General features: G+C 37.4%; 2 protein-coding genes across 7 annotated transcripts in view; one reads left to right on the top strand and one right to left on the bottom strand.

Moving 5' to 3' along the window:
- Nucleotides 1-4735, bottom strand: part of LOC131858842 (glucan endo-1,3-beta-glucosidase 3-like) — a 16129-nt gene extending 11394 nt beyond the window's left edge. Inside the window, exon 1 of the mRNA XM_059212301.1 lies at nucleotides 4535-4735. Coding sequence (XP_059068284.1) covers nucleotides 4535-4735 — 201 coding nt within the window. The remainder of the gene's footprint in view (nucleotides 1-4534) is intronic.
- A 118813-nt stretch (nucleotides 4736-123548) lies between these two features.
- On the top strand, nucleotides 123549-232935 carry LOC131079162 (uncharacterized). 6 transcript variants are annotated; one of them, XM_059212136.1, is made up of 5 exons: nucleotides 123549-124083; nucleotides 124123-125989; nucleotides 190595-191031; nucleotides 191480-191689; nucleotides 232454-232935. In XM_059212136.1, the coding sequence occupies exons 1-5, from the start codon at nucleotides 123643-123645 to the stop codon at nucleotides 232685-232687; spliced, it is 3189 nt and encodes a 1062-aa protein (XP_059068119.1). In that variant the 5' UTR covers nucleotides 123549-123642; the 3' UTR covers nucleotides 232688-232935. The 6 variants fall into 6 exon arrangements, with proteins under 6 accessions (XP_059068119.1, XP_057873051.2, XP_059068120.1 ...); XM_058017068.2 differs by having other exon boundaries at nucleotides 123549-125989; XM_059212137.1 differs by lacking the exon at nucleotides 232454-232935 and adding an exon at nucleotides 206795-208227 and having other exon boundaries at nucleotides 123549-125989.
- The last annotated feature ends 55423 nt before the right edge of the window (nucleotides 232936-288358 follow it).

The following is a 288358-nucleotide window of genomic DNA, read 5'->3' as shown; positions in this document are numbered from 1 at the left end:
GGTGAACATTTCTACCATTTGTTTTTGTGGAATTTCACAAGAGCATCTGCTGGCTAGATTTCTCCATCTTTGTAAAAATGATGAAAAAGACTCTCCATCCTTTTGCTTGGTGTTGCACAAAGTAGTGACTGATATGTCTGTCTCTATATTGTAGGAGAAATGTTGAATAAATGCCTCTACTAAGTCACCCCATGACTTAATACCAGGTGGGAGTTGGGAGAACCATTCCATAGCTTGATCACCTAAGCTTTGTGGGAATAATCTCATCAAATATGTCTCTTCTACTGCTACCTCAATGCAAGCTGTGAAAAACTGCCTTATGTGTGCCTTAGGATCCCCTTTTCCTCTATACTTATCAAATTTAGGAGTCACAAAGTGTGTAGGAAATGGAGGCATTGGAATGCTTTTGTCAAATGGATAAGGACATATGTCTCTCATTGTGTATGTTGGCTTCGGTGTATTTATGTCCTTCATTTTCTTTTGTAAGTCCCTAATTTGTTGCTCCAAATTGCTCTTAGGTGGAGATTGACTTCTTGGACCATACCCTATGCTTGAGGCACCAATTGGAGGAGGAGCATGTTGCATATATGGATGATATTGATCATACACATGTTCATATGGAGGAGGTCTATAGTGAAGCTGCATATATGGACCACTTGGTATAGATTCATGTTGAGGAACGCCATATCTATTTTGTCCATGTATACCATACTCCACAGGCATGTCGTGTTCTAATGTGTTACCCCCAAATTTGACACGGGGTTTCCTTGTGTTCAAATTTTGAGCATGCCTTTGAATATCCAATTGCTTTGGTGGTTGATCCTTAGCATTGGTATGTGATTGAGCATATCTTTCTGCATAAGACTTCCATAATGGTCTGCGAAGGTGAGTATCATATGCTTGACCATGTGTATGTGGGACCCCTGGTTTTTGAAACAAAGATGATGGTGATTCAGGTACCATATGTGGTCCTCTATTTCCTCCACTATTAGGCCTCCTTTGATCCATGTTGGAGTGAGTTTGTTGCAAAGGTCTATGTTCCATTATTTGAGACATGTCAAAATCATGAGGTATCTTGGCTCCACTTTGTGCCATCATTTGTAAGAAGTATTGTCTATCCCTCCTCATTATTTCCTCAACCAATCGATTGAAATGGGGATTCATAATGGATTCTTCCACATCTGCTGAATGTATGGAAAAGTTGTCCATATTGTCATTATGTGTAGCATTGTTGTTTATAGTGTCCATGTTCTCAACATTTGGAATGTTTCTATAGGCATCCATGTCAGGTAATGTAGTATGATCGGAATTGAAAAAGATATCATTGTCATACTCATAAGAACTCATGTTTGCGGACTCTTGAGCCTCTTTAGTTTCTCTCCTAGATTTTTGAAGGCAGGTTTCAACCATGAACTAGGTATTGACCAAGATGTGTGAGACTAGATGAAAATGGAAAAAGTACGGAAGACCAAGAGTTGGATGGAATGTAAATGAATCTGAGGTTTACTTGCAATATCCAAAATGTAAGACCAAGTATGTATGTAGTAGAGTAGGTGTGACTTCCAAAGAGAGGATAGTTTCTCTTGATGAGGTAAGTTGACCTTGACTCTAAGTAAGACCAAATGAGACCCAAAGGTAAGAAACCTTGATGAGGGACCACTTAGCAAAGTGTTGTTGTATGTAGTGTGTTGACAAAGTATAGTGAGGATAAGCAAGTGACCTTTTGACTCAAGTTTAGACATTTGTGAATGTAAAGTGAGATGTGAAGCAATGATGGACTTTGTGAGACCCAAAGACAGGTTGAATGCTAAATGAAACCCTGGAGAAATGACCTAGGAAGCTCAAGAATTCTGAAATTGGCTGTGTTTGTTTGCTGGACTGTAACAGTTTTTCAATTCTGAACACAGACGCGCCTGTATACTTCATAGACGCGGTTTCCTAACACAGACGTGGCTCTGTTCAACACAGACGCGCTTCTGAGATTTTTTTTGCAGTGTAATGTTGATTCTGTAAACACAGACGCGTTTCTGCCCTTCACAGACGCGGTTATACAACATAGACGCTATTATGTCCTTCACAGACGCGGTTATACAACATAGACGCTATTATGTCAGACACAGATGCGTTTCTGCAAAATTTGTGCAATATTTTCCAATCTGTGAAGTTGTTTTGTTGTGACCAAATCTGACTGTTTGATTGTTTTTCGTGACAAGAGGACACAGTGTTGATGAAGACCCAATGTTTGCAAGTGTCTAGACTCCAAAATGACTCCAATAAAAAGTGTGTTGTTTGATGTAAAAATGTTTTGCATACACTTGAAGACACAAAAGACACAATGTTTTGTTGTTTGGTCTTGAATGTTTGAATGTTTAAAATAAGTCAAGCACAATTCTTATGGCTAGCCAAGACAATAGTTGTTGATCCCACATGGGGTTTTACCCTCGAGGCTATGCTATTCAGAGCGGATACTTAGATGCTTGACCTCACTGGCTCCACCCTCAGCACTCACTTCTCGGGTCAGCCAAGCATCAGTCCCCATGAAAACTCCCCATGGTGAACTTTGTATCTCTACTAAGAACCGTATGTGTGTGGCCCGCTACCAGAGGTCCGACCTCCTGCCCCAACAACTAGAAGGATTTGGGCTTCTAAAACAAAAAGGTGCTAGTAAGGGCATCCACTCGTGTGGCCATACATGCGGCACTTTCAGCTCTGTAAATACAGAAGGCTCCTAGCCGGTAGGGGTTACGCCCTACAAATGATCAAACGGGTTTATGGGGAGACATAGTGTTGGTATGAACTAATCAGCACACGTTATCCATAGTTTTCACCATGAATACGGTTATTTATAGTGGTTTGGAAGAAGATGGCTTTTCTTTTGCTACCACTTGGGTCGTTCTCTTCTCACTAGTAGTCCTAATGACCACACGAGAAGACAGGCCCTCTAAAGATTAAACAAAAAGAGCTTATTGCTCAAGACACAAAAGACAATGATTCAATTTTAGTGCACCAATTGAAGTGTTTGCTAGTCTATGAAAACAAGGCACACAATAAAATCAAAACCCTTGCCAAGGACCTGCAACAAAGATTTATTGGTAGTTTGGATTGTTTCAAATAATCACCCCTTCCTACAAGCACACAAGTTAGGTAAATTTTAAACCCAAAAGACTTTGTGAAAATAGGGGCCTTCAACCAAACGATTTTGCTTTCAAGACAAGCTGCACCAATTTCGTTAGCTAGATCTGAAAATGTTAGCTCAAAATAAAATAGATCTGAAACATTAAATGCAAAACCCAAAATCGAATCAATAAACCCAAAATTTGAAACTGGTGCACACAGACGCGATTACCCTCAACACAAACGCGGCTTACTGACTCAGACGCGGTTCTGTGTGACGTAGACGCGACTCAAGAACGTATATGCGACTTCTGGACACAGACGCGGCTAAAAACACCGCAGACGCGACTGAGGAACGCAAGCAGACGCGACTGAGGAACGCAAGCGCGACTTCCAGAATCTACAAAAAAAAATAAAAAATATTGCCGATAACATAGATGCGATTCCAGATGTCGCAGACACGATTCAGGAACCCAGACGCGGTAAAAAGCCAAATACACGATCCGAAAGTACGCAGATGCGAAAATATCAAAATGCTGTCGAAAATGTCAGATCTACAACTTCAAAACACAAAATCTGCAACAAGGATGTCAAATGCAAAAAGGGACAAGAGTCCCATCGGGCGTGCCAAAATGTATATGGCGAAAATGGATAACAATAATAACGATATTGAAAAGGCTAAATGAATTCAACCACAAAACCCTAGCCTAACAACAACAAAGATCCACCATAACATATGAAGATTACCTAAGACAATGCAAATCAAATGAAATCACAAAGATTATACCATCACATGTCCAATAGGGTTTGGATCTCCATTCTTCCTATCTCCATTGATCTTGCTTGATATATTTGCTCTCAAATTTTATGTGCACAAGAGCTCAACAAATAACGGAATGTGGTTGCAAGTAGGATCGCATATGCCAAGTAGTCAATTGATCAAGTAGTTAGAATGATTGATTAGGATTTGATAATGAAGGAAGCATCTCCTTATATAGCAGACACTATATGAAATGGAGGGATAAGATTGAGAGGTGTAAAAGGAGGTCGGCTATGATTAGAGGGTAGGTAAAAGAAATAATAAAATAATGAAAGGGGTAGGTAGTGTATGAATTAAGAGATGAATGACATGTGTCATGGGTAGAAAAGGCTAATGAATTAATTAAATAAATAAAGATTTATATAATTAATAGAAGAAGTGGGATCAATTAAATAAATAAGATATTTATTTAATTTAGGAAAAGGATAATTTAAATAAATAAATGTATTTATTTAAATGAGAAATAAGGCTAGAAGAGGATAAATGAATTAATTAAATAAATAAAGATTTATTTAATTAATAGAAGAATTAAGCTTAGATAATTAAATAAATAAAATATTTATTTAATTAGACATGACAATTTTGGGTGTCTACACTCACCACTTGACCTGAAACTTTCTCATACCATTTGAGGACCAATTTGAATTCCTTCGCCTCCTTCTTAGTGCCCTCACCCAACAAAAGAGTGTCATCTGCAAATTGTTGATGTGTGCAAGCCTCCACCCCAGTAGTAATTTGAATGCCATCAATATTGCCTAGTCTCTTTGCCTCGGTAATGCCTCTCACTAGAGCTTTTGCCATGATTATGAACAAGAATGGGGACAATTGATTCTCTTGTCTAAGATCCCTTGAAGTTTTGAAGAAACCATTTGTGGTACCATTTACTAACACTAAGAACTGAGGGGTTGAAATGCAAAAGAAAATCTAGTTGATCCATCTCTTGTTGAATCCAAATGCCTCCAAACATTTGCACAAAAAGCACCAATATACTTTATCATAGGATTTTTTAATGTCTAGTTTGAATGACCTATTGTGGTTTTGAATGGAGTGAATTGCCTCTTGTGCCATAATAATGCTACCCAAGACTGATCTATTTGGAACAAAACCAGTTTGTTCATCCACAATAATGTCAGGCACGATCCTTTTCAATCTATTGGCTACAACTTTGGCCAGTAGTTTGTATAACATATTACAAAGAGATATGGATTTGAAGTCTTCCCATTTTTTTGCATTATTTCTTTTTGGTATTAATGCTAGGAAAGTGTTGTTGATTTCTTTCAAGAATCTCCCAGCATGTTGAGCTGATGTTAAGGCTTCAACCACATCATTGCCTATAATGTCCCAACATTTCAGGAAAAAAACAATTAGCAACCCATCTGGACAAAGTGCCTTATCCATTTGAAATTGAGATAGAGCATTTTCCACTTTTGCTTTTGTTATCTTTGCATTGTTATCTTTGCATTGAGCATTTGATTTTGATCATGAGTTATCAACCTAGGGATATTTTGAAGGAGGTCTCTTTGACTGGCTATATTTGCTCCCTTCCAATTATCAAGGATTTCTTTAAAATAACCAACTACACTTTTTGCAATCAATAAAGGATCCTCCACCATTGACCCATCTCCCCTACAAATTTTAGTGATTTTATTTATTTCTCTTCTTTGCTTGACTAAGTTGTGGAAGAATTTGGAATTTTTATCACCATCATCTAGCCAAGTTTCCCTAGATTTTTGCTTCCAAAATATTTCTTCCTTAGCCAGAATATCTTCATAGTCTTGCAAAAGCTTCTTCTCCAAGATAAAAATCTCTTGATCCATCCCTACTCTAAGAACATTCTCATTCAAGGTTGTCGTGTCATTTTCTATCTGAAGCTTTTATGCATAGATGTCTTTGAAATGCTCCATGTTCCATTTTAGAAGCTTCTTTTTTGTAGCTTTTAGATTGGATACTAGAGAGAAAAGTTTTGATCTTGAAAAATTGTTCTTCCTTCCACCATTGTTGCAACATAGAGAAAAAGTCTTTATGCTTCAACCACATAAATTCAAATTTGAATGGGCAGCTCTAAAGTCTCTTGTTGCCCAATACCTCAAGAAGAATGGGGTAATGATCTTATCCTGACCATGGTTGAACAGAAGCTTTGAGGTCAAATGAGAAGGATGATAGATCTCCTTTTATAAAGAACTTGTCCAAATTTTTAGCAATCTGGCTAAATCCCAATCTTCTATTGTTCCATGTAAATTCTCCTTTTCTAGTTTCAATCTCCATTAAGTTGTTCCTACTTACCCAATTATTGAAAATTGTCTGAGATCACCCCATCAAGAGTGAACCACCCCTTTTCTTAGATGAGTGTAAAATAGCGTTGAAATCACCGCCCAAAATATAATGAGAGTTTGGGAATCTTAACATAAACCCTTGTATTTCTAACCAAACCTCTCTTTTCCTTGTGTTGGGCATAGGGCCATACACATTTATGGGGATAAACTACAAATTACTACTATAAGACTTCACAAACCCTCCTTGCCAATTTCTTTTGCTACCAGAGGTTCAAACTTTAGAGCATTCCTTCTCCAGAGGATGGCTAAACCACCAGAAGCACCTTCAACATTGACAGCTTCCACTTGCCAAAGTCCTAGTTTCTTAGTGCAATTAGAAATTTCTTCTTCAATCAATTTTGTCTCTTGAAGTTGTAGAATATCAGTATGGATTGAGAGACAATTGAGCTTGACCAAGCACTACTTGTTAAGGTCACCCAAGCCCCTAACATTCCTCAATAAGAGCTTCATTGCTCTTGGGGAAGGGATTTTCCCTTCCCCTGTGTTATCAAGGTTGGTATCTTTGTTTGTCCCTCTGCCTTCCCATCTCTTGTCTGTAACTCTAAAAAATAATTCCTTCATCTTCTACTAGGGGTCCCTTTTCCACAATCTGGAGTCTTTGGCATATCCTGATGAATTCCCGTCTGGATCAAATCGGTCTACACCAACATCTGTAGTTTCATTTGGGCTTACATCTTCTAATCCTTCCTCATTTATCTCATCCATCTCTATGATCTTTTTCATCAAATCTCGTCTTTCAAATTCTATATCCTCAACATTCAAGTTCAAATTTTCAAAATCCTCCAAATAAGGCATCTTTGTTTCCAAGTCCCTGTTGTTGATATCATCAAAATCGGTTTGCTCTTCCTCACATAATGAGTTTCTTTCCATAAACATCTTATGGTCATCGACTTGACTGGTTTGAACAAATGTCTTTATATTACCATTGATCTCCTTTTGCAATATATCTACTTCCTTCACCAGTTTTCCTAGACACTCTTTTAATCCCAGTTCGTTTTGCCTAGTGATTGGCTCCTGATTAGGGTTGAGGCTATTAATTTTAGCTAGGGAATTGGAAATTAGGACTTGTTGGCTCTCAACACCCATCTAACTGTTTATCTATGTTATTGTCCTTGAACCTATACCTGCTTCTAATTCATAGTGCATGTTTGTAGCCTCTACCCTAGAGTTGGGGAGAGCATATGTTGGTTGCTTATTCCTTTGCCAATCTGCAGGTGATGGTATCTTGTTTTCCATCCTTTCATTTTCTTGAAAGCATACTCAATTGCTTTGTTTGTACCCTTTGAGCAACTAGCGATGAAACTCTTGCTCAATATACATTTTCTCCTTGAGGTCTCAACAATAATTTTTTGAAACCTTTTCCCACTTTCTATCAAAATATCAAGATTATCTAGATATTTGAAGTTTTGTAAAGACGTAAAGTATTCTAGATCCAAATAAGACATAGTATACTCATAAATCAGATAATAAGTATATTTCATTCTTGCGGTTTAAACCAAGCTTGCTAAATAGAAATAACAATAATAGATTTATTAGAAGATAGGGAAATTTTCATAACAACGAAATGTATAAATATCTCATTACAATATCTTTATACCATGTTTAGGCTTTTTATTGCCATAAGTATAATCAAAACATAAAATGAAAGAGAGAGTGTCCGTTGATCTGCAATCTAAGTCACTTCAAATGAGTCCTTCAAATGAAGACGAGAACAAGATTCAGGCGCTTTTTCCGCCCAACCTTGAAGCTTACGCTTCCCCGTAATTCTTGGTCAATCAAGAATACCCAAGCCTGCACGAATTGCTTAGCAAAAGAATTCAAAAGACAAGATGGAATTTGGTGCGTGCCTAAATGATACATGCATTTTCATTTTTTACAATTCTAATAAGAAACAAGCAAGATCAATCAAGGATATGGTAGAGAGTATAAATAAAAGAACTCCATCTATTTCCATTGTTTATTCAATTGGTTTACTCGGCCGAGTATAATGCCATGCATAGGAAAAATAGATAGTTTGGAAAAGCAAACTATTCTCTCTAAGTTTCCATATTCGACACTCGTCCCGGAAGGTAACTTTCCCCATACACAAGCCTGTCTAGCTTGGTTCACATAAATCAAGAATACAATTTCATAAAGAAAACAATCTTTTGTCTAATAAAACTAACATCTTTCCTAATACTTTAGTTCATTAATAAAGCACTTTTTCATTCACACATATATGAAAACAATCTTTCGTAGAATAACTATTTCGCAATTTTGATAAGCAAACATAATTTCATTTCTAAATAAAAAGATAATTCAACTAAGTTTAAAATAAAGAAGGTGTAGCGCAAGTATGAATCTTTTCATATAAATGAGTTAAATTTGAGTACACATTCTTTAAATGATTATCTATTCTTACCCATTAGCACTAAATACCATTCTTTAACAATATAAATGCATTTCATAGCTATTTCATCCCATGTACCATCTAATGTTTTCACTCTATGACTATTCAAAAGAATAATAAAACAAATTCAATGTAAACATGGAATGTCATAAATCAAATCTCATTCTACTAACCATAGCACCATTTCACTATCATTTCTAAATGTAAAATGACCAAAAATAGATGAAGATCCTACCTCCTTATGCTTCGACACTAGCTTGCGGTGAAGTCTCGCGTTCCTCCTCGATATCGGCCTACTTCTTCCTTGATTGATGGTTCAAAATTCTTTATTGATTCTTCCTCTATTCATATCTCTATTCTAAATTTCTCTCTCTTATCTCTCTTGTCACACTTCTATCTTATTCTCTCCTCTATCTTGCTATTTTTCTCTCTAGCTCCAACTTGCTATCTATCTCTATATATTTTATGTACTCTCTCTATCGAGCCCTTGCCTCTATATATACTATTTTTCTCATACGTAATCTACTATATCTATGGCTTAGTTACTGTTATGAGTTTGTCGTCTTGGCTACATTATAGACAAGTCTATTACTTTACTACTACACGTCTACTCCTTCCCAAGGTATTTCCAGTCTATCTATCTCTCTTATTGACACGTTTTGGAGTGGTGGAATGCCAAGTGATGTTTCTTGAAGTGAGTTGACCTTGGATCGTGGAAGGGTTGGTTGGTTTTCTCCACCATCACCGCAGAGACTGTAGTCTTCCTACTACCACCATGGATCATGGAGAAGTCTGCGGTTTCATTTACCATGGCACTTCGTGCCAAACTGTTTCCTCCTCCAACGTTCGCGATCCATATGCATCGGTCGATCTGCAGTTCGGTTGGAATGATCTGCAGTTCGTGGGAAGTTGACTTGTCGACTTCTACCAGTCGACCCACCAACCGCCACCTTTGTTAACCGTCACCTTTGTTATTATAAGCATAAGCATTGATATATATGCTATTTAAAACCTAAATGATAACATATTTTAAATAATTAGCACTTTGCATTTAATCGTTAAATATTAAATAGAATTAAATTCTAATTTAATCTTTTATGATATTTAATAAATTAATAATATATTACTTAAATCGACAAGACCATTTATTCACTTTGAAACGAAAACAACTTATAAAACAATAATTGAATTTATACATACGAACTCCATACAATTGTAATCACATCAACCATAATTAACATAAAATATTTGCATTTTCCTATGCTAGAACGCTAAATTATCATTAATAAGAACGTTAAGTCGATATGTTCATAACTATAAATATCAATGTAACGACTACTAATTACTTAAATCATTTAATCAAAATAATGCATCGACGAAGTCACAATTGCACAAACACTTTTCTATTGTGGTGTGTGAGATTTCTCTAGTCTACTGAAGTCATAAGCTAAGACAACTCTACCTGAGTCCTGTTCTCGCCTTCATTTTTGTTCACATGTTCCTGCATTACTTGCACTCAATAATTCATCAGTAATGACGATCCCCAATAAAGATAATACTAGCCATCTAATTCCATATTGCATGAGTAAAGTATGTACATCATTTCTTATCATTTGCATACAAACTGCATTATCATCAAAATAAACGTTCATATTCATTTAAGTTTCAATTCATAATTAAAAGCCTACATTATTTTTCCTAATAACGCATTATTAAAAATACAGTTCATAATAAGTTCATATCTAGGTCAACCAAAATATTCACTAACCCTGACATCCCAATAAATAATTCTTCTTCAAATCCAATAACTATTCCTAAGGACTCCCCAATCTTCTCTATTATTTCTTCACTCCAATACTTAGTTGGCAGATCGACTAGGGTGATCCAGTGTAGGAAGCATTTTGGGCAGTGTAGAGCAGGATTGAAGTTTGTCTCCCAATCCAATTTATAAAAATAGAAACCCTCAAAAAACATTGGCTCCCCAAACAAAAACTTCATTTTAAGGTTTTGATATATTGACACTTACTCGACCTTCGAAGGTATCCTTAAACCAATCCCTGATCCTCCGCTTTTGAAGATCTTTTCCCATCCATTTGACAAATAATCCACATTTCCTGAGAAGATCCCACAACGGCTTGAGATAGTTTGATGAGATCGAGACCAACTTGCATCTTCTATCTGGGGGAGTATAGGGTTTGTTATTTTGTACGCTTGTGATGGGGATCTAAGGATTTACTCTTCTTCGGTGCTTTTGGACGAATTGATTTTGAGCCTTGCCATTCCATCCATACGACTAGTTTATATGGGTCTAAGGCCTTGTAGGAATAAAATTATCATTCCACCCATGCCCAAGTTCCAGATTTGGGTTCTTCTGCTCCCATTTCAGTTTTGTATTCCTTTCCTCTGCTTGATCAGCTTTTCCCCTACCGCAAATGTGTTTTGGGGATCTCCTCCAAATTGTGGGATAGATGTGCCTCCATTACTTCCATTCACTGCCTAAATCTCGGACATTGAATTGGCATTCTGATTGTCAAGTGGAAATGCATTTGCCCCCATAAGGATGTCAGCTCTACCATCCCTGCCAGCCCATCCAAACTGTTGACCTGGTCTTCACAGGTTTTGACCTGTGAAAGTTCTCCTCTGCTGCTCCTTTTGCGCCATATGGAAAATCCATAACAAACAATTATTAATCAAATACATTTTTTTCTTAAAACTAATTTCTACTGATAAAATGCCTACATACCTATTGAAAGTGTATCAAACAACAGGAGGGTATTCCTGAAATCACTTTAACAGTGTAGAGCCTAAACAAGTTATGCTTACTTGGAGGATAACTTGTTGATTGAGTTCAAACAACAAATTGGCGAGTCTAACCTCATTCAGAAAGGCTTAAATCAGTAGTAAAAGCTACAAGTTTCATATACTCATATTCATCATTGAACAATAACTTTTATCTTTATGTTCTTATTCCTAGAGCAAAATTGTGATGTATCATAGACATGACCACCACCGACAAATAGTTGATTGGTTTTTCTTTACCATATGCAAATGTCATGCAATAATAACTTATCAACTTGAAATTCAAGAAATTTGTGAAAATGACCCAATTCTTGTTCTACTCAAATTTGAAACACCAGATCATGCATGTTCAGATACTGAGTATTTTTTATCAAAATAGATACTCTCATAGAATAAAGAGGCCCCCAAAAGTGTTTTTTTTTTCCGAAAAAAAATCGCAACATCATATTAAAATATATGAGATTACATCTTGTAGAAGCTGAAAAAGCTTTGGAGGAGAAAAAACTACAAAAGATAGAGAAAGCATCAATACACAGCCACAAAGGGACAACCAAGAAAAAATAAAGCAACCACTACAAACAAGTGGACAACAATTATCAAGAAGGAAAACAAGAACAAAGGCTGAGAAAAAGAAAAACAAAAGAAATGCATCCCACCAAGAAGGGACAAACCCCATCAAGAAAAGAAAGGAAACAAATTAACTAAACACAAAAAGTGTCTTTGTTAACAACTAAGAATCCTCCAAGTGTTTCGTAATATCCCATCTATTAGCAACCAAATTTAAACCTTCCTTTGAAAGGATATCTGCTTCAAAATTTTGTTCTCTATAAACATGAGGCCCCAAAAAGTGTTTACACATTATATGATGGCCTTTCGTACATATGCTTACAAAGCGTTTTTTAAGTTTGAAACTTTTAAATATTCTTGTCAATTGGATGTAAATGAGAATTCACAACAAATGACATGCTAAAAAAGAAGAAGAAATAATTAATAGAATTTAAGGCTTCTCAGGTGAGAAAGACATTTTTCTAGTAATGGGAAGACATTTCATGACATGGTTTTCAAGGAGTGGAAAGATGTTTCAAGCATGAGATGGGTTTTCTTTAAAATGTGGAAAGATAATTCCATAATAAAAGTCTATCGATTAAATATTATTTTTTGGGCTTGGGTAATTCAATATTTTTATTGGAATTATGAATTTTAATGTATTTAATATTAGGAGCACACAATAGTCTATCAGGGATCTTGCACAAATGCAAATCTTGTGAGCACGTTAGTCTAAGAGAGGTTTGAACTTTGATGACCTTACCAATAATGTCATGATTTAATCATCACATTATTGCATGAGTGATGATACAAACACTAATTATTTTAATTCATACTTATGAATTATTTTATTCTAAATAATATTTATTTTTGTTTTTAATTGAATAGTTTTTTTTTTATATAGTTATAAAACAAATAATACAATACACATAAACATTTGTAAAATGATTAGTGATTTCAATGTATTTTGTTTCACTTATCAATTTAGTTTATGCTACTTTTTTACTTTTTGTTATTTTTCAAGGCACCTCTAATATTATTTTTATTATTAAATGATTACTAGCATTATGTATTATTTTTATTATTGAGATCAATTTATGTGGAAAATTGGACAAATCATGCATTTAGATAGTGTATTGTGATCAATTTATGTGGAAAATAGGACAAATCGTGCATTAAAATAGTGTATTGCGATCAATTTATGTGGAAAATAAGACAAATCATGCATTAAGATAGTGTATTAATGACAACGGCAATAATGAGATGGGAAAATGTGAAGTAGCACCTTTATGCTCTACAATTTACACCCACTTTGATAAGCATGTGAGCTAGATGAATTGTGTGCATGCTAAAGTAATTAATAGACTAATCAAAATAAGAAAACATATCAAAAAAAAATTGTTAAAATTCTTCAGATTTTAATGGATCCACATTTCCAAAACCTTCATATACATATCATAATTTTTACCTCCAAAACAATATTAGTAGCATAATATCATAATTATCAATGTTTTCATTTCAATAAGTATGAAATTAGTCAAAGTATAAAAAAGACAAATGGATGTGAGATTTGATTTTATAAATGAAGTAAATAGGGATGTAATTAAATTCATCATTATGAAAACATATAAAATGTTTCAATTTTAAAGATAAGAACATCATGTTATATAGGGTTGTCAAGTAGATGTAAGTGGTCTGACCCCCTTAGTCTAGACAAACATGAGCTAAAGAGAGAGAACATGATGCGTGAGTTCTCAAGGAGTTAAAATTGGTATGATTCCTTAAACCTATACAATTATGAAATGTTCAAATAAATGTATTTTATAAAAGGTGGTGGAGTTGGATTTAATGTGGCCTCCTCAATCTACATAGACATGAAATCATTGAAAAATCTAAGAATTAGAAAATGATGCATGACATTCTTAAGAAGCTGGAACTATTGTGGCAATCTCAGTCTATGCATGTGCATAGTCATACAAAATTTGAGATGGTATAAAGGATGTAATATGCCCCACTCAACTTGAGTGCATACATCATGGTGGAATTGGTTTGAGAGGAGAAAATGTAATGGCAACACACAACAATGTGTTAGCCCTAATGTGAATTAAAATAAGTTTGAAAACCTATGTAACGTGAGACAAAAATATTGTTACCCCAACTTGAGGATACATCTTCATAACATGGAAGGTGGACATGTGGTAGATTTCATTATGTAAGTGTAAATCAAGTCATATAAGATGTATGATATGATAGTGACATTATGATATAATAAATTCCATGTCAAAAGTGACATCAACATGAACAAGTAATGGAGAATTTCATCTCATAATATGTGCTCATTTAAAATATACTAGGTGTCATATAACACATGTAGCAAAATATATGTGTATTCCTCAAAAAGAGTAGGAGAGATAATTGTATTAAATGACAATTTCAACATGTTTATCATATTAAGAATACAAAAAAAGTAAATTTCAGGTTATAGAAAAAGATCAATTTCTAGGCTAGAAAGGTCAATTCCCCAAAAATGATTCTAGGTTATTTAGCATTGATTTTGTCAATACCTATGGTGTAAATCTCTTTGAGCTCTATAATTTTAAAAGGCAAATGTCCTTATTGATCAGTAGTTATGGGCTCCAAAATTTGTTCCCCCACATTGGAAATATATGTATACATGTGAGTTGTAAAAAAGTGTTACACTTGTTGACCAACTTATGTCACATGTTATAACACAACATAAAGAATCTTTGAACAAAGATAGTGGAGCATTAAATTTGGTGGGTGCATTATGATGAACTTATAGTAGGTGGAAGGAATATATTATTTGTAGCATATGGATCCATCTTGAGATTTAGACATTAAATTTTTAACTAGGGACTTGAGTACCACATTTCGGGTGGTTTAAGTTCATAATTTCCTAGTTACCATTTGATGGTTTTATGTATTGATTCTCCTGTTTAGTGGGTGATTGATATGGAGTTTTTATTGTGAGTTTTATAGGTACTATTATGCTACCAAAATTATTCTAGATGTCTTGTTGGTGATATTCTAGTAAATGCTTAAAATTTGAAAGTGCATTTTAAACATCAATTACTAAATAATACATTGAGTTGTTTTGGAGTGTTGAGTGTGGATATTTTCTCCTAAAATAATTTTTCCCATATAAATCATTGTGTCAAGGTATATTTGTTGGCAATTGACACTCATCTGGTGATCTTCGATGCTTGATTTATGGTCTAGGGTTGTCATTGATGGCAACTCTTCTTGGAGACTCGATCTGATGATCATGATTCATCTTATCTAGAAGCTAGAGTTAACTGGTAGGCAATTAGCCGATAAAACAGGGTATCTCGGTGATATTTTGGTCCGGAATAATTTCCAATGATTGTGGTAATTTTGGTGGTTGATTTTGTGTTCTTGATGAATGGGAAGATCCTTAGGAAGCGTGTGAATACACTCTTTTGGTTCATGCTATGTTTTGTTCAAGATTGAAGCCAACTTGGAGCTACACATTACACTTCTTGAAGCCGACTTGAAGGGAATTACTTTTGTGCTAAGACCAGATATATAAGATCTAATTAGCGATTGGTTTTGGTGGTAATACTATTGTGGTGATCCATTTTGGTGCGATTGAGTGCAATTTCACTTGCACACTTTTCTTATAGACAATCTGGTAGCTGACTGAGACAGAAATAAAGTATTCAGCAGAGCCAAGATAGTCAGAGATTCAGTGCTTAATAGAAACTCATTCTTGCATTGTCAGATGCTACTTGAGAGTTCATTTCATTGTATTTCCTCATTGTAATCAAATTGTAAGTCAGTGAGACTTCCCTGAAGGTTGTAGCCTTATGGGCAATTATAATTGAGCAGTGATATCTAGGCAGTGAGCCTAAATGTAAGTGCATTCCCCATCTATTTAATATTTATGTACTCTTGGCCATAGTATATGAATATTGTAGGTTTCAGCCCCACCATGGTTTTTCCCTTTCCGGGTTTCCACGTAAAAATTCTGGTGTTTTGGATTTGTGGATTATTTGTTGCATGTTTATGTTCTTTTTTGTTATGCATTGCTAACCGGTGGATAAAGAATAAGTTTGTGGATTTGACTTCCGGTAGATCACTGATTCACCCCCCCTCCTCCCCCCCTCTCAATGATCCCTGATTCTAACAATATTATTTTTTGTTGTGTTTTTTTTTTGTAATTACAAATGATTAATTTATCTATATATCTCATCTCATAGATTAGTGTAAGAAGAGTATTTTACACTTTTAATTTCTCTTCTTTGGAATCAAAGCCCAAGCACATCATTTTTATATTTGTTAGGGACAAGGTTTTTTCACTAATCTTGTATTCAATGGGAGCTTATGTAGAAGGATATCTTGTTGTATGAAAAAGGGAAAGAATATCAAGGATAGAAACTGAGAAGTTTTAAAGAACAAACTTTCATTTGGAAGCTCAAGATGTAAGATATGCTTGCGGATAGTCATATTTGGGCTATAATTCATGTATCCAAACCTAATTCTATGTCACAAGAATATTGGGGAAAAAATGAAAGAAAAGTGAAGGGTCTCATTAGACTTCATTTAGAAGACTATATTTTATAATATACATAAATAATCTAATGTTGTGGATCTCTAGAAGAAGTTGGGTGAGATTTAAACAACATTGAATATGATGCAAAATAAAAGAGGCAAATATAATAATTCACAATAACACATAAATTTGAAGTGGCTCACTCAATGTGAGCTACATCCACAAAGAAATAGTCGACTAGTTTCTTTTTATTAAATAGTGAAGAGAAACTTACAATCTAATAATTTTTCACATTCCACAACCACTTATTTATCAAGCCTTTTTGGTAGTTGGTAAGGGTTGGTCTACATATCAACATTTAGTAGTTGACTTGTTTATTAAATAATGAGCAATTTTTTCTTTGGGGATGTTTCCCTTGAGACGCCAGCTAGGGGAGTTGCCCCTAGACCCCTATCATGGGCTTCAGCCTCAGGCCCTCGCGAGGGGGATGAACCCCCCAGGCCTTGCAGGAGGGGATCTACCCTTTTGCACTTCCCTATTAATTAATTTGGGGAGAAAATACGATTCACAATGTGACCAAAACTTAAGCCTGACAACAGGATTAGTCACCACATATCAACACTAGGAATCTAATTGCTAAAAAAAATGCATGGTAGATTTCATCCTAATTGGTGGGGAACCTTCATTATTACTTCTTGATTCAGTACAATTCCTTTCGGTTTATCTACTACAAAGAGAAATCTGATGTAAGATGGGTTAATATTATTCATTTTTGTTGCTATTATTATTAATCATATATTTAGTGATATAGGTAGTAGTTACTAAATTTTTTAGACTCTTGACTTATTCTTATCAAACTCATTGTCACACCATTCACCATAGGTGACCTCATTTATTTGGCATATTCCATGTGCCTTAACGCTCATATATTAAATGATTATTTTACATGTTATTAACATTGCTTACATTTTACATGACATGTTGTTAGTATACTTACATGATTCATTTTTTTCACATATATTTGTTACATGCTTATTATACTCTATACAATATTTTTTATTATACTAAAAGGGTTAAAATAGGACTCTAGACTTACAAAAGCGAAGAGGCATAGATAAAATGGGACTATACCAAGGAATCCTGACAAATAACAAGATACACAACATTCAAACAACAAAGAAACAATTAAGTAGAATAAATATAAAGAGGCATTAAATCTTGTCCCACTCCTTATAAATCAAGTGAAGCTTGGCTTCCAAAGAGTCTAAATATTCATTGGTGTTCTCTACCAATGAATTACCTTTCTTGGATTGGCCTTTGTTCCTTTATTTTTGCATAATCTTCATACTAGTAACTATGAATTTAAGGCCAAATTTATTTAATTTTGTCACAATGTTGATAGACTTCTCCAAGTAGTGTTATTTCCATAGAGAGAAACATGGCTTGTAAACCATTCATTTTCTTCTCAATAATGTAGAAAATGGTGCAAGGGACACCATACTAACTATTCACCACTATCACCTTTGCTTTATTTTCAACCTAAGGAGGTTATTTACACATTGCTATCTTTTTTCCCCTTACCTCTTATTCTTTGTATCCTTTGTATGAAACTAATTAAAGGGGGCGTTCAGTAGCATTGCCATTGCTAATGATTTTGATTGCAATAATATATTTATGATATTATGCTTATTTTTTGGTATCATAAAATGTTTTATTACAGTTTTTAAAAAGTACATTTCTAGATAATTGAAATCCTTATCATATTAAATCCTGACAAATAACAAGATATACAACATTCAAACAACAAAGGAACAATTAAGTATAATAAAGATAAAAAGGCATTGAATCATGTCTCACTCATTATAAATCAAGTGAAGCTTGGCTTCCAAAGAGTCTAAATATTCATTGGCGTTCTCTACCAATGACTTACCTTTCTTGGATTGGCGTTTCTTTCTTTCTTTTTACCTAATCTTCATGTTGGAATCACCACTGTCGTTACGCCAAAAGCTTGAGCTATCAACGAAGTACACAATGACAAGAGACAAGGATCCACGGGAGGTGGTTAAGCACATGTAGACTAGAGGGTAGTCCTCCTACAATCCCCCCCTCAGTGCGCCCCGTGGGATTTGAACTTGTAACCCAGCACTCTGATACCACTTGTTGGAATCACCATTGCCATTACACCAAAATCTTGAGCTATCAATGAATGCCACAGCAGCCAGAGACAAGGATCCATGGGATGTGGTTAAGCACATGTCCTGAATCCTGAGGTTAGCATTAAATGTCTTTTACAGGCTAGGGGGTAGTCCTCCAACACTTCATACTAGTAACTATGCATTTAAGGCTAGATTTGTTTAGTTTTATCACAATATTGATAGACTTCTCAAAGTAGTTTTATTTTCATAGAGAGAATCATGGCTTGTAAGCCATTCATTTTCTTCTGAATAATGTAGAAAATGACGCAAGGGACACCATACTAACTAGTCAGGTCACTTTCACCTTTGCTCTCTTTTCAACCTAAGGAGGTGATTTACACAATGCTATATTTTTTCGCCTTACCTTTTATTCTTTGCATCCTTTGTATGCAACTAATTAGAGAGGGTGTTTAGTAGCATTGTCATTGTTAATGATTTTGATTGTAATGATATATTTTTGATATTATGCCTATTTTTTGGTATCATATAATATTTTATTACCATTTTAAAAAGTATGTTTCTACATAATTGAAACCCTTATCATATTATATATGGTCAAATTATTCTCTACGTGGTCAAATTCCTTTGGCACCTTATCTATTTGGTTGGATTTCTTTTACATTTGTTGTCTTAGATCAAGCCTTGCCACTTTCTATATTAGGCAAAATCTCTTACCCTTCTTTTTTATTTCTATTTTTTTTAGCATAGTATTTTGTTAGCGAATTGTAGTTAATACATATTTAAATATGTAATAAATGTTACTCATTGTGTGCCCTTTTCTAATTTGTAGTCTTTAAATGAAGAACATATTTTAAGGAGAATTCAAGAGTGATATGTTTAATTTGAGTAGATCCTTTTTTTTTTTTTTGTTGTGAAATACTTAATTGATTATTTCATTTTCATGTGTATTTACCTAGTAGCTTTCTTGCACATCAAAGTGAGGGAAAATATAAGAAAAAATTGCAAACCTATTCTATTTTTCCTGTAGCGTCGTAAATTGTACGCACTTGCTAGGGTGGTACAATTTCACACCTAGTTTAGCACCTGCCTTGGCGCATTTTACATTTTGCATTGCATTTCCCCTTTAGCACTTAATTAATTAAATTAATTAGGTCTAAGGTCCTATTTTATCATCTCCTACATCATAAAGTTGGGCCCTTTCATTAAAGTGTGCCCTTTTCATTTTATTCCTCCAATACATCATTTAATCAAAAACCCTAATTAGGTCCTATTTTGAACTTGGGGGCTTGATTTCGGGGGTCAAAACATCTCGAAATCACCTGTAACTTCGGGATTCTCTCTAAAATCATCATATCTGACAGTCCTGAAAATTTGGTGAAAAGTTGTCGGGACCATGGCACCCGGAGTGCAACATGGTCCCGGACATTTTTCCCAAAATTTTAGGAGCGCAATCCAATCATAAAATAAAGCTTAACCCCAAGAAATTGGCGGGATATTCAATCTCTAGGTCGGCCAAAAATCGAAATTACGACCTAGGGTTTCATATATAAGAGCTCTCTTTCTTCATTAGAAAGGATCGGATTTTTTGGCTTTAAGGGACCTTCTATGCAGCAAAAGAGCAGATCTTTGAAGACTTCAACAACATTCAACATCCTTCTATCAAGCATTCATCAATTTCATTCATTTAGGGCTTGGAAGAAATTGAAGAACAATAGGAGATTACCGACTGAAGATTGGCTTGTACCTCTCCCTTGGGGGTTGGGTATGATTTCATGTTGTTTTCATGTCTTTGCATAAGCTTCAATACATCCTTTATTCATGCTTTAGATCACTTTGCATCTTGATTTAGAGCATTTACATTATCATTTACAAGCAATTAGGGTTTACTTTCTAGGTTGCTCTAGTTTGCTTTCTTGCATTTAAGGACCTTGCACACACACTAGGTCTGCACACACAATACATTTTATAATACAACTTGGCTATTCGTGGAGGTGGAAATCACCGAAGCGGGGGTTTGACTAAGGCAAAACCCTATATAGCCGCCCAAACACCTTTTCAGATATAAGTGCAGGTTTCGGGACTCGGACGACACCGCAAGTTATAGATCCGGAAGAAGCAGACGGAGACCAAACAACACACCAAATCTCAAAGCAAAAGACCAGGACAGGGGCGTGGGGCGCCCTGGTCCTGCCAGGACAGGGACGCTGGGTGCCCTGGTCCCTGGGACAGGGGCGCTGGGCGCCCTGGTCCTCCTGACAGACAGCATTTTCAGCATTTTGACAGCTTTTCCAGAGTGCAAAATAGCAGTTTCCGGAGCAGTTTTAGGGGCAGAATCGGGACAGTGGCACCTGCGCCCCCATCCCGAACATTTTCAGTCAGATTTTAACTCCGGGTACGCATTTACATTCTTGTCTTGTCCTTGTGTTTACAGCTTTCCATTGTTTAAGTTCAATTCTGCAATCTTGTTATTAGTCCATACTTGCACTTTGGGGTTAGGAATTGAACTTGCATCATTCTATCTATCATTTGCAACAAAGGAATAGAAATCCTAATAGGTATCCCGTGGCTCTCTCTTCCACAAAAAGAAGTAGCCAATTGTGTGATACCTCTAGGCTCTTTCGTATTCCACAAGTGTGTGGTTGAAAGTGAGATTAGGGCATGTTTGCTTAGTGTCACTTTTTCTCCCACACATTTTGGTGAACCCGACGTGAATTCCAATCTTCTCTAATTCTGATTTATGTTTTCAAATTTGAGTGTTTATGCTATTTCAAAATCAAATTTGTATTTACAAGTTTTAATTTCTTGCAAGATTCAAAAAAAAAAATCTAGAGGAAATTTTTGCTAAAACCCTAATTTTTCAATTCAAAGTTGAACTTGTGGATAGCTTAATTGGGATCAATAATTTCAAATCTGATTTAGGAACTCATTTGAATCATAAATTTCATTTTCTAAATCTACATTCTAAGTGCTTGCATTGGTTAAAATTAAACATTTCCTTCTATTTTGCATATGTTATCATTTGAAAGAGGAAAATTGTTGTCATGATGCATTCATTTGATAATGGGTTAGCTTCCCTTGTTTCAATTTTTTCTTCTCCTAAAGAACCTCCCCCCATCTATAACAACATTTTAGTGCCTAAAAGAGTTGCTACCGATCCCTTTGAGACTCTCCCATGCTCTAAGGATGAAGACTTTAAGAGTGATCTTGACAATTCTCCTAAAATGTGCCCTTCCTATTTAGCTATCCTAGAGGAAGAGAATGATATTATAAACACCTTTCTTAATGTTACTTCATCTTCCCTACATGATTCCTCTCTAAGTGAAAAGGTATTGGTGGACATTGACTTATTTTCTCCTGAAGTTGGTCCTTCCAATGGGGGCATGTTAGTGCAACAAGAGGTTATGAACACTTCTTTCAAAGATCTCCTTCCTAAGCATGAATCTTTGGAGAAATATGTTCATGTTCCTCCTAAAAAACACTCCCTTCATGAGGATCCTTTTGTGCAAGAAGATGACATGATCCCTACATTCCCTAGTGATGGCATTTCCTTTTCCAACAAAATTCCCACTAGAGATGATGAATTAATGATAAATGCTTACCCTTCTCCTAAAGTTTGTCTTACCCATAAGCATCCCTTAGAGAAAGAAGATGAAATAATAAGCAATTTCCTTAACTTTCTCTCCCCTAAAGATCATATTGAACTTATTTTGAGGAAAGAGGATGAGTTTAACACATCTATTGATGCTCTCCCTTCTAAGGATGAGGAATTAATAAACAATGTTATCTCCTCTCCTGAAATTGACAATACTTCAAACATTCCTTTCAACAAACTCACTATTTGGGATGAACCATTAGAAGAAGGTATAGATTATTCTCTACCCCTAGCCAAAGGGGATGAAATCAAGATTGAAAACTCCCTTGATAGTTTCTCACCTTCCTTGAATCTCAATTATTCTCCCTTTAAAAATAAAGCATCTCCCTCTCCTCAACTTGGTTCTACTCATAAGGAAACCCTAGTTCAAAGCAAGATGGTTAACATCTCTTTCAAAGATCTCCCTCTCAAAAGTGAGACTTTAGAGAGTAATGTTGATCCTTCTCCTAGAGAGTTTATTTCCCATGTAGATCCTTTGATGATAGAGGATGATATGACCTTTCCTAGTATTACTCTCCCTACTAGAACATCAATGCCTATTCCTTGTCTCTCTCCTAAAGTTGATTTAATCCATGATAAGATTTTAGTGCAAGAGAAGACTATCAATAATTCTTCCAACACTTTTGTTCATTCCTCTAAACCATCCTCAATCAATTTGATACATGTGAATGAAACACCTAACAAACCTCTCTTCACTGTCCAAGGTGCTTGTCCTTCTCAAAATTCTCAACCTTTAAATAAGCCTATCTTAGTGGTTCAAGGTGGTTATGCTAATGATTCTTTTTGCACTCCTAAGAAACCTATTATTACTGTGCAAGGAGGTTATTCCTCTAAGAGCCCTTATGAGTATGCTAAGCAATTGACTAGAGAGAGTTATCATGCGGTTGCCCATACTTATAATACTAGAAACAATACGCAACCTAATCCTCCTCCAGTTATCCCCACTTCGCTTCCTCCTTCCCAACCTATTCTTCCTCAAGCTCCACGACTTTCACAAGTTCTTGGTAAGGAATATGATCTCATAGAACAACTTAAAGCTACCCCTGCTAAGATATCCCTTTGGGATTTGATCCAAACTTCTTCCGCTCATCATGGAATGTTACAAGATGCCTTGAAAGATTTGAATGTTCCTCCACCTAATACATCTAGTAATATAGTGTCTTTAGTTAACTCTGTGATGAATCCTAAAGCTCAAATTGTGTTTACCCAAGATGAGTTACCTACTAGTGAAATTCAACAACAATTTGATCCCTTGATGATTGTGGTTATCATAAATGACACGGCTATAAGACGAACACTGGTAGATAATGGCTCTGGCCTTAATGTGTGTAGCATTAATCTATTGCATAAGATGAATGTGGATACATCCCTTATTGAGCCTAACTCTTGTCCCATTCGAGGCTTTGATAATGTGGCTAAGTCTTCATTAGGTATTATCACCTTACCCATCACAATGGGACCTGTTACTTTGCCCACTCCTATCCATGTTATGTCGGGAAATCTAACATACAACTTGTTATTAGGGAGACCTTGGATTCACAGTATGCAAGCTGTCCCCTCTACATTGCATAGACAAGTTAAATTTATTTATAACAATAAGACATATACCTTGATAGGTGATACTAATCTTCAGGCTTGTTTGCAAACATCTACTTCCAAAGGGAGTTCTTCTAAATCTTCCTCTTCTAATGATGACTCTTTAAACAAGATACCTATGGATGAATCATCATCCTCTGATAATCAAAATTCTTTGGATGAAGATCCTTCTTGACTTGAGTCTACACATGAAAAGGCTTTTGATCCTGAGAAGGTTCTCGCAGAAGATGATTGGGGATCTCTTGATTTTAATCCCACCTTTGTAGGTGAGTATAGGGTTCCTCCTAGAGCGCTTAAAATTAAAGAGAAGGAAGAAACTAGAGATCAATCAGTCTTACTTGAACCTATGAGCAATAATTTTGTGGCCACCTCTCAAACTTCTTCTCCTCACACCTCTAATTATGAAGAGTTTGATTCTTTGTCTTATGAAAAACCACCTCCTCTTTCTGAAATGGCTGATCGTTATGGTCATGGTTTTCGTATTTTTGCTAAGCATGGGTATCATGGAAAAGGTTGTGGTGCTCATGAACAAGGGATAAAAGTTCCTCTAGAGACTAATTTTCACAATTATGCCTTTGGACTCGGCTATAATCCCTGCAAACGTACCAAAGCATCTAAAAGACCATCTCTCAATGTGAATGCTATATTTAGTAGTGATGATGATCTCACTTCAACTAAATCATCTTCTACTTCTATCAACTCTCATTCCCCTCATAAGGAAATCTTGGCAATGAATAAATCTCTTTATGAATCCCCTCAAATTTCTAAATCCACTTATGAATCTTTATCTCCTATTCATCATAAAGTCCTTTCCTCTAGGGATAAGGCTCTAATAAATTACACTCATCCCTCTTCTAAGATTTCATGTGACTTTTCTTCTTCAATCTTTATCATTTTATACATGTTCTTGATCTCACTTATAGTTGAGCATTTAACATGTCATATTCAAATACCTCATTTAGTCTATCATGTCTTTAAATAACATTAATGGCTATTATGTTGCTCATCATTATGTGACATTGGTAGCTCATTTACTGGGGGCTCATTGTCATTCATGATGGTACAATTTCAAGTGCAATCATATTTTTTGAAGCAACATAATAGCCTAATTTTCTTGTTCCTATGGGGACAAGAATGATTTCATACATCTCTTCTTTTGCTTATGTCCAAATCTCTCCCTAGAAGATTGTGTAAGTCCTTCTCATTGTCCTTATCCTTGGGAGGCAATGATCTTTCCTTATTTGTATCTAAGGATCCACTTTTTCCTATTTTGTGGATGGTGTGGACTTTATTACTTGATGTTATGCCTTGTATGCATTTGTTGTTGTTTGTTCAAGGATTCTCTCTCACAAGAGGTGTAAGTCCTTGACTACAACCTCTTTTGCACTTGGTAAAATACATCCATAATGAATTCACTCTCCCAATTGGGTTAAAAAGAGCGTCATCCTTCATTAAGAATCACTTTCACCTTGCAAAAGAAGGAAGTATTGCATTCTTATTCTCTTCTTTGTCTTATTCTAGAAGATGTTATATTTGTCTAAGACAATTCCTCTCGGGGATAGGTGTCTTTTGTACAAAGATCTCTTCTCCTCTAAGGATTTCCTTTACACATACTACAAGATATCCCTTTTCAACTATCTTATCCTTGCTTAAAAGAGTGCAAAACTCTCTTGCCTTGATCTATGACATTGTTGCATTTTGGGGTATCTTCTTTTGTGATGAAGGTAGGTATCCTTGTTCTACTTTACTTATGACATAAACATTACACTTTTTGAGCAATGGGTCATTCTCGAAACCAGAGCACAGACTCTTAGAGCGAGATGTCTCCATTTTTCTTTTATGCAAGATGATTATTCTCGGAACCAGAGCACAGACTCTTAGAGCGAGATGTCACGCTTTTATACTATACATATACAGGTTGTAGCATACTCGGGCATAGACTCCTATGAGGTGCTTCTAACCTCCCTTACACACACATGCACGAGGTTGAGTGGAACTAGTGGCATAAGGCTAGACTTTCTCACTCTCCTCCCTTACATGGATCACCTAGACAGACTCTAGGGGCTAGTTTTCCATGTCCTTTTTCACATGGATCACCTAGACAAGATCTAGGGGCGAGAAGTTCGTGTTTTTCTCTCTCACTATTCTTCTCATGGATCACCAATGTGTGTATTCATGCTTTTTTCTTTTCTTTTCTTCTCTTTGCATTTTGTTTCCATTTACATCCTTCATCTTGTGTTAGAGAACTCTCAAATCCTCACACTCTTTTTTGTGTTGGAATTGAGATTTAGTCCTCTTTCTTACCAAATGATTCTCCATTAGTTTTTGATCTCATATCAAATCTTCTTGTGAGCATTTGTCATCAATATTCTTTAACAATTCGAAGTGGTAAACATGATACCCTGTTTCAACTCACTAAAATTAGCAAGCCGAAACAGGGGGGGGCATATAGCTACCCTCGAATTTTCATCACCTTCCTTAGTAAGCATTAGGTGATTTTGTGATCTAACGTGTGTTTTGTAGGGTGCGGTTCCTAACTATGTACTGCAGATACCGCTGGGGGCTTCGTTCGACAGACTTATGGATATATCCTTTTTCAAATAATGTTTACTTTTCTGTACTTTAGCTTGCATATGCACGTAGTGTTCATATGACCACTAAAGTGGGGGCTAAATGTAGTGTCGTAAATTGTACGCACTTGCTAGGGTGGTACAATTTCACACCTAGTTTAGCACCCGCCTTGGCGCATTTTACATTTTGCATTGCATTTCCCCTTTAGCACTTAATTAATTAAATTAATTAGGTCTAAGGTCCTATTTTATCATCTCCTACATCATAAAGTTGGGCCCTTTCATTAAAGTGTGCCCTTTTCATTTTATTCCTCCAATACATCATTTAATCAAAAACCCTAATTAGGTCCTATTTTGAACTTGGGGGCTTGATTTCGGGGGTCAAAACTTCTCGAAATCACCTGTAACTTCGGGATTCTCTCTAAAATCATCATATCTGACAGTCCTGAAAATTTGGTGAAAAGTTGTCGGGACCATGGCACCCGGAGTGCAACATGGTCCCGGACATTTTTCCCAAAATTTTAGGAGCGCGATCCAATCATAAAATAAAGCTTAACCCCAAGAAATTGGCGGGATATTCAATCTCAAGGTCGGCCAAAAATTGAAATTACGACCTAGGGTTTCATATATAAGAGCTCTCTTTCTTCATTAGAAAGGATCGGATTTTTTGGCTTTAAGGGACCTTCTATGCAGCAAAAGAGCAGATCTTTGAAGACTTCAACAACATTCAATATCCTTCTATCAAGCATTCATCAATTTCATTCATTTAGGGCTTGGAAGACATTGAAGAACAATAGGAGATTACCGACTGAAGATTGGCTTGTACCTCTCCCTTGGGGGTTGGGTATGATTTCATGTTGTTTTCATGTCTTTGCATAAGCTTCAATACATCCTTTATTCATGCTTTAGATCACTTTGCATCTTGATTTAGAGCATTTACATTATCATTTACAAGCAATTAGGGTTTACTTTCTAGGTTGCTCTAGTTTGCTTTCTTGCATTTAAGGACCTTGCACACACACTAGGTCTGCACACACAATACATTTTACAATACAACTTGGCTATTCGTGGAGGTGGAAATCACCGAAGCGGGGGTTTGACTAAGGCAAAACCCTATATAGCCGCCCAAACACCTTTTCAAATATAAGTGCAGGTTTCGGGACTCGGACGACGCCGCAAGTTACAGATCCGGAAGAAGCAGACGGAGACCAAACAACACACCAAATCTCAAAGCAAAAGACCAGGACAGGGGCGTGGGGCGCCCTGGTCCTGCCAGGACAGGGGCGCTGGGCGCCCTGGTCCCTGGGACAAGGGCGTTGGGCGCCTTGGTCCTCCTGACAGACAGCATTTTCAGCATTTTGACAGCTTTTCCAGAGTGCAAAACAGCAGTTTCCGGAGCAGTTTTAGGGGCAGAATCGGGACAGTGGCACCCGCGCCCCCGTCCCGAACATTTTCAGTCAGATTTTAACTCCGAGTACGCATTTACATTCTTGTCTTGTCCTTGTGTTTACAGCTTTCCATTGTTTAAGTTCAATTCTACAATCTTGTTATTAGTCCATACTTGCACTTTGGGGTTAGGAATTGAACTTGCATCATTCTATCTATCATTTGCAACAAAGGAATAGAAATCCTAATAGGTATCCCATGGCTCTCTCTTCCACAAAAAGAAGTAGCCAATTGTGTGATACCTCTAGGCTCTTTCGTATTCCACAAGTGTGTGGTTGAAAGTGAGATTAGGGCATGTTTGCTTAGTGTCACTTTTTCTCCCACACATTTCCTTATATTTTGGGCTTGTCTTGATTAGAGTTCATAAATGTAATATAAACAAAATTGTATTTGAATCCAATTTTCAACAAATGTTTGGTGACATAGCGATGAAATATTGTCGATTTACCAACGAAATCTTGGTTTGAATTTTGTCGCTTGAATTTTGTTGTTGTAACGACATTTTCTTTTCTCGTCGAAACCATGACCAAAAATCATCGGCCAGTGGCAAGGGAAATATTTGCGGTGTTCGTCGCAAGTTTTTTGTCCATCTATCGACGAAAAAAAACCGCAAAACTGATGGTAGGATGAAAGAACAAGGATCCGGTCAACTACTGAGAAGGGGGGGTGAATCAGTAGATAGAAAAATTGATAAACTTTCACCTTTCTCAGAAACAACCACTCAAAGTAAACATAGAACTATCAATGCAGTATCTCTGTCAAGATAAAACAGTCAAGCTAAACCGGTTGACTGTTACAACAAGTAACAGTAAACAACTTGAAAATCACAATCATCCAAATACTTTTACTTGACATAAGTAAAAATTCATTTCAGATTGTTACCGATTAACATAACTTATCAAAGTGAAATAAGTAGTTAAGAAATTCAACCATACAAACATAACCACAAAAACATTCACCACTTGACACAATATTTTGACATGGAAACCCAAATCAGAAAAACCATGGTGAGATGAGACTCACAAGATAGCTATTTGAACTCTTCTGAAGTTCACCCTATTAGGAGCCAAGCCTGTTAAAGCTTTTACAAAAAGTCTTGTTAAGAACATATCCTGTTAGGGACCACCCAATTAAGGGATTGACTATAATGCCTTGTTAGAAGCAATACCCTATGAGGAGTAACCTTTGTAAAGGATTTATAATCCAAGCTAATGGATCACCTTGTTAGAGGATTTGAATAATACCAAGCTTGTTAGAGCTTACCCAGTTAGGGGATTTAACTGTTGTAATTGTCAGAAAACAACAAGAATTTGTTGATCTATTTGAATACCACTTATCTTGCTTGTTCAAATCCTTTTCATGCTCCTATCTGCCTTTACTCAAACTGCAGATACATCATCCGATTTGGCAACCACACACTCAACTAAAACTTTGCCAACACTTAAACTAAACAACTCATCGACCTTATAAACAAATCAACTAGGTCGGTAACACAACAAAAACCTAATTCTCTCATAGAGATTACAAACAAGTCGGTTCAAGTATGACCATTAGATTACATAACAATCTCTACACATCATTCAAGAAATCCTCGACCGCTCCTTGATCACCACTTCATCGAGCTCAGTAACTCATCACGTGCTTTGCATTACATCCAATATACTTGCTCATTCCCAAGACAAAAAACATTAACTCAATGTGCCAAAAACTCTTTGAAACTCTCTTCATACAATTTGCATATGTGTCATAATCATTACTACTCATCATCATATCATAAACCAATATAACCAATTCACCAGACTTAATCGGTTAGGGTTTATCAAAACAATAGGTAGGGTTTACCGGTTCAACTCTCCAATACTTAGCGATATCGATTCACTCCAAAAACTTACCTACCAGTTACAGTTCCTTTCACTTAGCTCTTCCTACCAGTTACAAAACAACATTATCACAATAACATTACCAGTTTAATTGACATCAATGACAACATAACATATCATTAATGCAATCTTCATGCAAATGCCAACAATCTCCCCCTTTGGCATTGATGGCAATACAAATATCAATACCATTGATTGTTGTGATTGTGAATAAGAATCTTGGTTTATATTTTACCATGTACTTTCCTTGTCTTCAGTTTGTCACCGGTTCTTCTCCCCATAATCACATAGTTCTTCTCCCCCTTTGACAATAATGCCAAATTGAAAGTAAAACATGCAATCTAAAACTTCATTGTTAAACATCAACAACCTGCAACTTGATGCTCCCCCTATGGAATAACTCCACTCCTACACCAATCCTGCTATAAAATTCTACAAGTAGCTCTGGGACTGATGTACTCTACATCATGCTCAATTGACCTCATTAAGGGGTAAAACCCCTAGCTGACTTCTAAGATACTCAAAAGTAGTCTTAGGTAGAGGTTTAGTAAATATATCTGCAAGCTTCTCCTTGGTAGAAACATGCTCCAAGATCACATCTTTACTCTGCACTTTTTCCCTCAAGAAATGATACTTCAATTCAATATGCTTAGTTCGTGCGTGCAAGACATGTTTCTTTGAAAGAGTAATGGCACTGGTATTGTCACATAAGATCTTTACAAGTTTAGTAAACTTTATCTTGAAACCTTCCAAAATGTGCCTCATCCAGACACCCTGGGTACAATTCATATAAGCTGCAACATACTCAGCTTCAGCAGTAGACTGTGAAATACAACTTTTCTTCTTGCTACTCCATGAAACAAGTCTTCCTCCAAGAAAGAATGCTCCACCGGTTGTGCTTTTCCTATCATCAACATTGCCTGCCCAGTTTGCATCTGTGTACACCTTCAATTCAAAGATTCCTTCATATGGATACCATAATCCATAGTCAACAGTACCTTTCAAATATCTGAATATCCTCTTGGTTGCTATCAAATGTGTTTCCTTCATATTCTTCTAAAATCTAGAAACTAGACCAACTGCATGAGCTATATCCGGTCTGCTGTGAACAACATAGTGCAATTTTCCAATCATTGACCTGTACTCTTTCTCATCAACAGATGTGGCCTCATCTTTCTTAGACAACTTACAACATGTAACCATTGGTGTTCCAACTGGTTTACAGTCACTCATACCAAATGTTTTTAATACTTCTTTCACATATTTAGACTGTGTAATGAAAATACCACTCTTCATTTGTTGTATTTGCAAACCTATGAAAAAATGTATCTCTCCAACTAGAGACGTTTCAAACTCACTTTTCATTTCATTTGCAAAGTCATTGCTCATGTCATCATTTCCTCCAAATATGATATCATCCACAAATACTTCATTAACCAGTATCTTATCTCCTTCAGATTTGAGATATATGTTACTATTTTCACTAGTTCTCTAAAATCCTATCTTCATCAGGTATGAATGAAGCCTTCCATACCATGCTCTCGGTGCTTGCTTTAATCCATATAGTGCCTTGTGAAACTCACATACCATGTCCTTCCTGTCAGTTAAAGCATAACCATCTGGCTGCTCAATGTATACTTTTTCTTCCAGTATTCCATTCAAAAATGCATATTTCACATCCATCTGACATAATTTGAATCCCTTATGAGTTGCAAAAGCTAGTAAAGTTTTGAGACCTTCCAATCTAGCCACTGGTGCAAAAGTCTCACCATAATCTTCTCCTTCTTCTTGTGCATAACCTTTGCAAACCAATATAGCTTTGTTGCGAACTACAACAACATCCTCATTCAACTTGTTCCTGAAAACTCACTTACTACCTATTACATTTTTATTTACCGGTTGGGGTACTAGAGTCCATGTGTTGTTCTTCTCAATTTGTTCAAGCTCCTCCTCCATAGCTTTAACCCAATGATCATCTCCAAATGCTTCATTAGCAGTTCTAGGCTCAATAGTGGAGATCATGCAATAATTTTCTTTGATTCTTCTTTTGGTTAGCACTCTCGCATCCTTATCTCCAATAATTTGTTCAGGATTGTGATTGAGTCTCACATACCTTGGAATAACATGATCATTATCTTCAGGTTTATTTTATTCATTATCATCATCTTCTTCTGATTCTACATGTTCTGGTTGAACTGGTACATCAGTATTCTCTTTACCGGTTTCAAGTTTCATAGGTTTTGGTTCCAAAAACAAAATGCGAGGATCTTCATCTTTTTTCTCAACTAGTTTCTCCTAAGACTTCAGGATACTCATCCACTCGAACATCAGCACTCTCAATGATTCTTTGTGTTCGGTTGTTGTAGCATTTGTAGGCCTTACTTTTGGTGGAATAACCAAGAAATATACCTTCATCACTTTTAGCCTCAAACTTGTTAATATAGTTACCTCTCTTAATAAAACATTTGCTGCCAAACATCTTGAAATAACCAACATTAGGTGATCTACCATACCATTATTCATAAGGAGTCTTGTCCTTACCTCTTTTTACCAAAATCATGTTCATTGTGTAGACAGTTGTGTTAACAGCTTCTCTCTAGAAAGTTTTCATTACACCTCCTTGTATCAACATCGTCCTAGTAGCTTCAACAACTGATCGCTCTCTGCAATACCATTCTTTTGTGGTGTCCTTGGTACAGAAAGTTGTCATTTGATACCATTTTCTTCACAATATCTAGTGAATTCCTCAAAAGTGAATTCTTCGCCTTGATCTGTCCTCAGACACTTTATCTTTTTTCCACTCTCCTTTTCAACTAAGGCCCTGAATGCCTTGAAATTACCAAATGCCTTTGTTTTATCTTTCAAGAATGTGACCCACATCATCCTTGAGAAATCATCAGTGAAGATCATGAGATATTTGTCACCTTGAATACTTTTAGTCCTTATTGGTCCACATAGGTCTGTATGAACCAAATCTAACAGATGCTCTGCTGAAAAAGACTTGCTCTTGAAAGTTGAGGATACCATCTTTCCCAATTGACGTTCCTTACATAGAGCATTAATTGGTTTGTCCAACTAAGGCAAATGTCTCACTGTCTTTGACTTACTCACTTTAACAATGTTATCAAAATTCAAATGACAAAATATCCTATGCCAAAGCCAACTTTCATCTATTTTAGCAGTTAAATAGTTGCCGACTTCAGGATTCAGGTGAAACAGGTTACCTTTAGTTTGCTTGCCAGTTGCAATCAGTTCACCTTTGCTCCCATAGATTTTGCACAAACCATTCTTAAACCCCAATGGGTATCCTCTGTCATTAAGTTGGGCAACACTCAACAGATTATGCTTTAGACCTTCAACCCAGTAGACATCATCTGCACTGCTCTTCCCATTAAGAGAAATAGTTCCCTTACCTTCAACCATGCAGGGTGAGTCATTACCAAATCTTACAACTCCACCATCAAATTCCTTCAAAGAAATAAATTTGCTCCGGTCACCGATCATGTTATGTGAGCAACCACTATCAATGATCCAATCATCTGAATTATCCATGCCAGAAACTAAAGCTTTCTCATCAGATGTCTCCTCTTTAATGGCTACAAAGACAATGTCTTCATTAGCATCACCATCAGATTCCTCATTAGTGATACCACCATTAACTGCAATAAGACAATCCCTTTTTCCTTTTCCCTTGTACTTCTTGAACTTCTCTCGCTTGTGCTCATTATCACCATTAGGACAGTTAGCAGCTATGTGTCCAATCTTGTTGCATGCAAAACATTTCAAAGATAATTTACCTCTATATTTATCGATACCTCTGGGCAACCTCTTGGCCAACAATGCTTCAAGCTCAACTAAACTGTCTTCATCATCAATTTCTTTGCTGGATCTAGATTCATGACAGTGACTAACATCTCTACTTTTCCTCATAGATGGGTTAGAAACAAAAGCTCTAAATGTTGATTCAAATTTTCGAACACGACCATCATAACCATTCAATTCAAAAGCAGTAATCTTACCAATGATGGAGTCAAGTGTTACCTTGGTTTTGTCAATAGATTTTAGCTCTTGAATGGCTGCAACTCGGATAGCATAGACCAGTAGCAGGGTTCTCAACACCTTACTAACTACTATGGCATCATCCATTTTACCACCAGCACTATTGATCTCACCAACTATCTATTTTATCCTCTAACCATATTGTTGGATATTCTCACCTTCAACCATCTGCATGTCATCAAACTTTCCTCTTAGACTCTCTTCCTTGGCAATATTCACATGTTCATCACCACTATAAATCTCTTCAAGTTTCTTCCATACCTCATATGCAGTCTCCAGACTATGAACATCAACATATTCAGCATTAGACAAAGAACTGATAATAGCCTCCAGTGCTTGATTGTTTCGTGTTGCTCTTTCTTCTGATCATCAGTCATAATCCCACTAGGTGCAACATATTGAGTATTAACATGTTCCCAATATTGATTTCCAAGACTCTTGATATAATTTTCATTATATCACTCCATATCCTATAGTTCTCTCTATTAAACTTCAGACCTTCCTTCTTTATCATGTTCTACAAGATCTTTACCTCAAGTTGTTAGGCTTAGACCTTAGAGGACCTGAGATGAGCTCTGATTCCAATTGATGATATGATGAAAGAACAAGGATCTAATCAACTGCTAAGAGGGGAGGGTGAATCAGTAGATTGAAAAATCGATAAATTTTCACCTTTCTTAGAAACAACCACTCAAAGTAAACATAGAACTATCAATGCAATGTCTCTGTCAAGATAAAATTGTCAAGCTAAACTGGTTGACTGTTACAATAGATAATAGTAAAGAACTTGAAACTCACAATCATCCAAATAATTTTACTTGACATAAGTAAAACTTCATCTCAGATTGTTACCGGTTAACATAACTTATCAAAGTGAAATAAGTAGTTAAGAAATTCAACCATAGAAACATAACCACAAAAAAATTCACCACTTGACACAATATTTTGACGTGGAAACCCAAATGGGAAAAACCACGGTGATATGAGACTCACAAGATAACTATCTGAACTCTTCTGAAGTTCGCCCTGTTAGGAGCCAAGCCTGTTAAAGCTTTTACAAAAAGTCCTATTAAGAATAGATCCTATTAGGGACCACCCGATTAAGGGATTGACTTTAATGCCTTGTTTGAAGCAATACCCTGTGAGGAGTAACCTTTGTAAAGGATTTAGAATCCAAGCTAATGGATCACCTTGTTAGAGGATTTGAATAACACCAAGCTTGTTAGAGCTTACCCGGTTAGGGGATTTAACTGTTGTAATTGTTAGAAAAAAATAGGAGTTTGTTGATCTGTTTTAATAGCACTTCTCTTGCTTGTTCAAATCCTTTTCATGCTCCTATCTTCCTTTACTCAAATTGTAGATATATCATCTAGTTCGGCAACCACACACTCAACTAAAACTTTGCCAACACTTAAACTAAACAACTCATCGACCTTATAAACAAATCAACTAGGTCGGTAACACAACAAAAACCTAATTCTCTCATAGAGATTACAAACAAGTCGGTTCAAGTATGACCGTTGGATTACATAACAATCTCTACACATCATTCAAGAAAGCCTCGAACGCTCCTTGATCGTCGCTTCATCGAGCTCAGTATCTCATCACGCGCTTTGCATTACATGCAATATGCTTTCTCATTCCCAAGATAAAAAACATTAACTCAACATGCCAAAAACTCTTTGAAACTCTCTTCATACAATATGCATACATGTCATAATCATTACCACTCATCATCAGATCATAAACCAATATAACCAATTCACCAGACTTAATCGGTTAGGGTTTATCAAAACAAACCTACCTACCGATTACAGTTCCTTTCACTTAGCTCTTCCTACCGGTTACAAAACAACATTATCACAATAACATTACCAATTTAATTGACATCAATGACAATATAACATATCATTAATACAATCTTCATGCAAATGCCAACAAGAACATTGCAAAACACCAATTTGAAATCGTCAAAAATACACCGAACTAACGTCTATTTTCTGATGAGGTAGAGCAAACTTTCATTCTCATTTCGATGAAATCAACACGCGTATACAACAACCTTATCGGAAATGTTTGTGGTTCGTCGGGTTCTATATGTCGAAGGTTTGACGATAATAAATGATCGGTATAGCTATGTTGAAAAGCTCATCTTTGACGAAGTTTGTTTATCGATTGAAGATATTTCGATATCTATTTTCGTCGAAATTGTGATGAAACACAACAATTTTATTTTTTTAATATTTCGATCAAAAATTATTCTGGACTCAATGGAAACTGATCCCCTGCAAAATGGAACAAGGTTAGTCTATGATCAAAGAACACAAAACTTACAAAACATTAGTGTTAGTCAATCTAAAACTAATCTATGAAGGCATACCAAAAGAGACACTAAAAAGCATGCTAATGTATCTAATGAACAAAACAAAGATCATGAGGCATCTCCAACTGCCTCTTAGCATGGCTTTAGCTTCTTCTCCCTTGTTCCTCTCCTCTCCAAGTTCCAAAATAGTGTAGCTCTCAGCAGCTTTTTGCACTATGGATGCTTATGGAGGATTGAGATTGTAGTATAGCTCTAAATATGAAATAAAAAGCTAATACTAATGCTAAAATGATGTATTTTAACCAAAATGATAAAATGTTAGATTGCTTATGCTAAATGCTCTCTAAAAATGTCTATAGCCTAAATGCATACAAGTTTTCAGGATCTGGATTATGAAGGAATGAGGCTCTATTTATAGGAAAAATGGAGCAATGGATGGCCAGGATTGAAGGGTTTAATCAAGGGTCAAGCTTGAAAGTTGGGGATCCATGTGCACAATTGGCACAAATGAAATGATGACAAATGTCCACATAGGGTTGGGTTGAAAGAAGAGGTTGGAGGGATTAAAGGCCTGAGAAGACCTCATGTTTATCTAAAGGCTAAGGGTCAAGTCTAAATTAAGATTACCCATTGAATTAAGAGTTAATCCAAGAATAAACCTTTGTGCAAATGATTAAGAGATAATCATGGTCAAAGCATTAAAGGTTTGATGAGACCCTTGGGTTGAGTAGAGGTTGAGTCAAAACAAATGTTTTAACCATGTGGGAGGGTTGAATTAACCATTAATGGTTATTGGAGACTTTGGGGATTAAGTGGTTGAAAGTTGGAAGCCTTCAATGGTTATCAAAGACTTTGAGCCATTTAGTGGTTGAAGGTTGAAAGCCTTTAATGGTTATCAAAGACTTTTAGACTTTGAGAAGTGACTCCATTTTGCTTATGAATGTGACAATATTTAGGGGATGGATTAGGCTAATTAGGAAGGGGTTAGAAGAATCTAGAAGGGGATTAGATTTTTGCAAGTGGATTTGGTGGGTGAGGGAAAATAGGATTTTATTTAAAATAAAAATTCATTTATTCCAATAAATGTGTGCAAGTTGCATTTGTAGGAAAATGCAAGTGGGGTGGGGATAATGATTTAAATAAATGTTTTATTTAATTTATTTAAAAGAGGAAAAGGGAATTTTAATTAAATAAATTGATTTTATTTATTTAATTGAATGGAATTTGATTTAATGAATTAATTAAAATAAATTGAATAATTTATTTAATTAATAGAAGAATGTTTGGGGATGAATTAATTAAATATTAATTTAATTAATTGATGGTTAGTGGATTTTTAATCAAATAAATACGAAATATTCATTTAATTAAAATGGACAAATTTATGTGACTACATTTGCCCCTCTTTGAGACGGTGCGGTTTATCGCGTTGTTTCAAAGAAAGAAAAATAGGTGTGAAGAAATGCCCCATAAAATGTAAATTTAATGGGTGGTATGCCCCCTCGAGAGATGGGCCGAAAATTTTTGAAAAATCGGGCGATCTCTCGAAAAAGAATGAAAATTGGCAGGGTGTTAGAAGAGAAGAAGTTAGGTATACTGGTGAAAAATAGAAGAAATCGGGGGAAACATGGAGAAATGGGGGACTCGGGAAGTTCACGGGGACCACGGCGATGAGCGGGGCGAAGTTACGGTGACGGCGGGGGGTATAAATGGGGTGAAAGGGGTGAAAATAGGATCATTTGTGACCGCGACCAGTTGAACACGAGAGCTCTGATAGTGACATTTGGAGGAGCAAGGAGGAGCGACTATGCCGATTCCGATCACCGAGCATAGATTCGAGCGAGTCCGACGGTTCCAGCGGCCAGACGACTACGGACCAGCGGTACACAAATTCGAAAACTTACTTTGCATGCATTTTTGATATGTTTTTAGCTGAGTCCAAGTCAAGTCAGAGCAAGAGCGCTGGAACTCTGGTTTTGACGCTTTTGCTCCATAAACTAGCGCTATTGTGCCGCAATAGCGCTATTGTGCTGTTGTTTGAGCGCTTTTGCAATGCATTAGCGCTATTGTATGAAAGTTTTAGCGCTTTGGTCTAAGTAGCGCTATTGTATGGTTAATTGAGCGCTATTGATGTTAAATAGCGCTATTGTATAGCTGGTTTAACGCTTTTGTTTTTGTAGCGCTTTTGTATAGCTTTTTGAGCACTTTTGCTAGGGTTGTAGCGTTATTGTGGAAAACTAGCGCTTTTGTAGATAAAATAGCGCTTTTGCTTAAGATAAAGAGATGCCCCAGTGTTTGGACAAAACAAATCTCCAGATGCCAATGATTGATGGATGGCGAGGTGAAGTGGGAGTTGTTTTGAACCATAGCAGCCTGATGAGACTTAGGTCATTTGTTAGGATAAATGTCTGTTGAAGTCTAGGTGGCCATGATTGCTTACCTGTTGAGACCCGAAGATACTTGATCAAAGTATCTGATGATAGTCTAGGTTTAAACTTAAGAAAGTTTGATAACAAAACAACTGATGGTGATTGATGAATGTCTATGTGCAGGAGGATCTGCGCGTGTTGCAGTTACGCGAGCGTCATCCTCCGACACAGGGGTTGCGGGACCGATTGACTCAGACTGAGATAGACTGCATTGCTGCAACTGGTTTGTACGAGATGATGCACATGCCCATGATTCGTATGAATCACGGTTTGATTACAGCATTGGCAGAGCGGTGGCACAGTGAGACATGCACCTTTCATTTGGCACAGGGAGAGATGACTGTGACGTTGGAGGACGTGTGGCGCATCCTTCGGATTCCGATTCGAGGAGAGCTGGTTACCTATGACAGATCCTGGGGGACTCTTTCATGTCAAAGGATTTTTTATGAGGACGTGTATATTGACGATGGCTCGATCGCATGGGAGGATATAGCGGCACTATATGAGCCTCTTCCAGCAGTGTTGTCAGGGATTGTGGGAGGACTTCTGTGTCCAGACAGGCGGGTCACATAGATTGGCAGTGGGATGGGGACAGGTGATAGAGATGATGATGATCGAGGGGACCCGATTTGCATGGGGGCCGTGCGTGTTGGCGCACATGTATCAGGAGCTCCACGAGGTAGTGTACCGAGGGAGGGGTTCTCTAGCAGTAGGCATGACGCTGCTACATGTTTGGGCATGGGAGCACCTACCAGTGACTCGACCAGTGAGTCTCAGATTCCGAGCCGTGGACCAGCCATACATGTTTATGTACAGTGGCATGATGAGTCAGCCCCACTTGGGGAAGTTAGAGTGGTGGCGGCGGGCATTGGATGACTTAGATGCAGTGATATGGCAGCCATACTTGGAGTGTGAGCCATGGGAGGATGATGCAGAGGCACTACCGTATGTGTTTATGACCCGATTCCTCATTGGGAGGACCTCCTATCATGTGGAGAGACAGGTGCCTGGACGAGTGATGAGGCAGTTCGGACGACAGCAGGGACTGCCTAGCGGATCAGGGGAGTATGCACGGGTGATTCGGGAGAGGTATGCATGGGGTCCAGTGCTACCTTATGATCAGGCACTAGCAGAGTTTCGGACACTGCAGGCGAGGCCATGGGACTTACGACCGAGGGTCGTTGATGCAGGGGTGACAGCGGAGTATACACAGTACCGAGCGGCACACCCGATTCGATGGATATCAGACCTGGCAGAGCCGATCCCATCTTTTGAGGATGAGAGAGGACGGGGACGAGGACGGAGAGCAGGAGGTCGAGGAGGAGGAGGAGGAGGAGGAGGAGGAGGTGGAGATGGAGGTGGCGGAGGAGGAGGTGGGTTGGGGATGCCGAGGCAGTGGAGAGGGAGAGGTGGACTACCACTGCAGATATCATAGGGACCTTTGATGCAGGGAGGAGTGCAGCTGAGTGGGAGGGGGATGGAGAGAGAGATCCCGATGGATAGAGGAGAGGGTATTGCTGGAGAGGGTGGTGCAGGGGAGGGACCTATTGGAGAGGGTGATACAGGTGAGGCAGTGATGGACACAGGAGAGGGAGCTACTGGAGATCTGCGGGAGCATATGATAGTTTATTTGCAGACCCGGATAGAGAGATTAGAGGAGGAGGTAGCAGCCAGGGATGTGCAACTATTTGCACGTGAGTCAGAGCTGACGGTGGTGCTGCAGGAGAGAGATACTGCAGTGGAGAGATTGGCGGAGCTGCAGGAGAGAGTCCGAGCTGGAGTAGGAGCACAGGGGCCTTCAGGGGATGTTATGAGGCAGTTTGGGCGAGCACAGGCTGAGATAGAGTATTGGCGAGGTTTATATGAGCAGGTGGTGCCACTCAGTCAACGAGCTCTCAGTTATACCCAGATGTGGCATACGAGATAAGAGCGATCACAGAGGATGCAGAGCAGTGGGGGAGTGATGGGTCCTTTGAGGCGGGAGAGATCAGGAGATGTAGGAGGGAGTGGGGGTTCGATGAGGCCTCCACGGAGAGATGGATCAGGTGGTGCAGGCACCAGTGGTGGAGCAGGGGGAGGTATTGGGACAACATCTAGCCAGAGCGGCATTTGAGAGAGCATTCATGCCTATATGTATTTGTATCATTGTTTATTTATAGACTGTATCTTGGATGGCTAGTGGTAGCCGATTTTGTAGACTTCATTGTACTCTGATATATGAGATGAGATATATGAGGAGATCCCATATTTTGATGATATGCATTTGATTATGGATGGATGGTTTATGCATGATGATGAGTTTATTGCTTTAGATAGATATGAGATGTTTCTTTTATGCATGTTTTTATGATGATTTATGATGTTGGATACTGACATATGAAATGCAGGTTTATATATGATTGGTTTGTTTTTTATTTTTGATGTAATGCTTTATGTATGTAATGCCATGATGATATATGCTTATGCTTTGATGCGTGAACAGGATTTTGGTGTTTTCCTATTGCGATGTAATGATGAGATAATGTTAATGCAATGTTTGGAATGAATGATATTATGTATGAATATGCATCTAGATGTGTTTAGATGAATGTAATATGGATAAACAAAATGTAAAGTATACATGCGTATATGATAATGCCTAAATGAATGCATATGTAAAATGGATATATGAAATGGTATGAACCAATGTTTTGTAAACAAATGGACGTATGAATCTAAAATGCTTTAAATATGAAAGTGTGATGAGACTATTACTAATATTTGTAATAACTGCACCTTAATGCAATTAAAAAGAGGATAATGAATGCGATGTGAAATGAATCCTAAAATGAGCATAAGAAAATACTTTAATAACTGGATGAATAAATGCAATGTTTTAATTATGAATGTATGCAATGATAAATGATAAGGGATAATGAAATGATGATGGATAATTGACATGATATGAATGTTTAGTAAAGGACTAAATATAGTCAAAGACAATTTAATCCCACGAATAAAGCGACCTATTTATGAATAATGCAATGATGCAAAATGATTCATGAAAACGAATGTCAAGAAAACGAACTTTATAGTTAAAAAAATGTTTAATGCAAGATGCAACTAAATATTTAATGCAAGATGCAACTAAATGTTTAATGCAAGATGCAACTAAATGTTTAATGCAAGATGCAAAATATTTAATGCAAGATGCAACTAAATGTTTAATGCAAGATGCAACTAAATGTGAGTATGATATGATCATGAGGAATGCAAGGTTTGTAAGACTTTGCATGATGCATTGGATGATGTATCAGAGTACTCGGTCGTGATTGTATCCAAGACCAGTTTTGAATGGTCACTTTTGCATATAAAACCTACATATGAATGAGCGAACGGATGGGTGATATGCAACGGAATGCAATATATAAACAGATGAGATGAAATGACGATCCATAGTGCTCTATTTTCATCATTGAGCTTTAAAATGTTGGAAGAGAATACAAGCATCTTGACATAATGATTCAAGATGACCTGAGTATTTCTTTCATGGATTTTAATATAGCAAGTTAATACAAACAACTTGATATAATGGATCAAGTTGACCTGAGTATTGCTTGCGGAACAGACAAGGATTATCTCCTTTCGTGCATGACTTGGATCGTCCTCCTTGATTTTAGGCTGATCAGATCCTGAGACAAGTGCATACCGTACTAAGAAATAAAACCTTTATCCATTTTGGATGAGGTAGGAGGAACCAAAGGAAGAGCATTGTACCTATAACCAAACAGTATATACATAAAGAATAAAGAATAAGGATCCTTGGTAATGGTTCATGCCCATATGGTCGAGGTATACACTGTAGTCAGCAAGCCGTAATGATCTATGACTGCATTTTGCATAAGATCACGTAGCTTAGTGAACTTCCCACGTAGACACCATTAGTACATGCCCCAGAACTTCATTGGAAATAATGTGCAAACGAAACAAAACAATGTTGAAAAGATCCCGATACAGATAAACAAATGATTGTACTCACAAATCAACCAAGTATTTTGATAGCTTAACATAATTTTCTTGTCAAAGAAAACGTCATCTTGTCTTTGTTTTTGATAAGGAAGGATGCATCCTTGTTTTAAAGACAGTTTGGATTGTGGATGTTGATTGTGTGGTTGATTGGTAAATGGTCATTGTGTGAGTAGTTTGTCAATGTTTGTTTTTGGTATCTGCATGGATGAGTATGTACAAGGTGTTGCCATGTTTTTGTTGGATTTTTCAATGGTTTGTCGATGTTTTTTGGATTTTGAATTGTTTTGAATGTTGTTGGTATTTTTGTGTTGTTTTGAATGTTTTTGGTATTTTGTTGAGACATTTTCCAATGTTTTTGGTATTTTTGATGATTGCCTGAATGAAGAGCGTAATGACACATAAGACAATGTAGAATCCACTTCCATTAATAGGCTAAGGGTATTGCCCCCAGTTTTTAGACCTGACTATGAAAAGGTGGGATACTAGACGCATGGAGTATTTTCTTAATGACAGATGAATAACAAGCCATGGCTTTGGATGGATGGATGTATGTATGAAGTAAATGTGATCGCAACAAGTCTGAAAGACAATGGAGCCATAGCCTTTACGAGTGGCGCCTGTTTTGCCAGGTTTTCACCATCGCACTTACCCAAGGTGCCACCGAAGTGGTTGTTCACCGTTTGGATGCATGATTTTTCTTTACTTTTTTGAATGTTTTTGTATTTTCTTCAGGACATTTTGCTGAATGTTTTTGGTATTTTCTGGTATGCAGGGGAGCCTGATGCTTTGTACAGCTTTATGTGTAAAACCGTTTGAGGTGCATGCTATTGATTGGATCTGCAAGCAGTTCTCCTTCTGATGTAGCCAACTGATATGTCCCGGACTTGAACACAGCAGTGACAACATATGGGCCCAGCCAGTTTGATTCAAACTTGCCTTGATGTTCTCGGTTTGGTTGGTTGTGAGGATTTTCTCGAAGAACAAGATCACCTACCTCAAATGTACGAGATCTAACTCGATGATTGTAGCTTCTGCTCATGCGCTGCTGATAGGCTTTGAGATGGTTGTATGCAGCTTGTCGCTTCTCATCAAGTAACTCTAAGTCCTGAAGACGAGATACTTTGTATGCTTCATCATCGATGAGATTATGCAAGGAAACCCGTAATGATGGTATCTCAACCTCAATAGGTAAGATAGCTTCTGCACCATAGACCAACGAATAAGGAGTTGTGCCTGTAGGGGTTCGAATGCTAGTTCGATATGCCCATAATGCTGGATTCAGTTGAGCATGCCAATCACGACCGGCATCATTGACTGTCTTCTTTAGGATCCTCAATATGTTTTTATTGGATGCTTCAGCCTGACCATTGCCTTGTGGGTAATAGGGAGTGGAAAAGCGGTGTTGGATATGAAATTTCTCACAAAGTTCACGGACATCCTGATTTTTGAAAGGGAGACCATTATCTGTGATGATGGACATGGGTACACCATACCGGCAGATGATGTAGTTGAGGATGAATGAGGCGATCTGCTTGTCGGTGACTTGGGTAAGTGGAACAGCTTCGATCCACTTTGTGAAATATTCGGTGGCGGTAATAATGAATTTATGGCCATTGGATGAAGATGGATGAATTTTACCCACAAGGTCAAGGCCCCATTGACAGAAAGGCCATGGTGTTGTGATTGGTTGCAGTTCTTGAGCTGGTGCATGTATTAGGTCGCCATGAACTTGACATTTCTTGCATTTCCTGACAAAGTAGTAGGAATCCTTTTCCATAGATGGCCAATAGTATCTAGCTCGCATGATCTTCTTGGCTAGTGATGGACCACTTGAGTGAGTCCCGCAAATTCCTTCATGTACCTCTTCTAAGGCCTTTGTTATCTCATCTTGTTCCAGACATCGAAGGAGAGTACCATCAAGACCGCGTCGGTATAGGGTTTTGGCAATAATGGTATATCAAGTAGTTTGGCGAATGAAGGTTTTACATTGGTTATTCGATTGGTTGGGAGGAAGGGTGTGATCGTGGAGATAGGTGTAGAACTCACCGTACCATGGGGATTCAGAACCGACAAGGCGACATATCATTTTGGATTTGGGGATATCATAAGCGGGGATCCAAAGCTGTTCTACCAAGAACTCATAGCGTGTTGAATTTTGTGGAAGATCTAGGGGAGATACGATGGTAGCCATAGCGTCAGTAGCTCGATTCTGATCTCTTGGTATCTGCTCAAAAGTGATAGTAGTAAATGATGTCTTTAGAGTGTCCACCATTTGCTTATATGGCATGAGTTTATCATCCTTGGTCTGATATTCATCTATTGCTTGTCGAATGACTAGTTGGGAATCGCCATATACTTGTAGTTCTTGTAATTTCCATTGTATGGCTAACTTGAGTCCTGTGATCAAGGCCTCATACTCTGCTATATTGTTTGTGCACGGAAATGTGAGCCTGTAAGACTTCGGGATGCTATCACCTTGAGGTGTGATAAACAGAATGCCTGCCCCCGAGCCATGCCTAGTGTATGAACCATCAAAATATAGTTTCCATGGTTGTGCTGTTGTGATCATGAATATCTCCTCATCTGGAAAATTGGAAATAAGAGGATGATCGCCTGTGAGTGGTGCATCGGCCAACTGATCTGCAATAACTTGACCTTTGATAGCTTTACGCTCTACGTACTCAATGTCAAATTCACTTAGAATCATCACCCATTTGGCCAAGCGGCCTGTCAATGCTGCTTTGCTGAGTAAATACTTGAGTGGATCAATCTTTGCGATGAGTTGTAACTTGTGCGTCAACAGATAGTGCCTCAGTTTAGTGGCTGCTAAGATTACTGCTAGGCAAGCTCGCTCAATAGGTGTGTAATTGAGTTCATAGCCCACTAGTGTGCGAGAGATGTAGTATACAGCACACTCTTTGCCTTCTGCATTATATTGTGCCAGTAGTACACCTAATGTTGTACTTGTCACTGAGATATAAAGTAACAACGGTCTACTTGGATCTGGTGGCATCAACAATGGTGGATTCATGAGATAGTCTTTAAGTGCCTGAAATGCTTGTTGGCATTTGTCATCCCACTGAAAGCGGATGTTCTTGTGTAGCAGGTGTGTGAATGGGTGACACTTATCAGCCAATTGTGCAATGAATCTTCGGATGGATTGAAGCCACCCTTGTAATGTCCTTAGCTGACTGATATTCTTTGGAGGTGGCATGTCCATGATAGCTTTTACCTTTGCTGGATCGACCTCAATGCCTTTGCTTGAGACAATGTATCCTAGAAGCTTCCCGGAAGTTACTCCAAAGACACATTTCTTTGGGTTGAGTTGAACATGGTATTGTTCCAGTCTATCAAAGATTTTATCTAAGATGTGGAGATGCCCTTCTCTAGTGAGTGATTTTGCTAGTAAGTCATCAACATAATCTTCCATCATGGTATGCATCATGTCATGGAAGATGGTGGTCATTGCTCTCTGATAGGTTGCTCCTGCATTCTTGAGACCGAAAGGCATTACATTCCAGCAATATGTGCCCCATGGACATGTGAAGGCTGTCTTATGTTGGTCCTCTGGTGCGATATTTATTTGATTGTATCCTGAAAAGCCATCCATGAGTGAAAGCATGGCATGTCCCGCTGTTAGATCCACTATGATGTCGATATTTGGTAGGTGGAAATCATCCTTAGGACAAGCCTTATTTAGATCTCTGAAGTCGGTACAAATGCGAATGCCCCCTTTTGGTTTGCCAACTGGCATGATGTTGGAGATCCATTCTGCATAATCAATTGGTCTAATGAAACCAACATCTAGGAGTTTCTTGAGTTCTGTTTTGACTAGCACTGCAATCTGAGGATGCATCTTACGAAGCTTCTGCTTGACAGGTTTGGCTCCTTCTGCTACTGTGAGGTGATGCATGACTAAATCAAGATCAAGCCCCGGCATGTCGGCATATGACCATGCAAAGTTGATCTGACGCCGCTGGAAGAACTCTATAAATTTAGGTTGTTCCTCTGAAGTGAGAAGAGATGCCAGATGTATGATATGAGGATTTTTAGGAGTCCCCACATTGTATTCTTTGGTCTCCTCAATGAGAATCGTTGATCGTTCCTGTTGTACATTAGCAGGGAGAATGTCAAACCCTTCATCCTCAGGCGCCTCAGAGAGGTTTTCACCGTTGGATACGCTCTTTCTTTTTACTTTTGTTGGATCAAACAGTGCCACAGTGTGGTTTTCACTGAAAGATCCATGTTTTATTGTTATATTTTTGCAGTTGAAAGGTTTGGCATCCGCCCCGAAGTATGTTGCGCTATTAAGTGCAATGGCGAATCCAGCTTTGTGATCCCCGCTTGGTAGATTATCCCGTAATTCCAAAAATTCAATGATAGCCTCATCGTTCTAGAAGAGGTCAAGACATGGGGGATTTGATTGGTTCCATTCGATGAGTTCAGGGTGGATAATGGGCATTACTTCATCGATTAGGTTAAGTTCGTTAGAGGTATCAATGAGGGTTAGGACAGTGTGGTGAAGGTCATTGATGGTACTCTCCTTGTCAGAATCAGGCGTAGGATGAGACGTAGGGTCTGTGGAAGATGTTTCCAGCTCAGGTACCCAAGTGGTCTTTATCTGTGCTTCTCCATAAACAGGGATGTCTTTGCGTGGGGGAGGTGGTGATGTGTCTTCCTCATCTGAAGTGTTAAGCTGTACTGAATCAAATTCCCACTCATGTGAGTCGGTCTCTGAATCACTTTCTAGCATCCGATTACTATACCATACTGGGATGTCTTTGGAGTTAAACACGGCAGGTGTGATTGGTTTATGTATCTTTGTAGTGATCGGTGCTGCAGGAACCGTGATGGGATTTAAAGGATTTGTCACTGGAAGTATCGGCAGTGTTGATTTAGTGACTTCTGTTGGAATGACTGGTGCCATAGATGCTGCTGCGGGTTCTGATATAGTTGCTACTGCTATTGGTGTTATTGATGGGATTACTGGTTCGTTTGGTGGGATGATTGGTATTGTAGATGGTTGTGGTGGGTTTGTGAGCCTCGATGGGGCAGTGGGGATAGTGTTTGATGGTTCTTTGATTATGAAAGGTGTCCTCTTTGCAGTAGGCGGGCAAAATGGTTTGCTAGGTTTTCCTTTGAATCTGAGTTTAGGAAGGATCTCTTTTTCAAAACCTAGGCCTGTATTACCTTTGGGCTTGAATTCTGGTAGCAGAGGTTCATGTCATCCTTGTTTGCAGTATCCCAAAGCACTCTGACCATCATATCCCATTCTTTGCATAATGAGGAGGCCTTTGCCATATTGTTTCGTAGGAAGTGTAACTTGCGGTTTGTTAGTGGTGATGGGATCTTTATAGATCCAGTCTGTTAGGTCCTCATCTTGTGTTTCTTCCTCTTGACTCTTTCCAAGGATGAAAGGCATCAAGGCACATGCTGGCGTGATTAGTGGTTGCTGGAGTAACTGCTGTGGTTTACCATGTGTTCTAGGAGAAGTGGGCATTTGTCCCACACAAAAGAGCTGACTCAAGTTGTATTCTCCAGGACCTTCCTCTGCGATCTTTATCTTAAGCTTTTCTTGCTTGGGTATAGTGGTGTTAGAACTGGCAAGAGAGGTGGGACTTACATATGATGTGGAGGAAATGGCTTCCCTATTATTAGGAACAGTAATTTTTGGTTGATGGCTAATATTATGGCAAAATGCAAAGGGATTTGCATCGCCCAGGATTGTGATCTCTGCACCATTATGTGGGAACTTGATACATTGATGGTAGGTAGATGGCACAGCTTGCATGGCATGTATCCAAGGTCTCCCTAATAATAGATTATATGGCAGAGGAAGGTCCAGAACCTGACAGATGATGTGCTTTACCACAGGGCCCACTCGGATTGGTAGTACCACAGCTCCTTTGGATGAACGCTCTGCATCATCATAGGCCTTGATGGTGATCTTCTTGCGAGGATCCACTGATTCTATTGCATATCCCAATGCTGTGACCAACTGTAGTGTACAAATGTTTAGGCCTGCTCCATTATCGATCAAGACTCGCTTGATCCTATGTTGGTTAATAAATCCTTTGATGTGGAGTGAGGCGTTATGAGGTTGCTGGAAGGAAGAGTTGTCACTTTCAGAAAAAGTGAGACAAGGTGATGACTTTAAACTTCCAACCATTGCTTGAAATTGGTCTGTATTCAAGTTTGCAGGGACTGACGCCTTTTGGAGTGCTTGATCCAAGATAGTTTTATGAGACGGTGATAGGCGCAAAAGCTCTAAAATGGATATAAGCACAGGGGTTTTGTCTAATTGTTCCACAAGTTTGTACTGCTTTGGGACGAAGTTGGTGCCCTATGGAGCTGCCTTGATGGTGACCTTGCCACGACGTGTAACAACATTGCAATTTGAGGTGGGATTTTTGAAGGTTATGGTTGCAACTTGTTCACTGGCATCATACGGATGATTTACAGTGTAGTTATACGCAGCCTGCATATAATCAGTGGTATCAGTGCCTCGCCGGGAAGTGGAAGGACCCCTTTGATCTTGTGATGGAAGTGGATTCTTGAACATCTGATGATCATTATTGGTTGTTTTTGGGTCATGTCCTTCAATTTCAATTTCTCCTTGGTCAATAAGATCCTGAATGAGATCTTTCAATTGGTGACAATTACTTGTCTTGTGTCCTCTTCCTTGATGGAACTCACAATGTTCAGTATCTCTCCACCATGCCGGTTTGACTTGAGGCTCATAGTTTGATAGCTTAGGTAGAGTGACCAAATTCTGAGAAATGAGTTGTCGCAACACTGTTTCAATGGGTTCCCCTAAGGGAGTATATGTGCGTTTTTGTTTTTGCTGACGAGGTCTAGGTTCATCATGAGATGTGATGTGACCTTGATTAGGAGGAACATTTGTGTTATTCTGAGGTGGAGGATTTTGTCCTGCAAACCGAACCACAGGTTGTGCATTTTGGATAGTTCGAGCATCCACAACCCCATCGTTGACGATATTCTTATTCTTGTTCCAGAAGTTTGGTTTGTCACTATTGAAGCGTGGGCGAGGACCATCTTTTGGTTCATTAAAGATTTTGATGAGTCCTTTTTTGATGAGTGCCCTTTCACATTTCAAACCCTTGTTGATCATATCATTAAATGAGTCTGTGTCTTTGACATCCAGGTGAAATTCCATTTCTTCGTTTAAGTTGGAAATGAAAATTTCCACTAGTTCTCGTTCAGGTAACTGAAGAGAACGTCTGCTAGACATTTGGCGCCATCGTTGCAGGAATACTGAGAATAATTCACCTGGTTTTTGTTTGGTGTTGCATAGATCAGCCATGGTGATGTCACGTTCAATATTATAAGAGTAATGAGATAGGAACTTCTGGATGAGTTCCTCAAATGTTCTAATGCCACCTAGTAGTCGGGAAAACCATGATGTGGTTGTTCCTCCCAAGCTTTGGGGAAAAAGGCGCATTAGGTATGTGTCTTCATATGCCACTTCAAGGCAAGTAGAATGAAATTCTCGGACATGATCATGGGGATCTCCCTTTCCTCTATATTTTTCGAATTTTGGTGTTTCGAACCCGCGTGGAAAGGGTGGCATATAAAGATTCCTATCAAATGGATAGGGACAGATGTCGTTAAGTGAGAATTGATTGGTCTTAACACCACTATGAAGTTGTTGGGCAAGATTCTCGACTTGTTGCCGCAACATCTCCATTTCATTTGGAGGAGGAGGTGGTGAGTTACCTCGAGGAATGTTATATCTGGTGTGATTTCTACCTCTTTCCTCCTCATGGTGACTTTGTCTTTCTGATGCTTGTCTTAATTGGGCAAGATCAAAGTCAGAAGGGAGTTTGGCTGCTTCTTGAGCGAGTCTTAAGAAGTGAGCATCTGCATTGCTCCTGAGTATTTCATCAAACAATCTGTTAAAGTGAGGGTTATGCTGAACCCTTTCGATTGTTGAAGGAGTGGGAGTACTTGGATTTTCATCATTTATATTTCCTCCAAGTGCTTCTTGAAATTCATTGAGATTTTCATCTTCTTCTTCCTCAATTTCTATTTCTCGTTGCCTTGACCGTATCGAGTTTGAGCCATTTTGTTTACAAGTTTTTGTTGAAGTTGATCAAAGATGATGATGAGTTGTTGATGAAATGAAAGATTGATGATTGGTGATTTGTGTTGTATGTGGATCTCTAGCACTTTAAGGTAGATGTAACCGAAATTCCTTCTTTGAATTGCTTGTTTGTTTTGATAAGATTTGATGTGATAAGGTGCAGAGAAATCTGAGATGTGTTACAAATTTAACTACCTAGTAATGAGAGGATTCACTCATGAACTAGTTTTAACTTGCGTAGATGTGTCTCTTAGGATGAGCTTATCCTAGATGTAGAAACAATCTAAAAAGTGATGTGATGTGTTTGATTTCAAGCAATATCTAAAAGAGAACTTGGGACAAGAACCTCTTAATGTTTTGAGAGTTGGGACGGATTGATGATGAAGTGATGATGTATGAGTGAGATGATGGATGAAAATGTTTTCAACTTCAATAAAAACTTTGTGTCACAAATGGGACAAACTCTACCTCTTCCCTTTCAGGTGTTGGAGGTATTTCTCGAGCTGTGTTGTAGGTGATACAGATGTTTGGGAAGAAATTGGGATTAATCTTTTCTCCTTGATTTTTGTGATAACTCAGAGCTCTATATTGCATAAAAGCTCTGCGGTTCAATGATTCTGAATCAAACTCGTTTGTTTTACCTTGAAGGTATAGACGCATGCGATGTAGAAAGACTCTATGGGAGACAAAGATTTGTTGATTGATATAGAAGAATTTCCTCATTTTGATCAAAGCCTTTGAGCTTAATGGTCGTCTGTTCAAGTTGATATTCTGATGACACTTCTTCTTTCGCAAGATGTGAAGAATGGTCATAAAAGTTGTGACTCTGTGTTGTTTGCACTTTGTTTTTGGTATTTTTGGTTGTGCTGACAGATGTTGGATGAATACTGTGTTTGTGCGATTGATTTTTTTTTATTTTTTATTTTTTTCTTTGACAAGAAAACAAAGCAAGCACACAAACACAAGAATGTTGCCTAAAAAGGCACAAATGAGTATGGGTCTAGATTAACCCAATCCTTGGACTTGTTTTTTTTTTTGACCCTTCCTTTAGATGTATTTTAAGGTGTATTTCCAAAGCCTGAAGTCGGCTCAATTTGCACTAGGTTTGTAAAACGAATACACTTCAAACACTTTTTATCCCTAAGGTCAAATGGCCAGTTGTGATAAATTTAGCCCACATCTTGATATTTCTTCGACTTTGGTACTACATACCTTATGAATCCCGCCGTGGCAGGTAAGGATGTGATATACTAAGTCTTGCACGAGCATAACAAATAGATGATCCCTATGATGGGGGAGTCACCACTTTTATCAAGCCACAAGTGACTTTTCAAAAAGCTATGTTTCTACTCAAGGAAATATGTATGGTGAGTATCTTGGGAGCAAAACCATCTATGCTCTTGCACTAAATTATATCTCAAATATCCTCAATCAATAGAACGGGTGGGCTACTACTTAAAGGTGTTTAGTCATGTTCGATGTTTTTGGACATAAGTTCATTCTGCAGTGACTCACTTAAGAGCCTTGTAACTGGTGGTGGGGCCCATTTGTCCTTTCGGCCAGTTACACTGTAGGAACAGCTATACCCAAGGCTACAGCTTTCGCTCTCACTTGATTTCTATAGCGGCTCGAAGGATTTACCGCTCGAGGTCGTTCCCAAGAGTATCGATCCCTTGGCAGGCCTCTCTTAAAAAGATAAAATTTTGAGTGTTACTAACACTTTTCTCTTGCACCTAGGACCACGAGAGCCAAGGGAGAGGATAGTGTGTGTTAGAAGTAGGACCACCCGACTGACCTTTGTGCACAAGCATGCCAAACACGAAATTCACTTGTTCTTTTTAATCCATCATTGCAAATGTGATCTAACTATTTGGAGATGTTGCTCCAACAGCCATGGTGTTCTTTTTAACTTCAAAAGAAATGTGTTTTGTAATCTAGAATTCGAAAATCCTGGTCAACTTAATGGAAAACACGTTTGCTTTGAAGTAAAAATCGTTTTTGCAAAGAAAATCAAAACAAGTGGTTTGTAAGTTTTTAACTGCACCAAAATTTGAAGTGTGGCTTGTGATTTTTAGATTTGATGCAAGAAAAGAACTTTGTTTGGTTGATTTTAAACACCAAAAATAAAGATGAGTCCTAACTAGAAAACAATGAAAAAAAATTTTGTTTGTTTTGTAGTTTTATGCAAGAAAAGAACTTTGTGTGTTGATTTTAAGCACCAATAGAAAGATGAGTCCTAACTAGAAAACAATGAAATTTTTTTTGTGTTTTTCAAGTTCTTTTTAAGCACTAAATGACAAATTTGTGATTTTTATGGTGAGTTGTTAACCTGCATGAACAAAAACAAATTAGTAAAAATCGGTGTTCAAGGGGGGCTTCCACAAGCCTAAGATACTCAATTTTTCGGTTACAAGGCGACTTGGACAACACTCTGTGGCAATAGCGCTAGTCTATGTTTTTACAGAAGCACTAATTTATACAATAGCGCTAGTCTGCGTTGAACAGAAGCGCTAATTTAAACAGTAGCGCTGAAAGAACAGAAGTTACAGAAAGGCAGAAGCGCTAGAATGTTTCCAATAGTGCTAGAATAACAACAGAAAAGCTAAAAAGATTTCAAAAGCACCGAAACTTTTACAATAGCGCTATTGTAAAAACAATAGCGCTAAAAGAAAAATTGTCGGTAGCGCTGAAACGTGTTCAATAGCACCGAAGCGCGACCTGTGTGGCACTTTCAACAATCAAACATGTTAGTTGGGTTAAAAAAAAATTGTTTTTTAGGTGCTTGGATTCACGTCGGGTTCACCAAATGATGCCCTGCAAAATGGAACAAGGTTAGTCTATGATCAAAGAACACAAAACACACAAAACATTAGTGTTAGTCAATCTAAAACTAATCTATGAAGGCATACCAAAAGAGACACTAAAAAGCATGCTAATGTATCTAATGAACAAAACAAAGATCATGAGGCATCTCCAACTGCCTCTTAGCATGGCTTTAGCTTCTTCTCCCTTGTTCCTCTCCTCTCCAAGTTCCAAAATAGTGTAGCTCTCAGCAGCTTTTTGCACTATGGATGCTTATGGAGGATTGAGATTGTAGTATAGCTCTAAATATGAAATAAAAAGCTAATACTAATGCTAAAATGATGTATTTTAACCAAAATGATAAGATGTTAGATTGCTTATGCTAAATGCTCTCTAAAAATGTCTATAGCCTAAATGCATACAAGTTTTCAGGATCTGGATTATGAAGGAATGGGCTCTATTTATAGGAAAAAAGGAGCAATGGATGGCCAGGATTGAAGGGTTTAATCAAGGGTCAAGCTTGAAAGTTGGGGATCCATGTGCACAATTGGCACCAATGAAATGATGACAAATGTCCACATAGGGTTGGGTTGAAAGAAGAGGTTGGAGGCATTAAAGGCCTGAGAAGACCTCATGTTTATCTAAAGGCTAAGGGTCAAGTCTAAATTAAGATTACCCATTGAATTAAGAGTTAATCCAAGAATAAACCTTTGTGCAAATGATTAAGAGATAATCATGGTCAAAGCATTAAAGGCTTGATGAGACCCTTGGGTTGAGTAGAGGTTGAGTCAAAACAAATGTTTTAACCATGTGGGAGGGTTGAATTAACCATTAATGGTTATTGGAGACTTTGGGGATTAAGTGGTTGAAAGTTGGAAGCCTTCAATGGTTATCAAAGACTTTGAGCCATTTAGTGGTTGAAGGTTGAAAGCCTTTAATGGTTATCAAAGACTTTTAGACTTTGAGAAGTGACTCCATTTTGCTTATGAATGTGACAATATTTAGGGGATGGATTAGGCTAATTAGGAAGGGGTTAGAAGAATCTAGAAGGGGATTAGATTTTTGCAAGTGGATTTGGTGGGTGAGGGAAAATAGGATTTTATTTAAAATAAAAATTCATTTATTCCAATAAATGTGTGCAAGTTGCATTTGTAGGAAAATGCAAGTGGGGTGGGGATAATGATTTAAATAAATGTTTTATTTAATTTATTTAAAAGAGGAAAAGGGAATTTTAATTAAATAAATTGATTTTATTTATTTAATTGAATGGAATTTGATTTAATGAATTAATTAAAATAAATTGAATAATTTATTTAATTAATAGAAGAATGTTTGGGGATGAATTAATTAAATATTAATTTAATTAATTGATGGTTAGTGGATTTTTAATCAAATAAATACGAAATATTCATTTAATTAAAATGGACAAATTTATGTGACTACAGAAACATATCAGGATAATTTACCGATGGTTAGTTTTTGGCTTGACAAGATTTATCGGGATAGCTTAGTCGATGGCCAGGTGATCGGAATAGTTTCTATTGTCGATTTAAAGTTTTCCTACTATTCTGATACTATAAATCCGACCAATGAGTCTTGATCGGTATATCTATGTCGATAGTGTTCCGAGGTGCATTTTCGGAATAAGTCTATATTGTCGGTTTATCCTTTTTGTGCAATTCTGATAGTGTTGGGGATTGCGTTTTGGGATACCAATCACTAACTCATTTGGGTGCATTTTTCGACGAATATTTCCGACGAACTATGAGATTTATTTTGCTTTGTCGGATTTTACAACACAATTTGTGTCAAATTTCCTTTTTTTAAAACCTTGCCCACGTTTGTCGGAATTCTGACGACAATGGTGTTCATCGGAAGTCCTCGTCGGAATTCTAACACAAACGATGATATGTTTTTTTTAAAAAAGTAATATATGTGCCTTCATTATTCGCAGGCATGGTGTAAAAATTGGGAGGAAGCGGGCACATGATGAGTGTTTTTCAAAGTTTTTGAGATTGGGTAAGTTATGGTCTCTTGCCATTGCCATTGTGTTATCTATTTTTTCACTGCAAATTTGATTTACATTTTATATTTTTTTACATTTACATTTTGCAAGTTGAGGCAATTCCAAGTGTCGACGTGGGTTTAATTTAAGTTTTAGAAAAATCACCATTATTTTTCTCCTGGCTTGCATTGTACGTATACATTCTCAAATTTTTTTTGCATATTAAAAACCCCAAATAATTCTTGCACAAAAGAGTATGAACACTGAGAGGGACTTTTCCTATACACGATCGAGCTCATGGTCTTTTTAGCTTTGTTTTGATGTCATGATTTTATAGGGTTTCCCAGTTTATCTTGCAAATTTTGTTGTTTTGTGTTTAAGTTGTAAGCTATATTATGTTTAATTTATATTGGGATTTAATTCATGAGCGTCAATGATTGACATAGAGCAACTTACACTATAACTTCTTTTTGTTTGGTATATTTGTAAACCGGTTCTTGAATCTTGAAACATATATGTCATGCTTTCTGACAGAAACGATGTGTAAATAAAAGGATGTCGCCGCCTTAAATTATCTTGTCCATCTGATAGAATTATAAGACTATTCTATCAAGTTGTTCTTTTAAATAGTAAATAACCATTGTGTTTTGTGTATGGATATTGAAACAAAACGTATCTTAAAAGTTTATTTGCCTTTCGAAATGTTCCAGATTATATGTGGAGTCCACAACCTATTACAAGGGTAGTAATATTGTTCCCATGTTCTCTCAGCTTTGTAACTTCCATTTTTTTTCTTAATCATATATTGGTTTCATATTTATTCTTCAGCCTTTTTAAGTGAAGAGTCAAGATTAGAAACATATAGGGTGTCTTCTTAGATTCGAGAGAAGGTGTTCTAGAGTGTGGTGGACCAAATGAATGATTAAGACATATCAATATCTATTAAGATCATCCAATGTCTATTGATTTAGAGGCATTGAATGATAATGAAATTGCATTAGATCGAGGTTGCATCCACTAAAGTATTTGACCAAAGCTCCCATTTTACTTGTGTTGTTCTTGTGATTGTTTCATGATTGTTTGTTTCCAATGCATGAGTGGTTGAATACTTGCATGTGCATTACACTATCACCACCGTCTCTCCACCTCTCCTCAATATTTCTCCCAATTGCAACCCTTCATGAAGGGAAAGGGTACTTGTCAAATGATATGGTTAGCAAGGGATTTTGTGGCTATGAGGTTAAGGAAAAGTACCCACATGATGTTTTGTGTCCTCTTGGTAAGATATGACTTGAGATAAAGTTTGGATACACACTAGGTCACGGGGTTGCTTCAAACTCACCACACATTTGTTTTTCTAGTTATTCTATCCTTTGTGAACTTTAAAAAGAACTTACATGTACTCAGTTATATTTTGGTTTCAAGACTATGACTATACACATAAATATTTCTCATCCTCCTAAAAGGTGGTTGAAATTTGTTCACTATATGGAAATAATGTTATTTTTGTTTTATGAGCTTGATGTTGCTCTACTCTTAGAGAAGAACTTTGAGTTAATAGGTTACTACTATAGAACATTAGTTTCTTGTCAAGGCAAAATTCTAACTCAATCCTCAAGTCTTCCAAATTTTCCCTATATGGGTTTATTAGTTATCATGGACATAAAAACTATCCTAGTTCTTACAAAAATTTCCTATATGAGTTGATCAGTTATCATGGACAAAAATTCTCTTAGTTGGTAGTATTTTGCATGTAGTATTTAGTCCTCAACCCTTATAACTTTCCCCTATATGGGTTGACCAGTTATCATGGACATAAAAAGTATCTTAGTTGATAACATTTTACATATAGTCGAACAAAGGGTTGATGTTTTATGTTTACAATGGCGAGCCTCGAATTCAATTTATGTAAAGCTATAGTTTTGTAAGTTGTAACTAAATGCACATACAACTGGGAAGACATCATTTGAATGTCTTCAATTTACCTTATTCTTGAAAGTTGGTTAAGTTTTTAGCACTGGATTATTGAATGGTAACCTACGTCGTTTACTTTTCAGAATCTTCATTACAATGATAATTTTTAAAGAACAATGTAATTCATATGTGAATGGAGGGAAACATATTTGTATCTTTAAACAACTTAGCATGGTTTGGAATGAGGTTATTGGGTGTGTAGGGGAAAAAGTGAGACTAAGTATGGAAACCCTAATCCCACTCTCATACACACTCATGGAATACGAAAGAGCCTAGGGAGGTAATGTACTTCGGCTACTTCTTATGAGGAAGAGAGAGTCATGGATTACCTCTTAGGTTTTCTATTCCTTTGTTGTAAATGAGAGAGAGGAATGATACAAAAAAGCAATCTAACCTAGAATGCAAGTAAGCAAGCAAACCCTAATCTGAGAATGCAGATCAAAGGACAATTGATATATTGTCGAAAAGAACAAATCAAAAGGCAAAATTAGAGGTGCACCTATGTCTAAAATCTGAGCAGAAATGTTTGGGACCATAGTGTCATGCCACTATCCTGATTCTGCACTTCTAGAGCTGCAACTGACAATATAGATTCTGGAGCTTGCAAAGTATTGTTCTGCCAGATACAGCTGACAGAGGGCAGGACCATGGTGCCACGCCACTGTCTTGGGAAGGACCATAGTGCTATGCCCCTATCCTTGGGGTTTTGCTGAGATTTACAACCCAGAACTGTCCTTGTGTGCTCTTCCGGTCCTGAAACTTCCAGCGACGCTCAGATCCAAACCTGTACCTGAAGCTGAAAAATAGGGTTTGGGTGGCTATATAGGGTTTTGCCTTAGTCAAACCCCTATATTAGTGATTTCCACCTCCACAAATAGCTGATAATATACTGAAAATGTGTGTGCAAGAACCTTGTGCGTGTGTAAGATCCTAACATGAAAGCAAGCAATCTAGAGCAACCCTAAAGAGTAAACCCTAAATAACTTATAATTGACAAAGTAAATGTTCTAAATCCATAATGCAAAGTGATCTAAATCATGAATATGAATCAAAATGAATATTATACAAAGATATGGAAACAACATGAAACCATACCCAACCCCAAGGGAGAGGTACAAACCAATCGCCAGTCAGTGATCTCCTATTGTTCTTCTACATCTTCAAAAGCCCCCAATTGATAAAATGATGCTTGATGAACGTTGAATGTTGTTTAATACTTCAAAGATCTACTCTTTCGCTGCAAAGAAGGCTCTAATGCTCCAAAAACCTGATCTTAGATTCTTAGAAGAAGACCCCTTCAAATGAAGAAAGAGAGCTCTTAAGTATGGAACCCTAGATCTTAATTTCATTTTTAGGCCGACCTAGGATTTGAATTTCCCACTGATCTTTTGGGGTTAAGCATAATTATATCATACCTGATTGTGCTCCCAAAATTTTGGGGAAAAAGTCGAGGACCATTTGCATTCCCGCCACGGTCCAACCAACTTTTCACCAAATTTTTGGGGTCATTAGATATAATGATATTAGAGCACATTCCAAAGTTTCAGCTAATGTTGAGATGTTTTGATATTCGAAATCAGGCCTAAACGGTCAAAATAAGATATAATTAGGGTTTATGATTAAATGATTCATTGGAGAAAAAAGATAAAAAGGGGCACGCTTAGGGTAAAGGGCCCAACTTTATAATGTGTAAAGTGAGGAAATATGAGATTAGATTTAATTAAATTAATTAATTAAATGCTTAAAGAGGAATTAGAAATGCAAGATGCAAGACACACTAAAGCGGGTGCTAACCTAAGTGTGAAATTGTACCACCCTAGCAAGGGTGTACAATTTACGACACTACATTTAGCCCCCAATTTAGCAGTCATATGACACTATGTGCATATGCAAGCTAAAGTCCAGAAAAGTAAACATCTTTTGAAAAAGGATATAGCCATAAGTTGTTGGACGAAGCCCCGAGCAGTATCTACAGTACACAGTTAGGAACCATACCCTACAAACCACATGTTAGATCAAAAAATCACTTAATTCTTACTAAGGTAATGAAATTTGTGGGTAGCTATATGCCCCCCTATTTCAACTTGCTTATTAGTGAGGTGAAACATGGTATCATGTTTACCACAACGAATTGTGATAAAGATTGTGATGAAGCAAGTTCACAAAAGGCTTGATTGCTCATCCAAGCACATTATAGAACTAATGCGGAGCGAGAGGGCAAACTCACAATTCCAACGCCACCGGTGGTGCGAGAATCGGAGCTTCCTAGCTCAAGATATGATAGATTGAAGAAAAAGTACACAAATTAGGGTTTTAACTTAAAAACATAAAGTGAAAAAGGTCATAACACATAAATATGAAAGTGACACCTTCATTGTCACTTTCTCACTTTTTGGCACTATTCACTAGAGAGGAGCCCACATATTAGCCATCATGCCTTGACACCAACCTGAGCGACCTACATGGATGGAGATCCTACGCCATTTCATACTCCTCGGTCGACCACTCAATGAGGTGAGTTGACCTTCCATTGACTCCATTTGACTTTTTCATGCTTTCATAGTTTTAGGAATGATGATGCCATCGCCAAGACCAGGTTTGGGCCCTCTCTTTGGACACCTAGGGGTCCTAGGGCACCCTAGTCCTCCAAGGGCACCCTGGTTCCATCTGGATGCCCTGGTCCACTCAGGGCGCCCTGGTCCCTGTTCGGGGCGACCAATAGCAGCACGGGATCAGGAAATGAATGTTAGAATTGATTGAATGATCACATTGGTTAGATGATAATGATAATTGATTACTGATGATAGAATTATTTTTCTTTTTGCAGATACTGCCATACATCCGCGAACATACCGTCGATCTCACCTTTAGAAAGCTTCGAGAGCAGATCCCAAGGCTAACATTAGGGGAGAGGGAGTTGCTACATGTAGTGGGCTTGTGAGATGTGATGACTATGTCAGCCATCAAATTCCATTCTATGATGTTGATGGCATTGATGGAGAGGTGGGATGCAAACACCTCAATGTTCTCGTTACCTATGGGAGAGATGATGTTCACCCTTGAGGATGTATACCACATTCTACGTCTTTCCATTAGGGGGGAGACCATGAGATATTGATCCGACCGGACAGAGGAGGATTATAGGAGAGCAGGTTTATGTTGTAGGGAGAGTGATACTCGGCGAGACGAGGGGTCATATCATGGTCAGCTAGATCCTACACCCTACTGGCGAGGTTCCATTAGTGAGGTGACTCATGATTTTGAACCTTGCATTAGTCGTGTGCCCTAATGGGCACGACACACATATACATGGCGGACTCATCTACAATATTCAAGCAACGGAGAGACATAGGAGGGTATACTCTTGGGGTTAGAGCATGCTTGCGTATCTTTAGAATGACCTTGGGGAGTTTGTGTTTGGACAGGGATGCAGCCTGATGACATGCATGCTACTACAGGTGTGGATGTTTGAGCATATTACCTACACTAGGCCTGTTGGAGCCCCTATAGAATTGGTTCCAAAGCAGCCTAGGGTATTTTCTCATCCTCTTACCTATGAGTTGTGATTCGACAATCTCCTGCATTGGAGGTTGAGCTTAGATAGATTGACAGCGGGCGGAGTCATATGGAAACCCTACATCAGGATGTACATGTGGGCAGGGTTACACAGGCAGATGTTCAACATGTAGAGGAATCGTCTACTAGAGTGGTGCAGGAGCACCCTTCCAAACTCTTTCTCTTTCTTTGTTTTGTTGGTGGCATGCTTCTTTAGAAGCCATTGTACATGAATAAGAGCCATGAGCTCATGTGTGCTAGACTAGGTCCTAGTTTTAGGTCCTTAGTGTTTGTGCACGTAGACCGAGGTAAAGGTAGTATAAGTACTTGCAAACCCTAAGTTCATGGGTTGGATGTCAGACTTTGTACGGCCCTAGCAAAAAGATCAGACTGAAACTATAAAATTGTTACCAGTCAGTTCGAATGAAGAAAACAAGCAAGTTAATGGATTGAGAGGCATCCAAAACTGAGTGGAATTTTTTCCATGGTGTAAATACTTTCATTTCAAGTAATTAGTTTAGGTTTTTATTTGCAAATTGAGTGTGTTTGTAAATAGTTTGTAAATTGTCTTCTTGTTGTCCAGTTTTGGACAGGATTGTGTAAATGGCTGCATAACTCCATTCCCCATTGTGGAACCACCATGAAACCATGGGGAATGAGAGTGTAGACCTTGTACCATACTACAAAACAAGCAGGGCCCTTAAAAATGCAGGAAGACCAAGCAAAGACCCACTCCTAGGCGAGACTGGACAGTGCCCGGTTAGGAGAGGTTAGATTGCAGAGGTCTTGGAGAGCAAGGTTGGACAGAGGAGAGTACATCCTTTGGAGGAGGTGTAGAGGAGTTTTAGAAGCATCATTGGTGTGAAGGAGGAGCCTCCACCAATCCAAACAAGGTGGCTAACACAGAAAACCTTCACTATGACCCAGGCAGACCACAAAACCCTCACAAAACCCTTAAAAACCCCAAAAATTCGCCCTAGGCACTGTACGGCCACTTGGAGGCCCAAAACCTAGAAAATCCTTGAACCCTTGCCAATTGAATGGCAATCCATTTTGGGAGTTAGGGTTGTTTGTGCATCATTTGTGAGAGGAAACCCTAGAAGACTGGTTAGGAGGCCTAATTGGTCCTAATCCTTGTAGCCCTGTTTTGTAAGCAAAAACACAAAACAGTGAAATCGGTAGAAAGGATGAAGGTAGAAACTTCTTGGGGGCACATGGAGGGATGTAAAACATGGTTTAAGACCTGATTTAACCTTGCTAAGACCTTGGAAAGTGTGGAACAAGCCTTAGCCCTTATTAGCCATAGTAAGGGGTTGTGAGTCTCATGAGTAGTTGAGACCTTAGCTGCAGCATAGCAGCTCATTGGTGGGTGGATTGGGCAAGGTTAGGGGATTCCTCAAGTAAAGGGAGTCTTAGAGACCCTAGGGTCTGAGTAGAACACCAGGTGATCGAAGGAAAGGATCCAGGAGCATAGACTAGGCTAGTCTATCCCAAACCCCATCACATCATAGAGGGACGATACAGCCACATAGTCGTTCCCTTCTACTTCAACCGAGTTCAGCGATAGTTCAGGTTTGAGAAATGTGTTCCTACTAATGTGCCTATGTACATCCGACACTCACGCATCATGTCAAGGCTAGGATCCATTCCTAGGCCTACCAATGATGAGATTGATATCATAGATTCAGACGGGTCAGATCACGACATTGCGACAAACTTTAGAGATGATTTGCGCGCACACTGGCAGTACATCACATGGTGGGGGAGGACATACCCTAGAGCCATCTTCCCAGTAGAGTTCCCTAGAGGGAAGCCCGAACCATAGAGACAGTTAGGCGATGGAGAGAGCTCTGATACATTCGAGGAGGGCTCAGATGATCAAGCTGATGACACAGGAGAGGAGGAGGCAGGCGGAGACGGAGACGATCTTGACACTGGAGAGGGAGATTAGGATGGAGATGATGAGGAGGATGGAGAGGAGGAGGAGGATGACGAGGATGATGACAATGATGATGAGGATGAGGAGGATGAGGAGAGTGAGGAGGAGGATGGGTCAAATGTAGTTCGTCATCACTCAGAGGAGGATACCATAGCCCTAGATCCACCGAGTCTCCCATTACAGGCGGAGAAGGACCCAATAAGGGGTCCTAAACCTAGTCCCCATCGGCCCACACCTCTGTATAGAGATAGTACGAGCGCGGAGAGCCTAGCGGGTCCCAGTCTCAAGTGGTCACTTTCCACGATCCCTACTGGTGAGAGGGAGATTCAGGTAAGGTTTCATGTTATTGATTAACTTATGTATCTTCCATGTTTAGATTTGATGATATAGAATGTTACTGATAAAAAATTTCTCTCTTTCTTGCAGCTAGCATCCAGGAGTGGCATTCTCTTATTCAAAATGCAATAACAGACCTCATCATGACTACACACATTCCTAGTTCCTCACAGATATCGCACAGGTCCCAAAGGAGTGCAGGACGACACGAGGACCTTTTCTCCCCTATTCGGATGGAGATGGAGGTCCTACGAGAGACATTACGATAGATAGAGCGTTACCTAGCAATGTCACAGACAAAGGCATCCACATACCATGGGATTATGATGGAGAGGGAATGCATGAGCTCTTCGTGGAGTCCCTCACAATCCATATTGCGATACACCCCACGGCCAGATCAGGAGGGAGCATCTAGCCACCATCCTCCAGCAACTAGTCCTAGGGATAGGAGATGATCTTGATGTATTGATGTATATATTATGATACTCATGATATGTTATTTTAATGCTTAAACAATATATGCATTGCTTAGATTATAAGTAACATATTGAGTGATGAACATGTATGTCTAATTTTAATTTCCATGTGATTTATTTCTCAATGCTTCATGATTAAATTGAAAGATGTGTGATTTAATTAAATAACTAATTATTTAATTAAATGCTACTTTGACGATGTAAAAGAAGAATGTATTAAGCCTGAGAACTATATGACTAATTTGATTTAATTAACTTTAATTAAACATAACATGATATAATTATACTTAACACAGATGAAATTGTATAATATGCTAGCACATATGAAATGTAAATCAATTACAATTTACATAAAAGAATCCAAGACAAACAATAAAGTAATGAAACATGCTTGTCAAGAATGAAGTAATGTAGACCAACCAATATAACATCATTTAATCCTACATACTTTAATGAAGACATGCTAACATATTACCTGATTTTAAAGAAAAATATATATAGAGAGAACAAAAAGTAGACTAGAGAGAGAGAGAGAGAGAGAGCAAGCTAGGCATAGTATCTACGAAGGTGCATAGCATTCATGGGTTCTTTGAGAAGCGTACCTTCCACATCTGTTATCCTGTAAGCACCTGATCCATAGACCTCGACAACAATGTATGGTCCAAGCCAATTAGGGCTGAATTTTTGTTTCTCCTCAGGTAAGGCATTCATGTTGTGTCGATTCTCGTAAAGGACTAAATCACCTACTGAGAAGGAACATTGAATAACCTTATCATTGTAGCTTCGTTGCAAATTTTTATGATATGCTTGAATATGTTCGAGGGCATTTATACGTCATTCATTGAGCATCCCAATTTGTTGAAGTCTTTGCTCTCTACAGGAATCATCATCCACTATACCCCTACGAGAAACTCTCAAAGAAGGAATTTCTAACTCCAAAGGCATAATGACATCAGAACTGTAGTCACATAAATCTGTCCACTTAATTCAATGAATACTTAGTATTTATTTGATTATTTAACCATCAATCAATAATTAATTAAATTAATATTTAATTAATTCATCTTAACCCTATTCTCCTATTAATTAAATAAATTATTCAATTTATTTGATTTAATTCACTTAACCAAATTCAGACCATTAATTAAATAAATAAATCATATTTATTTAATTAAATCTTCTCTCACATTTAAATAAATTAATATTTATTTAAAACCTCCAAAATCCCACCTCTCACATTTAAATAAATAAATCATTTATTTAAATCACCTTTATCCTCCACCCACTTGTATTTTCCTACAAAAGCAAGTTGCACAATTATTTTAAATAAATAATTTATTTAAATCACCTTTATCCTCCACCCACTTGTATTTTCCTACCAAAGCAAGTTGCACAACTATTTTAAATAAATTATTTATTTAAAATCCTATTTATCCTCACCCACTTGAAACCTTTAATGGTTTCCCTTAAAGTATTCAAACTTGATGGCTTTAAAGTCTTCAAACTTGATGGCTTCCTTCTATAGTCTTCTTAAGACTTTAATGGTTTTCCTTAAAGTCTTCAAGCCTTTAATGGTTTCCCTCAAAGTCTTCAAGCATTTAAATGCTTTATCTTCATTTTCTCATTTAAATAAATTAATATTTATTTGAATATTTATCCAAATGCAAATTACACCATTTAATTGAAATAAATGATTTTATTTTAATTGAAAATACCAAAATTTCTCCCACTTGCATTTTCCTACAAAATCCACTTGTATGCCTAAACCCCTTCTAGATTCTTCTAAACCCTTCCTAATTAGCCTAAATCCATCCCTTAAATATTGTCACATTCCTAAGCAAATTGGAGTCACTTCTCAAAGACTCCAAAGTCTTTGAAAAGCAATTAATGCTTTGTGTGTTCAACAAATTAACCCTCAAAGTCTTTGATAACCATTAAAGGCTTTCAACCTTCAACCACTAAATGGCTCAAAGTCTTTGATAACCATTGAAGGTTTTCAACCTTCAACCACTTAATCCCCAAAGTCTCCAATAACCATTAATGGTTAATTCAACCCTCCCACATGGTTAAAACATTTGTTTTGACTCAACCTCTACCCAACCCAAAGGTCTCATCAAGCCTTTAATGCTTTGACCATGATTATCTCTTAAACATTTGCACAAAGGTTTATCCTTGGATTAACTCTTAATCCAATGGGTAATCTTAATTTAGACTTGACCCTTACCTTCTAGATAACCATGAGGTCTTCTCAGGCCTTTAATGCCTCCAACCTCTTCTCTCAACCCAATCCTATGTTGACACTTGTCACCATTTTATTGGTGCCAATTGTGCACATGGATCCCCAACTTTCAATCCTAACCCTTGTTAAGATTGCTCAATCTTAACCCTTCATTTCCCTATTTCTTCTATAAATAGAACCCTTCTCCTCAAGCAAAAGGAGGAAGCATTTTAGAGTATTGTTGTTATACTGGCATTAGCATAGAGCTTTTTCATAGCATCACTATCTACTCTTGCATAGTATTTGCTTATCATATTCAACCATCTTGAATCTCCATATGGCATCCATGGCTAGTGCTAAAAGCTGAGAGCTACACTCATTTGGGACTTGGAGAGGAGAGGAACAAGGGAGGAGCAACTATGAGCATCTTGATTAGCTATTTCATTCTATGTTTATATGCTTTCTATTTCATGCTTAATATCTCTCTTGATATGCCTGTTTAGGATAATCTTTTGTTGCTAACACTAACGTTTGTTTCTTGTGCTCTTGTGTGTGTTGCCATCAAACAGATTTTCTAATCCTTTTTGCAGAGCATCAAGAACATTAACAAGATTATAAGGAGTACAACCCGTAGCAACACGTATACTCGTGCGATAAGCCCACAGTGCATAGGTTAATTGAGTATTCCAATCCTTACCATGCTTGTTTATAGTCTTTCGAAGAATTTGTTCAATTGTCTTATTAGAAGACTCAAATTGACCATTTGATTAAGGATAATAAGGTGTAGAAAATTATGTTGAATATGATATTTCTCGAGAAACTTCTTCACATCCTTATTTTTAAATGACGTTCCATTATCCGAAACTAAGGCAGATTGTACCTCGAATCAAGAAATTATGTTTTCTAAAATGAATTGACAAATTACTTCAGCAGTAGTGGATCGAAGAGGAATGACTTCCACCCACTTTGTAAAGTAATCAGTGATAGTTATGATGAAGGTATCTCCTTGAGATGAGGGAGGAGATATTTTACCAATGAGATCCAAACCCCATTTAGAAAAAGGCCAAGATGCCACTTGAGATCAAAGTTCTTGGGCAGGGGCATTGTTCAAATTGCTATGTTGTTGAGACTGATGACATCTTTTAACAAACACAAAGGAATCCTTTTCCATGGTTTGCCAATAATATCCCATTCGTAGCAATCTCTGAACTAAAGATCTACCCCCAAAATTCCCCCCACAAGCACCTGAATGTGCTTCCTCAAGAGCAATAGGGATTTCAGCCTTGTTTGAGCATCGAAGGAAAAGACCATTATAACCCCTCCTATAAAGAACATTAGAAAGGATAATGTATCTAGCAGACAATTCACAAATCCTAGCCCTAGTATTCTTATTCGCAGAGTCGGGAAAGGTACCATCACTCAAATATCTCACAATATGCGAGTACCATTCATCAAAATCTATAATGCAACAATATGCCACTAGGAGTATCAGCAATAGTCGTGGTAGTGAGGTTGTGAATAGTGAATTTAATATCTACCAAGGGGTCCTCTAGAGTCACAAGAGAAGCAACACATGCCATCACATCAACATGTCGATTATCCTTTCGAGGAATGGCCTCCATGGTATAAGAATCAATTTTTTTCAACAAGGATATAGCTAGATCTCTATATTGTGATAAATTGTCTTACTTAGATTGATAAACTCCTATCACTTGTCTTATGATTAGCTAAGAATCTCCATAAATATGTAGATGTTTCACATTCAATGCCAAGGTTGCTTTAATTCCAGCTATAAGAGCCTCATATTCAGCTATGTTGTTGGTACATAAGAAATTGAGACAATATGTTAAAGGAATAGGCTTCTTTTTAGGAGAAATTAAGACCACCCCTGCCCTCGATTTTGTATGACACTTAGAGCCATAAAAGTACAATTCCCAAGTCTCATCAAACTTAGTGAAAAGAATGGTGAAAAGAATGTACTCATCGGGAAAAGACTCTGGATTAGGTAGGGGGAAGGGTGAAGGAGCATCAACTAAGTAGTCATTCAATGCTTTACCTTTTATTGCCTTTTGTGAGACAAACTTAAGGTCAAAATCGGTCAACATCATAACCCACTTAGCTAAACGTCTAGAAAGGTCAGTTTTGGAGAAAAGATGTTTAAGAGGATAGAATTTAATGATAAAATGGATCTCAGAATTCAAGAGATAATGCCTCAACTTTTGAGTTGCAAAGACTAAAGCAAGGCATTGTCTTTCTACTGCTGAATATCGTATTTCGTAATCGAGTAGAGTGCAACTTATGTAATAAACCGGGCATTCTCTACCATCCTTATCACATTGTACCAATAGAGTTGCTAGAGCTTGAGGGGAAGCAGCGGTGTACAAAAGGAAAGGCTTACTGGGATCAATAGGTTGGAGAATAGGAGGATTGGCCATATAGGTTTTTTAGGTCTTCAAATGCTTGATGACAATCCTCATTCCATTGGAAAGTGATATAATTTTTAAGCAATTGTGTGAAGGGAAAGGTACGATCCACAAGTTGAGAGACAAACCTATGAATAGCTTGGATCTTTCCTTACAAACTTTTAGTTGGGAGACATTATTAGGAGGTGGCATGCTAACAATAGCATCTATCTTCTTCGTATCCACCTCAACGCCATGATGTGAAACTATGAATCCTAATAGTTTTCCACTATCCACACCAAAAACACATTTTCGAGGATTCAAACGCATGTTATACTTACGAATTATCTCAAAGATTTGATGAGGGATCTTAACATGATCTGTACGAAGAACGAATTTGGCTAAGATGTCATCAATGTAATCTTCTAAGGTTTTATGCATATAGTCATGGAAAATGAGAGTCATAGCACGTTGATAGGTTGCGCTTGCGTTTTTCAATCCAAAAGGCATCACAATCCAACAAAATGTATCCCAAGGGGTGGTAAAAGAAGTTTTATATTGATCTTGAGGATTAATGAAGATTGGATTATATCTTGAGAAACCATCCATAAAGGATAATAAAGCATGCCCTGCTACCGAATCTACTATCATATTGATAGTCGGGAGAGGAAATTCATCCTTTAAAGAGGACTTGTTTAAATCACAAAAATTCATACACATCCTAATCTTGTTTTCAGCTTTAGCCACAGATACAATGTTTGAAATCTATGGGGAATAATCTATAGGATGAATGAATCCAGCATCCAATAGTTTTTTGCTTTCAGCTTTAACAAGTAATGCCACTTTAGGGTGAATCTTTTGAATCTTTTGCTTCACAGGTTTAGCATCAGGGATTAGGACAATGTTATGAGTGACAATCTTAGGATCTACACCAAACATGTTAGAATATATCCTAGCAAAGATCTCAGGGAATTCATGTAACAACTCGGCATATTCTTTTTGCTCTCCTTCGTTAAAACATTTCCCTATCTTGATGATTTTATCTTCAATACAAGGATCCATCTTGATATCAATGATGTCATTTGTTAGGAGATTTCTTTGTTGAGGAGTGTCTTTTAATTGAGGAAATTATTTAACTATCTCATTGTTATTTCTTTCTTTCCCAAAGTAAGCTTTCGCATTTAGACAATAGGGAAAACTACGGTTATGGTGATAATGAGGAAAATTGTCATAAGCTCCCAAGAATTCAGCTAAGGAATCATTGGTAGAAAAAACATCCAAAGCAAAGACACAAGAAGGGTCACAGTTAATATATTCTAGATATTTTAGGGAGAGAAAAGCAGAAATGACATTAACACTAATAGATGGTCTCGTAGAGGCTTTAGTACGCTTGAAAGGATCATAACCAAGTCCAAATGTCATATCACAAAAGTTGTTTTCCAAGGGAACCCTAATCCCTTGTTCTTGAGCACCACATCCATTTCCATTATATCCACACCTAGCTAGGATGTGAAAATCAGGACCATAAAGGTTAGTCATTTCCGAAGAAGAAGGAGGATTTTCAAAAAGTGAAGAATCAAAATCCTCTAGACCAGAAACTAAGGGAGATGAAGTCTGAGAAGCTGCCACAAAGTTATTACTCAATGGCCCAGACAATGTAGATTGCTTTTTAGGTTCTTCTTCTTCTTTCTTCTTTTCGACCTTAGGTTGTTTAGGGGGGATTTTGTATTCCCATACGAAAGTAGGATTGAAATCTAGGGATCCCCAATCATCTTCTGCAAGAATATTTTCAGGAGAGAAAGTGATCTCAATCATAGAGTCAAGTTGAGAAGACTCTTCCTGAAGAACCCTAAGTCCATTTGAGGAAATATTGGGAATCAATTCAGATATAGGAGATAGGTTTGATGAAGTGGTCACACTTTTCGGAGTAGAAGCTTTAGAAGAATTATCTAAAATAGTTTGGGAAGAATTGGTTGAAGGGGATTTATAACTTGATGTTTGCAAACAAGCCTGGAATCTTGTGTCACCTAACAGGGTATATGTTGTATTATTGTAAATAAACTTGATTTGCCTATGCAATGTAGAGGGAACAACTTGCATCCTATGAATCCAAGGTCTCCCTAGCAACAAGTTGTATGTCAACTCTCAAGACATGACATGGATAGGTGTGGGTAAAGTAACAGGACCTACCCTAACAGGCAAGGTGATGATACCCAATGAAGATTTAGCAACATTATCGAAGCCACAGATAGTGAGAGAATCGGGCTTAATAAGAGATGTATCAACATTGATCCTATGCAACAAGTTAATGCTACAAATAGTAAGGCTAGAACCATTTTCCACTAGTGTTCATCTTATCACACTATCATTTATAACAACCACAATCATTAAGGGATCATATTATTGTTGAAATTCGGTAGAGGGTAGATCATCTTGTGTGAACACAGTCTAAGTCTTAGGTGTTGTGATAGAGTTAATCAAGGAAGCCATATTATTGGATGTCACTGCGAATGGGACATTCAATATTTTCAAGGCATCTTGTAGCATTCCCTGATGAGTTGAGGAAGTTTGAATCAAATCCCAAAGGGATAACTTGGCAGGAGTAGCTTTAGGTTGTTCAATAAGATCATATTCCTTACCAAGGGCTTGTGAAATATGAGGTGCTTGAGGAAGAATGGATTGAGGATCAGGTAGAGAAGTTGGAACAACCAGAGGATGATTAGGTTGCCTATTGTTTCTCATGTTATAGGTATGGGCATATGCATTATAACTCTCCTTAGTTATTTGTCTAGCATAGCTATAAGGACTCTTAGTGGGATTCCTTCCTTGAACCATACTAATAGGTTTTTTTGGAGTGCTAAAGGGATCATGACTATATCCACCTTGAACCATGAAAAGAGGTTGATTAGGAAGAGATGAAGTTGGAGAAGGACAAGCACCTTGGACAAAAAAAAGTGGTTTTCTATTTTCATTCACATTGATCATATTGATTAGCCTCTTAGATGCATTATTCTTGTTTTTAAGTATAGGCAAAGACATAAAGTCATCAAGGACACCATCCAATAAAGCATGATCATAGTGATTGAAAGGCTTATCTTTGGACTCAAAAGGAGACATAATATCATAGAGGGAATCATGGGAGTCAACCGTGTTGCTAGATCTAGTGGAGGAGTTGATAGGAATGTACCTATGAGTGGAATCATTCAACTTATCTTTCTCATCACCACGAAATGGCATAGTAACAAGGTTGATTATTTTTTGGAAAAATGAGGGTTAAGAAGGCTTAGGGTTCAGAAAAACATGTAGAGCTCCATCTAATTCATCTTTACTAAACTCATAATCAACAAAATTGCGTACATCGTCAAAAGCATGAACATCTTGCAAATAAAAATCTGACATTTTGGAATGAAAATTGCATGAAACTTAAATACACAATGCAAGCAAAATGAAAGAAACCTATCTCTTTTTTTTCTTTTTTCTTTTTTTTGAAAAAAATGAAATAAAATAGATCTAGATCTAACAATGCAATGCAATGAAAATGAAATTGAATTCACGTCAGGTTCACCAAATATGTGTAGGGGAAAAAGTGAGACTAAGTATGGAAACCCTAATCCCACTCTCATACACACTCATGGAATACGAAAGAGCTTAGGGAGGTAATGCACTTTGGCTACTTCTTATGAGGAAGAGAGAGTTGTGGATTACCTCTTAGGTTTTTTGTTTCTTTGTTGTAAATGAGAGAGAGGAATATTGCAAAAATGCAATCTAACCTAGAATGCAAGTAAGCAAGAAAACCCTAATATGAGAATGCAGATCAAAGGACAACTGATATACCACTGAAAAGTACAGATCAGAAGGAAAAATGAGAGGTGCACCTATGTCTGAAATCTAAGCAGAAATGTCTAGGACCACGGTGCCATGCCACTGTCCTGATTCTGCACTTCTGGAGCTAGCACTGACAATATGGATTCTGGAGCTTGCAAAGTATCGTTCTGCCAAATACAACTGACAGAGGGAAAGACCATGGCAACACACCACTATCCTAGGAAGGACCAAGGCACCATGCCCCTTTCCTTGGGTTTTTTGTTGAGATTTGCAACCCAGAACTGTCCTTGTGTGCTCTTTCGGTCCCGAAACTTCCAGCGATGCTCGGATCCGAACCTGTACTTGAAGCTGAAAAATAGGGTTTGGGTGGCTATATAGGGTTTTTCCTTAGTCAAACCCATGTGTTTGTGATTTCCACCTCCACAAATAGTTGATAATATACCGAAAATGTGTGTGTAAGATCCTAAGATGAAAGCAAGCAATCTAGAGCAACCCTAAAGAGTAAACCCTAATTGCTTATAATTAACAAAGTAAATGCTCTAAATTCAAGATGAAAAGTGATATAAATAATGAATATGAATCAAAATGAAGTTTATGAAAAGATATGAAAACAACATGAAACCATACCCAACCCCAAGGGAGAGGTACAAGCCAATCGTCAGTCAGTGATCTCCTATTGTTCTTCTACATCTTCAAAAGCCCCGAATTGATAAAATGATGCTTGATGAATGTTTGATGGATGAATGTTGAATGTCGTTGAAGACTTCAAAGATCTACTCTTTCACTGCAAAGAAGGCTCTAATGCTCCAAAAACCTACTCTTAGATTCTTAGAATAAGACCCCTTCAAATGAAGTAAGAGAGCTCTTAAGTATGAAACCCTAGATCTTAATTTTATGTTTAGGCTAACCTAGGATTTGAATTTCCAACTGATCTTTTGGGGTTAAGAATTATTATATCATAGGATTGTGCTCCCGAGAATTTCAGGGAAAAAGCCGAGGACCGTGTGCATTCCCGCCATGGTCCAACCAACTTTTCACCAAATTTTGGGGGCCATTAGATATGATGATATTAGAGCACATCCCATAGTTACAACTGATTTCGAGATGTTTTGATATTCAAAATCGGGCCTAAACGGCCAAAATAAGACATAATTAGGGTTTATGATTAAATGATTCATTGGAGGAAAAAGATAAAAAGGGGCACGCTTATGGTAAAGGGCCCAACTTTATAATATGTAAAGTGATGAAACATGACCTTAGATTTAATTTAATTAATTAATTAAATTCTTAAAGGGGAATTAGAAATGCAAGATGCAAGACACATTAAGGCGGGTGCTAACCTAAGTGTGAAATTGTACCACCCTAGCAAGGGTGTACAATTTACAACACTAAAAATTGACGAACTATGAGTTTTTATGGCTATGGTTTGTAATCCTTGATTCACAATATTCTTATATAATCCTAAAGGAGAGAAATATAAAGATTAAATAGTGTGTTTTCTTGTATAAGTTTGAAGTATGTATTTGATTCACAGTTTAAATCTACCTTTAGGTGTTCCTTAAGTAGACGCCTCTTATTTTATTGTATACCAAAAGATTTGAGGGTGTCGTGTATCGGAAGATGTTTTATAATGTGCCTCATCTCCATTAAATGTCACAGATTGGCTCTATTTAAATCATCAACAATATTATTTTCTTATCCTTATGTTCTCTCAGACATATGAGCTATTTTGATTTCTTGGAAAATTGTGACTATGTATGATGGGACTTTAGATGGTCTTGAGTAACCAATTAAGTGTAGAAGACGAATCTGGTTAACAGGAGAAAACCGAGATAAAATTTAAACACATAGAGCTCAACTACAACATAGTCCAAATTCTTTTTATTCCCCACACAAATCATATTTCAATTACATTTATTTATAGGCAAATGCTCATCATATGAGTTGCATCTATCATCTTGTCAATGTCTCATTTCTCTAGCTTGTAATAAAAAAAGGGAAGGTTACCGAATTCATTTCTATATGGTCTTATTAGGTTACCTATTACATCTTCTAAGTGGCCTTATTAGGACCTTACAAACATATTTCATTCTCAAACCCTTAATTAACCATTAAAACTCAATAATGTCAAATAATGATATAAATATGTCTACAAAGATAAAAAATGGAATGGTGAGTCGATGTAATTAGTTTTGATATCAATATAACATGGGTTTCTGCTCATTTTTCATATTTTTTACAGTATAACAGTCTAATCACTTGAGTTTTATGTGTTAATACCTTGAATTTTTGGTTTATCTTCTAATAGATTTGATATGGAACTGAACAAACTTTAATTTGGTTTTTATTCTATTCAAATCCATCATTGTTTAGGTAAGATATTCAAGTTTTTGTCCAAATTACAAACCCTCGGTCTAGGGTATCCAGTGACTGGTAAAATTGTAATAACTTTTGTTTTCACGTGCATCAAGTCCACAAACTTGGTAGTATAGAGGGGAAGGATGTTTACAATATGTGTTTAAGCCTGCAGGAGACCATGTACGGATTGGCACATGTGTTGGTGGATGAAGATGACTGAAAATTTGTCTCAGACTGAGACAAAGCAGTGAAGTGGCAGTTTGATAAAGGTTTTGTGCATGCAAGTTGCTTGGAAGGGAAAGTGGTGGTTTGGAGAGATGTAATAGTGAGTGTTGAATGTGTCCAAGTGTTTAAAGGGTAAGGGACACTTGTTTGGGGTTGTGTTGGGTGACTGTCTCAGATAAAGGTATGACTGTCACAACTGACAGTGAATTCTTGTGTTGGAACTTAAGTTACAGTCAAAGGTTGGATTGTTGGGTTGCATTAGGGAATAGTGTTGAGTTGTGTTGAAGGTCTCTTAATATGTGTGAGGATTCAAGAGTCCTAAGGTGTAAGGTTTTGTTTCAAACCAATAATTTTTAAGGGTTGTTGAATGCTTAAGGGGAAATTTTATGGGACAGTCACAGTCATATAAGTTGTTTAATGTGTTGACAGAGGTTTGAAGTTGTTAATAAGCCATTATGATTGCTTTGGAGTATGGGGATGTTTTGGTTGTGATTAGGTGAGTCTAGGTTGTTACCACAAGAAGTGGAGCCTAGTTGTCAATACAAGGGTTGTTGAGTTGTCAATATGAAGGATGTTGTCATGGGAATGGGTATGTGTTCAAACAAAAGTTGCAGACCAGAGTATGTTATGACCAATAAGAGCATTGTTTGTGAGATCAAGTTTGGAGTGAAAGGTTGGATAAGGGTGTTGAGGCCTAATGCATGAAGGCTTTACCCTAGTGGTCATTTGAAGAAGCAAAGAGATTGTGAGTGAGTCATGAATGATGGTAGATCTTGGACATAGGTCTTGATTGTGAGTTTGAAGGTGTTGTTACCATGAAGTGTTTCATTGCAATTATTAAGAGGGTCATGATTTCTCCTCATCATCACATGACCATCCTTGTGTTCCTCTTGGGTTCAGGTGCTCCTGCACCACTTGTGACCTCTCTTTCAAGAGTACAAGTTCTCCACCACTAGATCAACTCGGGTTGTCTTCGAACTCATGCATTGCCACTACTTTGTAGGCATTGATATAATTGTTTCATAGCACAATAAACTATCAATATAGATGCATCCACATTATCTTGGTATATTTCTAACTTTGGGAGTCATGGTGTTAAGTATTAATGGTGTCTCTGTCCTCATACTAGAGTGATCACTACTTTGATCTTATCAGAGTGCTTTGACATTGTTGTAATATAGTTGTTGCTCTTGTGATCTATCAATGATTGGTGTTCATGATGATAGTGATGCCTCTTGTTCTAGTCATGCCTAGGACAAAATCTATACCTATGCTTTAAGTTTTATTATTAACCTGAAATTGGTGGTATGATGATCTCCACAAAACCTCGAATTACCCATCTCCGGGACATCCCCGCACCGGGTACTTGGAGTACCCGAGTACTATGTTACTATGTTGAATGTTCAATGGTTTTGGTTCATTTTGCAATTTTTCTATGTTTATGTATTTAAATTTGGTATATTATACTGAGACATCATTTCATAATTAACATTTCAAGTTCTTTATAACTAGTTCTAATAAGACTTCCGTACTTGTGACATCGTTTTACTTAGTTTGTGAATGTTATAGACCAAAGTTTCCATAGCCCATTTTTTTGCCTGTGAAGAAAGATAATGTCAGATAATATCAACAAATAACAAAATAAGGAGACAGTTGCTAGATTATGGTCTAGCTTGAAAAGAAAAGGTGATGGAAAATGTTATTGTCCCTGCAAAAATTGTAAGGGCATAAAGACGAGAAGGCTTCTAATCACAACAACTGAGAAACATTGTAGGCAACATGGTCACATTGAAGGGGGGCATGATTATCGTCCATTGGTAAGTTGCTCATTATATCATTTTAACAATTTATATACATAAGAAATAACCTGGTGATGAGATCATGATCATGGTTTATTTATGTCGATCATTTTTTATATAGGTGGAGCACCCTAGCGCACATGATATGGATTGCCACAACCTAGAGAATGTGGTTTTCCAAGTGGAGGAACATGGAGGTGTGAATATCTAAGCTGAAGATAATGATCCTATGGAAGAAGATGATCATGCACCAGAAAACATAATTGAAGATGATGGTACAAATACATTGATCCATGACACATTTAGTACTAGCGCAACTGATCATGATGATCAAGATGACTTTGATGTTGTCCATGATGTACCTCTACTTGAGAAGGCATATGAGCCCCTTAACGAAGGCTCTGAAACAACTCTTCTCTCCACTGTATTGTTGTTGGTGAACTTGAAGGTTATGAATGGTTTATCCAACATAACAATCTCACGTATGCTAATGTATGTCATATATGTCATATTTTTTCATCTATTTTTGTTGTTATTTCATTATGTTGGCATTTTTGATAATTATGTTGTGATTGTCATTGATGGACTCACACTTGCATTGAGATCACTTTTATATGTATGAGTCATGCTCAACCAGCAATTGTTCCCAACCGGTATTATGCATTATAGTCCTTAGACTATTGGTGTTTTGCAGAAAGTGTTTACCGATCTGAAGCGGTATGTTGACCCCAAGCGGTTCAAGGATCTCAAGCAGTATGAAGGATCAAAGCGGCAGAACACATATTTCCCAGTCTTCATTTTTGACAAACCAGCAACCGGTATTTTGTATGAACCGGTAATACTCTGTGATGAGTTACCAATTGACATTTTGTGATGAGTTACCATCCACCGATTGTTTGACGGTGCCGACATTTCAACGGTGCTTTTTGTGTCGTGTTACAGAATACGTCTAGATGCATTGAACCTAGGAAATTGAAAATGTAATCCTATTGGACCAACATGAAATCAGATTCCTTTATAAGGACATCATGTCCAGGGTTTTAGGTTGTTGCAAGGGTTCAAGGTGGTTGATGAGTTAGAGAGTGTGAATGTGTAGAAGACTAAAGTAATGCTGGAATGCATTAGGAACAAGCTATCAAGGATCTAACCAAGCAATCTGTGCTATTAGCTAGATCACTCACTTGTTGATTACTCACATCTTCAACAAGTCTGAAGCCCTTAACCGGGTAGGCCCAAAAGCCTTTTGTAAATCCTCTAACAAGGTGATTCACATCTGTGGATCTAAAATCCTCTAGCAAGGTAGTCTTTAATCAGACTTATCTCCTAACAGAGATTGAGATTCCTAATAGGATCTGTTCTGGTAAAGAACATTGTATGACCTTAACCGGTCTGGTTTCTATTCTACAAATAGTTACTTGTGAGTTCCATCTCATCGTGGTTTTTTCCCGTTTGGGTTTCCATGTCAAAATCTCTTGTGTTATGGTGTTTGTGCTTCTGTGGGTGAATGCATTATTTGCTATTTGGTTTGCATGTGTGCTAACCGGTTTGTCTGCTTAACTGTTTTACCAATTTACTGTTAGTCTAGCAAAGTGTTTAAGTACACTGATTTTTGGCATACTAATTCACCCCCCCTCTTAGTATTCATCACATTATAGTTAATAAAGGGTGAAACATGCACCATTAAGATTCTTTATATTAACAAATTATATTTTTGGTTGTAGATTGATAGGTGATTTTTTGTTACCACCATCAAATATTCTACCTCGCTCATACCGAGAATTATCTACCATTATGAAAGATATTGGAATGGAGTATCAAGCAATAGATGCATGTCCTAATGATCATATTATATATCATAAACAACATGAATTTGCAACAGAATGTCCTGAATGTCATATGAGTAGATATCAAACAGATCAACTAACAAAAAAGGTGCCTTGCAAGGTTGTTTGTTATATTCTCATTATTCCACGTTTGCAATGATTATTTAGGTGCGAAATCTTGGCACAATTTATGGATTACCATGCACACAATAGAAGTTGAGATGACATTATTTGAATGCCTGTGGATGGTTCTGCATTTATGGACATAGACGAAATGGCCATACTTTACAGAAGAACCTCGTAATCTCGGGCTTTCATTGGTAGCGGATGGTGTCAATCCATTTGGAGAGCTGAGATCTACTTACTCATTGTGACTTGTTAACATTCCTCCATGGATGTCAGTAAAGAGGGAGCACATAATGTTGGCAATGATTGTTCCAAGTATTTTTTCATTTAATAGTCATCTACTTTAAATTATAAATATTGCAACAAAATGCTCATAATAATCATGTAATGTTTTTGTTCATTCAACTAGGTAAGTACCAAGTTAAAGATACAAATGAAAATATTGAACCTCTTATCAACGAGTTGTTGGAGTTATGGAATGGTGTCACTATGTATGACGTCTCTAGACCAATAGGATAAAGACAATTTCAATTCCATGCAATGCTTGTATGGACAATTCATGATGCCCCAGGGCTAACACATTTTTGTGGTATGTTATAGTGTTCAACTTGCGCATAATTATAAATATAAAAATTAGCATATTTAATCTAATTATACATGATCTTGTAGGTCTTCAAAAAAAGGGAAAATTTGTCTGTCCAGTTTGTGGTCCAAACATGAAATCTCATCAGTCAAAAAGTTTATGAAAGTGGGTGTTTGATGAGTATAGGCACTTTCTCCACAAAAATCATAAGTATCAAAATACTGAAAAAACATCTTTTCAATGGGAAAGAAGAGACTACGTCAAAGCCACGAAGAATAAAACCTTCCCTATGGAAGTTGAAATATAATAGAATTAATCGTCAAGGTAATGTCATTCCATCTAATGGTTTATGTTTGGAATTTATATTTTTATATTGTGTTTTATTTACTGATGATGTAATTGATGAAATGTCGTTGTTGACTTCTTAAACTTATATGCCTCGTGAAGATCGTCAAGGCATTAATGACCACCTTCCAAAGGGACTAAAAAGTTATCCCAGACAATTTAATAGGTTGACCTACTATGAGCAGCTACAAATTGTGTATTTATTTGATACTATGCATATTGGAAAGAATATAACAGACATTGTGGAAAATATTGGATGGAAGACATGACAAAGAAAAAATTGTCAAAATTTGTAGTGACATTCAGGAATCCAATTATGCAATGAAAAATGTCATTCAATCAAATAGTGATGGAGACCAAATTAATATAAGTGCCCTTCCTTGATTATTAACGGAGCAGCAAAGCAATGCTATTAAAGAAGTCTTACGAAAAAATTCGATTTCCCACAAGATTTGCTGCAAACATAAACAATCTCGTAACAAAGAAAAGTGAATTTAGGGCAGGGATGAAAACACATGATTGACATACCTTCATTAAGGCAATTCATGTTCTCTTGTATTTACTATATATTTGTATACTGCATGTACTTTTCATTGTATTATGTTAGAAAATAATGAAAAAAAACATTTTATAATTGTTGCAGTACGTTCTACCTCTATCTCTCCTAGACCAATTCGATAATAATGTCAAGCAAGTTATATATGATCTTGGAAAATACATGAGGTAAGTAGTGATGTTTGTTCGATTTGTTGTATAGATATTATATTTGCGATTTGTTTTACTTGTTATGTAATATATTATATATTATTTTGTAAAGTCTCGTTAATATATTTGTGTCTTGAATCTCTTGTAGGTGGTTATCATCTAAAGAAATCCATAAAGAAGATATAAAATATTGAAAGAGAAAAATTCCTCGTCTAATGTGTGAAATGCAAAAGTGTCTACCTTCAACTTTTTTCAATGCACAACCTCATACACCAAGTTGAGGAGATTTAATTAAGTGGACCTGTACACATAAGGTCAATGTGGATGGTTGAGAGGCACTTGAAATTTTTGAAGTCTTTGGTTCGACAAAGAGCACATCCTGAGGGTTCTATGTGGGAGGGATATATGGTATACTAGACTATGGTGTACATTACTGAATACCTTCCTAAGTTCACGACAAAGTTTCATGTAGATCGTATTTGGGATCCCAACTCCATTAACAAATTTGAAGGGGGTACCTAATGGAGAAAGGTAGAATGAGGAAAGTGAGAGGTAATTATTTGATATTACAGTTATTTTATATATATATATATATTGTAGTTAATTTATTCGTAATCTTCAATATACTTCGGTTGTAAATTTCTAGTTATTTTTTGTACAGTTGCTCAAGAGTGGGATGATGGATTCAATGATGTCAACAATCTGGTGATGCATTAACATGGGAAGGTGTGACTTCCTTGGTTAAAGAAGCTCACCGTAATGGAGATTCCAGTGTTACACAAAGGGAAATTTATTTAGCATATGGTTTAAGAGATAAACAGGTGCGTATAAATATATTAATCACCCATATTATTTAATTTTTTTCCAATTGTAATGATGTACATATTGTATAGGTTTGACATTTTGCAGGTGAAACACCACAAGGCTATGTGGTGCAATGGTATAAAAATTTGCATCAAAAAGTTGGATGACACGAAGAAAACTTGTGATCTTGGAATAAGTGCAGTATTTCAGGTGACTAACATTTCGTCTAGAAGTGGCATACATCCTCGAGTCTCAGAAAATCGATACTATGGGATTTTGGATGATATACTTGAGTGTGACTTTAGGTCCTTCAAATTAGTTCTTTTCGTTGTCCAATGGTACATGCTACGATTAAATGAAAATGATCCCAACAAAACTATTATTGAACATGATAATGGATTTATAATGGTTAATATAAGGTCATTTGAGCAAGCTAGAAATGAGCCCTATGTTCTTCCAAGACAATGTGAACAGGTATTTTACTCAGAGGTTCCTCATAAACCAGGTTGGTCATTTGTTGTTAGACATGATCCAAGAGGAAGGTTGGTAAAGTATAATGTGATGGAAGAAGAAGATACTGAAGAAATAGAAGATGATGTAGATTATGATCATAATCGACAGTTAGTTAATGATGTTCCTTATGGAAATGTTCATGAAGAAGAAGAAGAAGATGATGATGATGATGATGATGATGATGAAGAAGAAGAAGAAGAAGAAGAAGATGATGATGATGATGATGATGATGATGATGATGGTGATGATGATGATGAAGATGATGATGATGATGATGATGATGATGATGATGATGATGATGAGTTGGATGAAGAAGAAGATCAATGACATGAATTAAATGTAGATACTGAAGAAATAGAAGATGATGTAGATGATCATGATGATCATGATGATGATGAAGAAGAAGAAGAAGAAGAAGATGATGATGATGATGATGATGACGATGATGATGATGATGATGATGATGATGATGATGATGATGATGATGATGACAATGATGATGAGTTGGATGAAGAAGAAGATCAATGACGTGAATTAAATGTATTGGTAAGTGGTTAGTATATTATCTATTTGATATTGATCTCTTGATAAAAAAATATTTCACTTATATATATGGTCACATAATTAATTCATTGTGTTTTAAATTCTAATGCCATTACATAATTAATTCATGATGTCCTAATAGTAGAACCATGCCACCCGTAGGAGATGGAGACAGATAGAGTGTCGGCTAGCCCTCATTTTGTGTGACATTTTTTGAAGTTTGTGTTTATTTATTAAATGTCGACTGTTTATTATCTATGTGATGGATGGTGATTTATGATACATATGTGATGGATTACAACATCTTTATGATAATACAATGTGATTTATGATACATATGTGATTGATTACAACATATATGATGGATTACAACATGTTTATGATTATACATATGTGATTTATGATACATATGTTTCTGTTATTACTCATATATATAATGTTTATCAAATTGAAAATGTAATGCTTATGATGCTCAATTGTTGAGGACCCTGCACTTTCTAGATAAACGAAAGGTAAGGAATTAAAAAATATACAATGATTATGATGTCTGCATATTGTGCATGTTGTCTACTATGAAATTTTTAACATACGTATCATGTAATTCTTATGATGCTCAAGTGTTGATGTTGATTACATGTATATATTTTGTGTGATTCTGTCATCCTTGGTGGAAACAGGTAATTGATTACAGACATCGTCAACCCTTTTGTTGAGGACCCTGCACTTTCTAGATAAACGAAAGGTAAGGAAAAAAATATATACAATGATATTTATGATGTCTGCATATTGTTCATGTTGTCTACTATGTAATTTTTAGCGTACATATCATGTAATGATTATGATGCTCAATTATTGGTGTTGATTACATGTATATATTTTGTGTGATTCTGTCATCCTTGGTGGAAACAGGTAATTGACTACAGACATCGTCAACCCTTTTGTTGAGGACCCTGCATTCTAGATAAACGAAAGGTAAGGAAAAAAATATATACAATGATATTTATGATGTCTGCATATTGTTCATGTTGTCTACTATGTAATTTTTAGCATATGTATCATGTAATTTTCAACTAACATAAGATAAATGAATTACATATGCAGAAACCTGAACTCTTTTGATGAGGATCCTGCACAGTGTCATGGATCGACAGGTATAAGTCAATACACCCTATAGAAACCATTTATTAATTGCTTGCTTTCTCTTTAATAATAAGTCAGGTTTTAGCAACAATATTTTGCAAGAACTTTGTTTTTTTTTCTCATCGAAACCACATGTTGTAGCTCATTCCACCTTCTTGGCCCTCCTATATGCTTTAAGTGACGAGGAAGACTATTTTTATGAGTTTTTAAAACTCCAAAATTACTAGGAAAACAAACAACCCCTGTTTTTCAAACCTTGACATTAGCAACAAATCTAATACAATTATCAACACTTGAGGCCCCAGTTGGGCTTATTCAAATTTTAATCTCAACATCAACTTTAGGGTCGACTTCTTCGTCAACATTACCCTCATTTGCAAAATATCAACAACATATGGTGAACCATCTATTACAAATTATTTTCGTCTCTCTCCATGGAATCCTAAAATTTATTTCCTCTCACAATAAAAATCGACCCTATACCAAATATCTCTCTCATTTGATGGAGTGCAAGTACCACCAAATAGGTATTTGTCAGATTTGTCTTCCTCGAGCGAGGGAAATTCAGGAAGAGAAGATGAAAGTGAGACATGTAGTACGTCTAAAAGAGGGAGATCAACTAGAGGTCAAAAGATTAGGAGAAAATTCAATAAACGCATGCAATTTTTTCATGCTCAAGGGGGGTCATGTTCTTATGATGATGAGACAATAGGCAACATCGAGGTGCCCTTGAGGTACAAACATCTACATAAACAATGGGTACCCAAGAAACTTTTTCCAAAAAATAGTGATTTTTGTGTTAACGAGAGGATATATCGCATAACACTATCGTCATTACATGTTTTGGGCCTATTTTCCATGGACGGCATACAGGTCTATTACAACAAAATTGCTGAATTGATGGAGCATGTCGGACCTTGTTACAATTATAAAAATTGGATGCAAATTGTTCGATATAAAAAAAGTATGCATAGGTATGCACTCTCAGTGAATTATATACAACGGAAAGAAAATGATCAAAGTAAAAGAGTGGTTATGTACATTGATGGAAGGCCAAAAGCAACAGGGAATATTGCAGGTTTTATAAATAGTACACGACCTAGGTCAACTAATAAGCAACCCAATTGCATATTCGAGGCCCGTGAGGGAAATCATATATTTGTATGTGCGATAAAATCAATAAGTGCAGGGGAAGAGCTGCTAATCGATTATAATTTGAATTACATAGATACAAATAAAGTTACTATCATGGGGGTGGTATGTACTACATACCATTTAAACCAACCTTCAATTAATGACTCTAATATACCATTTTATTATTAAGTTTTTTTGCTAAGTCTATTGGTTTCATTTCGCTAATGTTTTTTTAATATTTAATCTTTGTCATAGGGCAACATTCATCTGACACATACAACAGATAGTGATGTAGCTCCCAGGCCTTCTACCTAGTAGGTAAACCTCATTGTAATTATACAAATTAGATAGAAGCAAAATGTTATATTATTATGTTCTTTTCTTTAGGGTTTTGGATTAATTTTGATAATGTTACTAATATCCTTGTCATAGATGGATGTTTGAGGAAAGGCACTTGCATTACTTGATGACATCTATATAGAGATGGACTCACTATTATGCAATGATGACATCGCATATTCCACAAACCCTGTCGAAATGATGAGAAAGATTAAAAAAAAATTAATAGAGAAATTCTTTCTTTGGCATACCAAGTCCCTCAAACTGATGCAATAAAAGAGAGGGTGCAACAATTGATGCAGAGAGCACAAAACTTGGAAGTAAGCAGTAATGAAATCTTTAATTATAACATAAGTTAAAAAATGGTTTATATTTTATACTCTTTTATGTCATGAACTAAATTATGTACGTGTTGTTTTTACAAGAAGTATTTCGTCCTCATCGAGATAGTGGCCATGATCAAGGTACTCTAGGTAGTTCAAGTGATGACCATGTTACATACATTAAAACTACTTTGACGCTCTGATATACCCTTCATGTGTTCACAGGCTTCTTGTTGTTATCAAACATGTGACTACTATCACTTGTGTTTTGATATCTTTTCAGACCATATGTTTCCTCTTTTACAAATCACAAAACTATTCATTCTTCATAACAACCCCAATACTTCTTTTTTAACTAAGGTCTTTGTCTTTAATATTGATCTCTACTATTTTGATTGCATGATTCCTCTCACTGATGTAGAGACCACCAAATATTTCTCACTTGGATCCTAATATGATCCATTCAACCTTCCAATATAGGCTGCATTTTAGAGGCATTCCTAAACCAATATCATGGAACTACCAACCTTTCAAGGATCTAAACTGATCCAATCTACCCTTTCAACATGTTCATCAATAATTTCAATATATAAGAGGCATAATTCAAGTACAAACTCTTCTAGATACAACAAGTGGATGGGTTTGAGACATATAACAAGATTAATGTTTTATATATTTAATGTATTATTCTTCAGGTGAGGTCCATGTTCCTGTGCAAACGCCGCCTCATCATATGCCATCATCCCCACCTATATTTACAACTACAATGTCGGCAACATGTAACATTCAGACATCCTCTAGTGCACATCATATTGACCCCGGAGTTGGTAGATCCCTCTTTTGCTCTCTCTTTTGTTATGTGTTTTTTCCCTTGAAGTGTTCTTTCTTGGTGGCATTTCATTGTGGATTCATTTTCTACAGCAGGAAATGTACATGATGATGCAGAGGCCACTAGTGGTGATACCATAACACCATTTCTTGGATCTTACTGTATTGCTAGTACAGGAACGTTGATCACATTTGTGGTGATCGAAGATTTGCTTCCCATAAAGATAGAGAAGGTTATAGGTACTTTAAAGTTATTATTATATATAGTCTAATTGTAATTTACTTATTGATCACTCATTTTGGACTAATCATCCCATGATTTGTTTGCAGGAAATGATATTTTTTATAAAAATCTTAATGAAAGTATATTGGAGATCTTCGGGCCCACCATACGTAAATGGTAGAATGAGCAAGAAAAGAAGTTAAAAGATGAACTCATAAACCATTTGGTTGACTTATTCGGAAATGACACATTTGAGAAAAGAAAGGTCCTTGACCAAGCTGACAAACATCTAAAGTATGTGAGGGACTAGTATAGGACACATTTAGAAAAGAACAAAAAGTACGAGTGTCCCCCCATGATTCTAGAGAGGGAGTGGAAGGACCTGATTTTGGATGCAAAGGAGAGAGTTGAAAGGAAAAAAGGAAATATACCACCAGGCAGAAGAAGGTATGTGACACTATTAAGAATGTAATTATGTACTAATTATTCTTTATATTTATATAATCTAACATATTTCAAACTTTTCATAAACTGCTTGACACATCAAAGGCAACTAAGGCAAGACTAGAAAAGCACGGGCAACACAAACTTGGCTCTGGTGGTTATATGAAAGTTGTCAAAATTCATGATATTAAGCAAAAATGCAGGGCTCTGAACTCAATAGAGTGCCCATAGAAGATGACATGAAAATTGCCTTCCGAGAGGGCTATGGAGCTGTGGTTGAACGTCTAAAAGGATTGAGTGGGCAAAAAGAAGATTCTGGTGCATCCGTCAATCATCTAAATAAGCTAAATGAAAATTATTTAAAATTGAATATTTGAGCAATAATCTATTCAATGTTAATTTCCAACATAATGTGACTATATTTGTTGTAAATAATCAAGCAATAATAACAATGCACATGATGTTGAATGTGGCCTAGACAGGGTGGAACACAACTTGCACATGATAAAGGTCATGGTGTGCATCCCGGTACTGGAGGTATTCATGTGCTAAACATTTTTTTTTATGTAATGATTAATACAATTAAACATCTTTAATTGAAATTGGTGTAGTAATTAATGTAACCTTTTTTGTTTTAATTTTAGAGCATGTAGACCGTGGTGACCAAGTTGAGCATGATCCAGGTAGACAACATCAGGAATGCGATGGGGCCCCACTAGGTAAAAATGACCACTGTTATTCCTTTAAATGAATTTAATTGAAATTGGTGTATTGATTAATGTAATGTTTCGTGTTTCAACTCCAGAGGATTTAGAGGGTGTTCAGGATGTTGAGGATGAGGCTAGACAAAATGATCAGGAAGATGATGTGGCCCCATTAGGTAAAGAACACCCCTGTAATTTTCTTTTAATTAATGAAATACTTTTAATAATAATAATAATAAAACTCGTGAATTTAACCCATTTCTTTGTTATTGCAGCGAACCCCCTTTTCATACATGTCCTCATCGTGAGTACAAGACTAGGCATACATTAACTAGATCAGGAGCAGAGGGCGGAAGAATTGAAGAGGGGACAAGTGATGAAGACAATGATGGTCCACTTAGTCTTTACATCCAAGCTTCAAAAAGAAAGAAAAAAAAAAATGATTGTAATCTTATTATATGTTAACAACTGGATTTTATGTGTTAATTAATTTAATTATGTGTTAATGAATGTTAATGAATGATATGTATTAATAAATGTTGATTAATGTTACTTGTTAATGAATGTTAATGAATGATATGTATTAATGAATGTTGATGAATGTTATGTGTTAATGAATGTTATGTGTTAATATTGAATGTTATGTGATAATGAATGAATGTTGTGTTTCATTAATGGATGAAAGAATGTTAGACGTTGATGGGGAATTTAGAGTGATATTAGGGGGGGGCAAATGAGCTTCCACCTTCACGTGGTTGGCCCTGTTAAGTAGAGAATATTAAACTATTCTTGAAACAAAGAGAAGCTCAATAAGGTAACGCACTTATCAATATTCCATTATGGTCCATTGTTATTATTATTTATGCTAAGCATCTTGTTTGCAGGTTACATATTCAATATTGCAGGTTGTGAACATGCTTCTATGAGACAGTTCCTCATTACAAGTGAATGCATGCCTCATTGGTTTTGTGAGTTTATTTTGTTTTAGAAAAGACACATTTCCTCTGGTCATTCCTTAGCATTTGTTCATTTTATTTTAGAATAGACACACTACCTCATTGGGATCCATGTCAAGCTTTGACTCTCCATTGGACGTTCATTCTCGTAAAATGGAGTCTACTTGTAAGGTAAATGCATTTTAAAATTATGTATGAAGATGGATAACAAGTGTTGGGGCAAATACTAAATCACTATTTAAAATCTATATTGCATATAATGAAAGTATAAATGCTTCCCAGGTAACCTGATAAATGAAGATTTGGTGGGATGAAGATCATGATATATGCGTTCAGTCAGCCCCTCTCTCTTCTCCTTTATTACCTCAGATAGTACATTTTATCAAGTATGTCTTTTGTATTGGCAACTTTTTCTTCAGCCTATGTATTTTTGTCTCATCTTTCATCTGTAGGTTGCTTGCTTTCTTCTATGTATTCCACTTTTCAAGGATCCTCGCAATAGAGACCTCACGTATTTCCATAAATGTTCAAGCTTCCCACAATCATTTCACAATAATTTTACCCCTTCCCCACCTTTTTCCATCCTCAAATTACCTGATTACTCATATCCCACATGTCTTCATAACCAAACCCTTCTTTGACTAATCATTCATGTTCCCTATGACAACAAAATCTTTCTTCTCACTTCCAACTCAATCTAGGATTCATTTGACATCTCTGAGATCTCTTCAAACACTTATCACTCATTATAAGCCTCATCAAAACCCAAACAACTCCAATTCAAATCAAGTTTAATGTGTTTGATAAGGTCTCTAAGGTCTAAGGTGTCAAAAGCACAAAAAGTGGGAAAAAGATGTAAAAAGTGCAAAAATGCAACTTTGATTTTTGCAAATGTTGCATATGAGTTCTTAGCCATCGGTTGGAAAGAGAGTGGTTAAAGTTTGTAACTATCATATGGGCCTATAAATGCCTAAATTTGGTCGAGTTTGAGTAGAGAAGGTGATGCAGAGTGACCAATGGTTCTTCAAGTACTCCTAGGGTTTCTTCATGATGCAGAGCATCATGTTAATCCATCCAAGTGTCTTAGGAACCAACTAATCCAATTCTTCATTTCAACATATCAATCATTCATTAGAGGCATTTCCCACATAACAACACTCCTCAAGCATGGAATCTGTTGGATCTCAAATGAACAAATTGGATATGTTCTAAGGAAATGCCAACTCCTATCTTCAAACTCTCCAATTGATCTAGCCAACTTGTGGAGTGAACCAATTAAGTTGCTAAATCCCTCACTTTAGGCTTTGCAGGACCTAGGCCAGTATACCTACTCACTAGTTGTTTCTCTTAACTAATGCTTTTTATAGCAGATTCAATGTTTCACTTTGGTTTTCTCCCTATCTCAGAATGGCATAAGGTCCCAAAATAGAGTGCTACTGATGAGTTCAAGATTATTATTGTAGAATTTATTCAATCTTTATGCTTGAAGTCTAAATATTCTTACAAAATTTGTGTTATCTACTAACCTTAATCTTCCCTACTGGTCTCAACTTATTCCATACTCTCTATTTGCTTTATTAATCCTACTAGTTGAATTAAATTGAAGTGTATTCAATATAGAAAAGTAAAGTATTATTTTGAGTAAATAATTGAGTAATGATCGATGCATATCCTTCTATTGGGTCGGAGTCGGAGAGTCTATGTCTTCCAAGATCCCACATATAACTCTTATGTGACACTTTTTTAAATCCACCCTTCCGATGGATCTGTTAGTTGTACTACTCCCAAGTGTTTATAAATTGACTTCTCCCACTACAATTCGCTTAAATGAGTTTAACTTTCCTTCTCAAAGACCAATTAAGAAAGAAATATAAGGAACAATTATGTTTCACATACAATCTTGTTTTTTCAAATTGAAAATGAAAGCAACCAATTTTCCACACTGAGAAAATTTTTAAAGCAACCTTATCTATTTCAGATAATAATAGAAGAGAACACATTACTGAAACAACATTTATCCAGAACACATGTAGAGGAAATGCAGACGCTTGTATTGATTAAAATTCTGAACATGCAAATAGTCTTCTTGTTGATGATATCTTAATATTACAAAACTCCCCTCATACTTATATGAGAGCCAAACAGTTTCAATACGAAAAGGTGTGCCCCTTTGAAAGTAATTAAATAACTAAATGTTTTTTCTATTGTAATTGAGCATAAACAAATTTAACATCCCTAAATGATTGATGTATTCCGCATCCTTGTAGCAACGGACATCTTTGCTCCATCTCTTCATATCATATTCTAACTGGGAGAACTCATATACCAACAAATTGACATGGGGTGCCAAGTCCTCTTCTATGTCTAGCTTCTCATTTTCCCTATCAAGGATGCCTGTCAACTCGACTTGCCATTGTTCTAGTGACACAAGGTCTCAATCGTGAATAATTGAAGGCATTCGGGGTGTGTTGGCATTTTCCAATGTCTGAATATCATTATTAAGTTCTTTACCAAACCTATGGTGTGCTTCCATGAATGCATTCCCTTCGCCCTTTTCCTCTGCAGTCATTGAGTCATGCTTGTTCATTACTTTTGACAAACACTCTTGTAATCTCATATGCTCATTTAGGGCCTTTTATGGTGTCAGTGTATGTCCTCCAAAAATTGGTTGAGTATGACATCATGGTTTTGAACCGGTGGTTCGCCACATCACTCACAAGTTTGTTGGTTCTCCTTTTGGCTCCCTTGATTTGCTTCACCAATTTCTCATTCTTCAACCGCCAATAGGTTGTATCTTGCAAGGCCTCAAATGAGGATTCCTCAATTTCAGTGATCCTAGGTGCTGATTCTAGCTGTAATGCTTTATCTTGCCAATGTTGTTTTTCCACTTGCACCTTTTCATATAGGTATTTGAGTGTGTGGTTTTATCTGACCAGGTACTCAATGTGATCCTTGTTTATCTTGGCCACATCCAAGTTTAATTGTGCAGTTATCCTTGGATCTGTTTTGCCCACTTGATGGATCATAAGGTGCCTGATAGCTTCATCAGTGTCTACAAGGAGTGCCCTCTTATTTCTAGGGTATAAGGACCATAGTAATAAAGCCTTATGATCTGGATCATATCCTGAACCAAAGAATATTCTATCAATCTTGGCTGGCACAATCTGTTTCCCATGGTGCTACTTCGTCAAGAAATTGTCAAACAAAAGGGCAGACTTCATCTCCCACTCGGGGTAAATGATCACACCTGCTTCTTTGAGTAACTGCCTCCCCCTTTTAGGGGTCATTTCTTTCATTTCTTTGTCAATGTCCTCCTGTAGCATTTGCAAATTTTCCTCCTCATCTCTCTCTCCTACCTGTTATCTTGTTATCTTTCCCCTATATTGACATAAGAAAGTATTAAATTCTAGTGTATGGTTGAAATCTTGATCTGATATGAACTCTTCATGTTCCAAGATCCTGGTGTCATCCACTTCTTACATGTGATATTGGCCTGTAGCCAAATCGATCTGTTGCTCATATTCAAACCCGAGTGGAGACATATTGTCTTGTGAATGAGTAGGAATATATTCAGTAGTTGACTGGGGAGATAAATGTGCTATGGGTTCAGTTTCCCTCGCACTTTTAGACCTATTTTTGAAAACATATTGTGGAACATTATTTACAATCTCCAACTCATGTAGTAACAATTTCTCAGCTATGGCCATAGGAACATCAATCCCCTCCAAAATTTTCTCATTGATCTTCCCTCGGCTGACCTTCCACTTATAGGCTTTAGCAATTTTATCACAAGTTGTCTTTTTCTTCATTGCCTCTTCTCTTTCCATATTCCTGATAAAATCATCAATCATCATAGGGGTATGCTCCCCAACTTTCAACTTTTGTGATGCTTTGGCTCCTCGTATGTAGCCTTCTGGGTCAAAGTTGGGTCTTTGTTCCCCTTCCGCAAGGTGGTAGTACTCTAACTTGTTTTGCAACAAATTATCTTTTCGAACTTTTAACAATAAAATCTAAAAACACTAATAGTCCAGGCACTATTGATTGCTTTCCATGATCTGTGTGATGTTTTGCACTGGCTTGAGATAATTGTCTGATAATTTCTAGGTAAGCAACCCTATCTGGTACTGTCATTGGGAGAAAAAAGGGTTTTCCCTCAAATCCATATACCCTAATTTGTGTATAATCTAGGAAGTAATACCAATCTCCCCAATTATGGGTTATTTGACTCTGTTCATCGAATTATTTTGGTCTTAAAAATTTCTTAATATGTGGAGACAACAAAAAATCACAAGGGTATCCTAACACTCTGTGCAGAGGCTTCACAAAGAATTATTCAAAATGCATGTATTGACTATTGCTATATCTTTGATCCCAGGCTGACAACCACAACTGAACAAGTTTACGGACTCCAGCCTTATCATATTCTTTGACACCTAGATCTTCAGCCCATAACCCTGTCTTTTGTCCAGCATAGAGAAATAGGTGTACCAAGTGGGAGTATTGTTTGAAATGAATGTTAATCATGTCACTCTTTAGTTTTTCAAGCCCATGGTTCATAGTGTTTGCTAAGAAAGTGGCATAATCAAACATGCAAGGGTCTTTAGACTGAATATCTGGATTGATAACCATGGCGACAATGTCCATAAGGGGAGAAGCTTTTACACCCAAAACTTGTGCCACACAATAGTATGTGATGCTCTGCAAAAAGGATTAGAAAATCTGTTCGATGACAACACACACAAGAGCACAAGAAAGAAACGTTAGTGTTAGCAACAAAAGATTATCCTTAACAGGCATATCAAGAGAGCTATTAAGCATGAAATAGAAAGCATACAAACATAGAATAGATAAACTATACTCCTCCAAATGCTAATCAAGATGCTCATTGTTGCTCCTCCCTTGTTCCTCTCCTCTCCGAGTTCCACATGAGTGTAGCTCTCAGCTTTTAGCACTAGCCATGGATGCCATATGGAGATTCAAGATGGTTGAATATGGTAAACAAATGCTATGCAAGTGTAGATAGTGATGCTATGAAAAAGCTCTATGCTAATACTAGTATAACAACAATACTCTAATGCTTCCTTCTTTGCTTGAGGAGAAGGGTTCTATTTATAGAAGAAATGGGGAAATGAAGGGTTAAGATTGAGCAATCTTAACAAGGGTTAGGATTGAAAGATATTCAATCCATGTGAGACTTTCAACCCAATCTCATGTTGACAAGTGTCACCATGAGGAGGCTTGAGAGGAGAGATAAGGAGCATTGAATGCTTGAGGGGACATTGTGGTTACCCTAGGGGGTTGGGTTAGGGTTAGGTTAATGGATATTCCTTTTATCCAAGGGATAAATGAATGTGCAAGGGTTAAATGGTTACCTTAGTCAAAGAAATAAATGCTTTGAAGAGACCCATGAGTCAAAAGGATGGTTAAGTTAGAGGAAAGTCTCTAACCAAAGGTAAAAGGTGAGTTAACCATAAATGGTTATGTAAGAGCCTTTAATGGTTTGGAAGACTTTAGAGGTTAACCATTTGAAGACATAAAGCCTTTATTGGTTATTGAAGACTTTGGAGGTTTTTGAGAAGTGACTTCCTTTTATTTAGGAATGTGACAATGATTAGGATAGGATTAGGCTAATTAGAAGAGTTAGAAGAATCTAGAAGGGATTTAGGCATGCAAGTGGATTTTGTAGGAGAATGCAAGTGGGAGGAATTTTGGGATTTTCAATTGAAATAAAATCATTTATTTCAATTAAATGGTGTGATTTGCATTTGGGTAGATATTCAAATAAATATTAATTTATTTAAATGAGAAAAATGAAGATAAAGCATTAAATGCTTGAATACTTTGAGGGAAACCATTAAAGGCTTAAGAAGACTCTAGAAGGAAGCCATTAAGTTTGAAGACTTTAAGGAGAACCATTAAAGGCTTGAGAAGACTCTAGAAGGAAGCCATTAAGTTTGAAGACTTTAAGGGAAACCATTAAAGGTTTCAAGTGGGTGAGGATAAATAGGATTTTAAATAAATAATTTTTATTTAAAATAGTTGTGCAACTTGCATTTGTAGGAAAATGCAAGTGGGTGGAGGATAAAGGTGATTTAAATAAATGTTAATTTATTTAAATATGAGAGATGGGATTTTGGGGGATTTAAACAAATATTAATTTATTTAAATGTGAGAGAAGATTTAATTAAACAAATATGATTTATTTATTTTAATTAATGGTTTGAATTTGGTTAAGTGAATTAAATCAAATAAATTGAATAATTTATTTAATTAATAGGAGAAGAGGGTTAAGATGAATTAATTAAATATTAATTTAATTAATTATTGATTGATGGTTAAATAATCAAATAAATACTAAATATTCATTTAATTAAGTGGACAAATTTATGTGACTACAGTATGTATATTTGAAATATGGGTGGAACAAATTGACATCAAATGGGGCTTTCTCATCATCTATAAACAAGACGTCGGATCGACCTGACCTTGGTCTGTGTGGAGGAAGCCTCCATCACTTATAGATATGCTTCATATTAAAGTACTCATGTGTGAGTTTACTCATATCAATGTGCTCTTCACATCCCCACTCCAATTCAAACACTTTCTCAATGTAATCCTTGGTGATGCGTATCAAGGGGTTACCCATGTAGTCATAGATGACTTTTGTCTTGGGGTCATACCTATCCACCAATGCTTTTATCAAATCTACGCTTACAAAGACATTGGGGACTACAAGCCGCCCTAAATTCAATGTCCATAAGTTACAAACTGGCTCTACCGTGGATCTCCTCATATAACTAAAGATAAAAAGTTCATGACCTTGAATTTTTGTCCAAATATCCCCTAGGTTTTCGAATTTATCTTCCAATCCCTCAACATCTGACTTGATTTTATTTGAACGATGACTTGAGGCAAGGAATTGGTCCAACAAGTATTGGTCTAGAGGTCTCCCTTCTTTCCTTTGTCGTTTAGGTTTGTTTTCCTCCCTAATTTCCTGAGGTTGGGGGTCTTTGCTTTTTCTAGCCCTGGTTTTTTTAGATGATGACGCCTCCATCTGAGATGTAATGCTGAAATAATGAGGATTGGAAGAGCACTTACTAGTTTTGCAGAGTAAACCCAATTGCAAAAGCTTTCACAGAATCACTCGGCCTTTGATCGCTTCAAGCTCCTCTCTCCTGACGAATTTATCAGACAATTGTGACTGTTCTATCAGTTGAGTTCATTTGTTATATGCAATGATCATAAAGAAACTTGATTTGAATTTATTGCAACATGATTTGTTTAGGTTTGTGTGGGATTTCACAACAGAATGTTTAAACTTTCCTCTTTTGAAAGTGTTTTTGTCGGTGAATCATCATGAGTTCTCATCGATATTACCCCGCCTCTATTTTGGTTTTGATAAAATATACCACTTCGTCCATTTTCTTATCATTCTCATCGACACCTTCTTTTCATCGAAAAGATCTTATTTCGATTGAACCCCTTCTTTTCCAACAACGCTTGTTTTCGGTGAAACTTACTCTGTCGCCACGAGGTTTAGCAGCTTCTTCGACATCCCCTTTTTATCGAGAGGAAAGGTTTCGATGGAACATACTGCTTCTCTTCGATGTGCAAACTTTGATGAAACTATTGGTTTCACCAATAATCTTTTGGGTTGCACCGATACTCTCATTTCATCGAAAGATACGGTTTCAGTAGAATCATTCCTTCTTTCTTCGATGCGTAGGCTTCGATGAAACTAGCGGTTTTGTCAAGATCTTTTCAAGCTTTGTTGATGCTTTCTTTTCACCGATAGCCTATTTATTTCTATGAGTATGGCATGTATTTCATCGAAATGGGAAATACTAAAGTGAACTTAGGGAATCGGCTTCTTTTCGATGAAAGGTGACACTTCGATAAAGGCTTTTTCTATTTGGTCGATGGGTCAATTTGATCGATATACAAGACCTTGCTTATTTTTCGATGGAGGGTTGGGTTGATTTCTTAGAAATTTTAAAGGCAAGGTGATTTCTATTTTTAGAAAACTTTTGTAGCTCCATTATTTGGATAAAATACTAAAGTTTGGTGATGGCAATTCACGGGATTGGAATATTTGGTTATAACAAAATCATTGAATTTATAACATACATAATAGGTTACTCAATAGAGATATTTAAATTTCATGACTAAGAATATCAATTGGAATTGTAATCGATAGTTAGCATTTTGTCTTAATCGATAGTAGTAATGATGCTTATCTTCACCCATCAATGCTTGATTATCATCAGTCACTTATAAACATTTTTTACTTATCGATTGGAATGATGAATTGATTAGTTAATGGCTATCACCATAAGTCTTGTCTTGTTGTTTAATTGGTACTTCAAACTCTTGATTAACCATCCAATCAATGTCTTCTTCTGATCTTTATCTTTAATCGATGCATTCAAAGACTTAATCAATATGTTGAATCGATATATGTGTTAAAGTCAATTTATTAATAGTTGCAATGGTTGTGTTTTACTTGGTAACTATTGGGGTTATAGAATTCTCATAGTCAAGAAAAGTTATTTGATCTTATAAATGCTTCATTGTCTATGGTCTTTGTATATGAAATATATTGAATGAATAAAGCAATCTTTGTTAGTAATTTGCAACTTTCTAGTACAATATGATAAATTCAATTTATCTTTGTTGATTCTTTTTACTTTGAAAAGATAGTTGTTGCCATCTGTATGTAAAGACTTGCCTCTTAATTGGTGCTCATGCCCTTCAAACAATTTGCATTACATTTTAACTTAAAGAATAAAAGAGAGTGAGTGAGGTTGGTTGTGCATCAAAATGACCAAAGATTTAATGTCTCATAAGCAATGGAATACCTTTCAAAATTTGTTTCCTCATTCACATGAGTGTGTTCCAATAATTATACAGAGGTGTAAAGAGAATGAAATGGGGAATCGCCATCAAGGAAAATGTTACAAATAAAATTAAAATATTGAACTTTCAGTTCAAGGGAATATATCTGCCTTACCCTTTTCAAGTGCTATTGTTGAGCCACCGTTTCATCTCCACACAAGGAAAATTTATTCATTTCATAGGGCAAGGCTCAACCAATTTTCACACCAAGAGAATGCCATCACCCTACAGGTTGTTTTGTGCATATTCCTACATCTTGTAAACTTACCTTATTGGGCTCCCGAGCTACTGGTTGTGAGTGTCCATGGACAATTCTGGTTTTGGTTATATTACGCTTGAGGAACCAATTAGTGGTGTTCCTTGAGATATTTTATGGTAGATCCAGTCAAGTACAAGTTTTATGTACCTTTGGATTTACAATGTTATAAGACCTATGTCAGGGTGGTGTATTTAATGTAGACTTGCTTTTATGTTATAGGAGGCCAATATAAAACAACAACCAAAGGATAATTTTTTATGTTTTGTTGCATTTAAGGTTTTCATGCTTATTTCCATTCTAAGACTAGTCCCTTTTTGAGATGCTTCAGTATTATAGAGTTTGTGTCCTCTATATCCTTTGAGATGGATTTAGTATTGATAAAAAAAATTGTTTTCCTGTTGTTTGCAGGTTATATATTCAGTGTTTCATCAAGGCTTGGCGAATTAATTCATTCAAAGGGAGTCAAACTTGGTATATATTGTGATGCTGGCATACAGTCCTAGGATCAATAAAAGCTAAACTTTTCTTAGATTGGTCTCAGTGCAGATGAATGTATCAATACTCTGTTTTATAACATTGATTTTTGTGTTTGGTTTCTTTCATTGGATATAATGCAAGCAGTTGAACCATTCAATGCTTGTGGAACACAAGGAACAAAATGCCAGAACATTAGCTTCATGGTAACTTGCTGTTAATATGATTCTTTGTTCTAGTAATCATATCCTACCATATTCTGGATGAATCTATCTTTGTCCTTAAAACAAAATGCAAAGTTATTAGAGTAGATTGAGAAAATTTTAAGGTAACATGAGAAACTAAGAATGTTGTTTTCTAACATGATCAAAGTTGCAATATTAATTCAATGAATGGATAGGGTGTGGACTGCTTGAAATATGATAACTGAAACAATGGTGACCTAAAACTTTGACAAATGTACATAATACTTGTTCATATTTGGACAATAAATTCTCTATATTTGGGTCTATCCTATTCACCTTGGAACTCCTTATCCATTCGCCTCTCACTCTTTTGCAAGAATCTCTCTTAGTTTACCGAAGCCCCATCATAACTTCCTCAATCTCAAAACTTTGCCTATTCCATCATGCTTTCAAACTTCGACCAGGACCTTAAGCCATTCAATTCCCCAGTATATCTCTAAAGCCTTTGAAACTCCCCTGCCATTTTCCATAAGCCCCTTATATTCCCACAACTTCTTGGAGCCTCCAAAAGTTCAACTAAAGGTATTATCTCATGTATAATAAATGGTTGATAGGTTATTTATTATGTTTTCTCATGCAAGGTAAATTTCTAAACCAAACAAAATGAAGTATAAGTTTAAGGGGATTTTCCTTGAATCAAAAATCACTTCAAGTTGGGCTTTGTAGCAAAGATTGACATGGAGCATGTGGACCTAGAAGACTTGAATTAACGAATGTTTGGAAACAACCCTTCCTAGTTGGCTTAGAAGTTGGTTACAGTGGCATAACACAAGTTGTTGGATTTCCCACGAGCTCAATGTCCAAAGTTCATCATGGAATGCAAAGAGCGCTATTTCTCTAACTTAAGGAGAATTGTGGCATATAATGGGAGCATTGTAGTTGATCTCTCTATTCAAGAAATCATAAAAGCATTGGCCTTACCTATTATCTTGTCATGATCAATATGTTAAAGGAATATGGTCAAACAGTTTATGACCAAGGCCCAAAGAAATGGAAAGTCATTATTGACCATTAGACGAAGAAGCCAAGCTTTGGATTGACCAAGATACCCAAGAACTTGTACAAGAGTAATTTAATTACTAAGATCAATGGTGTGGTGACTTTGTTGAGTAGAGTAATGGGCTTGCCATTTGGTTCCTCATTTCAGGGATGGATATAACTTTATTAAAGAGAAATGGAGACAAGAAATATATTGAGCCAAGATAATCGATGACAATATTCACAGGCAATTTATGGCCATGAGAGAAACTAGGATATTATGCATGACCTATTATGTTGTCTACATGTTGGCAAGGAACTTTTGCTATTGAGGATTAACATGCATTGATAATGTTGGCAATGCTCTTGGCCAAGTGAATGTGTATGATGGCTACCCACAATTGGAGTTGTAGAACTCTTTCTCATTACAAAAGAGTCAATGATGCATTCAACATGCATATTACTAGAATGGTATAAGGTTGTTTGAGCAAGAGGTTGTCTAACCAAGCCACGAAATTGGTAAAGAGATTTGAATATCGGTTAATCCAATTTCCAAAATTCACATACTTGAGAATAGAGTGTTTTCTTGGAGCACCCTGCAAATTACCGAAGTACCTAACTAACAAGATGGTACTTCTTGAAGTGACAATACGTGAAATTTGTCACTCTAATAAGCTTCTTCAAGATTTGTATAGGGTTGTTGAGCCTATCCCGTATTGGTTGGTAAGGGATTGTTTTCTTGCCCTTCCTATTATTATGTGGAGGAATTAGATGATGGATTGCAAATGTACCACTTGGTGTTTTATCATGCAAGGCCACACTTTGATCTCTACCACAAATTAGAAAACAATGCAAGCAAGCATTACCATCATGCAAGGCCACACTTTGATCTATTTGCTTGCCATCCTTTATTGATAGTATGCATTCTTTAGAGCTCTTCATGGGATCATAAATTATCTTTTGTCTTACACAGTCATGGAACTGCTAATGTTGATCTTCACAAAGTTGATTATGATGCACAACCATGTTGTCTCCTTGATGAAGGTTGATGATAGTATTGATCATTGTAGATTCCATATAATATTGATTGTTTATGATTATCTTTATGTTTCTTGTAATCATCTCCATATCATCATAATCCAATCGAGATGCTTTTCTTACTTTTTACGATGATCATCATTGCCTTGATGGTGTATTCTTCATCTCGAATTCTATCTTTATAATGATATGACTTGTATTCGAATGTATTGGCTAATGGTATGGAAGAAGTTACTTCTTCTTGATGAATCATTTATTAATCTCTTTACTCCTTAGTGTGATGGATATCTTCAAGGCCTTATCTTTAAGATCTTACTTCCTTTAGGCATTCCCTTAATATGATGGAGACACATGATATTCTGTCTTGGTGGTGATCATCTCTTGGGTTCAACCCTTATTTACCTTGCAAAACCGTCTTATTTATAAGACTCGATAGTTTCCTCAGTTATTATTCTCTTGCTAATATTTAGTTATATTTACTTCTAACAAAATTTACTAACTCCTAAATGCTAATGGTGTCCAAGGATTGTCACTCCTTGTCCACAAATGTACCTTACTGCTTTAGTGGGAATAGTTCAAGAATGGGGACATTACACAAGTCTTGTATTTCACATGTCATTTCATTCAATGCATCAAAATCCTATAGTTGACCCGCATCCCATATATATAGGGCAGTCAACCTGCATTAAAAATTGCTATATTTTTTTTCAAATGTTGGGGAATATCGGAATTCCGACGAACACCACAAGACAACCGACAAGGCTGTCATACTTGCAACATTCTTGTCGTCGCAATTTTCGTCGGAATTCTCACGCACACAACCATTTATGCGACGAGGATACCATAGCTACGATGACAAAAACGTCACAAGATGCAGCCTCGTCAGTGGTTGTAATTGTCAAAATTTTGATGTCTCATCCTCGAAAAAAGAGGAACGTGTCCTACGTCTCATTGTCGCACATACGTCAAAATTTTGATGTCTCCTCGTTGAAAAAATAGGAGCGTGTCCTACATCTCATCGTCACACACACATCGGAATTCTGACGTGTCCTTGTTGAAAAAACATGCCACTAATCCATAGAAATTTCTGGCATGGAGGAATTGCGATGTGCAGCCCGTCGTCAGAATTTTTGATGAAAAAATAGTGACGGGGATTTTCTCCCGGTTTCGTCAGGAATTCTGACGTTTTGTTGTCTGAACTCCGATGAACGCTCATCAAAAAATGACCTCAAATGTAATAGTGTCAAGATACATATGGCATAAAAATAAAAAACATCATGAATTAATTATGTAACCATATAAGTCAAATATAATTTTATTAAGAAATCAATATCAAATAGATAATATAATTGTATAACTCATACATTTCAATGTCATTGATCTTCTTCTTCATCCAACTCTTTGTATGTATCATCCGATCTAGATTCGACATTGTATCGATTGGTCTATCATAATCATCATCATTGATATCAGTTTTGATAATGTCATCATCCACATAGATATCATCTTCATGAACATTAACTCCTACATCATCATGATCTAGTTCCTCTTCTTCGACATCTTCCTCGGACACATCATCAACTAACTGTTGATCCTGATCATCATCTACATCATCTTCTAGTTCTTTGATATCTTCTTCTTCCACCACATTATACTTTACCAACCTTCCTCTTGGCTCATGTCTAACAATAAATGACCAACCCAGTTTACCTAGAACCTCTGAGTAAAATACCTGCTCACATTGGCTTGGAAGAACATAGGGCTCATTTCCATCTCGCTCGAACAACCTTGTATCAACCATGGTAAATCCATTATCATGTTCATTAAAAATTCTCTCAGGATCATTTTCATTCAATCGTAGCCTGTACTATTGGATGAAGAACATAACTAATTGGAAGGACTTAAAGTCACACTCAAGTATATCATCCAAAATCCTATAGTATTGATTTTCTGAGACTTCTGGATGTATGTCGCTTCTGGATGAAACATTAGTCACCTGAAAAACTGTAGTTATCCCAGAATCACAAGTTTTCTTCATGTCATCCAACTTTTTGATTCAAATTTATGACCATTGCACCACATAGCCTTGTGGTGTTTCACCTGCAATGTGTCAAACATGTAAAAATCATTGCATCGTCAAATGATAAACATATTTATTCTTGGCCGAATGTATGCAAAAAAAAAAAAATCAACATATATATACATCAATAACACAATTGAAAATGATTAAATAATATGGGTGATTAATATATTTACACGTACATGTTTACCTCTTAAACCATATGCCAAATCAATTTCCCTTGGTGTAACATTGGAATCTCTATTACGATGAGCTTCTTTAACCAATGAAGACACACCTTCCCATGTTAATGCACGACCAAAATATTGACATCGTTCAATCCATACCGTCATCCAATCAAGATTGTTTGTGATGTACAAATGTAGTGCATCCCACTCTCGACCAACTATATAAAAAAAAATGAAATTTACAAACAACGTATAATTAGTTAATTACCATGGTATACAACCTTAATTTATAATTGATGTATATTAAAGATTAATAATTAAATAAGTACAATATATATAAAAACCAAATATAAAATGTATTCTAATTAATCTACATGACCATCTTATAACTACCTCTCACTTTCCTCAATCTACCTTTCCCCATCAGGTACTCCCCTTTGAAATAGATAATGGAGTTGGGATCCCAAATGCGATCTACATGGAACTTTGCTGCAAACTTAGGAAGATATTCAGTAATGTACACCATGGTCTGGTATACCTTATATCCCTCCACCATAAAACCCTCAGGATGTTCTCTTTGTCTAACCAAAGCCTTAAAAAATTTCAAGTGCCTCTCAACCATCCACATTGACCTTGTGTGTTCAGGTCCACACAGTTCAATCTCCTCAACTTGGTGTATGAGGTAGTGTTCTTGTGCATTGAAAAATGTCGAAGGTAGACACTTTTGCATTTCACACATTAGACGAGGAATTTTTCTCTTCCAAAAATTTATATCTTCTTTATGGATTTCTTTAGATGACAACCATCTACAAGTGATTCAAGGCACAAATATATTAACGAGATTTAACAAAAAATATTCAATATATTACATAACAAGTAAAACAAATGGCAAATATAAGATGTATACAATGAATTGAACAAATATCGCTACTTACCTCGTGTATTTTCCAAGATCATATATGATGGGATGGGGTTTGGGATAGACCAGCCTAGTCTATGCTCTTGGATCCTTTCCTTGGATCACCAGGTGCTCTAACCACACCCTAGGGTCTCTAGGATTTCCTCTGCTTGTGGAATCCCTTGACCTTGCCCAATCCACCCACCAACAATTTGACAAACTACTCCTAAGGCCTCACCTACTCATGAGACTCAAAGAACCCTTACTTAGGCTAATAAGGGTTTGGCTTGTTCCACACCTTCCTAGGTCTTAGCAAGGATAGGAAAGGTTTAATAAATGGTTTTTCCACCCATTCATGTGCCCCCAAGAGGTTTCAAGCTTTCAACCCCTTACTGATTTCACTATTTTGTGTTTTGCCTACAAAATAGGGCTACAAGGATTGTGACCAATTAGGCCTCCTACCTGGTCCTTTAGGGCTCCCTCTTGCAAATGATGCACTTGCTTGTGAAACTTCCTAAAAGACCTGCTATTCATTTGGCAAGGACTCAAGGATTTTTTAGGTTTTAGGCCTCCAAGTGTCCATACACTGCCCTAGGTGGATTTTAAGGTTTTTAAGGGTTTTTAAGAGGGTTTTTAGGCCTGCCAGGGTCACAGTGTAGGTTTGGTGCTCTTGCCACCTTGTCTAGATTGGTGGAAGCTCCTCCTTCACACTAATGGTGCTTCACTCACCCCTCTACAACTCCTCCAAAGGGTTCCTCCTCCTCTGACCTTCCTTGCTCTCCAAGACCTCTGCAACTTAACCCTTCCTAGCCGGGCACTGTCCAGTCTCGCCTAGGAGTGGGTCTTTAAATGGCTTCCTTGCATTTTCAAGGGCCCTGCTTGCTTTGGATTATAGTACAAGGTCTGTACTCTCATTCCCCATGGTTTCATGGTGATTCCACAATGGGGAATGGAGTTATGAACCCATTCTCTCAAAACAGTCCAAAACTGGATAGTGGGTAGCAATTTACAAAATATTTACAAACACACCTCACTTACAAATAAAAAACCTAATCTAAATGATCAAAATGAAAATGAATACACCATACAAGACACTCCATGTAGTTTTGCATGAAAATCAATCCATTAACAATCTTCCTTTACTCCATTTGTGCCGACTGGCAACAAAATTGCAGTCACAGTCAAGTCACTTTGCTTTGGTCGTACAACAAATGACATCCAACCCATTAAATTAGGTCTATGTTCCCATATTAGGGTTGTCCATGCTACATGAAATATTTTGACCTCATGGTGGAAAAGTTGCTTGACAACTTTTAAAAGTTGTCATGCAACTTTTGCAACTTTCTCAATGTTGCTTTTCTTGACTCCTAGACCCACATTGGGATAACCTAAGGACACCATCATGCTATGAAGGACCCCTAAACACCTCAAAGGCACACATACCCTCTATTTTCAAGAAAATCACAATCTTGACTTATGACCCCAAGACCTCAACTAGGACCCTAACTAGGACCAATGAGCACATGGCTCTTATTGTATGTACAATGGCTTCATAAAGAAGCAAGAACACAATCAAAAACAAATGGTGGGAGAACTTTGAAGGGTGCTCCTACACCAATATATAACTTGCTTGACATTATTGTCAAAGTTGTCTAGGAGAGATAGAGGTAGAGCATACTACAACAATTATAAAATGATCTTTTCATTATTTTTCCAAAACTAGTAAACATAATACATTGAAAAGTACATGCAATAAAAAATATATATATAATATACCATAATAATTACCTTAATGAAGGTATGCCAATCATGCGTTTTCATCCCTGACCCAAATTCACCTTTCTTTGTTATGATATTGTTTATGTTCGCTGCAAATCCTGTGGGAAATCGAATTTTTCGTATGATTTCTTTAATAGCATTGCTTTGCTACTCCAATAATAACCAAGGAAGGGCACTTATACTAATTTGATCTCCATCACTTTTTAATTGAATGACATTTGTCATTGCATGATTGGCTTGTTGAATGTCACTACAGATTTTGACAATTTTTTCTTTGTCATGCCTTCTATCCAATATTTCGATAACGTTTTTGTTATATTCTTTTTGATATGCATTGTATCAAACAAATGCACAATTTGTAGCTGCTCATAGTAGGGCAACCTACTAAATTGTCTGGGATAACTTTTTAGTCCATGTGGAAGTCGACCACTAATGCCTTGATGACCTTCATGAAGCATATAAGCTAAACAAATTAACAATGACAATCATTGTCAATTACAACATGAGCAAACAAAACACAATACAAAAATATAAATTCCAAACATATCATATATGATAGTGTAGCGTCCTAAAATTGCGACACTTGCAATTTCAACTGCATTTGGGTCTTCACGATGGCGATGCAACACGAAACCTGAATGGAGACCCCAAAACTTGTTCATGACATCAAAAACTGCATTTTTCAGCACCCTGGCCTGATCCTCCTTGCACCCCGCTGTCCCTGGAGGTGGGACCATGGCGCCCAGCGCCCTGGTCCCTGGCCCTATTTTGGGCCCGGTCTCTTATGGGGCTTCGGGTCTTTAAGTTTGCAAATTGGAAAATAATATTTCCTGGTCGGCCTAAGGTCGGGAAAATCAGTCTTTTAACCCTAATTGACAAGTATATAAACTACATTTCCTCTCTCAAAGGGAGGGGGACATATGTATGCAAAAAAGGCGAAAGCGATATTCAAACATTCAAGCATTCAAGCATTCAAGCATTCCTTCAAGCAATTGAGCATTCTAAGTCTCCATTCAAGGCTAAGTGTTGCATTCAAGACAAGGATTCAACCATTGAAGAGGAGATCACTTACAACACATTACATACTACATACATTACACCTTCGCATGTAAGAACACAAACATTCTTACAACAAGGTATTAGTACTTGTTTACATTACAAACATTTACATTTACAGCATTCTCATTTCTTGGTTAATTCCAAAACCGGGGTTTGACCTAAAGGCAAACCCCTCATCCCTAACCCCCCAATCGTCCTCTCTTTTCTGTGTGTAGGTTGCAGGTACGCGGCTGTAATTGAAGATCTGGAATCCTTGTGCAGAGACGAACAGATCCACCTTCGTTTCGCGGATTTTTCGGAGGACCGTGTGCACGCCGGGTGCCATCGTCCCGTCAACTTTCGCTCAAATTTGCAGAACAGCACCGTCTCGACATTTTACTGCTAATTTCAGGTCCGCAGCTTCATCCCATATCCCTATCTCTGTTTATAAGCGAATATTTCCTACTTTACATGCATTCCTAGTTCAATCTTTCTATCCACATTTCTTTACAAAAGAGGGTATCCTTGATGTCTTAACCCTTGAAACTCATTTAGAATCCAATCTTGCATTGTGTGGGATTGGATCTTGTGGGTTTCAACCCCTCTTTTGAATGTAAAGTCTCTCCTAAGTGAAAACCATCAACCCTAGTGACTCTCCCTTCTCTCTCCTTGGAGTTGGGGAGGGGAGAACGACTAGGGTTTGATTTTTCTGCTTTACATTTTGGTGAACCCGACATGAACATCCTCATTCTGATTATTCATGGTTAGATCTGAAAATTTTGCTTCCCTAATTACATTTCCATGTTTGATCTTTTGCAAATTTTAGAGGCTAATTGCATAAAAACCCCAAAATTTTCTTTTTAAGTAATTAAACTTGTGAAATGTTTAATTGTTAATGCTTGTTTCAGATCTACCCTTCTATTGCAAATTGTCAATTCATATTTGTGCTTTAATTCTGAAAATTAAGTGGTTAAATGTCAAAACCCTAATTTTTAAGACCTTCTTGATTCAACCTTTGACTGATAATTTCACTAATCAAAACACCTCCAAATCGGCTGTAACTTTGGATTCCGCAATAAAATCACAATATCTCTCATCCCTAAAAATTTGGAAAAAAGTTGCGAGGACCATGTGCACCCCGAGCGCCATCGTCCTCGACATTTTTTCCGAAATTTCGGGAGCTAGATCTTACTGTATTTTTCTGCTAAAATCCAGAATTTTGGCTGATTTTATCAATTTTAACACTTTCAAAATTAAAGTCAAAATTGGTCTAGTGATTGCTTGGATTAAGGCTTCTAATCATTCAAAAATCATTGAAATTGAAATTCATATCAAAATTGTGTTTCTTGCTGTCCTAAATTTGAAAAGTGTGTTAGCATTCATTCAAAATTTCAGTGTTTTATTCAAATTCTTGCAATTTGTGACTTTTGAAATTAAGTGTTTAATTGTAGCAACTTTGATTTCCACTTTCAAATTCGAATTTTGCATGAAATCGAGTCAACTTTTAAATTTCAAAGCCTGCATTGCTTTCAGCATTCCCTCTAAAATCATAAAATTCAAAATTTCAGTTTCCCCCTCTTTTTCAAAATTCAAATTTTACATTTTTCAACAATCTTGGTAGGGTTCAATTTTGAGATTGCAACTTTAATTTGGCCTAGCTATAGATCGTAAAATCACTCAATTTTTTCAGATTAGCTTTAAAATCATCATAACTTTCATCCCTGAAAATCTCGAAAAAAGTTGCGAGGACCATGTGCACTCCATTCGCCACGGTCCCGGACATTTTTTCCGAAAAATTCCGGAGATTGTCCTGATTGCATTTAACAGCTTAAATCTAGGAGATTGGCTGGTTTTATTGAAATTTGCTACCTCTAAAATTCAAAATCTTCTCTCTCTTTAGTGCATGAGTTTTACGACAATAAGCCCTACTTACACTATTCCCGTTAGACGAAGCCTTAGAATTAGGTCTTTCCAAGGTTTAATTACTGAGGAGATGGAACCTAATTTGAATGGCCTTTTTAATGAGGACATGGGTAATTCCTCTAATCCTCTTAATGATGAAGAAGCTCTCCATGAGGTTTCTGTAGAACAACTTTTGAAATTGGATAACCAATTTGATGATTTTCGACAATGGATGTCTCAAGAATACCCTGATAGTCAAGCTCTTCCCTTAATTGAGGGTCTAAAACGTATGGTTCAAAGTGATAAGAATGGAATCGATATTTTGCGTGGTATTGCACACATTGTGGATTCGAATGTGATGCCTATGAAGAGTTGTGCCGAAACTTTGGGTTATACACAACCTCCTACTCAAGTTAATCATTCTATTCCTTTGACAACTCCTAGTGCTAGTATACCTACTTTTACATCAAACATAATGACTACTTCAACACAAGATATTCCCCCTATGATCACCAGTCATGGGGGCAATCCTTCTTCTTCAATTAACCCTCTTCCTTCATTTAATCCGACTTCTTCATTCGTTCCTTCAATGAGTGTTCCTCTTATATCTCCACAAATGAACACGACGCAAGGGGGCAATTCATTTAACCCTTCCATTCCTCCTTGTAGTGTTCCTCCTTTCCCATCATCTCCTATGACTAACTATCATAGTGTCCCACCACCTTACTCTCTACCTTCTTTCAATAACATAACACCTCCATCACAATCTAACACGTCTAATATGAACTCTTCGACTGAAGCGACCATTAACAATCTTGCACAAACTGTCTCTTCTTTACAGCAACAAATTGCCTCTATGAATCAATCTAAGTTTAGTGTGCCCACATTTGATGTTGCGAGCCCACTTTCTCTTGACATTGTTCGAGCTATCCCCCCTAAACATGTTGAAATTCTGCATTTGGAGCTTTATAATCGTAAGGGTGATCCTCTAACACATGTTAAGACCTTTCAAACAATATGTACCGATTTTGCTTATGACCAAAGGTTGCTTGCAAAACTGTTTACTAGAACATTAAGAGATAAAGCCCTACAATGGTATTGCTCATTGCCTTCCTATTCTATTTCTTCTTTCGAACAACTTGCAAATGCTTTTATTCAACAATTTCAAAACAATATAAGTCCTAAGGTTACTTTGATTGATTTAATGCATTGTAAACAAGGTGTTAAAGAAAAAGTGACTGATTTCATTGGCAGATATAAGCATTTGTATGCTCAAATTTCTTTTCCAGTGCCTGACAATGATATTCAAAGAATCTTTATTTCTAATTTACAAAAAGACATTAGAGAAAAACTCTTGTTTTCTGAGTTTACTTCTTTCCAACAGTTGTGCGCAACTCTTCACAATTATCAACTGACTGTGAGTCAAATGGAACAAGCAAATCCTATGGCTCCGAGTGATAAGGGTGATAGTAGTCAACAACCATTTGGGAAGTTTAAACCGAGCAGAGAGTCCATTAAATTCAATGAAAACATCATCAACAACAATGTGAATGCAACATCAGGTGTACTTCCTATTTCTAAGTTTTTCAAGAAAGAAAGAAAGTTTACTCCTTTGAATGAATCATTGCATAGTATTATGAATAAGTTATTGGAACAAAATGTGCTTACCCTTCCTCCTATAAGGCAAATAGATCCTGCAAAGATTAATTCACCCTATTTTGATAACAAATCTTTTTGTCAATTTCATCGTCATCCTGGGCATGATACTGAAAAATGTTTTGCTTTAAAGGGGAAAATTCAAGATTTGATTGATAATAATACTATTTCTGTTTTTGGAGTGAATGATAAAGGCAACACATCTGTAGCTCCTCCTAACCAAAATCTTCAGATTTTTACTGATCCATTACCTTCTCATACCTCTAATGCGATTGATACTACTGATTCCTCTGTCTCACCTGATGATCTCGTGTCTATGACTCCGAATGTGATTAACTTTGTAGAGCAGTAGAAAATCCCTAAAGAACCTTCCATCACATTTGATTCCAGTGAAACTATCAGGGCACCTGATGGTCCTTTATATATAGTTGCAAAAGTCAAGAATACACCTTGCCGTGGAGTGCTTATTGATCCTTCTTGTATGGTTAATGTCATTACTGAAGAATTTCTTTTTACTTTGCAATTGAATCAAGTGATCTATGATGAAACAAATGTGGTTGTGAAACTATTTGATGCATTTTCTTCTCCTGCAATTGGTTCTATTACATTACCTATCGAGGTCCATAACAAATCCCTTGATGTGGACTTTGCTATTATTCCATCGTCCGAACAATTTCGTGTGAAGCTAGGCTATCCTTGGCTATCTTCCATGAAAGCTATTGCTTCTCCTATTCACAAGTGTTTGAAATTTCCCCATAATGGTGAGGTTGTTATTGTCAATCATAGTCTCTTTAAACCAGCTGAAAGAACTTCTAGCGTTCCCATTGATTACTTTTGGCCTAAACAATTCCAATCTCTTCCTCCGCGAAGTGATCATCTTTTCAAATCTTATCAAAAGTGGAAAAAAGATATGATCCTATCTCTAAGTGAACCTAGAACACCCAAACTTGACATTCCTATCGTTCTTGAGAAGGAAATTCTTCCTTTGAAAGATAAAACTAATGTCTTTCCTCAAGAAGATTCCCAACCCATTCCTATGAATGTGACTATGTCTATATCTAACAAACTTCCTAAAAGTAGACCTATACCTCCTCATCATGATGGGCTTGGTCTCCTTCCTAAACCAAATATTCCTCCCTTATATGGAGCAGTTCCTCCTCCTTCCTCTTATGGAGAGAAGAGACCTTCCTCTTCTCCTATTGTTCGTCCCATCAACTTTCCCTCAAATTTGCAGAACAACACCATCTCGACATTTTACTGCTAATTCCAGGTCCGCAACTTCATCCCATATCCCTATCTCTGTTTATAAGCGAATATTTCCTACTTTACATGCATTCCTAGTTCAATCTTTCTATCCACATTTCTTTACAAAAGAGGGTATCCTTGATGTCTTAACCCTTGAAACTCATTTAGAATCCAATCTTGCATTGCGTGGGATTCGATCTTGTGGGTTTCAACCCCTCTTTTGAATGTAAAGTCTCTCCTAAGTGAAAACCATCAACCCTAGTGACTCTCCCTTCTCTCTCCTTAGAGTTGGGGAGGGGAGAACGACTAGGGTTTGATTTTTCCGCTTTACAGATAGATAAACAATTTGATCTGATGTATAACCTTGACGATCGATTCTATTATATTCCAAATTCCACATGCGAGGTGTCATTCTTCGTGGTTTTGATGTAGTCTCTTTTTTCCCATTAAAAAGATGTTTTTCAGTAGTTTGATACTTATGATTTATGTGGAGGAAGTGCCTATACTCATCAAACACCTGCTTTCCTAAACTTGTTGAATGACGAGATTTCATCTTTGGACCACAAACTGGACATGCAAATTTTCCCTTTGTTTGAAGACCTGGAAGATCATATATAATTGAATTAAAAATGTCAATTTTTTCTAATTATACATAATAACTACTTCATAAAATTAAATATCACTAAAGTGCAGTCGAACGTTATAACATACCACAAAAATGTGTTAGCCCTGGGGCATCATGAATTGTCCATACAAGCATTGCATGGAATTGAATTTGTCTTTGTCATATTGGTCTTGAGACGTCATACATAGTGATGCCATTCCATAACTTTAGTAACTCATTGATAAGAGGCTGGATATATACATTCATATCTTTAACTTGGTACTTACCTAGTTGAATGAACATAAATATTACATACTTATTACAACCATTTTACTTTAATATATATAAATTAATGTACATGACTATTAAATGAAAAAATATAAGTCATTATGCAACAAATAAGACAAATGAGATGCTACTACGTTAAAGAAAATCAATCTAAACAAATACCTGGAACAATCATTGCCAACATTATGTGCTCCCTCTTTATTGACATTCATGGAGGAATGTTATTGTTGATAACAAAAAACAAGCCACATCGAGTAAATAGATCTCAACTCTCCAAATGGATTGACACTGTCCGTTGCCAATGAAAGCCTGCAATTACGAGGTTCTTCTTTAAAGTGTGGTCATTTTTCTTCCATGTCCCTAAATGCAAAATCATCCACAAGCATTCGAATAATGTCATCTCCACTTCTACTCTATGCATGGTAATCCATAAATTGCGTTAAGGTTTCACACCTGAATAATCGTTTCTTACATGGAATACTGGGAATATAATGGAGAACCTTGCGAGACATCTTTTTTGTTAGTTGATCTGATCGATATCTACTGATATGACATTCCAAGCATTTTGTTGCAAGTTCATGTTGTTTATGATATATAATATGATCATTGGGACATGCATTTATTGCTTGATACTCCATTTCAATATCTTTTATAATAGCAGATAAATCTCGGTATGAGTGAGGTAAAATATTTGATGGTGGTAACAAAAAATAACCTCCATCAATCTACAACAAAAAAAAAATATTAATATAAATAATATTAATGGTACATATTTCATCCTTTATTTACGAGTGATGAACTAACAACAAAAATAGATGAAAAAAGATGACATATATATGACATGCCTTAACATCCGTGAGATTGCTATGTTGGATAAACCATTCATAACTTTCAAGTTCAACACCAACAATACAATAGAGAGAAGAGTTGTTTCAGAGCCTTCATAAAGGGGCTCGTATGCCTTCTCAAGTACAGGTAAATCATGAACATCATCAAAGTCCTCTCAATCATCATGATCAACTACACCATTAAATGTGTCATGGATCAATGTATTTGTACCATCATCTTCAACTATGTTGTATGGTGCATGATCATCTTCTTCCATAGGATCATTAACTTCATCTTCGGTATTCGCAACACCATGTTCCTCCACTTGCAAAGCCATATTCTCCAGGCTGTGATAATCCATATCATGTACCCTATGGTGCCCCACCTTTATAATAATGATCCACACAAATAAACCATGATCATGATCAAGTGTTTTTTTGTATATATAAAAAATGTTAAAATGATATAAACATTTACAAATTCGATCAATATAAAGACATATAATGAACATCTTACCAATGGACGATAATCATTGCGTCCTTCAATGTGACCATGCTGCCTACAATGTTTCTCAGTTGTTGTGATTAAAAGTCTTCTCATCTTTAAGCCCTTGCAATTATTGCAAGGACAATAACATTTCCCATCACCCTTTCTTTTCAATCTAGACCACAGTCTAGCAATTGTCTCTTCATTTTATTCTGAAATAATATTATCTGACATGATTTTTCTTTAGCAAGCTCCCAAGTATATGCGAATTTGATTACAATGGATCAAGTTGAAGAGTCAGCCACATAAGTGCATACATTTAATTTGACAGAAGGTAAAAGACCCTCAAAGGTCAAAATCCCCTAATAAGGGTCCAAATTCCCAAAGGATCACCAACCCCTATTTTGAGCAACAAATCAAATGAATTAAAATGAAGATCATTTTTTTGTTACAATGAAGATACCATGTTACTCTCGGTTGTACTCTACACCTCTCCCTCTTCTACATTCTTTGTTATCAGCTCTTTGCTCTGAACTCTTCACTTTCCTCTATTTACTATTCAATGCTCTCTACACTGTGCTATGCATGCATTCAGTATTCTTCTTCTCTTTCCTGACTCTCTATTCTCTTCTTCTCTCTTTGCTCCACCCTCTAAATCACTTCTTCTTTATGCTCTACCAATTCTACTCTCATCATTAATTGTATTACCAAATTTACTTTTTGAGAGACTTTTCCTCTGTATCATAAAACTTCCACTAATTCCTGAGTTAATTTTTACTTCCCTGGATGTAAAAGGATTCAAGATATTCCATCTACCCTGTAGAATGATAGCCACCAACATTAATTGACACACTTCCTTCGTTTAGTTCAAATTTCTATGTTCAGATACTACCAGGCTCCCAACTACCATTAATTCTAGTATATTCATGCAATGATTCTCTATCAGCAATAAATCTCTTTCTTATACAAAAATTAAGAATTTCATTTGTGCTTTACTTTCCAAATCCTTAAGATCTTCTTTTCCATTAATTCTGCCTTAGTCAAAATCCCCTACTAAGGATCCAGAATCCCCTGCATGGACGTTAGTTATAAATACTTTTTCACAAGCATTAGTTGCACTGGGTCACAATTATAGATAAATTATCGAAATCAATTTTTATTTATCAAAAAACATTGGTCAGAACCCTGACGAATGCTAACCATATACCCATTGGCACAAACGTTAAAGGGAATGTCGAAATAGCAACAAAAATCATGGAGCATCGCAAGATCGACGAACGTCGGATAGAAACGAAAAAAAAAATGAAAATTTTGCACAGGTACCCGATGATACAAATAATTATTGGACTTTCGTTAGCATGTTTCGTTGGATTTTGCAGACAAATGAGTTAGTTTGAGTAGTCTACATGTGGCATCTTCACATGTATGGATTTGGCTCATAACATCACCATATCCATATCCCATCATCAATCATGCCCAAATAGTGGTCTGAATTCCTAAATCACCCATTCATTACTTTCTTCCACATTAGTAATTATAAAATCAACCAGGGAAAATTTTGTAGTCACAATTCTAAACATTTTAAAATTTATAGTCAAATTAAATCTCATTGAATCCATTCTACTAGTTTTTGTGAGCCAACCTAACACATGCCCATGTTGGTGTGCATACTATGTTGTATTTAAAGATATTTAGTCACTTATTTGAGATCACATTGGGATGTGAAAAGAACATTTAAGGAAAAGAGCTTTGAGGTGAATCATAAATTTATTGTTTAGCTATGATATCATCATAGACTCTATTATACTCGTTCTTTCTATCTTTGATCTTTGTTGCAAATCTATTGAATAGGTCCAATGAAGGGTTTAACTTAAGAGAAAATGATCCTTGCGATTTATCAAATTTATTGAAGGTATTTCTAAACACAAACACACTAATAAGATCTACATTTATAATAACTGCAATATGTGAGTAGAATAGATAGGTCACAACCACACAAGATATTTTTATGGGCTTATTGAAGTAAAGATTGATCTTTGATACCATGTTGAATTTTAAGGCTATGATACCATGTTGAATTTTGCAACACAAGCATGCAAGATCAAACAACAAACTAGAACACCTTCCACAAATGAGAGTAGCAAAAAAATATGCCATGTTCCTCAAAAGCAAAGATTATAGAATATATTTACAATGCATAATGGTTTTCTTTTAAAAAAAACACAAATATTACCTAAGCTAAATTTAAGAGAACTAAAGTGAAATTATGAGGAGCATAACTAATAACTTAACACCCCCCTTAAGTGAAACTTAGGGTGAAGTAAAAACTTCTAAATGCATGAATGCAAAAGTGGTTTCTGGCAACAAAGGGCTGATGAGGTACCCATGTACAAACCAATGCAATGAAATCTCTCACAAATGAAAAAAATGAGAAGAATCCAATGAGAGAAAACTCTTCAAAAGAGAGAAAAAGAGATTGAATGACTAAGAAGCCTCCAATAAAATATTTCAAAAGAATAGGAACACGAAGAACATCCTTCGAATCATGGAGAAGCTATAAAAAACTATCAAATGATAACTGCTATAGTGCTGAATGAAGAACCTCCTCTAAAACCAAGATGATGATTAGGATCAAGAAGATAAGAATTGACACTTCTTGAATAATCAGATGGAAAACAAAGGCAAAATAATTGGCAGTCAAAGATATTGATGACACATGAATGACACAAAACTCGAATGCAAGATTGTTTGTATGGTAAAGTTTCATTTCACCGAAATACAACCACTGCATCTAGATAGTAGTACATGGGAACACATATTGAATAGGTAGCTCACTCCAAAATGAAACCAAGAAAGCATTAGAAACTTCCCATAATGTTGAAAAAAGAGAGAGATGATAGGTCCATTGAATTTGCATGTCACTAAATAGTGCATGAAGAAGAAACTAAATATGCACAAGAAAGTACCCGCAACTAAAAAGGGTATGCAACCAATGCACACACACATGTGGCAATAATATATGGGATTCAATGTTGTTAAGGAGAGACATTCATTGGAAAACATTAATATTGAAAATAAAAAGAGATGATAGGTCCAGTGAAACTGTGTGTCACCAAAGAGTGCATGAAGGGGAAACTAAATATGCACAAGAAAGTACCCACAACTAAAAAGGGTATGCAACCAATGCACACACACATGGAACAAGAATATTTGGGATTCGATGTTGTTGTGGAGGGACATTCACTGGACAAAGGTTTGATGGCAAAACAAAAGGCATTACACAACACCCCATGGTACTTTATAATACAATGCATGTATAAAATAAGGCACAACAAAATGTGCATTTATTTAAAAACCATCCATAAAAGTGACACTTTGTCTTAGTTTGTCTACAAATAAGTACATGCATGAAAAAGATGCTCAAAATGCCCAAATAAGGCACAATACCAGGAATACATGTAGAATAGTCTAAGAGAAACCATCTAATGCAATCAAAAAGTTTTCAAGAGCCAAAATTACCAAGTAATCAACCATAAAGTGAAAACACAAAAAACTACATAAAAAATACTTGGGACAAAATATCGAAAAAAATAAAAGTAGATTTGAATAGAAGATGCTGAGAAATTTCCAATGATATATGGAAGTCAAAAATAGAGTCTGCATGTGCAAGTCATGGTCCCAAAAGTGTGAAACTAAATGCTGATTTTGGAGGCCTGAATCTTGATACAAAAATTTAGAGCAAAATTTGACAGAACCTATCATGCCTCGCCATGAGGCCCAAAGGACATAACAACCAAGAATATGAAAATGTGAATAATTTTTTTTGAACCAATCAATATAACATATACAAATGCTAAAATACAGTTAAACAAAATACAAAATGAATCATTTAACAAATGTCCTCAAGGCCCCATAACGATGTTACACAAGGTTTTACATCATCTCAAACAATTACAAGGAACTACAATAATTTACATTATAGAATAACACATGGATACACGATTCTCGTTACAATGCTCGAGAATTTACATAAGAGTTTCATATACAAAAAGATGGATCCTCACTATACAATCTTCAAATGTCCCAAGTAGGGAAGTATACAAAAATTTGGTAAAATAACAATAGTCTTCAAATATTCTCCGAGCCAACACGAACATGAAGCTGAAAGGGCCAAACCCAATGGGTGCGAAAAGCACTCCACCCAACCATGTGGCACCAAAATAGGTCCACCCCTGTGCTAGGAGGTACCAGTCAGACCCACTAGGCGGAAGCAAGATAAACAAGAGTATCAACACGACTCACCGAAGAAACAACATATCCATACTATCAAGGACTCAAGAAAACTTAACAATCAAGAGGCACACAAGAGAATACCATACAAGCACATGAATAACAACAATACACCAGAGGATTGAGCATATTCACAAAGGCAACAAGCATGAGAAAACATCCACTTCCGGAAACTCAACAATACATGAAAGGAAGAGATATGGGTTACCACTAGGTTGCAAGGGAAGAGTGTCATCACTAGAATGTCATGGGTTACCTTGGTAGATCTTCACTAGGTCCCGACCCCCATCCTGGGTTACCTTGGTGACCTCTCTCGACCCCCGACCCCCATACATTCACTAGTGGACCACACCAACCTTTCAAGGAGACAAGGTTGGTGGAATCCATTCCAAGCGCTTCTCCACTTACCCTCAAACCTGTACGAGCGTTTGTGGGTAAGGAGGCATCAAAGAATTATCTTATTTAGTGTGATCTAACTACCCACCCAAGTTAAAAATTAAGTTATCACTTGTTTACCAAACTTCTATTAGGTTACCCTGGCGACCACTTTGGGTCCCAACCCCCAATAGAAGCCACTCTCCCTACTTGTACTTAAGATTCAAAAGGTGACGGGGCTCCATCCATAGCATGACTTAAACCACATGCTAGAAAAGATCTCGAAACCAAAAGTAAACAATACATCAAAGCCAACAATTAAGACTCAACTATCAGGGTAGCCTAGCAAGACGCCAATCTTTTACATACAAGGACGAGAAGTAAACTTGTACTTTAAGGAATCTAACACATACCAAGCGTCGGAGGGTTAAACACAATTCAAACAACATATTCGAGTATACAATTACCATGAACAATGCATACAATTACCATGATCTCGAACTAGAGCAAAAATACTATAAAATTCAAGAGTAAAAAAAATAACACCTAGAACTACATTAATCCAAATTATTAACGCAAATTTAAAATTAACTATCCATTATTTCAATTTTCCAGTCAACATTATACGATCTATTCTCATAGTCCAAATTAATCTTTAATCAAGTTCAATTCATTGATTATTCCTTAAATTCTAATACAATTCATTTGTAAGACAAGACAATCAATTCATTTTCATATAATAGCGCAACGTCATATATCAATACCATGATTTTTTCCCATATCAAATGCCAAAGGAGATTCAAAATTTTAGATATATACATTATTGTCCCATTTAAATTAATATTTCAAAACCATATTGTATCATAACAAGTTTATAATTATAAATTTATTACTACTCAAATTAAACCTTAACCTAATTTATATGTGCACACACACACACACACACACACACACACAAGAAAATCGAAATAAAAACCCGAACTGAAATCCATATCCGCCAAAGATTACAGTGCACAAAGGAATGGAGCACGCATGGGACTGTGAAGTAACCCGTGCCTCACAACGATGGGGAGAGTTTCCCCCCACAACCATGGGTCTCCCAATGACTGTGAAGAGAGCCCACCCATCGCGTGAGTGGATTCCCCACACGACAGTCACTGCCGTAAACATAAACCAGAGAAGGAGATTGCAGGGAAAATTGCGCTAAGCCAAAACACAGTGAATACAATCCAAATATAATGATAAATGGTACATGCATGTTTATATATATATATATATATGTATGTATGTATGTATGTATGTATGTGTGTGTGTGTGTGTGTGTGTGTGTGTGTGTGTGTGTGTGTGTGTGTGTGTGTGTGTGTGTGTTATATGCATGTGTGTGTGTGTGTGTGTGTGTGTGTGTGTGATATTTATATATGTATATATACATATACACATATATGTGTGTATATGTATGTATATATATATTATATATACATATACACATACAAATATATATATGTATATGTATATGTGTGTGTGTGTATATACATGTATATATATATATACATATATACATGTATATACACACACACACACACATATATATATATATATAAATGTATATATATATGTATGTATATATATATACATACACACACATATATATGTGTGTGTGTGTGTGTGTGTGTGTGTGTGTGTGTGTGTACATATATATGTATATATATGTGTGTGTGTGTGTGTGTGTGTGTATATTATATATATGTATATGTGTGTGAGATATACATATATATATATATGTATGTATGTATACATATACACATACATATATATATGTATGTATATATACATATACACATATATATGTGTATATGTATATATACATACATATATATATGTATATTTCTCACACACACACATATACATATATATTATATATATTATAATATATTATAATATATATGTATATGTATATATATTATATATACATATACATATACACACACACACACACACACACACACATATATATATATATGTATATGTGTATACACATATATATGTGTGTGTATATACATGTATATACATGTATATATGTGTATACATGCATACATGTATATACATGTATACATGTATATACATGTATACATGTATATACATGTATATATGTATACACATATATACATATATATATATATACATGTATACATGTATATATATGTATATATGTATACACATATATACATGTGTATATATATATATATGTGTATATATATATATACACATGTGTATATATATACACATGTATAGACATGTCTATACATGTGTATATATATACACATGTATATATAGACATGTATATACATGTGTATATATATACACATGTATAGACATGTCTATACATGTGTATATATATACACATGTGTATATACACATGTATACACATGTGTATACACATGTATATATACATGTGTGTGTATATATATATATATGTATATGTATATACAAGATACACACACACACACACAGGGAAATGCTTATAAAGATAAATATTAATACATGTCTTTTTATATATGAAAACTACAGTGAATCAGGCATAATTAACATAATAGAACACAGGTATTATCAAAACTATTAAATCAAATACCAGATTCAAGATTGACATATTTTTCCCTATATGATATAATCCAACCCCCAAATTTTTTGAAAAGAAAAAGAATTTACAGAGAAGATCAACAGTAGAGCCAAGATGTTTTCATTTTCAGATATGAATTTTTGTACAGGAACTCAAGTTTTCAAAAATCTAACCACACAATCCTATGAAGACAAATTAATCCTTATATTTTCTCAAATCAGTAAAGCTTCATTAAAATATTCATACAATTTGACTTGCAAAGGAGAAAAACATAGACTCCCTACCTCTTCAATCAATCTGGGAGGCAATCATAGAATGAAGGAGCCAAAGATTTTCCAGAAGATCCACGCCAAGCCACACAAAATCAATTCAAATCCTTCGCTAAATTCTTCAACACCAGATTCTTCCCCAAGATTCTTAGAGCAAACCCCCCCCCAATTACCATATTTTCTTCCAATACCCCCCCAAAATACCAAAACAAAAAATGCAGGCAAACCCCCCTTTTCAAAAAGCAAGCAACAAAATAAAATATCCTCCAAAATGTAACTCCCGACATGCAGATTCCTTCCCAAAAAGAAATCCATTAATTATTGAATTAATTAATTTGTAACTCCCACACGCATGCAAATATATACATTTAAATAAATAATTACTATTTTATTTTTTAAGATTTAATTCTTTTAAAACCATAAGAAATAATTGACTCTTGATAATTTATTAATTGAATATTACAATTTCTATTTGATTAATCTTTCCAATTTAAAAAATTAATCAGAGTCCTCAAATTACTTAATTAAATAAATCAAATGAGAAACTATAATTAATTATAATTATTTAATCTTTAAACTCACAAATATTATTTTCGAGTTAGTTAAATAATTTAAATCTTAAATTTCTACCAATTCCAACATATTAATTAATTAAATAATTTAATTAACTACATCCCAATTACTAAGAGGGGTCAAAACAATAATCATTTCTCAAAATTATCAACTATAAACAAGAGCGACAATTCACGACAACTCAAAACACTGAGTACTAACAAAAGGGTGACGACTAACAAGACCGAAAAATAGGGGACTAGGGAGCTTGACAGGGTCTGACTGATATCTCCTTGTCCACTTTACTATTGGGTTGGAGAGCATGCTCAGACCTGAAGATTCAGGTGGAGTCGATGCTCAGTACCTGCAGCTGTATAAACAAATGTTGAACATATACATGTAAACCACATAATATCATACCGTGAGTAGGGAATGGAAGTGGCGTAGCTTGCCCGTAGAGAGTAGTGCAACACTTCCCCCGCCCCCCCCCCCCTCCCCCCCTCTCACCCAAGCATATCAAACATGGAAGCAATGTACATCAAGTCAGTATACATCAATAAATATAAAGAAACTCATAAATAAACTAATGAAATATCATGTATAAATACATCTAATAATCACATCATAAACTACATCATATGTTTCCATCGAAGACAATGCCATTCAAATAATGGTCACAACCACATAAACACATCAAAGATAATAAGAAATACAAGATCAAGGCATATATACATCTATAATTATCTAGCACACATACCGAACGAAGATACATCACATACCATCACTATTCTAACCCAACACATAAAATGTGACATCATAGTCCTATAGAAATCCAAGAAACATAAACAAGCCTCACACTCCAAAACCAAAATCGACCAATACCAAAATTAGGGTCAAACAACACATAGCACAAATCACAAAGTTTGACAAACCAAAAGAGGGAGGGGCACTACATCAACCACTTAGAGGTTTGGATCAATGTTAGAACTAGCTTTTTGATGATATCTCATTTGCACAATTTTGAGCTTGTATGACCAAGTTATTGCCAAAAAACCAAAGGTAGCTCAAAAACAAAAATTAGGGCTCAGAAGGTTGATGGATTTTTGAAAATAGAAACTTTCCAAAAATAGAAAATAAAATAGAAACTTTCTAAAAATGAAATTTTTTGAAAACATAAACTTTCCAAAAAATAGGAACTTTATGATAATAGAAATCTTTTGAAAATATAATTTTTTTTAAAATGAAAAATTCCAAACAATTTATAATGTCCGTTTTGCTCCAAAGGCTAATAAAAAATTGCCCACTTTCGAATCCATACAAGAAGGCAAACTTGGAGACCTTGCAATGCTTCGGAAAAAAAAACCCCTTAAAGCTTGAGGAGGGGTTTGTTGAATCCACGTTGTGATACCATGTTGAAATAAAGATTGAGCTCTAATACCTTGTTGAATTTTAAGGCTCCGATACCTTGTTGAATTTTGAGGCTCCGATACCTTGTTGAATTTTGCAACACAAGCCTACAAGATCAAACAACAAACTATAACACCTTCCACAAATGAGAGTAGTAAGAAAAATATGCCATATTCTTCAAAAACAAAGATTACATAATTATTTACAATGCATAATGATGTGATTTTATATAGAGCACAAAGATTCCCTAAGATAAATTTAAGAGAACTAAATTGAAACCATTAGGAGCTAAAAAAAGATCAACTCTAGTTAAATAAGAAGCATAACTAAGTGAACTTGAGCAAAAAAAAACATAACTAATAGTAAAAAATGCTCTAACAGAACCAAAATGCCATAATATCCAATACATATGGAAATAAAATACCTTGGGTTAAGATAACATTGTACAATTCTCCTTGTGGATGAAACCACTTCATGCTATATCTCTACTAAATTTGAAACATATTATCATACATAATACATCCTTACAATGATATTCACCTTCTTTATATAAACCTCCTAATAATATAACGAAGGGGTGCCATAATCCTAATAAAGGACTACCCATCACCTAATATAATTAATTACACAAATTGTCCATACACCCACTACAACTGATTCAAGAAATGCATGCCACATGTCAACATCTGCATCCACTTAAATACATATAATATCATATTCGTATATACATAACATATAAAGATCAAATCCACATACAAATATCTAAACTACAATCAATTTGTAATACTATGATTAATCTTAAAAATCAAATATTGATATCAATCAAGTGCTAACATCTTCAGCATTAGAATCACATCTCTATTTTTTTCCCTCACAATTTAATATTTCTACTCCCATCTCACCTACTTTTCTAAATTAATTAATTTATTTAAGATAACCTAAGTAGCGTGAAAAAATCTCCCGATCTCTTTGTTTCACTTCCTTACCTTTTCTTTCTATCGATTGTATGCATGTTTTCCCTTCCATGAAGATAAGAGACCTCCCTATAATCCTTCCTTGCATTCCCAATGCAAGTTCAAGGCTGCTATGCGTTCAAATCATCTTCATTTTCGCCTGGCAATGGAGGAGCTCTTTCCTTGCAATCTCACCAGGGGTTTTCCAAGGTTCTCTTTCGAATACAAATGGGAGGACATCTTAAACAGAGGTCTGTTGCCAAGGTAAACATTACTTCAGCTTTCTCCGCAAATACAAATGCGAATTCTCCTCAATGCATTGCAGAATACTCTTATAATGGCAACAGACCCACTGGACGAAGAAATAAATTACGTCCTAAACTATTAAAAACATTGCCTCATACCCAAACAGAAACTATTATTCACTCTGATCAAAGGCCAAACGTAAAATCAGATAATTTTGATTCTTGCAATAAGGATTTTAAGAATTTAGAGGCGAGTACATCCGGTGGGGAGGCCATGATAGCAGCTATGGATGAAACATTTAGTGGGGAGGCCGTGACAGCTAGTATGGATGAAACATTTAGTGGGGAGGCCGTGACAGCTAGTATGGATGAAACATTTAGTGGACTAAATTTACAGGATGGAGAAGACTTCATAAATGACTTCACAGATAAAAATAAATATATTGATGATGATATACATGAGATTAATGTTGAAAAAGAAGCTTTGAAAAATGATTCCAGCTTAAAAGATAAACTGGGAAAATTGTTGGGGTCATGGAAAGATTGGTATGTACAGTACAAGAGAGATGTTTTGGCATGGGGTGTTGGAAATACTCCTATTTTTGTGGTATATAAAAGTGGGAAGGGAGAGGTCAAGGTTTCCATTAACACGGATGAGATCTGGAATCGTTGTGTAGCTCATCCTTTTGGGAAGGATGAAACCAGGACAACGAGTTTAAGGTTGAAAATAGCAGAAGCCAAACAACATGCGCGGGCCATAGAGAGAGGAGTAATCAAGCCGCCAAGAAACAGTAGTATATACCATTTTTTAGATACAGGTAAGGAAAAAGGCGGGATATTGGAGTCTGCAATCAATCGAACTACTTTTAGCTCTGTAATTGGCACTTTCCCTGCGCCGCGTGTACTGGGAAATTTGCAGTTTGGCTTTTTTGTGCTCTCTTGTTCGGTTTTTGTTTGGGCAGCTTGGAAATTTGTTATGGGATATGGCAGCTTCTCGGTAGAAAAAGATAAACTGAAGAAGAAACAATTGGCTCTCGAGTCATTAAGGTCCTATATGGTTAAGAATAGGGTTGAGTTCGAGCAGAGGGTTCAGGAGGTTCAGGATATGGCAAGGCAGGTTCGCATAGTAGAACAAAACACTTTTGAGAAAAGTGACTTGAATTTGAAAACAGTGGGAACAAATTCTAAAGAGGGGAGAAAAAAGGGAGATAAACCATTAAATTCTAAGGCATTGAGGAAAAACAATCACGATGTTAGGGACCCAGATACGTCAGATTCAAGTATTATAGGTGGTAATGACAGATCGACAAAACCAAATGAAGCAAATATACACGTGGAGAATAACCTTTCATTTCAGCAAGGAAGTGAGGGAAGTGGTTCTATTGATTTCAGAGAAAATAGGAATAGAAATCAGAAATCAAAAAAGACTGTGCAGCCAAATGTAGATTTATTACAACATAGGCAAAGTTCTCTAGAAAAGGCTGCTTGCATTGCAACAAAAGAAACAGTGAGTGCACTACATACAAAGAAAGGCTTAGACAAGGATAAACGGTCTAGTCGGAAGAGATTTACTGAAAATGGTTCACAGAAAATCATACTGCCGGTGACGACAGGTGTAAAACAACCCAGGGAATTAGTAAGATCAAAACATGGAAAACACAGTAATAAATTCACTGATGCCTCAAATCTAAGTAACAAGAGTAATTTTCATGTGGATCGAGAGCGTACCAAACAAAAGGATGCAATAATTAAAGAAAAAATAAATTCAAATGGGAGGATTAAGAAGAAAAAAAATAGAAAGCTCAAACCTCTTTTCAGAAAAGAAGCACGTGTGGTTGAAGAGAAGATTGGAGGTAAGAAAGTATTGGAGAATGTTTCGGCAAGTTGTCTAGGAACTGCTGAAAGCAAGACAAAATTGGATTTAGTAAATACAATGGATAAGAGATTGCACATTGAACCAGAAAATGGTGTTCTACAGGGAGATTATGTTTTGTTGCAGAAAGAAGAAGAGTTTAAGTGGATGCGGGATGAGGTTTTGAGAAAAATTGTCTCCAAGGTCCAGACTAATAATATTGCTGGAAGAGAGCCATCTGATGGCTTGCTCTCTGAGGAGGAACTGCTGTTTTTCAGAGGTCTGCAGAGAAAATTTGAGCGGGAAGGGGAGAGCGTTAAAGCATGGATCAAGGAGAGAGTGGAGAATCTGAACTATGACAAAGGTAAACACTAAAAGTAAAACGTACCTTTGCAATAGGCAAGTTTTCATATTGAAAATGTATTACATGGAGACATTTAGAACTGTCAATAGGTCAAAGATCTATTTGTATACGTGTTTTGTAAAACAGTGTTGGTTCCCAAATCAACAGATCCTAAACCCTAGAGAAATAGCCACTAACTCATCAACAGACTCAAAATAGGACTTGACCAACGAACGAGATTCAGTCATAGGACTGAAATCTCCTGCTCTTTTGGTTCTGCAAGACCAAGGTGGGTGTACCTAAGCAATGCCTAAATAACTTTCAGATTCCAATATTCAAGGCATTACAAGTTTCAGCAGATATCCCAATGTGTATATGCCAAGGAAAGTGTATGAATTCTTCAGATTTGGCTACAATCCTGGCTTCTAAAATCTCAGTCGACATTTGGGATGGATTCTACACTAACCTACTCCTACAAACAAGAAATAAAAACAGGAAATAAAAGAGACTTAAAGACAATAGATTGATTCTGACAACTGGGTGGAGACCCCATTACCAGTGCCTTCATCAGGGCAGGAGAGTCAAATTACAGCTAATAGACATTGAACCCAAATAGATCAACATATAACCAGTGAGTTCCTAGTATTAATGCATTACATTAACACCCCCTATGTACAGTTCTATTGCAACCATTCTTACATATCCTACATGCACACAACACCATTTCATTATCCTGTAAAAAACAATTTAATCTCTTCCTTGAAGAGAAGCAAGAAACAAGATAAACACCTGAGCTTGCAGGGACAAAACAGAGGATCCTTGATCGTCTATTTCAAAAAACAGTGGCATTACATGCTGGAGACAGTTACAATAAAAACATTAAAACTTATACGCATTCTGGTTACACACTATTTGAAATGGCAAAATGACTACAAGCTGAAAATTTTTACTCTAGCATACTCCTAACCTTCAACTGTACATGGAGGCAATTCGACCCCTCGCAGAAAACCTTCTCACTGGCCCTGAATTCCCTTTTATAAGACAAGGGAGCAAAAACAAGCCTCAGGCCAAGTGAGACACATGTCACAATTTGATTGCCTAAGACAATGATATGTCATAATGTGTCCATTCTCCTGCTCTGCACGCAGTCCATTTGGAGGTAGTAAATGCAAGCGGTTGCATTGGCAACCTCTGGAATCTGGAACCATGAGCCCGAGGACATTCAAGAGTAGTTTTCTTGAGCCACACAAAAATCTACGCCATTGCAGATTAGCTGGTATCATTAAGTTCGTCCTTTGCTGCATTCTGGTTGATCTCTGAGTCTAGATTACTATATTTAGTAATCTACACACCTGCCCTGTGTCCTTACATCTTCTCGACTAGAGACCTTTGATGTGCTCGAGGCTGTGAAATCTCACTGACAGAAGATCCTCAAATTTCATGGAGCCACTCAACGGATCTTTTGTTCGATCTTCACTAAATGCAACCTTCCTCTTGGCGCCATCTTTGCGATCCGTCCGATCTGGCTGCAAACCATCACTTGCAGTTTGTCTACACAACAAATCTTGGTTGGTAATGTCTCTCTCTTTGACAGGTGGAATATGGCTCAATCAGTACATGCCATGTCTTCAAAATCCTCTCATTTGCCATTTGGTCAACTTCCGTCAACCTCTCCACTTGAACAATTCAACAATCGGGCTGCGTGCTGGCAAGTTTTGTAGATCGAATAACACGCGTGTTATGCACCCTCGCAATTGTAACCTTCCCGGGGGCTGGTGGGATGCCTTATTTTCCTTTTCCTTCTGTCTCCCCACGCAACCCTTTCTTTTCGCCTTCTGCAGCGCGGGATAGCAGGGACCTTTCATCCCTTCATAGCTGCTTAGCTTGCACTGCCTTACACAACTCAATTTTACCCCTATGGGGTAAGCCTCTGCATGCCCACAAGAGCCTTCATTATCCTGCATCGCATTGTAAATGTGTCTCTCACCCGTGTGGGATAAGCCCTTTTCCTTATGTCTTTGCGTTTTCTTATGCCACAGGTCCCTTTCATATCCCCACTTGGTCACGCGGGGTAATAAAGTCCTTCGCCTTCCTTTGTTTGCTTATCCCGCATTGCCATTGTGACTTAATGGAAACCCTTGTGGGGTAAGAAATCCCTTGATGCCATTTGACCACCCTTATCCTGCATAACATCATTGCCTCTGCTCCCCAGCCCTTCATACTATTGCATCTTTTATCCATGCGGGATAAGCATTTGCTTTAATAGCGGCATCTTTAGTTATCCCGCACAGCTGCATTTGGTCGTTCCATTGGCATGCGGGGTAAACCTAACCTTTTAACACGCAATGTGTTATCCCGCATGACCCATACCTTCTCCTCTTTTGTCACTTTTGTGTCCATTCAGCGCCGTTATGCGGGATAAGAGACTTAATTCATCAGCTCACACCCCCTTATCCCGCATAAGTATTCTTCATGCTACAAACACTGTGCGGGATAAGCTTACTGCCGTCTCCCTTCCTTTTGTTATCCCGCACGGGATATCCTCCATTTGTGAATGCGATGCAGGGTAACATTTCTTCTATAGAGGCGTTAACCTTATTCTGCACAGCACAGGGTTCAACATGATGACCCTTGCGGGGCAAATCTCTTCAACACAACTTAGTTAGTTTCCTTATCCTGCACGGTAGGAAACTAAGGCTGACACTTAAGTGAATCTTTTAAGCACGTGGAGACTCATGAAGGGGTAAAGTGGTGGTGATGTGGGGTGCGCCTAGGATATTTATACTTAGGATTTAGGCATCGAGGCAACACATAAGACTCCATGGGAAATTATTAAGGCAATTGACCCGAGAAGGAAATTTGGTGTGTGGGGCCGGTAAAACTATGACCCAAAACCCTTCTGAAAACGACTTAAGATGTGGAAACCGGCTATGACCAATCAACAGAGAAATAGAAGAGAGTTGAGAAATTTTCAAGGCATCAATAAAACCTTTAAACCCTACTAAAACCCTCGCTGTTGTTGTGGCAAATAATCCGTCGAGTTATTGACACCCCTCAGCACAACCCTCGTGTTATGCGCCTCTTGCCACCTGCCGCAGTATGATAACTTGCGTGTTATGTGCCTCTTGCCACCTACCGCAGTATGATAACCTGCGTGTTATGCTCTGCCCTTGTAACACCTGTGCGACCAACATGGCGTGTTATTGACAACTGCAGCCAAGTGCGACTAACAAGATGTGTTAGTCAAAAATCAACCATGCCATTCCTAGGTCAAAGCATCCTGCCCAATGCAATTCCAGCTCAATGGCCAATGTCATCACTGTCCTGCTACCTATCCAATGCCTGCTCACCATATCTCACGTGACTAACACGCTGTCCACTGATTAGATATCTGCAAAGGGCTGTAGTATAACACAGTGTGTTATCTTCAAACTGGGATTCTGAGTGTCAAAAATCAAAATTTTGAGCCTGGGCCTTCAAAATTTGACAAATTTTTTGAAGTCCAAACAAACAGTAAGGTTAAGTGTCTGTCTAGTTTTAGTATCTGGTATTCTTCCTATGGCCAATTCTAAAAGTTATGGTCGTGCATTGATAAAAGATTGAAACATTCAGAAGAATATCATAGGCATTTTTCCCTTTGCACATCAATGTCGTGAAATTTAACATTTTATCAGAACCTCTCTGTGCATTTAAAGCTTAGATAACTTCAGTATCCAGTATTTTTCCTATAGTCAGTTCTAAGAGTTATGGATATGCATTGATAAACAGTTGAAGCAAATTCAGAAGAATATCCCAGGCAGCATTTGTTGAAATTCGATAGCTAGTATCGGATTCTGAGCAAAATTACTTGTAATATATTTTTGGGCTGGGCCAAAATGAATAATGTAACTTGTAAGTCAGGTCCTATTAGAGCGCTAAAGCTAAACATATCGTGCTCTTTGTAACTTGTAATCTAGGCCCCAAATTGTGCGCTAAAAGCAAAATATAAATGTAATTTAAATGTGAAGCACTCAGCCAACTTGAAGCAATGATTAGGATGAATCTTGTATATAAACAAGATTCATCCTAGACTTCATCATAAAAACACTCAAGCGAATTCTTTCTCAAGCGATCATCTGCTCTGCCTTCTAGCGACTTCATCAGTGCGAACTTGCCATCTGATTTTTGTACTGAGCGAACTGGTCTTCTAGCTGAGCGAAGTGATCTTCTAACACAACGAAAGCTTGGAGAACTCATAACCATTGAGCTGAGTGACCTCCAGTCATCTGAGACAGCGATCACCATTCTGAACTTGTCTAAGATAATCGTTGAATTTGGACCTGCCTACAGCGATTTGTCTTGGATGAATTTTGCCCTAGTTGGATGACTAAATCAGATAAGTAATCTGATCTAAATGATTCTTGTAATTTGCTCATGAATAGAAAGGTTGATCTGGATCTTTGATGCTGGGTTTTTGCTCCAAGAGGGAGGTTTTCCCAGGGTATTTTGGTGTCCTTTGTGCTATGTGTATGTTCATTTCATTTACTTTCCGAGTTTAATTAATTCCGATCACTAAAAATTAACAGCATTTGCTTTCCACATGAATGTTATGAAATTTAACATTTCTTCAGAATCTCTTTGTGCACTTGAAAGTGACATTAAAACACGGTTTTGACTTTATGGTTCCTTAGACCATTTTGTTTATGTGGAGTTAGTAAAAGTATTTCATTTTGTTAAATATCAAAGTTTCCAAGCTATGTCTATCAGCTTCATAATAACCCTGCACCCATTATGGAACTACTCATGATGGCACTTTGATGAATTTTATATTGAGTATAATGTATGTTAAGAGAGCTTGCAGAAGCAGTTCGTAATATAAGGCTGTTGTATCCTGTATTCTATGTATAAAATGGAATTTTTATATTGCATTTATGTGACATATAAATGCAATATGGCATGATTGTATTCAAATGTCAGATTTGGCAAGATACAATACACATTTACATTATGAGATTTTGAATGAGATGTCATGGCCCCTTGTAGGGCAATGATGATGTGAGGTGATATGCAGACTAGATAGAGTAACTTGTGGCAAGTCCAATTATTTGGATGAGAAGTGAACCAAGCACTTTTCTTCTCAGTCGGAGCCAATTGACAGTGGTCAGAATTCCCATAAGTTGTCAGAGACTAAGTTATCTAGGCAAAACATTCAGACACAGGAAACAGCTATTAGCCGAGTAAGCCTCCTTAAGGGGATTCGTTATGCCAAACCTTCACCAAACAAAATCTGTTAGTGCTTTTGCTTCCTATAGTCTTCATGTTCAATTTGGCTGTCTAATGCATGAAAGGAAGTAGGTTACGTGGAAATGCTTTTTACATTAATATTCTGAGGAGAGAGCTGTGCGAATTTCAATCTTTTAACAATTACAAAAAGTAGAAGCACATTTAAACATAAAATAAACAATATATACCATAACACAGGTGTATGTGGGGAGAACCTTTTCAAAAGGAAAACTCCAGACTTCAAAGTAGCCTAATGCATTATTCAGTGAATTACAACTACAATACACTTATAGAGAAGGGAGTATCACCAACTAGAGATTTGGAGGAATGTTAACAGCTTAACAATATCTACAAAATTCTACACAACCTCTATCTCAAGCACTTAATATATAGAAGATATAAAAATTAAAATCATCAAATGGTAATTCAAAATCCATGAGCTAAAACCACCTAAAAGTGTTGCTGAAATTATTCTCCAATCAAACATGCCTTATGATGTGACATAACATGCAACATAACTTGATAAATAGGTGTAATTCCTCTTTACAATTTTTTTATGCATTCTACAACTTTTTACATTTCCTATACAAACTTCTGGAGGCCATAACTTTTGATCTAGTAGGCCAATTGGGCCCTCTTTTTTTTTTCAAAATTGAAGTATTCAAAAGAGATCTGTGCAATCAAGAATATTTATTTTTGCCAAAAACTAACTCTATGGCCTGAAAATTGAGTTTTTTTTGTTTTATATTTGAAAATCGCCCTTTTTGTAATCTTAACTTTAGCAGCAAGGTTGAGACACCTTTGTCAACATTCTCCCACTTGTGGAACACCTTGTAAGAGCAAAATGAATATCAACACTATTAACTAATTGGTAAGGGTCGAGAGGCCCATAAACTCATAGCGCCACTTTAATTTTTCCATGTTCACTTGCACCTACACCATTTTTCAAAGTTTCAACACCCTCCCATCCTCTGCATATCTCGAACAAAATGGTTCTGGACATCAATATGCTTTGTCTTTAAATTAAAGGGTTGGGTTCTTTGGCAAACATATGACATTTTGACGGTCACAATGAACCATAATTGCTCCTACCTCTAGCCCAACATTTGAAAACAATCTCTTAAGCTAGATAGCTTCCTCACAAGCATGAGTTGCTGCCATGCACTCTGCTTTTTTAGTGGACAAAGTGACCACAACCTATCACTTATTCATCCGATTGATTGCATCACCAAGCACAGTGAAAACATACCCACGAGTGGATCTTCTGCTATCGATATCTCTAGCCCAATCCAAATCCACAAATACAAACAGAATGTCTGCCCTCTATAGGATATCCATGATAGTATAAGGAATACTTAAGAGGTACCCCACAACTACTTGAAGACCCTCTTCATTGCATTCTAATGTACTCATCCAAGATTAGCCATAAATCGATTAAAGATTCCCATTGCTTGAGCAATATTTGGTCTTGTACAAACCATAGTATACATCAAACTCTTGATTGTACTAGCATAAGATACTCTACTCGCATCCTTCTTCTCACGAGGAGAAATTGGACAGTGGTCAATAGGTAATTTGTCTCCATCATAACAGGAACACAGTGACCTGGAATTTGTCATTTTAAACCTCTTCAACATTAAATTCACATACTCCGTTCTAGCCAAAGTTTTTTGTTCACTCTCTCTTTTGATCTCCATCCCTAAGATGTACTTGATTGCCTCTAAGAACTTCATTTCAAATTGTGTTGAAAGTTGAGACTTTAAAAAAACAACATACGATCAACATATAATGCAATAATGGAATACGATTATTGTCCATCTTATAGAAATTGCAATAATCCATTTTGGATTTTAGAAATCTGAAACTTAACACAAAAGAATCGAACTTTTGGTACTACATCCTAGGAGATTGCTTAAGACCATACACAAATTTCTTCAACTTACAAACCAAATGTTCTGTACTTTTCTCCATATAGTGCTTCGACTGTGTTACGAATTTCTTCCTCCAAATCACCATGAAGGAATGTTATCAACATCCATCTGCTCAACCTCAATATCATATGTTGCAAAAAGACACAATAGAAATCGAATGGATATCAGCTTTTCTACTAGTGAGATTCTCATAAACTATTCCCTCAACATGGAAATGACCCTTTCCTACCAACCTTGCCTTGTACTTCTTACATTGCCATTGAACCCTATTTTTGTTTTGAACAATCATTTGCATCCAACAGGTTTTTGTCCATCAAACAAAGGTACTAGGTTTCATGTGTTATTTTTCTTCAAAGCAGCCATCTCCACATTCATAGGCACCTTCTAGTACTATACATCATCCACAGCTATAGCCTTTTTTATAGCCCTAGGCTTATCAACGTTAGTAATCAAAGCAAAAATACATCTTCAATCAAATGGAGTATACCTTTTTGGTTGCTATTTTTGTTGAGCGGATCTCCTCAATAATTGAGTTGGAGGTTCTTCTCTTCTTCAAAACTGTTTGAGCATTCATCTTTTTTAGGCCCTTTGTGGTCATTTGCTTCAACCTTCTCAATCTTTGGGTTTAGTTGAACCACATCTTTTTTTCATTTTTCTCTAACTACAATGCTATGGAAGAGGGCTTAACTTCTCTAAAGATAACATTTTTCTATACGAAACTCTCTCAGCTATAGGGTCCCAAAGTTTGTATCCTTTCATATCAACACCATAGCCAATGAAGATATATTTTATAACCTTGTTCTCCAACTTTGGCCGTTTCCTCCTAGGCACATGTGCATATGCCTCACAACCAAAGACTCAAAAATGTCTCAATTGGGTTTTTTGCCCAACCACACCTCCATAGGTGTCTTATCAACAAGAATCAGGGAACAAGCCGTGGCAACTTTTTCTGCCCAAAAGTTTTGTTTCAGGTGGCCGCACTTAGCATACTCTTGGCCCTCTCCATCAACGTCTTGTTATTTTTTCTGCAACTCCATTCTGTTGAGGAGTGTACAGAGTTGTCTTATGTCTTTCTATCCCATTGTCCTTATATAATTTATCAAAATCTGCTGAACAAAACTCACCACCATTATCAGTCCTCAAATTCTTAATCTTCCTATCAATCTGATTCTTCTTAGGAGCTTTAAAATCCTTAAAATAATTGAAAACTTCATATTTACTTTAAAGGAAGTATTTGTGTGTCCTACTATAATCATCAATAAAGGAAACTTAATATATAGATATGGATATTGAAGGAACATTAACATAACCAAATACATTCGAATGGATTAAATTGAACACCCTAGAAGATTTATGAGAACTAGAGTAAAATTGAATGCGGTTTTGTTTGCCATATACACAATGTTCAAATAAATCAAGTTCAAAAGTACAATCATTTAACCCTTCAAACAAGGTTTTTATTTTTCAGGGTCCTTAATACCGTCTACCTATGTGACCATCTTTTGTTTCCATAACGTTATCTTCTTTGCTTGCAGTTTGGTCTCCTAAGTACAAGCACCCTTAAATGCCCCTCCTCCGAGGGGTCTTTACACTTGTAACACAACTTTTCCTCTTGATGTCCTTTATTACAAACATGCCCATGCCTCCATGGAAGCACAAACTTTTCTTTCTAAATTCTCCTCTAGTGCCTTGAGAAAGAAATATTCCCTCATACTTGTCCTCTTTATGGGATTACTTAGAGGCAAGGTTTTTGGACTTATCTTTTAATGAGGGAGTGTCAAATTTTATGGCCTTTTGAATGGCTTCTTCTAGGTTTGTTGGCTCCATGGCACTTACTATGCTTCAGATTGATTCCTTCAATCCTTCCATAAAGAGGTAAGTGAGTCTCTTGAGATATTTCTGATACAATGACGACCAACTCTTGGAAGTCAGTGGCAAACTCCTCTACCGTTCCTTGTTGTTTAAGTTGAGTTAATTCTTTGAAATACCATTGTGGATGCTTTTGGTCAAATTTCTTGATGAGCTTTTGTGTAAACTCATTATAAGTGGTTATGTGTTGATGGCCTTGGGTGATAAGACCATGGTGCCACCATTTGTGGGTGGTTCCGCTCAAGTGCAACACTGCAAATTTAATTGTATTTTCCTTTGTCATGGGACTTAGTGATAGGTAAGTGTCTAGCTTTTGGACCCATGAACATGCTGAGAATTTTCTGGATCCATCAAAGTTAGGGAGAGCTATTTTACTTGTTCTTTCTTTAAGGTCCTTGTCAGATTGTCTTTTTCTTTTCATATTAGGGATGGCCTTCATTTTGCAGTCACAATAATCTCTAAAAGACACGTTTCTCTTTAATTCGGGGTCAAGTCTAGAGTACGCTGCTAGGATTTCATCCACATTATCCACAGGTGGGGCATTTGCTTCTTCTTCCTCTTCCCCATGGTCCTCTCTAGGTAAGGAGGGTCTTGTTGGCCTCAGGTTGGATCTTCTTGGGGAGATGTTATCATTATGATTCTCAAAATGGTTGGAATGTATGCCCCTCCCATTGGCTTGGTTTGGTCTAGAATGGTTATTACTTATGTTTTGCATGGTTTGGAGGAGGAGTTGGTTGGTTTTCTGATATTGTTCCATGAGGGCTTGGGTGGCTTGGGCGGTTTTCTCCATGAAGGCCCTTATCTCATTGCTCAATTGTCCACTCATGTTGTTTCCCCTCCTTTGATATGTTTGCATTTACCATTTTTCACAAGATGGCAGGAAAGATGCTCCGATACCATTGTAATGTCTTCTTATTAAAATGTTGAGGGCTTGTCTAATTTCTTGTAAGAGGCTTATATATATATATATATATATTACTGCATATGATTCTTTTATTTGATAGAAATGTATGTATTGAATATGATGTACAAATGTAAATATCTGTTATTTATCATGTAATATTAATGTCCTTAGTTTAATGAATTAGATAATGAAGAAATCGATCAATGCAATTGTCTGCTGCTTTTATAGACTAGCTTGTAGATGTTCTATCTTAGACAATAAGATATAATTCCCTGATTTGAATGCAGTAGAAATTTTATTGATGGAAATTGCTCTCATCAAACCAATATCAATTCTATAAACCTTATATCCCGAATGCTTCAGACAATGTGTGCAATACAACTGCTGATCTGTATATATTATATTGATCTGAATAAGAGAGTTTATGTTGATCTGACTGTATGGATATATCTAGATTATCGCTGTTCCTGATCTTTGACTACCACGTCTTTTTGATGATCCAATACGGATTTCAAATGATATTGCAGTGATGGAGCTGTCTTTGGTTGGCATTATTAATTCCTCATGCGTCTATGTCTTTCGTGTTTCTGTCCCTCAACTGAGAACTTCAGATTAGGTTATTAATAATATCCCCATATCAACTCAGAGACAACCTTTACAATAGATATCTCTTTTAAAAGAGACATGTCTTTCAATAACTAATCGCTGCTCTTTATACACATTAATTATCTTCAAAGACCGCCTTAATGATAATCGTTGCCTTTGCCTTTTTCCACATAGAGTCACAAACTTAATCGGTGCTTTTGCCAAGTATCTTGTGTTAGACTTGTTGCCCATTAGTTAAAGCTTGTAGCATCTATTTTATCCCTTAAAGGAGTCGCACTAAACTGATGTTTGGCTCTTAACAAATACATGCCATCTGGTCGTATTCTTCAGCCAGAGTCGTCGTCTTAATCATTCTCTTTTCCTAATCGACGTCACTTAGTTAATTGTCTTTATACCGAAATGAGTCGCTCCTCTTGCTGCCTCCCTCATGATGTGAATTGTTGTCCAAACCCTTGTGGTTACTTTATCGCTGCACACTATATTGTGATGAAATCATTATCTGTGTATTGTATCCTTCCTTCTTCATTAATCGCTAACAAAGTCTTGTATCTGTGTATTGTATCCTCTACCCTAGGCCCAAGAGTGGATATACCATCCCTCTTGGCCTCATGTGGCCCTTGCCATCCATATGAGGTGGTGCACCTAGTGAGGTGTCCTATAACTGTTTCCCTTCATCATGACATCTTTTCCACTTCCCTTGATTGGATTCCTTAGCATAGCTATTCACCATGATAGAGGGTTGGGGTGTATTTACAATAGGGTGTCTCGGAAATCCTTCCCTCCTAAGTCCAAGGGCAGCATTCCTTGTACCCCCTTGGCCCCATGGGACCTGTTGTGACGTTTTCACACATCGGCCCATTGCAAATGGGGACCCCCTACTTTTTAGGCCCTCTCGGTCTCTTGGCTTTGTCTTTGGGTCTTTTTGCAGCAGTCTCGCCTGTCTCTCTACTTTGTGTGTGTTTGGGGGTTGTATTGATCAAGTTTGCTTTTTGTTTGAGTGAATTTGGTTAAGTCTAGGGCTTGTTTTGTCAATTTTAGGGTTTTTGCCATTAGTCCTAGATTTTAGGGGTTTCTTTTAGGGTTTTGGAAAAATTGAGTGTAGAACTAGAATTAGGACCCTTCGAGGAACCTCCCAGTAAAATTTGAGCGAAATCGGAGCAACTTTCTATTTTTAGAAAGTTCCTATTTTTAGGGAGCAATTTCTATTTTTAGTAAGTTTCTATTTATAGTAAGTCATTTGACGTCCTATTTTGGGGTCTAACGCTGACATTTTGAAAAGTTTCTATTTTTGGAAAGTTTGTTTTTGATAGGACCATTCAGGCAGGCAATGAAGATTGAACATTCACGACTATTTCTAAATCCGGAAAACCAGAAGCAGACAAAGTAAGCAAAATTTGGCCAAGTGTTGGTATCCATTCTTGAAATGGAAAGCTAAAAAAATTCATCTGTTTGGAAGAAGCAAGATGAAATTCCGTCATAGGATGAATCTAGCGTCCAATATGGAGGACTGGCGCCAAATCCAAAGCATCCTAGAACCTGAGCTAGGCATGAAATTCCATCCCCAGGTCAAAATTGCGCCCTAGGAAGCAATAGGGCGCTAAACTCTAGTGGTCATGAAATTCGAGGAAAATGATGAATTCCTCCTCCAAGTGCCAATAGCGCCCAAGATTGAAGTCTGGTGCGAAAACATGGGGAGCATGGAAAAATGTTGAAGTGATACATTCCTTGGCTAAGTGCATTCAACGCCCAACATGGAGGCTAAGGCGCTAAAGGAGATATGCCATGGAGAACATGGAAAATACTAAATTCCTTCCTCAAGCCAAAATAGCGCCCATGCTAAACCAAAGGCACTAAAGATGGGGTGTCATGGAAAACTCAAGGAATTGTGAATTCCTTCACATATGGAGAATTGCGCCCTAGACCAAGGAGGGGCGCCAAATAGAGATAAGGATGGAAAATAGGGAAAAAGATGAATTCCTTACCTTGAAGGAAATTCCACCCAAGAAGTTGACAAGGGCGCCAAATAGAGGAAGGCGTGGAAAGCATGAGAAATAGTAAATTCCTTCCTTGCATGCCAATAGAGCCCAAGGTGTGAGAAGATTGCCAAACAGAGGTGCTGATGGAAAATCCAAAAACGAATGAAATTCCTTGATATAATGAAATTCACGCCCTAGTCAAGGAAAGGATATCAAAATGGCTAAGGCATGGAAATGATGAATTCGTTCACACAATGGATTCCACGCCAAAGGAGGAAATTTTCCAAGGCAAAGGGGAACTTCAAGTGTCAAGAAAGGAATGGAAAAGCAAGAAATCCCCTACGAATGTTTTTAGAAAAATCCATTTTTAGACACCAAATCTCGTCCAAATTTCAAAATTTTTGTAGATTTTGATTCTCTTATGGACCCGGGTCCTAAATTTTAGGAAAATTCCTAAAAAATAGGAGATGGTGAAAATTGATGGAAAGTCTCCTTCAAGATAGGGAAAGTTCAAAATGCTTCAAGAGGAGTCTTCTCGAAGTCAAAGTTTCTCTCTCCAGAAGTTTTCTCTCTCCAGGGGTTTCTTGCCAAGTGGCAGTCGGGTCAGCATGCAGCGGTTGCGCGAAGGCATAGTGGCGGCGCATTTACTGCTGGAATATTTTGACTAAGTGGTGGCCTGGTCAATCCATGTTGAATGCATGAAGAATCTTCTTGCATGCAACCTCCATATTAATGATTTTATGACAGATTCCTTTTGCATGCAACCGTCACATGGAGAATGATGGCAATTTATTTTTGCATGAGGAATATTTATGGTATTTTGGGCAAATTTGATGTAATGGGGTGCATTTAATGCACGAATGGATGCCATTTTGGGCTTATTTGAATTAATCGTATATGGGCTTTGTGGGTATTAATTGCTGATTCCCACCTTGTTGCATCTTGAGTGGGGAATCTTCTAAGGTGAAACTCTAATTAGGGTTTGCATGTTCCCATGGCTCAAGGCCTATATAAAGGGGTGACCCCCCTCATTTGTAAAGGAGGGAGACTTGTATGAAATTGTTGCGATAAGTTTTGAGATAATAACAGTGAAACACTGTTCTCTAATGGTGTCCACTTGAGTTATTTTTTCAAAGCTTGCATGGTTTCACCTTCCTCACTTAGAGTAGAAGTAGTATAGTGCTTTGATTTCAATGGAAAATGTAATGGTGTTCGATGAATTTTCATGGTTCATACTTTTTGCATCTTGCTGATTGTAAGTCGTAGTGTAAAGTTAGCCTAAGCCACTAAACTTATGCTAAGTTCGATTGTGAATTGTCGTTTGGATTGCGCCGTGTTGGGTATTCAAATGCACTTTCTAAATGTGAAAATCCTTCAACATCCTCAGAAGATTGCACTAGTTCTTACGGAGTTGTAGTTAAACTTGGCGAAGCAGAGCTTGGTTTATTTGGAATTTGTCCACCAAAGCATTAATTGTTGATATCACTGCCCTTAGGAATAGATTTAGATCCTTCTAAACCCTTTCCCCTTTATTTTCAGTTCATTTTAGTCCGTTCGAAGCAACAAAAACATCACAAAATTGCCATATCTGATGATGAAGTTCCATGCCACAGTGAAGAAGTGAAAGAGCAATCCAAACGTAAGGCCCCTTGGATTACCAACAATCACATCTGCCAATTGAGTCACGTCTGTTGCATGAAGGAACCTTGGAGTTAGCCGTTTGAACTTTCCGCAATCTTAGCATATGGTTAAACTTTGATCAAGAGAGAGTGAAGTGACCATTGCTAACTTTATTCTGTGTTAGACGCTGTCCTAAAAAACACGTCAACAGGACCCCTGGTGTATTACCATGAGGTGGCGTACTTAGAAGAGGACCCCAACGCTGTTTCCCCTCCTTGCAATCCCTCATTGCCCCTAACATGGCTGATTATAACATTTAAGCAAAACATTCAAAGAATCCTACATTGTGTCATGTATTCTCTCTCTATATATAAGCAATCATATATTAATAACATTTTCCTAGACTGTATACACATTATTCAGCAGTGAGTAGACATAAACAGATTCATCACAAGAAAACCCATGCCAAATCACAGATACAATATCAAACTGCTGTATGCTTGAATTGGTTATCAATGTCAAATATGATCTCTTCGATTTCTTCATCTATGGATTCAATTCAGATCTTAGAATCCTTACCTGATTCCAGCAAGGGATAAATTTGCCTTCATATACTTAGATCATGTCCTAAGACACCAGTTCTTGGCAAAATGGGCTGGGTCCAGGTCCTGGTTCTTCCCGGGTTCTCCTTGGGTTCCTCCTGGGTCTTGCCCAGGTGGCTTGGTTCTCTGTGGGTCGCACACAGGACCCATAGAGAACCCAGCCATCTGGGTAGCACCCGGGAGGAACCCAGGGAGAACCCGGGCGGACCCGGGAGAACCAAGGCGTGTGGGTTCCCAAAAACGGGGCCCGTGGGCCATAAAAACACAAAAAACACAAAAAACCAATAAAAAAACACCTTTTTTAATATTTTTTTAACATCTAAACCCTAGTTTCGCCCCTTATGATGCATGAAATGCATCAAAACATATATATAATTTTGATGTTTGAACATATATATAATATATGTATGTATATATATAAAAAATTAAAATATATATATATGTATGGATGTACCCGTACCCAAGAATTTCTTTTTATTTTGTTTTGTTGAATCTGCGAAGCCGTACCCGAATCGGTAACTTGGATCATGTCCCATACATAATCTTATTGATTCTAGATTGACAATAGTAAGTCAGATTTCTGTTTTCGAATGTCTTATTCTCCTTAATATTGAATGCTTATTTCACTTCTTTTTTTACGCCCCTTCAAATAATGCCTCGCATCCTTAAATAATGATGCAGAGCAGGTCACCAACTTAACAAAACAACTTGTATCAATCACCTACAAAGGCACACGTGACCATTAAATGGAGATCTTTCTCCCAACTCACCTATCTTCCTCGCTAGGTCTCTTAGACATAGATTGGTTTGGGCACAAACTTGGTGTAGGTTACCAATTGACTCAATACTTCAAGGGCAGACTTGTAAAACATCTTAGGGCATCAAGACAAACATCTTCCATGCATTGGTATGAGCCTCTAACACATTCCTTGATGAGTTGCTTCACAACCGAACTAATCTCCTAGTAGCCCTACTTAGAGGGTTTTCAAGGTATAAATTTTTGTACGGATGGTTTCAGGACAGAACAAGGGCATTTATGAGTACCCTTTTGGCTCACCTACAACATATAAACTTGGATCTAGGGGTTGTTTCAGAAAGTACCCCTCTGTTTTTGACTGGTAATTTGCCAACTAGGCCTAATTAGGCCACTTTTCCAAAGCAAGTGCCAACAATTCAAGTGCCAAACTTCAAAACTCAACTCCACGGGTTGAGATACACCACATAGGGTCCAAATTTGCAGATTAGAACACCTATTTGCACCATCCAAGTGTCAAACACCAAACCCTCACTTCTACCTATGTTCACTAGGCCTAACACATGGAGATGTTAGGCTAATTTTGCCTCAAAAGTGCTCCAAACTCCACTTCTTGCAAAAATGCTCCAAAACCCATCTGTAGTACCCCTAGCCCTTCCATTCCACCAATTTTGGCAATTCACAAAGTTGGAATGGAGGTTCTCTTCAAACCCTTGGAACTAGGATTTCTGGACAGTTTTCAGAAAAACGCCTACAAAATGCTCAAAACCTTATGGAAATGAGAAACTGGTGCCAAATGAAAGAAGACTCAGAGCACTTTCAAATGCATCTGGTCTTAGAATGCAACTCGTCCGTACAGGCACGTGATTCAAGCTGCAATAGAGCAAAAACAGGAAAAAGTGCAGAAAACAAAGCTTATTTTTATTATTTCTCCTCCAAATCTCTTCAATAACTAACCACCTCGAGTTTGAGGAGCAGATAGATATATCTTCATAACCACATTTTGAATCTATGACCATTAGTTCTCCCAAATACATCATAAAGACATAAAATAACATTGCAACTTTTACATCTTTTTGACAATATGGACAAACTAGACCAAAAGGACCCTATATGACTCAAATATATAAAAAATGGTCCTAAAGGACCTTATTACATATAGAGAAACACAAAACTCAAAATGAAAACCCTAAGTACATTATTGACTCCAAGTGACCTTGGTGCCCCCGCACCAAATAAGCCCCCTCCTCAAGAGGCAATGGTTGTTGTTTGTAATTAGGGCGGCGGATTCCAATTGCTTGGGCAACATTGGAATCCGCCTAAGGGGGCCAGCCCCTTCTTCCACGCATAAGGGCTGGGCCCTATACCTCCACGCTTCACCTCCACGCTTCACTAAAATCTACACGCCTCATGATAGGGCCTATCCTAACTTCGCATTAAGCAATTTAGTGAATTAAATAATTAAAAGGTTTTATTACTTTGCAAGGCCGACATACTAAAAGGATTTGCTCCACATATAAATGAGCATTCAACTCTCATCCCAAATCATCAATTCAAGCATTCACTTCATGCGAAATATACAAGTCTAGATAATGCGAACCTCAAGAACAAAGTCTACATCTGCACATACAGAAATCATATCTATCATATCAGCAATCTGTATCTGCCAGTTGAGGTGTGAACTCTCTCATTAGAAGAAAGCGAACCGAGTTGAAGATAGTGCGAATTCCTTGAGGGTCTGCAAATCTGGGTTAAAGGTGCAGCAAGCCATCAGCAATCAACACACATATGACAGTCAACCAATCTGCCATTCTTTCTGTGACAGCAACTTCTATTTCTACAAGTTCTTGAGATAAGTACTGTAATGATTACATAACCATAATCCATAATCAGATTCGAGGATATTTTTTGGCTGGGTTTTTCCTCCTAGGAGGTTTTCCCAGGGTAATTGTGTCTTGTCTCTATTTCATTCTTTTCTTCACAGTGTTTAAATCTGAAACTATAAATCTCCTTACTAATTAACCTAATTAGTAAACAAATTCCGATTCTCTGATTTTAGTTAATCTGAAAGTGTTAAAATTAACATGGTATCAGAACTATAGGCTAGATCAACTTTCAGATTTTAGAATTAGTACTCCTTTATTTCCAGATTGTTGTCGCATTTGCAAGTCAGGTCAATGGGGCTGAAAGTTGAAGATAGGCTTGATGGGAATCCCAATTTTACAGCATGGAAGGTTTGAATCAAGTTGGCCCTAGAGGAAGAAGATCTTCTCCAATTCATAGAAGCAAAAGAGCTAACTGAACCTTCACCTCTATTGCCTCTTTTACCACTACAAGGGAAATGTTCAGCCATCTACAAGGTACTTATGAAGTTAACAATCTCAGTAGGGCAATTACTTTAAGACAACAACTACTTAATATCAAAATGGCAAAAAAAGATTCTGTTATTTCCTACTTTATGAGAATTTCAGAACTAAAGAATCAACTAGGTTTAATTGGTCATAACATGGAAGACAAAGATCTTGTCATGATTGCCCTAAATGGTCTACCTCACTCATGGGAGTCCTTTATCCAAACCATAAGTGGCAGAACTGAGTTACCTACCTTTGATCGCCTTAAGAATGATTGCATCCAAGAAGAGTCTCGCCTCATCACAAGAGGGCAAACCAAAAGTCCCCATGTAGATGATCATCACATGCTTGCAGCCCAATGCAAGAAATGGGGAAATTGGAAGAAACTTTATCCAAAAAGAAATAGGGAATTTAGACCATTTAGTTCCCAACACCCTTGGAAGAAAACAAGAGATACCTTGCGTGTCCGATGCTTTAGATGTGACAAATTTGGTCACTATGCTAAAGAATGTCAAAATAACCCTACCCAAAGTGAAGCCAACCTAAATGAAGTCTCAGAACAAAATGATGACTTCCTATTCATCTCCGCTCTATCTAGCAGTGTTCCTTCAAATAGTAACACATGGTTGATTGACAGTGGTGCCTCCAGACACATCACAGGCTACTGTGATCATCTTTCAGACTTAGTAGAAAAGGATACCAGCCTTCATGTGGTAATTGGTGATGACGCTCGTTATTCATTAAGAGGTTCTGGCTCTACTTCTCTAAGTTTAGACTCTGGTATTTCTCTGCACCTTAGCGATATCTTGTTTGTTCCTGGAATTAAAAGAAACCTAATTTCCATTTCTTCTCTAGAAGATAAAGGTTATCAAATTGCATTTTCTGAGGGAAAAGTTCTTGCTTGGCCTAAGAAATCTAGTTTTAAATCTGCTCGTATAATTGGTCATAGATATGATAGTCTTTATAAGCTCTCTACTAACCCTATTCAAACCCTCATTAATGAGGCTTCTGAATCCTGTGAGGTATGGCATAGAAGACTTGGACACTTGCATTATCAAGCTCTTCCCTCCCTTGAAAAGTTAGTCAAAGGTATGCCTAAACTCAGTCAAAGTCATGATAATACTTGTAAAGGTTGTGCTATAGGCAAAAATGTTAAAAGTCCTTTTCATAAAAGTGAAAATAGAGCTAAAGTCAAACTAGAACTTGTTCACTCTGATTTATGTGGTCCTATGTCTATAGCATCTCTTAGTGGATTTCTTTATTACGTAATCTTCATAGATGATTTCTCTAGGAAAACTTGGATCTACTTCTTGAAATCTAAAGAATCTGATGAAGTCTTAAGTAAATTTAAAGAGTTTAAGGCATTAACTGAAAACTCCTTTGGTAAGAGAATTAAATGTCTAAGATCTGACAATGGAGGTGAGTACACCTCCGGTAGCTTTCATGATTTTTGTGTTGAGTCAGGAATTAAGAGGGAGTTTTGTGTTCCATACAATCCTCAACAAAATGGTGTTGCTGAAAGAAAGAATAGGACTATTATTGAGGCTGCAAAGGCTATGATTCACGATCAAGACTTGTAGACCTTCCTATGGGCTGAGGCTTCTAGAACAACAGTGTATATCCAGAATAGATGTCCACACCATGTTCTAAAGAACATGACCCCTGAAGAAGCCTTCACATGATCCAAACCAGACATCAGTCACCTTAGAATTTTTGGAAGAAGTCCCGTTTATGTTCATGTGCCCAAGGAAAAGTGTTCAAAGTTGGAACCCTCCGGAAAGAAAGGCATGCTAGTCGGCTACAGTGAATCCTCCAAGGCATTCAGGATATACATCCCGGGTCAAAGGTATGTTGAGGTAAGTAGGGATGTTACATTTGAATAAGACATTGCTTTTAAGAAATCGAAAGGTTTTTGTGTTATTGATGAAGCTAATGACAATCTAGATATAAATGTTGATACTAACCCTGAGATTCAGAGGGAGCTAGTTGAACCTCCACCTCAAGAAGAACATAATGATCCTCCAGTGCACATGAATCCCACTGATATCCTAGTGACATTGTTGTTACCAAAAAGAGGCCTCTTTGGGTAAGAAACACCATTCAAGAAGCCGAAAGATTTGCTGCTCCCAGTGGCACCTTCCGTGAAACTAAGAGACCTCAGGTATTCTCCAACTACGTTGCATTGATGTGTAATCTCATTGAATCTGGACCTTGCAATGTTGAAGAAGCCTTGATTCATCATGCTTGGAAGCTTGCTATGGATGAAGAGTATCAGTCAATCATCAAGAATGATGTGTGGGATATTGTGCCCAGACCCAAAGGTAAATCTGTTGTTTCCTCTAAATGGTTATTTAAAATTAAACATAATGCTGATGGTAGTATTGAAAAATATAAGGCTAGATTTGTAGCTCGTGGTTTTTCTCAAAAGGAAGCCTTAGACTATGAAGAAACATTTGCTCCTGTTGCTAGATATACTTCTATTAGAACGATAATAGCTATTGCTGCTGCTAGGGGTTGGAAACTACATCAGATGGATGTTAAGACTACCTTCCTTAATGGTGTCATTGAGGAAGAGCTCTATATTGAGCAACCTGAGGGATATGAGATTCAGGATAGATTAACTCATGTGTGCAGGTTGAAGAAAGCTTTGTATGGCCTTAAACAAGCTCCTCGTGCTTGGTATGAAAGAATTGATAAATACTTGCTAAGTCTAGGTTTTTGTAAAAATGATGCTGACTCTAACATATACTTTAAAGTAGCCAATGATGAAATGCTAATTCTAGTTCTATATGTGGATGACTTATTCCTTACTGGTAAAGATGAACTTATTATCAGATGCAAGAAAGAACTAGCTTCAGAATTTGAAATGAAAGACTTAGGTTTAATGCATTATTTCCTAGGTCTAGAAGTATGGCAAAGATCTAACGAAATTTTTCTAAGTCAAGGAAAGTATACTATTGACATTTTGAAAAGATTTAGAATGATGGATTGTAAACCCATGTCTACTCCTATGGAATCTAACTTAAAGAAGTTAAGTGTTTCTGTAGCTAGCTCTGATTTTGCAGATCCATCAGAGTACCGACAGTTGATTGGATCACTGATGTATCTAGTTAACACTAGACCAGACTTATGTTTTGCTGTGAATGCTCTCAGCCAGTTTATGAGCATGCCCAAACATGTTCATCTTGTTGCGGCCAAGCACATCCTAAGATACTTACGAGGCACAGTTGGTTTTGGGCTGAAGTATCCACTGAACACTTCAATAACCTTGGAAGGTTATTCAGATGTAGACTGGGCTGGAAGCGTCAAAGACAGAAAAAGCACCTCCGGTATTTGCTTTAGCTTGGGATCCACAGTAATTTCTTGGGCTTGCAGAAAACAATCCGTAGTGGCATTGAGTACTGCTGAAGCTGAGTATATTGCAGCAAGTGTAGCTTCCAGAGAAGCAGTGTGGCTTCGTAAGCTTCTTGCTGGGCTGTTTGGTCAGCCTTGGGATCCTACAGTTATTCACTGTGATAACCAGAGTTGTATTAAAATGTCTATCAATCTAGTGTTTCATGACAGGTCAAAACATGTGGAAACTCATTATCACTTCATTTGGGATATGGTGCAAAGAGGTGCTATTCAGCTGAAGTATGTCAGCACTGATGAGCAGGTTGCAGATATTCTTACCAAGCCTTTGTCCAAAGTGAAGTTTGTGTACTTCAGGGACAGACTCGGTATTGTGGAAAATGAAAACCTAATTGAGAAGGAGTCTCAATCTTAGTAATACATTGTGTTGTATTAAACCACCCTCTGCAGGCAATGTAAGGTGGTATTGTAAACTTCTCAGGGAGAAGTGTAATTATTAACCATCCTCTGCGGGCAATGTAAGATGGTATTGTAAATCTTCTTAGGGAGAAGTGTAATTATTAACCATCCTCTGCAGGCAATGTAAGATGGTATTGTAATCTTCTCAGGGAGAAGTGTAATTGTTAACCATCCTCTGCGGGCAATGTAAGATGGTATTGTAATCTTCTTAGGGAGAAGTGTAATTGTTGACCATCCTCTGTGGGCAATGTAAGATGGTAGAAAAAGATCCTCTCCACCCTCTGCGGGCAATGTAAGGTGGATCCAGTCTATGCTTGTGTGCGAGCTGGAAGGTTATGTAGTTCCATTATATGCTTGTGTGCAAGATGGAAGACTACAATATTCTGATTATGTAATCCATCCTTTGCATGTGTGCAAGATGGAAGATTATGGTTATGTTCTCCTCCGTAATTAAGAGGGAGTGTTGTTTGTAATTAGGGCGGCGGATTTCAATTGCCTTGGGCAACATTGGAATCCGCCTAAAAGGGCCAGCCCCTTCTTCAATGCATAAGGGCTGGGCCCTATACCTCCACGCTTCACTAAAATCTACATGCCTCATGATAGGGCCTATCCTAACTTCGCATTAAGCAATTTAGTGAATTAAATAATTAAAAGGTTTTATTACTTTGCAAGGCCGACATACTAAAAGGATTCGCTCCACATATAAATGAGCATTCAACCCTCATCACAAATCATCAATTCAAGCATTCACTTCATGCAAAATATACAAGTCTGGATAATGCGAACCTCAGGAAGAAAGTCTACATCTGCACATACAGAAATCATATCTGTCATATCAGCAATCTGTATCTGCCAGTTGAGGTGTGAACTCTATCATTAGAAGAAAGCAAACCAAGTTGAAGATAGTGCGAATTCCTTGAGGGTCTGCAAATCTGGGTTAAAGGAGCAGCAAGCCATCAGCAATCAACACACATATGACAGTCAACCAATCTGCCATTCTTTCTGTGACAGCAACTTCTATTTCTACAAGTTCTTGAGATAAGTATCGTAATGATTACATAACCATAATCCATAATCAGATCCGAGGATTTTTTCTGGCTGGGTTTTTCCTCCTAGGAGGTTTTCCTAGGGTAACTGTGTCTTGTCTCTATTTCATTCTTTTCTTCACAGTGTATAAATCTGAAACTATAAATCTCCTTACTAACTAACCTAATTAGTAAACAAATTCTGATTCTCTGATTTTAGTTAATCTGAAAGTGTTAAAATTAACAATGGTCACACCCTTTTCAAACAGTTGCTGCCTTTGGTAAATTATTTTAATTCACAACCTTTCAATTGCTCCCCTTAAAACTCTTAATTTAATTTTAATTAAATTCTTTTGTTTTGGGAATCGCTATCATTTCAAATAATGCTTGTGCTAACACATATCCATTTTAGAAAGATATACGGCAGTTAAAGAAACTTACCAGGCCTAATAAAATAAAGTCAAGTCAGGCAAAACAGATCCTTGTGCCAGAAATTGTCTCCTCCAAGTATGGGGGTTTCCTTAGGAAAGTGTACAACTAGCAACTTAAGGAAATAATGCACCAAACAATATCAACCTTTCATTTGATTATATGTATAAATGTTATATTTTATTATTATTATGTATATATTATATATGTGGGGTTTCCTTAGGAAAGTGTACAACTAGCAACTTAAGGAAATAATGCACCAAACAATATCAACCTTTCATTTGATTATATGTATAAATGTTATATTTTATTATTATTATGTATATATTATATATGTATATTTTTAAAATATTTTACTTTATTATATAACCCATAGAAAAGGAACATTACAACCAATGATCCTCTTCACTTGTCCATCAAGGAATCAAATCAAGACTCTGCAATGGCCAATAATCTTCATATAAGAATCAACTTCAAAGTACACCTTCCTACCATCATATTTTTCGTATTTTGTATACCAACCTCGATGCAAGGTCATGGAGCATGTACCTTTTTATGCACAAGTAGCCAAGTCAGCAACAAAATCATCACCTTCATTTTGGGAGGATCTCTTAGATCATCATCAAAGTCTTACCTTTTTCTTCTTTTTCTTCTCCTGCATATAGTCTCTTCTTAGATGTCTAGTTTTGCCATGGTTCCAACATTTCAATTTAAATTTACTGAGAGATTTGGATTTAGACTTATCTTGCTTGTTGTCCTTCTTCTTGGCTTTTTCTGTGGATCTGCCATGAATTGTTTGGTCCTCCTTAGCTGACTCAAAACTTCTCCTTCTCATTTCTTCTAAAAACAAAGATACTATAGCTCATAGATCTTGGTCTACAAACACATTCTCCATCTGGAGCTTTGACAACTCAAAGTTTGTGTCTGAGAAGTTCTCCATCTGTATCCTCTATGTGCTTGTCGTCTCTTCCTACAATAAGATCAAAACCCTCTTTGTGTAGGCTCCCACTCAAACGAAAAGTAGTATAAAAAACCCTCTATCCAACACCTAGAATCTGATGTGATCAAGCATTGATACCAAATGAAAAGTAGGGTACGCAGAAATTTGTTCTCCTCTAATATTCAGAGGAGAGTGTTATGCAAATTTCACTCCAAAGCAGCTTGATGTATTATTCAGTAAACCACACTTAAAATACACTTGCAAAGCAAGCCTTCATAGCAATATCACCAACTAGAGATCTGGAGGAATTCTGACAGCTTAACAATATATTCAAAACTCTACACATAACCTCCATCTCAAGCATCTAATATATATAGGAGATACAAAACTCGAAACCATTAAATGGTAATTACAAATCCATGAGCGAAAACCATTCAAAACTGGTGTACAAATTATCCCCCAATCAAAGATGCCTTATGATGTGTCATAACACGCATCTTAAGTTGGTTACTAGGTGTAACTCCCCTTTACAACTCTTTTATACATCCAACAACTTTTTACATTTTCTATGCAACTTTCGGAGGCCATAATTTTTGATCCTATGGGCTGATTGGGCCCCCTCTTTATTTTTAATTGAAGTACTTGAAGAGATCTACGCAATTGGCATTCACATAGGCGGCACTGAACAATTGGGGATATTTATTGGCTAAAAATCAACTTTATATCTTGAAAGTTGATTTTTTTCTGTTTTATATCTGAAAATTGTACTTTAGTAATCTCAACATTAGGAGCAAAGTTGAGACATCTTTTCCAACATTGCAAAAAGCTTGCCCATTTTGGAGGATGTGGAATGTTTGTGCACTCTTATACTGTGGATGCAGACTAAGTGCACACATGCAGGAATGGATTAAATATGGTTATTCTCACCATGCTGGCTTTTCTTTTCTGCATGATCTAAAAATGAAAAAAATATCTAAATTTCTTTTGGAAGCTTCTAGATAAGGATAAGATGAGATGCTTGTGAAATATTTGTCCTTATTGAGATTTATGATTTTTGATCACCCTATGATTCATCCTCGATGGTTGTTTGTCTTCATTCAAACTATAAATATGGAGGGAGTGGGCTGTTGTATTTATCACATGCTATCTTCCCATCTCTTGTATTCTTCAGCAGAAACTCAATTACATCTTACAATTCTTGGACTTGCAAAACTCCGGTGGATTGAGGAGTATAGAGACATTGCTAGGTTGGCCAGTATTGAAGTGGGCTGATCTCTTGTCCTGTCACATTAATTCATAATCAGTTCTGCCAGTGCATGCTTAAGCAGAGACATCTCCTTACCCTAATAGTGAGTGCATGTGGATCTGCTTGCTACTCCATTTTGGGCCAGAATAGTGGTAAAGTGTAACAGGCAACAATTGTTTGCTCAATTTGAAGTTTATAAGGGGGTTGGTGAGGATTATGCCACAGACAATACCATGTGGTGGGGAACTGTCTTTGACTTTCTAGTCTGCATGGCCTCACATCAGCATTGGACTGCTGGGTGACCCTTCATACTCCTTATTTTTACTTGTACTTTTCATCTAGTATGTGTGAGCTACAAATCAACATTGGAGTGCCACGTGGTCTTGGATAACCCTTCATTTTTTCTGTTACCTATGTCATTAAATGTGAAATTAATTATTCACCATATTTATATGTAACTGTTCTATTAAGAAAAAAGATATGTATTGTTTGGGTATTACAATGAATTGAAAGCGCACTTCTTGTAAAGTCTTTTATTTTGATGTTTTATTTTTTAAAGTAGGATCCTCTACCTTATTGTGGTAGGAACTCTAAATTTTGTGCTTGGGAACTGTTGTGACGTTTTCACACATCGCCCCATTGCAAATGGGGACCCCTGCTTTTTTTTGCTTTTTAGGGTTTGTTTTTAGGTCTTTTAGGGTTTTGTCCGTTAGCCTTTGCATTTTGAGTGTCGCCAAGGGGATCACGTGGATAGCAAGTCCTACTTGAGTGATATCCTGATCCTGAAATTTGGCTAAGTTTGAAAGTCCTGATCCTGAAATTTGGCTAAGTCTGGAATGTCCTGACCCTGAAATTTGACTAAGTCTAGAAACTGAAAAACCTCCAAAAACTAGATTTTGCAATATAACTCCTGGAGGTCTGAAACCACTCTCAAACATCCTGAAAGTATATATGGAATATAACTTAAAGTATACTTAAATGTTATATTCCATAAAAATTATCCTGATAGAGAGTTCAAAAAGTCAAATTTCGCTCCTGTCCTTCACTGAGGATCCAGAGCGAATTTCGCTCTTGACCCTCTTAGGAGGTCCAAGGCGAATCGCTCCTGTCCCTCACCAAGTGTCCAGGGCGAAAAGGCTTATTTGAGTCATTCCTGACCTTGTTTGGTTAAATTGAAACATCAAAGGCATGGTGGAGGACGAAATGAACGTGATAAAGCATCCAGATTTGATTAAAGACAATGAAATGATGGAGTTTTGCCTAGAAGGGTAATTTCGCTCCTGTCCCTCACTGAAGGACTAGAACGATTTTCTTTATATACACATTTTTAGACCTTTCTTGGACTTGAACTTTTATTCATAGCGTGAAACAAGGTGAAATCTTCCCTAGCAAGGACATTTCATGGTGAAAGATGAAGCATTTTGGCCTAGAAGGCAAAATTCGCTCCTGTCCCTCACTGAAGGACCGGAGCTTGAATTTCAAATTTGCACTATTTTTGCAAGATCAAGATGATTTTATGATTTGAAGAGATCAAGGAAAACATGATTTGTGCGTTGAATATAATTTGAGTGGTCCACAAACAAGGAAATATACCAAGATGACAAAGAGCGCTCTTGTCCCTTGCTGAAGGTCCAGAGCGATTTTCTAAAAAATGCAATTTTCTTGCAAAGACAAGGCAAGTTTTGTGATTGAAATGAATGGGAGAAGGCATGTTTAGCCTGTTGAAGATAATTTGGAAGGCTAGCAAAGGACGGATAAGCTTGAAATTGCAAAATCGCTCCTGCCCCTCTCTGAGGGACCAGGGCAAAAAACCTAATATCCAGCACTTCTCGCCAAGTTTGGACAAATCTAAGCCAAGGCGCAAGTTTGAAATGATGTTTGAAATGCCTTGAGGTGGAATTGAAATGCAAGATTTACAAATTTTGATGTCAATTTGCAAGTTCGCTCCTGTCCCTCTCCAAGGGTCCAGGGTGAAATCTCCAAGTATGCTCATTTACCTTACATTTTGAGATGCTATTTTTGTTTTCAAGACTCAAGAGGGAGTGGGGAATGATGCTCTGTGCCTTAGAGGTAATTTGAAGGTTGAAGCAATCAAGAATTTGCACAAAGGACTCAAAAGCGCTCCTGTCCCTCATTGAAGGACCAGGGCGATTTTTACAAAACCAATAACTTCCCTCCAAAATTACGCTAAGGCAAGGTTGTGCAAGATGGAAAAGGTCTTCTAAAGCGTGGTGAACAAAGATTTGCCTTCAAAACTTGACAATCTTGGGCTAAAATGCAAAAGGCAGTCCTGTCCTTCACTGGAGGATCAGGGCGAAAATCTTTGGAGCACCTATCTTACCTTGCAAAAACAAGTTAAAAATGCATAGAATGGATGAAGGAGATCATTACTTACTCTGCATTGAGAGTTGGCAATTAAAAGATGAAGGATTGAGGACAAAAGTGAAAAATCGCTCCTGTCCCTCTCCAAGGGTCTAGGGCGAAAAAGTCTTAAAGGCACGTCCCTTTTTGAGATCAAGTGGAATTAAAACTCAAAACTCCAATTTAAAATGCCATTTTAAAAGCTCAGATGAAGTTTTGAAAGTGGGAAATAAGGAATGCAAGGCCTAAATTAGAAGTTCGCTCCTGTCCCTCTCCAAGGGACCAGGGCGAAGTTAGTGGCATTCAATATTTTTAACCATATTTGGGCGATAATATCCTCCAAATCGCATTAGATGCCAAAATTGCCAACTTCGAAATATTTGAAAAAATTAATTAAATTGACATTTAATGAAGACACATTGGCATTTAATAAATTAATTTTGAGCCTCAAAAAAATCGAATTCTTATTATAAAGGCATTTAAAATTAATTTTTGTGAAATTAAAATTGAGAATGGATCGCTTGAGTTCTTATTTTATTTATTTTATTAAGTCGGCCTCTCCTTTTTCGCAATTTTATTTATTTTTTAGGCCTATTTTGTCAAGTCGGCCTATGGGAGGCAAAGTGGTGAGCGCCCTATATAATAGGGGTGTTTTGATCAAGTTTAATCAATCATTCACTCATTACTTTAAGTGCGAATTTGGAGATCAAGAAGAAGGTGCGAAAGCTGGTCTATTTGGAGCGAATTTATCTCAAGTATTGAAGACTAGAGCTAGTGGAAGGTGAAATTCTTTTGAAGCTAGAGGAGGCGTGATTCATCCAAGAGGAGGCTATGATCTACACTTTGCCTAGCAAAATCTATTTTTACATCATTTCTTAGAGTTTAAAACTCAAGAGGAGGTATGGCGAAATCATCTTGACACCCTTATTCAAGGTTTGATTTTTTAGACATTTTTTGGAAAAATCTAAGTATTACATGGTTAATTAGGAAATGATAACTCAAGATTTATCATGAAGTTTCCTAATTAAAATCTTGAATCTTCCTTTTAAGTTTAATTTTTAGACTTCAAGATATAATACTAATTGTGAAATGTTGTGTAGGCATCAAATGGAGATCCCGGAGTTGGAAGATCAAGCTAGGAGAAGGACGACCTTCTTCGATCAAACATCATCAGGATAAGGGCAACCTTTTCCAGTCCAGTATTCCAAGGCGAGGTACATCATCATCCTGCACATCAGAGACAAAAGAAGTCAGAGCAAAGGGTTCGTTGAAGAAGCAGATAGTTCCAGAAGAGTTAATTAAAGCTAACTTCTCAACATTACCAAATTGAGTATCAACCAAGTGTCAGGCGAGGTGGCATCCCAGTCATCACTCCTCCAGTCGGATTGATCCACCTCAGCATGTCCAGATTCAATGTACCTAACTCATGGAAGGTGGCACAAACTTCGATGTACCTACCCTAGCTATCCATTGGTTGAATTTTCCAGAGAAGACATGTGTCCTTAAAATACAATTTTTTCATTGGTCGAGCATTAAATGTTATGTAATGGTTGTGACAAACCCTAATTAGGGTTTTCATTATTGAATCTTGGCCATTGATCTCAAATGGATCTCAGCCATCGAATTGTATTATGGGCACTATATAAGCCCCGACTCTTCATTTTTGTAAAGGCAGTAAGTTAGAGAGTTAGAAAGGAGTTAGTGAATAGAGAGTAGTTAGAAGGTGATTAGAATAGCAATTAGAGTAGAGTAGAGAGAGAAGGCAAAGATTGTTGCCAAGATGATGTTGTAAAAGACTTGTAACTTCATTGAAGAAATGGTGAAATTTATGGGTCGATTCGACAATTTGCATGGTCTCTATACTTCTCATATTTGATTTCGTGTTATTAGATGAGTGGAAGAAATGTGCTTGATTGATGGTGAAATTCATATGTCCATACTACTAGCAGTTTGTTGATTGCAGACTTGCCTTGTGTAGTCAACTGGAATCATTCAGCTTAAGCTTAACTTTAGTTGTCGCTTCTTCATTGATATGCATCAGCCTGATGGTGTCTATGCCTGCAGTGATAATTTGAACATCATAAAGCTTTCCTTCGAAGATCGCACTAACCTTGTGGAGATGGTCCTAGGATGTCAAAACAAGACTTAGTTAGAATTTCATCAAAGATCATTCATTGCTCTTACATTCTTAGTGTTAGGATTAGATCCTTTCCTCGCCCTCATCTTTTTTTCCTTTTTTTCAAATCTAAGCTAGTAAAATCTTGTGTTCCAGCAATATTCAAAGCAAATCAGAAGTTTAGTCATCAAATGTCAGTCCCCTTGTGATTCCAACAAATCACATCATACCACAGAGAGCTTATCCACACGTAGAGATCCTACAACGAAGAACCTTGAAGTCACCCTGATTGATCCTTTCTCGCGATATCTTCAGCATTCAGAGGCTTTACTCAAGAGAGGATAAGGTACCCTTTAGGTATTTTATTCTGTGTTTGATAGTGTACAAAATACACGTCAACAGGAACTTAAATCTATATTCTTCAATTTGTTGAGGTAGAATAATGTAATCATTTAATTGATTTCTTCTTAATGTGCAACTACTGCAAATTTTGTAGTTCATTCCTCTTTTAGAAGGCATGCAAGGATGGGGCATTACATGAGTTGCTATGAAAAAGTAGTCTTTGAATCAGTCTTTAAAAAGTAGTCTTTGAACAATTCAAAAGCCATGAACTAAATCTTACATGGTTTGTCAAAGACGGAATTTGTGAAAGTCATGCATTGTGATACAACTTATGACATTTGGGAGAAACTTCAAAAAACATATGAAGGAGATGACAAGGTTAAGAAAGCTAAACTTCAAACTCAGAAGAATTTTTGAATGTCTCAGGATGCATGAAGAGGAAAACGTTGTTGCTTATTTTCTGCGAGTAGATGAAGTTTGTTAACTCTATTAAGGGTTTAGGAGAAAAAGTTGAGGAGCCCGCTGTAGTTCAGAAAATTTTAAGGTCTCTTCCTTTGCGATTTGATGCAAAGGTTTCAGCGATTGAAGAGATGATGAAATGTGATAAGATGACTATTGATAAGCTTCATGGCATTCTAATAGCCTATGAGATGAGAACAAACTCTAATTCTTCATCCAAAAGGGAGGTAGCCTTCAAAGCTTCGAAGAAAGGAAAAGACAAGGATTGTGTATCTAGTTTTTTTTTTTGATGAAGAATTTGATTTTGAAGAAGCACATTTCATGAGAAAGCTGAAGAAAAGGTCTGTAAATGTAAAGGCAAGTTGCCTTTCAAGCGCTTTAATTGTGGCAAGGTAAGACATTTTACAGTTAAATATCCATATGCAAAATGTGAGGACAACAACTATAAAAAGAAGCCCAAATTCAACAATAAGAAGTATAAGTAAAAAGAGAAGAAGTCTTAGACATTCAAAAAGAGTCTCTATTCAAAAGAAGAAAGTTGTTCATCCGATGTTAGTTATGAAGAGTCTTTAAGTGAAGAAATATTGTTCATGTCCATAGAAGAAGTAGATGCTGGAAATCAAGAAGATGAAGATCATATTGATGAAGAAGAAGGAGAAGTGGATTTTGAAGAAGAGCTAATAAGTGCTCTAAGTGCAATGTCCATGCTCATGAAGGAGAAGACTTCATTTCAACATCAAGACTCATTAATGCAAGGGAATCAAAGGATCAAGCTCAAGAACTTTCAATCAAGATGAGGAAGATAGCAAAGAGCAAGCATGAAGATGTTAGGAAGCAAATTTTCACAATCTTGAATTTCCTCCAGAAATCCAAGAAGTCATTGCCAGTATAGCAAGGAAGTGATCCGTGATGAAAGCTTCAAGATGAAGGTGATCAAGTCAGACAGGAATATCTCCCACCATCATCACTGTAGGCGCTTGGAAATGTTGAGTATCAAGAGATATGCCTCATTCATTTACAACTTCGTGATGAGTTACAAAGATCAAGCAAGCTGAGGTGGCATCCTATCCATATTCAAGCCAATCAAGTTACTTCCACATCAACAAGTCTGAGTTCAATGAACTTGATACATCTCATGGTGGAGCAAGTGACACGTGGCATTTCATTTGATATTATTTTATGTACCTACCCTCAATTTTCATTGGTTAGAAATCAAGATGGACACATGTCCAAATTATTGTAATTATTTCATTGGCCAGAAGGAAGTTTGTTGTAACAAACCCTAATTATGGTTTTCTCTCTTTCAATCTTGGCCATTGATGTGGATTTGATCTTGGACCTACATTGTAACAAAGAGCACTATAAAAGACTCCTTTCTCTCATTTGTAAAGGTTAATAGTTAATAGTTTAACAACAGGTTAATAAGCATTAGATAGCACGTAGATAGTTAGAGTAGAGTAGGTAGAGAAGGTAGAAATTGTTGCCAAGTTTGTAAATAAACATCCTTTTTCATTGAAGTTATTGTGGAATGTGTTGTTTCTTCTACAATTGCATGGTTTCTTGTTGAATTTGCATGGTTTCTTGTTGAATCTTCATGTTAAATAATAAGAATTAGATGAATCCAGAAGAAATTTGTGCATGATCAATGGTGAAATTCCTATATCCATACTACTAGCAGTTTGCTGATTGTAGACTTGTCTTGCGTAGTCAACTGGAATCCTTAAATGAGCTTAACTTCAATTGCTATTCATACTTTGATGTGCATTGCCTTGATGGTATCCTTGTTGTTAATAGTGATTTAAACATCTTATGCTTACCTTAGAAGATCGCACTAGCTTTGTGGAGATGTTGCTCGCATGTCAAAGCTTAGCTTAGTTGGAGTTTCACCAAAGATTGTCCATCGCTCTTACATTCTAGGAATAGACTAGATTCTCTAAGCCCTTCCTCCTTTTATCTTTTTTTTTAATCCAAGTCAGTCAAAGAGAAAGCATCACCAGATTGCAATATTGGATGGTTAAGTTCCAACAACATTCAAGCAGTTCAAGCACATTCAAAGTTCAACGTAAGTCCACCTTGGATTACCAGCAAGTCATATCACAGCCATTGAGCTATCTACATGTCAAGACCTGAATATAGAAACCTTGGAGTCATCTTGGTTGATCATATAATTTAGTATCTGAGAAGATTTTGATCAAGAGAGGATAGAGTGCCTTTGGCATTTTATTCTATGTTAGAGGTGTCCAAAAAACACATCAACACTGACATTATGCAAGTAGTTGGTTATGTTGTTAGATTTCAGGCTACTCCTAAGGACACTCATGTTCATGCAGTTAAGAGGATTTTCAAGTATCTTAAGGGTACTATGGATTATGGGTTATGGTATCCTAAAGGTAATGATTTTACACTTATAGCTTATACGGATGCAGATTGGGGTGGTTTTGTTGATGATAGAAAGAGCATAAGTGGAGTGCATTCTTTCTAGGTGGTTGTCTTGTATCTTGATTGAGCGCAAAACAAGCTTCCACTTCATTATCTACAACTGAAGCGGAGTACATTGCAGCAATGTCTTGTTGTACACAAGCTCTATGGATGAAGCAAATGCTGAAGGACATTAAGGTAGAGTATGACCATCCTATATCATTTTTTATGATAACACAAGTGCTATTAATATCTGTAAGAATCCAGTTTTGTACTCTAGGATCAAACATATTCCTATTAAGTATCATTTTTTGAGAGGACAAGTTAGTAGTCAGCAAGTTAAGTTGGAATGTGTTTCTACTAAAGAGCAGATTGCAAATTTGTTTACTAAGCCTCTACCAAAGGAAACTTTTGAATTCTTGAGGGAGAAGTAGGGAATGATTTCACTCCATCTTTGATTTCCTGTTATGACTTAGGGGGGGGAGTTTTTATTGTCATATTCTATCAACCCCATTTCTGTTATGCAGGTTGGTATCAATCATTGATGTCAAAGGGTGAGTAGTAAGTTAGGGGGAGCAATATTAATTCAGAGCAGTTTTGTTTTCAGTTTGGTTGCATATGGAGTTGCCATCAATGACAAAGGGGGAGTTTGTTGGATATTTTGTCATTGATGTCAAAGGTTTGTTGAGAAGAGACTTGGAATGAAATACTTGTCAAGCTGCTGATTATTCATCAGATTTTCATCAATTATTTAGCTACTTGCTTGAGCTACTTAGTCACCTGGTTGAGCTACTTGGTTGTGTACTTGAGCTACTTGGTTGTGTGCTTGAGCTACTTGGTTACCTAGTTGAGCTACTTGGTTGTGTGCTTGAGCTACTTGGTTAAGTGCTTAAGCTACTTGATTACCTGGTTGAGCTACTTGGTTGTGTGCTTGAGCTACTTGGTTCCCTGGTTGAGCTACTTGGTTGTGTGCTCGAGTTGCTTGGGTGTCTGCTTGACTAGGTTGCTTGTCCACTTCACCTACTTGCTTGTCTACTTTCTTGTGCCGAGTTAGCAGTATCTGCCACGTCATCTTTTGAAGGTTGACTTTTAAAAACTAGTTGATGAAAAGAGGTGATTACCTTATTTATGGGCTGCAATAGTTTTTTGGAAATGGCAGTTAAGTTTAGTATATCTTTTTCAATGCCTTCTAGACAACATTAGAAATTAATGGTAGGTGGTTTCTTTTGGAATCATTTCTTTAATTTTTTATCCTATTTTGGTGCGATGGCAAGAGTTTTAAGTCAGCTGATTTGTAATGTTTTTCCTTGTGTAAGTGGAGCGACTTTTCCGTCGGCTTGTAACATTTTCCGAATTTATCAATCGTTCCTTCTTTTTCTTTTTGAACGAACCAACTTTTTAAAACAAGAGATTATCGGGGTGTTTTTTTTCTGGTTCATGTGGTCTAGCTTGGAAGAAAAAGAAAATTTATTATTATAAAAACCGTTGCAGAATCTTTTTGAAGTGATGCTACAGAGGCATGGGTGCTGATATATATCGTGTAATTAAGTTTCATGAAGTTTAGTGATTGTATTCTTAAAAAAGGATGCAAAAATATATTATGGGGTGAAAGGAGACCGTTTTTTTGTGATAACACGTTTTTATCTATCGCTTTTTGAGTTTATGCTGGGAAGACATATGTTGACCTGCACATGCCTGTATACCATAAAGTGTTGGAGGTGTTTCTATATAGCGGGTATGGTGTGGATCTTCTACTCTTTTGTGAAGGATGATTTGTAGGAGATAGTTATATGATATATCGTTGAACTATCCCCTGCTTATATAGGACTAAAAATGCAAGGAATATTGTTAAACCATTGACTGACAACCTGCTGTTCTATCCCTCAGTCTATATAACCTGCGCGTTATGCGGTTTCTAGACTGCAGTATAACTTGCGTGTTATGCTGTTTTTGACTGTTGCAAAGTATTCAGACTAGTTTTTTGAAAGCATTAACCATAAAGTTCATCAAAGTGTGACTTGCAAATAACTACTGAATGATAGCATATCCCACTAGAATGATTGTGCAACTTGTTTCCAATGCAATTACATGAATTTGAGTACAAAATCACACACCTATAGCTTACTGGAATTTAATCAAACAGTTGGCAGGAAATCATAAGACAATTGTGCAAATGAGAGGTAACCTTATTACTCCTTATTTAGGAAACAAATGAGCTCTTTACAATGACCAAACCAATGCCCAATACTTAACAATTTATCAAAGAATTTCTCAGTAAGTCTGAAGATACATGGTAGCCATGGACATATGCATATAACTGAGAAATACAAGGAAATACTGATGCTAAATGAACCTGATATGAATTGCCTAGCCTTGAGATTGAAGAAGCAAGCAATATTCCAATCTTTGGAGCCTCCTCTATGCCAAATCGAACTATCTCCCAAAATCGCCCCTGCTGCTGGTCTGCAGATTATTAACAACTAATTGGCAGCAATTCGGTCACCTTTCAATCACTAAACTCCTTTGCCTACCTTCCCTAATATTAGCGCCTTCTTCCAATGGTGGATTTGATGCTTGAACAAGGCAATATGAGCAAAATCGTGGGTAATGGAGGTCTGATTCGAACTTGTTCTCAGGCCTGATTTGACCCCTGCAATCTTCTTATTTCTTTTCCCAAATGCTTCTAAGTGAATCACCTTATGCCCTCAATGTTAGCGCTGTCCTCAATGAAGGTTTTGATGCTTCAACAAGGTGAAAATGGCAAAGTCGTGGGAATGAAGGATAGAGCTCGATTTGTTTCAGACCTGATACACAACCAGCTATCTCCCAATTCCTTATTCAATTGGTCTTCTAGGAAAATCGCCTATCCTTCCCAATAGGAATCGATGCACAAATATGATAAATATGGATGAACTGAAACTACCACAAAACGTCTACCGTGAGATGCACAAGAAACTCAATAAGCACCATGTGAAGGACTGAAATTATCCTCCACTCTCAGCTGCAACCCCTCGGACGATCTCTAACCACCTCAGTTATGCAAATCATAGGGAGATTTCGTCCCCAATGAATAAGTCTGCAGAAACCCTTGGTTCCACAAGTCTACACAAGAGAAGATATCAAAACAACCAATGATCAACAATGAACCAACCCCCTCTATATATATTCTTTTCTCCTCCAATTGATTGGTTCCTTCTAGAATGTTCTTTTCTAAGAACTCATATTCTTTTATTACAGTTTAATTAATTTAATTGCACTTCTAAAATATTATTACATTATAATTAAAGTGCATACGTGAGATCATACGTGTAATCTCCTTATCTCACCATAGAATCATGTAGACATAAAATGTGAAGCCACTAATATCTGCCAAATCGACCCCCTAATCAATCTCTTTGGCCTACGAGGGTCAAATGATAGGCCAACCTCGTGAATATCTGCGAACTAAGGAGAAGGGGGCATTACAATTGTTTTTCTCTACATAGAGATACCATGGAGAATATAGTAAAAATACGAGTTAATGGGTACATAAGACTATCATATTCTGTGTGTGATGGTCTATGTGATGCGGCGTAAAAGGTGGTTGAGTGTATGATGTTTGAAGTGCTTAGTGGATTCTGAAAAAGTTTTTTTAAGTTCTGCATTTGATGTAAAAATTGAAGTTGGTGCTTCAGTTGGATGAAGTTGGTGCTTCTAGGAGGGTTGGTGCTCTTAGTGAGTTGGTGCTCACTTGTGTAGTCTTTGGTTGGTGCCCATTTTGTTAATGAAAGCTTTTGTGTGTCGTCGTTTTTCATTTGAAAGGGTTTTCCACGTGAAATTCGGTGTTTGCATCTTGATGCTTGCTCTCTCTATAGTGGTTTCTGTGTGTTTTTTAGTATGATCAGTTGGGTCGACTTTGATCCTAGATTTGCGATCTCCTATCTTCTTTTGTAATAATTCCATGTGTGAATAAAGATATATTTTACTCTGTATCTAGTACATTGTCATTTCTATTATTAATTCATGTATTCATTTTATCAGATGGAGCAATAAATATTTGAGGTTGTTGCCTTAAAAAAATCGGGTCGGATCTAAGGAGTTCATGCTCTTAAATCTTAGTAAAGGCAAGAAGAGGCCACAAGGTGGTCAAGCCCATGGGATCATGCGATCTTTAAGGATCATTGAGCAAAGGGAATAGAGGAGAAGATTATGAGAAACATAGGAGGAAAATACAACCAAACAATTCCCAAGTTAAAGCCCTTCCCTAGAACTTATTCAAATTGAAAAGTCAAGACAACCTTCTCTAGATGAGGGAAGTTGGGAGATGAAGTCATGTTCCTTCACAAAATTATATGAGAGTAGCCTTTGGGGCATTGAAAAGTTGTCAATCAAAGGAGGAGAAGTTGAACCAAGGGTGTATAAAGCCTGTTGAATATCCAGACAATTGAGGGGGGGGGGGGGTGTGAATCAGTTGACAATAAAATTTTCATTCACAAATTCAGAACAACTAGCAGAATTAATAAAGCAGATAAATATGAAAGCATATGCACATAACGGATTTGACACAAGAAACACCGGAATTTAGGTGGAAAACCCAAGAAGGGAAAAACCACGGAGAATGCTAATTCTCGATATGGAAACACCAGTTAAGGTGACACCGGTTAAGGTGATTTTTACAAATGATGGCTCACTGCCGAAGAGAGAAATATACAAGAGAATCCACCACTGAAACACAGTTTGCATTGCCGAAACTACTTTCGATAACAATTCGGAACACAACTCTCACACATCAATTGGATTCTTTCAATCTTGCATGTCTTCAACACAAAAAGCCACACTTTAACTCATCTAGATCATATTCCTAGATACTGTCTCCGGAAAAACATAATCCTCAATGTTGGCCAAGACAAAGATCTAAAATAGGTCACCACTAAACATTTTAGTGGTGGGAAGGAATGACAAGTAGACCAAATCTCAACGTTTCTGATCAAAAGCAGGTTGACAGGGTCGGGTAGGGCATCAGACATCGCTCTACCACAGATAGTATTGATGAACGGGTTGATGAACGGAGTCGTGTATGATTGGGCCACCTTGTTATCAGAGCGGATGTGCGCATTCTTGATGATGGAGCAGCGCACCTTTTACATGCCCCACTATGCCATTGGACTGTTCTTGGAGGCTACGTGGAAGCAGTGCCAGAGGCCGAGTTGGAAGTTAGGCCACAGGGACCCTTGGCGGAGGGTGAGCCTCCTATCATGCATTGGCGACATCTGGATATTGGACACTCTTCCGCGAAGCGGAAACGGGTATTAGAGACCACCGCAACAGAACCGGATAGTGGGCGAGAAACTTCTAGTAGTGCAGAGGATTCCGAGGATTCGGAGGATGAGGATGACAGTAGCAGTCGGGCCACAGACGAGGGGAGGATGGAGCCCGCCGAAGAGCGAGTGTTGTTTGCACCACCCACACTCCCACTTGGCACACTTGTGGGGTCGTCGGCAGGCAGTACTTCTATTCCGGCATTTGGGCAGAGGCGCACGCCCGTTACACTCGGGCCCATGTAGCCGGCCGCACCACCTTCCGCCATACCAGCCGCAGGACCGACCCCCGCAGAGGCATGTACTGACAGCACGACAGAGTTGTGTGGTCCACCGCAGGGAGGCGTGGCAGAGGAGATGGTTGAGACGGAGCCTCAGGTGCGACTGGACGTCGTGGGATCCGACGCAGTGGTTACGGTTGCTGCCTCCTTGTTGGAGGAGCCCATCGCAGGACATGTTTCAGAGGGGGAGAGAGGGTCGGAGGTGTTGAGTGCAGCTCCATCGGTGGCGGCTATGGGGAGTTGGCTGACCCGGAGATTCCAGATGACAGTGATGCCACCCGTAGGAGTAGCTGTACTCTCACCACGGCGAGACCCTCCCACTGAGGTGGTGGATCTGGAGGATTCCTCGGCGGAGACGCAGGCACCAGCAGAGGGACAGGTCCCTGGAGAGGGTGTTCCTACCGGCCCAGCGCAGGCGACTGCTACACTTGAGGGGGCGGGGGAGACACCATTGTGCCAGCAGGATGCAGCAGGTGTGGTTGAGGAGACTTTTGAGTTACCACGTGGGCTTCCTATACCCACATCGGGGCTGGCTGGAGAGGATATTGAGGTTTATTTGGCAGATATGGTGACGAGGGGTCGGCGAGTGGTGGCCGCGGCTCAGACACGAGCTCTACAGCAGGCTGTGGAGGAATTAGAGCAGTGTTGTGGCGTTTTCACACATCGCCCCATTGCAAATGGGGACCCATGTTTTTTTTGCTTTTTAGGGTTTGTTTTCTAGGTTTTTTAGGGTTTTGTTAGCTAGCCTTTGCATTTTGAATGCTGTCGGGGAGATCAATAGGGTAGCAAGTCCGGCTTGAGTGAGGTCCTGATCCTGAATTTTGGCTAAGTCTGGAATGTCCTGATCCTGAATTTGACCAAGTCTGGAAACTAAAAAAACCTCCAAAAACTAGATTTTGCAATATAACTCCTGGAGGTCTGAAACCACTCTCAAACATCCTGAAAGTATATATGGAATATAACTTAAAGTGTCGCTTATACTTAAATGTTATATTCCATTAAAATTATCCTGATAGAGAGTTCGAAAAGTCAAATTTCGCTCCCGTCCCTCTCCCAGGGACCAGAGCGAAATCCTTCATAGGGCATGTTCTGGACGAAGATCAAGCAAGTTTTTTGGTTTCAAGGCAAGAAAAGATGTTACTTGAGCTCATTGAAGATAAATTGAAGATTACCAAATGCCAACAAAGGACCAAAATGCTTAAGTTCGCTCCTGTCCCTCCAAGGAGGACCAAGGCGAAGCGCTCCTGTCCCTCTCCAAGGGACCAGAGCGAAATCTTCATGAGGGCTCAAACTTTGAAGGTTTAACACATATCAAGCGACCAAGGAGGATCGAGAGACTTCATTTTACACGATGATAGAAATTGCAAGTTGAAGAAGGCAAAGACAAATTCAAAAACTTGAAGTTCGCTCCTGTCCCTCAGGAAGGGACCAGAGCGATATTGATTATATTGGCCAAATCTCTCAAAAATCACGTTAAGTCAAGGTTTTGCGGGGTCATACAAGGTCTAAGATGTCTTTTGAAGATGATATGCAAGAGTTTTGAACGTTAAAGTGTTACCAATTTGTGCAAGGAACTTATATCGCTCCTGTCCTTTGGACAAGGACCAGGGCGATTTTTACTAAAACACTCATGTTCCGACAAAATCAAGACAATGCAAGGATAGCTAAGGTCAAGGACGTCCTTTAAGAGGCAATGAACAAGGAACCAAGGATGAAAGATGACACGTTTTGGCTAGAGCTTCAGGATCGCTCCTGTCCCTCTCCAAGGGACAAGGGCGATATTCCTCCTAACATCAAATACGCCTCGTTGAATTCAAGTGAAACGAAAGTGGAATGAAGGAATAACATTGTTTGTCCCTCACAAGGAAAATTGGAGATCGAAGATGCAAAATCAAGGAGAAAGCATGAAGTTCGCTCCTGTCCCTCTCCAAGGGACAAGGGCGATATCACCACAAAAGGACATTCAATCGCAAGGATAAATCAATCAAGTTCGAAGATCCCAAGGAAAATGGCAAATTCAACGTAGAAATGAAGACCTTGGACGTAAAAAATGCAAGGATCATGACCAAGGTAATGGATCGCTCCTGTCCCTCAGCCAGGGACCAGGGCGATAAGGTTTGCATTTTTCATCTTTAAAATTTTGGCGCTCAAACACATTTTTGAATTTATTTAAATGCTAGGAAAATCGATATTTAATTAATGGCATTTAAATTTAGCGCTTGGTATTAATTGATTATTTTTGCCTTGTAAGAAAATCGAATTTATTAATTAAAAATGAAGGCATTTAATAATTAATTATTAATTCATTAAAAAAAATTAAATAGAGCGTTTGGTATTTATTTGTTTTATGGAGGTCGGCCCTTGTTATTCATTTAAAAATCGTTTAAATTGCCTTATTTTTACAAAAGTCGGCCTAGAGGGGATGGGTGGTATGAGCGCTTATAAAGGGAGGTGAAAGATTTTTTATTTTCACATTATCATTTTTATCATCTCAAGTGCGATTTAAGGAAGACAAAGGGAGAAGTGCGAAGTTGTGTTCAAGGTGGTGCGAATTTCATTTCAAGCTAGGAGGAGCGAATTTCAAAGGGGAAGGTGCAAGCATTATCAAAGGAGTTTGAGTTTCAAGTTAGGCGAACTTGCCAAGGACATTGAGGAACACATCAAAGATATCCCCAAGGGTGGCGAATGGACAAAGAGGACGTTCATTATCCTTCAAGATCACGTCGAAGCCATCAAATTTTGATTTTTGCCTAGGCGAATTCCTCATTTTGCATTTTAGAGTTAAATTCTCAAGTAAGGTATGGCAAGATCTCTTGTTTTAATTTCGAATTTTGATCGTCATTGCCTTAAGCTTGAATTTTGAATTTTGAATCCTTAGCTCAATCTTTTTTAGGAAATGATTAATAAAGGACTTATCATTAAGTTTCCTAAAATTTGCTCTCTATTTTATGTTATGTATTGCAAAATCATGTTACTAATTTTGAAATGTTGTGTAGGCATCAAATGGAGATCTCATCAAGGAAAATCAAGCCGGATCAAGGACGGTCTTCGCCAGGACGGTCTTCGCCAGGACATGGGCGACCTCTTTCAATCCAGCGTTCCAAGGCGAGGTACATCATTGTCTTGCATATCAAGGACAAAAGGAGTTAGAACCAGAGTTAATTAAAGATAGCCTCTCAACGACATCAAATTGAATATCTAGCAAGCTTCAAGTGTCAGATGAGGTGGCATCCCAGTCATCACTCCTCCAGTCAGTGTGGTCCACCTCAGCATGTCCAGATTCAATGTACCTAACTCATGGAAGGTGGCACAAACTCCGATGTACCTACCCCGGCTATCCATTGGTCGATTTTTCTAGAGAGGACATGTGTCCAAGCAATACAATTTTGTCATTGGTCAAGCATTAAATGTTATGTAATGGTTGTAACAAACCCTAATTAGGGTTTTCATTGTAAAATCTTGGCCATTGATCTTGAATTGATCTAAGCCATCAAATTGTATTGTGGGCACTATATAAGCCCAGGCATTTCATTTGTAAAGGCTAATTAGCAATTGTTAGAGATAGTATGTAAATAGTTAGAATAGTTAGAGAATAGTTGGAAGCAATTAGAGTAGAATAGGAGGACAAGGCAAGAAATTGTTGCCATTGATTGTAAACAAACTCCATTTTCATTGAAGTAATGGTGAAATATGTCGTTTTCTTGCAATTTGCATGGTTTCTTGTTGAGTCTTCAATCTTAGATGGTAGATGATTAGATGAATGGAGGAAATGTGATTGATTGATGGTGGAATTCGTATATCCATACTACTAGTAGTTTGTTGATTGCAGACTTGCCTTGTGTAGTCAACTGGAATCATTCAGCTTAAGCTCAATTTCAATTTGTTGCCTCTTCATTGATATGCATCAACTTGGATGGTATCCATGCCTGCGGTGATGATTTGAACATCATAAAGCTTCCCTTAGAAGATCGCACTAGTTTTGTGTAGATGTTCCATTGATGTCAAAACAAGACCTAGTTGGAGTTTCATCAAAAAAATCAAATCATTGCTCCTACATTCTTAGTATTAGGATTAGATCCTCTCTTCCCCTTCCTTTTTCCTTTTTTTAATCTAAGTTAGTGAGAGCTTGTGTTCTGGCAAAGTAGATCGGAAATTCAATCACCAAATGTAAGTCCCCTTGTGATTCCAGCAAATCACATCATACCATGGCGAGCTTATCCACATGTAGAGACCCTACCAAAAGGAACCTTGGAGTCATCCTAACTGATCCTTTATGCGAATCTTCAGCAGTTAGAGACTTTTTCTCAAGAGAGGATAAGATACCCTTAGGTATTTTATTCTGTGTTAGGCTGTGTACAAAATACACGTCAACAAGCAGGTCCTCCAGTTTATGCGCGACGGCTGTTCCGCAGCTTTCACCTCATGTTTTGAGGCACGAGGGTGGCCACTTACCCAGACGGAGGCGATGTTGGAGGCTTGGTGTGTGCCTCAGCCCATCGTGGAGAGTAGGGTGACGACTCTCGTCCGGGAGATTGAGCAGGTTTACAAGGAGGCCTACTATGCCTTACGCCAGACACAGCATGAGTCTGCGGTTCGCGAGGCTGCTTGAGTTGAGTTAGAGCAGGCCATGGCCAGACAACAAGCCTCGTGGGCAGCCGAGAGATCAGAGTTGGTTGCACAGCTTGAGACAGCCCGCGCAGAGAAGGTTGCGGTGGACACCCGTCTTTCGGAGGAGCAGAGTGCGCGGAGTCTTGTCCAGCAGGAGTTAGATGTTGTTCAAGCCCAGTTGGTTCGCATGACAGAGTCCGCCGATACCAAGGAGAAGGAGCTACTGGAGGCTGTGCTTATGGTGAAGACGGCCTTAGAGAAGGTGTTGGTGGCAGAGCGGGATGTGGCAGCACGCACCCAGCAGGTCTATGAGCTCCGCGCCCGCCTGGCGGCCCAGACACCTGCATCTCACCCTTCGACTTCAGGGACGCTTCCTTAGCCCCCTCCTTGACTTTATCTTGGTTGTATATCTATATTACATTGTCTCCATTTTGTTGTTAGTCGTCGGAGACGACTTCTTTTTTGGGGGGGATGATGTTATCGGGAAAAAGTGTATAGTTAGTAATGTTAATTATTAATAGTTAGTTAGCCGACGGGTATGTAGTTGGAGTCGCGACGGTTGTGTCACACCCCTTCGGCAGTCATATATTGTATCACCTCCGGGTGTTGGAGGACATGTAATGTTGACGACGGATATAATATGAACATCCTTTGACATTAATGGAAAGCTTATTCTGGTACTTCTTTGGTATTTGCATTGTGCATTGCTGTTCGATTTCTGTATTCTTCCTGTTTACCCAGTGAGGTAAACACATGCTACTTAAATCGCCAAAGCTGGACCCAAAATATTATCCACATGCTATACAACTGCCATTACACAATTTCAACGTTCAAACCAAAAACCTCGACTTCCGGACCAATTCAGAGCCAAGAATAGCACTGAATAATATTAGCAACACATCTTCCGAAAAGCCAAGACCTCCAGGAAATCCGGGAAACCTCCAAACGCTCAATACCATCTCATACATATGCTGCTGCTCAACATATAACATCCGGACCTAATCGAGACCACAGGATTTGACATCAATGACAACATATAGCATAATGCTGACAAAGCCCTTTTGAGCTGGGAAGTTGATAATTAGCCCTTGATTTTTGTACCTTCCTAGAATCTCAGCAATAGCAATTGAGATAGAGTAAACTTGGGCTTCACTCTGCAAGCTTTGCATGGAGTGTAAGGGGACTTGGCTTCTACTTTCAAGGTTACCCATGAAAATGAATAAGTCTGAATCATCAGGCTTGTTTTCAACCCATTTCTCACACTTTAATTTCTCAAAGTTTGACCTAGGTGGCTAGGATTCTGGCAGAAGCAATCCTATGGAGTATACAGTAAACAATGGTGACTGAAAACTCCCTTGGACATTGTATTGTGGGATTTCCATGCCTTGGCAAGAGTTTATAGTAATTTCATGGGCCTCACTAAGAATAGAGAGCAGGGTAACTGCTCAAAACGAACTTTGTCGGAAAGAAGAGTTGTTGGTATGCCAGTCGCTGCAATTGAGGGAAGCCTTGGTACAATCTCATGTTGAATCCGGTTCATGTCTTTTAGAAGCAAGAGGTACACATAAGAAGTGAAATAGCAGAAAACTTGAAAAGCATGTAGGTGTATTTTTAACTCTAATTCGAGGCTCAAATAATAGGCAAGCACTCATAGGATATTGTCCATATATTTTCTAATATTATAAGTGTAAAGAAACAGCACAATCTTGGCACATTTGTGGCCATGTACATGTAATAAGATATTTCCTCAAAAGATATGTATTAGCTTTTGTTGTCTAGCTTATAGTCTAAATTCCCTTGGACACCACTCCAAGGGAATTTAGACTATAAGCTGGACCACGACAGCTGCTGTAATGTAATGAAGAATAATGGCCTTCTCATACTAGATCAACAACTCTACGCAGATCCATAAACAAGAACAAATGTATGAAAATGGCTTAGAAGCAGGACTACTTCTTTAAGAAGTTTTCCAAGGCCATTACCATACTTTCTGAGAACAACCCACTCATTGCTTCCCACAAGGAAATCTCTCGGCAGTGCTTCCAGGCTAATCAGCTTTGTCTGAGCTGGGGATAAGAGACATGTGTGCTGTTCTGCTTGGGCTATACAAGTGGATAGGTTTGGAGAATTATTATATAATGTTACTTTTCAATTTTTATTTTCCCTATTAGACATATGTGCAGTGTGCATGCGTCATGCCATGTTTCATTGTCTTCTTTGAAAGCCGCAGTGACATCTTTTAATTGGAATTAAAATGTGTAACAAAGTATATTTGTAGTGGGAAATAAATTGGATGCATTTGCAAGGATTTTTATTAGAATTGTCTAAAGAATCTAAAATTTCTTGTCAGGCATTTTGTACAGGATACTGTGCTTGCACTCCAATCTCTTTAGAATGAATCTACACTTTACATCTTTGGAAATTTGAGCTCCTTTAGTAATGAAAAACTATTTGTCACTTTTGCTTAATTTATTGCAAACAAGTGGTCACTGAGTCAGAGTATGACTTTGACATTACCAACTATTTGGAATGAATCTAAACTATTTTCTACAAATTATGTACAACAAATGCATTAATTATTTGATTATGTTAGTTTTGCTTATGATCAGAATGTCCAATACTAGGCTTTAAATTTTATGTTCAGTCAAACACATTTTGCATGTTTTGAACCCCAACATGCTGATATTTTGCTAACCTCATGAGAAATCTCCCTTGACCTGCAATTTTCAAACTTCATCATCAATATTAAATGCGTAAATCCTCCTATAATTTATAGGTAATATATTTGCAAGTATTACATATAAAATTAATACATTAATGTCCAATAGTAACCAAAATAGGTTAATGGGACCAATAAAATTTGTGGATCTGGAATGGAGGTTGAAGAAAGTAATTTGATGGAGAATATTGAAACAAAGAGTTGTGTTGATGACTCATAAGATTGCATAATTTGTGTTGGTTCATCTCTTTGATGAATAGAGCTACACATCTTTGGTCCTTATAATGAATAGGCTCTTGTAGAGAGCCATGAATTTCTTTGGAGAGGCAGTAAAATCTGCCACATATCTCATAGAACACTTGACACCTGAAAAGAATAAGCTCTTCGTAATGTCCCCTATTTATAAAGTCCCTTAAACTACTTTAATTTCGGTTTCATGTTCTTAGGTTAAAGTTTTAGGGAAGTACCTTAGCCTCCGCTGTAATCAACCAGAGAAAAAACAAGGTCAGAAAGATACTACCAATTACATAAAGAAATGGTCATATAAACGACTATATACAAAAAAAACTAAGTAAAGCATAAAAGAGATCCAGAATCAGGGATAGAAACATAATCTTATGATTGAGATAACCTCAACACCGTGTGCTATTATGCAGGGTTGATAGGGTGTCTTGATTAACTGTTCAAGCATAATCATGTAGGGTGTCTTATACAATAGTTCCCCTACTCATTATGATCATGTAGGGTGTCTTATATAACAGTTCCCCTACTTAATATGATCATTTAGGGTGTCTTATAACAGTTCCCCTACTCAATATGATAATGTAGGGTGTCTTATAACAGTTCTACTCAATATGATCCATGTAGGGTGCCCTTGTGCAGCAGTTCCCCTACCTAATATAATCATGTAGGGTGCCTCATACAGCAGTTCCCCTACCTAATATAATTGTAATAGATTACAGAGTATGTGCAGGAGATAATATGCAGTAAATAGTCTTAAAGACGATTTGCTATCCATAATAATATGCTGAGAATATTAACAAAGATATGCACAGAACGACATACCAGAATATTGTCTTATCCTAACAGTAGCTGCAGATTCGATCTCTTTTTCCTGTTCCCTTCCTCAAGGACTATTCGATCCGACATTACTTTCTTATCCCCCCCATAATGGGATGGCAGATTGGACGAAAGCTTTAAAAGAATCCAACACTTTGTAATTAACAAAGCTTGCTGATTACACATGATATCTCTGCAATGAGATTTCTTTTCTTATTTGATTGTCTTCCTATTATCTGCTGTTCGATGCCCCTTGGATGATGCTTTTCTAACTCTTAAATATCCCTCAACCTTGTTGGAGGGTTTTGACCCTTAGGCGAGTCCCTTTCTCTTCAAGGAATGATATCTCTTCCACGTGCCTCTTCAGTTATTTAATTACTGTACTCTTTAAAAATTGCTGCCTTAAACCAGTTGTTAATTCTTGATTAATTCTTATCGCCATCGCCATCTTAGGATCACTATTTTATCTTAATGTTATCCCTGAGCATTGCATTGACAAGTCACTAGTCTTCCAAAGTGAATCGCTACTTTATTCCAAGCTGTCGTACTATTCTACATTGATAGAGGGTGACATGGCATCCAGACCGGAACATGACAGTCCCCACGCATACCACCAAGAACAAGGGTGTTACTGCCTGTAACTTAATAACAGTTCTGATCTGATCTAATTGATGGTGATCTCCCTAGATGTTTTTGATTCCTTTCCTTTATGCCTCTCAATGTGAGGGAGGGGTCACACCTCTTCATCATGTATGCCCTTTGGCAACAGATACACCCTTTCACCATTAGCACCCTTTGAAAGAGTGCAACTCTTCATTATTTCTGCCCTTTGAAAGGGACACAACCTTTCACAATCAGATCTGCACTTTTATTAAATCTGATCTGAACTTTTTATTCCACACTTCTCCCCTCTCAAATGAGGTAATCTCCTCCCTTTATATCTCATGTTTGAGGGAGTCACTTTTCATTCCATGTCTTTTGACCCTTCATTAACTTAATTAAATTTTAATTATATTTAGATATATTCTTTTATATTTTAATTTTACTTTATTTTTAATTTTATTATTATTATTTATTATTAAATTCTATTCCAAAGTGGGGACATTACACTCTTCTTATTCTGCTGGTTTTGTCCAAGTTGACTTTATGTAGTCTTTGTAGATTCCATCCCTAATGACTCTGTGAATATCTGATTTCAACTTATGAGGGATCATTTATAGATAATATATTAGAAGGAAGGTGATTGATATCAATACCTATTTCTTGTAGGAAACCCATACATTGGGCATAACGATTGTTATTAAATCTTGTTCACATAATTCCATAAATGATTAATCTATGAAGCAACATTAACACATGAAGAGTTGTTGAAATACGAAGAGGATTAATACCAAATTTAGCTAAATTAATTACATGATGAACTGACTGCTTTGCCCATGGTTTTTTGGATTGCATGTAAATAAGATTTCTGTCAACCTGGGTCCAACTATTACTGCAAAGTCCAGGTCCAAATCTTACAACCATACAAGAAGATTGCATAAGATATGCAGTTTTTTTTTGTAGGGACATCTTTTAATGCATCAAAGAGAAGCATCCCAATGCAGTGGCCCATGTCCTACAACTTTTCTTAAATATCAAATGGTTTTACAGTTAAATGTAATTTTTTGTCAATAAAAAAGAGAGAACTATTTATCACTTTGGAAGAGATACAAAATTGTCATCAATGTGATGTCCCTGATTTAAGGGTCGGTCAGCCAGCCTATTTGTGGGCAGTGTTGATTAACACCCCATCATTCTGCCAGCATTTTTAAATAAATACATAAATAAATTATTAAATAAATATCAAATTAAATTTATGAATAAATGCAATTATTAAATAAATTTTTCAAGGTCAACTTGTGTGATTATTAAATAAAATTCTCCAGGCCGACCTGTGTAGCGTGTGATAACCTGGGCTGATTTGAGGAAGCGTCATGTATATATACAGGTAGCTTGATCAGGATGGCATTGAATTGTCTCATTGCAAATGAAATCGTGTTACATGCATGCAAAAGTCTTCTTGGATGCAAACCTAAGAGGCTTCACATTGGGTAGGATGAAATTTCTTCCTAATATTTCCTTATATTTCAATGTTGAGTCTTTCTGTTCATCCTAATTCACACATCTTGAAGATCTGAAGGTGATCCACTAAGTGTCGTGAGGAGGCCTTACTTTGGGGAGACGATATAGATATCTCCTTGCTGCATGTCTGCCGACAACAACAAGCTGGTAGAATTGTGCTTCGGTCAAGCACACAGGGGTGTTGAGTCCCCATTGTTTGCCCTCTCGGGTGAATAGCTTAAAACATAAAGCACGTGATGCAGAAATACGCCATAGATATCAGACAAGTAAAAGAGATGTTATTCTATTCATCATAAGTGTGTGTTACAAGTTACATTCCGAAGTATATAAGGGTATCGAGGGGGTGCGAGCACCAACCGTCGCACCGCAACTACCACCCCTCGGTTGCCAACTAACCAAGACAATTACACATAATTAACTAGCCTTATTCTCATGTACAATAATGCCGCCAACATCATCCCCCCCAAAAGAAAAGTCGTCTCCAAGCGACTAACAACAAAACGGAGATAATGCAACCTATACAATATATACAGCAGAAAAACTAAGGAGGGGGTTGGGGAAGCGTCCCTGAAGTAGAAGGCTGAGATGCCGGTGTCTGGGCCGCCAAGCGGGCGCGGAGCTCATACACCTGCCGAGTATGGGCAGTCACATCCCGCTTCGCCACCAAGACCTTCTCCAAAGCCGTCTGCACCATGTGCACGGCTTCCAGCAGCTCCTCCTCTTTGGTATCCGTTGTCGCTGTCATATCGACCAACTGAGTCTGCAATAGGCTCCTCTCGGTAGTGACTGCTGCTAACTCCTGCTGCGCGAGGCTCCTCGCACTCTGCTCCGCCGACAGGCGAGTCTCTACCTCCGCCTCCTCTGCGCGGGTCATCTCTACCTGAGCCAACAACTGGGCCCTCTCTGCGGCCCAGGAGGCCTGCTGAGTGGCCACATCCCTCTCCAACGTGACTCTAGCAGCCTCACGGATCTCCGACTCATGCTGGGCACGCCTTAAGGCATAGTAGGCGTCTCGGTAGACCTGCTCCATCTCGCGAACAACTGCCGTCACCCGACTCTCCACAATGGGTTGACGCACACGCCAAGCCTGGAGCATCTCCTCCGTCTCAGTAGTTGGCCAACCCTGAGACTCAAAGCATGTAGTAAAGGCTGCGGAGCAGCCCACTTGCATAAACCGTAGGGCCCTCTCCAACTCCACCACAACCTGCTGCAATGCGTGCGACTGGGCAGTGGCCACTACCCGCCTACCCCTCGTCACCATGTCTGCTAGATAGGCCTCAATATCCTCCCCCTCTTTCTCCGAAGGCTGTGAAGTCTCTGGCGGGGTTGACACAACCGCATCCTGCTGTGAAGGTACCTCCTCCGCCACCAATGGTGTACCCTCCCCTGGCGTGTGGATGGCAAAGATGACCTCTCTCGCCTTGTGCCCAACTGCTGGCACATGTGTCTCGCCAGAGGAATTGTCCAAGTCGACTACCTCTGCTCTAGTCTCTCGACACGGTGAGAATACAACAGCTCCCTCCGGCTGTGCCAATGTCATCTGAAACCGCTGTGTGAGCCAGCTCTCCATAGCCACGACCGACGGATCGACACACATCTCTACGATTGGGGAAGGGGTCGCTATCATCGGCTCCTCCAGCAAGGACGCAGAAACAGTCACCACTGCCTCAGTCCCCACAACGTCCAACCGTACCTACGGCTCTGTATCCACGACCTTTCTTAGCCCCTGCTCCTCGGCAACTACTACCCGATGCGGTGACTCCTCCGTCCCCGACTCTGCCATGTCCTCCGTAAGTGCCGCCGTGGTTGGGCCCGGTGATGCTACCTGGTGCTGTAGGGGGCCAAGTGTAACTGGCGTGCGGCTCTGTCCGAAGGCCGGAATAAAGGTGCCGCCTACTCCAGATGATGGCATCGGCGTGCCCATCGGTAGCAGGGGTGGGGCAAATAGGACCCGCTCCTCCGTCGCCCTGCTGCTATCATCCTCCTCTTCCGCTTCTGATTCCTCTGTACTACTGGAATCCTTCCCGCTGTCAGGCTCCCCTGAAGCTGAGGTCACCCATTTCTGCTTCGTGAAAGAGTGCCCAATGTCCAAGTGCCTCCAATACATTATTGGAGGCTCACCTGCTGCCAATGATCCCTGTGGCCGTACCTCCAACTCTGCCTCCGGCATTGCTTTCCGCGTGGCCTCTAGGAACAACCTTATAGCATAGTGCGGCATATAGAATGTGCGATGATGCATCGTCAAAAACTCATACATGCGCTCTGCGAGTAACGCGGCTCAATCATACACAATGCCATTCATCAACCCGTTCATAAGCATAATCTGAGGGAGGGCGATGTCCGACGCCCTACCCGACCCTACCAATCTGCTCTTGATGACGTCCATAATGCATCGCCAGTGGCCCTCTGCAACAAAGGTCTTACGGATTCCTCGACCCTTCTTGGCATTAGCCACGCTGTCCAGCTCTGCTGTCGTCAAGTTCCTGGAGATTAGTTTAATCCAATTCTATTTTCTTGCCCTGTCTGCTTGGAATGCCGAATACCCTCGTGAAGTCTCCTGCTTTGAAGGATATGGTAACATCCCTCCCGAGGTATTCAAAAGTGCTAGTGCATGTGTGCCTGTCGAAGGTGTCCACCATGAACCGTAGGGCACCCTCATACTCGCAGACAGGAAACATGGGCATCCGAATAGCCCACTCTACTTCCGCCTTACGGAGGTCTTGCTTCACCAGATCATTGTCCGGAGTGTCCTGCCACCATTTCCGGCATTCCGACCCGTTTAGGCCTTCAAAGGTGATGTTCTGGGGTGTTAATGTATTTTTCACACTTATGGCAGCCTATGGTGCTTTCTGCTTTTGCTTCTGTCGGGCACTGGCATCCATGGTGCTGCCTGCAACACGTACGCCTGATGATAAAACCTTGGTATTGCTATCCCTCTGGCTGCTACCGGAGGAAGCTTGCAGCTTTTTTTCCAACTTTGTTTCCTTGCTGAATCCATTAATCTCTGATATAATTGATTTCTGGTTAAAAATCGTATGGTCGTTGGACACCTTCGTAACGACCTTCTTCTATTGTGTATGGCTGGTGTGTATGGCTGTGTGTCTCTCTTGGTGCGTGGCGGCTATGGGCTTCCTTCGCCTTCTTTTTTTCTTTTTCTCCCTGTGCGTGGGCTACGTGGCGCTTCTTGTTTTTTTGCAGGGGTTATGTTTTGTGTTTGCGTTTTAAATTACGGGGCTTTTGTTTTTGCTGCGGGTGCCACCGCATGACGGTGGTTACCATCGCCGGTGTCCATCGTACGGTGGTCCCATCGTCGATGTTACCACCGCACGGTGGTCACTGTCAGTGTTACCGCCGCCGGTGGTCACTGTCAGTGTTACCACCGCCGATGGCCCATCGCACAGTAGTCCCGCCGCACGGTGGTTCCATCGTGGCCCCCTTTTTTTTTTTTTGATCTTACGGTCGCCTGTTGTACGACCGTACGGTTTTTTTTTAATAATTTTTTTTAAAATTATTTCTTCTGGAGGGTTCGAGATTGGGCGCCCGTTCATGGTACTGTTTTAATTTCGATCCATTGACGGCGTCTGGCACCTCCTTCCCATCCAGCGTCCACAACTTAATCGCCTCGTTGGTATTGACCTCGCGTACCTTGAAGGGCCCTAGCCATCACACTTTAAATTTCCCTGGTTTGATTTTGTTCTTCCCATTGAATTTCAACACTAATTGCCCAGGAGTGAAATTCATTCGTTGAAGATGCTTGTCGTGCCAGACCTTCCGTCTTTGCTGGGCCGCCTCTGTGGCCCATTGTGCCAGCATTCTTTTTTCGTCCAACTTACTTAAGGCATACAGTCTCTCCCTCAGGCTCTCCATATCCCCGAGTCTGTTCTCTACTGCAATGCGAAGGCTTGGCACCATGAATTCCGCTGGCACCACCGCTTCCTGCCCGTACATGAGTTGGAACGGAGTCTGACCCGTGGTCACCTTGTAAGTCGTACGGTAGGCCCACAAGACCGAAGGTAACTTTTCTTCCCAGTCTTCTCCCTCGACACCACATGACTTGTATATCACGCTTACAATAATCTTGTTGGTAGCCTCGGCTTGCCCATTGGCTCGCGGGTAATAGGGGCTAGATAGAGAATGAAAAATCTTGAATTCTATAGTAAGGAGTTTAATTACATGGTTTACAAAATGTTCGCCTCTGTCGTTTGTCAGTTGCATAGGGATCCCATACTGCGTGATAATTTGTTCGTAGATGAATCTTGTGGTACTTACGACCGAATTGTCCGGTAGGGCTCACGCTTCAACCCACTTGGTTAAATACTCAGTAGCTACCACAATGTAGCGACACCTCCTAGCGCGGCTCACCTTGAGTGGGCCGATAAAATCCAGCCCCCAACGTTCAAATAATTCTTGAGCATGCGAAGGGTTGAGGGGCATGAAATCCCTTTTCAGCGGCCTTCCCACTCTCTGGCAGGTATCACAACCTACTAACCATTCCCTCGCATCATTATACAATGTGGGCCACCAGAGGCCTGCTAGCAATACCTTCCTTGCCATAGTGTCCAGTCCCATATGGCCTCCTGCGGGTCCCTCATGTGCTTCCCTCAAGATGCTGGGCACTTCTTCCTCCATCACACACCAACGTAACACCTCGTTAGGCCCCATTTTATACAATAAACCATTAATCAGCTGGAATGTGCAGCTTCTCAACCCCAGTTTTCTTCGCTCTCCCGGCGGCATGCCTTGGGGGAACACAGAGGTGGAGAGATATTCTCCGATGGCAGTATACCATGGTGGGAGTACTGCGATCTTGAATAGATGGGCGTCTGGAAATTCATCATTTACCCCTTCTGGCCGCTCTCCAGACCTGATTCGGGACAATTGGTCAGCAATGACGTGGCTTTTGCCTGGCCGTACAATTATTGTGAATGTAAACTCTTGCAGCAAGAGTAGCCATCGACTAATCCTTCCCTGAATTATCGGCTTGTTGACCAAGTACATGAGGGCTTGATGGTCCACGTAGAATGTGAACGGTGTCGCCAACAGATAGTGTCTAAATTTTTGTACCGCATAGATCATCCCCAATGCCTCCCGTTCTGTTGTGCTGTAATTCTTCTCCGCTTTAGATAACAGCCTATTGGCAAAATAGACAGGATGATCCAACCCATGATCTCCCACTTGGGCCAGTGTGGCACCGATCGCAAAGTTTGAGGCATCCACATGGACATGGAACTCCCTGTCCTAGTTAGGGTAGGCGAGGATGGGAGCAGCTACCAGCCTCGTCTTCAATTCCTCAAATGCTTCACTCTCTGGGGTCCCCTAGGTGTACGACTCACCCTTGCGAGTAAGCTTGCCCAAGGGGTGGGATATTTGTGCAAAGTTTTTTATGAACCTCTTGTAATAGCCGATATGGCCCAGGAAGGACTTCATGCCGGTGACATCCGTAGGAGGCTCCATCTCCACTATTACCTGTATTTTGTCTGGGTTTGTCTTCAGACTTGCTTTGCATACAATGTGCCCAAGTAATTTGCCTTGTGATACCATAAATCGACATTTTTTTGGATTAAGGGCCAGCCTTGCCCTTCGGCATCTCTCCAGGCACTCTTTGAGGGCTACCAAATGCGTATCCTGCCTGCTATAGATGGACCAGTCGTCGAGGAAGGCTTTAAAATTCCCTACCGACATCTTGTCGAATATGTGTAGTATAATTTGTTGGAATGTTGCAGGTGCATTGCATAGGCCAAATGGCATCCGGTTGTATGCATAGACACCATCTTCGACCACGAAGGTGGTCTTCAGTTTATCTTCCTCGGCGATTGAGATCTGGTTATATCCGGAAAATCCATCCAAAAACGAGTACATCTCATGGCCGGCCACCTCTTCCAGTATGCTGTCCGTAAACAGGATTGGGAAGGGGTCTTTAATCGTAATTGCGTTGAGACACCGGAAGTCCACACAAATCCTTATTTGGTTAGCCTCCTCCTTTAGTGAAATGACCGTGGGCGACACCCATTCGCTTGTCTATACTTTAAAAATGATACCAGCCTCTAGCATCTTTTCTATCTCATCGTTCACCCGTGCTGCATAGTTGCAGTTCATCCTGTACGGTCTCTTCCGTACAGGGCGGGCTCCGGGTACCAACGGGATGCGGTGCACGCACAGTTCGGGAGGTACCCCCTTCAAGTCTTTATATGTCCATGCGAAGACGTCTTTAAACTTCAGGAATATTTTGAAGGCAGCTGTCTTCAGCACGGGATCCCAGTCATCCCCGACTAATATATTCCGTGGGTCCTCCTCCTTTCCTAGGTTTGTTGCCTTTAGCTTGGACTCTTCAAATTGAATTGGCTTGTCTTTCCCGAATTGATGTGCAGGTGCCTCGTCCACTCAGGCTTCCCCCTCCTTATATTCTCTGTATTCCAGAGGGAAGACCTTCGGATCGGCGGGCTCCTCTATCTGCAACATGTTGCAGTGAAAAAGTTCGTAGTCCTCCATTTGCCAATGGAAGAGCCCGTTGAGTGAGCATACCTCATCTTCAGAACATCCCTCCAATTTGAGCACCCCTTCCCTGTTCGGCTCCATCATATTCTTGCCCTTGCTTTTGTCGGGACCCCCTTCCCCTTTATTAGAATCCTCTGAGTCCGAGTCGAAAGAGGCGAGCTCTTCGCCGACATCTTGGGTGTGTAGGTCAATGGTATATTTCCGCCCTCACTTCTCCATGGAAAGTGTATTTTTCTTCCAGTTGTGGTTTACCCTCGCGGTGATCAACCACACTCTCCCTAGGATGGCATCATAGCCCTTCTTTTTCAAGGGAATAACTACAAAATCTAACAAGAAAGGCTGCGTACCAATTGTCACTTGCTGAGCCATCGATATGCCAAGTGGCTTGATGCCGTTTTGGTCCGCTCTTACTAGATTAAATGTGGATGGCCACAGGGTGGGTTTCCCTAGCCTCTTCCATGTCTCTTCTAGTAGTACATTCACCCCAGCACCTCCGTCCACAATGGTGTCCTTTAGGATGGTTCCCAGGATGCCCATTTCCACCATAGCTGGGTGTTTACCACTGTTCAAGGTCAGTAACATCGGGTCAGTCGAAGGGTTGGCAGGAACCTCCACCTGTGGTGCACTCGAAGGTATGTGTGCCGTGCTTAGCACATTGCTGAGGATGGCAGTCCTCTGATGTGGCATGGAATCTAGAAGGTCTTTTACCTTTATCGGTACCTCCATCTGCAAGACTTGCCCAATAATATTCTTCTCCGCTTTCAGGTGGGTTGAGGGACTCATCGGCTCCGTGTTCTTCTGTCCCTCTGCCGCCATCCCCTGTTCAATGTCGGCCTTCACCTCCCGCAGTCTCTCCTTCTTTGTGCGGGGGTTGGGATACGTTGCCTTCTTCGCCTGCACGCGAGTGATTGCCAACACTTCGCCCATCTTCTCAATATTGAGGAGATTCACCCCCTGTTTTGGGTATTTTGTGTCATCGTGATCACAGGGGCTGCACCATCTACAAAGGCTCTGGGGGGTTTCAGTATTCTGACACTCCCGAGCGAAGTGCCCTCATTGGTTGCAGGCCTGACATTGGATTATTGGCCGCCCTTTAACGTCATATTGCATTCTGCTCTGATTATTGTTGTTTTTGTTGTTGCCTCTCCCTCCTCTTCGGTTACCTCTATAACCACCAGACGATGCAGTGGCATCGGCTTGCGGCTGGGTGGGGCCCGCTGACGGTGAGGGTTGCTCTTGGGCGAAGAATACCTGGTTCCCTTTTGCTTTCATGTTGTAGGGGCATTCTTTGACGGTGTGCCCCAACATCTGGCAAATTTCACAGAATGCCCTCTTTGGGCAGATGCCCTTAGTGTGACCTTCTTCCTTACAATCAGTGCACCACACGTCTTCGTTTTTTCTCGTGCTCCCTTTCATGTTCTTAAATTCCTTCAACATCCGGTGCATATCCTTTTGAAGCACTTGCACGTTTTTACTTGATGCTTCGTCACTACTGCTTTCTCCCGAGGACTGCTCTTCTCTAGAGGACTTGTCCTTTTTCTTCCGCGATGTTTTGTCTTCACTTTCCAAATCCATCGCACGGTTGTATGCGTCATCGTATGAAGTGGGCGGTACAATTTTCATCTTCCTCCGTAGGGATGACCGCAACCCTTCCATGAACCATCTCTTCTTTAGTCCGTCAGCCGGTTGGTTCTCCATCTTCCCCAGTAATTCCTTTAATCGTCGGCTGTATGTTCGCACTGTTTCGTGCTTTCCCTGCTTTGTGCTTAGTATCTCCGCCACGATCTCATTATCATCTCGAAGGAGTCGAAACTCCTTTTCAAAAGCTTTCTGTAGGTCATCCCATGTTCCCACCTTTGTTTTGTCCACATCAGAGTACCAATCAATGGCTACTCCTCTCAGGGTGGCAAGGAATTGCACCACCCAATCTGCTTTGTCAACTACCCCGTTGTCTCACATGTACGACAGTGTCGTATGGGGTCATCGTTGCCATCTCCATTGAATTTAGGCAACTTCTGTTTGCCCGCCATCGAGGGGGGTCATCTTCCTAGAGGTGGCTGTGGCTGCGTCTGTGCTCGCTCCAGCGCCCGTGGTGTGTCCTGCGTGGGTGACTGGGGGTACGGTGTTCTGCCTGCCGTGTGTCGCACCTACAGCCGTACGGTTGCCCTCCCCCTCGTTCTCCCCCGTGTCCACACCTTGCTCTCCTTGGTGATCCTCACTCCGTGGTGTAAGGGATAAGTTTCTAAACTGATCCCAAGTCTCCTCGACTAGATTTCGCCGTAACCTTGTTTATTCCAGAAACTCTTCGTGGCTCCGCGCCCTATGGTGTTTTGGCGATGCGTAGAAATTTCCCTCGGCTTCTGCACCCTCCGTGACACCTCCGTGGTTCCCTTCGGGCCACCCTTCGGCAGGTCGTCCTTTGGCAAGTTGCCTCAGCCTCCGTCTCCGTTCTACTCGCTGCTCCAGAATCAAGGCCCTCTGCGCGGCCTCCCACTCGACTGTTTCTGCTTTTTTAGTTCTATCTTTATTCAATAGATTGGGCATTAATTGCCGCACATTTCCATAACTCACAATACATAAATCAAAACACGTCTTTATTAATTCATTTCGTCAGATACAACTCGTGTCAATGACACTTTTATTTGAATATAGAAAGTTCAAGTTTCAATTCCCTCCTGGCCTGGCACCATCCCGTTTCGCTTCCCGTCGGCTGCTGTCTTTGTACTGTTGAAGGATTTGTTGGCGTCGCTCTTCCTGGGCAATCTCCTCCAGGCGAGCTTGTTGTGCCAGCGATGCCTGTGCAAGTAACCGGGGGAGATGGTTCATCAACCGATTTATTGCTGGGCTCACCTCCAACACTGTCCACACGACACTTGGTGGGATTTCTGCCTCCATTGCCTCTCGTCGGACGTAGGTCTGGATGGCTACCTGGAGCAGAATTGAGAATTCTCTCGTTGCGCTATCTTCTCCTATGTAAAGTTCTGTTCGCACGTCGTCGGCCTCTGGGTTTACCTCACCAACGGGTAGGCCCATCGTGTCCGTGCGTCATCCGCGTCTTCCGTTCCTGAGTACGTCCAGGCAACAACGCCAAATGTTTGCCCTCTCGGGTGAATAGCTTAAAACATAAAGCACATGATGCAGAAATACGCCATAGATATCAGACAAGTAAAAGAGATGTTATTCTATTCATCATAAGTGTGTGTTACAAGTTACATTCCAAAGTATATAAGGGTACCGAGGGGATGCGAGCGCCAACCGTCGCACCGCAACTACCACCCCTCGGTTGCCAACTAACCAAGACAATTACACATAATTAACTAGCCTTATTCCCGTGTACAATAATGCCGCCAACACCCATTACTGAAGAATACAAGGAGAAGCATTGTTTGAAGTTTCTATTATCACCATCTAAGGAGCTTGACCGAGCTTGTATGCCTGGAGTCATTGAGTTTGTATCTGCACCATTTTCTTTGTATGCTGCTGGTCGCTGCAATTGCACTGTTTCGAAGGTGCACAATCTTTAAATCAAGCACTAAACCTGAGTGAAGCATTCAGACCTTGGAGGAAGCTTGTAAGTTCGACTGTGAACTGAGGACATGAATAAATCTGTTTTAAGGTCTGAGGACAGTTTGTAACAAATCTGTATTTGTGATCTGTTTATGATTTTAAGAATAGTTATGATAGGAATGACATGTATGATTAATTCTACTCTTAATGACTGAATGACTGAGATAAGCTTACATCTTGTTATGGAATGATCAAATTTTGGAAGTACTGTTGTCAGCAATTTATTGTCTATATCTGCAAATTTTTCTGTACTGGTATATTTCCTGTAGTGGTATATTTCAGTGGCATCAGAGCCATTGTTCTTGCTAGCCTGTGGGAACTGCTGTAATACAGATTCATAGATAGGAATGAAGAAAATATGCAAGAAGTTATCATGGAATGTAGAGTATTTCAATCCTCTATGAGAGATTCTATGGCAGAGATAGTTTGTATCCTAAGAGAGATGAATCAATGATGGAATGTTGGTAGATCCAATCAGCCTTTTGTAGAAGGAAGTAACACAGCTAATGGGAGGGTTTCAAGTAACCCACCCAAGAAGACATTCAAAGACAATTTATTACAAAGTGAAGAGGTAGGCCCCTTTTAGGGAGAACAACTCATACCACCAGAACAGGAGGACGAAATGACAAGGTATCATGTTGAATATAATGCCTTAAACCAGGCCATCCAACGTGACATGTCCTTCACTGAGTATTATAAGATGAAGACAAGAAATGGGTGTCAGAGGAGAAGGTATCAAGAGCAGCCACAAGACATTAATCCAGAGTAGATTGTTGGGCAGGAACAACAACGATCCAACATGCAAGATCCTTTCCTAGAAGAAGATGTTTTATTTGTATCTAATGACTGCACGTGTTAGCAAAAGATCGATGAAGTCAGGATGGAAAAGACAGACCAAGTTGAAGGAGGATACACCAAATCATTCACAATCCTTCGAAATACCAAATGGAGGACCATTGATCAATGAATGTGCTTTGGAGGAAAGCTTATGGTCAGCCCTAAGTGGGAAATGATAAGACACAAAACTAAAGGTGTTGAGGATGTCTCAAGAAATTCTCTTTTGGAGAAAGAGGTTGAGCATCTTGTCTATGGTCTAAGGTATGAAAACACTTCAGATTTACTGTTTTCTATGTCATGGTTAATTACTTGTCATCATGATGTTAGAGAAACGGATACAACTCATATTATAGGGAATGTGTACTGCTTGATTCAAAAACAAGATTATGCTTGCATATGGGATCCGGGTGATCTCTAGAGGATCATCACCTCAGAGGAGACATCTTTAGGTGGCTATGCTTGGTCTACCTTAGATGGGCATTGCATGGTGTTTGACTTTTCATGGGTTCCCTTGAGTATAGAGATATTTGAACATCCCAATCTGAAATTGCTCGAGGACAAGCATTTTTGGGACGGGACTGTGATGTGCCTGATTTAAGGTTGTGTCAGCCAATCTATTTGTGGGCAGCGTTGATTAGCACTTTATCATTCTGCCATCTTTTTTAAATAAATAAATAAGTAATTTATTAAATAAATAATAAATTAAATCTATGAGCAAATGCAATTATTAAATAAATTGTTCAAGGCCGACTTGTGTGTATTAAATAAAATTCTCTAGGCCAACCAGTGTTGCATGTGATAACCTGGGCTGACTTGAGGAAGCATCGTGTATATATATAGGTAGCTTAATGGAGGATGGCATCAAATTGTCTTATTGCAAATCACATTACACGAATGCAGAAGTCTTCTTGGATGCAAACCTAAGAGGTTTCACATTGGGTAGGACGAAATCTCTGCCTAATATTTCCTTATAGTTCAACATTGAATCTTTCTGTTCATCCTCATCCTCACAGCTTGCAGACCCAAAGGTGGTCCACTGAGTGCCATGAGAAGGAGGCCTGACTTTTGGGAGACGATGTAGAGATTTCCTTGCTGCGTGTCTGGCGATGGCAGCAAGCTGGTAGAATCGTGCTTCAGTCAAGGGTGCAGGGTTCTAAGTCTCAATCACTGAAGAATACAAGAAGTGCTGTTTGAAGTTTCTATAATTGCCATCTAAGGAGCCTGACCGAGATCGTATGCCTTGACGGTCATTTTAGTTTGTATCTACACCTTTTTCTTTGTATGGTGCTGATCGTTGCAACTGTGCCGTTTCCATGGCGCACAATCCTTAAATCGAGCACTTAACCTAAGCGAAGTATTCAGACCTTGGAGGAAGCTTGTAAGTTTGACTGTGAACTGAGAACATGAATAAACATGTATTAAGGTCTGAGGACAGTTTTTGAGAAGTCTGTATTTGTGATCAGTTTATGATTTTAAGAATAGTTATGATGAAACAGCATGTATGACTAATTCTTCACTTAGTGACTGAATGACTGAGATAAGCTTACATCTTGTTATGGAATGATTAAATTTTGGAAGTACTGTTAGCAATTTATTGTCTATATCTGCAAATTTTTCTGTACTGGTATATTTCCATGCAGTGGTATATTTCAATCAATCAAAGGTTAATTTTTCCCAATAAAAATAAGACAATTATTTATCACTTTTGTGTGTGGATGAGATATAAAATTGTCGTTATAAGTTGACTGTTTGACTGTTGAATGATTTGATTTTTAAGAAGAATGATGTCCTATAGCCTTGTAGCAAGGTTGAAATCAGGGCCATGGCAGCGATGTTGCTATGCAAACGGATGACCCATGATGAAACCTGCATTTGCTCCTCAGTGTGCCACTCAGATCGCAGGCAAAAGAAACCTGCTTAGTATTCTGTTCCTTCCTGTTCTGCATGTGCTTTTTGTCTCAAGTGCATTGCTCAGTTCCCTGGTGCCTGTTCAGATGAGGGAGGACCCCCCAACCTCTTTTTATCATGGGCTCCTCCCAATTAGTCCTAGCCCCTTCCAATCAGAGAAAGAAGCCCTACCATTTCTAGTGGTCCAGCCCCATAGAAGGAGGAAGTCAAGACAATTGTTAAGAAGCTGTGTTATATTTAAAGTGTCTACGCTTCTTAAAAACTTGTTTATGCTTGATTAACATCTATTGGTATGCCCATTGCATGTTGAATGCCATTGCTAGTAATATTAATTTGTTATCTATGATCATATAACACTATGATGTGTATTGAACTTCATTTTTCAAAACTACTTAACCGTTCTATAAATTCAGTTTATGCATTTTGTTAAAAGATTATTTTGTAAATATATATTAGTGAACCACGGGGACGCATTTCCCCTCCCCAAACCCCTGCGTCTCCAGCGCCGTCCCCCCGTTGCCCCACCACTGCCACTGGGATGTTCGGGGACGCCAGGGATGTCTAGGCATCTCCGAGACGTCTGGAGGACTCCTAGGAGTCCCCTAGCCGTCTCGGGGATGCCTAGGAGTCTCCCATAGCCCCAACTTAGAAATTCAAACCCTAAGCAAAAATGGTGGAAAATTTGTGAAAATGGCATCCTTGTCTTCAAGTCAGTCTCATTCTCTTCATCAGATATATGCATGAAATCTAACATTTAAGTGATATCGTCAGGATGTTTGAGAGGTTTCAAATCTCTAGGAGTTATAATGCAGATTCTAGGTTTTAGAAGATTTAAAAATTTTAGACAGTCAAATTTCAGTAATCAGCAACCTCCTATTAGCATTCTTTCGTTCTCTCTCACTCTCTTTGTCTCCCTTCAACTCTAGGCCTGTCTCTCTACCTATCACTCTTCCTCTAACCCCTCTTTCTACCTCTCTCTATCTCACTCTCTATCTCATTCTCTTCACTTTCCCCCAAGATCTAGACCTATCTCTACATCTCTCTCTCTTACCCAGACCCTTGCCAGGGGTGCAACCTCATTTTGGTGTTGCCCCCAAAACCCCATCAAACTATAATTCCAAGCAATTATTAACTAATAAGCTAATGATGAATCATGATCATAAATCATATTTTCGATATGATAGAAATCTCCAATTTGACAATTTCATTTGTCAAATTTTATTTAGTATTCAAGAAATCTTAGTATTTAAGCATTTGCAATTTTGCTATTTTACTAATTTGCCATAGTTTCATTTGAAATATATATATTTCTTATACATCTTTTCATAACTAGTTTTTCAAGTACTTTATGTATATCGACATCACCCCACCACGACCTCCCCTCCTCCCCGCCGCTGTCCCCAAACTTAGGCCTTTTGTCCCCCCATTCCCAAAACCCGTCCCCGTATCCTAAAGGGCACACAGAAAATATTGAGAAGGGGGGGGGGGTGTGAATCAGTATTTTAGATTTTTCTTGCTTTTAAATGCACAAAACCACATAAGCAAAGAAGTAGAATAAGCATCAAGACACAAAACCAAATTTCTTATGGAAAACCCTTTTGGGTAAAAAACCACGGCATACAATAGCTTTCATTAACAAATGTGCACCAACTCACTTACAGCACCAACTCTGATCAGCTGAGGCACCAACCTTAGTTTGAGAGCACCAACCTCAAAATCAAAACCTCAATTAAAACTTTTTCAGAATGCTTTCAGAATTTCAAAAGTTACACAACCCCCTTTTGTTCTTCATCCCCAGTCTGCAATAATTTACTTAACTCTGTATATTTGCCATCACAATAAAATCCCCAACTCAAATAGCATGCACCATTCAAACAATACACACTCCTCTTATAATATGCTCCGCTCTGTCACTCGCTGATTATACCAGCTACATCCTCATTCTTCAGAAATCTAAAAGAGATATTAACAGACCTGAAAACCGACTACCATCTGCATCAAATGGTCTCACAACTAAGTAAGAGTAAAGACGTCTGAAAACACTACCTTCCTTTGCAAGTTCCAAATGCAAATTTTTCTTTTAACACATTGTCCCTGCCTTTACATGACAGTCGAAAACAAAAAAACGACTTCAAAAACTCATCCAGCACGATTACTTTTAGACCGAAAATGAATGAAAAACCCTCCCAAAGTCATTGCACAAGTATTTCATACGGCCCAGTCACAGCCCTGACTCTTGCTTTATATAGTCAGTTCACAATTTTATGCTCAGACATAATATCACATCACTTAGTTTTTTGAATCAAAAAGCTTTACACAACTTCAACAGCCCATTCAAAGTTCTGCTGCAGTAAAAATATAACTTATTTGTCCTGTGTGTGCTTCAAAACTGTTGAATGTTTTTCATGATATTGATAACTCTTATAAGATGAACCAGTAGATCACTTTTACAACGAGTAGAATTCACTACTTTAATTATCACTTGAGAGTCACAAAAGGCTCACTGCTTTAATAATTTAATTATAACACATCCTATTGTTGTTTTGCATATTTTAAATCTATTTTGGGTAGAAGACAGTTATGTTTTTTATGCCTCATGTATCTTGTGTTTTTATGCAAAGATTCTCATGTGTTGGTTTTAGTAATAAATTTAGGTAGCATTTGAGAAAAATCAAGAATGGACACTAAAATTCATGTTTCCTTGGCATTTCAGCTGTATCTTGGGTTGATGGATCATCTATATTTTCTGCAATTTTTTTGAAGGATTCTACAAACAAAAGCAGATCTATTGTGTCTAGTAAAAACAACAAGGATCGCAAGATGTTCACTACAGAGAAGATGATAGTGGATGAAGAACAGCCATCTTTTATTTCAGAGTCAATACCTGTTTCTGTGTCTTCATCCTTGACTTCAACAGATTTTTCAAGCATGGGAACGGATGCAAACTGCAAATCTCAAAGTTGGATGCATATGCCACCTGCTGAAGAATTAGTAGAGTATGCTTCATTTTCTACAGAAGAGAAATTAAAAAATAATGAAATTATTAGAGATTCTGAAATGGTTGGGCAGAAAAAGGCGGTTAGTAAAAACAATGAATATAACCAAGAAATGAAGAAACATCTATGGTGGCTGGATCTTCCATATGTGTTGGTATGTGTAAATATGTATTTTATTGACGAACATAAGATTTTCACAGTCCATGGAATTTATGTAACAAGCTTCTGGAAACAACTGTATAATTTTTTGCAATTTTTTTTGAATGTTTTATATTTTTACCTGCATTTTATTCAAATCTCTGTTTCTTGAAATCTCTCCACTTGAAAATAATTTTTGATACTTTATAGCACAACCATTTGATTTTGAGAGTTTCTTGTTTACAATAATTTTTGGCTGACACCTCATTTTTTGATCCCTTATGTTATCATCCATCTGCTATTTTCCTCATCTTTAATGTTCATAAACCTATTCTTCAACAAAAAAATTGAGTGTGGCATCAATTCTTAAAATCACTACTCAATTATTTTATTATAAGGTTTTAACTGTTTTCCAATGGTGCCATATCACTTGTGGATGACAATGTATTTGCTGTCATTTGCAGTGCATTGGTCTCCAAAGAAATGATGAAGATAACGTGCTGAAAGGCTTATATTCTCTAGAAATGGCTCCAGTTTCTGAATGTTCCTCTAGGCCTCAGCATACTATTGCTTTTGAGGACCATGCTGATGCTAGAAACTTCTGCTATATCTTGCAATCACATTTTCATGAACTGGGAGACACCAGTGCTCATGTCATTCCTCTGTCAACTAAGGTAATAAACAGTAGTATTTTATGCATCATTCCTGACTAAATATTCGCGCTCAAAGTTTTGTTTGCATTCACATCTCATCTGTAAAAATTGAGAAAGAATGAAAAACCCTCAGATGTTAAAAGCAGAACATATAATTAACCCTACCTCGAATGCCTTATATCTCAAAGTAGTTATTGTAATCTTTATTTTCTTGTCTAATGTCTTAGTTAGTGAATATGGATAGTTAAAAATGACAGGTTAGAAATATCATTTATATAACTTAATGTTTGAGTCATCATCCTGGATTGTTCAAAACTCTGCACAAGGCTATTGAACTCTTATATTGGTTTCCCACTAACAAGTAGTTATGATGACTTAAGAGAAAACCCTCAAATAGAAAAGATTTGATAGTATTTGCAATTTATATTAATTAATGGTAAAACCAATTATAACTGCCCTGTTAATTTTAGTTATCTGTTAGTTTATAGAAAATCAAGATCATTCCACATGCAAAAGATGTGAAATGCAAAGTGATCTGAGTGCAAGGGATTGACTCAATAGCACACTTTCATGCTGATGCTATCTGATTGGTTTCCCTGGATAATTGCAACTTTAGTTGGCCACCTCAATGTCAACCCATAGCTTGATTGCACTCCCAAGTTGGCCTATGACATAGAAGGATGGAGTTTAGGGGAGGCTTACTGCAAAGCCTTGAAGCCATCCTTTGATGACACTTAACTCAATTGGTCCACCCCTAGTTGGCACTCTGCATTCAAGTGTTCAACACAGGCAGAATACTATGCCAAACCTCAATGCCACAATTTGACCATTCAGGTTTGTGTAAAACCTTACATCCTCTTCATCATCAACTTTCTCAAGGTCTTAGAAACCTATAGATTGAACCACTAAGGTCCAATTATAATACCTAGTACCCTTGAGTGCCCTAAATGTTGCTGCCTTCATCCTTGAAGGTGTGTGCCCCATTTAGATTGTTCATTGTTTTACACCCAACCTCAACACCTTCACATTTGGAGATTGGCATCTTGTTTCATAGCTTTTCATCTCACAATAATGCATCTGGATCCTCTGAAGTTTGTGCACGATATTACTAATCTCTGCATGACTCACACACCCCATAGGACCTTCGCACTATGTCATGCTGTGCTTCTTGATTTCACACAACGTCAGTATACCTATCTTGGAAGCATCTAACTTGAAGTTGAATTGTCACACACACGATGGCAAATTGTCAACAAATTACAGAAATTTAACTGTTTCGTAACTGTTCTGGATTGTTACCATATTTATTGTGAGTTTACCTATACATTGAAACCAGCTTATGATTGGAAATAATAATCGGGGCATGTACCTGTTGTCACAAAAGTTTGCACCCTTGCTGAGCTATCAATTCAGCAACCTCGTGAAACATGGAAACAACCCCGAAGTGTGGGACCTTGCGCAAAGGGGTTGAATCTCCGAAGAAGGCCAACTTCCTTCTCAATCCAAGTGCAAGTGTTGAACCAAACAACCCCGAAGTGTGGGACCTTGCACAAAGGGGTTGAATCTCCGAAGAAGGCCAACTTCCTTCTCAATCCAAGTGCAAGTGTTGAACCAACTCAACACTCCAAATTCTATTTCTAAACCTATCATAATAGCTTGCAAAGGAAAAGGGAAGAAAAAAATGCTAAAATGAAAGGAGGTGATGCACCAAGATAAGAGATGTTCCTCTCCCCACCCGAAATGACACAAAGAATCAATTGAAATACCTTGGAGATGCACAAACTTCAGTTACATGAATGACCCCAATGCATGTATGGAAGTTAGGTTTTATTGAATGTCAAAGGGGAGAAGGTTTCCCACAATTCACACTCAAGTTAACACAACATATATGTGAGAGAAAGCCACAAAACATGTACTTATAATGAAGGTTAGAAAACATACACAACATGCATAAGTCAAAGAGAGGCAAGAATATATCAATTTTTTCCTAGGCCAATGGCCAAACTTATAGTTGTAGAAATGAAAGAAAATATACAAATCTTCAAGAGAAGTGAAAGAGAAGAAGATAGCGCCAGCTAGTAGGGAGAGAACCCTTTACAATGAGGCTTAACAACCTATATATACCAAACTATTCGCAAAGAAGAGACCAATGGTCAAAGAGGGGAAGCCTTGATCTTGGTGTACATAGAGGAATGCCAGTCCAGGAAGATAGGGAAGTGCACGGATTTGACATGGTTGTGTGCGCAAGAAACCCATCCATACCCTGACAAGGCAATTCGAAGAAGAAAAGTACTTCTAGAAGGTAGATTGCTTGACATTCCAAAGTCAAAGCATGCAGACCTGACATGAAGGCCATCAAGTAATCATAAATAGGCATAGCCTTAGACTCCACTTGATGGCAATCCTACAAAAAACATTAACTGCACCCTTGTAGCTCCATAAATGAAAGTAGGCAAGTCATAGGAGTTGGTGGAGCATTAAGAGCCTTGAGTGTTGATCACGCCATCCGGAAGTGTTTCAAGTCATCGGAGGTTGGTCATCGGGCCCTCTCGATACTACTACAAAGGGAGAGGAGTTGGGAACTCTGGAGTCCGAAGGGATGAGAGGGAGGGGAAAGGAGGACCTCGGATTTAGGGGTTCAAGGAAACGAGATACCTCTTCCCAAAAAGGGAAGCAGTAGACCGGTTTCTTGAATCCCAAAATTCGGAAATGAAGGGAAGGCCGGGTTTGAGGAGACAAGATACCTCTTCCCAAAAAGGGAAGGGGTAGATCGGTTCTCCGAATCCCGAAATCCAGAAAGGAAGGGAAGGTTGGGTTTTAGGTTTCAGGGAGACCGGATATGTCTTCCCAAAAAGGGAAGGAATAGACGGGTTCCCTGAATCCCAAAATCTGGAAAGGAAGGGAAGGTCGGGTTTTGGGGTTCGGGGAGACAGGATACCTCTTCCCAGAAAGGGAAGGGGTAGATTGGTTCCCTGAATCCCGAAATTTGGAAAGAAAGGGAAGGCCGAGTTTCAGGGTTCGGGGAGATGGGATACCTTTTCCCAAAAAGGGAAGGGGTAGATGATTCCTTGAATAACAAAATCCGAAAAGGAAGGGAAGGTCGGGTTTCGGGGTTCAGGGAGACGGGATACCTCTTCCCAAAAAAGGGAAGGGGTAGACAGATTCCCCGAATCTCGAAATCCGGAAAGGAAGGGAAGGTCGGGTTTCAGGGTTCGGGGAGACAGGATACCTCTTCCAAAAAGGGAAGGGGTAGACAGGTTCCCCGAATCTCGAAATCCGGAAAGGAAGGTCGGGTTTTGGGGTTCGGGGAGACGAGATACCTCTTCCCAAAAAGGGAAAGGGTAGATTGGTTCCCCAAATCCCGAAATCCGAAAGGAAGGGAAGGACGGGTTTCGGGGTTCGGGGAGACAGGATACCGCTTCCCTATGAAGGGAAGGGGTAGACTGATTCCCCGAATCTCGAAAACCGGGAAGGGAGGGAAGGCCGGTTTTCGGGGTTTGGGGAGATGGGATACCTCTTCCCTAAAAAGGGAAGGGGTAGACTAGTTCCTTGAATCCCGAAATCTGGAAAGGAAGGGAAGGTCGGGTTTTGGGGTTCGAGGAGATGGGATGGGGTAGACCAGATCCCCAAATCTTGAAATCTGGAATTCCAAAGAAGGAAAAGAGAAGGAGAAAGGACCAAAGGACTCCGAGGTGTGAAGGCAAGATGCAAGGGCAAAAGGAGAAGGCCCGAAGTTCGCCTCATGACAAGAGAACACACATTTTTTTGATTTTCTGACTTGGTGCTTGATCAACTGGGGCAGAACTGGTCCTTGGAACATATCTCTGGTCGGTTCTTACTGATGGACCAAGGGTGTCATAAAATGACAACATTTTGGCGGCCTCTGCGGGGGGCTTGCTTGCTAAGCATGAGATCCAAAAGCCTTGAGCATCCATTGGGCACTGAGTCATTGGGAGGACCCAAAACACGTGCGTGCCTACACTTGGAGGGAAGCTGGAAACTAGAGCACACATTCTCTTAAGGAGGATGTAGTAGGTGCAAAAGCACTTATGAAAGCAAAATAACCTCTAATCTAATATTTACATTGATTTACAACAAGAGGCAACTGGTGCATTTGCCTCTGTCAAAGGCAAGTGTTTCGAAGGAGCTGATATCTTTCATACCATAGTTGCATTCACCACCCAACTGCGATAGTTGAAGTCTCTTGTAAGCATGCATCGGATCACACATATTGCTTATGTGGTGAATGAACACTTCACCATTCACCTTGCCACTATAAGGAAGCCATAGAATGCAAGCATCTGAGACATTCGGGGATGCATCAAGCATACATACAGTAGTAAGGGGGGAGTATTTTAGGAGTAGGTTAGCTTCAATATAACTACCCCTTGCAAAAGAGAAGGCATTTTCCTCATACAAGGGGGCATCATTATTTCCACAATAGCCGACCTCCTCCAAGCATGAGTTGAAACTAAAGGAAAAAGTCTCAAACTCACATGGTGATGAAAAGTATACCATACCTCTTTCTTGACCTACACAATGGGGCTCCTCATGCATATCAAATAGAAAACTTTGACGCTCGGGTATGTTGTCAATTTGAGCAACAAGAGAATTAGTCTTTTGACATGTATGTTGCTGCTCAACATCATCATCCGTGATATGTTGGTCCCAAGTGAAACATTCAAGCTCAGGCACATTGTCCCTAATGCTAAACGCAACATCTTCATCTTGAATGAAGACTTCATATTCAACATCATCACATTCCAGGATAGGGGAGAACCAACATACATCATAATCATATGTGCTGATACTTAGTTCATCAGCACCAACTTCAAATTTATGAGGCACTTAATAAGAAGATCTAAAATCTTCAAATTGCGCCTCTATTTTTCGTTTCTTCCTCTTGGCAACCAACTGCAATAACCAATTTCCTTTGCGGTAGGTCTAAACCTTGATCTTGTTGAGCATAAGGGAGCTCACAACTAGCAAACAACACTCCCCTCCTCCTCGATGATCAAACCAATCAGCTTTCTATACAACAGGTCTACCTTTAAAGGGTGAAATAGTGTCAATAAAAGAAGATTGATCTGGTATGGGATGTTGCAAGGGAGGTTGTAGGGGGGAAAGCTCTCGTAAAACAACAACTTGAGCTACTTTGAAACTTGGGATTTTAAACTTAGGAGGTTTATTTGAAGGCTTAGAAGGTCGTACCTACTTGAAGCTTGGGATTTCAAATTTGGGAACCCTAGGGGCAGAACCCTCCGCCAAATATGAGCTTGGCCTCCATGAATGCTAGTTGCTTAATTTCCTCCTTCATAGTAGCAACAAACTGCATTACAAGGAACTCCTTATGTTGCTGTCTTTGGGCTTCCATCTATTGTTGTTGAAGCTAAGCCTAATAAGCAAGCTGACCTTGTTGTAGACTATACTCCTGCTCCCTCTCAACAACTTCTAACTGCTCTTGGAAGTTCAGAATTATATCCCTGATGCTGACATCTTCCAAACTTTTCTCATTTTGATGGGCACGTCGGAAAGAATTAAAATATGCTTCTTGGGGTCGTTGATAAACATGATTGGGATGTCAAGAAGGTTGAGCAGGGCTGGGAGGGTGGCAAGCATATTGCATGTGCTGACACCTTGTTGCAACAAGGTTGTTCGGGATGAAACTAGGAGCATTCCTAGTATGATATTGCTGATGAGAAGGAAGATAACCAATAGGCACATGTAATGGAGGGGAAAAGAAGGTATTCCCATGATATGTATTCATTGTAAAGCATTTGGAAGAGGTAGAACTTGTTTAATGAAATGCTTAAAAGAGCAAAAGGATTTGCTCAAGCAAAGACAAATAACATACCAATAGATTCGCTAGATTGATTGCAAAGTTGCCAGGTGCTTGAAAGATGCCTCTCCAAGGCTGAATACACTAAAGAAATCACCAAATCTTCAGCTTGATGAAGGATGAGTCCCACCGGGTGTGCCAGAAACTGTTGTCACAAAAGTTTGCACCTTTGCTGAGCTATCAACTCAGCAACCTCGTGAAACATGGAAACAACCCCGAAGTGTGGGACCTTGCACAAAGGGGTTGAATCTCTGGAGAAGGCCGACTTCCTTCTCAATCCAAGTGCAGGTATTGAACCAACTCAATGCTCCAAATTCTACTTCTAAACCTATCTTAACAATTCACAGAGGAAAAGGGAAGAAGGAAATGCTAAAACGAAAGGAGGTGATGCACCAAGATAAGAGATGTTCCTCTCCCCCACCCAAAATGACACAAAGAATCAATTGAAATACCCTAGAGATGCACATGTTGGACACAATGGATCACTAAGAGGGGGATGAATTAGTGATTTAAACACTTCTTTCCTAAACAGGGATATATCGGTACAATATAAAACAAACAGAGTGCTGACCGGTAAACCAAACAATGCAAACTAAGTGTATGAAAAGATTTGCTATAACATCAATATAACACATACACAAGAATGCATCACATAACACTAGATATACGAGGAAAACCCAATGTGGGAAAAACCTCGGTGAGAGTTGCTGGAGATCTTCTGCTCCAATCCAGCCTCACAATGAAAATGATCTGATTACCATTTTAGGGCACCAACCCAAGCAACACCAACCCCTAATTTATGAGCATCGACTCAAAGGAGCACCAACCCCTGAACAATTTATAGGCTACAACCTAAAGGAGCTACAACCCTTGCACTAAGCACCTAATTAGTGAAGACAATATGAAAATTCAAATACATAAGTAAATTCCTTGTTCCAAATGAAGTTTTGCAACCCTCCAATATTATGCTCTACCGGTTTCAATCTTATCGGTCTGTGAAACGCCCACACACACTGCAATACTGCCTTTATGCTGGTCCTTACTCTGTTGAAACTTCTCTCCCTCTGACTGCTGGATTCACTTCACACTTGCCCACCCTTTGCTAGGTTCTATCTCTGTCGGTTTGTTCTTTGCCGGTTCACACACACCTTACCGGTTTCTCCTTCAACACACAGTCACTTAAGATTTTTCTTGTTTTTCACTCAAACAATCTTTTCAGCCTAACTTTTATTCACCAACATCATCACATATCATTTAGCAGCAGCAGCCTCATCGATTTAGACTTGTATATTTATACAAGTCTTCCTGTCAAAAACCAATTCAAACTTCAGGCGGTTAGGGTTTCTTTCCTGTTGGTGTAAATAATTATTCATCATGGATATTTTTACACCTTACTTAAGTTTACTTAGGAAATGCATTTCATAGTAGTTTGGGTATGAGACACTTGGGTGTTTGTGCCAACATTGGGCTAGTGTGTGTAGGAGAATTTCCACCTTTTATGGTGTGATCTTGTTGTTACACTCCACATTCAGTGGGTGATCCACCTCATGTGGAATATTATATTGTTTCTCCTACCTACCCTTGTTTCTTATTGAGCCACATGTCATGTTTATGTGCTCACATATCCATATAGCCTTGCCTATATAAGCAGGCTCATATTCATTGTATGTATCGATTGATGATCTAGTTGATCATATTTTCATCTTGATAGAATACAGTTTATTTCTATCATCTATTTTGTTCTCTCTTATTTGTGCTTTCCATTGCCTCTTGATCTTGGCAAAATCTCACATGGTATCAGAGGTGGTCCATGTCTCACATGGTATCAGAGCCATTAGAGTGTCATTGGTTTGCTAATTGAGAGAAATTTGATGTTATTTGGGGTTGTGTATTTTGGAGTTTTCTATTGCAGGGTTTTATTGAAGCTTGATGGGTTAAATCTGAGGTCACCATTGGATTGAGGAGGTCCAAGAAAGTCAATTTTGTCTTTTGTTTCATCCAAATCGGACTTCGGAGGCCAAATCTAGAGGCATTTGAAGTTTGACGTTGCGGCGGAAATTTTCCAGAAATTATAATTTTGCAGGCAATTTTCAAATAGCGATATCTCACTCATCCGGACTCGTTTTTCGAGCAATTTTTTTTGTTTTGGGGTAGAATTTTGTGGTCTGTACATTGGTGCAGAATTTTTTTGATTTTAGGATATAGGTTTTTTGGAAATCGCGAAATCCCGATTTTTACAACTTTGGAGGCTTCGTTTGGGCTCATATGGACTCCTTTTCAGGTGCCGTTTTTTTTGAAAGTGCATATTTTTTCATCTACTTTCATAATCTGCCATCTGTTTGCAGTGATTTTAAGTAGAAATTGTACTTTCATTATTTAGCCATTTTTGGCATATTTGGTACTTGCATTTTGCTTGGATCTCAGTTTAGATCACTAGCAGTATTTGTTGAAGTCTCTTAGATCTCATTTTGAGAAGTTGTAAATTTAAATCAGAAGTCCACTTTGCCTTGTTTTGCAAGTGGCCCATTGTATACGCATTAAGTATAAAGTGCCAAAATCACCATTTTGGGGGGATTTCTTGATTGAGTATTTTGGGGGGGTGTCTTGTGTGATTGTGCCTCTCTCTATCTTGTGTTTTTTCATTTTGGTGCTATGGGTTCTCCTAAATTTCCACTTTTAACTCCTCATAATTATGCATCATGGAAGATTGAGGCATGGAGTAAACTAATGGAAAAAGGACTCATTCATTATGTAAATGAAACATTTACAGCACCACCTGATCCTAAGGCTGATCCTAATGCTCAAATTGAATGGCTTACTAAGAATGCTATGGCACTTGGAACTCTTAGAAAGTATGTATCGGATGACCTCATCTTTCACATTGATAAGTGTACAACAATTAAAGAGGCTTGGGATATTTTTAAGAAATTGTATGGTCAAGTTGATGAGATTAAGTGCTACAAGCTTGATAGTGAACTCACAACTTTGGATCCCAAGGATTTTGATACAATCCAAGATTATGTCACAAAAGCAACTGAGCTAAGAGAAAAGCTAAAGAATTGTGGAATTGACAAAAAGGATGCTCAATTGGTTTATAACTTGTTGGACAAACTTCCTTCAGAGTATGCAGCCTTTGTATCTAGCTTTCACACCCATAGGTTAGCTCAAGGTTCCTCATACACTTCTCCCTCATTTGATTCATTCACGGAGATGTTGATACTTGAGCAATCTAAGTTGACCACGATGGGGATTCTCAAATCGTCAAAGTCACAAGCTTTGGTGGCTAACAAAGGGAATCAAAGTAATCAAGGAAAAGGCAAGAATCAAAAGCAACCTAAGTCTAAACCACAACAAGATGGAGCACAATCTTCCTCTCCACAACAAGGTGATTCACCATTTTCACCTAAGAGGAAATCATATAAGGACAATCTTTTTTGTGGATATTGCAAGAAGTCAGGACATGATGAACATCATTGTTATAAGAAGGATATTGATGAGTTGAAGAATCTTCTTGAGAAGAATAGAATCAACCTACCTTCTAGAATGTCTACATCGACTTCTTCTTCCAAGGATAAAGGAAAGGATCACTCTTTTGGGACAGATAAAGGAAAGGGACAAGCTCTTTGTGCTACTACAAGTCATGATTCAGGGAGATGGCTTTTAGATTCAGGGGATTCTCATCATATGGCATCTTCGCAGTCTATGTTTTCTACATTTGAGCCTTGCCACATGCCGCAAATTTTGATGGGCAATCATACATACATGGATGTGATTGGTAAAGGATCTATTGCCATTGGGGATAACTCCTTCAATGATGTGTTGTGTGTACCCCACTTGACAAATAATCTTCTTTCCATCTATCAAATCACACATGGGGCAACTAGGAAAACTGTGGAGTTCACACCTGATTCAGTTATTATTAGAGACTTGGAGACTGGAGCTATCATTGCGACTGGGGTGGTTGATCATGCATCTCGGTTGTACTCTTTTTCAGATTTTGGTCCTATTGATGAGGTTGATTCTTCCTATGTTGATGATTCAGATTTTGAGGAGAACTTTGGGCATTTGAACTTGGGGATTCTCACATGTGATCCCGTTCTTGAGCCTTGCATTTCATCTCCTTCTATTGATATCACACCACCTATTGCACCTGATGATGCAGCTAGTGCGACAGTTTTGCCTTCTTGTGATTCAGTGTAGTAGGATATTTCATGTCTTCCAGTTTCAGTTGATTGGGATGCCTACTTGACAGATATTGCAGGTTTGTTTGTGGACTCCTACATTGCAGATTTGGGAGACATAATTCATGACATTCATCTTCTCTTTGATGAAGATGATCCTTCTTTGATTGTTGCGAGGGATAACTCTGACCCTCTTGTGCATTCTCTACATGATCAATCTTTAGAGGTTGACATGATTGTGGATACTTTTGTACAACACTTGGAGGAGGTCTCTTTATCTTTTGAGGAGACATATGAGTCTTTGGATATTGTTCTACATTCATCTCCACTAGATATTGGAGTGCCTTTTTCAGTAGTGTGGAACAGTTTACCACCTTTGGAGGGGGTACCTTTCAGCATGGACATGGGGACACTTGAGCAGTTTTTAGAGATTCCTTTCATCATGAGTATTTTTGCTTCATCTTCCCTTCATGGTTGAGGAGACTTTTTGGATCCACCTTTGGTTTTGTTTCTTCCTAAGGGGAGGAATGTGGTTCGACGTTCATGGAGCAGTTTCTTCATTCATCTTCGAGCTTCTATCATTGGTGCAGATTCCACATTGAGGGGGGGCCTCCTAGTCTCTCTTCTTCTTCTCTCATATGGGGGGGACTTATTCCTCACATGGGGTTTTGTCCTTCACATACTTCTATGAGAGTTCTTTGTATCTAGTTTTCATCTCTCTTTTGGGGGAGGGTTTTTTCCCATTGGGTTTTTCTCTCTTTCCCTGCTTTGTGAGAGATTTCCTTGTATTGGTTTTCATGTATTTGCATTTGTACATGGGTACCTAACATGGCCTAGTAGCTGGGACCCATCTTGCATTGCTTAGTTGCATTGTAGACTTAAGTGCATTCCCCTAAGTTGCACTTAAGGGGGGGTGTTGGTGTAAATAATTATTCATCATGGATATTATTACACCTTACTTAAGTTTACTTAGGAAATGCATTTCATAGTAGTTTGGGTATGAGACACTTGGGTGTTTGTGCCAACATTGGGATAGTGTGTGTAGGAGAATTTCCACCTTTTATGGTGTGATCTTGTTGTTACACTCCACATTCAGTGGGTGATCCACCTCATGTGGAATATTATATTGTTTTTCCTACCTACCCACACCTATTTCCTACCTACCCTTGTTTCTTATTGAGCCACATGTCATGTTTGTGTGCTCACATATCCATATAGCCTTGCCTATATAAGCAGGTTCATATTCATTGTATGTATCGATTGATGATCCAGTTGATCATATTTTCATTTTGATAGAATATAGTTTATTTCTATCATCTATTTTGTTCTCTCTTATTTGTGCTTTCCATTGCCTCTTGATCTTGGCAAAATCTCACATGGTATCAGAGCTGGTCCATGTCTCACATTTCCTTCAACCAAATCTGTATCCAATCTGATTTGATTTGCCTTGGATCGCTCATTTGCTTTGGGGGGATGCATCTATACATGTTTTTATTCATCCAATGCATGTGTGCTAAAAATAGCAAACTTCACCTTGCTTTACGGCCTTGATCTTTGTCGACCTCATTTCACCCATCTGTTTCTAACTGAAGGTCAATTTGCAATCGGATTTTGTACCTCGATCATAGAGCCAACAATTGCCTGATCATTCTCTGTCGTCTATTCTTCCTCGAGCCGCATCAGTCTGTCATCAACCCGTGATTTGCGGTTTTATCATTTAATGACCACCTGCTACATAGACAACCATGTCGATGAACGTTTCATCGACCTCTGCATGTTTTTCACCTCAGCTCCATGGAGGACACATCAACATATATTCAACTCACCGACATAGGGTCGGTTCAAACTTAAACAACCGGGAAACCCTTCTACTGGTAGAACCTTACCGGTATGACCAACACACTGATCAATCACTCTTACCGGCAACACATCATACTGACAGTTCATCTTGCCTTCCGGTATGTCTTCATGCCATTCGTTCTGTGTAGCTCACCGGGTGTTGTTGTGATTCATCTAACATTCCGCCTCTTCATCACAAACAAACAACCAACCTTCATACCGGTTTATGCCTTAGCGGTTATCATACTTACCGGTTATCACTCAAGCGTGCCAACACACTCCTGCATCTCACCTCATACTGGTGATAACATTTGTCAACTGAGAACATCCTTTTCTTCTTTATGCCGGTTCAATCTTCTTCATACCGGTTGACACACTCTACCGGTAACCTGCGATACCGGTTGACATCAATGACAACTCAATGCCAACACAAACTTTAGTTACATGAATGATCCCAATGCATGTATGGAGGTTAGGTTTTATTGAATGTCAAAGGGGAGAAGGTTTCCCACGAGTCACACTCAGAGACAAGTTAACACAACATATACATGAGAGAAAGCCACAAAACATGTACTTATAATGAAGGTAAGAAAACATACACAACATGCATAAGTCGAAGAGAGGCAAGAATGATAATTTCAATTCGTTCTCAGGCCAATGGCCAAACTTACAGTTGCATAAATGCAAGAAAATATACAAATCTTCAAGAGAAGTGAAGGAGCAGAAGGTAGCTTTAGCTAGTAGGGAGAGAAAACCCTTTATTGTGAGGCATAATAGCCTTTCCAAGAAGATAGGGAAGTGCACGGATCTGACATGGTTGTGCAAGAAACCCATCCATACCCTGACAAGGCAATCACAAGAAGAAAAGTACTTCTGGAAGGTAGATTGCTTGACATTCCAAATAAATAGGCATGGCTTTAAACCCCACTTGATGGCAAACCTGGAAAAAACATTAAATGCTATCCTATAGCTCCATGAATGAAAGTAGACAAGTCGCAAGAGTTGGTGGAGCATTAAGAGCCTTGAGTGTTGATCACGCCATCTAGAAGTGTTACAAGTCATCGGAGGTCAAACATTGAGCCCTGAGGAAACTGTTGCAAAGGGAGAGGAGTCAGGAACCTCAGAGTTTGAAGGGATGAGAGGGAGAGGAAAGGAGGACCTCGAATTTAGGGATTCAGGGAGACGAAATACCTCTTCTCAAAAAGGGAAGGGGTAGATCAGTTCCTTGAATCTCGAAATCCAGAAAGGAAGGGAAGGCTGGGTTTCAGGGTTCGGAGAGATGAGATACTTCTTCCCAAAAAGGAAAGGAGTAGACTGGTTTCTCAAATCTCGAAATCCGAAAAGGAAGGGAAGACGGGGTTTCAGGGTTCGGGGAGACGGGATACCTCTTCCCAAAAAGGGAAGGGTGTTGTGACGTATTCACACATCGCCCCATTGCAAATGGGGACCCCTACTTTTCGCTTTCTAGGATTAGTCCTCTTAGCTTAGTTCTGGTTAGTGTTGAGTCTTTTGCTATGGACCTTTGCATTGAAAAGGTATAGTGGGTCAAGAGGTCAGAAGTTGATCAAGTTTGTCTCTTTAAGGTGTACCGAGGTTTGACACTTCCTTTTCCCAGCCAAGATTTTATCACTTCCACTTCTCCCAACACTGCCCGTGGGTGCCCAGGCCCGATCACTCTCATTTCCATTCCTCACCTTTGCCATCACCATTCCACCCTTCCATCCTTTTCGTCTCTCTCTTCATTCCATAACCATCCATCTTGACGGCTTTCCACTTCCCCTTTCCTACCATCACCATTTCACCCTACCCTTTCCACTTCCATATCCCTTACCTTCTATCTCTCTTTATCTTTTATCACCTTCACCTAACATACTCATCTACTACCCTTCACCTACATTTACTCCTACCAGTACATCCCTTAACCTCCATCTCCCTTCACTTAACTTAAACCTACCCTTCCATCTTACACCCTCACCTTCCTATCCTCTATCCTCCATCCACCTTTCATACCCCATGCCTTAACCTCCTTCCTATCCCTATCCTAACCTACCACTTCCATGTCCCTTACCTTACATCCCATCTTCTAACCTATGCCTTTACCTAATAACCCTCTCCCCATCCTAGTATACTCATCCACTACCCTTCATCTACATTTACACCTACCTTGCCCACACCTACATCTTCCACCCTCCTATCTCTATACCCCTTAGCCTACCACATCCTAACCTCCCTACCTACTTAATTATTCCCATTTCCCACCTTTATTCCTAATTTCCTTCTTCCTACCCACACCTTTCCACTTTACCATCTACCCTCATCCTAGCCTACCTCTATCCTATCCCTATCCCAACCCCCTTACATCTCACACCCCTTACCCTTTTCACTACCCCTTATACCTCCCGTTCCACTTTACTCCCCATATCCTAACTCCTACCTCCCACCGCAGCACTTCTTATAACCCCGTATCCACTTTCAATTACCCCTTATGTCTCCCTTTCCCCAGCATCTTCTCCTTCCCTTCCTCACGTGGCATTTCCCTTACCACTCTTCCCTTTCCCCACAACACCTCACATTTCTTCGTCAATCCCTGCCTCATCACATCTTGGGCCCCACACACTCTAAAATGGAGAATTAAATAAATTCTTTCAAGACTCCCATCTTGGGTCCCACATAATCTGAAATAGAGATTTGGAAAGCTTTTTTCAAGACCTAATATTTCCTTTTATTTCCTTTACCACGTATAGCTTTGATTTGGCCCCACCAAAATTTTCAAATAAAAGAAAAGTTTTTAAAAGAATTCTAAAAAAAAAATGTATCCACCTCATCAGTCTTTGCAAGGTGTGGTAATACAAAATAAGGAGGTGGCCCTTAATGAAGATGTGTCACTTTAGTGAAGATAGAAGAAAACAGACCCTTTAACATCCACCGGCTATATAAGAAGACACTCATCCTCATTCTAAGGCATCGATCAAAGCAATTTATACAATCTGCTCTGGATAAAATGATTGATCATTTCATTGATGAAACATACGTTGACAAGGAGAATTGGAACAAATTTGAGTTTAAGGCAAGTTGCAGCAGACAGAGAGGCAAAGCTACAAATTTGAGGATCAAAATTCAGATCAGAATTGATCAAAATTCAGATCAGAACTGATTGTTATTTCCCAAATTTCTGATTGTTATTTCCCAGATTTGAATTAATGATGCATTAAGGGTGTGAAGAATTGTTTTGTTTGCATGTTTCTTGATTCATTATATGTCTTTCAGGTTTTGATAGGAGGATCGGAAGCTGATAAAGAGATGGTTTCAGACTACATTCAGGCAAATTGAATTCAAGGACTCGCACATCAATATCCACATTTGAAAAGAGACAATATCAAAATTCAATCACATGAAGAAGATGGATCAGACCATTACTATGCACTTACAGAGCTGAATGCAGGATATTCAACACCTTAAACAGAATTGGAGTTTGATACAAAGGCAAAGGGGCAGATTTCAAAGGAATTCCAGATCATTTTCCAAGGTTCTGATTTGATGTTTGATATGAAGATAGAAGAAAAGAGAAGGATGAGCACCCAAGGAAGCATGGAGGACAAGTCACGACAACATCAATCTGGAAGATAATTATTCAGAAATAACTTCCTCCACCATTCAAGAGATCTGATCACACTTACATTGAGAAGCAGGTTGAAAGGAAGTGCTCCCTGATTGGAGTAAAATCTGCTTCCATTGCTCATAGGTGGGAGCGATGTAGGCACTTGAATGGATGAAATGAAAGGAGTGGGCAAAGGATGTATTAAATTTCAAGTTTGGATTTCAACTTCATTTGAACACTTGAGTGAATTTCCTGATTCGCTCCTGTACCTTCCAAAGGGACAGGAGCGAAGTTATTCGAGCTCATGTACCTTGCTAAGATCAAGAAGACAGGATTGGAGAAAGAATGGACAAAGAGAAGGAATTGACTTATACATGCCCTTGAAGTAAGTGAATTCAAAATTGAGCGATGAAAAAGCAAAGAATTTGTGCAAACTTGACAAATCTGCTCCTGACCCTTCCAAAGGTATAGGAGCGAATTTTCTTTGAGGTCATGTACCTTCCAAAGGTACTCAAGCGAAATCTCTTCTAGGCCTTCCTGGGGGTCAAAATGATGATATTTTCATATGGAAGAATTGGAATCTAAGCCTAAAATGATGAAAAGAAGGCAATAAGTGAATTTAGCTAGTAAAGAAGCTGATTCGCTCATGTACCTCTCAGAGGGACAGGAGCGAAATCCTCAAATGGCCTCAATTGCTCACTTAAACAATCAAATGGATCCTATTATGAGCTAGGTTGAGGGCAGATGGACTTGATCAAGATGGAAGGACTCAAAAACTAAGTTTAAGAGCAAAATTGAAGGAATATGAAGTGTTTGAATAAAAAAGAAGAACTTCGCCTTTCCAAAGGTACAGGAGCGAACTTCTTAGAAGGACCCCCTATCTCACTTAATGCACTAAGAAGATCTGGTTTTAAGCTAAGATGGAGGCGAATTGACTTGATCATGGTGAGAAAGGAATTAAGAAATCAAGTCAAGGCAAGATAAGGAGGAATTGAGTGTGAATTCAGCTGAAAACAAAGTTTGCTTGTGTCCCTCTCTAAGGTACCAAAGCGAAATGCATTAATGGTGAATGATTTGCTAATAAAGGCGCGTTAAAGGATTTCTTCAAGGTAATTTCAAGTAGCCAAACTTCCTAAAAATCATAAGAATTAAACATGCCTCAATCAAATAATGGTAAAAACTTCATCATTTTCTCAATTCGCTCACGTCCCTTTCTAAGGTACCAAGGCGAAATTTTTTTAGGGACCTGTATTGGAACACTGGCTGGAGAGAAGACTAAAAGCAAGCAAGTTGGCCTATGAGCATTAATGCAATAACAAAACCAATTTCACCTTTTGGCGCCAAAGAATAATTTGAATTTACAATGTGAGAGTCGGCCAGCTTAAGGGAGATGCAATTAAATTTATTTATCCAAAGCAAAGTCGGCTTTTAGAGAAAGAGGTGAAGGCGCCAATTTAAAGGAGGTTGATTCTTAGTTATCCATCATTCATTTCAAGACATCTTATCTTCCTAAAAGGCGAATTCAAGATCAGATTTGAAGAGCGAACTTCAGTAGTCAACAGGCGAATCCTCAAGAAAGGATCAACATGTCTCCAGCTTAGACCTGATTCAAAAAAAGTGAACTTAAAGAACGAGATCCACCGACAGTTAAAGGAGTGAATTCCAGATTTGTCAATTACAAGACAACAATCTCCACAAGCTGAAGTTCATCAAGGAAAAGAAAGAAATCAGAAGGACCAGGCTGGAAGGAAGATCGGAACGAGGATCTCAAGAAGGATATTTCGACATCAAGGTCAAAGGAAGACCTCCTTAAGAGGATCTCATAGGCAAACACAAGAGAGTCAAGGAAGGGTACATCGTTCATCAAGTATATCAAAGACGATGGAGGATCGGCAAAAGTCATCGCAAAGGAAGTACCAGACAAGGTGGCATCCCAGTCATTGTTCCTCCAGTCAGATAGGTCCACATCAGCATGTCCAGATCAATGTACCCGACTCACCAGTGATGGCACAAACTTCGAGGCACCTACCCCGATTTCCTATTGGTCCACACTCATGAAATGTAATTTTCTCATTGGCTAAAGGAGTTTGTTGTAACAAATCCTAATTAGGATTTTCATCTTGTAATCCTAGCCATTGATTGTAAATCAATTAGAGCCATTGAAATGTAAAGAGCTCTCTATATAAGGCTCTGGCTCTTCATTTGTAAAGGTTAATAGAATAAAAAGATCTCTTCCAATCCTTTTTTTTTATTTTGATCATTTAAAAAGGTTAATAGGAATTATCTTTTGAATTTTGATATGGAACCAGTTGAGCTTTCAAAGCTAAATTTGAGATTTCAAGATCTCTTATTCCAGAAAATCCAAAAAAGTAAAAAAAATCAAAAAATCAAAAAAGAAAGATTTCTCAATGGAGCAACAACAATTTCATGACGAGCAACAAGTTGATATTCCTCAACTTTGGTGGAGATTGAATACACAACTTTATCCATGCCGTTTGTCCGAGTTTGCAAGGCCAGGGCAATGCCGAATCCATGAGATACATGAACATGATGAAATGCATTGCTTGAAATACTTATCATCAAGGATGGAATCGGCACCGCAGGGAAAAATCTTCTTTTGGGATGTCCCCAGGCCAGAAGCAGAAGAAGGCAGTTTCAGCATCTCAGAAAGTAAAGATCTTCTTTCAAGCTTCTTATGGATGATCGAGAGTCAGCTTATTTTGAATGGTGAAATGCATTTAGAGTGCTTATTACTACCATTGTGGTGTAGGATTCATAACGTATCTCACCCTGAATTTACTTGCTCAGTATGTGAAATGGCCATCAACCAAGTCAGATATCAGTTTGGAATGTCGGCTTTGTCCGAGGAAGAGTTTATTGTGAATAGATCTTGGGGTGCACATCTCGCAGCTGAATTCAGGAGAACCTATGAACAAGACATTGCTCCAGCACCAGATTGTGAGAAGAACCAGTTGCACGTCAACGATACAAATGCACCTGATAATCAATGTATTACAGTGGAAGATCCAAGTGTTGAGCAAGCAATCAAAGAAGAAGATGACTCATTCCTTGAAGAATTCTCATTTATGCTACAAAAGGAAATCCTTGAGAATGAAATACAAGAGGTTTCAAGTAGCATCCTTGAAGAGGACAATCAAGCTGAGATGTTGAATGAGGAAATACAAACCATCATAAGTGAGCTCAGATATGAAGAACAATTCGAGGGGGCACTCAGAGACACCATCATCATCATGCTATTTGAAGGCGTGCTGAAAGATCTCATGGAGGAAGTACAAATGGAATCACCGCCAAATTTTTTTCAAGATAAACAAGTTATGGTGAGTGATGTGATTCATCATTAGATCCAGCCTCCGGAGACTATGCTTGAAGATGAAATGCCACCAAAGATTATATTTGATCAACTAGAGGAGATGTTTGAAGCTCAATCCATCAAGGAGTGCTTAGTTTTTGAGGATATGCTTACAAAATTTCATGGAGATGCTTGGTTTATGCAAGATGTCTCAGTGAAAGCAAAGAATGTTGAGCTATTCGAAGGGGTGCTAGGCTTATTTCAAATGGAGCTTCCAAATCAAGATCAACATACTGCAAATGCTCGTGGAATGGTTCGTCATCAATGGCGACCTCCTGAAGCAGTTGGTGATCTCGCTTCCAACAATACACTTCCATTCAAGCACAAACAATGCCATGTTGTCTCTTTCCTTAGTCCTAGCCTTGAAAGTTATTACGATTTTGATTACGGGGGTCTTGGGAAAACAACTTGCATTTGGATAAATCATGGTCTTGACGAGCTACCTCAATTGATTATCTTACATGAAACCTTGCTTGAATATGAGAGATGCATGGTGAGAGCTTGCTTTTCCGCATTCAAATATGAATTTGCTTGATTGAGAACCATAACCTTTGCCATGCTCTTGTTGCACAACCTGAGAAATCATGTAAAGACATGTACATACTTCGCTTCTGTGAGTCGTGTCAAGTCTGGGAGTCTTGTATATAGTTTTAGAGTAGGTTTTCCTTTCGTGTGTTTTAGCTTAGAGTTCTTTTGAGCCTTGTTCTTAATTTGCCTTGAGTCATTTGACTCGTGATTCTTTAGTGGCTCAGGTGATTTAGTTCGTTGGCTTTTGGTTTGCTTTAGTTTAGTTTGCTTTGAGTCAGTCTGTCGGTTGGTTTGCTTTTGAGTCGGTTGGTTTGTTTAGTTTAGGTGTCCTGAGTAGGAGCCTCCATTTGTGAGGAAGGTGTCTGTGTTGTTTGCTCATGCGCTGGCAACATCTTGGATCTTATGTTAGACTCATTTCTTAGATATCTATTCATGAAGTACTTTTGAATCTGAGGATATTCCTCTCCACCTTTATCATCTGATCAAGACTTGTATTTGGCTTGGAAGGGAATCACTTTTTGTGTCTTGATGCCGACATCTTTTGATTACTATATCTTTACACATTAATAAACTCCGAGTCATTATGGTTTATAGGCGAAACTGTGATTAGTGAAAAATCTAAAATCTGGCTTCAGCGCCACCACAATCCTCAAACCCTAGTAAGTTTCGCTGCTTACAAGCCAAAGGAAGATCGGAATGAGGATCTCAAGAAGGATATTTCAACATCAAGGTCAAAGGAAGACCTCTTCAAGAGGATCTCATAGGCAAACGCAAGAGAGTCAAGGAAGGGTACATCGTTCATCAAGTATATCAAGGACGATGGAGGATCGACAAAAGTCATCATAGAGGAAGTACCAGACAAGGTGGCATCCCAGTCATTGTTCCTCCAGTCAGATAGGTCCACATCAACATGTCCAGATTCAATGTACCTAACTCACCAGTGATGGCACAAACTTTGAGGCACCTACCCTGATTTCCTATTGGTCCACACTCATGAAATGTAATTTTCTCATTGGCTAAAGGAGTTTGTTGCAACAAACCCTAATTAGGGTTTTCATCTTGTAATCCTAGCCATTGATTGTAAATCAATCCGAGCCATTGAAATGTAAAGAGCTCTCTATATAAGGCTCTAGCTCTTCATTTGTAAAGGTTAATAGGGAGTCAATAGTTAATAGTGGTTAGTTGTGAATAAGATAGAAGAATAGAAGCTTAGATAGTAATTAGAATAGAGTAGGAAGAGAAGGCAAGAAATTGTTGCCTTGGTTGTAAAAAGACTCCATTTTCATTGAAGATATGGTGAAATATGTCGTTTCTTTGCAATGTGCATGGTTTCTTGTTGAGTTTTCATATTAGATGGTAGATAATTAGATTGAATGGAGAAGAAATGTTGAATGCACTCGCTTGGAATCCGCCTAGTCCAAACCACTAGCCTCTTACTGATTGTAAGGGCGCCCCGTGTGGTCAACTGGCATTGAATGAGCTTAATTTTGAATTGTTATGCGTCTATTGTTCATGCATTAACTTGAATGGTGATCAGTGTTTGATGGTGTAACGATTTGAACATCTTCAAAATTCCCTTAGAAGATTGCACTGAGCCGGTGTCGAATTGTTCAGTTTGATGGTGAGACCTAGCCTAGTAGGACTCCAACTAGTCATCCATCCATCTTCTTGCATTCTAGGCCTTAGAGTAGACTTTCTGAGCCTTTCACCTTTTGCTATTTCTTTATTATCCCAGTGAGTAGTTAGGACTCAAGTTCCAGCAAATCAAGCTTTCAGGCATACAAACGTAAGTCCCCTTGTGATTCCAGCAAAATCATATCACACCAATAGAGCTTATCCACACGTAGAGACCCTACATATAAGAACCTTGGAGTTATTTCGATTGATCCTTAGGCAAATCTTCAGCATTCGAATAACTTTGTTCAAGAGAGGATAAGATACCTTGGTAATTTATTCTGTGTTCGCATGTGCATAAAAAACACATCAACAAAGGGGTAGGCTAGTTCCTCGAATCCCGAAATCTGGAAAGGAAGGGAAGGCCAAGGTTTGGGGAGATGGGATGCCTCTTTCCAAAAAGGGAAGGGATGGACTAGTTTCTTGAATCCCGAAATTTGGAAAGGAAGGGAAGGCTAAGTTTTGGGGTTCAGAGAGATGGGATGCCTCTTCCCAAAAAGGGAAGGGGTAGATTGGTTCCCTGAATCCTAAAATCCACGAAGGAAGGGAAGGCCAGGTTTTGGGGTTTGGGGAGATGGGATACCTCTTCCCTAAAAGGGAAGGGGTAGACTGGTTCCCCGAATCTCGAAATCTGGAAAGGAAGGCATGCCCAAGTTTTGGGGTTCAAGGAGACGGGATTCCTATAGACCGGTTCTGCAAATCTTGAAATTTGGAAAGAAAGGGAAGGTCGGGTTTCAGGGTTCAGGGAGATAGTATACCTCTTCCCAAAAAGGGATGGTGTAAATTGGTTCCCCAAATCCCGAAATCCGGAAAGGAAGGGAAGGCTAGGTTTTAGGGTTCGGGGAGACAGGATACCTCTTGCCTATAAAGGGAAGGGGTAGACTAGTTCGCTGAATCCTGGAATACGGAAAGCAAGGGAAGGCTGGGTTTCGAGGCTCAGGGAGACGGGATACCTTTCCCTAAAAAGGGAAGGGGTAGACCGGTTCCCTGAAATTTGAAATCTAGAAAGGAAGGGAAGGCGGGGTTTCAGGGTTCAGAGAGATGGGATACCTCTTCCCAAAAAGGGAAGCGGTAGACCAAATCCCGGAATCTCGAAATTCGGAATTCCAAAGAAGGAAAAGGGAAGGAGAAAGGACCAAAGGACTCTGAGGTGCGAAAGCAAGATGCGAGGGCGAGGGAGAAGGCCTGAAGTCTGCCTCTTGACAAGAGAACACTTAAACATTTTCTTGATTTCTTGACTTGGCGCTTGATCAACTGGAGTAGAACTTGTCCATGGAACATATCTCTGATCGATTCTTATTGATGGACCAAGGATGTCATAAAATGACAATAGTACCATTGCGCGACTCTTTTCAATGTTGAGTTTTTAACTCCGATAGGAACTTCTGCCTAGGTTCAGTGTGAACATGCAGGGAAAAGTTCAAGTGCGCTTTGAGTTAGTCTATCTTGTATTTCACTTTAGTGAAAAGTGAAAGTCTTTAATTTAGGTAATAAGTCTAAATAAAGTGTAGATAAATATTTAGTATAATCTTCCTCCTCATCCTTATAAGTGAAGGATGCTTTTGTAATTAAAGCTGATTTTTGGAGGATTAGATTTTCTAGTTGAATTGGTATAAACATAGGAGCAAGATTTCATTATAAGAATTCATTCAGATCGTCTTTCAATGGGATTAAAGACTTAAGTTTTCTGAAAAATAAAATTGAATGTAAGATACAGTTGATTTCCATGTAGCTGTGAGTTTTATCTGCTGTCAAAGTTTACTTGTACATTTTTTGAAGGAATGGAAAACAGGTAATGAGGTGTAACTATCTACATATGCTTCTGTATTTAATTGTTTTCATTATTGTGTGATTGATTGATTATTTCTAACATTAGGAAATTAGTCACCTAGTATTTTTTGAAAATTTCTTCACAGTATTAGGGCTAGAAAGGCCGGATAAAATTACATAGCATAGAGAAGGAATTTCAGGGTTTATTATTTAAAGAATTTGTAGGAGATTTAAGAAAAAAATACAGATTCCATTTTCAAAAAATTTGTGTTCGATTTAATGAAGGATTTGTATGTATTTTCAGTTGAAGATTGCAGAAAAGATAAGATTAAAAAATCGTAGGAGGATTTTAGAGAAAAAATATGGCACCTATGAATAGGAAATCACAAGGTTTGTAAAGAAATTGCAGGTTTTTTTTGGGGAGAATTGCAGACATTTTCAGCATGAAATTTTTTTCTTTTTTAAGTACGATAAAAATCTTTTTTTTGGTAATAAAATTTGCGGTCGTTGATGTGGAGGAGTCGTAGGATTTTTCATTAAGAAAATCATCATGGACTTTTTTTCATTGGGTTTATTGGTTAGCATCTTGCATCTTGCGAATATTAAATTCTTAAGCTTTAAACTTGCGAGTAGGGTTTGTTAAGTCACAGCAAGGAATGTTGCAGCTACAGTATAAAGCCATTTTTTTGGAATTGGCTACGGAAGACCTATGACTAGGGTTTACAAATAATGATGTTTGGAGGTTTAAAAATAATGGTTGGGGTAGGAGGCATCTAGGGTTTGCTAGGGCAACAAACTAGGGTTTGAAGAAGATAAGTGGATTTATTTCAAGTGTTTAGAACATGAAATTTATCAATTTTTTTTCTTAAACCATGAGCGAGGGTTTTGCAGTAGCAAAGGTCTTTGTGGGAGTGAACTAGGGTTTATGAGGATGGACACAAACATCAAGGGTAAGACAAGAATGGAGTCAAGCATCAAAGGTAAGGGAAAAGATGAGGAAGGGTCCTCGCAACTAGGGGAGGACTTGAGTAAAATCAAATATTTTAGTTGTCATATGTCTGTTCATTATGCATCATAGCATCCAGACAAGAGAAGAACTAGAGAAAGTAACAACAAAAGGATATAGCAATCTCTATAGAAACTCAAATGAAAATGTAATGTCCCCTTCCACTAAGTAGCCAAAAGTGTCCCTTCTAGCTTATTTATTTCCCGTAGGCCAATTTTAGGCTTTATTAGGGAATAATTAATTAATTAAATTTTAAATAGTCTTGAGCTTCTTGAGATTATTTATATTTAATTAATTAAAATCTGAACCTTGGCTATTTTAATATAGTGACTTTATTTTATGTAAATGGGAAATTTATAAAGTGGGCCACTTTATGAGTGGGAAATGAAATAAAAGAAAACAAATCAAATAATATCTAAAAGATGGGATATCAACGATTTGAGAGCCAAAAAGAAATTTGGAGAGCTTTGAGAGCCAAAAAGCAATTCATTCTTGACTTGTTATTTTCTTGGAGAGCTTTGAGAGCTTGTGCTCTTGGTTCAACAATCCCTAGGACGAAAACCCTTGGGTTCTTTCTTGGTTGATTGGACAGAAACCCTTTTCAGCCAACCTTGGTGGATTTACACAAGATTCACAGATGCAGCTATTGGATTGTATTTTGAAGTTTGCGCCTGAAAAGATATATCTTCTTTGCAGGTTGGAGTTTAGATATTTTCCGGGGTTTGCAGGCAAACAAAAAATTATTATTTTGATTTCTGAATACAAGTTCATGATATTGTTTGTGTTCATAGATCATACAAAGTGAATGCCAGGAGGTGCATTGAGACATCTTTGGGAAGATTTGCTGAGGCAATATACCTAAGTGTTGGTTGCTAAAACTGCATCATTGTTGGGCGTGGTTATTTAGGTCAGTATTTGAGTGATCTGTCATTTTCCTTGCTGATTGACCATTGTCTCTTTTTGGCATGAGGATTGGTCTAGGAGGTTAGGCATTTGAGTTGGCACATAGTTCGATGTTTGACATATCAACAATAAGGCACTGCATGGTAAAGGGAGACGTTGGCTGTAGGAGTCTCCTTGCTGGTTGCAAACCTTCCTTAGGGTGGTGTTAAGGGTTTGTTGGAGCTGCTGCAATCTTTGTATGAGTCGCAGGTCCTTGAAAATCAGTTGGGAGGCTGGGCGATATATTGGAAGACCTTCAGTTGTAAGCCTAGGCATTGGAATAATTTGCTGCAGATATGTGTTCATGGCATGTTGTAAGAGGTTAGAAAAATAAATAAATTTATTTCTGCTATCTGTCATGTAAACAATGACTATAAACTTCATATTTTTGTCTCTTTATTGCATATTGAATATATGGCAAATGTTTGATGTAATGATTCCAATGACAAATGAATGATTGGTTTTGGGCAATGAGATTGTGATACAAAACCTTGCTAACAGTGAAAAGATCTTTTTCAGATTGCCTCCGGTAAGTGACCAGCACTCATACATATCAGTTTCTGCAGATTGTTGGCAGTTTAAGTGAAAAAGTTGAAGACAAATCAGGAACTCATTACAAATTTTTGCAAGTTTTTCAAGAATATCAGAAGAATCGAACAATACTATTAGAGCATCTAGAGATGTTGAATCCTTATTTATTAGTTGAAAGGAAAGTTGAAGAGTCATCATTTAATAAAAACGAGAAGTCAGAACAGATCATTGAGTAGAAACCAATATTTGTTGACTCTCATGTTGCATATGTGGCAATTAATGATCCACCTTCAAATACACAAGCAACAGACGAGGACCCTGAGGTAGGAAATAAATTAATCACATCACTGACAAGTACAAAATATGTAGTGAGGAACCAGTTAATCTGTGATAAATGGTCAAGGAGGACCAAGGAAGCTAAGTTGATAGCTATTTGAGCAAAATAACACCTACAAAAAATCAAGGAAAAGGTTGCTCACATGGACCATGAGAAGGTTCAAAATTTCAAGGGAAAGCAATTATGATGAGAGAGTATGAAGAAATATCAGAATTGCATGAAGAAGAAGAAAATGCCTTATTTTAAAAGACATGCATGGCGAAGTTCCAAAACGACTTTATTGAAGGATATGCAGCTACAAATGAGGAGATTGAGGTAGATGGTAATTTCATAAAAGCAACCTTGGCTACAAATTCATATCAATCTTTAAAGTCTATGAAACTAATGGCTGCTATGGTAACAACATTGGAAGGTATGGAGAAATTTCTGATTTTGGTTTGTCTACTAATAGCAATTCATTATCTTTGGACGAGTCTAGCATTCACGAGGAAGATTGGAAAAATCAATTAATGGTGACGATTGAGAATGAAGGGAAAATCCTATCAAGGTTGGACAATCACAAGATATAGGATCTTGGTGAAGTTTACTCAATGGATGTTATGATACATGAAGATTTCATCATCTTGTAGACACTTCACTTGGTTGACTTATGGTTTGAAATCAAGGTATGCAATGGTTTGAATCTAACTAATACATTGTTGAGTATTTATGCAAGGGGTCACCAGCCAAGCATGTTGGAGATTAGTGATGTACCTTGGAGGATTTTTGGATTATAATTTCAGTCTTAGTGCTGATGTCATCATGCAAATCAGCCATCACTTGTTGCATTTATATAGGTGGTTTGAAAAGATAGGTGTGATTTGATAGGTCAAGGTGTTAGACTCTATAGGCATCACATGATAGTTCTTAATCTTGAATCTATTGTGTCCCATAATCTCAGCTCCTTCCACATTTTCTCTGCAGCTGTAGAAGGATTTTCAGACTCATGGTGGAAGGGTTTCCCACCTATCACCATTGCTGAAGTTAGTGTAGGGTGGCTTTCAGCTTTTACATACAAAAATTTTGAACAATGGAATTCAATTAGGTAGCCATGGTATGATTCTTCTATGGATCATATTGATAATTTTAAGTGCGGACTGATAGTACTTTCCATGATCAGCTATAGACCTACTAGTGTTTGGGAGTCTCCTTTGTTCTTTTTTCAGCTTATATATTGCTGTTTGGGAAGAAATTGTAAGGAAATTATAAATAGACAGGTATAGACCTACAAGTGTTTGGGAGTCTCCTTTGTTTTTTATCAGCTTATATATTGCTGTTTGGGAAGAAATTCCTAGGAAACTATAACGGTTACAGCCACCTTTTAGTCCACAAACAATCTGATCTGAACTGTATTTCAAGTGGTAAAGATTGCAACCTCATGGTAAGAGTCCTCGGAGTCCAAGGTAAACATTATAACATCAGTTTAGAAGAGGTGAGCATAATTGAAGGCTTGCAATGGTCATATTTCCTTGGAAAATACTTTGAGTTGAAACTCAAAGTGAAGGGAATTTGTATGATTATTGAATTGCTTCACATGGTAATGCTGAATGATAGATTTGCAAGTTTCAGTTGTATCAGAGTGGAGTAGTGGGTTTGTGGTGGAGCATTTATAAGATTGATTTTGGATCTTGGTATTGGCATACAGGTTTAGATTGCTTGGGGACAAGCAATCTTTTAGAAGGGAGGACTGTAATGCCCCCTTTCAGAGTAGCTGGAAGTATCTCTTTTAGCCTATTTAATTCATTTAGGCTAATTTTGGGTTGTACTAGGGAATTATTAATAACTGAATTTGAAATAGTCCTGTCTTGTGATTATTTATATTTAATAAATTAAAAGCTGAACCTTAGTTATTTTAATAAATTGACTTCATTTTTTATATCAATGGAAAATTTATGAAGTGGGTCACTTTATGAGCGGGAAAATGAAATAAAAGAAAACAAATTAAATAATTCTCTTAAAGATGTGATATAAAAGAGTTGAGAGCCAAAAGGAAATTCATTCTTGACTTGTTATTTTTTTGGAGAGCTTTGAGAGCTTGTGCTTTCAGTTCAGCAAACCCTAGGACAAAAGCCCTTGGATTCTTTCTTGGTTGATTGGACGGAAACTTGTTTCAGCCAATCTTGGTCGATTCGCACAAGCTTCATCGGCTCAGCTAGTGGATTGGATGCATCTTCTTTGCAGGTTGGAGTTTAGATAACTTTTTGGGGTTTGTAGGTAAATATGAAATTATTATTTTGATTTCCGGATAAGAGTGCATGATATTGTTTGTGTTTAGAGATCATACAAAGTGAATGCTAGGAGGTGTATTGAGATGCCTTTGGGAAGATTTGCCGAGGGAATATACCTAAGTGTTGGGCGTTAAAACTCCATTATTGCTGGGCGTGGTTATTTGGGTCAGTATTTGAGTATCTTATATATTCCTTGCTGGTGGACCATTGTCTCTTTTTGGTGTGAGGATTGGTCTAGGAGGTTTGGCATTTGACTGGGCTCATAGTTGGATTTTTGACATATTAACATTTAGGCGTTTGATGGTGAAGGGAGACGTTGGATATAGGAGTCCCCTTGCTAGCCGTGAACCTCTCTTAGGGGTGCTGTAAGGATTTTTTGGAGCTTCTGCAATCTTTGTTTGAGTCATTGCTCCTAGAGAAGTAGTTGGGAGGCTAGGCAATACATTGGAAGACCTTCAATTGTAAGCCTAGATGATTGAATATCTACTGCAGATATATGTGTTCATGGCATTTTGTAAGAGGTTAGAAAAATAAATAAGTTTATCTCTGCTATCTATCATGTAAACAACAACTATAAACTACATATTTTTGCCTCTTTGTTGCATATTGAATATATGACAAATGTTTGATGTATGATTCCAATGACAGATGAATCTTATTGATTTTGGGTGATGAGATTGTGTTACAAAACTTTGCTAAAAGGCTTACAACATTAATAAGCAAATATTCTGCAAATTTCATTGCTTGTAAATTGTTTGAAGAAATGCCTTGTCAAGAAAATTTATTAAAGTTGCAAGTTTGATCAAAATATCTTGGGAGGGGATGTCATAATGAAGGATTTTGCATCCAAATTTGAGAGGGATTTTTTAATGGTTTCTTGTCTTCTGAGAAACACTTTGTATGTGGACAGTGGGGCTTCTAGGCATATGACATCAACTTGGGATTACTTTTCCAATTAAAGAACATAATTTTGGAGTTAAGGTTGAGCTTGGTGACGATGCCAAGTATCCAATAAGAGTTGGTACTATTCCCTTTCAACTTTAGTCAGGTATCTCTTTGGATGTGGATGGAGTTTTGTTTGTTCCTGGTTTCAAAAAGAATTTACTTTCAATTTTGATGATGGAAGAAAAGGGCTATGTAGTTGAATTCAAGGACCAACAAGTTCTTATTAGACCAAAAGAACCGGGCATAGATATTGCACAGATGATAGAGGTTAGAGAAGACAATCTTTACAGGTTATAGGGTGAACCAGTTCTAGCAACAATGAGGAGTAACATCATAGGCTTAGAGCATTCTAGTTTCCTAGAAGCTATAGATTAGCAAGTTTGGCAAGATGCCACGTTGGAGGAGTACACCTCTATCATGACAATCTATGTATGGGACATCACGCCAAGACTAGAAGGGAAGTCGGTTTTGAGTTCTAAGTGGCTCTACGAAATGAAGCATGTTGTAGATGGTAGTATTGAAAATTAGAAAGCAAGGTTTGTGGCATGAGTGTTGTCCCAGAAGGAGTGGACTATGAGGAGACTTATCCTCTAGTTGCTAGGTATAGTTTCTTTAGAACAGTTTTAGTTTTAGTCATGGGTTGGAAAATACAACAGATAGATGTTTAGACAACTTTTTTTTACGGTCTCATTGAAGGAGTCTATATAGAGAAGCCTTAGGGCTTTGAGGAAAATGGGAAGGAATCCCATTTTTGTAGGCTTAGGAAAGCTGTGTGTGGACTTGAGCAGGCACCTAGGGCATGCTATTCCAAGATGGACAAATATCGGTAAAGTATGGGCTTCACTAAAAGTGAAATAGGTTCTAATTTATATTACATTGTTGTTGGATTTGGTTTGCTTATTTCAATACATAGATGATTTGTTTAATACAGGTGTAGAGCAGCTCATTGTAGGTGCAAGGTAGATTTATTTGCTAAGTTTGAGATGGACATCCTCTTGATGCATTACTTTTTAGGGTTTAGAGGTTTTGTAGAGATGAGGAGAGATTTTCCTTGGGTGGGTCAAGTATGTAGTTGAGATGTTGAAGTGATTTTGGATGGAGGATTGCAAAACTTTGGCCACACCAATGATCACTATGCTGAATATGTAACATCTTTGGATTTAGAGGATTCCATTTTGTACATGCAACTGATAGATTCCTTGATGTATTTGGTCAACACAAAACCAAATATATGTTTTGTAGTGAACACCTTGAGCTAGTTCATGGTGGAGCCAAGGCAAGAGCATTGGTTAGCAATAAAAATGTGTTCAGATAATATAAGGGCACAATGAGTATGGAGTGAGATATCTTGGAGATGGTGAAGTGAAGTTGTAGGGGTATACAGACTTTGATTGGGCAGGTAGTGCAACAGATAGGAAGAGCACCTTAGAGTGGTGCTTTAGCCTGGGTTCGGGAAGGTGTCCTGGTTTAGCATGAAGCGAACTTCAATGGCACTAAGTATGGTAAAGGTAGAGTATATGGCAACTAGTATTGCTAGTTGTGAGGCCATCTAGCCTCACATGTTACTTGTAGGGTTGTTTGATTAGGAGCTGGATCCCATGGTTGCTTACTATTAATAGAGTTGTGTGAAACTCTTAGAAAATCTAGTGTTACATGATAGGTCCAAGCACATAGAGATCACATCACTTAAATTGGAGATAGGGTTCATATGAGAGAAGTTAAGCTTTAGTACATCTCTATTGATTAGTAGGTAGCTGATATTCTGACAAAGCCCTTAGCAAAAGGGAAATTTGAGGCTTTCATAGATAAACTTTAATTAGTGTAGAATTACTTCCTCACTAAGTGGGAGTATTGAGTTTTTAGCTTGGATAGGAACTTCCGTAGAGGTTTAGTGTGAATTTGTAGGAAAAAGTTCAAGTGGTTAGAGTTAGTCTATCTTGTATTTCACTTTAGTGATTAAACTGAAAGTCTTTTATTTAGCTAAATAAGTCTAAATAAAGTGTAGATAAATATTTACACTTGTCTTCCATCTCGTCCTTATAAGTGATAAGGATGTTTTTGTAATTAAAGCTTATTTTTGGAGATTACTTTTTTTAGCTTAATATTATAAAGATAGGATCAAGATAGAAGATTGTAAGCAATTCATTGAGATTGTCTTTTGAAGGAATGAAAAACTAAGGTTTCCGAAGAGTTGGAAAATAGAATGTAAGGTACAGCTGATTTCCATGTAGTCGTGGAGGCTTCTTTGTACATTTTTTGAAGGAATAGAAAATATGTTATGAGGTGTAATTATCTATGTATGCTTCCTTCTTTTAAGATTTAATTATGGTGTGATTGATTGAATGTTTCTAACATTAGGAAATTAATCACCTAGTATTTTTTGAAATTTTCTTCATCTAGTTATACAAATCAGCTACGTTTTGTCCAAGAGTATAGTGAAGTTTCAATCATAAGCAGCAGCAACATCAAGGATTTTGGGCATTTGGCAGACTTTTTTACTGGTTCAGGTTCGAAGGTTCAGTTTGTGGATTCAGTCAAAAAAATTTTGGGGTTGGGTTTGAAGTTGGGTTCTTCCATACAAAAACATATAAAAATAAAAAATATGTACATATTTGCAGCAGTAACTAAGTTCAAAATACACCCCCATATTGATAGTCATATATTAGTCAAACTTGAATGTCATTATATATATTAAACTTAAATTTTTTATCTGAAGTGTCTACAATCAGCCATCATTGATCAAATATCATATGGGTCATCAAAAATATCATCATTATCCATATTAGATGATCTATGTTGTGGTAAATTAGAAGAACCACAAATAGTGCAACTGACACTAGCACTAGCATTGGCACTAGCATTGGCACTAGCATTAGCACTAGCACTAGCATTAGCACTAGCACTAGCACTAGCATTAGCACTAGCACTAGCACTAGCACTAGCACCCTCAAGCTCACAAGGTACCTCATAGTCATCAGCAACATCAAGTGCAGCAAAGTGGGCAGTGAAAACATCCAAGTCTATACTCTTTGGCTCGATATAACACTTCTTTGTCTCTCATTTGTAGCCACTTTGCTTGTGTGTAAGGGGCCGCAAGTTTGAATGCACAAACAGCAAGCCCTCTGCCTTTTTTAATTCTAGTCTGTTGTGCTTTATTGAGTGGATGGAGTATGTGCTCCAATTCCTCTCACATGTAGATGAACTAGCAACCTATTAAGACAAAATTAGAAAGCTAAGAGTTACAAAATTAAAAAAATTAAATTAAAAATTAAAATATTTATAAAACTTAAATGATAAAAGATATTTCTTAAAGTAAAACTTGTGATAAAATTTTGATCACAAGAGGTTGTAGGTATGTGTATGTTTTTCCATGGAAGTACCACCAACTATGGGCATCGACCAATACTTGTCCCGAAGAGCATCAAGACCATAGTCATTGATCCATGCAAAACCCTTGAACTCAGCCTTTTGCATGTCATGATTAGCGAAGAGTCTATGAAGTGCTCCCTTTTACCCTTGAGCAACTTCAGGAATTCTATATGGGGCAACTCTTGTGGCAATTGAAAGGTGCTGAGAACGATAATATTTAGGACTCAATGCATAGGCAAGAAGATGCAACAGAGTGGTCATTTTGTTCCGCCTCTCTACAATGATTTGGTGTAGTTCTTTCAAGAATTTTTTTTCAAGATTTTGCTATTTTGCATTTATGATGACTTTCATCTTCTTAATCATTGAGTTGATGCCATCATATACCTCACCCAAGCAAGGCCTATACATGTTGATATAATGGATCATGCTCAATATGGGCTCAGTGAAACTAAGGAGATCCTATCAAATGACATCTAGGATCGTTTGCTTAATCTCTATTGCCCTTGTAGTGTTAGATTGCCTTCATATGGACCAATTTGGGCTGACTACCACGTTAGAAAGTACCTCATGAACCTTCACGAGTCTCTTAATCACAATTGTCTTGGAGGCAAAATGGGTCTCAACAACTTGTTTGAAAAACAAAATGAAAAAAAATATACAAAGATTAGAATTAAAATAAAATAATTTTTTTTACTAAAGTGAAACATATTTATTATTTAACTTACCTTCAGCAGCTCCAATCTCGAGAATGTTCTAAATATGCCTTGTGACATATGGTGGTTGGTTACAAGCATGTGGATCTCTTCGGTCGCAACATGCACCTATTTGATCCAATCAATTTTGCTGCCAATTTTTTGTAGCATTAGGTTGAGGGAGTAGACAACACAAGGTGTCCATAAATTGTGTGAATAACGTTCCTCAACCAATAACCCAGCAGCCCTACAGTATTTGGTATTGTCTATTATAACTTGCACAATATTTCGAGGGTCCACTTCCTCAATGGCTTGACAAAGAATGTCAGCAATAAATGTACCGTCCTTCAGCTTGCCTTCACAATCCACTACTCTCAAAAACATTGCCCCTAGGGGACGTTGCAATAACATTGATCAATGATTGATCTTTTGCATCTTTCCATCCATCAGAAATGATGGATGCCCCTATTTCGATCCATGAATCCTTTATGGGCTTCAAGGAGTCCTCTAAAATTTCACTTCTATATCCAATAAGGTGCTACACACCTTTTTAAAACCTGGGCCCTTGTAGTCTTTTGGAGCCTTATTAATTGATTTCACCATTTTTTGCCAATGTGGTGAGCGAACAACATTGAATGCCAATCCATTTGCATAGACACATCTTGCAATGTGTTGATCAACAATCTCTCTAAACTTGTTATGAAATGCTTTTTCCAATGGTCCCTTTGATCTCTTATGGTATAGGCCATGGGTGTTTTTGGTATAGACAAAAATGGATGGCTCTTTGTAAGTTCCAAATAAGAAGGCCATGGAGGCAGCTTCATCCCTCTCGATCCTTTCTTTAGCAAAGGATGATTTTGATTTGATTTACACCTTGATACTTGGTTTGCTTTTTCTTGCTCTTCAATATATGCTGAGACTACATTTGGAAGGGCTTTATCATTTGGGCTTGGTCTACTTGGGCAAAATTTGATGCCTTGTCCAGGGAGCCTACACAATTGGCGTTTCACTCGACTGTATGAGCTCGAATATCTAACTTTAAGTATGGACAAAAATGGATGGCTCTCTGTAGGTTTAAAATAAGAAGGCTATGGAGGGGGTGTCGATGTAAATTATGTCTCATAATTACACTTAAGTTAACTTAGGATAATGCATTTCATAGTAGTTTGCATATGAGACACTTAGGGAAGTGTGCACATAGGGAAGTTGCTTGTAGGAGAAATTCCACCTTTTGTGGTCTTATCTTGTTGTCACATTCCACCTTCGATGGGTGATCCACCTCTTGTGGAATACTTTATTATTTCTCCTACCTACCCTTGTATCTCATTGAGACACATGGCATTATTGTGTGCTCTCATAGCCTTGTCTTTATAAGCAGGCTCATGATCATTGTATGCAATTCAATTTTCAATCCAATTCAATTCAATCAACTCAATTAGTTGGGTATTTTGCATCTTGATAAGAATACAGTTTATTCTTATCTATTTTGTTTTTTCACTTGTATATGTGCTTTCCATTGGACTCTAGATCTTGGCAAATTCTCACAGGGGCTTCATCCCTCTCGATACTTTCTTTAGCAAAGGATGACTTTAATTTGATTTACACCCTGATGCTTGGTCTACTTTTTCTTGCTCTTCAATATATGCCAAGACTACATCTAGTAAGGCTTTATCATTTGGGCTTGGGCTGCCTTGACATAATTTAATGCCTTGTCTAGGGAGCCTGCACAAATGGCGTTTCACTCAACTGTATGAGATCGAATATCTAACTTAAAACAATGTTTACAAATCCAAACATAGCCTCCACCACTTGGAAGTTGTTGTACCATTTCAACATATTTCCAAAGGGGAGAGTTTGGGTCTGTTTTGAAGTGGGGTTGGTTCACAGAGCTAGAAATGGTTGCCATTGTAACACCAAAGACAACAATTTCGATAAACAACACATTTGAAACAAACCAAAAGGGAAAAACTTCAAAAGAAAACATGAGTTCATTTGTAAAAAACTGTAAGGAAAAAAGCCCCAACCTTAAAAAAATCTACCTCTTTTGAAGAAATCTGCGTCGATGATCTACTTGAAAACAAATGAATATTTGTGGATGTGTAGGAATAGCACAACAACCAGCTTGTAGCATTCAATAATCAATCTTCCACTCTACTTGTGCAAGGGCAAGCAAGAAAATAGGTTCAACAATGGAGGAAAATATTTTTGTTTTTCATTCACAATATGAAAAATGAGATAGGTTTTTCCTTTGGAAAAAATTAGGGTTGGGGAGGAGAAATGAGGTTTTCGCATTAGAAAACAAATTAAAGAAGTTAAAAAGAAAAGTTTAAGACTTGCCAAATTTGGCGGAAACGCATTACAAGGGATGAAATTCATCTTGGGTTCGTGCGGGTTTGGTAGGGTCAAACCCATAGGCTAGGACCAAAACTCTATCCGAACCTATAGCAGATCGGACCCAAATTGAGAACCAAGCTCGAATCAGCCCGGGACTTGGTTGCAAAACCCCTTGAATTGGCAACATAGTATATATATTGCCGTACCTCTGTCGTCCCCCCAAAATGGCTCTTGAGTTGCCATCCTCGAGAGTCGAGACACATCCCCTACCATTCCCTTGTCCCCATCCCTGAAATGCCATGGAACATAGATGAAGAATGATTATAAACAATTGTTTGACATAACAAATCTTAGGCTCCTACATAATTGTCTTGGACTTGAAGTGTGGCAAAGGAAGAATCACATTGTTTTGTATGTTAGATGAAATATGCCAAGACAATACTCGAGAAATTCAAGATTGAAGATCACAAGCCCGTGACAACACCAATGGAGATAGGATAGCAACTTTCGAGACATGATCCATTACCTTAGATGAATGCAGCTCTTTATTGATAGTTAATTGCAAGTCTCATTTGTTTGTCTTACAGCACCTCAGATATTAGTTATGCTGTCAATTATCTTTCAAGTTTTATGTAGGAACCTAAAGTTTAACACTAATAAGCAACAAAGCGAGCTTTGCGGTAGGATACACGGATGTGCACTATGTAGCTTCTTTGAATGAAAGGAAGACCAATCTAGGCTTTTGTTTTCTTCGTGGGATTTGGTCTAATATCATGGGAGTAAAAACAAACCACTGTTGCTTCCTCTTCCACATAATTAGAAGATCATGCTGTACGTTGAGCTGTTTGCAAATCGATATGGTTATGTTGCATCTTGATGGATGCGTCTAAGAAACAACCTACAGTTCTGTTTTGTGACAATTAGAGTGTTAAATCTTGTTCAAAATCTGATTTTTATGCGTGCACTAAACACATTGAGGTTCAGTGGCACTATGTTTGCAAGCATGTGCAATAGCAGAATATTTAGCTCCATTGATTGTTGAAAGAATATAATAATTTGTAAATACTCTATTACATCATTGTATAAATGCTAATAATAATAACATATTACTATTACTAACATAGGCAGTTGGGCAGTTGGTTGGGTATGCTTGGTCTGGTCAGTTAATGTGATAACTGACTTACCTTTGTACATATTGAATTCTTCCTTCATTAATAAACTGCTTATTGCTTTCACAAATTTATTAGCTATTTGCTTTTCAGCTTCACCCTCAGTTTGCACGTTAGAGGCAAAGATAACCTCATTCAGTAGAGGATTTTGATTCATTTCTCTAGGCAAGGTATCAAACTTGTCTATCTCTTTTTTTTTTGTCTGTCAAAATCAATGTATTCTTCAGAATATTTCTCATTGGGAATTATTACAGAATTCCTTTTAGTTTTTTGGGGAGCCAATAGGGGCATTCTCTCTTCAAATGTCAATTTATACAGCAAGTAAGAAGATAACCCCCTCAATTTATTTTTTTATCACAGAGATTTTTTCTGTCCATCTGATAACACAAGACATTCTGAAATTCAACTTAAGGTTTTAAAGACATTTAAACCCTAGTATTCATATGAGCAAGGATATACTTAGTCTCTTCAATCTGTAGGATCTCATTCAAGGGCTTCAAAGCAAATTTCAACAGTTACAACAGTTGCGGTGGAACATTAGCAATTTCCGGTAAAGTAGCTGGTTCCTCCACTTGCACAACTTGCCTAAAAGATTTCTTAAACCCTTTGCTGAGATGTATACAAATTTCCCTTTCCAAACTAAAACCGCTACTGTTTTTCTTCTCTTCTACATTTCTAACATGCTCAAGAGTCGTCATTATTGCTACCCTACCTTTATTATAGTAAGGTCATTACTTCTGTCAATTCACACAATTTTTCATTTTTTTTGTTGATTGTAGAACCCCGGGCTTCCATCTGATGCTAGTTATTTCTAATTTTCTACCATCAAATATGATTCCTATTTAATCATATAAAGTATTGACTACTTCACTAAAATACAGAATCATTATTGAATTGGGATCATTTATGGCATGGCATTTATCTCAACATTTATAGATGTCATTGTCTCTCTTTCAAGAATGGTTTTATCAAATTTATTGATACACTTTATATAGTTGGTTAGGATCAATACAAACCATTCAATTTCAAATATAATTTGAAGTGCCAACTATTCAACAACTTATTAGAAACGTGAGACAGCCAATAGAAAATAGAACAGAATCTCTTGCTCTTCGAGGATGTCCTCAGCATAAAGGAGCCAATTTGTTTGCCACTCAATGGTGACCTGAGGCCATGTCATACTTAGGAGATATCACCTAACCTAATCTATTTAATGCAGGAAAAAATGTGGTTTCCAAAGGATTTTTCCAGACCACCCTTACCCAAGAATCACACTCCACTTCATGATCGACACTTAATTTGCCACCTGCCTAGCATCCAAAATTTTCATTAAACATTGGATTTACAACCACTTTAAGGCAGAAACTGTTATTAACGTCTGATGACAAAAATATTAAGAGAGATCACACTCATCCACAAAAATACGATAACTTAATGTAAAGAAATAAGCACAAAGAGAGAGCAAGGGAACAAATGCTACCAATTAGAGGAAGAGTTCCAGAATCAATCAAGAAGCATGATTGTTCGTCTCTTCAACCAGCTCTAGGGATCTCCAAATACCTCTGCTCAATAACAATGACAACTTCCAAATCTCAAGCCTATTTATTTGTTGGAAAATTCCCAAGAGGCATAAGAGAAGGATTTTATATTGAATTGAAATGAATTTCAATGGAGTTCATAGATTCAACCAGACTGTATTAGGCTAAAGTAGAACTGAATTGTGTAAGGATTGTTTGTAGGGATTGAAATTAGTTAGATTCATGCTGGTTGCTTGCCCAAGAGGCCTAAGATTGCGCTTGCCTTTGTAAATAGTGGATATGTAAGTTTTGTTTCTCCCAGATTTTGGGTTCTCTAGGGTAAATTCTTGGATCTTCTATTTGTAGTATATAATTCTCTCAATTTCCTTTCACATTCATTGTTGAATTATTTTCCTAGAAAGTGCGGTTCATTAAATTCTTCATTCAGATCTGTATGCAGTAACTGGTGTATGGCATAGCTATCTGTAGTTTACTAATCACGTACAAATATTTGAGACACCAAACGAGCAGTACTTTGTTGCATAAATTCTATATGTTCAAACAATTTACTGTCCATGTTTTTAGAGGCCTCAAGGAAGCCCACTGACCAATGAATATCATAGCTCTGTGGTCTTTCTCTAATCTATTATTAGGTTGCGTGAAAGCTAAGGAAAGACCTGACTCTCCACAGAGGTGCATTTCTTTTTGTAGGATTCAATGAGAATCCATACAGAATCCTAGACCTAGGTGACTGCAAAAGATCACATAAGCTGGATATTAACTAATATGGTGCAGAATACAAACTTCAGTGACAATCCAATATCGAGGATGTGGAAAAAGATTAAAAATAAATTTATTATAAGATAAAGAAAATTGAATACATCATATAAACTTTGGATGAACAAGTCAACAAGACAAGTTTCCCAATGGAGTAGAGTTAGCCATCAACATGAAGGGCAACTATGTCAAATGAACCAAACTTGAAGATCAAGTGAGCTCAATTCGATGTGAAGTGCTCATTATTTCTAAATCCACCAAAGTAAAAAAAAAGAAATTAGTTACATAAAAGGCATAAATTGCATAATTACACCAACAATTTCTCACATTTACAACCCCAATCTACATATCCTTATCTATTCCTTTACATCAAGTGCAACGTATGCATTCCTATGAGAAAGCCACAATACATATTATTATTGTACTACAAAATTGGCGGCAACATTGCATAAGCATGAAAACTGAATTTTTAAGCAAATAATCTAGGTTGCCGGTTTGAGTTCGGGCACCAGTACGGCAAAATTTTGAGAAGGGGTTTGGGTTCGTTAGTACAAAAACATGTAAATTATATATATATATATATATATATATATATGCAGCCTATAAGCATGAATTAAGATTAGCATGTCACATAGCATCATATAAACAACAAAACCAACGTAAACTTGTAATCATAGCATCATGATCATACCATAACAGCATCATATACATCAAGTTTAATATCAAAATGATAAAATATTCAAGTATCATTGTTTCAACTTTCAACAATTTAAAGTTTGATCATCAAATGGATTCTCTAATTCATCATCCTCATTCTCCTCCTCCTCATCATTGACATTGACATTAGATGAATCAATGCCAATGCCAATGCCACTTACACTTGCACTTGCACTTTAAGTTTGCTCGCTATCTGAGTCATCAAATGCAACAAGCTGAGAAGTGAAAGCATCCAAATCAGTATGCTCTGGCTCTATATCCCACATCTTCGTTTCCCCTTGCTTGTGTGAAATGAGCCAAGTTAATGTTTTAAAACTCACTTTTAGGGTTATATTTTAATTTTTTATGTTGTGGAATTCAAAAAAAATTAAATTTTGCGAAAAAAAAAACCATTTTTGGGCTGTCAGACCCCTGGGTTCGACCTGGGTCCTCTTGGGTTCGACCTGGTCCTAACCAGGCCTGTGAATCACGGACCCTGTCCGGACCACAAGCGGACCGGACCAGAACCCCGGACCAGGACTGGACTGGACCAGTACCAGGGGTCTAGGGGGCCGAACCCGGTAACCCAGCAAATAATCAATTACATAGTTGAAAACAGATGGTGGAAAAAGAAAAAAAAGACTGGACTTGCCCATTTTTTTCTTTTTGTGTGAACAGATGAACAAATCTCAATAGGTGACAGCTGTTTTGCAGCAGTGAGGTTTATAAAAGGGAAAATTTTAGGCATGTAAAACATGAATTGTACTCGATCTTGATCTGTTATGATCAACTTTATCTATCTGGCCATCAGTCATCCAACCTGATCAACTTCACGTAAACCTATTGCTCGAGCCAACTAGAGGCAAGACAGAAGAAATGGACAACGGAGAAAATTTAGTGACAATATTGGATGCTTCATCTCATCCTTTCCCCATTTTGTCATTTTTCTTGACATGGCGAATATGATCTAATTTCAATCAACAGTTTCATTGGAAGTTTACATTATAAATGTTTCAAGGTAGTAATCATATTTAACAATGCAGACACCTGGAAAATTTTCCAACAGATTCTTTGCTGTGAAGAAAGAGATAAAATGTAATTATACATTCTAATAGCAATTTAAGAATTTGACAATAACCCCATGACTCCCGTATCTTCCATTGTGGTCATATTAGCTGTTCCTTAAACTTGCTGATCTCTGTTACTAATATTTTTAGGTTGCCCGCATTCATTTTCGCTTTTCTTGTAGTCTCTATATAAAAAATTGGTAAGGTGATTATAGATTTTAAGTTATTAATTATATTTTGGTTTTTGTCTTCACAATTAAATAGTGTGGTAGAGAAGAATTAGATTCTTGTTTTTGTGCTGGGACAATCATAATGATCCTGTTTTCCTTTCTAGCAGGATTTTTATGAGGAAGCGAAGTCAACATCTTTAAAGGTCACTGTCATAAAAAAAGGTGCACTTCAACTTTATGTTGGCCAGCCTCTGAAGGAAGTCGAAGGAAGAATAACTGATATTGGGACTGCAATTTACAATGAAAAGAAGAGAGAGGACCATGAGATTGATTCCGTTGTTAAAGATGTATATGGCAATAAAAGATCTATTACTGAACGGAATAGAAGAAAGTCAGCATGAATTCTTTTTAATTAAAAAAAATTGATGCCAAAAGCAGGCTCGTTTGTTCTCCTCCCTAAAAGCTTTCATTATTTAAGCTCCTATATTCTTTTGTATTCTAAACTGTACTTTTAAACTAATAATGTTCTTCCATATTATCTTGCTGGCAAAAGATGGCCAGAGTGGGAGGTCATAAAAGTTTGAAACTCTTTTTTTTTTACTGTATATAGCATTTGCTATTCATTGAGAGGCAATATCTCTCTGAAGAATTATTTCAAAATTTGCCAGGGTTTTTATGATCGACAACACATTTTTAGAGAACTAAAATCGCCTGAAGATGGAAACATCTAGCATGTAGCAGGTAAACCAGGTATTTTTGCTTTTCAGCCCAGGTATACTAGATAAAAACATTGTGGTAACTGTTCCTCGAAACTGTCTTTAAAGTTATAAGAACAGAACATGTGGTCTCTTTGTCAGATGATGTTACCTAAATCACGAGACTCTGTACATAGGCTCCTAAGATAGGTTATTTTGTCCCAAAGCCAAAACAAAAGCCGATTACATTTTTGTAAAATTTGCATATCGACATATTGTCTATTCAATTCAATCTGATGGATTAGCAAAAGTTTGCTGTAACCAATCCTCCTAAAGTTCCATACTGAATGTTAAGATCTAGGGAACCACTAACGTTCCATAGCTTTTGAGATATTGAAAAGTGAATTCCAATGATCAGATTCATAAGAATTTACATGGCATTGCAATTACAAGATTGACAAATTATGAGATAAATTCCAGATTTATTCTTGATGTAGTTCACTGCTGCTTCATGGTATATGGCAAATGCACATCTCCTGGGCATTCTATAACTCAAAGATACAGTAGGAGCTCTGGCATGAATTTTACCTTTATCCTACAAAAAGTAGTAACCTCTATAACCTTATTTGGTTGGGCAAAACTTCAACACCATGAATGCCATTAATTGTAGTATTGGATATTCCGATATTCTATATAAAAGCTATTGAAATGGTATGATAAATTGCGTTTGTCACATACTTAAAAATTTTATCTAATCGACTGCCTGGATTGCTCACATCTCAACCCATCTCAGTTCTTTTGCCTTTTTTCATGTCCACACCTTTTCCTTATCACTTTATGTGACTCTTGGAATAGACTTTGCTTGGCGTATAGTATTTTTTAGCACATGCAATCACTGATTTTGTATAACAATTTGCAACCTTGTACTTTATGGGAATTCTATCTGTAGTACATTTAATCAGCTTGCACTCTGGAATTATGCTTTAGAATATTATATAGTCTTGAAGAGCTTATTTTATCATTTTGTGACTTATCAATGGTACGTGGAACTTAATGATTTGTATATGCGAATCGCCAATCTTGCAGGGTACGAACCCCTATTATCCTTAACAGGGTATGATTTATGCTCGACAATTTCCATTAACAATGCTTATACTATAAATCCACAATTTATTAAAAGAATATGGCATATTCTTTCAATTAGAACAGGTAGTGAACTAAAATTCTTTGATTTTCAATCTTGTGGGCTTATTACAGGATATTAGTAAGAGGGACGTTAGTCATACCACATAATTCCTTGTGAAACTGGAGAACAATAAGAAGAGTACTGTGCATGTAAACTGCAATTAACAATATATATGTACCATTAATAACTACCAAGGGCCAATGGCCAAAGAGGCTCCAAAATTATGACAAAGAAAGTGTAAATTTGTAGTAACTAATGCATCCTTGTGCAACATGGACAAAATTAATATAAACAACAATATAATTTTAAAAAGACATCAAAGTTGATAGGTTACGTCTCACTTGAGAAACTAAGATTAAGTCTCAAGTTGGTAGTTATAGTCAAATTATGATATTTATACCAGGATTTAACTTAGTTTGAGTCAAACTCACTGACCCATTTGCTTGAGTAGTGGCTCACATATAGCCATATCCAATGACGAAGAATGCATCATTTAGCACTCATTGCATCTAGGTGAAGCTCAGAGGGAGGAGATTAGGTTTTCTTGGGAGTTCATCCATCATAGTACTACTTTTACTCGAGCACATTTAATTGAACTGCTCACAAGTTTAGCCACTTAACTTGCTAATCCATTTGTAAAACCTTCATCAAGTGTTGTGCCTTACGAACCATTCTTATAAAGCTCTCTTAGCTTAGCCATTGACGAGGAGGAATTTTCTATAGTTTGTCAAATTATGATACTTATATTAGGATTCAACTACATAATATTAGAGTCAAGCTTATTGACATGTTTTCATGAAAGGTGGTTCACACGAGCCCATCTCTTATGATAATGAATGATTCACTTAACACTTATTACATCTAGGTGATATTCTTATGGTTGAAGCATCAATACTTTTTGAGAGGCTACCCATCCTAATATTAGTCTAACTTAAACATACTTAACCATGGAGCTTTCTGCAAGATCAACCTCACCTTCCTTGCTATTGCATTTGGAAAACCTTTAAAAACATTTTGAAGGTTGCCAATGGGGTAACAACCTAGGTGGATTCGACTATGGGGGAAATTCCATGATTAAGCACATGCTTAAGTTAGAATAGTATCACGATGGGTGACTCCTTGGGAGCTCTCAATGCTTCATCCTTGTGAACATTACCTAGGTGTAATGAGTGTTAATTGAACCATTTATTCTCATGAGAGATGGATTCATGTGGACCCACTAATTAAAATTGGTTAATGAGTTTAGCTCTAAAACTACATGGTTGAATCTTGATATAAATATCATAATTTGAAACATTACAAAAAATACCTCTTGTTGTGAGGTATTCACACATCACCCCATTGCAAACGGGGACCCCCACTTTTTGCTTTCTAGGATTAGTCCTCTTAGCTTAGTTGTTGGTTGTGTTTGTTGCTATTTACTAAGTTGTCATTAGTTTTATGCCCAAAGTCATCCTATATACACTAGTCGGTTAATACTATTGAAAAGTCCAGTCGGTAAATACCAAGGCCACCGGTGTCGATTACAGAAGAGAGACAAGTCATCGAAATGATATACACCGAGCTATGAACCGAGACGAATACAGAATGTCTATCGAGTAAGGTTCATATGTCTACCAAGCAGCAAAGAAGGAATGCCGAGTTAATCTGAACCGAGTAGAAACGTGTTACCAGATTCAATGAACCTGGACACACATGTGAAACGTGCTACAAGATTCGAGAAGATGAAACCGTTATTACATAGGAAATTGCATTTAAAGATTTTGTATGATTTTGAGGGAGAATATCCAATGAAATAATTTCTATGTTTATTCATTCAATAAAACATGTTTGTATGATCGAAGCATGAACAGATCATCATCTCAGAGATCTATATAAACATAATGATTTGAGTATTTGACATATGATATGACATGGAAAATCAAGAAGAGAAGATACAATGTGATGATATAGGTAAGAAAGAAGATTGACAGAGATATTCAAAGGTTAGTGAGAAGGTTTCAAAGAACAGTTTAAGGGACAAAGTATACAGAAGTGGTTATTGAGTTGATTTATCAATTACCGAGGAATGTTATGAGCAAGGTAATTTTATATTGAGCACATAAGAGTCTGCTATAACATTTCAGATGTGAAGTTGCAGATATTTTGTAAAGATTTTGATTGAATTATTTAAGTTGTGTTAGAAACCTTTAACAGGGTAAAAGACTCTAATAAAGTCTATAAATTGTAAAGCCTTTAACCAGGTACAACATTTTTGTAAAAGTGTTTGTAAAATCCTTTAGCAAGGTAGATCTAAAGATCTTTATACTCCTAATAGGGTAAGCTATCAGAAATAGCTAAATATGTAGCTATGACTGAACAATCTTGATTACTGCAGTAGTGAAGTTGTGGGTGTCATCCCTACCGCAGTTTTTCTCTCTAACCAAGAGTTTCTGCATGACCAAAAATTTGTGTTATGGAGTGAAATGTTGATGGATATTATTTCTATGATTATGTTTCAGTATTATATATTTATGAGATCAGCAATACTTAGTTTGTGTTTATCAGTAAAATTGTTTTTCAAGAAAAGTTTTGAAGTATCGATTCACCCCTCCCCTCTCAGTACATTAGCTTTCCAAGTCAGACCTAACAGTGGTAGAGTCTTTGCTAGTAATCTTTGCATTGAAGGGATAGAGTTTCTTAAGTAGCCAGAGGGTTCATCAAGTCAGGCTGGTCTCCTAAGGATAGAGTGAAGACCGTCAGTTGTTGAGGCTTTCAGAATGAATGACTTGTCTCTTGTTTGCAGAGCGAAACTTATCATAAGGAATGTCCCTTGCTCCCAATTTGGAGCGAAACTCTTCTTAAGACCTTCTTTAAAGGTTTATTTGACATGTTTCACATTGGAGTGGTTGAAGGACTTGAGGATTGAACAAAGAAAGCAAAGTCAGGTGAGAAGGGTTAAGTGAAGAGTCTTCCCTAAGGTCATGTACCTTGCTCCCTAATTGGAGTGAAATTTGCCTTAGACCTTGTACCTGGCTCCATATTTGGAGCAAATTTGCTAAGACCTTGTCCCTTGCTCAAGAACCCAAGCGAATTTCCTCCATAGGTACTCTTAAGGGTCAAATTGGTGATGCTTTCATGTGAAAAGATTTGAAAACTTGAGGCTAAAATCAATAAGGTAAGAGAAGGATGAACAAATTGAACTAAGGGGCAACATCAAGGTCGTGTACCTCACCCCAAAGTCTAAGCAAAATTTTCTCAAGGTCGTGTACCTTACTCACAAATTAGAGCGAATTCTTAGCAATGACATGTACCTTGCTCCCAAATGGGAGCAAATTTCTTCCTTGAGCCTTATTTAAGGATAAATCTGATAAGATTCATGTTTAGATGGTTGGAATACTTGGAAATGATTCAACAAAGTGAATGAAAGTTTGGTAACTAAGTTTAAAATTTGCAATGAGATCGTACCTTACCCCAAATTTTAAGCGAAATTTTCATTTGGACCCCATACCTTGCTAAGGACATGGAGCGAATTTCTCCAAGACATGTACCTTGCTCCCAATTTGGAGCAAAATTCCTCCTAAGGCTTCATTTGAAGGTTAATTTGGCATTGGAGTGACCAAAAGACTTGAGGTTTGAGCGAGTGAAGTAAAGGCAAGTGAAAAGGTTGAATGAAGAGTCTATATAAAACCATGTACCTTGCCCTTGATTTTGAGCGAACTTCTCCTTAAAGCCATGTACCTTGCATCATATTTGGAGTGAATCTTATCTAGGGTCATGTACCTTATGTCATATTTGGGGCGAATTTTCCACCAAATTTGTCCCTTGCTCTTAAATTGGAGCGAATCTCTTTAAAACTGTGTACCTTGCTCCATGTTTGGAGCGAATTTTTCTCATGATTGTACCTTGCACCTAAATCCGGGTGAATTTCACCTAAGGTATGTCTTTTGCCCTCCATTTGGAGCGAATTCCACTATTAAGGACAACTTAGACATCAAAACAATCATTTGGACATCACTTCAAAACATTTTCTTCTCCAAAAGTGAATTCAATCAGTACAAGGGTGAGTTCAGCCACTAAGGAATAAGATCCAATAATCAAGAAGGGTGAATTCTATCAAAACAACAACAAATTCACAAAGGAAGGAGTGAATTCATCAAAAGGACAACAAATTTGCTCAAGCAAAGGATTGACCTCCCCTAAATTTGCACCTATTAGATATGCAAATCACATAAAACCAGAGATTAGATCAAATTAAGAGATTGTATAAGTTGTATATCATATGTGTTTGATCCTCATTTGTTTGTTTTGTAGCAGGAAAGGAAAGAAATCAGAGATACTAGGTTGGAGGAGGATCAGAGCAAGTATCTCAAAGAGAATATTTCAACATCAAGATACAAGAAAAATGCCTTCAAAGAAATTCATCAACAAACATCAAAGAAGAAAAGATCTCAAGGTGTTCAAAGACTCTCACCACATGATGATAGCATGAGGATATCATAGACTATAAAGAAAGATCATTCAACTACCTCAAGGCCATGGTACATAAAGAAAGATAACCCACATGATGGAAGATTGTTTGACAATCTTGAATTCCCTTCAGGAATCCAAGAATGGAAGTCAAAATATTGAAGAGCTACATTCAACCAGGTGCACCCTTCATCAAGTATATCAAGAACAAGGAAGAATAAATCTAAGTCATCACAAGACCTACATCGAACATGATTGAAAAAGCAAATATTTTCAGAAGAGTTAATCAAAGTTTGTTTCTCACCATCATCATCACTTTAAGCAAATTGGATAATGTTGAGTATCAAGAGATATCTCTCAACATCCCTTCATGATGATGAATCAAATCAAGTCTACAAAGTGCAAGATTGAGGTGGCATCCTAGTCACTACTCCACCAATTCGAGGGGTCCACATCAACGCGTCTAAGTTCAATGAATCAAGCCCATAAATGAAGGCACAAGCTCTGATGTACCTACCCTTGATATCTATTGGTTCACTTTCATTGAAAGTAATTTTCTCATTGGCTAAGGAGAGTTTGTTGTAACAAACCCTAATTAGGGTTTTCATTGTAAAATCTTGGTCATTGATCTCAAATTGATCTGATCCATTCATTGTAATGAGCTCTCATTATAAAGATCAAGCTCTTCATTTGTAAAGGTTAATAATGAGTAGAATAGTGAATAGAGAAATAGATAGTTAGTGAATAGAATAGCAATTAAAATAGGAGTTAGATTAGGAGAAGGCAAAGATTGTTGCCAAACCTTGTTATAAAGAACAATTGATTTCATTGAAGTTATGGTGAACTTGATTTGTTACTTTAACAACTTGCATGGTCTTTACTTCTCAATTTGCTTTCATGTTGATTAGATGAAATGGAAGAATTTATTGAATGCATTTGTGTGGAATCTGTTTAGTCCATACCACTAGCCTCTTGTTGATTGTAAGTGTGCTTTGTGTGGTCAACTGGAATGATATGAACTTAATTTTAAATTTTTATGCGTCCATTGTTTATGCAGTAACTTGAATTGTGAGCAATATTTGATGGTAATGATTTGAACATCTTCGAAAGTCCTTAGAAGATTGCACAGAGCTTGTGTCAAACCGTGCAGTTTGATGGTGAGACCTCGCTCAGTAGGATTCCATCTAATCATTCATCCATCTTCTTACGTTCTAGGCCTTATAATAGATTTTCTCAACCCTTCACCTTTTGCCCTTTTTTCAATTCAAGTTAGTTTAGGACAAAAAGCATCGCGAGATTGAAATATCAAATGATAAAGTTCCAGATATTCAAGCATTCGACAATTCAATGTAAGTCCCCTTGTGATACCAACAATCACATCAACCAACTATGTTTATCCACACGTCGTGACCCGACATACCAAAACCTTGGAGTTGTCTCAAGTGATCCTTAAGAAAATCTTCTGCATTTGAGTAACTTTGTTCAAGAGAGGATAAGATACTTTTGGTTATTTTATTCTACATTCGCATGTGCATAAAAAACACATCAACACCTCCCACTTGTCAATGGATAAGCTAAAGTTGCTCTATAATGAATGGTTTATAAGACACACCACTTGATTAAGGTTTTGCAAATGGGGTGGCAAGTTGAATGGGTTTGATCTTGGGGCAGTCTATATGGTTAAACGTGCTTGATTCAGAGTAGTATTAGTATGGGTGACCTCCTAGGAAGCCCTAATGCTTCACCGCTATGAGCATCACTTTGATGAAATGAGTACTGAGTGATCCATTCTTATGAGGGGTTCATGTAAACTACTCATGAGAATGTGTCAATGAGCTTGACTCTAAAATTATGCAAGTGAATCTTGATATAAATATCATAGTATGAAAGTCTTGTCAAAACACTCATTCTTCTAGCATTGAAAGTTGTGAGAGTGTTATTAAGGGGATTCTCGTGTGTATAGATTCAATGTATAAGTTCAAGACAAATTTTGAGGTGATATTTCTTTCCTTTTGGTACATCTATCTTTAATTTGGATGTTCTTGTGCCTTCATGGAATGGAGTAAGTAATTTTTATGTGGGTTCCTTTTTTCATTCTTGGATTATTAAGGAAAACATAGTTTGTGAAGAGGAGGTTTTGCTTGTTATCTTATAAAAAAATTGGGTATTAGCTATTATAATAAATGATAGACAAAATAATGTCCTCTAAGGCTATTGAAATGAAATATCTATATGATGGATTCCCTTCCCAATTTATCTTCAAAGTGATTTAGTGAATATTTGGGAAACCAAAATAGGGCAGGTTGATTTGCAAAGGAAGAACTAAATATAAAAATTCCCAAAAGAAGATGTGTTGGCTGATTATTTTTGTTCTTTCAATATTTTGGAAGTTGAAATGTTCCTTATATCTCTTCAATCTCCCAAGCTTGTTCCAACAACCATAAATTTTTATGATTGGGATACAAGGGAGATTAGTGGATTTGATGGGTTGGCTTTGGCTAGATTCACCTAAGACAATTGATGATTTATTAGGCATTGTCGTCGTCGATGCATTGTTAAGGTTATTATGGTTGAGTATCAAAGCTAGTGGGATTCAAATAGAGATGCACGTTTAAGATAATTCTTATCATTGGTTGGTTAATAAAAATATGGTTTCAAGATTGATGCACAAACATATTAGAAGGGCACTTTTATGGTGTATGTGAAATAATCACATTATTAAGCAAAATAATAGGTAATCTACAACCAATAATACTCCATATATAGATATTCTATATGAGGGACATGATTAATTCCACAAACTATAAGATTGACTAGGCTTTTCACATTAGTGGAATTATATAATTGCTAGCGTGTATTGTTGCCTAGATACATGAATTTGTAGTTTCCATACAACTAAGAAATGATAATCTTTCTAAGTGCAAACCAAGTGGGAGCTATGAACCCACTAATCTTATTTGTAACCACTCACCACGACTATATTATGATAACTCTCTTATTGATAATAGAGAGTATCTAATATATTTGTTAAGACCCTGATTATGGTCATGGTAGACCAGACAAAGAATGACTTCCATAGGAGGCTAAGAAGGTGATCCATGAACAAGAGCTTGTTTCATTCAATCCTTAACATTAACTAGCATTAAGGTGGAAGAATTTAGTGAACAACCTCTTATGCTACCTAGGTACCCTAATGGCATATTCTATTGTCTTAATCTTATGATATGAGACATAAAGTGATAAGTATCCTATGTATACCTTAAGTAAACTTAAATGATAAGGCATAAAAATGATCTAATAATGGAAGTAGCTAGGTAATATCCCTATTACACCAACAATTATTGCTAGTTGTTCTTTGATTCATCTCATTGATATGGCTCAAATTGAAATAATTCATTTCATCAATCGGAACAAATATATTCAAAATTTTACTAAGCAATAAAACAAGTCTCATGATCCTTACTTTCCTTAAACTGACCCCTTTAGTTGCTAGCCCTTTATTGACAAGCATTACTCTCACAAAAAGCACAAACTCACTTTTTTGTAAGTGATCCTTTAATCATCATCATTTTCATGCTCTGAGCACACTTACCTTTGCAAGTGCAAGTATCCCAAGCCTCGATCCAAAACTATAATCTACTATATTTGCAACAAGCTTGGCCACATCACTTCAAATTTCTCTTGTAAGAATACAATTGTTAAATTAGTCTACATGACTAATGCGATATCATGGAGGCATGTAGTAGAAGAAGACATATATCTCTATAAACAATATGACTTTTTTGAATATGTTCTCAAAGATCGATTATGAAATTTATGAAGATGGGGTTTTTAGTATGATACAAGAATTAACTAGACTACATACTATAAGAATGAATAGGTCTCAAGAAGATCAAGGAATTAGAGGAAGATGATCTCCCTATACTAGTAACACATTTAGAGGAAGGTAAATCACAATCTTCTTTTAAAACTTTTATAGTGACTTTGCAAGGTACTAGACCTTTCCTCATTTCTTTCAAATTAGTAAACTAATGAAGACTAGTTAATAAATAAGTTAACTAGGAAGCCAAAACTCCTTCATGAGATTCATATAGAAGGCCAATCTCATAATTGTGCAAATGGGATATAGAAGTGAAGAAGAAGATTTTGAAGAACAATTTTGTGGAAGATTCGAAGAAGGGTGTTCTTCTAGCCATCCTACCATCATTCTTAATTTTGAAGAAATGAAAGTTGAAGAAGCTATTTCCCATATTCATAATTGGTTCCATTTAAGAAATCAAGAAAAGCAACCTACACACCTTGAACCTAAATGTGCAAATTGAAGGACAAGATGAATTCTCTTCAGCTAAAGAATTTTGTGCTCTTGGTCCATCAAGTTGTAGATTAGTGATGTCTTCACTACCACAACTAGAATCATGGTCATATCCTAAATATATTACAAATTTGATAAATGACAAGTATACTTGGTTTATTTTTGTTAAAAGATGGAAAAATATATGATTTTCAAATAAATACTTGTGCATCCTTATCTTATTTCAAATTTAGTAATACTAGAAAATTGTGAGTAGTAAAAACATATTAATGTGTATAAAAGCATTAATGTCCAAGAGAATAAATTTGCTTGTGATAAATACAAACACCAATAGACCATCATTGAGGGAAAGTAGTTTTAAGTGTGACCTTTCTGAATTAGGTAAGATGCTAGTAGATATACGATTAGGAGGTAATTTTATAGATAAAGATTCTTCTTATGGTAGAACCAATAAACATGTTATGTTTACACTAGGAGGAGAATGAGTCAAAGCAACTAGATAGAATTTTTATTTTTATTTTTGTTGAAAGGTTTTTTTTATATAATGATAGTACAATATGAGAATAAGACTATATTTTCTTGAACTTAGGAATGTTTAGAAGATCCAAAGAAGTTCTAGTATAAGACTATGCTTGAAGTAGAGATTAAGACCATAGCAAACCAACACATAAAAATAGACAAGGAAATATATTAGTGTACACTGTCTTGATATGAAAAAAAAAATTAAGGAATTAAAAGACGTAAAGTTTATCAAACCTTTCAAATATCCATAGTGTTGTTATTCCTTTATGGTAAATAGGCATCCAAAATATAGAAGAAGCGAGAAGAAAATGGTGATAAATTACAAACCATTGAGTACTGCAATTGAATTTTTCCCTTATCCAATTCCAAACAAATCTTATTTGCCACAAAAATTGGCTCAGAGTAAATATTTCTCTTGGTTTGATTGTAAATCAGGGTTCTACTAGATTCATGAGAAAGAAGACTAGTCAAACACAAGTTTTCATTTTGAATGGATTATGATGCCTTTTGGACTAATGATTTTGCTTGTGCATTTTCAAAAAATTATGGAGAAATTTTTGAAGGTAGTTCTAAATTTCTTTATATTCATATTTAATAATATTATGATTTTCAACAAGAATTTAGATGAGCTTTACACTCCTCTACAAATATTTTATAATTTGACACAATTTTTGTGAGATTTTGCCAAGATCAAGAGCTCAATGAAAAGTACAATAGAGAGAAAATATAGGACAAGAATAAACTGTATTCTCATCAATAGAAAATGATCAATAAAATCAATTACACACAATGTAGAAGAGCTTGCTTATATAGGCAAGGCTTATGGATATGTGAGCACACAAACATGACATGTGGCTCAATAAGAAACAAGGGTAGGTAGGAAATAGGTGTGGGTAGGTAGGAGAAATAATATAATAGTCCACATGAGGTGGATCACCACTGAATGTGGAGTGTAACAACAAGATCAACACCATAAAAGGTGGAAATTCTCCTACACACACTATTCCAATGTGGCACAAACACCCAAGTGTCTCATACCCAAACTACTATGAAATGTATTTCCTAAGTAAACTTAAGTAAAGTGTAATAATATCTATGATGAACAATTATTTACACCAACAATTTTGGTATTAGTTTATATGTAAATAAGATACAATGGTTATGCAAGAGAATCTGGGTTCACGATCAACCCTATGTCAACCAAAAATATTTATTGTTTTCATTTTTTAATACTTTCTTAGCTTTTATTGTGTTGTTATTGGTTTTGGTGAGGCTCTGTAGGAGGCAAATTTTAGGTTGTATTTTTTTTGCTAAGTTAATAATTCATCTTGTAGGGGAGCCTAAAGGGTGCTTCCATATCAAATTAGGAGGAAACTAAATATGAAATGGAGGAGCTATGGTTGACCAAAGGATTCGCCTCCAAGAACCAACCGAGGTGCATAGTTCTCAATTCCTTTGTTTGCTCCAACTAGTTCCCAGTCATATCGTAAGGGCTGATAACTCAATTTATTTTTAAGTCTTGTCAAGATTTGAAGATTAAGAGGATATGAAGTTTCCTTTAAATATGGTTCTTGGTTTCGAGTTCCCTCAAAAGCCCCAATAAGATTGAGAATCTTTGGTTCCTACTAAAGGTGGAACCTTTGATAAAGAGTTCATGTAGTCTTGGTGCTTGGTGTTGGTTCCCAATTGGGCTGGAAACTCTATCAAGGAACCTTCAAATTGGTACTTGGTATCGATTCCCACTTTGGTTGAAACCTTCAAATAAAGGTAAATGGGGCTCAATTCTCAATAACTCTAGAACCTTCAACATAAAATCAAAGGAAGATTAAGGTGTAGATTTACCCTGAAAATGGAATCCCTTGTACAACACTAAAGGTGGTGGTTCTTAATGGGGTCAAAACCACCAATTAAAAGGCAACAAAAGAATGTGACCAAAGATAGGCTCCTAGAGAAGTAGAAACTACTAATGGAGGGTAACCAGAGATGGAAATCTTTGATGAAGAATAATTAATCAATGGGGAGGAAGCAATGGATTTAGGGAAACAATTGAACTATCTTTTCTTAAGGTATACATGAGACGAAAGAAAAGTGTTTGTAGAATCTTTTTGGTGGAATATTTTCATATTAGAACATAAAGAGAAGAAGACCAAAAGATTTGTAGCCAAGATTGTATTTATGTTCTCTTGTATTCTAAAAATAATAAATTAATTTGAATTATTCCTATGTTTAAACATTTGATGTAATGATTAAGTATTGAAGTTGTACATGATTGAGTTGCCTAATAAGGTTCCCTAATGATAATTGCACTAAGTGGTGTTAGAGCCAATTGTGATTTTTTCAAGTGAAGTCTTAGCTATATTTTTTGTGAGAAGACAAGATGGATGAAACCTACAACTGTAGAGAAATTGAGTAAGACATGGCACACAAAGGACATGGTAGAAGAGTGGGAGCACCAAAGGTTGGTGATGTGGCAATTGTTGAAATGTTAATGGAAATTACATCAATGTTAGATGCAATAGAATCAATGAAAATAAGAGGGGTACATGTTGATGATATCTACAAGGATGACAAAGTGGTAGAGGGAGCAAATGAAGCCAATGAAGGTCAAGTGGACTGAGACAAAGAAATATTTTTAAGGGCAATGCCCAGAATTAATAATAAACCAAAATTGAATCCTCCCAGCTATAATAGAAGTTTAAATCTTGAATAACTTAAGGATTGGGATTTTAGAAATAAAGAACTATTTTAAATTGAAGGGCATTGAGGATGATAAAAGAGTTAAATTTGTTGGTACTAGATTGAAAGGACATGCATCCCTAAGGTGTTATCATCTATAGTTGGAGCGATAAAGAAGAGGCAAAGCGAAGATTAAGTCGTGGGATAGAATGATAAGAAAAATGAAATTCAAATTCCTTCCAATGGATTATCACCTAAGTCTATTTAGGCAGTTATAAAATCTGAAAAAAAAAAGAAACCAATGTTGAAGAACATATAGAAGAATTTTATAGATTGAGCATGAGGGGCCATGTTAATAATGATGTTGAAAAGTGTTCATGTGTGAAAATGGTTTACTATTGTTAATTCAAGATGAAATTAGTATAGTTAGATTACAAATTGTAGAATAATCCTACCAAAATGTCTTGAAGGAAGAAGAAAATTTGGCTAGGAAACATCAAAACAAATCAAGAGGTATTTGAATATTTTCACATGGAAGAGGAAACCAAGGTAAACAAGGAGATACTATTACATCTTAATCAAGTACATAAGATTGAAGTATTGAAGTGATGAATACAAAGAGAGAGGGGGGGGGGTGAATTAGTATACCAAAAAATATTGTAATCAATCCTTTAAACATATTAGCAGATAACCGGTACAATAGATTCACTAATAAACCGGTTAAGATAAGTGTAAACCAAATAGCAAAAAAAGCATTCACCCACAAAAGCACAATCACCATAACACAAGATATTTGACGTGGAAACCCAAATGGGAAAAACCACGGTGAGCAGAAACTCACAAGTAACTATCTGCAGAATAGTAACCAGACCGGTTAAGGTCATACAATGTTCTTCACCAGAACATATCCTGGTAGGAATCTAGATCTCTATTAGGAGATAAGTCTTGTTAAAGACTACCTTGTTAAAGGATTTTAGATCCACAGTTGTGAACCACCTTGTTAGAGGATTTACAAAGGCTTTGTTGGGCCTACCCGGTTAAGGGTTTCAGACTTGGCAAAGATATTAGTAATCAACCAGTGAATGATCTAGATAATATCACAGTATGCTTAATTAGATCCTTGACAGCTCATTGTTAATGCATTTCAGTATTACTTCAGTCTTCAATATCTCCACACTCTATCTCTTCACATAGACCTAATCTTCTCTTCAATGATCGCACATAACATTTTATATTCTATATCTCACACATGCAAACCCTAGACATGATGTCCTTATAAAGGAATCCGATTTCATGTCGGTCCAATAGAATTAGACTACAAGTTCCTAGGTACAGTGCATCTAGACACATTTGGTAACACGACACAAACACACCGTCAAAGTGTCGATGGATAACTCATCACACATTACAATAATACTGGTTGGTAACCATTATAGATATATACCGGTTAATACTATATACCAATTACCGGTTGTCAAAAATGAAGACTGGAATATCATAGTGTTCCGATCAAAAGTTAATTACCACTTGGGTCCTTTGTACAGCTTGAGATCCTCGAACCACTTGGAGTCTTCATACCGCTTGGGATCTTCAGTCAATCTGTGACCGGTAAACCATCTTCAGAAAAATACTGATAGTCTAAAGATTATACATTCAATAATACACAATACCGGTTGGAACAACTATTGATTGAGCATAACTCATATATCAAGAAAGTGTGTGTCCATCAATGACAATCAAAACATCATCAAAATGCCAACAATCTCCCCCTTTGGCATTGATGGCAACACTTAGGTAAATTTTGACATCTAAGTGTTTTTACAACAATAACACAAAAGATGCTACAATCAAAATTACTCCCCCTAAGCAGATACACTGCCCCCTTTGCAAAAATTACAAGTAAGTGCATAAACATTCACCAAAATTGTAATGTATGTACACTACTCCCCCTTTGCCAACAATGACAAAGTATAGCAAAGTAACCCTTTTTTCCTTGTACAACAAAATAGAGTAGATGTTCATGACAATAAGGAATGAAATTTCTGAAAAATAGATTTAAAGTTTTGCACAAAAGTTTTCATGTCCAATGTCCATAACTCAAGTAATGAGGTAGCAACCTCACTTTCAGTCTTCATCTGGAATGTCAGTTCTTCCATTGCATCAATGGTACTCAACTCTTGAGTTACCGTGATGTCTTCCAAGTTGAGAAAACATCTCTGAAGAACCTGCAGTTTAGGTAATAGGAGCAGTTGAAGCTCCTGCAAATCTTGAGTTCGGTTGTTGATCTCTAAGTCCATCTTAGCAGTCTGATGCTGAAAATGATGAATAGTTTGTCCATAGACAGTGAATAAATCATAGGGTATCTTGAAGTTGCTGATATATTCCTGTAACTCCAATTGGAGTTGAGCTTTCTGTTTGAGCACATCTTCACAAAACAGATGGGGTTGGCATATTTTACTCAAAAGTAATTTACCCTCTCCCATAGCAACACTAATATCATTTTGTTGCTTCAGTAGTAGTGTCCTGAGTTCCTTCATTTGCTTGACTAAGGCAATATTGAGTGCCTTTTCATGGTTCTTTCTTGAAGTTGCTTGAGCAACATCTTCCAAGCATTGTACCTGGTCCTCTACTACGATACAAATAAGTTTGAGCTTGGATAGAGAGGAGTTGGTATTGGGGAGGTTAGTACTAGGAATTAGACCGGTAAGGGTGTCAACTGCAATTTGTATGACATCCTGTTCTTTCTTCTTCCGCAATTCTTCCAGTCTCTCATGTGCAAGTTTGATGACTCGAAGTATCTCAGATTCATCTGTTGATTGAGTTAGACATGCAAGAGTTAGATCAATAGGACTGGTGGAATCAACCTGCTTGGTTTGATCACTGGTTGCCTTAGGAGTCTGCCCTCCTTCTTTGGTCTTGATCTCCTCTTGTTTTCTCTTCTCTGCTTCCTTCTCCTCTTCCACTCTTTTCTTTTCTTCTTCTTTCTTCTTCTCTGACTCTTTCTTTTTCTCCTCTTCTTGTTTCTTCTCCATTTCTTCCTTCTTCTTATCCTCTTCCTTCTTTTTCTTCTTTCCTCCTTCCTTTCTTCTTCCTTCCTCTTGTCTTCTTCTTTCTTCTTGTCTTCTTCTCTTCTCTTATCTTCTTCTTGCTTTTTCTTTTCCACTTGTTCTTTCTCTGCTTTCTCTTTGTCTTGCTTCTCTTTCTCAGCTTTTTCTTTGTTAGGAGTGACATCCTCATTATCTAATGCATCAACATCAATAGGTTCAATTTTTTATGTCACTCTTTCACCTTGACTGTCAAATACCTCATCCGGTTTGCCTAAGGATAGGTCAGGTTCTTGATCAACCTTCCTAGTGGCTTCAGATACTTGGTGTATTTTGACAGCAGCTTTAACATGTATGTGTGTATCCTTTTCTACTTCATAAGTTTTACCTTCTAGTAACCTGAGTCGCCTCATTCTCATAAAGAAGATGCATTTGTTCTTATCCATAATTTCAAATAACTCAGAATTAGAAGCATCAGGAAAGTTTTGTGCAAAAAATGTATCCCTGATCTCTTGTTCTCTCTCAATGACAATGCACCATTTATTATCCAAAGAATTATACAAAGAATTTGGAGTAACAGATTTAATCTCAAAAGGTGACCGATCATTAACACATAAATATTTAATGACCTCCTGTTCTACCTCCTCTTTCTCACTATCATTAAAGTCATCAAAATATTTATTTCCATCATCAAGCACTTTCCTCCTAATATTCTTTATTGGCCTCTAACAATGTGTCATTGGTTTATAAGAATAAATATCTATATTTACCGGTGCAGAAGTTGCTGGTACATTACTAGTAGACTTTGGCTTTTTGCTTGATTACCTTGTCTTCTTTATTTGAATCTCTGGTTCAGTATCTTCTGACTGCGGTGAGTGATTCCTGGATTTCTGCTTCCTCTCAAATACTTTTGCCATAATAATCTCAGGTTTCTTTTTGGCTGGTGACCTCTTAGTCACTTTCGGACTGGCGGATGTAACTAGTGTAGATATCGATGGCACTGCTTTGCCCTTTTTCTACTTCGGTTCCTCAATCGGTGTAACCCTCTCCAAGTAGGTACCGGTTCTTTTCTTCTTTGCATCCAGTGGTGAGGCAAGTAGGGTAGAGGCATACCCGATCAATATGTCATTCACCACTTCATACCACATAGGGCGAACTACTTCCTTTCTAGGGTCCACAGCTTCCATTATGCAGCCATCTATCCTTATTGTGAAGCAGATGTCATCTTCATACTTCTTCACAATATCACCAGATATCCTCATTCTCTGGCTCATCTTTCATTTGAATTCATCAAAATACTTATTTAGAACCTCAGGATATGCAGTTCCCACTACTTGTAGACTCTCCTTAATCTGTCTAGAAACTAGTAGGTCAGTAGACCATTGAACATCATCGACTCCACGAAAATAACCTTAAAAATAGAAGAATAGACCGACCAGAAGTTGGTCATACTTGAACCTCAGTGATTTATCTTGTTTGATGGATTTCAGATTCACCAACAATTGCTTCTGTAAGTAGGTACATAGGTCATATTTAGTATCTTCCTTGATCATTCTGTAAGAAGCATTCGTCGTAGTAGTAGGGACAAAATTCATTTTGCTGGCATAAAATATCCCATAACCAATCACCATGCAAGTGTATTTTACTAGATCATCAAAATGGTGTTGACGGTCATTGCCCGTTGGTCATTCACAGAACCAATGAGCTGTGTCATTTTAGTTTTGGTGACCTTATGTAGAACTGGTACTGCTCCAACATTACAGAATCCGGTGACAGCATGAATCACTTCCGGTGTGATGTCATGGGTCCACTCAAGATACATCTTGTCACCATGCACTCTACTGAGGATAATACGAATATGTTCTTCTATAAATTCTTCCAGAAAGTATACTGCATTGTGTAGTTTCATCTTCTCAAGGATGCTATACTCTGGTTTGATCTTCTTGTCATCTTCATAGAACAAACTTAGCTGGGAGTGAATTACTAGGGATCCTAGGTCTTCCAACTTACAGTCTATATACCCTGAAATATCTCCCTCGACAATAACTCCGGTGGGAATTTGAGATAGGGCATTGTATCTCATTTTTTTTTGAAGAAACTCAAGTGTATCTTCAGGTGCACTAGAACTAGAATGCGATGCAGAAGCCATAACCAAATGATAAGAAATAATTTCGAAAAATACCTTCACAATATGAAATTTAGGTTTTCCAATATTGCACACAGTACACCACTTCGGTCGCTAGTTCATCGCTTAGTGTTCTTCACTGATTGTTTGAAAATGATTGTAAGATTTCACACATGATTTCTCCAAATGCCAAACAAATTGCTCTGTTTGCTCTGCTCTTGAAGATTCTTCTTTCGTAAACAAATAAGTGAAAATGACGATGAAAACCCTTTTAAACAAACTCTTACCTACCATAATAAATTCATCACCGCTAGGGCACAAACCCTAATTTTTCCTTTGACCGCTTCAGATCTTCTGTCGACTGACAGGTAACATATACCGGTAAAGGTCTTTACCGATATAAACCAGGGGTTCAAAATATTTCACCGATATGTTCCCCCTAAGCTTTTCTGAAGCTCAATTTGTCAATTCAGAGACTTCCACACTAGGTGCAGAAACAAGTTCATCCTGTGACTCTTCTTCTGATTTCTTTTTCCAAGTTTTATTCATTTCCATTTGAACAGTTTCAACATCAATCTTCCCTTCTGGAGTGATCGGTATATCACCTGATAGGTTCCTTCTCAGTTTGCAAGTTCTGGCAGTGTGTCTCGATTTGCTGCAATGATAGCATACCATTCTAGGTGTTCTCCATGGTCTGTTATTCATACTTCCATTCTTCCTTCTGCATGTTGCAGTAGTGTGACTGTTACCACGACATATCAAACAAGTTTCTCTCCAACTAGTAGCCGCTTCATAACCACCTGACTGATGGTCATAGGTATTGTACCGGTTGGGATTCCGGTTCACCAAGAAGTTCCGAAATAACTCCTTGAGTCCTTGGAGGATATCTCCCATTGTTGTACAAAACCGACCTGCATTCAAATTCTCTATGCCCAAACTTGTTGCATGCATAACAATTTCCATTGAATCTATTGGATCTAGGCATATTGTTTTGAAAATGAGGAAAATTGTTGTAGGCCTTGCTTCTACACACATTGGCAGTATGTCCCTCTTTGAGACAATTAAAGCAAACAGGTTTAAATTTTTGCTTACCTTTTCCTTTAGATGTCGGTTGCTTCTTTGATGCTTCAACTTTTGTTCTAGAGATCTCACCTTCCTCATATCTAGAGAAACCAAGTCTAGTGGTATTCTTTATTGGCTTTGCCAATTCTAGCTTTTTCTCTAGCTTAGCAGTACTCTGATTGAATTTGGCAAGTATCTCCTTTGACTCAGTAAGTTCCTTGGAAATAGAAGTATTGGATTCCATCAAGGTTGCATTCTCAAAAATAGCCATGTTTAGTTCACCTTGCATTTCTTCTTTTTCCACTTTACTCTCCTGGAGATGAGCAGTAAGGGTATTGATTTCTTGCTTCAGCTTAGAAATATCATGATCTTTGTCTTTTACAAAATCTTCACCTTTCCTTCTATTCTCAAGCTCCTGACATACTCTGATAGTCAGTCCTTCCAACTCCCTTCTCGGGTTGGCTTTTGATTCATTCAGTTTTTCAACTTCTTCAACTAGGGCATCCATGTTTGCTTCATCAGAAGAGCTATTTTCAGTGAGTTTCATTAGTTTCTCAGCATGCTCTCTTCTTTTGGCCAAAGAGGCTTTATACTTGACTTTAAGTTCATCATAGGCTCTCTCAGTCTGAGTGAGACAGTGAGTAAGTTCCCTCACACTGCATTCCCCCATATCTCCTTCCAAGTGGTTAGACTTAAAGGTTGGCTCTGATACCAATTGATGAATACTAAGAGGGGGGTGAATTAGTATACCAAAAAGTACTGTAATCAATCCTTTAAATAGTTTAGCAGATAACCGATGCAAAGGATTCACTAATAAACCGGTTAAGATAAGTGCAAACCAGATAGCAAACAAAGCATTCACCCACAAAAGCACAATCACCATAACACAAGATATTTGACGTGGAAACCCAAATGGGAAAAACCATGGTGAGAAGAAACTCACAAGTAACTATCTGCAGAATAGTAATTAGACCGGTTAAGGTCATACAATGTTCTTCACCAGAACATATCCTGTTAGGAATCTAGATCTCTGTTAGGAGATAAGTCCTGTTAAAGACTACCTTGTTAAAGGATTTTAGATCAACAATTGTTAACCACCTTGTTAGAGGATTTACAAAGGCTTTGTTGGGCCTACCCGGTTAAGGGTTTCAGACTTGTCGAAGATATTAGTAATCAACAAGTGAATGATCTAGATAATATCATAGTATGCTTAATTAGATCCTTGACAACTCATTGTTAATGCATTTCAGTATTACTTCATTCTTCAATATCTCCACACTCTATCTCTTCACATAGACCTAATCTTCTCTTCAATGATCGCACACAACCTTTTCTATTCTATATCTCACACATGCAAACCCTAGACATGATGTCCTTATAAAGGAATCTGATTTCATGTCGGTCCAATAAAATTAGACTACAAGTTCCTAGGTACAATGCATCTAGACACATTTGGTAACACGACACAAACACACCGTCAAAGTGTCAGTGGATGATAACTCATCACAGATATATACCAGTTAATACAATATACCGATTACCGGTTGTAAAAAATGAAGACTGGAATATCGTAGTGTTCCGATCAAAAGTTAACTACCACTTGGGTCCTTTGTACCGCTTGAGATCCTCGAACCACTTGGGATCTTCATTCAATCTGTGACTGGTAAACCATCTTATGCAAAATACTGATAGTCTAAAGACTATACATTCAATAATACACGATACCGGTTGGAACAACTATCGGTTGAGCATAACTCATACATCAAGAAAGTGTGTCCATCAATGACAATCAGAACATCATCAAACTGCCAACATGAAGAGGAAGAAGAAATTTTGAAATAGGATGAGGATGAGGATTTTAATGGTACATGTTACTAAGGTGGTGTAAATAAGCATACAAAATTTGAATGTCATCAAATACAACCCAAAATCCATGTGGCTCAAGTAGAGGAAGAAAGTGTAGCTTCACCCAAGCATGGAGAAGATCCAGGTGATGGAGAACCCTTGATATTGAGAATGTTTTTTAAAATATAGAGAAGTAGAAGTTTGAACCTGTTCGAAGAAGAATTTGTTTAGAAAAATATGCAAGATGGGTGGAAAATGCAAAAAAATAATAGTGGACATTAGTAGCACATATAACATTATTTCAAAAGAAATGGCAAATAAATTAAAATTGAAGAAGTTGAAACATCCTAATTCATACAAGGTTCTATGGCTGCAAAAGAAACTTCAATTGGTTGTAAAAGAGAAATGTTTGGTAATTTTTCAAAATGGTAGTTATATGGATGAGATTTTATGTTATTAGTAATTCTAAAGGTTGCGTGCCATATTTTGTTGGGAAGGCCTTATGATGTAGAAGCATCCCCGGTTCATAGCAATCTTGCATCAACCAAAAACATTTTCTTTCTGTTTGCAGTTTCAACATTTCTTTCTATGTGTCCCGGTTGTGGCTCATCGGATCTCGTGGTGTTGGATTCTGCTTGAAGACTTGATCATCTTTCTTATTTCCAGGTCGCATCACATTTGGATCATTTTCTAGCAAGTTATCGCTATCGGTTTCCATGACAGTTTCTTGTTACCGGTTGACAGTTTCTTGTTACTGGTTTCCTGGACCTATTTTGGTGATCTACCAAAACCCCTTCTGAAGCTTGCAGAGCCTTGGGCATTGATTCCTATGTTTCTTGGCATGTGGTCGACCTTTCCTTGTGATCTACACTTCATCCTTTGGATTTTCCAAAGGAATCTCTTGGCGGACGCCGACCTTGTTGGTTTTACACGTTAGGTCTTGTTCTTCGGGTTTTGATCCCTTTTTGGGCCGACTGGATCCCCTTGGATTATATATATAATTGTAATGGGGCATTAGAATGTAATAATCAAAGAATGATTTTAGCTATACTGAGCATAGAAGATAGATCTTAAGATTGAAGGTCCTGGTTGTGACCTATTCTGTATTTTGAGCATGTTCTAGCGGGCCTGTGAGCTAGTTATGCTATAACCTGGTTGTTACCGGTTGGTTGTAATCAATTTTCATGTTATAATACAATCTGTTCTGCATTGCCTCCATTATCTCTTTGTGTTTTTGTTGTGTTTACTCTTGCTGACTGGTCTGAATTGATCTCTTTGAGGTCCCTCCTAATCGGTGACTGCTTCAAGTGGTATCAGAGTGAGTTTTTCATTCCAGAGGTTGTGTGTCCTGAGATTTTGTTGTAGGGTGGCAGACTGTGGATTTGACCTGCAGCTGCAGAGGACTGGTGTAAAAGATGGCACAAAGACGAACTAGGAATGGTGGAGCGCGTGGGAATGTAGACCCTGTTGTGATGGAAATGTTGTGAGGTATAGCAGCCTGGTTGGAATCTGTGGAGACAACCCAGAGAAGAGGCCAACACATTGAAGATGTAAGTGAAGATGGAGGAGAAGAAGCCCCGACATAACAAGTAAAAGCACTGGCGATTGATCCATATGAGGAAATATTTTTGAGGGTTTTGAGTATTTTACCCCACCGGGATATGATGGGAAGTTGGAATCAGATGAATTGATGGATTGGATCACAGAGATGGAGAAATACTTTGATTTTGAAAACATTGCAGAAGACATGAAGGTGAAATATGCATGTACCTGGTTGTAAGGTTATGCATCTCTTTGGTAGAAACATTTGCAAGTTGATAGACAAAGAAGAGGTAAAGAGAAGATCAAGACATGGGATCAGATGATTGCTAAGTTGAAGTCAAAATTTATGTCAAATGATTATCAAGTGAATCTGTTCCGAAAGTTACAGAATTTGAGACAAAAGGAATCTAGTGTGAAGGAATACACCGGAGCATTTTACAAGTTGAACATCAAATCCAGACATGTTGATGATGAAGTTGAACAAGTTGCAAGATATTTGAATGGATTGTGGGTGTCTATACAAGATGAACTCGGTTTGATCAAATTAGAGTGTGTTGAACATGCTTACCAGTATGCCCTAAAGGCAGAAGAGAAGCTAAACAAAAGACATGAGTAGAGGGAGTGAGTTAGAGGTGGAAGGTTTACCAGAGGATGATTTCAAGGAGGAAGAGGATATACTTGAGGTAGAGGAACCTGTACAGATCAAAACAAGGACAAGGAAGTGGATAAATAAGGTAATTCATACCGGAAAGATGATAGAAATTTCTACTGGAGAAGAGAACCGGATGGCTACTAGAATGAGAATTTTGGAAGACAAAACAAGAGAAAATTTAGAGGAACTTGCTATAAGTGTGGAGGAGGACATCGTGCTTTCAAGTGAAAGAAGACACAAAATACCAAAAGAGAAGCAGTGGTGGGAGAAAACCCCACCGGATCAGACAATAAACCAGAAGATGGAGAACTATTGATGATTAGGAGAGATCTGTGTCATACCGGGAGAGATGAAGAGTCCTTGCAGAGGAAGAATTTGTTCAAGACCAGATGTAAGGTATCTGGTAAGTGTTGTAAAGTTGTTATTGATAGTGGTAGTTCGGATAATCTTATTTCAGAAGAGATGGTGAATAAGTTGAATTTGGAGAGATTGAAACATCCTAAGCCTTATCAGATAGCATGGATTCAAGATGAACATAAGGTTTTATTAAGTGAGCAATGTTTGGTGAAATTGAAAATTGGGAATTATCATGATGGAGTCTTGTGTGATATAATGCCTATGGATATTTGTCATCTTTTGTTGGGTAGACCTTGGCAGTTTGATAGATAGGCAATACATGATGGGAGGAAGAATACATACACTATTATGGCCAATGGGATGAAGCAAACCTTGTTTCCCTTGGAGGAACCTTTGAAGAATGAAGTCCATACAAATGCTAGAATCTGTTTGGTAGATGGAAGGAGATTCCTGGATGGATTCAAACATGAGAATGTGTGTTTTGCCTTAATTCCTAAGAAGACTGAGAATCTGGAGCATGAAGAGGAACAACCGGAAGAGATAAAAGATTTGCTGACAAAATATGAAGAAATCATTTTAGATAATGTGCCTGATGGATTCCTACCTATGAGAAGTATCATTCATTGCATGGACTAGGTTCCCGGAGCTAGTTTGCCTAACAAAGTTGCACACCGGATGACATCGACAGAGAATGAAGAACTGAATAGACAAGTGTAGGAGTTGTTGAAGAAATGTTTGATCAGGGAAAGTCTGAGCCCTTGTGTAGTACCAACATTATTAGAGCCTAAGAAGAATGGAGAGTGGAGAATGTGTACAGATTCTAGAGCAATAAACAAGATCACAGTGAAATACTAGTTTCCTTTGCCTAGGATGGATGATATAATGGACTGTTTGAGTGGAGCCAAATACTTTAGAAAGATAGATTTGAAGAGTGGATATCATCATGTCAGGATCAGAGAAGGAGACGAGTGGAAGACAACATTCAAGACAAATGAAGGATTGTATGAATGGTTGGTGATGCCTTTTGGGTTAACTAATGCACCGAGTACTTTCATGAGGTTGATGAATGAGGTATTGAATAAATTCTTGGGTAAGTTTGTTATTGTATATTTGGATGACATTCTAGTTTTCATTAAGACAAAAGAAGAGCATTTGTTGCATTTGAGACAAGTTTTGCAGAGGTTGAGAGAAGAAAAGTTGCTAATAAATATCAAGAAGTGTACTTTCATGAAGGATGAGTTAGTCTATTTTGGATTTGTGATATTCGAGGATGGTTTGAAGATGGACCTTGAGAAAGTAAAAGCAATTGTTGAGTGGCCTACACCGGAAAGCATTGGAGAGGTAAGATCATTTCATGGATTGGCTAGTTTTTACTAGAAGTTCATCAGAAATTTCAGTTCAGTTTGTAACCCTATGACTGAGACCATGAGGGGAGATCAGAAGGAATTCAAGTGGACCACCAGAGCAAACAAAAGTTTTGAACTGTTAAAAAAAAAGTAACTAAGCAACCTATGTTACCTTTACCAGATTTCAATAAGGTATTTCAAGTGGATTGTGATGTAAGTGGAATAGCAATAGGAGTAGTCTTGAGTCAGGAAGGGACATCAATAGCCTATTTCAGTGAGAAATTGAATGATGCCTATATACACATAAAATTGGCTATGAGCAATTAAATAAATATTTTATTTTTATTTAATAATTATTCTTCTATTAAATAGTTAATTTGAAAAGATTAATTTATTTAATTCATTTTGTGTCTTTCTATTTAATTAATTTAATTAAAATATTTTATCAATTAATTCATCTATTCTATTCCTCTAAAATAATTAAATATCTAATATTTAATCATCCTTCTAACCAAATTAATTAAATATCTAATATTTAATTATCTCCTCCAATCAATTAAATATCTAATATTTAATGGTTATTCTCCTATCCTATAGTATCAAATATTAAATGATTTCCTAAATTATTTAATCTTTCTTGTCCAACTCACCTTCCATCTCCACTTCATCTTCCCTTTGCCAACTCATCCATCATGTGGCTAAGGAAATTAATATTTCTTAAATATTAATTCGTCATTTATCTTCAACCACCAAATTTAATGAATATTGTGTATGTACACATATTTCATAACCATCTTTTATATTCTCTCCAACACCCCCTATATCTTAGGAAGGACTTGAGTCCACTTGTCCTCTCATACCTAAATATTCTCCAACCATGCCTAGATTCCCTCAGTCAGCAACCCAGTCAAGGTGAGATGAGTGACACTTGTCTTATCCTTCTCCCTTTCTCTCAACCTTCACCTTTGCTCACAACCATCCAAATTTGCAGATCTGATCACGACCGTTGATCTGAGCCACATCATCTTATCCTCTCAAAGTCTATAAAATCAAGAGCTTCAATTGAGAGAGAGTTAGACTTCAAGTGCATTTTCAACAAATCATTTGTAAAACTTATGCATCTGTGAGTTTTAATCTTGAAGCAAATAGCAATTACCATTTTAGCATAATCATGTAGTATTGCATATCATAGTATCAATTAACTATCAATTATCAGTTCATTCTTCATATGCCATCTTGGAAGCTATCAGTGCATTGTCTGAGAGCACACCGTCTGCAACCAGGAACAGTGGAGTTAGGACACAATGAGACATAAACCATGAAGGTAATATCACTATTTTTATTTCATATGTATTTCATGTAGTTTCATTGGTTGAGTTTGGATTTCTTGTAGCATTTCCATTTGTATTTTGTGAAACTAACTTGTTGCAGGTAGCATTCTAAGGATGAAATTCAAGTCGACACATTTTGGCACCCACCGTGGGGCTCATGGACCTCGCATATACCTTTAAAAATATCGTAGAAGTAAAATTAACACATTTGTAATGCAGATTCACGCATGTGTGAATTCCAGCAATGCTTTTGTTCGATAGGTTAGTGTATTTGCATCTCAGGTTAGCGCATTTGTATCTCAGGTTAACGCATTTGCATTGCAGGTTAACACATATGCCATGCAAGTTAGAGCTTTTGTTTGAAAATCTGTGCATTTGCATTACAGGTTAACGCTTTTGTCCTCTAGGTTAGCACATTTATTAAAGAAAACACACTTTTGAGTCCACAAAGCGCTTTTGTAGTGCAGGTTAGCGCTTTTGCTCTGCAGATTAGCGCTTTTAAGGTGAAAGATAGTGCATATGTTAGAATAGCACTTTTGTTTGCAACTAACAAAATTTTCTTGCAGATCCGAATGTCCAAGAAATTAAAATTTTCAAACTACTAACATGCATGTGCAGGATTGTGTTTAAGGCAAATTTTATCCATTTTCTCACCTAGTTAATTAAAAGCCTTATTTTGGGAAGTAATAAATGATGTCTTGCTCATTTAGTCTAACTAAGGGGATAAATTGATAGCATGCAACTTGCATTTTGAGTAACTTCTCTAAAATAGTTGCACACAGAATTTTAAAAAGGCTAAAATAAACACCATGTTTGTTGGAGCAACATCTCCAAATAGATGATAGATCACATTGCTATGGAAAATTAAAAAGAAGACTTATATTCCGTGTCTTGAAAGTGGTAGGTATATGCTCTTCCCTTAATTGGGTGATCAAAAAGCCAAACCTACTCTTTTATGCTTTCTTTACTTTCAAGCAATTAAATCCTTTAGAGGGCATGCCTTGCCGAGCTGCCTTGAGGGGGCCAGTGAGAGGGGAACGACCTAAAGTGGAAATGGGCTAATGCCAAGTCCTTCCAATCCACTAAAGAAATTGTGTTTGTGACGAAAGTCCCAAACAACATGTGCTGATAAGTTCATACTGACACTATGTTTCCCCATAAACCCTATGGAGCGTAACCTCTATAGGCTGGGAAACTTCTGTATTTATAGAGCTGAAAGTCTCGCATGTATGGCCACATGACCAGAAGCCTTCACTAAAAACCACTTGTACTAGTTGCCAAAATCCTTCTAGTTGTTGGCGCAGGAGGTCGGACCTCTGAAGCGGCTCACACACATACGGTTCTTAGTAGAGATAAAGTTTGTCATGGGGAGTTTTCATGGAAACTAGTGCTTGGCTGCCCTAGAGAAGTGAGTGTCGAGGGTGGATCTAGTGGGGTCAAGCATCTAAATATCCGCTTTGAATAGCGTAGCCTCGAGGGAAACCCCATGTGAGATTCAACAACTATTGTCTTAGCCTGCCATAAGATTTATACTTGCTTGTGCATTTTGTTTATTAAACATTGTGTCTTCTATGTCTGTAACATGTTCTGAATGGTCAAAAAAAAAATTGAAGAAAATTATCATCTACGCATGAGCAAAAAGCCAACAAATTATCAGAATTTTTTGATCAAAAGGGTAATACAAAAGATTTCCAACATTTGAAACACTAGATCAAACTAAAGTGTCAAAACATCAATATCGAAATACTTCTTGCATAGATTTGTCTCTAAACCATCACGTATTTTAAAACTAGCTCAACAACTGGGTCACTAATCTAACATGTTATTCCCAAGATGTTTCTATAAGCATAAACATTCAACAAGCTATTGATTCAAACATCTTATGTGCAAAAAAATCAACATCATTGTCAAGTCTCTTATCAGGATAATCAAATCCTTAATTAGAAAGCTTGATCAATTTATCCTATGTTCATAATCCTGGATATATCTTTCCTATTTTGAACCTAGGTTATATCAAAATCAGAATTGCACCAACATTGGAATCAAACAAACTTGTAAATTGTCAGATGCTTATATGACTTTTAAGTATCACCTTAAGAAAAGAAAACCCAGTTATAAAGCTACTCAGAAAAGAATAAGATTCTTGTATATCAATCGCAAGATCTTATTAAAACATAGGACATTCCTACATCGTTTTCGTCACTACTTACGTGGCTGTGGTACAGAGTTTGATAGAGAAACTTTGCAAAGATGTTCTTTTCAACAAAGAGACGCTTTATCACAACAAACAAACAATAGCGGTAAAATCAACAAAGCATATCTTCCTAAACCAATAATCACCTATTGACTTTATCCTTTGTAAATTTCAAATTTTTTGAAATAATCACATGGCAGTTTGGACTAGAGCTCAATACAAACAACTAAGAAAACAACAAATGGAGGGAGAAGATAATACTACATTCCAAACTTTTGGGTTTACTGTTGTTGATGAAGAAGCAGTCAATAGAACCATTAGAGACCTTGAGCAAGATTTTAAATTTGATAGGCTAATGGAGAAATTGTTGGCAAAGAAAAAAGAGAAATATCTCTTGATGTTGACAAAATCTGGAGCTAAACTACCACAAGACTTTAACATAGAAAGCTTAAAATAAGATGTGGAGGCAAGTAACACCCAAAATACAGATGATCCAAATAACGAAGATATGAACAAAGAAAGTCATGAAGAAACAAGAAAAGAAAGGGATGACACAAGAAAAGAGCATGGTGATAAAATAACTTACGAAGAAACAAGGAGAAACTATGTGGATAATCCATTGTTAAACCTTACTCAACAAATGCACTCTACAACAACAAATACACGACATGCAAAATGGAACATCCTCCAAGAGGTATTCATTGGAAGATATATGGCCATATCCTTTTGATAAGAATTTGAATATGATACCATTTCCGCAACATTACGAGATTCCTAAACATGACAAATACGATGGAAAATCCGATCCTCAGGATCACATTAGGGAGTTTTGTACTATGAGCATGGAATTTGGTCACGATGAAACTTACCTTATGCATCTTTTTCCTAGGAGTTTAAATGGACAATCAATGGAATGGTTTTCAATATTACCATCTGGAATCAAATCTTTTGAAAAACTTGTGAATAGATTTATTTCACAATACTCCTACAATATAAGGAATGAGATAACAATGCTGGATCTATGCAATGTTAAACAAAATAATGGTGAATCTTTTATATTATTCTTACAATGATGGAAACACATGTTTAATAGGTATACCCGAGATGTACTTGATCAAGGAAAAATGGACATATTCATTGATAATCTTATCAGAGAAATGATTTATCGACTAAGAATGAAATGTCCTCCCTCTTTTGCCAAAATGATCGAGAATAGTCTAAAAATAGAGAACGCGATGGTAAAGAAAGGAGAGCTAAAACTTTATAATAATACTAACAACAATGACAAACCCAAATTCTAGTCAAAGAATAGGAATGTCGGCAATGGAGGAAATGATGATAATAGTGCTACAAAACAACAACAACCAATCTTTAATCTATCAAGTCAAATCCCAAGCCATAACAATCTAGAAAACAATAAAGCCAAATCCTTTTTTCCAATCCTCGGAGGAAATTCACAAACATTGGAGAACCTTTGGAATTAGCTCTAAAAACTTTGCTTGCCAACAAATTGATTATTTTACCAGAAGCAAGAAGTTATGAACCACTAGTCAAGCCAGATTGGTGGAATGACAATCATTTTTGCAATTACCATCGGAATAAAGGACACCAAACAAATGATTGTCAGAGATTGAAACACCTTATCGAAGATCTAATCAATAATGGAACCATCACAGTGGATAGCCATAAGACAAACGAATCACACCTAGCTTTCAAAACTCCACTTCTGAATTATGAAAAAGGTGAACCATCCCAATTAAAAGATGACAAAGGAAAAGCCAAATTGAATTACACTTATGCATATGATGATGTGGTAAATTTTATCATTGTTAAAGATAATCCATCTTCAGAGCCAATCAATGTTATTATGAGAAGCAAAACAAAGGTTACCTTTCCAGGTATAACAAAAGACCCAACATCCACTTCACAACAATACAATTTAGTAGAGCAATTACAAAGAATACCCACTCAAATATCAATTCTGGAACTTCTCAAGGTTTCACCTATGCATAAGGAAATTTTGGAGAAAGCTTTAGTGGAAACAACAGTTTCAAAAGATTTGGATATAGATCGGTTCCAAAACATGGTAGGACACCTTATAGCTCCTCATTGTTTATCATTTTCTGAAAATGATGACGCGTCCTTACAACATCCTCACAATGCTCCCTTACATGTTGAAGTCACCATCAATAAAACTCGTGTCAAACATATACTCATAGATGGAGGAGTCGGCTTAAACATTTGTGCATTAAGTTTTATAAAAGCTTTGAGATATTCAGAAAATGCAGTGGACCCGAAAAAGAAAATAGCCATCAAGGCTTATGATGAAGCAGAACGTTCTTCTAAAGGAACTGTTGTGTTGCCAATCAAAATAGGACCTGTGGAAAAGAATACATTGTGTTAGGTTTTAGATTTGAATCTCTCTTACAATATTCTTCTAGGAAGACCATGGATTCACAAAATGCAAGCAGTTCCTTCTACATATCATCAATGTGTAAAATGTTCTCGTGAAGGACAAGAGATCACTATAATTGCAGATTCTAGTCAATATTGCAATAATTTGAAGCCAACACAAGATACAAGAGCTCCACATAATAGAGAATCAGTATATCCTACTAAAGAAATTCAAGAAAAGTTATGGGAAACTTTTGAGGAAAAGCTCAAATTAAATGATGAAGGAATGCGAAAATATTCTTTGCATAATTTTCCACTTTCCCCTAAGTCATATGGAAAGCCTACATATATTCAATCAAAGACATCATAAAGATCAAAACATATGTTTAAAGGAACATTTGTTAGTGCTGGAACTCTTGAAGAAGAAAATGAAGACAAAGACATTCTTGGTTGGTTGTACAAGGATGAAGATAAAACTATAGCAACAACAGCAGAAGTCAATATTCCCATTAAACAATATGGCAAAGGTTATGAAATCATGCAAAAAATAGGATATGAAGGAAAAGGACCAATTGGTAAGTGACACCAAGGTATTTCAGAACCTATATGTCCACACTCATAATCCAAAGAAGATAAATCCAGGCTTGGATATCTAAAATCCAATCAAAAGAACCATAATCATCAACAACAAAAGTGGAAAAAGAAATCAGTCTCTAAAGAAGAAAATTGGCAAGAAAAGCTACATCAAGCGGCAGAAATAGTAACCACTAAACAAAAGAAGCAAGAAGAACATGAAAATCAAGACAAGAAAATTACCATCAAGGGTAAAGAAAAATCTTGTCAACAAGTTCTGGAAATACAAAAAAATGCAAAATCTAAACAAGATATTCCAGAAGCGGCAAAAATAGAGATGACAGAAATTAGGGAACTTTTTGCACCATACAACATTCATGTATGGTATAATGGAGTAGTCTTAGATCATGATTCAGAGACAGATTCAAATGAGTATGAATGGGGTCCAGATGTCTTATCTACTACATCAAGTAAGGAAAACAATCAAGACCAAGTAGCTATCACAAAAGAAGATTTGTCTATTACAAAACAAAAGATGGAGTTAGAAAGAAGGCAAGAAAAACTCAAAATTCAGAGAAAAGAGGCGTATGCAAAAAGGAAAGGGAATGACAAAGACAAAGAAGTAATGCCACAAGAAGTATAAACAGGGATAGATCAAGCATCTGGAAATATAAGATTTTCATCAAAAGAGGAACATGATGTATCCAGATGTGGCAGAACCATAGAAGAATTAAGAGATAGTCAAGTTGGATTGACTATTAGTCCAGAAGAAGTTGAGTTTGAAAGGAGACAAACTCTAGAAAAAGAATCCTCTTTATCATGTACACAAGTATGTCAATTCCAAAATGCAAATGAAGTCAATCAAGAAGGAATTTACAGTATTAAAGATGTGTGTGTTGATATAATCCATTTGTTTAAGGGACAAACGTCAGTTGAAGAAACACTTGAGTGTGAACTACAAAATACTAATATTGATTTTGTTAGAACTAATTGGGAGACGCTTGGGAAAGACAATTCTCAAAAACATTTAATCTATGATAGTACCTATTCTATGCCAAATTATGATCATTATGTCATGAACGTTGAAGTGCCTAATGATGACAGTGATTATGATTTACCCCTTCTTCATCCTGAACTAATCTATTGGGATAATTTAGACAACCCTGAACTAAATGTCTTTTCCAATGATCATGACTTAGATGTGTACCTTAATGTTGTTGAACCCATCACACCTAAGATATATTCCATTGCAGAATCAAGTAATGTTTCTCGTAGTTAGGAGAATGCCAAAGTTTCCAGTCACAAAAGAGAAATAAAACAAGGAAAGAGACCTATTGTTGAAAACCATTTCATGGCAACACTAGACCCATCAAAAGGGAAAATAAAGGACATATCTGATGGTGCGAACCTCTTTGAGGTGCTAGAAGATGGAAAGTTTGACATTCTTCTTGCATATTTTCAAGAGAGATCTGCTATCTTGATAGAACCAATAGAAGCATTAAACATTGGTACATCAAAGGATCCTAAAATACTTCATTAGGCTACCTCATTATCAGAAGAAGAGAGGGAAGAATACATGGAATTCTTTAAGTAAAGACAAATAAATTTTGCTTGGTCCTATGTAGATATGCCAAGACTTAATCCAGATCTTATCATGCATCATCTTAATATGGATTTAAAAGAAAAACCAGTTAAGAAAAAACTAAGAAAGATGCATCCACACATTGCTCTTCTTGTAAAAATTGAGCTGAAGAAACTATTAGATATTGGTTTTATAAGACTTGTTGCTTATCCAGAATGGGTTTCAAGTATTGTACCAGTGTCAAAACCAGATAAAAGCATAAGAGTTTGTAGAGATTTCAGAGATCTGAATAAAGCATGTCCAAAAGATGATTTCCTGCTACCAAACATTGATATAATTGTGGACTTATCAATAGGGCATGAGATGTTTTCATTAATGGATGGCTTCTCGGGATATAATCAAATAAGAATCTCACCTGAAGATCAAGAAAAGACAACTTTCACCTATGCACGGGGAACTTATTGCTAGAATGTTATGCCATTTAGGCTTAAGAATGCAGGAGCAACTTATCAAAGGGCTATGATGATAATTTTCCATGATATGATGCATACATTTATGGAAGATTGTGTCGATGATATAATTGCAAAATCTCATACAAGACAATAACATTTGAACATCTTAAGCAAGATTTTGGATAGGCTGGAAAGATATCAATTGAGATTAAATCCAAAGAAATGTACATTTAGGGTAACCTCTGGAAAACTTCTTGGGTACATTATATCAGGTCGTGGAATTGAAGTAGATCCTGAAAAGGTCAAAGCCATCATGGAGATGGAGTCACCTAGGAACATAAGTCAATTGTGATCTTTACAAGGAAGATTGCAATCAATCAAGAGATTTGTCTCTCAGTTAGCAGATAGATGTCTTCCATTCACCCATCTTCTACATAAAAATATTCCATTCAAATGGGATCTAAAATGTGAAGAAGCTTTTTTGCAAATAAAAGAATATCTTATGAGTCCTCCAGTACTGGTATCACCAACCAAAGGGAAACCATTATTGCTCTATATCTCAGCAACAAATGTATCATTAGGAGCTCTCCTAGCTCAAAATGATGAAGAAGGAAAAGAAAGAGCAGTATATTATATCAATAGAACGCTTGTTGGTAATGAATTAAATTATTCCTCAATAGAAAAGACATGTCTAGCAGTTGTATTTGCAACTCAAAAGCTGCAACATTATATGTTGATTCATTATGCAAAACTAATAGAAAAGATAGGTCCCCTCAAATATTTGTTGAACAAGTCAACCTTGACAGGAAGACTAGCCAAATAGGCTATGATACTGAGTGAATTTGATATAGAGTATGTTGACTGAAAAGCTATCAAGGGACAGGTCATCACTGATCAATTGGTTGATGCACCTTTACAAAATGACATGCCTTTGTACATCGAATTTCCTGATGCAGATATTTTGACAGTAAGTACAAACTTTTGGGAATTGTACTTTGATGGTTCTTATACACAATATGGATCAGGCACAGGAATCTTTTTCATCACACCTTAGGGACACAATTCTGAAATCATATAGACTACAGTTTCCATGCACCAATAATACTGCAGAATATGAAGCATTGGCTATTGGGCTTAAGATGGCCATTGAATGGAATGTCAAAGAGCTACATGTCTATGGTGATTCACAGCTTATCATCAACCAAATAAATGATGAATATCAAACTAATGATGATAAGCTCATGCCATACAAACAGCTGGTAGAGGAATTTAAAGAACACTTTAAAGAAATATCATTCACCCAGATTCCAAGAAATGAGAATAAAGCAAAAAATGCAATGGCTACAATAGCATCTCTCTTGCAAAATAAGGAGAATCAACATCGTTATGAATTTCTCATGGAAGATAACTTAATCCCTACCATTCTATCCCAGCACACCTACCGAATTTGCCATATATAAGGAACCAGCCAATCCTTAGATGGTCAAACTTATCAGTATTTAAAAGAAAATATCCTTCCTCTTGACTTATCCCGCAATCAGAGAAGGAATTTTATCCGTCAGTCCTCCTACTATACTGTTATTGCCCATATCCTATATAGGCGTGGTCTAGATGGTACTTTGTTGAGATGTATTGAACATGAAGAATCTGAGAAAGTTCTTATCGAAGTTCATGCAGGTATTTGTGGCACACACTCAAGTGGTTTAACATTGGCTAAGAAACTTCTTCGTATGGGTTACTATTGGCCTACTATGGAGAGAGATTCATTCACATATGCTAGAAAATGCAAACAATGTTAGATCCATGGGAATCTCATTCATGCACCAACACAAGAGTTATATCCTATGACATGATCACGGTCATTTTCTCAATGGGGCCTTGATTTGGTAGGAAAGATAAATCCCTCATCTTCTAATGGACATAAGTTTATTATGATTTCTACTGAATATTTTACTAAATAGATTGAAGCAGTGCCTTTAACAACAGTGACAGGAAAACAAATATCATCATTCATTTTGAATTATATAATCTGTCGCTATGGAGTTCCTATGACCATTATCACTAATAATGGAAGACCATTCAAAAATCAAGATGTGAAGGAGCTATGTGAACAATTTCATATCCAACATAGGTTTTCTACTCCATATTATCCACAGGGAAATGGTCAAGCTGAGGCATTAAACAAAACTATCTTGAAAATTTTAAAGAAAGCAGTCAATGAAGCTGGAAAAGATTGGCACATTCAGCTAAATCCCGCTCTTTGGGCATACTGAACTAGCATCTGCACTCCAATAGGGGAAACTCCATATTGTTTGGTCTATGGGTCAGAAGCCATATTACCTATAGAAGTAGAGATACCTTCTCTACGAGTATCCTTGAAAGGTCTTATACCAGAAGAAGAAGAACGAGTCTCTCGACTCTAGGAACTTGAACTAATTCAGGAACGTCGCCAAAATGCAATAGATCATTTGAAAGTATATCAACAAAGAATGGCAAGAAGTTATAACCACAGGGTCAAGCCGCACATTTTTCTAATTGCAGATATAGTTCGAAGGGAGAATCCAAGAAATCAGCAAGACCGAGACAATAAGGGAAAATTTGAACCAAATTGGCTAGGACCTGTTCTCATAGTAGTAGCATATGGATCAAGAGCATACAACTTATCTACCCTTGAAGGTGATTGGTTTGATGAACCTATCAATTCTATCCATCTCAAGAAATTCTATGATTGAGATATAAAGTCCTGAAAAAAAAATCAATAAAAAGCATACAAAGTCCTCAAAAAAATCAGTAAACATCTGAAAAGCAGGAAATCCCTAAAAAGCATAAAAAATAAAATAAAATAAAATAAGAGAAAAACAGAGAAAAGTGCATTAAATTTAGATGGTGAAAACCTGGTAAACAGGCGCTATCTAGAAAGTAATTTCCTCCATCTATGAGATTGCTTTGCACACCAAATCCACTCCATCATATCACATCCATCTATCCTATCTCGTCCATTCCATCTTTCACATCACTTTCTTTAAACCATTTCGTAGGAAATATGTAGCTTACCAACAATTATCAATCTTTGACACACTTTTCATAGTCACTATCTTAGATTTTATTAGAATCAATCAATCTGCATTTGTATCTCGCTATAGTTTGGATCTTAATCAATTCACACATCCATAATAAATTTGTGTTTCCGCTGGGGACAAAAGCCTAATTCCTTTTGCTAAGGTGATCTTTTGAATCTTTGAAAATCCTAAAACATTCAGAAAACTTAGAAAAACCAAAAACACCTAGGGTTTTGAAACAAATAACGAGCAAGAAAGCAACAAAAATCAAGGCATTTCATCAACAACTGGATCGTGAAACTCAGAAAACTGAAGAATCAATCAGCAAGTAATAAAGGATTATCAAAGATCATTCATCAAGATGATTATATCAGTTAATGACCATAAGAACATGTGAATGACATACAAGATTCAGTGTTTATATCTCGATTTTATTGCTAATCATGTACTCTACGCGACTCAAGGATGTCCATGACTAGAGAAGCTATGATGGGGCATGATTATTTTTCTTTGATTGTTGTTTGTGGTTTATCTCTTACTATGGTATGTACTTGTCTCAAGATATGATCGACAAAAGATCAAGGAGGACGTTCCAAGTCATGCATGAAAGGAGATAATCCTTGTCTGTTCTGCAAGCAATACTCAGGTCAGCTTGACTCATTATATCAAGTTGCTTGTATTAACTTTTTATATTAAAATCTATGTAAGAAATACTCAGGTCATCTTGGATCATTATGTCAAGTTGCTTATATTTTCTTACAACATTTTAAAGCTCAATGATGAAATCAAGCACTGTTACAAGATAGCATATGAAGAATTGCAGTATAATTTTTAGTTAGATCATTTTAGATTAGCCCATTATTCATCTGCATTATAAGCATTTCAATTCATTCGCAGATCAACGGTCATAAATCAAGATTGAGTATACTTGTACAAACAAACAAAAAATTGCATTTTATCATCATAGGTGCATTCATTTTAGAATCATTTTAATCATCATCCATTTCATTTAGTTGTATTTTAACCATTGCAATAATTTGTATTCATCATAAGTGCATTTCATTAATCATGTAGTGTATCATAATTATTATTTGCATTATCATTTCATCTCATTTAATTGCATCTTTGTACTTAGACTCATAATCATATAAACAATCAATCATTTCATTTGCATTTTCAAATTGCATCAAAAATTAAAAAACATTTGACTAGCATATTGCATAATCATTCTTTGCATTTCCATATAGATCATTGCATCATTTAAGTTAAATAATCATTTTCATTTGCATCCAAGGTCTTGAAAATCAAAATAAAAAATCAAAAAAAGGAAACCAAATTTGGTTAGCGCTTTTGCATTTAGATTTAGCGCATATGCAATTAGGTTTAACACTTTTGCTCATGATAGTGCTTATGCTTATTTTGTTAGCACATATGTTAAGGATGTTAGCGCATATGCATCGATTAGCGCTTATGCATTGTTTGTTAGCCCTTATGCATTGTGTGATAGCGCTTTTGCATGTTTTGTGCATTTGTGCTTAGGGTTAGCGCGTTTGTTGAAAAAGTTAGCGCATATGTTGTGTTTAACACTTATTTTCAATGAGATAGTGCATATGCTCTAAATTAATTTTTTTGATAGATGCAAAAGCCAAAAAATCACTTTGTTGATTGAATATAACGTGTTTGATGCGCGTGTTTGATGAATAGGTATTTGATTGATTGATTGATGTCGTTTGATAGATTGATCTGATTTGATTTGATAGATAAGCTCTAAGAAACCGATTTAGTTTCTGATGTAAGAGCTTAGCAGAGTTTTGATTTAACTTAGTGATTGATAGAAAACCATGATTGATAGGTTTTAAAATGATTTGATAGCTTTAAGTTGCTTCAGTTTGATTTGATAGATTAGTGTTCGCTTTGATTTGATAGATATATAAGTGATGATTGATCTAATTCTCTTGGTAAATAGGAGAAACTTGATGTCCTCCAATGTTGGGAGAAATTCCTGGCGGTACGACATTTAGTGCCAGAGCTGACATAGGAAGAGGTGAGACATATAGATGCTTGTGGTTTACGCCATCTATTATATATGCCTGAGATTACCCATAATAGAGAATTGTTGGTGGTGTTAGCCTATAGATGGCATAGTGAGCATAACACTTTCCACTTGCCCATGGGTGAGATTAGTGTAACGCTCGAGGATGTCTATAGGATTTTGCACATCCCAATGACTGGCGAGTTAGTGCAGTATGATTTTCAGGATCGTGTTGGGACAGAGGCTTGCAGAGACATTTTTGTTGATGAGAGCATCTCTAGAGGAGAGATCCGATGGGAGGATATGGTTATGTATTACGAGACTCTCCCTTTGATTCTTGTTGGTTTGATTGGAGGATTCATTTGTTCTTATAGGCAATCGCAAGGTTTTGTTGTTGGATGGGGTGAGATTCTTCAGAGTATGATGCAACATCAGACTCGATATTCTTGGGGTGTTTGTATGTTGGCTCATTTATATCATGATCTTCATCAGGTGGTGTATGATGAGAGTGCTAGTTTGTCTACAGGATGCACACTATTACAAATCTAGTGTTGGGAGCACATTGCTATTACTCGGCCTATCCATCACAGAGTTCGTGGAGAGAGGCAGCCATATGTATATCTATATGCAGGTATCCTTACTCAGCATAAGTTGGGTAAGATGGAGTATTGGCGTTGGGTGCTTGATTCATTGGATAGTATTACTTGGAGACCATATGTTGATTGTGAGCCTTGGATGGATGATGCATGGACATTACCATTTATTATGCAGAGTAGATATCTTATTGGTCGGACTCCTTTCATTATTGAGCGACAGTTGATTAGTTGCATTCTTAGACGGTTTGGTATCATTCAACCTATGCCTACCGGTGTGACAATATACGCTCGATGGTACAGAGATAGGCGAGATTGGATACCTTCTTTGTCATTTGAGATTGCTCGCACAGAGTTTCTTGCTACTCTGAGAGTGGCTTATGATATGAGATTGCACATTCTTGATCCTGGTGTTACTGCAAAGTATACTTAAAATACACTCGCACATCAATGTCCTCGTATTACTGATCAAGCAGATCCTCCTCCCAGCTCACAAGATGAGGATGATGATTCAGATGATCCAGGTGTCAGGAGACAGAGACGGAGATGAGATCTTAGAGCTTCTCAGGAGGTCGGGGGAGATGGAGACGAGGGTGGGGATGGAGGTTGGGGTGGTAGAAGACCTGGACAAAGAGGAGGTCGATTGAGAGTCTGTGGAGGACCATTTGGACCAGTTGGTAGGATTGGGAGACCGCGTCCTATGGGTGGGAGAGATGTTGGCCGGATTGGGAGGGATACTGGTAGGACAGGTATGAGATCACCGAGAGGGTTGCCATTAACAGGAGGAGGTAGGATGACTAGACTGGATGGGGGTTGCGGCAGAGGCATTGATTTTGGTTAGATTCAACCAGACCCTAGGGTTATTGTAGCTCATGGTGGAGAGGATGAGGATCCAAGGGATCATGTTCCACTTATTAGACAACAGGTTCTAAGAGCTACTCTGACTGAGATTCCAGCAGGTGGAGAGGGAGGTGGTGAGGAGGGGATTGGGGTTCATGCACCACAACACGATGTGTCAGAGCATGATATGTCAGAGAAGGAGACCATTGATAGTCTTAGAGCACAGATTGATCAACTTCGAGCACAGGTATAGACTTTCATGGTTGAGAGGGATAGATTTGTTAGGAGACAGTAGGATACTCAGGGCCTTCTTAATCATATTCAGCAGGTTAGATCGGGTACTCTCTTAGCTGACACTATTAGAGAACTAGTTCAGGCCAGGAAGGAGACTTCTCATTGGCGATGACTATATGAGGAGGTAGTCGCAGAGAGCTAGAGAGCAGGTAGTTATCATACCACCATGTTGATAGATACTAGCAGTGGTGGAGTCATGGGACCTCCTCAGAGGAGTGGTGATCATGGGAGACAGATATCTAGAGGATGTTCTCGCCCATAGCCACAGAGATGGACAGAGTCAGGTGGTAGTGGTCAAGGACAACTGTGACTTGATTTGGAGGCACTTGTATTGTTTATCTGATATCATTGTATACTTGGACTTTTATTGTTTTATGATGATCTATATGCAGACATGGACTCTATATGATGATGATCTTTATTATGCATGTTACTCAATTTTATGATCTATATTCTTTGATTATATGGATGCAATGATTAGATGGATGATGATATGATGATTATTTATCTTTCCTTGCTTTATGATAATGATCTAGATGATGCAATGATGGTTTTCTTTTTTTGATTTTTGATTTTGATTTTGAAGACCTTGGATGCACTATGATAGATGGAAGGGATAGATGCGATATGATGGAGTGGATTTGGTGTGCAAAGCAATCTCATATATGGAGGAACTTACTTTGTAGATAGCGCCTATTTACCAGGTTTTCACCATCTAAATTTATTGCACTTTTCTCTCTTTTTCTCGCTCTTTTTTTTTAATGTTTTTTAGGGATTTCTTGCTTTTCAGATGTTTACTGATTTTTTCAGGACTTTATATCTCAAGCATAGAATTTCTTGAGATGGATAGAATTGATAGGTTCATCAAACCAATCACCTTCAGGGGTAGATAACTTGTATGCTCCTGATCCATATGCTGCTACTATGACAAAATGTCCTAGCCAATTTGGTTCAAATTTTCCCTTCTTGTCTCAGTCTTGCTGATTTCTTGGATTATCCCTTAGAACTATATCTCCAATTTGAGAAATATGTAGCTTGACCCTGTCGTTATAACTTCTTGCCATTCTTTGTTGATATACTTTCAAATGATCTGCTGCATTTTGGCGACATTCCTAAATCAGTTCAAGTTCCTGGAGTCGAGAGACTCATTGTTCTTCTTCTGGTATAAGACCTTTCAAAGATACTCGTAGAGAAGGTATCTATACTTCTATAGGTAATATGGCTTCTGATCCATATACCAAACAATATAGATTTGCCCTTGTTGGAGTGCGGATGCTAGTTCGATATGCCCAAAGAGCAGGATTTAGTTGAATGTGCCAATCTTTTCCAGCTTCATTGACTGTTTTCTTTAAAATTTTCAAGATAGTTTTGTTTGATGCCTCAGCTTGACCATTTCCCTATGGATAATATGGAGTAGAAAACCTATGTTGGATATGAAATTGTTCACATAGCTCCTTCACATCTTGATTTTTGAATGGTCTTCCATTATCAGTGATAATGGTCATAGGAACTCCATAGCGATAGATTATATAATTCAAAATAAATGATGATATTTGTCTTCCTGTCACTGTTAAAGGCACTGCTTCAATCCATTTAGTAAAATATTCAGTAGCAATTAGAATAAACTTATTTCCATTAGAAGATGAGGGATTTATCTTTCCTACCAAATCATTTTAAAACAATGTTTTCTTGACATTATTTCAAAGAGGAGCAAAATGTATACACATAAAATTGGTTATGAACGATTAAATAAATATTTTATATCTATTTAATAATTATTCTTCTATTAAATACTTAATTTGAAAATAATTTATTTAATGTATTTTGTGTCTTTCTATTAATTAATTTAATTGAAATATTTTATTAATTAATTCATCTATTATATTCCTCTAAATTAATTAAATATCTAATATTTAATTATCCTTCTAACCAAGTTAATTAAATATATAATATTTAATTATCTCCTCCAATCAATTAAATATTAAATATTTAATGGTTATTCTCCTATCCTATAGTATCAAATATTAAATGATTTCCTAAATTATTTAATCTTTCTTATCTAACTCACCTTCCATCTCCACTTCATCTTCCCTTTGCCAACTCATCCATCATGTGGCTAAGGAAATTAATATTTCTTAAATATTAATTCATCATTTATCTTCAACCACCAAATTTAATGAATATTATGTATGTATACATATTTCATAACCATCTTCTATATTCTCTCCAACACCCCCTACATCTTAGGAAGGACTTGAGTCCACTTGTCCTCTCATGCCTAAATATTCTCCAACCATCCCTAGATTCCCTCAGTCAGCAACCCAGTCAAGGTGAGATGACTGACACTTGTCTTCTCCTTCCCCCTTTCTCTCAACCTTCACCTTTTCTCATAGCCATCCAAATATGCAGATTTGATCATGATCGTTGATCTGAGCCACATCATCTTATCCTCTGAAATTCTATAAAATCAAGAGCTTCAGTTGAGAGAGAGTTAGACTTCAAGTGCATTTTCAAGAAAATCATTTGTAAAACTTATGCATCCATGAGTTTTAATCTTCAAGCAATAGCAATTATCATTTTAGCATAATCATTTTAGCATAATCATGTAGTATTGCATATCATAGTATCAGTTAACTATTAGTTATAAGTCCATTCTTCATATGTCATCTTGGAAGCTATCAGTGCATTGTCTAAGAGCTCACCATCTGCAACTAGGAATAGTGGAGTTAGGACACAATGAGACATAAACCATGAAGGTAATATCAGTATTTTTATTTCATATGTATTTCATGTAGTTTCATTGGTTGAGTTTGGATTTCTTGTAGCATTTCCATTTGTATTTTGTGAAACTAACTTGTTGCAGGTAGTATTATGAGGATGAAATTCAAGTCGACACAATGCTCGGGGGAGATATTCAGTGTATGATCAGGAATTTTGTGCCATAGTTCAAGCCTTGAAGAAGTGGAGACATTACATGTTTCCTAAGGATTTTGTGTTGTATACAGATCATCAAGCTTTGCAGTATTTGAATAGTCGGAGTAAGTTGAATTAGAGACATATGAGATGGGTAGAATTCTTGCAGCGTTACACCTTTGTATTGAAGCATAGAAGTGGAAAATATAACAAAGTTTTTTGATGCATTGAATAGGAGAAGGAATATGGTGACATAGATGAGAGTGACAGTATTAGGATTTGAGGAATTGAAGACTTTGTATGATGATGACCCAGATTTTGCAAAACCTTGGAAAGCATGTAGAGAACCGGTTGTGATAGATAGAAGCAAGTGGTTGAATTCATTGTTTTAGGATAGGATGTTATTCAGAGGAGTTTAGCTATGCATACCTAATATTTCTCCGAGGGAGAATCTGGTAAAGGAGAAATGCAGTGGAGGATTAGCTGGACATTTTGGTATTGACAAAACAGTGGCATTGGTGAGTGAGCAGTACTTTTGGCCCTAGATTCATAAGGATGTTAAGAAATATGTGCAAAGTTGTAGAGTTTGTCAAGTTGCAAAGGGTAGTAGTCAGAATGTGGGATTGTATAAATCTTTGACAGTACTGGTAAGACCTTGGGAGGATATAAGCATTGATTTCATACTTGGATTGCCTCAAACATCGAGAAGGAATGATTCTATATTTGTGGTAGTAGATATATTCTCAAAGATGGCTCATTTCATACCTTGTAAGAAGACATCAGATGTATTGCATGTAGAAGACCTATTTTACAAGGAATTGGTGAGATTGCATGGATTACCTAAGAGTGTAGTTTCAGACAGAGACACTAAGTTTGTTGGCTATTTTTGGAGAACACCTTGGAAGAAGATGGAGATAGATTTGAAGTTCAGTTCTACTTTTCATCCTCTGACTGATAGACAGACATAAGTAGTTAACCAGAGCTTGGGAAATTTGTTGAGATGTTTAGTTGGAGATAAAACTGGAAGTTGGAATTTGATTCTTGCACAAGCAGAGTTTGCCTACAACAATTCAGTAAATAGGAGTACCGGAAGAACACCTTTTGAGATTGTTACTGGAGTGCATCGTAGAGGTATATCAGAATTAAGAGATATTAGCAGTGAAGACTAGAGAAGTTTAGAAGCAAAAGACTTTGCAGATCACATGGCAGCCTTGCATATTCAGGTTAAGCAACATTTGAAGGACATGAACAAAAAGTTTAAGGAGAAGGCAGATGAGAAGAGGAGACATAAGGAATTTGAAGTTGGAGATGAAGTGATGGTATATCTGAGAAAAGAAAGATTCTCGGTTGGAACTTATAACAAATTACAGATGAAAAAGTTTGGACCTTGCAGGATTTTGAGGAAGTTCAGTTCTGGAAATGCATATGAAGTGGAGTTACCAGATAGTCTAAGTATTTCACCTGTGTTTAACATTGCAAATCTTCATGAGTACCATGAACCATAATTCAGTGAGGACAATATTATAGACTTGGAGAAACAGTTGCCCCAGAAGGAACCGGATCAGATTGAAAAAAATTTGGACAGTAGGATTGGGCGTAGAACCGGAGCAGTCAATATAAGGAGTATCTTGTAAAGTGGAAGGACAAACCAATTGAAGATTCATCTTGGATTTCTCAGGAAGAAGTAGACCACCTTGGTTTTCCTCTGACCCCAACAAAGTGAGAGGGTCACTTTTTCAATAACCCCGGATGTCTGATGCAGGAGCATCCTTGGTTCATAGCAAACTTGCATCAACCAAAAACATTTTTTTCTATTTTTCTTGTTGTTTGTAGTTTCAACATTTCTTTCTATGTGTCTTGATTTTGGCTCACTAGATCCTATGGAGTTGGATTCTACTTGAAGACTTGATCATCTTTCTTATTTCTAGACCGCATCACATTTGGATCATTTTTCGGTAAATCGCTATCAGTTTCCATGACAGTTTCCTGTTATCGGTTGACAGTTTCTTGTGCCCGGTTGCTTGGACCTATTTTGGTGATCTACCAGAACCCCTTCCAAAGCTTGCAGAGCCTTGGGCATTGATTCTGATGTTCCTTGGCATGTGGACGACCTTTCCCCACAATCTACACTTCATCCTTGGATTTTCTGGAGGAATCTCTTGGTGAAGGCCAACCTTGTTGGTTTTACACGTTAGGTCTTGTTCTTCGTGTTTTGATCCCTTTTTGGGCCAACCGAATCCCCTTGGATCGTATATATAATTATAATTGTGCATTAGAATGTAACAATAGAAGAATGAAGTAGCTATACTGAGCGTAGAAGATAGATCTTAAGATTGAAGGTCTTGGTTGTGTCCTATTCTGTATTTTGAGCATGTTCTAGCATGCCTGTGAGCCGGTTATTACCAGTTGGTTGTAATCAATTTTCATGTCATAATACAATTTGTTCTGCATTGCCTCCATCATATCTTTGTGTTTTTGTTGTGTTTACTCTTGCTGACCGGTCCGGATTGATCTCTTTGAGGTCCCTCCTAACCGGTGACTGCTTCACATTGAAAATTTGATAGACAATGTATGAATGCTTGAAGAACAAGTAAATATAAAATAAAGAAAGAGGATTTTATTTATTTCTCATGAATTATATGAAAGATAAAGATGATGTATAAAATAGACAACATTTATTTTGGTTTCCAAGAAGATATTTTTGAAATAATTTATGAAAGAGGGAGTATATTATGCCTTCATTCCTAGCCTAGCAAAAGTTAGGACAACGATAAAAGAAGTTACCCACATAAATTCAATAAGATTTTGATGAAAGATTTGTTAGATGTATTGCCACCCATTAGGAGTATAAGTCGTTGCACTGATTTGATACTTGATGCAAGCTTACCAAACAAAGAAATGCATATAATGATTCCTATGGAGAATGAGGAGATAAATAGACAAGAGGAAGAGTTCTTGGATAAAGGGTTGATTAGAGTAAGTCAGTCCATGTGTTGCTCCAATAGTATTGACATCCAAGAAGGATGGGAAGTGACATATGTGTACATATTGAAGGGCCATAAATTAAATAAATAGAATGTATATTTCCATTGCCATGAAATGGGGCCTTCACTTAGTGAACTTGGGTTATAGCATGTGCGTTCATGGAATACTAAAGAGCCCTAAACTCCTTTTTTGTCACCCCCTCCCAATACACAACTCGAATCAAAACCACCTATTTTTATCAAATATTGTATTTTTTTATAGCCCAAATTAAAAACCCCCTATTTTCACCAAATAGGCAATATATTGTTTTAGATTTTTGGGCTATTAAACCCCCCAATATGAATGCACGTGATATAATGTTGCCTAGCCAGTGAATCCCTCATGTGCTATGAATGGATAATATGATGGATTTCTTGAGTAGAACTAAGTACTTCACAAAAACTGATTTAAACAATGGATATTATCGAATAGGAATAAGAGAGGTGGACAAATGGAAGATGGCCTTCAAAATTAAAGATGGATTGGATGAATGGTTAGTAATACCATTCAAATTGGCAAATGCTCCCAACACTTTCATGAGATTGATGAATGAAGTCTTGAAACCTTTTCTTGGCAAGTTCTGATTGTATATTTAGATATTATTTTGATATTCAATAAAACGAAAGGAGAACATTTGTTGCATGTTAGAGTAGTTTTATAGAGATTGGAAAGGGAAAAGTTACTTGTAAATTTGAAAAAGCGTAGTTTTATGAAAAGATCTAGTATATTTGGGGTTTGTTGTTTTTGATGACGAATTAAAAATGGATCCATAAAAGGTCGAATCTATAATAAATTGGCCTTCATCGAAAATTATGCTTAAAGAAAGAATTTTTCAAAGCTTAGCAAGTTTTTATAAAAAATTATCAAAATATTTAGTGGAATTTATGCTCCATTTATAGAGATAGTGAAAGGAAACATAAAAGAATTTGTTTAGACAACTCCAACAAGAATAATTTTTAATTATATAAAGAGAAAGTTACCAAACAATGAGTGTTGGCACTTCCAAATTTTGGAAAATCACTTCAAGTTGATTGTGATGCAAGTGGGATAACTATTGAAGGTGTGTTGGGTAAAGAAGGAATAACTAAGCATACTTCAATGAGAAATTAAATAAAGAAAATCGAAAATATTTTTTACATGACAATAATTTTATGTAGCTATGCAAGCATTGAATAATGGATACATTATTTGCTACCTTAGGATTTTGTATTGTACATGGATCATCATGTTTTTTTATAAATAACCAAGGTAAGTTAAACATGAAGCATATGAAGTAGCCATAATTTTATAGAGTTACTCTTTTGTTTTGAAGCAATGAAGTGGAAAATCTAATCGAGTAGCTAATGTTCTCACTAGAAGTTGTTTATTGTTAAATGAATTGTGTGTAAATATGGCTAGATTTGATTCTATGAAATAATTGTAGAACTTTATGGCTAGAGTATTTTATTCAAGAAGATTTATTGTTCAAAGGGAAAAAATTATGCATACCTCATGGGTCAGTGAGGGAGAATTTAGTAAGAGAGAAACACAATGAAGGTTTGAGTGAAAACTCAACTCTAGACAAAACAATGGCATTGTTGAATGAAGGATATTATTGGCAAAGAATGAATTTATATATGAAGAAGATGTTGGAAAAGTGTAGAATATTCCAACATGACAAAGGGACAAAGCAAAATACAAGATTGCATCAACCATTACCTATACCAAAAAGATCATGTGAACATATCAATATGGATTTTGTTTTTGGATTGCCTCAAACACAAAGAGGTAATGATTCAATTTTTGTTGTTGTAATATTTTCTAAGATGGTTTAATTTATTTTGTGTCGTAAAGGTAATGATGTATTCTAAATAGCTACATTATTTTTCAAAGTAGTTAGGTTGCATGGATTACATAAAATTATTGCTACAAATATGGATATAAGTTTTGTTGGGAATATTTGGTGCATCTTATGGAAAAAATTGAGAATACAATTGGGTTTCAATTCAACCTACCATCGGTCAAATTAAGGTTGTGAATAGAAGCTTGAGTAATATTATGATGTTTGGTGTGTAACAAACCTAATAAGTAGGATCCAACATTGGCTCAAGAAGAGTTTTCTTACAATAATTTATCAATAAGAGTGTGGTAAAAAATCCTTTCCATATTGTGTATGGATATGTTCCTAGCAAAGTGGATGAATTAAGAGGGACTATAGTTTTAACAAGAAAGAGTGTTGTAGTAGAGGATTTTGTTGAGTATATTCATAAATTGCAAAAAGAAGTGAAAGGAAATTGATAGGAAAGTGCCACCATATACAAGGAGCATGTTGATATGTTTAGATGTGAGGAAGAATTCAAGATAGATGATTTGGTTTTGGGACATGTGAGGAAAGAAAGGTTTCCCCAGGTAACATATAGTAAGTTAAAATGGAAGAAGATAGGCCCATGTAGGGTATTGACAAAGTTCCATCTAATTATTATGAATCTGAGCCTCTAGCTAGTGTAGATATATATACTATCTTTAATTTTGTTGATCTATATGGATATTATGAAGGGGAGACAAGCATACAAGAGGATGCCCCCTTAGATTTGAGGAAATTGATAAAGTAATTTCTTTCTCAAGTAGCCAAACGATCAAGGAGGAAGGAATACATGGAATATCTAGTACGTTGAAAGCATCTAGTTGTAGAGAAAGCCCCTTGGACGAATGCTGCAAAATTGGCCAAGTCCAGAGTTTCAATTCTAGACTAGCCAAAATGTTATCCATTACAAACTCATGGAACGTTTCACTTATCCAATATATTTCTTATTTTTATTTTCAAATTTTCCCTTATATTGGTTTTGGTGAGTAGTAGGACAAAAATTTAAGTTGTATTTTGTGTCTATCAAGAATTAATCTCATGGAGTAGCCTAAAGAGTGCCTATAGATCAAATTTGGAGGAAATTGGGTGCAAAATTTAGGAGTTATGGATGATCAAAGATTTTGCCTCCACTAGGTGTTAAGAAAATGGTGTCTCAACATAATTCTCAACCTTGCAATAAGAAAAGGTTACTACTGATAAATAAGTATAGGAAGTTGCAAGGGGGGTACCCCACTTGTGTTTTTTTGGGGGATGCCCCCCCCAACTAGGGGTTCGGTGGCCACACACCCTGGTGGGGGATTTCGAGGGCAACACCCCCAAAGCCACATTATATATAATTTATCATTGTAAATCTTAACCATTTATCATTAGATCATAGATCTAATGGTGGATAATTTTTGTGTTTTGTTTACCCTAGAAGGAAACCCTCTTTTACAAGGGCATTGTATTATGGCTATATATCTTCATGTATTCTGGGAGTCTAAAGCCGTTGTGTTGCCTCTAGATCTCCATTAGTGATACTCATGTAAGAAGCTTACTCAACAATTATATTGTAGTCCATCATTGATCTTTGAATAATATATTGGAAAGATTTTGGAGTGTGGGGTTTTTCTCTTGAAAAGGTTTGCCCATGTAAATCATTGTGTTTTGGTATACATGCTATTTATGTTTGTTTTTGTTAAGTTTATGTAACTATCATAAAGATTTGAATTTTTTTGCATAACCCTCTTCTCAAGGTTAGTGATGGAAGTTGTTTTGATACCTTTACTTATTTTCACTAGGAACCTATAGGGGTGCATGGCTCTTGGTTCCTTCATTTGCTCTAACTAGTTCTTGTTAATCTAAAAAGTGTGTTTTGGCATCTAGTTATCTTTTATCTAGTTCCTACACCTAGTAGTCCTATTGGCATTGGCTTAAGTCCACTTAGTTGTTTAATTGTCTCACTTTATAGACACCTGACACATGCCTTCACACTTGTCCCAAGTGTTTTACATGTGTTAAACCTCTTGGAGGGTGGGTTAGTCATTTTGTTTCACCTTCCTACTTCCTCCTTCATCTATATATGCAAGGAGAGTTCATTGTATGTATACACACATTTTATGATAGATTATTGACTATTGCATTGTGCTTGATTCATTTGTGAAAATTCCAAATTTTATGTTCATTATTTGCTGCACCAACATGTTATCAGAGCACTGAATTGTAAATTCCTTCTCGCTCTTGGCAAATCAAGCTTTTATCCCTATCAACAAAGTGCCATTTTGGTTATTTTTTTATTTTGTCGATATTTTATCTTGAGCACAAGTTGACCATAAAAGTTATAAAAGTTTTTGAAATTTTTTAAGCAAAGGAGAAATTTACCATTCTCCCATCAACCATTTTTGGAAGACATTTGTTCTCTGCAAAGTTCGTAGCCATTTTTGGCCTACTTGCAGCTCACCATTATTGTTTTTTTTTTTGGCAGGTTTTTTTGCTAGTATTTCTTGTGTGCCTTGACATTTCGAATTCGTTGCATGTGAGAGCAACCTTGTGTTTTATTGGTGTGCATCCAACTTTTACCAGACATTTAGGTTTGAAGTCTGAGAGCTTTTGTTGAAGAGTCTAGAGACATATTCTTTTTGTGGCACCTCCCAACAACAAATCAATTTTGCAGACCTTTGCAACATTGACAACAAAAGGGCATTGGAGTATGGTAGCTTTTGCATTAAAATTTGAATGCGTATGCCAAATCTACCATAATCAATCTGTATAGTTGCTTTGTAAACCTTTTTTTGCAGTCTTTTACCTTCCTTGCATTGACAAGAATAAAGAAATAATTGTAGCATTGATTTCTTTTGAACTGAAAATAGTTGAAGATTTCAGCAATAGACTTTTTGTTGCTCACCAGTTTCCTTTTAGTAGCTATCATCCTTTCAACTGGTGTCCATTCTCACCATACAACCAACTCCTATCAACAACTAGAACAGTTTTTTTGTGGAAGGTTGTAGCCCATGTCACAAGTCTTTTCAAGAGTCTTCACTTAGTCATCGAGCTCTCAGTCGCTTACTCTAGCAGCCACAATAGCACTTCAACATCCTCACCAACATTTTCCTTGGTCAAACTTCACATTAGTTTGCAGTAGTTGCTTTCATTTGGTTGTACACTCCAGATTTGCATTGGCCTCTCAATGGTTTAGACAATTTTATGTGTATACAATTACCTTTTATTGCTACCCATAAATACTTGTCATCATTGTACAATACCATCAAAGGAGGGCATTCAAATTATTTTTTTGGCTTTTATTAGTGCTTTAAAGAAGGTGGTAATTTTCTTTAGTGCATAAATTGCAAACATAGGGGGTACTGTTTCAAGAGTGAATAATTATTGGAAAGCTCTTTCTTAGTTGATTCTAATGACCAGTTGGAAGGTTAGGTTCAACTAATGACCAGTTGGAAGGTTAGGTTCAGTCTGATAATACGTAATTTTTTTGTTTTTAATGAAGTTATTTTTGAAATAAGTTAATTTATGAAAATGTGTTTATTAATAACTTTTAAACGGTAGTTTGAATTGAATGCCATTTTTTGCAAAAGTTCATGTATTGACATTTTCTACGCATTGGATCTATATTCATTGTAAAATGCACTAAATTATAAGTGTTGAACTTATTTAGGAGGTTAACATTCAACTATAATACAAGTTTGGGGGGTATTATAATGCATAGTTCACATGCCTTGTGTTCACATCATGTGTCACGCCATGCTATGAGCCCCAGAGGACTTAAACAATAAAAGCAATGAAATTGTGAATCTTTTTTTCTTATGAAGATTACATTACTCGTGCATAGAGATCCTTACAACAAGATAAAAAATGATACACAATTAACAACAAGCAATCGTCCTCAAGGCCCCATAATGATGTAACTCAAGGTTGAACAACATTCAATAAACCCAACAAATATGTTGTTCATAGTACAACATCGCTCAATAACATAGGTACATGATACATATTACATTGTTTGAGAATATACATATGAAAATAAAATACATTACAATGGATCCATAAAGATACAATCTCCAAGAGTCCCAAGATGGGATGAATACATGAATCTGGTATAAAAGTCTTCTATATTCTCATGAGCTTTCTTGAACATGATGCAAAACGAGCCAAAACCCAATGGGTGTGAATAACACTCCACCCAACCATGTGGTACCATAAGGTCTACCCCCTATCCTAGGAGGTATCAGCCAAACCCACAAGGTAGAAGCAACACATACAAGAGTAACAACGACTCACAAGAGAATCCAGAAAGCTATACTCACAATAGGATCAACAAGACTGAACATACATGAGGCTCACAAGTGAAACAACACAAGGAACTCAAAAGTAAAACACCAACATCCAGAGGCCCAAAGCAATCCATAGAAGGATAACAAAACATAAGTTAACCAATGACTTCCAAAATCTCAAAGCAATCCACGGAAGGACAAAAAGACGCAAGTTACCACTAGGTAGCAATAGGGAAGAGTGCCATCACTAGGTTGTCATTAGTTACCTTGGTAGGTATTCACTAGGTCCCGACCCCCATCCTGGGTTACCTTGGTGACCTCTCTCGACCCTCGGGCCCCATACAAACACTAGTGGACCACACCAACCTTTCGAAGGGACAAGATTGGTGGAAGCCATTCCAGGCCCTTCTCTACTTACTTCAATCCTAAACAAGAACCTGAGCGTAAGAGAGGCAACAAGAATCAATCTTTATTAATGTTATCTAGCTACCCACCCAAGTTCATTATTTTAGGTTTTCACTTGATTACAAAACTCTCATTGAGTTACCCTAGCGATCACTTTGGGTCTCGACCCCCAATGAAAGCCACTCCCCCTTGTCTTGCACCCAGGAATCAAAATAAATCACAAGGCCATGTCACCCAAAACATGAGGGGACAAGGTTCCAACCATAGCAAGGCTTATCCTACTTGCTAGAAAATGATAACAATCAAGATGGTTCAATGCAACAAGGAACAATAGAACCCATGCACTAATCTCACAACATTCGATGATGTAGGGATAACATACACAGAAAGAAACTCAATCATTGGTCTAGCCTCTAGAATCTAAAAGCATTTAAACAAAATGACCATGAATCCACAATAAAAGACAAGAGTCAAAGCAATAACAAGGTCTCATATTGCCAAGCATAAAAGAATACAATCTCAAAATAGTACCAAGAGACCAATTAAACTTCTATTCATCCCTTAATTCAAATTAACATTATTTTCCAATATCCCAAATCAAAATATTATAATTTATTTAATTCCTAATAGATGCACAATAAAACTAACATTTCATTATACAATTCATTCAAGATAATGTAATCCATTATTGCCAGTTTGTTACCATGATTTTGATCAACTACAATTTAAAGAGAGAAACAAGAGTTCAAAAGATGAAGTATACATATAAATAATCCTAAATGGAACTTAACCACATGATTAATTAATTATAAGAGGTAACCTTTGGTTATATCTAAAAATATTTACTTTTCTCAAAAATATACCTAATTTCCGAATATATCTATGTTTGACAATATATATATATATATATATATATATATATATATATATATATATATATATATTTATATTTATTTATTTATTTATTTCGCAAAACATGTCTCCATAGCTTAATCTAATAACATTAATCTAAAAACATCTAATTTAATCCTTTATAACTATCTAGCTATATTTATCCAATATTTATTGAACCCACATAAAATTCAAATGGAATACTAACATTTACCAAATTTTCTTTTTTAAAGATTTTGCAAACTATTTAAAAAAATTTATGGCAGAATTGGGAAAATGTCGTGTGGGGGAGGAAACCACTGTGGACCCCCACAATGGTGGAGATCTCACCATCGTGGGTAGCCCACGGTGGGTGGGCTCCCCTCCACCATGGTAAGCCGACAGTGGGTGGGGCTCCCCAACACTGTGGGTGCCATGACACCCCAGGAAAAAAATATGGCATAGAGATAAAAGAAAAATTGATACACAGAGAACTAATTTTTCGCAGAACAAGATTAACAGTAAATAAATATTATAATGAATATATATATATATATATATATATATACACAAACATACATGATTTTCTCAAGAAATTTAAATAGAAAAAATAACTATAATCCTCTCAAATTCATGAATCAAAAACATATTTTGTCGAACAAATATAGATCAAACCCCTTTTTTTTTCTTTAATTCTTTAAAAAAAAACAAGATCAATCACAATTCACAATTAAGATCACACAATGAAAATTTTCCCAGAAAACCAATTTTACCCCGGAATTTTGATCTTTGAAAAAAAAATCTTAAACCCAAATTTCCAGAATCACATGAAACACAAATAATTTCAAAAACCAAGTAATCCCCATTAATAGACAATTCCTTTAAATTCCCACATTACAATAAATCAAACAAGCTATTTCATTCAAATTAAAAGGAAATTTTATTTGCAACAAAGAAAAGAATCTGAAAAACCCTACCTCTTTCCGCTAGCTGGGAATCACACAGAGGTAGAAGCAACAATCCTTAAGGAATCCACGGCTCCACGAGGCACAAATCAGAAAGCTCCAATCCAAAAGAATCAAGCCAAAATCTACCAATTCCCTTCCTCTGCATTTACTAATCAATTTCCCAAATCCATTTTCAAAACCAGATTTTTCCCTCGAATTTCCTTGGAAAACCCCGCAACTAGAAAATACATTTGTAGAGAAAATTCACGGGAAGCCCAGGAAAAAAGAAAACTCCCTCCCATACTTCAAAAAAGCAAGTAAAATAAAACCCCCTTCACAAATTGTAACTCCTACAATTAATTGCATGCAAATAATCTTATTAATTAATTTCATTATTTACTTTATTTCTTTGTAACTCCCCATACAAAATTCAATGAATTTAATTTTAAAACCATAGAATAATAATTATGTTACTAATAGATTATTTCATGAAGATAATTAAAACACTCCAATAAAAAATTAATCTCCTTTTAAATAACAAAATAAATATTAATAAATAACCCTTTCGAAATAATTAAATAATTTAAATCTTTAAGTTCCACAATTTCAATTTATTAATTAATTAATCAATGACATTCAAATATCTTT

Source organism: Cryptomeria japonica, chromosome 10, assembly GCF_030272615.1.
Source record: "Cryptomeria japonica chromosome 10, Sugi_1.0, whole genome shotgun sequence".
Lineage (NCBI taxonomy): Eukaryota > Viridiplantae > Streptophyta > Pinopsida > Cupressales > Cupressaceae > Cryptomeria > Cryptomeria japonica.
This window is presented reverse-complemented; position numbering and strand designations above follow the sequence as displayed.

Coding starts and splice junctions, on each gene's coding strand:
- LOC131079162 (XM_058017068.2), top strand. CDS start 123,643: ATGCAAGTTCAAGGCTGCTATGCGTTCAAATCATCTTCATTTTCGCCT. Junction 191,032..191,479: donor TGGATCTTCCATATGTGTTG/GTATGTGTAAAT, acceptor TGTCATTTGCAG/TGCATTGGTCTCCAAAGAAA. Junction 191,690..232,453: donor TCATTCCTCTGTCAACTAAG/GTAATAAACAGT, acceptor CCTTTCTAGCAG/GATTTTTATGAGGAAGCGAA.